The sequence below is a fragment of the Drosophila simulans genome, chromosome 2L (assembly GCF_016746395.2).
Source record: "Drosophila simulans strain w501 chromosome 2L, Prin_Dsim_3.1, whole genome shotgun sequence".
In the NCBI taxonomy this organism is placed as follows: domain Eukaryota; kingdom Metazoa; phylum Arthropoda; class Insecta; order Diptera; family Drosophilidae; genus Drosophila; species Drosophila simulans.
This window is the reverse complement of record NC_052520.2, coordinates 15,290,389-15,532,315: the sequence shown is the minus strand read 5'-3', so window position 1 is coordinate 15,532,315 and position 241,927 is coordinate 15,290,389. Positions and strand designations below refer to the sequence as shown.

At 41.3% G+C, this 241,927-nt stretch overlaps 26 protein-coding genes, 1 non-coding gene and 1 pseudogene across 37 annotated transcripts; 17 read left to right on the top strand and 11 right to left on the bottom strand.

The window, feature by feature from the left end:
- Positions 1–3,436: 3,436 nt before the first annotated feature.
- On the top strand, positions 3,437–3,799 carry LOC27209225. The gene has a single exon (XM_016184691.3). It carries the CDS (start codon positions 3,498–3,500, stop codon positions 3,732–3,734), a length of 237 nt encoding a protein of 78 aa, XP_016025096.1. The 5' UTR covers positions 3,437–3,497; the 3' UTR covers positions 3,735–3,799.
- Positions 3,800–7,488: 3,689 nt separating this feature from the next.
- Positions 7,489–9,065, top strand: LOC6732457. Its single transcript, XM_002079541.2, has 4 exons — positions 7,489–7,873; positions 7,934–8,309; positions 8,577–8,751; positions 8,804–9,065. Exons 1-4 carry the CDS (start codon positions 7,795–7,797, stop codon positions 8,978–8,980), a joined length of 807 nt encoding a protein of 268 aa, XP_002079577.1. The 5' UTR covers positions 7,489–7,794; the 3' UTR covers positions 8,981–9,065.
- Positions 9,066–9,107: 42 nt separating this feature from the next.
- LOC6732456 lies at positions 9,108–11,758 on the top strand. The gene is made up of 5 exons (XM_002079540.4): positions 9,108–9,262; positions 9,320–9,415; positions 9,470–9,702; positions 9,758–9,880; positions 9,955–11,758. The coding sequence occupies exons 1-5, from the start codon at positions 9,248–9,250 to the stop codon at positions 11,585–11,587; spliced, it is 2,100 nt and encodes a 699-aa protein (XP_002079576.1). The 5' UTR covers positions 9,108–9,247; the 3' UTR covers positions 11,588–11,758.
- Positions 11,759–11,993: 235 nt separating this feature from the next.
- LOC6732455 (zinc finger protein weckle) lies at positions 11,994–13,999 on the top strand. Its single transcript, XM_002079539.4, has 4 exons — positions 11,994–12,245; positions 12,307–13,212; positions 13,273–13,619; positions 13,678–13,999. The coding sequence occupies exons 1-4, from the start codon at positions 12,120–12,122 to the stop codon at positions 13,712–13,714; spliced, it is 1,416 nt and encodes a 471-aa protein (XP_002079575.1). The 5' UTR covers positions 11,994–12,119; the 3' UTR covers positions 13,715–13,999.
- Positions 13,826–15,724, bottom strand: LOC6732454 (leucine carboxyl methyltransferase 1). Of its 2 annotated transcripts, none has more exons than XM_016180184.2 (4): positions 15,309–15,724; positions 14,722–15,147; positions 14,341–14,657; positions 13,826–14,252 (listed from the first exon to the last, which is right to left on the bottom strand). In XM_016180184.2, the coding sequence occupies exons 1-4, from the start codon at positions 15,552–15,554 to the stop codon at positions 14,216–14,218; spliced, it is 1,026 nt and encodes a 341-aa protein (XP_016025095.1). In that variant the 5' UTR covers positions 15,555–15,724; the 3' UTR covers positions 13,826–14,215. The 2 variants fall into 2 exon arrangements, with proteins under 2 accessions (XP_016025095.1, XP_002079574.1); XM_002079538.4 differs by having other exon boundaries at positions 14,353–14,657; positions 15,309–15,723.
- A 1,814-nt stretch (positions 15,725–17,538) lies between these two features.
- On the top strand, positions 17,539–24,288 carry LOC6732453 (acetylcholinesterase). Of its 3 annotated transcripts, none has more exons than XM_016178228.3 (8): positions 17,539–17,632; positions 19,711–19,883; positions 19,942–20,074; positions 20,447–20,875; positions 20,934–22,153; positions 22,208–22,519; positions 22,587–23,288; positions 23,355–24,288. In XM_016178228.3, the coding sequence occupies exons 2-7, from the start codon at positions 19,717–19,719 to the stop codon at positions 23,194–23,196; spliced, it is 2,871 nt and encodes a 956-aa protein (XP_016025093.1). In that variant the 5' UTR covers positions 17,539–17,632; positions 19,711–19,716; the 3' UTR covers positions 23,197–23,288; positions 23,355–24,288. The 3 variants fall into 3 exon arrangements, with proteins under 3 accessions (XP_016025093.1, XP_016025094.1, XP_039151769.1); XM_016178229.3 differs by having other exon boundaries at positions 17,561–17,756; XM_039295835.2 differs by lacking the exon at positions 17,539–17,632 and adding an exon at positions 17,812–18,012.
- On the bottom strand, positions 23,477–27,996 carry LOC6732452 (exosome RNA helicase MTR4). Its single transcript, XM_002079536.4, has 2 exons — positions 26,798–27,996; positions 23,477–26,743 (listed from the first exon to the last, which is right to left on the bottom strand). The coding sequence occupies exons 1-2, from the start codon at positions 27,879–27,881 to the stop codon at positions 24,672–24,674; spliced, it is 3,156 nt and encodes a 1,051-aa protein (XP_002079572.1). The 5' UTR covers positions 27,882–27,996; the 3' UTR covers positions 23,477–24,671.
- Positions 27,997–28,539: 543 nt separating this feature from the next.
- On the top strand, positions 28,540–28,653 carry LOC120284267. The gene has a single exon (XR_005543500.1). It is a non-coding gene; the product is annotated as a U5 spliceosomal RNA (small nuclear RNA).
- Positions 28,654–29,099: 446 nt separating this feature from the next.
- On the top strand, positions 29,100–31,161 carry LOC6732450. The gene is made up of 3 exons (XM_002079535.4): positions 29,100–29,488; positions 29,559–29,660; positions 30,911–31,161. Exons 1-3 carry the CDS (start codon positions 29,234–29,236, stop codon positions 31,055–31,057), a joined length of 504 nt encoding a protein of 167 aa, XP_002079571.1. The 5' UTR covers positions 29,100–29,233; the 3' UTR covers positions 31,058–31,161.
- A 1,413-nt stretch (positions 31,162–32,574) lies between these two features.
- Positions 32,575–52,017, top strand: LOC6732449 (G1/S-specific cyclin-E). 3 transcript variants are annotated; one of them, XM_016178230.3, is made up of 6 exons: positions 32,575–32,995; positions 39,905–40,032; positions 42,791–43,106; positions 49,792–51,062; positions 51,128–51,353; positions 51,467–52,017. In XM_016178230.3, the coding sequence occupies exons 2-6, from the start codon at positions 40,013–40,015 to the stop codon at positions 51,737–51,739; spliced, it is 2,106 nt and encodes a 701-aa protein (XP_016025092.2). In that variant the 5' UTR covers positions 32,575–32,995; positions 39,905–40,012; the 3' UTR covers positions 51,740–52,017. The 3 variants fall into 3 exon arrangements, with proteins under 3 accessions (XP_016025092.2, XP_039146987.1, XP_039146992.1); XM_039291053.2 differs by lacking the exon at positions 32,575–32,995 and adding an exon at positions 34,168–34,365; XM_039291058.2 differs by lacking the exons at positions 32,575–32,995; positions 39,905–40,032; positions 42,791–43,106 and adding an exon at positions 48,767–49,628.
- Positions 52,018–53,501: 1,484 nt separating this feature from the next.
- Positions 53,502–91,347, top strand: LOC6732445 (voltage-dependent calcium channel subunit alpha-2/delta-3). Of its 2 annotated transcripts, XM_016178232.3 has the most exons (17): positions 53,502–54,136; positions 57,143–57,715; positions 63,875–63,956; positions 73,125–73,235; positions 82,773–83,246; positions 83,481–83,762; positions 83,819–84,526; positions 84,586–84,799; positions 84,862–85,067; positions 85,159–85,388; positions 85,824–85,856; positions 86,037–86,141; positions 86,212–86,473; positions 86,544–87,029; positions 87,099–87,254; positions 87,311–87,467; positions 87,533–91,347. In XM_016178232.3, the coding sequence occupies exons 2-17, from the start codon at positions 57,603–57,605 to the stop codon at positions 87,724–87,726; spliced, it is 3,813 nt and encodes a 1,270-aa protein (XP_016025088.1). In that variant the 5' UTR covers positions 53,502–54,136; positions 57,143–57,602; the 3' UTR covers positions 87,727–91,347. The 2 variants fall into 2 exon arrangements, with proteins under 2 accessions (XP_016025088.1, XP_016025087.1); XM_016178231.3 differs by lacking the exon at positions 85,824–85,856 and having other exon boundaries at positions 53,503–54,136.
- LOC27207497 lies at positions 60,705–61,298 on the top strand. The gene has a single exon (XM_016183178.3). It carries the CDS (start codon positions 60,768–60,770, stop codon positions 61,170–61,172), a length of 405 nt encoding a protein of 134 aa, XP_016025090.1. The 5' UTR covers positions 60,705–60,767; the 3' UTR covers positions 61,173–61,298.
- LOC120284360 lies at positions 65,660–66,604 on the bottom strand (annotated as a pseudogene).
- Positions 74,155–75,792, bottom strand: LOC6732447 (phenoloxidase-activating factor 2). The gene is made up of 2 exons (XM_002079532.3): positions 75,552–75,792; positions 74,155–75,335 (listed from the first exon to the last, which is right to left on the bottom strand). The coding sequence occupies exons 1-2, from the start codon at positions 75,750–75,752 to the stop codon at positions 74,172–74,174; spliced, it is 1,365 nt and encodes a 454-aa protein (XP_002079568.2). The 5' UTR covers positions 75,753–75,792; the 3' UTR covers positions 74,155–74,171.
- LOC27207740 lies at positions 77,443–77,907 on the top strand. Its single transcript, XM_016183418.3, has one exon. The coding sequence runs from the start codon at positions 77,540–77,542 to the stop codon at positions 77,717–77,719; it is 180 nt and encodes a 59-aa protein (XP_016025089.1). The 5' UTR covers positions 77,443–77,539; the 3' UTR covers positions 77,720–77,907.
- An 11,291-nt stretch (positions 91,348–102,638) lies between the features above and the next one.
- On the bottom strand, positions 102,639–105,559 carry LOC6732444 (matrix-remodeling-associated protein 5). The gene is made up of 4 exons (XM_002079529.4): positions 105,233–105,559; positions 105,064–105,166; positions 103,991–104,948; positions 102,639–103,924 (listed from the first exon to the last, which is right to left on the bottom strand). The coding sequence occupies exons 1-4, from the start codon at positions 105,412–105,414 to the stop codon at positions 103,515–103,517; spliced, it is 1,653 nt and encodes a 550-aa protein (XP_002079565.2). The 5' UTR covers positions 105,415–105,559; the 3' UTR covers positions 102,639–103,514.
- Positions 105,560–106,046: 487 nt separating this feature from the next.
- LOC6732443 (seminal metalloprotease 1) lies at positions 106,047–106,944 on the bottom strand. Its single transcript, XM_002079528.4, has 2 exons — positions 106,704–106,944; positions 106,047–106,641 (listed from the first exon to the last, which is right to left on the bottom strand). Exons 1-2 carry the CDS (start codon positions 106,918–106,920, stop codon positions 106,094–106,096), a joined length of 765 nt encoding a protein of 254 aa, XP_002079564.1. The 5' UTR covers positions 106,921–106,944; the 3' UTR covers positions 106,047–106,093.
- Positions 106,945–111,857: 4,913 nt separating this feature from the next.
- LOC6732442 (odorant receptor 35a) lies at positions 111,858–113,461 on the top strand. The gene is made up of 4 exons (XM_016178233.3): positions 111,858–112,787; positions 112,884–112,979; positions 113,035–113,217; positions 113,267–113,461. Exons 1-4 carry the CDS (start codon positions 111,906–111,908, stop codon positions 113,333–113,335), a joined length of 1,230 nt encoding a protein of 409 aa, XP_016025086.1. The 5' UTR covers positions 111,858–111,905; the 3' UTR covers positions 113,336–113,461.
- Positions 113,462–117,617: 4,156 nt separating this feature from the next.
- On the bottom strand, positions 117,618–118,464 carry LOC6732441 (zinc metalloproteinase nas-4). The gene is made up of 2 exons (XM_002079526.3): positions 118,257–118,464; positions 117,618–118,183 (listed from the first exon to the last, which is right to left on the bottom strand). The coding sequence occupies exons 1-2, from the start codon at positions 118,462–118,464 to the stop codon at positions 117,669–117,671; spliced, it is 723 nt and encodes a 240-aa protein (XP_002079562.2). The 3' UTR covers positions 117,618–117,668.
- LOC6732440 (seminal metalloprotease 1) lies at positions 118,378–120,283 on the top strand. 2 transcript variants are annotated; one of them, XM_016178234.3, is made up of 3 exons: positions 118,378–118,455; positions 119,178–119,348; positions 119,419–120,283. In XM_016178234.3, exons 2-3 carry the CDS (start codon positions 119,255–119,257, stop codon positions 119,967–119,969), a joined length of 645 nt encoding a protein of 214 aa, XP_016025085.1. In that variant the 5' UTR covers positions 118,378–118,455; positions 119,178–119,254; the 3' UTR covers positions 119,970–120,283. The 2 variants fall into 2 exon arrangements, with proteins under 2 accessions (XP_016025085.1, XP_002079561.1); XM_002079525.4 differs by lacking the exon at positions 118,378–118,455 and having other exon boundaries at positions 119,073–119,348; positions 119,419–120,277.
- A 408-nt stretch (positions 120,284–120,691) lies between these two features.
- On the top strand, positions 120,692–121,619 carry LOC6732439 (seminal metalloprotease 1). The gene is made up of 2 exons (XM_002079524.3): positions 120,692–120,957; positions 121,027–121,619. Exons 1-2 carry the CDS (start codon positions 120,741–120,743, stop codon positions 121,572–121,574), a joined length of 765 nt encoding a protein of 254 aa, XP_002079560.1. The 5' UTR covers positions 120,692–120,740; the 3' UTR covers positions 121,575–121,619.
- Positions 121,620–122,213: 594 nt separating this feature from the next.
- LOC6732438 (seminal metalloprotease 1) lies at positions 122,214–123,082 on the top strand. Its single transcript, XM_002079523.3, has 2 exons — positions 122,214–122,447; positions 122,501–123,082. Exons 1-2 carry the CDS (start codon positions 122,246–122,248, stop codon positions 123,052–123,054), a joined length of 756 nt encoding a protein of 251 aa, XP_002079559.1. The 5' UTR covers positions 122,214–122,245; the 3' UTR covers positions 123,055–123,082.
- A 756-nt stretch (positions 123,083–123,838) lies between these two features.
- LOC6732437 (seminal metalloprotease 1) lies at positions 123,839–124,844 on the top strand. The gene has a single exon (XM_002079522.4). The coding sequence runs from the start codon at positions 123,883–123,885 to the stop codon at positions 124,666–124,668; it is 786 nt and encodes a 261-aa protein (XP_002079558.1). The 5' UTR covers positions 123,839–123,882; the 3' UTR covers positions 124,669–124,844.
- Positions 124,845–144,828: 19,984 nt separating this feature from the next.
- Positions 144,829–176,040, bottom strand: LOC6732436. Of its 3 annotated transcripts, none has more exons than XM_039293222.2 (4): positions 175,740–176,040; positions 173,700–174,215; positions 147,968–149,935; positions 144,829–147,007 (listed from the first exon to the last, which is right to left on the bottom strand). In XM_039293222.2, the coding sequence occupies exons 3-4, from the start codon at positions 149,863–149,865 to the stop codon at positions 145,840–145,842; spliced, it is 3,066 nt and encodes a 1,021-aa protein (XP_039149156.1). In that variant the 5' UTR covers positions 149,866–149,935; positions 173,700–174,215; positions 175,740–176,040; the 3' UTR covers positions 144,829–145,839. The 3 variants fall into 3 exon arrangements, with proteins under 3 accessions (XP_039149156.1, XP_039149158.1, XP_016025083.1); XM_039293224.2 differs by having other exon boundaries at positions 175,939–176,039; XM_016180182.3 differs by having other exon boundaries at positions 175,944–176,038.
- Positions 176,041–177,401: 1,361 nt separating this feature from the next.
- On the bottom strand, positions 177,402–178,337 carry LOC6732433. 2 transcript variants are annotated; one of them, XM_016180181.3, is made up of 3 exons: positions 178,104–178,337; positions 177,686–177,943; positions 177,402–177,611 (listed from the first exon to the last, which is right to left on the bottom strand). In XM_016180181.3, exons 1-3 carry the CDS (start codon positions 178,259–178,261, stop codon positions 177,581–177,583), a joined length of 447 nt encoding a protein of 148 aa, XP_016025082.1. In that variant the 5' UTR covers positions 178,262–178,337; the 3' UTR covers positions 177,402–177,580. The 2 variants fall into 2 exon arrangements, with proteins under 2 accessions (XP_016025082.1, XP_016025081.1); XM_016180180.3 differs by having other exon boundaries at positions 177,402–177,630; positions 178,104–178,333.
- Positions 178,338–180,549: 2,212 nt separating this feature from the next.
- LOC6732432 lies at positions 180,550–181,348 on the bottom strand. The gene is made up of 2 exons (XM_002079517.4): positions 181,188–181,348; positions 180,550–181,132 (listed from the first exon to the last, which is right to left on the bottom strand). The coding sequence occupies exons 1-2, from the start codon at positions 181,233–181,235 to the stop codon at positions 180,791–180,793; spliced, it is 390 nt and encodes a 129-aa protein (XP_002079553.1). The 5' UTR covers positions 181,236–181,348; the 3' UTR covers positions 180,550–180,790.
- Positions 181,349–224,610: 43,262 nt separating this feature from the next.
- LOC6732431 (serine palmitoyltransferase 2) lies at positions 224,611–230,027 on the bottom strand. Its single transcript, XM_002079516.4, has 4 exons — positions 229,703–230,027; positions 225,944–227,053; positions 225,617–225,879; positions 224,611–225,489 (listed from the first exon to the last, which is right to left on the bottom strand). The coding sequence occupies exons 1-4, from the start codon at positions 229,904–229,906 to the stop codon at positions 225,273–225,275; spliced, it is 1,794 nt and encodes a 597-aa protein (XP_002079552.1). The 5' UTR covers positions 229,907–230,027; the 3' UTR covers positions 224,611–225,272.
- Positions 230,028–235,683: 5,656 nt separating this feature from the next.
- Positions 235,684–236,166, top strand: LOC123327066 (probable basic-leucine zipper transcription factor Q). The gene has a single exon (XM_044922427.1). The coding sequence runs from the start codon at positions 235,684–235,686 to the stop codon at positions 236,164–236,166; it is 483 nt and encodes a 160-aa protein (XP_044778362.1).
- The last annotated feature ends 5,761 nt before the right edge of the window (positions 236,167–241,927 follow it).

The following is a 241,927-nucleotide window of genomic DNA, read 5'->3' as shown; positions in this document are numbered from 1 at the left end:
TGGACTAGTGCAGCCAAGACAACGACCGAAGTACGACGGGAAATTAGAAAAGGAAACCAAAAGATATCTTGTATCTCGAGTGATTTGACCATGGGATACCCAGCATTCGAAGCTTATCTAGACATTTTCATAGTAAATGCAGGAATTATATCAAGAAACGAGTGACTAGGACTACTCGTCAACTCGTTAAAAGGAACGAGTAAAATATGCACGAGCGAATTCTTCAGCATCTTAAATAAAAGAAACGAGTGACTAGGACTACTCGTCAACTCGTTAAAAGGAACGAGTAAAATATGCTCGCGCGAATTCTTCATCTGCATCTTAAATATAAGAAGTTTATTCTGTTCAGACTTAAAATATATTCTGTTGATATAGTTATTACCCACTACTTCAAAAATTGGTAAATGAGTAAATACCCCTTTAGTCGCCTAATACAGGGCATTGTAGAGCGAAAAATTGGAATAGAAAGCCAGCGAGCAAATGCCAAGGAACACAATGAGATGAGCAAGCTGTTCAGGCTGGATGAAAGGACGAGGACCTACAAGGTGCCAGGAGTGGGGAGGGATGGGGGTGTGGGACAAGTTGGAAAGGACTCCCAACCGGATCGGTGTCGGTGGCACGTGCAACACTTGCCACAGTAATTGATAGCACGCTAGAGTGATTCGTAGTGCAATTCAAGGCAGCTTTTGCCTTTTTGCACCGCTGCACGACAAATTTATTTGTTATATGTATTTTCATTTTACTTATTTTCATTGTTGTTTGTGTGAGATTAGAGCCAGGAGTGTCTGCTTAAAGAGGCAAGCGACTCTTGGGAAACCCTTAGAAAAGAATTCGATAGTTTTAAAGAAGTTATGACTCTGCTACCCTGAAGTGTATTTATCGTTAGATAATCACAGCAGGGAAATATTTCTTGACCGATGATGATGATGATGACGAGACACTGATTACGATCAGCTCCATTGTTGTGTGCACAATCAAGTGCGCATGAATAATTCCCTCGGCAAGCAAATCCGCTATGAATTACACACACTTACGCCCACATTCCGCTGCCAGCAACCTAGTACTTTGGCTTTTGGTATGATTCTTCCTTCATTTTTTTTATGACTGCATGCTGGCTGAGATGGAGGAAAGCTGGTTGTGATTTACCGTCAACATCTTGGCAATGGAAATCATCAGAGGACTACGAAGACTGAAAGAAATAATTCCACCAAAAGGGATTCCAAAGGATCTAAAGGAATTTATAGAAAAATGGGTACAAATTTTAAATAAAATCAGGAAAGTATTATAATCACCTATCTTTATTTACCTTCGCTATTTAAAATATATTAAAGCATACTTTTAGACACCTATGGTAATAATAATATAAAATTAGCTCATTTATATATAATATTTTTATATTATATCTTTCATATTTTTTAGTGATTCTCAGTGTAAATGGCAAGCCATTGTCTTTGCGTTCAGAGTGCACAAATCTATTTTAATATTTTCTTATTTGCCACTGACATTTAGCAAAAAATCACATAAATTGCTGCACACAGCCTTTTCGCCTCCAAATTGGGAAAGGAGGGGATTCGGGTGGTGGGGGGTAGTTTGTCCTGCGGGTGGAAAATGTCGACTACCTTGGGAGTTTCTTGGTTGAGTTTTCCCAGGGAGTGCGACGCAACTAAAAAGATTTTTTTCTTCTACTATTATTCCCACGTACTTAAATTTCCTTTTTTTCGTCCTGTCAGAGCTTCCACATTCTCACACACACACACACACTAGCACAATCGCAGGGATATAACAACGACGATGACGTCGACGAAGAGATATGCAGAGATATAAAGCAATTTTCTACGTAAATACTTTGTAATGGATTTAGTAAGTAGTAAAGTATGACGCGCTTGCCATCTAGAGCATGTCGGCATATATCCGTATTTGTATGTGTGCGTGTGTGTGTGTTGCCAAGGCTCTGGCAGTGCCTGTGTGTGTGTGTTAGCCATGTTTGATATTGTAAATCTCAGCATATATATTTTTGCGCATCATATAATTGATGAAAAAGTATTACAGCGATTTTCAACGGCATTTTGTTGTTGCATACTTATGTGCGCAGACAGTAATGCCTTCGTGTGCGCCTTTCACATAGCCTTAGTAAATGGAGCGTGGTGAGTGAATTATATTTAATGCTTTGTGTAATTTAAATACAATAAAACGCCGTACATCTTTTTTATATATATTATTTTTTTATCTGACAGCCAGAAATAAGTACAAAGTATGCAAACATACACACACAGAGACAGAGCCACACAAATAATAATAATTTTACATACTTTGGCAGACATATAACGCAATCGTAAAATGTATTATACTCATGAGTTTCCACACAGTTGAGTGTGCTGGGCCAAAGAATATGTCATAATTTTTAAGTGCCGTGTACAAGCGAAGTCGTATATATATATCTTTTGGTCTTTTATTTGCGATGGTTGGCAAGTAAGTGATAAACAACATCAAAGAAATACACATTTGATAACTTAAGCGGATTAAATGAATTCAACGATCCTTAATCTGTCCAAAATCATTAAGTTTTATTGCAAAATCATTTCCTTAATTATTAATCTTTCGATCAAATTTAGGCCAATAAGAAGTGAAATTTGTAACTATGTTGCAAGTATTTTGTCCGTTGAATTTTCAATGAATTCTTTTCAGTATTTTCCCCATTTAATTGGCGGTCGAAATAACAAGCCCCACAACAATTGGCTAGTCAAAATTTGTTTCACCTACAGCTTGATTAAAAAACCACAATGAGTCCGATTCGAAATAAGAAAAAAAGGGAAAACTGGGGGACAACACTCACAATGAGCACTCTCGATTGTGGATTGGGCGGTATAGAAAAACAGTTCCAATATGACGCCACCGACATGTTGTCACAAGGAGGTCAGCCACAGGGTAATTTAAATGAAATGAACAACAAATGCACTCGCAGTCGTAAAAGGAAAACAAAGCCATATCCACTCCACCACATGCGACATGTGCCGCAAATGTTGGCCAAAATAAATAGCTGCTGTGAATTCCATCGAGGAGCGTGTATATATTACTATAGGAAACCAGTTGGTCGGTTTGATTGCAGATGATTGGGGTGCCAAAACAACAGCTTCGATTCGACTCATACATATTGCTCTTCAAATTGGTCATCCACTGTAATAAAAAGCGAACGGAATTGGAAAAAAGAATGACGGGGTCAAGCTTTTATGGTGCTAACAAATTGCTTTTTATAACACAATTTGCGTAGAGATCCGCACAATAATACTCGACCATTTGTTTTTCGGGAGTACAAAATTTACCATTTTACGCTACTTTTAAATGCAGTCGAAAGTTAAAGCTAAATTGTTGGTAAATTGGAAAAAGCCTAAGAAAATTATACTTTATTTTTTTCAAAATCAGCTAGCCATGCCTTTTTATTCCCCAATAAATTTACTTTTAAAGTACTGCGAACAAAACGTCACACTTACTCAGCAATTATGAGACTGGCAAACAAGGATCTCTACCAACATTTCAAGAATGCAGGACTCGATTTGGCCAAGCTAACACATCGCCGCAAAATCGAAATTATTTCCGTTTATTTCACCTGGATCAGCCTAATGATGAACACCTGGGAGCTGAGCACCTATTGTTTGGATGAAATCACTGGCACTCTGCAATCGATACAATTTTGGATGGCGCATTGCTATAACATGGTTATTCCTAATCAAAAGTAAAGTTGTAAGCTGCAAATTAACGTTGGGTCGAAATAAATAAATATTTTATAATGCCAAGCATTTTATATATATATATGTAAATTTGATTTTGGGCTTCACAACGTTTTCATGGAGAATTGAAATGTAATACTGCGAAAAGCGTACGTTTTCATCACGCTGCACACTTCATCGGACCTGGCCAATGCCATTTTCCTTGGTTGGCCCCCCCGGCTGTGTGCTCTTCCTATTATAAATAACAAATCCCTAAATACACCACTCAAAATTCAATTAAAACTCTCGAAGCGCCAGCGCAGGCAGATATCCTAAGCCCCACAGCCGCAAATCCATAGGGGAGTCGGTTTTGGGTGTTGGGGGATTGTGATGCTGCCTGGGGGAGTGGAAATAACAAAAATCCCCCGCTCAAAAAAAAAAAACATTTCACGAAGACAACAACACCATTGAGTGCTTTTCCTCTGCTTTTTTTTCGTTGAAATTTTTGTTTTTATTGCAAATATTTATCAACTGTAGTGAGAGGTAAATATGTGCCCATGCCTGGGCAATAAAAAATCGCCATTGGGCATCGTCGTCGCCCAGCACTTAGCATAAATCTAAGCAATCATTTTCCCTGCTTATCGCCAGTAGACAGCGCTTATTGCCAATAAAAGAAATTAAAATGAAAACCAGGTCTACAGTAAGCTTCAACTTTGCTCATTTCTTACAGCCAAACACGGGAAAATTGGCAAGCTGCAGTGACTGGGAAAAGCGGGTGAGTTTTCCAAACCCATACATGTATGTAGTATTTCGGGTCCAACGCATTGCACATGTCTGCAGCAACGGCACACAAATGTCATTAGGAAAGGCGGCCAGCAGAGGAAAACTTATGGCCGAATTCAGTTAGTGATGGCATGCAAGATACTATAACATTCAATTAAAAATATGGATGTATTATTTCAAGTAAGTTAGGAAAAAATATTTGAAGTAAATTGGCAATTGAAATCAGTTAACAAAATATTTTTAAAATCCAAAAAGTTTGCTCAGCATCTGCTGTTTTCCAAAATATTTAAAATAATTTACTGATATTTAACGAACAGGACATTGTTTACCTAGGCAGCCCATCGCTAGCGATTGTCCTTTGAGTTGGCCAGTTGTCGACGTTGTTTGAGCCATTGCGGCCAGCTGTTTCCCCTGCTGGTTTTTTGTGGGCCTGTTAAGTATGCAGTTTTTTGCCCCACAGGGGTCCTGCTCCCCTCGTGAAACCCCCTTGAAACCCCCTTGCCAACCCCCTGGTTCGTAGTGTGCGTGTTAAATGTGTGCGATTTGTCGTGGCAGCTCTTTAATGGCCAGTGGGGCGTTGGTTGTGGTGGCGATACCCTTATGCTTATGGGTTTTGCATGGCGGCACGTGTGGGACATGCAGATGGCGGTCGAGGAGGGGCGTAGGAGTAGTGGGCGGACTTCCGGGGAGGTCCACTTATTCGGTCCCTGGCCACCGCAAAACTAAAATTGAACAAATTCCTGACAAATTGGAATTTGGTTTAGTTTTTTTTTCTTCGATTTTTTTCCTACTTTTTTCGGACCTTTCTTGTGCCAGCGAAATTTGCTCACATTTTTCTTGTTTTCCTTTCGGCAGCCTTTCTTTTTTTTGTGAGCTCCCTGCTATTGTTTCTACAAGATTTCTCCTCAAATATGCTCTTGGCCATTATGATTATTTCCACATTGCCCGCTCGTCCTGTTGAAAAATGACACTTTACAACACTTGTAATATGTTCTGTTTTCTGGCAGTTTTCCTCTAGGAAAGTGGGGTTTTTTCCCCACTTTTTTTGGTTTTTGGGGTCACCAGTATGAGGGCAACTGTGATTTGTGGGCGTCAATGTGATTTCTTGCTGCCCCTTTGAATGCTACTGTGAAGGACACTAAAAAATCGTATATTTTCAAAACAATTGACAATTCTTAGATTTTATCAACGAATTTACATTTAGTTTAAATTAATTTCTTAATATCCTTAAGGTCTAACCATAATAAGGTTAAGCCTTTTATAGCCCTTTTATTGGCTTGTTTTTTGCGATCTTGATTGGATTTCCTAATAAGCCAAATTGTTCTTTGGTGAATAAATGCAACTTGATTACCAGGCCGGCAATCCAGGTGACCGCAATTTAATCTGCGTGCAAACAATCGCTACTCACTGGCCAAAAACAAACCGCAAAACCCAAATGTTTATTATTTAGCATTCAAATTAAATTCATTATTTATAGATTTCGAATTATTACAAAAAGTCACTGGCGAAACATTTGCAAAGGGCTAATTTGAATTACATGAAATGCTTGAAATCAAAAGCGAGACCAATTTCAGCGGTTTTCATGGGTTGAAAGTTTTGTTAAATTATTGAAATGAATGCAAATTGCATTCCAGCCAACCGAAATGTTATGAATTGTCAAATCTCAAATTGGTTTTAACTCATTTGTTAGTAATTAGGGTAGAAACTATATTTACCACTCACCTAACTAGCTAATCAGCCAACAAAATAAAATTCAAAAATATTGGCGCTCTTATATAAATTTAGTTTTAAGCCAATTAAAAGTAATACACATTTATGTGCATGTGCAAATGTAAGCAGTTACAATGCCATCACAATAACTAAACAATTATTAATAACTTGCCATTTGAATATCAATGTTAATTTGAACATTTCTATGAAAGTCACGATTTAAGCGCCTTTGGAAACCCACTCTAATGGGCATACACCTGTACCGCTCGAAAAGTAATCACACGTTACAAAAAAATAATTAAACAGTCGAGTTGACTGACTATCAGATACCTCTTCATCAGCACATGGAAGAGCCAGAGTAATGTAGAAGTTCTGTAACTTTTAGTTAACTTGAACACTTAGTTAACTTTGAACAAAATCTAAGAATTCGTAGATGAACATTTATAAGCTGAACAAAATGTTTAAATGCATTAAACATTAGGCGCCAGACAGACTTTGAATTTGTGGATGGTGCATGATATTTGTGGACGTTTAATTAAACTTTCAAAAGAATCTGCCTAATCTCAGCTAATTACAAATTTCCCTAAATCTAGGTTTTCTTACAATGATTCGAAAAGGTATTCTGATCAAGATATATATATACTTCATAGGGTCTAAAGAGCTTAGATTCTTAACTTTAACGTGTATAACATTTAGTTCTATACACACCAACTTATTCCAGTTTGCAGTGAAAGAACAAAAAAAAAGAACCAAGCAAAAAAATAACTTTCATGTAGTATATAGATAGATATATAATTCATATCTTTCATTCATACATACATACATATATTGCATTATATACTATATATCTGTAAATGAAGCAACACGTTGTGGCCGTTATTATGAGCAGACAAGGGGCATTATTAAGTCACGTAGCATCGTGTGTAGCTGACATTTTCTTCAATTATCGTACTTATAGTTTCCTTTCGCGTGTTGACTACTTTTTCCGCTTTTCGACTTGACTTTTTCTCAACACCCGACTCCTTTGACCCTCCGCCCCCTTCCGCCTTAATTGAATTGTGGCTAAGATACGTGGTTAGGTCAAGTTGATAACTCCAGCGAAGAAGAGGCTTTTGCAGCACTGGAGGTCATTGCTTTTGAATTCAAAAGCCTTCAGTTATGACGTTTAAAACGTCATTGATTAAATAGCATTCGTTTTTGAAAGAGTTCGTAAAGGTTTGAAACAATTTTGAAGAAATTATAATATTGCATTCATGTATTGTAATATAGGTTTACTTTTCTAAAAGATTTTATTTACATACTAAAAACAATAAACCACCAAAGAAGCCAAGTTCAAGCTGAAAACTAGATATGTATTTCCAGGCAATTTGGAACCATTAGCAATTTAAGCACGCACCGGTTATAAAACAAATAAACCATCTACCAAATCGCATTTCATGGATACTTTAGTCAGTGAGCGTTGTTTGCGTTGCGAGTGCGGATCGTTAACGGATTGAGTGTGTAAATGTGAAACTTCTGGCTCTTGAAAAGCAACCGATCAAAATTCTATAACACCTTTGGACGATATTTCGTTCAAAATTCAAAGCCTAAACCCAAAATGCTTTTCCTCACCGCCCGTGTCGATCACACGGCCGAGCAGATTTTCAAAATTGAGCAACTCAGGCAGCTGGTGGAGAGTAAGCTAAATGCTGTTGTGTGAATTCCTCGATTCGATCAGCCAGGTGAAACTGTTTCAGAGTGCGAGGAGCTACGAGTGGGCACCGAGGACACCCTGCTGACCAAGTTCCTGCACTACACGCGCTGGGACACCATCAAGGCCTACCAGGCCATACACGACTACTACGAGTTCAAGCGGCGCCATCCCACCTGGGTGGCCCGCCATCCCATTGAGCACTATCGCCAGCTCTTCTACGGCACCCACTGTCGCTATGTTATGCCCCAGGCGGATCGCAGTGGACGGGTGCTGGTCATCTTCAAGACGGTGGACGGGTTCCAGGACTACCCCGACTATCTGCAGAGTCTCGTCGAGATGGACGACCTGATCTTCGAGTCGCTGCTGCTGCTCCCGCGCGTCCAGCAGAATGGGATTACGGTCATTTGTGATCTCCAAGGGTGGGTTTAATAATTTTTTTATACTTGCTTATCCTTACACAAAAGTTACGTGTACTTATTCTTAATATTATCTTGATTTTGTTCTTATAATTAAGATTAAGAAAGCGCATTTCAAGTATTATTTGTGTTTTTAAAGTTTAAATTCACAGTTTAAATTTATTTAATGATTATGAGATATTTTTGAAAAATTGTATCTTTCTCTAATTTCTTTTTCCAATAGTCTTTCATTGATTGATTTTATTAGTAACCTCGATTGTTAATTTCCAGGACAAACCGAAATTTTCTGAGGCAATTTTCGCCGTCGTTTATGAAGGTGGTGAACGAAAAGAACGCAGTTTTGCCCTTCAGTCAGCGCATCGTGCATATAATTCAACGCGGTTTCCTGATGCACGTAACCTCCACTTTGTTTATGCCCTTCATGAACAAGGAGTTCAAGGAAAAGGTAATACAATATAGGGATTTAAGTGGTTTACTCTAAATGCTTCGTTTAAAAGATCTTTACCCACGATGGGCGACATCTGAGCAAACTGCGCGAAATGGTTGGCTACGAAAGTTTGCCTGCGGAATATGGAGGTCCTGCGACTAATGTCCTGGATACGAACTTGATATTCAATCACCTGAGCCAAAATGCGGAGTATCTGGAAAAGCTGCAGACCTACGGAAAGGCATAGGGAGATATAAGGAACTTTTGCTTACGATTTTATTAGTATTTTGAACACGAACCAAATACATTGACTATTTATAATTAAATCAAAATTTCCATCGTTTTTATGAAAAGTAACAGTTAGCAAGAAAGTTGGCAACGCGGTGCTGTAACTATCGATAAGCGGTAGTGCATTTGTTCAGTAAGCCGGCGGTGTTTTCTGTTATCGACTGAATGGTATTATTGTTGTGAAATTTAAAAACAGTCGCTGAATTAAGGTAAATAAAGTTGTTTGATGGCTTCTAACAAGGTAGGTTCACAAACTATGGTATTTAGCGTTGGCTTAACTGCATAGTTCGATTTCCAGGAATGCCTTATAATTGTGCTGGATGTGCGAACATGTGCCGCCGAAGAAGTGAAGTTAAAGGCCGCAAAATGTGTGGCGGAGATTCTTAAGGACAAGGTGTGTGAAATACAATTGGAACTGAGTTAAATATGCTAATTTAAACGATTCCAGATCGTGTGCGATAGGAAGGACTACGTGTCCTTTGTCCTCGTGGGTGCCGACACCGATCAAGTAAAAACGGAGGATGATTACCTCCCAAATGTGGTGCCCTTTAGTGAACCAATACTTTGCAGCTGGAAGCTCTTGCTGGAATTCTTCAAGTTCGTGAATAAGACAGCCTGCGAGGAAGGAGAATGGCTAAATGGTCTACAGGCGGCCCTGAAGCTCCAGAGAGTCGCATCTACGTATGTGATTAACCTTATCACCTTACCGCCACATTTAATTGAATATTCCTTGCAGCTTTAGAGTCGCCAGGCGGAGGATCCTCCTGCTCTTTCATTTCAACGACTTTCCACAGGATTACGAGAAGTTCAACGAAATCACCGACGAATTGCTTAACGAAAACATCGAGTTAATTGTGGGGTAAGATTAGCTATTTTATTAATTGCAGTGTAACGACTACCATAATAATAATATTAATTTCCACCATCATTCAGAACGCACAACATAGCCTACATAGACAATGCCATGACCTCTCAGCCTCAGGCTATTTTCAACTTTTCGCGCAAATGCGGCCCCGATGAGCTGAATAACCAGAAGTACGCCCTCAGCCTCGTTCCTCGCTGTAATGCGACTTTGTGCAGCTTCAAGGAGGCGCTCCATACCGTCTTCAAGGTGACCAACCGGCGACCCTGGGTGTGGAACGCCAAGCTGAACATCGGCAGCAAGATCTCCATTAGCCTGCAGGGCATAATCGCCATGAAGAACCAGACGCCCGTAAAGCTGAAAAAGGTCTGGGCGGAAAAGGATGAGATAGTGATACGGGAGACTCGTCATTATATCAAAGGCACTGAGATCACGCCGCTGCCGGAGAATCTGATAACCGGTTACATGCTGGGCGGCACTCCGGTGCCATACGATGAGGCCGTGCTAGAGCCGAAGGAACCACACCCACCTGGTCTCCACTTCTTTGGGTTCATCAAAAGAAATGCCGTGCCGGATGAGTACTTCTGTGGGGAGTCCTTGTACCTTCTGGTGCACCAGAAGCACAATCAATCTGCCGCTGTGAAGCTGGACGCTCTGGTGCGTGCTCTCGTTTCTTCGGATCGGGCCATACTATGCTGGAAAATATTCAGCACCAAGTTTAACAGACCGCAAATGGTTGTGCTCCTGCCCCGCCTAGCAGACGATACCCATCCGGCTACTTTGTATATGCTGGAAGTTTCCTATACGTCTCAGCACCACTTCTGGGACTTTCCGGCACTGCGAACGGCCAAGACGGAGTGCAGCGAGGACCAGCTGAATGCCATTGACCAGTTAATCGATAGCACCGATCTGGAGTGCACACTGCGGGACACGCAGCAGCCACGTCCGTGGGCGCAGAATGATCTGCTGCCGTTCGACGCACTCCCCAGCATCTTTGAGCAGAATCTCATGGACATCCTAGAGCGAAAGGTTATCTTTAATAATGACAAGAAAGACAAAGCGCTTAAGGACAAAAACTTCGCGGATGTATTCTGGCGAGTGCCAGATCCCCTGGAGGAGAAGTCAAAGAGAGCGGCAGCCATCGTAAAGAAGCTATTTCCATTGCGCTACAGTCGCGCCTGGCAGGAAAAGCTGTTGGCCAAGGAGCAGGCAGAGAATGGTGTGGCAGTCAAGTCGGAACCAGCAGAGAAGGAAATCCCGATGCCATCAGACGGTGTGGGCCTAATTGATCCAGTCTCCGATTTCAGGCGAGTCCTGGCCAGCGTTCGCTCCATCAGTAATGCCACTGAGCGAGATGCTCGATTTCAGGCGCTGGCTGCCGATACCCGCGTGGTGATCATCACACTGCTGCAGCGCAAGAAACAGAATATCGGGCAACTGGGCGAGCTCATCACCCTGTACCGGCAGAGCTGTATTGACTTCAACACCTTTTTGGAGTACGACAAGTTTGCCGAGGAGCTGAAGAAGATCGCGCTGGCCAAGAAACGCAGCGCATTTTGGCAAGACGTTATGGTCGACAAGCAATTGGGACCTTTGGTCCTGGGCGAGCCGACGCTGGATGATGAATTGGCCCTAAAAGCCTATTACACCATCGAGAATTGGGCGGAGAGTGAGGCGAACGATATGGAAGACGTTGAGATGTAGTTTATCATTCCACTTTGTAAATATTAAGCAAATGTGTTAAAATCAGTTTTTGGTATACACAGTTTTTTCTATATGTAAGTCGAAATTAAATTATTATATTGTTTATATACCAGAGTAAAAACTCAGTCGCATGTTTTAAAAACAAGATTAAATTGCGGCTTTACTTTCATTTTATTCAATATAATTTCTTGTCGTTTTAACTAAATTTTAACATCCAATTGATTATTTCAGCGGTTAGTTTCATAATACAGTTTTATGTTAATAAACATCGACAAGAAGTAAGAAAAACTAAAACTAAAATAAATACAATTTTCAATTCCAAATTCAAAGTGATGACATTTTGAAAATGGCGCAACCACTTGTTGTTTTGCATTTATCGATATTGCAAAAAATATCGGAGTGCGCACACCATTTAATCGATTCGGATTTCCGCTCCAAACAGCTGGTTTTAATCATCGCTTGGGCATTAGAATTTAGTAAAAATCCGAGGGCATACTGTACCAAACTGTGGGGTTTCTTTTGAGGATTAGCCATGGGAGTTCCCACGAGCGATTGGATATACTGGTGTCGCCTGTGCGCCCGCGACGACGTTGTGTATAAAGTGCGCGAGCGGGACAACGATCTGGTTAGGATCATCAGCAAATGCTTTGATGTGGAGGTATGTTATTCTTTTTTCCCAGCCTCCAGATAGCTGAGACATTAGTTTCCCACACATGCAGATGACCCTCGAGGAACCGGAACTGGGCAGCATGTTGTGCGAGGAGTGCTACTCGGTGATTGGCCAGCTGGTCACCTTCTCGGATAGCGTTTCCAAAGTGCAAGCCATTTTTGAGCTCCTGCGACACTCGGAACCGCAGGATAGCCAGGACTTGGACGCACTCCGTCTGGAATACGGCCTACCGCCGGCCTGCAAGCAGGAACTCGAGTTCCTGGACATGGACGATACGGAGGATAAGTGTTCCTTGGTGGAGGAACTAACGACAACAGACCATTCCACATCTCCTTCACCAGATTTTGAAGCACAGACCGTGCTGACACGAACTAATCTCAAACAGTGTAATCCCGATCCCAAAGTGATAGCCTCACCTACTGCTGCCATACCTGAAGTTGAAACAAAACGAAGTCGCCGGGAACAGTATGCTGCTAAGCGAAATTCCGAAGTGTACATTGCCACCGTGTCGGATGATGAGGAGCCCATTCAAGACGAAGACGATGCAGAATCCCCGCCGCCTTTGAAACGTAAAAGAGGCAGACCCAAGGGCTCAGGCAAACAGAAAAACGTGGACGACAGCGATAACGTAACTTCCCGCGAACCAGACAGCAATGCTATATCCAAACCAGATGACAAGGCATCCGAATTGAGCATGTCGCCCCATGGCTCCCAGAGCTCGAATTTCGTCGATTACCCCTGCAAAAGCTGCAACGAGACCTTTATGTCCTTCATGGCTCTGCGCAGGCACAGGCACGACATGCACGGCGGTCCGAAGAAGTACGTTTGCGACAACTGCGGCAAGGGTTTGAAGACCTTCACATCGCTGGTGGAGCACCAGCTGGTTCACACGGAAGAGAAGCCCTGTGTGTGCCCCGTCTGCAATGCTGGTTTTAAGAACAAAGCCAGACTGAGGGTAAGTCATCGTATAATCTTGTGGCCCAACTAAATCTTGAAATTTGTATAAAATTTCCAGGTGCACAGCCAGACACACGGTGAGCCCAAGTTCGAGTGCAATGTCTGCGGCAAGAAGCTGCAGACACGGGCGATTCTTAACAAGCACAAGTATGTGCACACGGATGAGCGGCGCTTCAAGTGCGAGGTTTGCGGCAACGGCTGCAAGAACTCCACGGCATTGAAGATCCATCTCCTTGGACACACCGGCCTCAGACCCTACGTATGCAAGTACTGCGGAAAGGCGTTTGCTAGCAACACCAACTGCCGGTCCCACAAATGGAAAAAGCATCCGGAACTGGCGTCCAAGGAGGATGAAACCGAATCTTCACGTGTTCCAGTGCCAACATTGGAGGAACTGAGAGCGATGTAAGCTATAGTTATGCATATTAATTATTATAATATTGGTCCAAACTTTCGTTTGCAGAACTCGCGAGATGGCCAAGGCCAAACAGGATGTTTAGAGCATGGACATATTCGGTTGATTAACCAAAAAATTGTATAAACAGCAGTGCGCAGTTAAATTTTATCCCAGAGACATTTACATTTACACTTAATTATACACACAACTGCCCTTTTGCATTTAAGTTGGTTTTTAATTAGTTTCAAAATACATTTACACTTTAAACGCACACTTAAATTGGGGAATGAATGGATGATCACCTCTCAATATTTTGTGCCATAACTCGGTGATAAAATAGTAAATATTAGGCGATTAAATAATAAAAATGTAACAAGAGAAAAAACTATAAGGAACAACTAATTAATACAAATTAGATCATTTGTGAGTGGGATAAATATCTAAACATGTTTTGATTTCGATGGTTTCTCTATAATTATTTGTTGTTTAGTTTAACACGTTGAGAAGCAAAATATTTTGGCATGACCTTCAAAACCGAGCAAAGAGTCAATAAATAGTGCATCCAAGTAGGTTGGCTCTCTATCCCTTCCGCCCGCACTCACTCCTAGTCAATGTTCAGGGAGGACATCAACTCTTCGACGCTGGAAATGGAAATATAGGAAAAAGAAAAGTCATGTTGATTAACCGGGAATCGCAGGAGATTTTTGTCGTTTAGGCACGAATGTTTACACTGGCACGCACGTGATATCTATGTCCTGAAAGGCCACGCCCAGCCAGGCGACCACCAGGCAGTAGTGCTGGAAGAGCTGGAGCAGCAGTTCACCCTCGTCCAGCATTTCCAGCCGCTCGATGCGCTGCCTCTCGGCCGCCGAGATGCTCTCGTACACCTGCACCATGTCCCAGGCGCGGGCGCCAGTCCAGCCGCTGTGCTTGAAGCGGTTCCTCTGCGTATCCAGCGACAAGCAGGATTCAACGCCGGCCAGGCTGCAGCCGCGTCCGCGCAGATTGTTGAGCATCACATCGCCGAAGCGGTCGTTCATGTTGACCTGCGGCGGGCAAAGGATTCAATGCACTACTCGGATGAGAAACGCAAAGGAGTCACATGCTAACCTGTTCGTAGTTGACAAAGACGGCTGCTTGGAACTTTTGCGCAATCCATTTGAGCAGGTTACGGCAGTTTTGCGCCTCGATATAGACCAGAACGCACTCGGCGAGGAATATGGTGGGCAGGGAGTAATCGACTTCTGCCTGCTGCAGCTTGCTGTCCACCTCGTCGAGGTTGCGCAGGTCAACGCCCATCAGGTGGTAGCTGGGTCCGTGCAGATCCGTGGGACTGAGCCGCACCTCTCCATCCTCGTCGTGAATCCTGGCCAGCAGGGCCTTATTGCGCTTGATTGTGTAGCACTTGCGGGCGGTCACCGTGGGGAAGTCCAGCTCAATGAAGTTCTTCACCTGGTGGGCGGTGTCCCTCAGCCGGAAGTAGAGTGTGTCGAAGCCGCAGCCCAAATTGATGATCTGGCAGTTGCCCGAGGTTTTCTGTACAGACGGACAATGGGTGGGAGACGGTTAGAGCAAGGTCAAACTGGCATGGACATGCGCGATGGGGCGGGCATGACGGGCACGGCCTTGGTGCAGCAATGCAACAGGATGACCTTGGCACGTGCCAGACAGTTGGGCGCCGCGGCAGATGAACTGACCTTTAGAAACTTCTCGACGCACATCTCCACGCCCTTGACACGGGCAAAGTAGCCGCGATTGATCTCCGGCGCCTTGCGCTCCTGGTTGCGCACAAAGTACCCGATGTAGTCGTCCTTCCAGTAGCCCAAGCGCACCGCACATCGCTTGCAATCGCTGGCATCGTCGTTGGTGGCTATCACAGCCTCATCGCACGGATGGAACTTGTGCGTCGAGCCGGCAATTCCGGCCGACGCTGGCGGCTCCATGGCTCTGCGGCTGGTTTACTCGGCGGTTTCCACTTGGATCCTTATTTACAATCAGCTCCTGCGGCGACCACGAGTTCCAGAATCCTTATTTTCCTGTTCCGAGTTTTTTTCTCGCTTGAAAACAGCTGCAGGAGTCGATAGGCGATAACAGTGTGCAGTGTTGAAAAGCGCTTGGAGCCTCTCCGATAAAAAGCCGACCAATAACTCGATTAGTGATAGTTTGGCGCGATCATTTGAAATATAACACATACAGATTGGGGCGAAAATTATGAAATTAAAAAGAATAATGGGAATATAAGATAACATATAGGAATATAATCATTATTTCACACTGTACAATGCATAGCATTTTTATTTATATGAATCTTCTTGTTTAAAATTAAAAAATTTGGGTCAAAAAACCATATAATATTATTCACAAGTATTAATAATAATGTTTGGGATAATAATATCAAGGTTTTGGTGTTATGACGTTAACTTTTGTAGTATATTTTAAATTGGCAGAGCAAGTTTAAATCCGTTTCCATACCGATTATAAATAGATTTCAATCCCAATTTGACAAGTATTCTTGTAACTTACGAGTTAATTGTAATTTTTTGCTCCTCAGTAGTACGAATGCAGTTTTTCTTTAGCCTAATTGACTTAAGCACTTCATTAATAAAGAAAGGGTCAACATTGTAAACAATGCGTCTCAGTGCTCAAGTGCTTTAATTGCTTCCCGCATCTTTGACATCGGAAGCTCCGCCGCTTTGGTTATAATTAAAATTAGCAGCTACGCCCAGCAACCCGCTCAATAAGACGGGGTCAAAATGTGAACCGATCGCCAATTGGCTTCGTCGTGCGGAGCTCTAAGCGTGAATCACGACCCATCCATCCATCCATCCATCGTCTGGGCTGCGTCCTATATAATAGAATTCAATTAGAAATTATGCAAAGTTTTATTCCGTTTTGTCATGCAAAGATAAGTCATTACTGCTTTATCCAGAACGTCTTGTTTTGGATGACAAGACTTGTACCATATTTCCTAATAACTACTGACTTGGTATACATATTTATTTGCTTGTTTTTAACTTAAATATAAGCTTTAATATACGTAAGATGGTAAAATCTTATTACTAATACTTAACGCTTGTTACATAACTTTATACTTTAAGTTAAGATCTTTTAAGATTTATTTAGTTCAAGGACTGATTTAAAATGTTTGCATTAGTTCAGACTTTCGTCATAATATTAAAAAAAACTGGGATGTTATTTAAAAGAAATAAATAGTAGTAGAAATAGTAGGCGGGACATCTGCATCTGCAGATGCAAAAGTAACTACTACAGCAGCAGGTCATTTAAGTCAATCCAACTTCCGGTAAAATAAATCCTTTTATCAATTTCCGGTACGATGCCAATCGGAATAGATCGAAATATTATTATTATTATTATTATTATAATTAATATTATTATTTTTTTATTATAATTATTATTATAATTAATATTATTATTATTATTGTTATCAATATTATTATTATTATTAAAATTATTATTATTATTATTATTTATATTATTATTTTTGTTATTATTATTATTATTATTATTATTATTATTCTTATTATAATTATTATTAATATTATTATTATTATTATTGATATTATTATTATTATTATTAATATTAATATTATTATTATTATTGTTATCAATATTATTATTATTATTAAAATTATTATTATTATTATTATTTATATTATTATCTATGTTATTATTATTATTTTTGCTATTATTATTTTTCTTATTATCATTGTTAATGTTCTTATTCTTCTTCTTATTATTTTTAATATATTATTATTATTCTTATTATTTTTATTAATATTATTATTATTCGTTATTGCTATTTTAAAGGAAATTTCTATCTACAGACTAGCACTTTTCGAATTTTAATCAAGCGAGAGCGCTCAGCTGACAGAGCGGCTCTCTTCCCATTCGAATCGAGTTGCGTTCGGTTGGGTTATGGTTTTGTTTGGCTCGTCAGTTCGTCGGCAGCGTTCGAAAGAATCGGTTGGCTGCGTTTTGGCGGTAGTGGTTGTGCGCACAGGTGAGAGTTCGGTGTGCAAGAGGCGGTTGGTTGAAGTTAAAGCTGCGCGCGCCCAATACAACGATAGAATCGGTTGGCCAGGTGTATCTGTGTGCGAATCGTTGGTAACAGCCGGCAACTGAGTGTGAGTGTTAACTGAGTTTCGTTCGCTGGTGTGCGTGAGAACTGAGAAGTGGTTTTTGGACGGCACATTGCGCTTACCTGGCTTACCTGAGTCTCAGTCTCCGCCGACTCAAAAACGGTCATTTCAGCTGCGTTACGTTTTTTCTCGCTTGTATTCAGTCTTGTTTTTGGTTAGTGTTTTTTGTTTGTTACCTTTTCGGGGCGTTGGCCAAGAAAGTTATTGTGAGTGAGAAACGCACAAAAGTTGAAACTAAAATGTGAGTGGTAATGGTTTGGAAAATCGCGATTAGATAGTGAAATGACGGATAGAAGCCGCAACAAGTTGCCACGGCAACGTCATCAATTGGAACATAACTGTAAAAACAGTGAGATTAAGCCACAGAGAAAGAAAACAAGTGCAATAAGAAACAAAAACAATATTTACAAATAACTGCTTATATAAACAAAAAAAGATAAAGAAGGGCTTTAAATAATATGATTTACTTTTAAAATTATTTATTAATTCAGACAGAATTGTAAGTTATCTACAATAATATCTGTATCGAAAATGCATCCGATTCTTTTCCGTGCATTGGTAACAACAACACCTGTGTGGTGGGCCAACACACAGATACACACACACACACACATGCACATGATAGGCACGCACACAGGCGCACCTGCGCTTCACTTTCAGCGTTATCGTTGCGTTTATTGTTTGCTTTGGTGATTGCGAAAAGGCAAAAACTTCTACAAATGATTCATCCACGCGCAACAGCAACAAATGCCAACGAAATTTCGACACGAAATTCGATCTGAAAGTTCCCATCCAGTTTCGCTATAAACCAAGCTCGGCCATATGTATGTATGTATTTATAAACATATGTACATATGTCATTTTTGTGCAGGCGTTTGCACTTCCGTATGTTTTTTAGGAACCCTTCGAGGGTTGAGCCGTCGTATCATCGAATAACCGGGTAACTTGAGGCGTCCACAGGCAGGTTAATGCACCCGTACATGTACGAGTCCTTGTGCCACATTCAACACACTCGCAGTCAAAACAATAGCATCAGTCACAACTATGTACATCTTTTGCAACTTATGTTCTATCGATATTCGATTAATCATAAATACATATATGGTTTTGGCCAACCTGTACTTCTAAAAAAAATAATAATGCAACCAAGGTAACGATGGCTATGTTGCATCGATACAGACTGCATTGCCAATCAAATGCCAAGAGCAAAATTCAAACAAAATTCAATTTGGAATAGCCAGGTGTTTATATTTTCACACTTTTTCTTTTGCCACATTTTCGCACGTAACAGTAGGGGTTGTTGCATTGGCCGGAAACACCTGACACAAAAATATATTAATCATGGATTTTATATTATTTATTAACTGATAAATACATGGGCTTCACTTCTTGGTTTTATTTGAATGAGCGATAGTATTTCATTTGCTTTTCCAAAAAATCACTTGACCAACATTTTCCTAAACAATTTACTTGCCGCCCAATGGGCTCACACCATTTTACACCGATGACCTTTCTCTATTATCGCTGCAATTAACCCATTGACGCCGGTCCAAAAAATCCAGACACGAGGCACGTAACATTCAGTGTGTATGGGTATGGGGTTTGTTCATTCCACTCCGCACTGAAGTCGCATTTTATGCTGTAACTTATTTTTAGCGCTTTTTCGAGTCAGCATTCAAACGGGTTTGTCGGTCTCTCGGCTTTTTCTAATGCCGGATTGGTTTGGATTCGAGTGCCAAGAAAATTGAGCCAACCACGTAATGGAAAACCAGTTTGGTCACTCTTACTGGAACTCAGAGTCCGAGATTTGTTTTCATTCTGTTTGTTTATACTTGAATGTGCTTTTGGTTGACCATCTGAAACCATTGTTGAAACAACAAATAATTTTTTTATATATGTAACTTAACGAACAATTTCCAACTTTTGAATATTTTTCTAGATCACCATGATGCACAAATTGAAATATCGCGATAAAGTAAAATGGCTATTAGCTCTTCTCGTGCTGATCGGCACTTGTTTTACTCCAACAAGTGGACAGACAAGAGATCCCAGATTTTATTCCCGTCCAGGCGTTGACTACCATTGGCCAAATCCCGGCGATCCGGATTACAGGTGAGTCATGGTTTCCGTTCGACTTATCAGCTTTTGTACTTACGTTTGGTGCTTACAGAACCTACACGTTCAACGATCGTCGATATGGTCATTATCAGCCAAATGGGTATGGAGCCAACTATCCAGGCAGAAATCCACCGGGACAGTATCCACAGGGAATGCCGAATGAGGATCGCTTTCGGTTTGATCCGGTAAGATATAATTCGATATTAAATACCCAATCCGACATTGCAAAATGATCCGAATATTTATTGTGGGTTCCCAACTCGCACTTTATCAATTAACTTCCGTGACACAAAAAACTGACCCCCATACCAAAGAAGCGTACCGAAAGATCCATAAGCGAACAATGCCCAGTCATTGAGTGAGATAGAGTTTGTCCGATCAACAGATCCATCGGTCCAATATCAAAGCAATAATCTTAATTAAGTTTTCATGCCATCGCGACTTAATCAATTACACATGTCGCCCATTCACTGATCGGCTCAGAGTCTCCATTTGTTCCATGTTCCATGTCAAATGGTCTAATGATGGTACCATATTTCCCCCATTTCCCATCACAGAACGATCCGAATGCTCGGACGCAGTTTCCCGGAGTGCTGGCCGGATGGCGAGAGGATTTGCAGGGCAAGCAGCGCCGGGATTCGTTGACCCTGGAGCGGGATGTATTCGTGACCACCAACTATGGCCAGGTGCAGGGCTTCAAGGTGTACATGTACGACAATCCAGACCCGAAGTCCTTCTATCGTCCCTACCACTCGACCGTGGATCGTGTGATGGGCGAGTGCTCGGTGTTCCTGGGCATCCCCTACGCCCTGCCGCCCACCTTCGAGGGCAGGTTCAAGCCACCACGTGTCCATCGAGGCTGGCAGCTGCTCCAGGCCGTCGACTTTGGACCCGCCTGTCCACAGCCTGTGCGGTATACGGGTGCAACGAAGGGAATCATGGACATGGACGAGGATTGCCTCTACTTGAATGTGTATTCGCCGAAGGTAGGTTAAAACTAAACTAAAACTAAACTTCCAAATACTATATTTGTTTCTTACTCAGACTGGTGCTGGTGTGGCTCAAAAATACCCGGTTATGGTGTACATCCATGGCGGCGAGTTCATCCGTGGAGCCTCCAACCTATTCCAGGGTCATATTCTGGCCTCGTTCTACGACGTGGTCGTGGTGACCCTGAATTACCGCCTTGGTGCCCTGGGATTCCTATCCACGGGTGATGAGAACTCGCCCGGAAACTACGGAATCCTCGATCAAGCGATGGCGCTGCGTTGGGTCCACGACAATATTGAGTTCTTCAACGGCGATCGGAACTCCATCACTCTATTTGGCCCGGGAGCGGGTGGCGCCTCCGCTGGACTCCTGATGGTGGCACCACAGACGCGGAACATAGTGCGTCGTGTGATCGCACAGTCCGGCTCGGCTCTAGCGGATTGGGCGCTGATCCAGGACAAGTATCGCGCCCAGAACACGAGTCGCGTGCTGGGACAGCTGCTGGGCTGCTCCATCGAATCCTCGTGGAAGTTGGTCAACTGCCTGCGCACCGGGCGCAGCTTCTATGAGCTGGGAAACGCTGAGTTCTCTCCCCAGGTGGGCAGCTTTCCATGGGGTCCAGTTCTGGACCACAACTTCACGTTGCCCGGCGACGATTGGTACGAGGGATGGCGCGAAAAGGACTGGCGTTTCCTCACCCAAACACCGGAAACCCTCATCCGGGCCGGAAAATTCAACCGGAATATTCAGTACATGACGGGCGTGACCACACAGGAAGCGGCCTTTTTTGTGGCCCAAAACGAATCATTAAGTCCGTACTATGAACTAGATGGACGCTTCTTCGATCAGAAGATAAGGGAACACGTTTTCCGCTACAACTATACACTTAATCCGAACGGAGTTTATGAGGCCATTAAGTACATGTACACCTTTTGGCCGGATCCCAATAATAACACCATTATCCGGGACCAGTACATAAACATGCTGAGTGATCTGTACTACCGGGCACCGGTGGATCAAATGGTCAAGCTGATGCTGGAGCAGAAGGTACCGGTCTATATGTACGTACTGAACACCACTGTGGAGGCACTGAATCTGCCACAGTGGCGAAAGTATCCGCACGACACCGAGCGTTATTTCCTCACCGGAGCTCCCTTCATGGATACCGAGTTCTTTCCCAAAAAGGAGCACCTGCAGCGCAACATGTGGACGGATAATGATCGCAATATGAGTCACTTCTTCATGCAGACGTATTCCAATTTTGCTAGATATGGGTAAGTAACTATAAGTAACAATACTATACCATATATTACCTATTATAATTCCAGCAATCCGACGCCGCAACAGGTGCTAGGCATGCATTTCCAGCGCGCCTACCAGGGCGAGATTCGGTACTTGAACATCAATACCACGTACAACTCCTCCATTCTGCTCAACTATCGGCAGACGGAGTGCGCCTTCTGGACGCAATACTTGCCCACAGTTATCGGTGTGCTGGTGCCCACCTATCCCCCCACCACGGAGTACTGGTGGGAGCCCAAGGAGCCGCTGCAGATCGCCTTTTGGAGCATGTCAGTGGCCTGTTTCTTCCTCATAGTCCTGGTGGTCATCTGCTGCATCATGTGGCGCAATGCCAAGCGGTAAGTTTTGGATGAATATAATATTATACCACAATATAATCCAACAATAACTGATCCACATCCACAGCCAATCGGATCGCTTCTATGACGAAGATGTCTTCATCAATGGTGAGGGTTTGGAACCAGAACAGGATGCGCGTGGTGTGGACAATGCCCACATGGTGACCAACCACCATGCCCTGCGCTCCAGGGACAATATCTACGAGTACCGCGACTCTCCATCCACCAAAACCTTGGCCAGCAAAGCGCACACGGACACCACTTCGTTGCGCTCACCCAGTTCGCTGGCCATGACCCAAAAGTCCAGCAGCCAGGCGTCCCTCAAATCAGGCATCTCGCTCAAGGAAACCAATGGCCATTTGGTGAAGCAATCTGAAAGGGCAGCCACGCCACGATCCCAACAAAATGGCTCCACCGCAAAGGTGGCGTCTCCTCCTGTGGAGGAGAAGCGTCTTCTGCAGCCACTTTCCAGCACGCCCGTGACGCAGTTGCAGGCGGAGCCGGCTAAAAGAGTTCCCACCGCCGCCAGTGTCTCGGGCAGCAGTCGGAGCACCACGCCGGTGCCCTCTGCCCGCAGCACAACCACGCACACCACAACAGCCACACTGAGTTCCCAGCCAGCGGCTCAGCCGAGGAGAACCCACCTGGTGGAGGGAGTGCCTCAGACATCCGTATAAGTAACAGCTCTCTAAGCGCAGGATGCGCTTAGGGAGTCAGCCGAATCGTCCAATTACAGAGCCAATCAACAATCCAGGAGGAAGTATGCCAGGTGGGTACTTTCATTGATCTTTGTGTAGACAATCTCATTACTTACCAAAAATCTTTATTCTTACAGTTTCTCCTGGAATTTTATTTAAAGTAAGTTAGTTATTTCCGAAAAAAAAATAGTTTAAGTTTTGTATTTATGATAGGTTTGTAAACAGATCTTTGAGATCTCAGTTTTGAGTTTTAGTTTACGTTTTTAGTTTTAATTTAAGTTAAATTGTTCGTAAGTTTGATAACCCAACGAATACAAATCCATATCAATGACATTCCATAGCCTTATAATCGGCCTTCACGTGTATATATAGAATTTTAATGTATAATAAGAATTATTTAAATCTAGGAAATGTTCTGCCTTAACTGAAGGGAATTAGCTATATAATACAAGTATTTCAATAACCAATGCTGAGCTTAACTTTTTAAAACTCCCTTTTAGTGGCAGTAATATCGAATGAAATTGTAAAGAGAGTATATCTTTTAAATCAAATATAGAAAAAGAATAAACTAACGTTATTAAAAATAATGCATTACATTATTTAAGACCTGCTATTATTTAATAACAAACTCATAATAACATTGTTGCGTCCCGTATCATAAGAATATCATTAGAATACCATTAGATCCTAGCCACTCCCACACATCATCAAGAGCAATGCCTACAGTGCCTTAATATCTGGTAATTGTCCTCGATGGACCCACCACTAGTTCTTAATGAACAGTGCCCCCCATCCATGTACCAACTAAGTGTGCCTTTCATACATAAATGTACTCCTAGTTATATAACTTCTATATGTTCGTTGTGTCGCATATAAGCAAAATGACCATACAAAATCAGTGTGAACCGTCCAATAACTTATGTTTTCAAAAGTATCGTGTACATTGTTTTTCTGTATATATCTTCATTTGTTACACGATCGAAAGCATATTGTTTTTACCACATTATATATGTTTATATGTACGTTAGATAAGTTTGATGTATTTGTCCATAAATAAATATTTTTACATTACTCAATGTTGTTTTCGTATTTGCTTTAATTTCACATTATCATTTATGACAAATTTTACTTCACTGTTGTGGATTTGAAATAAAACAAATGTAAGTAAATATTTGTTAGATCTCATGGTCATATTTATTTTATTAACCGTGGATAAAATAACTTTTTATCATAAAACAAATTTACAAAGGTTGTTGGGTAATTAATCAATGAATAATTGCAAGCTTCGAAAATCTGACAGCAGAGTTATGCGTTTTTGAGTTTCAAAACTAAATCTATGACCAAACATCAAGCTAGGAAATAGCTTAATGGATCTAAGAAACAAATCCGATTCCAATAAAATACGATTGGAATGGAAGTGGAAGTTAGGCCTTAAAATAGATTTTCCTAGAATCTTACAGATACAACGACGCGGCAAAGACAATGTCACGCTTGAGCAGCCTTATTCCTTCGGAGAACTTGTTTTCCAGGTCCGTGTTGCCAATGGTCTTCGAGGCCTGGCACATCTGGCGCAGAAGCTCCTCCAGTCGCCTCATGCAGCGGATGATGGAGCCTTCGAAGATGTCGGTCATCTTGCAGACGGCAAGGAAGCTGGAGCCCTTGCACCACGCCAGCACCACGTCCATTAGGAAGGGCTTAAACTTGTCCACGTACGTATCGGCGTCCAGATCGAGTTTGCATTCCGTGGACACCTTGGCAATGCGCCGCGCCAGATCCTGCATCGAGCGCAGTGGGCCCGATAGCTCCGTGGCGCTTTTCACCGACTCGCTGGACTTCTCGTCGCAAACGAAGCAGGAGAGGAGAGCCACGGCTTGCGGAGCCGTGAGGTCGTTAAATACTCCGTTGAAGATCATCTCGGTCATGAGAAGCTCATCCGCCGAGCTCAGTTCGCAGGCAACACGACCCTTGAACTCGATGACGTCACCAGGCTTGCAGTAGCCCATGCGCCGGAGCACACGCTTGCGGTGCTTCAGTTCCTCCATCTGCAGCAGACTGCGGGCAGCCTTTAGCTCGGCCTTTAGGTCTTGCAGCTGCTTTTGTAGCGTTAGCTTGTCCTGGTACCGCCGGTGTATACGCTCCAGTTCCGGTGACTTGTGCAGCGGATGCTCCTCCAATCGCTTCTCAAATTGGGCAATGGTATTGACAATATCGCGGAAATCTCGATCCTTGATGTTCATGTCATCGATGGGATTGAGGACCGGTGGTCCCAGGGGGAATCGTTTCTTGGCCTCCTGGATAGTCTTTAGCACGGCTCGCCGATTGTCAGCACTGCGTAGATCGTTGGGGAAGTACACGCGAATCGAGCTGATCTGGGTGATGAGGGTGTGGGCCACGGGCACCACCTCCATGCATCCACGTTCGTTCGGTTTGCATGGCTCCGTGTCGCCGGTTTTGGCGGCCGCTTCACTGACGTGCAGCAAAACATCAATCGTGACGCTGGGCTCAGCCTTTAAAGGGTTCTTGCGGCTTTGGTCTTGCTTCTTGAAGTTCAGCACAATCCCCCAGTCGTACTCCTGGGAGCCGGCGGCCACCTTGACCAACCTACCTGGCTGTAGGAACGGCAAAAGGTATTGCGGCTTCGTTATCCACTGACGGAACTCCTTGCCGTGCTGATCCAGCTGAGAGCGTATGTGATGGTAGGAGGCAATGTTGTGCTCGTCCTTGATAGTCAGCTTATTCAGCTCCAGCGTCTTCTGCTCCACCTGGTCATGCAGGCCGGGCAGTGCAGCTTGATTTTGGAACTGATAAAAACTGCGTTCCAGCATGTACTCCGGATTGATTTCCTCCACGCGAAGCAGATTTAGCACCATATTGTATGTAAGATGGAAGGCCGAATTGATGGGATCTGCCTTGCCCTGAACAATGTCACGACCAACAGCCGGCGAAACTTTTTCGTCGATCATGAGGATGACGATGCCCTTGTCATCCAATCCTCGTCGACCGGCACGTCCCGCCATCTGGATGTACTCGCCAGAGCTGATCCATCGGAAGTTCTTGCCATCGAACTTGCGCGGAGCCGTAAACAGCACAGTTCGAGCCGGCATGTTAAGGCCCATTGCAAAGGTTTCGGTGGCGAACAAGGCCTTGATCAGACCTTCGCCGAAAAGAATCTCAATTGTCTCCTTCAAAATGGGCAGCAGACCGCCGTGATGGATGCCAATGCCGCGACGCAACAACGGCAACACGTTTTCCACCTGCGGTAGTCGACGATCCTCCTCCGTGAGCACGTCCATGGCATTGTTGAACACCTCGTCCACTAGCTTCTTTTCGTCGGGGGTGTTGAAGTCCAGCTTGGCCATCTGCATGGCGTAGATCTCGCAGTCCTTCTTGCTGAACGAAAAAATGATCACCGGTGCAAAATTGCGCTCCATTATCATCTTGACTATTTTAAAGATATTTGTTTGTCCGGCATTGGTTCCCTTAATGCCCCCATTGCGTCCTTTCTGATCTCCCTTGCCGGCCTCACCTGAAAGACATGGAAGTTAAACTAAGTTTGGATTTGATTTCCAGTTTGATTTACCTGCATTGGCCAGCACTGCCATTGCTGTGGTGAAGTTGTCCTCCTTGAACTGCCCCTTTTCATCGACGATAAGATGGATGCCATCGCCTCCGGCCGGGAAGATGTAGTGCTGCAGAGGAGTGGGACGGTAGTCGGTGTAGACCACGTGACATGGCTGCTTGTGCAGGTGGCAGACCCACTCGGCGAATTGTCGAGCATTGGGAATGGTGGCCGAGAGAAAGACATATCGCACGTTGTCCGGCAGAAGGATGAGCGTTTCTTCCCAGACGACGCCGCGCTCCTTGTCGCGCATGTAGTGAATCTCGTCGAAGACCACCCAGCCCACCTCGCGCATGATCTCGCTACCGCGGTACAACATGTTCCGCAGAATCTCGGTGGTCATGATCAAACAGGAGGCCGATGGATTTATGGTCACATCACCGGTGACCAGACCCACGTCCTTAAACTCTTCGGTGAATTCACGGAACTTCTGGTTGGACAGAGCCTTGATGGGAGTGGTGTATATAACCCGCTGCTTGGCGGCCAATGATTTTGCTATGGCATACTCCGCCACCACGGTCTTTCCGGCTGACGTGTGGGCGGAAACCAGGACACTCTGGCTGTTGTCAATGCACAGAATCGCCTGGCGCTGGAACGGATCGAGCACGAAGGGGTACTCCTTTGCAGGCACGCCGCTGAACGGCTTTAGGGGTATGTACTCCTGGTCGGGATGCGCGGCAACCTCATGGGTGCATGACTTCGGAGCGTCCAACAAGTGCGTGACAATCCTGTTCCGCAGGGCCTCCAGAGCCGCGGAATCGTCTATATCGAGGGTACGAGTGGGTTCGTCATCTGGATTGTCGTCACCCAGCGCATCCGTTGACTCCTCCTGCTTCAGACGCTTGGTGGGCTCCTCAGTGTCGTCTCCTTTGTCATCGCCGTCCGCTTCTTTCGAGGATTTCGAGGAAGTAGTGTCAGCCGCTTGGCGCTTGTTTCCTTTCTTGGAGCCACCGCTTCCCGATGGCTTCTCCTCCTGGTTAAGTGCTGGTGGCGGCACCGACGGCGACTCTTCATCAAAGCAGTCGAATAGCTCATCTATATCCATGCCTAAAGCGGAATTTAATGTTTATTTTTCACGAACTATTTCAACGCACGCCGCAAAACATGTGAAAGACCGATACCACGATAGACATGGTTATCGATTCTGCCGACCGCCGTCAGTAATGACCATCTGACTATTTTGAGGGGAATTTTAGCTATTTTTGAAATACGTCAAATAAAATAGAATACAATATAATAAAGTTGGAAATTAGGTTGTTATGGAAATATGCTTGGTATCCTCGAATTTCATTCGAAGACTAATAACATGTATATTTATCTATATTTAAATAGTAATAATATATTGGCAGCTTCCATCATTCAAAAAGCAGCGCAAAATTGGCAAAGTAGTTGATTTTGTTTATTAATGTGCTGCAAAGTTTTTATTAAAGCATACCTTGGTCGTTATAATTATGCATCAGTTTTTTGAAAACATATATTATAAATTTGACTACTATATCGATATCCTTACTTATATTCATTCGTAAACATTCGCAAAATTAATTGAAAATAATATAAATGAAATCATAGCTTGATATAGTAATTTAATATGAGGAAAATCACATAAACATATTTTAGGGGTTGTTTGCGTTTTAGAAACATTATGATTCCCAACAAGTTCAAGCACTTTCTAAATGGTACGGCAGATAATTTCCTATATAAAGTCACTCTGGTTTCTCTTCAATTGTCGAATAAATCTTTCGCCTTTTACTAAAGATTTCCGTGGAGAGGAACACTCTAATGAGTCTAAAAAAATTTTTTTGATGTGCCCGGCGACTTCGGTAGCTGGGCCATAAGAAATACATTACAAGAAATTTTTTAGTATTACAAAATCTATCTATGTACAACCTAAATTTATAGGACTCAAGAAGGTATGTAAAATAAGCAATTGAAAAGGACATTTCGGTAAAAATTCATAAAAACAAATTATTCACAGCTTTTGAGATAATAGCATAACAGTGCGTCCAGCTATGAACCAACTGATACAAAAAAGAGCACATGAAATTAATTATATATTGGGTTGCTATATGGGCGTAATTAAGTCATGATCACGAAAAAAATGCATTACAAAATTATGCAAAGATGGAGATCACATATCTTAAAAGGGTACTAACTCTTCCTTATACGTGTTGCATACTTTTCAACGGATCTAGTATACCCTCCACTGCACGAGTAACGGGTATTAAAAATACCACCGTTCGATTGTTGGCCAAGCTCAGTTTCTGGTATATTTGAGAGAACGGTCACACTGGCGGCAACAGCTGTTCTGTTTTTCCATTGTCGCTGCCCGATTAAATTATACAATTGTTGGCGTTTTCCAACGTCCACATCGCAGAGTCCGAAAACAAACGGTGCAAAATGGTAGTTGGTGGTGCCTCGGAAACGGGCGGCGTGAAGCCGATGGTCATTGCGGGCCGCATGGTGCGGGAGCGCGAGCGCCTGATCGGCATGTCGCCGGAGGAGCGCGCCTGGCGCAAACAGTGGCTGAAGGACCAGGAGCTGCACCACGGACCCCGCAAGGTGCCCGCCCTGGAGCTGGAGCTGAACAACCCCATCAAGCGCTTCTATCGCGCCCCCCTCGACAAGGTCTGCAATGTTTTGGAACCCGTCCTGGTGAGTTGTTGTCGTGGGTATTATGTAATCAAGTTTTTGACCGGAGGAGTATCCGTTTCCCCGCCTGCAGGGCTTCCAGCGCGCGTTCACCGTGCGCTACTGGACCGGAAAGGCCCTGCTCGCCCTCACCGGAATCTACGCCGGCGCCTACTACTTCAAGTACAACCAGAATGTAAGTTAATTGGTCGAGGATTCAAGTTGGCTAAGCAATAAGTCATTCCAAGCGTACTATTGCCTAGTATCGAATGGTGATGTATCTCAGCTATTGTTTTTTTTTTCGCACGGGTCCCACGGCCACACCTCCCGCCCAACCGACCGAGGGGCGCTGCCGTGTATCGTACGGCTCGATTCGCGAGAAGATATAGACGCGATATAAAAAATAGAATAGGAACGAGGAAATTATTAACTATGTTAAATATTAGTGTTAGTAGGATCTAATTATGTAATAGAAAAGATAAAATGGATTGCTTTAATAGCGGCAGAGAGTCAAGATTACAGATAATAGGATAAAGTCTATTATAGTCAGAACATAAAACTCTGTAAGGGTCATGCAACTCATAATTAGATCTACAATGATTTAAGATAAGGGGTATATAGTTTCTAGTGACTCTACTTGGAACCGAGAAGTTAAGCCGACTAATCAAGTCGGGACTCTCAACATCCCCACGAATAAGCTTACAAATAAAGACTGTTCCAAGCATAGTTCTACGGTTAGCTAGGGATGGTAAATTAATTAAAAGTAGTCTACTGGAATAAGGAGGTAATATATGGTTATATATGGCTATAGTTAGTTGAACTAGAAAAGTGTGTTCGTAGGGAAAGCAACTTCAGTCCTACGCTTTTCATACCATGCAAATAAGTAAAACGAATCTAAAGACAATGGTACTAATATGCCTATTTACATTATAAATTCAATTCAGAAACACCATGTAAAGAAATTAATATATGTCCATGCATTTATGACACTAAAACTTCGTATAAAAACTGCTAAATCGTTGGCTAAAATTCTAAAAACCTAGCAGTTAAAAGAATCTATCATTTATATTTTAAATTTAAGGATTGTATTCAATTTCAAACTTGCTTTACAATTTTATAATAGTTCTATTCATAACTCAAAAGACATAAAACAAAAAGACAAAGTCGCATTGTTGCTTTGTATTTTTAAGCGCTTGAGATCTGTAAAAACAGTTGAAGTTATTTGAAAGTTGTGACAGTCTTGAAAGTTATATTTTTGTTTATATTAATTAAGGAAATTCGTTTAGACTTCAAATGCTACCATCGAATAAGAAGTTTCATTGCTCTAAGGCCCTTATACATAAGACGAATCTATAAGATCGCCTTTCTTCAACAAACTAGCTATTTCATCGTTCATTATATGTATTATATTTATAGTTTAATGAACCCTTAATCCTTTTTTTTAAGGACTGGACCCGGAAGGGCGGCTGGCGTGTGATCCACTCGCGCAAGCAGTGCGTGCCCGGAGATGAGGGCTATCCCAAGGTCTCCGATCGATCGGCGCCTTCCGATTACGCGGCTCGCGGATTCAACGAGTCGCCGCTGAAAGCTTGAAGAGATGATCGTCCCCGAGCTGGCTTAGTGATTTTGCTTAAGTTTGAAACGTAAATTAATAATATCAAAACAAAAATCGCAATAAATATGGAAACGAAAACACAGAGCAGGAGATTGAGAGAGTGGATTGTGGTTTTGCCATGGCCGCGCTGCTGAAGTTGAGGTTTTTCTGCTGCGCTTGGCGGATATTTGCCGAAAAGCAAACTTAGCACTTTGCCGGTGTGCTCAATTCGCAGAAATTGTTAATTATCGGCAGCTTTCTTTTATTTGGTTTTTCGAGCTTATGAAGAAACCAGGCTGCGGTCGAAGCTCTAAGAAAATGAGATTTTCTAATCAGGTGTGGCAAGTGGCATTTAATCACATAATATTCAAATCAAATTGATAACTAATAATTAAGTGAAATAAATAAAAAAGGTAGTAATTTTAAAATTTAGAATGGTGCCATAAAAGTTATTCTTTGGATAAACTTTAAAACATATTAACTTGAAAATGAATATATTCTAATACAATTTATAAAGCTTCGAAATGAAAAACAAATATATTAACGGAATATTTGTGTGAGGATATTTAATATGAAAAGTGATTGAGTGCATTAATAAATGAGTTTTAAAAATACAAGCTATATTAAAAAATTATTTAAAGATATAATAAAAATATAAAAATAATTTGTTTCATCTTTTGAAGTTCATAATAACTTTTATAACTTTTTAAAATTAAATATAAAAATCAAAACCAATAACTAACATTATGAAAATTAGTCAAGAAGTTCCCTCAAGAAAAATATTCGGTAATTGTTAGTTATTACTGCCTTTAAATGGTTATTTTATGGATAAATAACAGCATGTTGAAAAGTTTTAATTCAGTATATTGGATTGAAATCAAACAAATTCAAATAACCCGGGCCTCAAAAATTAAAGTTTGTGTGTACTTCTAACATTTAGTATACGAAATTTGCTATAATAAATCAAAATCAATACGTGAGTTAAGCAACAAAAAAGAGCATAAAAGTTTAAAACCATTAAATCATTTAAGTGACATCCGTTATTGTTTGAAAAGTGCGCCAAAAATAAATCGAGTGAAAATACTTAAGTATCTCCTAAAATAAAAAATTATTACTTGAGTGTTCTTTTTAAATTTAATTACTAGATAGTCGCATGATAAAAGCAAGAACACAACAATATAACGAAAATAATATAAGCGTATCAAACATGCGCTTCAAAAAGCGCGCCCAACAAAAAATCAAACTATTTAATATCCATTAATCGAAATACCAAAGCAACTTGCGCTGACAACTGAATTTAAATAATATAATTTCATCTTTAATTATTTCAAATAGAGCGCGCCCTTTGGAATCCCGTTTAATGCTTCAGTAATACCCGAATTTGAGATATGAGCAGCGCGGATAAATATGCAGTGCAGTAAAAGTCAGGCTAAATTGTACAAGTTATTTTTCGAGATTCGAATAGCGCGCCCAATAAAAATCCCGCAACGCGATCGGCCGAGGTGGCAACGCCGCCGCCACTAAACTCCGACACTCTCTTTGCGCCGTGTGGCCAGATGATTATGGCCTTTTTTTTATTGTGTGGCTATTTGCTCTTTCATCGCTCTCTCGATTTCGATCTCGTCGCAGTGCCGCTTGCGATCATTGTGTTACTTTGGAGTCGCTGTAAAATCGCGGGGATCGCATCGAATTGGCCTTGACTGGCGTGGGGTTGAGCTAGCCGTGAAAAAGACCGTGGAGCCAAGATAAATCTGCCCAAAAAGGTGACAAAAAGGAGGCTACACTGTCTTGCTGGCTGTCGTGCACTGGTGTGTGTGCGTGCGCGTGTGTGTGTGTGCGGCGGTGTGTGCAATTTTTTTCATCACCATTCCCAGTCCGCGTGTGTTTTTCCGTCTGCAATCCCGCCGAGAATTCGCCCGAATCCTGCCCAGCAGCAGGTGAGTGATCCCGGCCAATTGGCCCATTCGATTGGCAGCAGGTGCAGGGTTCGAAAGTTCGTGAACTTGCCTTTTAAGCCATCTCCCTTAGACCCCGTTTTCCCCATCTACATTCTACCAGTCGAAAAGTAATGGTAAAAAAAAACGTGAGCAGCGACGTCGACGTTTTTGCCTCTTTCTCTCTCTCTGTTCCCCTGCCCCTCTCGCGCTCTCATCCGCGCCTTCTCTTTGCGCGCGCAGCTGTCATCGCTGTCAGCAGCGCGCGCCGACGTCGGGTTCCCGCGCGCGGGAAATCGTCAAGTTCAATCGATTCTAATTTGGCCGAATTGAACGGGATTTTTGATTTTAGTGAAAAATCAGATTCTGCGAGTTTTGATCTTTCAATTGGTTGCAGGCACGCATAGGTTTTCATTTAGCATAGCCAAGTTATAAGCGCTCGAAGTTGGTGCCAAAAATGCTCGAATGTTAATCGATGACAACAACAAAGTGGCAGTGGTTTGTTTGGTTTCAGAGCAGCGTTGCCACCTAGGTGGACCTCAGACATTTTGTCAGATGTTTTTTGCCTGCAGTTCATAAAAACTACTTGAAAAGCATATTAAACTAATTAATTTCAGGCTTCTGAAGAATAAATAAAGAAAATAAAATTTCACAGACATATAAATACCCTTTAAGATACATTTTTTAACCTTGAATTGATTTTGGAGCTCCTTAAAAATATATTAAAAAAATAATTTCATATTAAAATTTAAATAAATATTTTCTGGAGGCCATATGTGAATTAAAATTGAAATTTGACACAGAAATAAATCTTCGGTACTTCTGTATAACCACGATATATCCGACTAAATCCGCCCTTCTGGCATCTTCGCCAGCTGTTTTTCGACCACCCAGCTGACTGGACGTCGAACCTCCAATTGTAGTCTGACTAGCCTGTTGGGGACTCCAATTGCAGACTCCATTCAATAAAATGCGAAGCTTGCCACCAGCGGCTTCATCGCCCCGTCTCGCTCTCTCACGCTCTGTTCTTTGCGCGGGAGATGCTCGTCCCATCTCCGTCCCTCCCCTAGAGTACAACAAATTTGCCCCCTGTGTTTGTTGCATTTTTTGGCGCTTCGGATCCGCCTGTTTTGGCGCGTTCCTCATGCACACTCGCCGCAGTCGCAGTCGACGTCGCTGCTTTTGATACCCAGTTCCACCAATTTTTTTTCGGTTTCAAAGCGATCACTTTGCTGCCGCCGCTCCGCTGCTCGTGAAGTTTTTTCGTGGCCGGCGACGACGACGAAAAACTCTCGAAAAACGTTGTTCAATTCCCTTTAAGAAAAACAAGTGAAAACACCGGGGATATTAAGCATTTTTCCGCTAACCAGAAGGTAAAACCAATTGCACAATGGCCTGAGTGGATAAAAGGCAATACGTTATTCAGAGTGGAATAAAATGTATGACGCGTGTGCGGTGACAAGTGTGTGTGGAACAGTGAAGTAGAGAGCGGGAGAGAATGCTGCGTTTGCCGTCGTGTCTTTGCATTTTTTGCTACAAATACAACATCCTCTTATAAGAAAATTGACACGCTGTAGGATTTAACCGTTGCTTTCTGATTGGCAAGACACGGGGTGTCCAAATGGTACAAATAGTTTCCCACACAGTGTATAGAAAACTCCGATAAGTGAGCTCCCATAACGAAAAGTGTCCTATTAGAATTAAACCGTTATCCAATGGGAACGAATCGGAAAAACCTATGAAATAAAGAAAAGCTTCTAATCACGTCTAAAAGTGCACTGAGTTTCTTATGCGTAATGGGAGTTCAGTGAACTATTACGGCTTTTCTTACTATAGAAGGCTTGAGATGCAGCTTATGGCTTATTCGCTGCTGTTTGGGCCAACTTTCTAATCTTTCTCCCGCCCGAATTGCACTTTTTCCCGCCATTCGCATAGATTTTGGGCGGTAAAACAAAACTGCGCCAGCCCAAACGCCTAATTCGCGCCACTTTGCGTTTCTCCATTCTTTCCCCATGCTCATTTCATTTTTATACGCTTCCTCCAATGACACACACACAAGCACAAACTTGGAAGAAATGCGCTCGCTAAGAGAGAGGGTTAGCTCTCTTTCTCTCGCGCTCTTCCGTTTTATTCCAATCAGAACAAGCGAGTCAAGTTATTTTTCCCCTTCCCAACCAACACCAACAACAAACAAAAACGTTTTAGTACTGCGCTCTAAAACGGAAAAAAAGAGAGAATTTGACTGCGACGTCGAAAAAATTCGGAAAATCGCCGATCAGTCGACGAACCTTTTGAAAACTTGACGAACACGAAGCAGAGGTCAAAGCAAAATGGAGTAAACGAGTGAAGAAGCAAATAATGAATTATGTCAAAAGTGGCGCAAAAATCTTTGGTACACGAAACAAAGAATGGCAATGGCATTTAGACCTTACCCACAATCTACGTACATACATGTTTACATACGTAGAAATATTAATAGAATTTTATTTATTGTAAAATCGTGGTTATAATTATTTTTCTGAGTATAAACTATTTACGGTGAGTGAGCGAGATAGACTGTCAAGTGGAGAATGGAGTTCATTGATATTTCTCGGCGCTTTGCTTTCGCTTCCCCTTCGTCTCCACCTTGCTTCGCGCCATCTTCGTTCTCTCCTCTCCTCCTCTTCTCCTCTGCTTCCATTTACCTGCCACATTCATTTTGTTGTTGTTTTCTTCGCAATTTTTGCTTTCTTCTTTATTTTTTGCATTCTTTTGACGTTTTTTAGTTTGCGTGTTCGCTTTTTGCGCCGTTAAACTTTTGGAGCGATCGTAGGGGGGAGGGGGGTGTGCGGAGGTGGGTGGTGTATTGTTGATGGGGTAGCTTTTTGTATACTTAATTTTTCGATTATGTCATGATCGTGCCGAAAATCCGCCGTTTATGTTTAGATTTGACCAGTTTAAACCATAGGAAAAATATAATTTTTTCTTAGAAGTGATTTCAAAAATAGTAAGAGCATCCAGTTTTTGATGATTCCGTAATGAGAGTCCTGAATTTTGTAAATTTTCCCAATATTTTTGACCAGGTGATGGGATATTCCTTTGTTTGAACCACCTTATATGACCTATTCAAATCCTAGTCAACACCTTTCAATTCTTCTCGTGATCAAGTGCTTGCCACCTTCGAAAGCGGCATGTCATCAAAGGATTTTCTAGACGAGATGGGAACCCAAACTGATCTCGAATATTTTCTCATCATACTTACATAAATGGTTATAGGCATCCACACATATCAACTGGCCATATTAACCCGAATTCCTAGTAAAATACCAACAATATTTCTCAATTACAAGTGCGGAATGTTTTACAAATATTACATGTTCTCCAAAAGGATGAGTTGTGAATACTAACTCCTTAAATAAATGGTTCATATGTATGTATATGTGGGCATTTTTTTTTATAGTCCATACACATTTTTGTCGCTGCGGCAGAGAAGAATCCGATTTGGAATCGGAATGAGGTGAAGCCGTATGTATGAGGGGCAGAAACAACAATGATAAACAGTTTCCAGTTATTCCCAGACAAACAAAGGATAGTCCGACTGGCGATTTGTGGAGCGGGGCAGACAGGACGCAGGCCACTTGAGCTCGCTGGCTCGCTGTGGGCATCCTTTTGGACGCTGCTAAATATAAACTAAATAGTCAATTGAGCGCGTCCCGATGTCCTAACGGCTACTTCAAGGCCATCGATTCCTGGAACTGGAACGCCGCCGTCGCCATCGCCGCCGCTGCCGCTCCATTCAAGAACTTTGATTTGTTCTCCTCCATCGGCTGGGCCGGCTTTACTTTCACACGCCGTTTTGCCCAGGCGGCGCTCTTTAGATACCCGCCACACAGATACTCAGATACTGGGGCTCACAGATACACTGATGCGCGCAGGCGAGGATCGACTTTCCTGTTTTCGTTCGCAGTACCCTGTAGTTCTGGGCAGGGTGGGTGTATGCGACTGAAGCAACACAGCAAACTTGGGCCGATTGATCGTTAGAATTTAAACACATTGAAAAGTATAGCATCAAGGATTGGGTATCAAAGTTAAGTCAAGTTTATAAAGGGATACAGCAAAACACGAAGATAGGTTTGAACTTTTGGTAGTATATTATTTTTTCATATTAAGAATTAGATGTATGGTTTAGGCTTTCGATTGCAGATAACATCTACCTGATGAACTAGAGAATACCCAGTATTATGGAGCTCATTGTTACACAACTCCTGCAGACTTTCGGTCCTCCGAGTTCCAATTAATTGCAAGAGTGCTGGCCACAACCACAACAATGGAGAGGAGGCGGCATTGGCATGGACAACGCCACAGATGCCCAGATGCATGTGCATTTATCTCGAGTATCTCAGGAATGTATCTCGCCGCATGTGCAGAGGAGCCCAAAATGCAGCCCAAAAAGGACGCACAAAAATTGCAGACAGTTGAAGACGCCGGATAACTCGAGACCTGTTTTCCCTCTACAAATGTACATATATAGGCTGGCATATACTCGAGATACATACATATTTGTATATATGTATATTTTTTTGCGCTCTCCTTTGCGCATTTTGCGCATTCTTCTTTGCATTGCCTCAAGTTGCATTTCATATTGTATCTCGAGACTTGGTCCCATTTCCTTGTGGGAAATCTTCCGCACAAAGCAAATATTCCGAGATGAGGAGGGGCCTTTGGATTTGCCGCAGAAATATACGGTCGACTTTATTTTCGACACTCGGTTTTCCAGTTAAATGACCTTGGAGGACCCCGTCCAGGTAAACAGATTCACTCATGCATCGTGCACCTTTAATTAGGCGCTGTGTGAAAAGGAAACCCACGAGTTTATCCGCTCGATCCGCGGCATTATTCATATTTGTATACCTGTCGCCGCGGATTTCGCCCGAACTGGCAGCCTCCTTCACTTAATCTTCATTAGAGGAAGTTGCAGCCTGCGTGTGGGCAGTTCCTGCAATTAGTTAGGCATCTACCTTAGTCGCTGGTATTTGGACAAGAATAATACAGTCATTTGTTTGCCAAGAGCCGCTGTCAACTGCTTTGTAAAACTAAAGGATATTTTTGTATCCTTATTAACGAATATTAATTTGAGTTTGTTTCGTGATTTACAAAATAGATTACATTAATCCGACTATTAACAATGTTAGATCTGTAACAGATAATTTTTCTAAGATTAAAACTGACAGATAAATGTTTATTCTATTGCATTTTTAGGTTTATGCTGTATCTTAAAGATACATAATTTTTTATAATGTTTTTTGAGCTCCAGTATTTGTAAAACCTAGATCTTTATTTTGGGATTACGATTAAAATGCTGATCCTATTAATTGTTTTAAGATTTTTAACATATTTTAAAATGACCAAAGAGAGATCTTTTTTCTATGTAAGGAAATTTCTTTGTTGTAAATAGAATAGTCAGGGGGTTGAAAACTAAGAAAGCAAAAATGCTCTAAAAGGACTTCGGGGAAGCAGAGGGAACCCAATTAATTAGAAGGCATATCCGCAATTAGTGTGAAAATGATGGTTGGAAACAGCAAAATATTGTGCATGAGAAAAGGCCGGAAAACGCAAAAGAAAAGCGAGGCAAAAAGTGAGGAAAATAGACAATCCGTTGCATAAGAACAAGAAAGTAGGGAGAGAAAGTCTCGTTGGCTAAAAAGCATTCGCATTTGGGGTAGGTAAAAAAAAAGGTGTCGAACTGAATGGTAGGCTGAAGGGAGGTCCATAAATCGTGGCGAATATAACGCCAGGCCCATATGTCACACGGAAAAAGGAAAATATAAATGAAGGAAGAAAGGAAGCGAGGAAGGAAGGGGTAGGGGAAAAGGAAACGCGACAGGATACAATTAGCGAGGGGGAAGTCAATTGAAGTTATAAATGCAACAGCAGAGACATTGCCAGAATCCTTTTAGTTGGGGTAGGATCTTCAACAGCTGCCACTCCACGCCCCTTCCCCAAACCTATCCACTCCACTCACCTGCCCCGCATCGCATCGAATCCATACTGTTCACTTCTAACAGAAGGTCAGCGATCAACTCTAGCCACAACAGGTGCATCGGGGCAATAAGGACTCGGCTCCTCGATATAATTAAGCGTTGTAAACCACTAGAAAATGCGGACGTTGCGCATGCGCCGAATGCGATGCACCTGACATCAGGTGCACTCAGAAAATTAAATACCCTAATAAGTCATGCCTTACGAAGTTAATTATTTATTTATCAACGATACTTCGAACTTGCAACAACCATTTGGCATCTAAGCTCTATTGATTTGAATAATTTAATAGCTCTTCGAATATATGCCTAGTGTTTTTTTAAGTGTACAGGAAATTCATGGGGAGCAGCTGAAGCTGAAACTGCAGCAGAAGGCATCAATCGAGACTCGTGGAAATTCTATTATGATACAAAGATGACCATTCCGTGACTACCTGTTAAGATGACCCAACTCTAAAATAGTCTTCCCACCCATCTTTCTTTCTATTTAAGTAATTTGAATATCTTAGACACACTTTGCACCCCAAAGAAAAATATTTACTTTCTTCCTTCGTTTTGCTAAAAGTAAAAAGTTGGTGTATATATGTTTTTTCGAGAAAAACTCACGTAAACAAATTTGTTTGGGGTTTTCGAAGCAAGGAGACTCTTCGGCCACATGCTGTGTGTGAGTTTCCCTCAAGGATCATATGTTGTTTTTTCCACAAGGATCTGCAGATAATGTTGTACTAACTGTTGATAGGTTTTGTGAGGTCGTAAAAACTCGAAAACGCGTCCCATGTGATGACCATATCCTAGATCCTCTTAACCAAAAAAATTTATATTCCATTTATAGTTTTTTATGATTGCTTTACAATATTAATTTATTAAGTTTATATTTTGTTTAATTTATTTGCAGTCCCCTTTAAATTATACATTTCATTCAAAACATTTCTGCTTTTGACGAGCAGTTTAAAAACAAGATTCAGGATAAAGAACCTTGACGGCTTCTCAAGGCCGTACAATTATGGGTTTAAATGCCAAGAGGTAAGTTTATGCGTTTTTTTTTATTAATTTTAAATAATTTAATTTAATAAACGATGTTTTAAGGGGTTAGGCATTTTTAAGTTTCAGGTGAAATATTGTTGCAAACCCAAACAAGTTAGATTTGAGTTTGTAAAGAAGATCTTTAGTTTCAAGCGAACCTGCATGTTTTTCTCGACATGTCTTATGATCTTAGACATTTCCTTTTCCCATCAAACACTTTTCGTGACTTCCACTTCCTCCGCAGCGCTGACCAAACTAATTAGCACCCCACATGAAAGCCAAGAGGCGACTCCCCAACGGTCTGAACTACCATTTGTTTCTAACTTCCTGTGGCGACATCCGATCGACTTCCTTTTTACCACTAACAAACTATCCTGGTAGGCAGCGCGTCTCCCTTTAATTCTCTTAACCAAAAGTGATGTTTATCTAATAGCTATTTCGTAATTATAAAGCGACAGAGCCCAACTGGTTATGCCCGACTACGCCGCGGGAAAGTAGGACCCGCAGGAGCTATAACCACTCGGGCTCCTACTGTTCCAAACTTCTGACTCAAGTGCGATAATCTAAAATGCATTTTCACTGTCAATTTCCAAAAAAAGCCATCTGTTTCTAGTAGGTGTTAAAGTCGAGGCAGCGTTGATAACCAAGTGCCGCATTCCTCAACACTCTGCATACCTTCGCAGGACCTTTCCGAGGTCCTGCGTGTGATTAGTATATAATTGCGCGCGAAAATGTCATTAGAAAAGTGTTTAGTTGTGGGACGGTTCAGGTCAGCTTGGTCATTCAGAGGGTTGGGCTATGAAGGGGGTTTGTTTGGTCGGGCTTGATAATGCTGTCACTGCAGACACACACTTTTTGTGGCTTTTGCAGTCATGTCCTGGACAAAAATTAATTGAGTTTAATATGTTTTCACCCTGCACTATATATTCATTTTGCCTGTAGGTAGTAGGTGCCTGCGCATGACCATAATTGCATAATTGCCTAGTCATTTGGTTTTGTCAGTTGCGTCCCCGTTTTGCCATTCAACATCATCATCATCACCCAAACCTCCTGCGACCCACTGATCACAGCGATCACTTAAGTGATAGTCCATTTTATGGACATATTTCGTGGTCAGCATGTGTGCGACATAATTATTGGTATGTGTTGCGAAGCTATTTCCCTGCCATCTATAACGGAATTTATCAAAAATGTCACGGAAGTTAAAGTTCAGCTTGTTCAGATTCCATTGCATACTTTTGAGGGCATGGCGTAGTACAAGTAACTCACATAAAAATGTTTAAAAAAATGATAAATTCTAGTAACCTTAAGAGTTAAGATCAACCACTATGGCTCCACATAAATTCCCAAACATAACTGTTTCGTGGATACCAAGTAAACGCATAAATAACTAATTTCTAATCGAAAAGTCGCCGTTGTTTTATAATTTATCATGTGAGAAAGATCGATCCTTCGATAGTCCACTTATTATCCACTGGACCAGATTCCAGAAAATGCTTCTTAGAATTTTGTTCATATCATCTCCGAGATAGTCACCCTACCCTTTGCTACCTACAGGGATTCGGATTTGAAACGGAATAGAAAGGGGAAACGAAACCGAAACAAGGTACATATCTGGCTTTGCCGCAAAGGAAAGGAAACTTTCACCTCGAAATGACAAATTTCAGTTTGAACCTTAAGCCGCGGAGATGTCGGTGAACCCCTGACCCCGAACCACCGAGTACAATGAAAGAAAGCGGGAAAAACTTGCAGGCCGCGTGCACGTACGCTCCATTAGTCCTTTCTCGCCATAACTCATTTTTAAGCGATTTCATTTCCTCGTAATTTACTACGTGATTACTTTTTCTTGTTCATTAAACCATTAAACCCGATCGATAGTGCAGGGCAAGGATCAAAACAGGAGGCTGCAATGCCGAGCCTCTGGCCAAGAGAGAAATGGCTAAAGCATTTGAATTTATGTATGGGCAGCAGCCCTTTTTTTTTTGTATTATCCCTTTTCACGAGTTCCTTAAGAAGGGTTTTTGGTCCCAAGGGTTAGATTTCGTTTTTTGCTTTTCTTTCCCCTGAGCTCCTCGCTCAAATTGCAAAAATTCGCGCATCGAATTGCTTAAAGTGCAGTTGCTTGCTTGCATCGCAACACTTGAGAGTTGCGCCGCAAGGATTCATATAACATCTGTCCCTTCAAGTATGGAAAATTGTATTCTTCCCGTTTGCCAGCCTCCTTCTGCATTATGCATTGTGCATGCAAATTTGCCAAAATTGCTCAATCTCGAGGAGGAAAGGCTTTCCTCGGGCCCTCACAACGATCCCATTTCCATTTCCCCCCGATCACTCATCTCGATTTCAATTTCCCGGATGTTAAATATTAATGTATCCGTTGGGCGCCTTAATCTCGAGTCTCGCATCGCGATTCGAATGCCGTGTCAAAATTCAATGAATTTATGTTCGTTTCGTTTGTATCTATTTTAGAACGCCCCTATGTGATTTGCTGCCCAGCCTCCGTGGCATATTGAATTTCTCTATTTTGCGAAAAAAAGAGGAGAAATTGGAAATAACTGAGCTTGGTTTGGGTTCACAAAAATATGGGGGATGCGTTAGATACAATCATGTGTTTCAAATCTAAATATGTTGAAGTATTCTATCTAATAGCTGCTCTTAAGGGAGATTAAACTATATAATTTTAGCTATGTACTTAGTAATTTAAATTATTTAGTGTTTAAATGAGATTAACTAACGATTCCTTTACTTTCTTTTGCAGTGTTTGTTCTACCAGCAGCACTGAGCCAAATGGCAGCATAGTCACAACCGCCCCCAGCAACGGAGAAGTGAGCAGCAGCATAGTCGTCGTCGTCAGCAGCAGTAGTATCAGTAGCAGCAGCGATAGCCCAATCGCAGTCCCACATCCAGATCCAATCCCATCAGCCTCGCAGCGAAGTGAAGAGCTGCCAGGAACCTCAGCCGCCTCCAGAGCCGTCGAGATGTGCTCTTGTGATAGCCAGAATCTTGCAGCATCCACAGCCGCGACTTCCAATGGCAATAAACGTAAACGGCGTTTAAGCAGCGATTCAAACGAGGTACGTAATCCAGAACATAAAGCCAGACACAGCGCAGATAAGTTTTATGAATGAAGTGCTTTATCATGCCATGTGACCTCGTTGATTTTTGCAATCTTATCAGGGAAACGCCAAGAGGGCGTTTGACACCCAAGCAATCTAGTGTGTTTCAAAAGTGCCTATGCATTTGAAATTAATTAAATATTCATATATTTACGAATTCTTACAATCTGAGAATTCTCTGTTCTCTAAATTCACGTCGATCAGTTGTTCCCATTTTCATTCTATAAGAAAAATCTATTAAGAATCTATTAATTTAATCTATTAATCAAAGATAAGGTTGTTTATAAGCTCAAAGATTTATTTCCAAGCTGAAAACCTGATTAATTGTGAACTCTGTTAATAATAATACTAAACTAAGATTAAAACTGAACAATCTACATATATATTTGAACCGTTCAGCTGATCTCTGATATTTCTTTTTGACTTCGAATAATACTTAGAAATTTGAGCAATAGCCATTTTGTATATTTATCTATTTGATTATAGTTTCCCAATTGTTTTCATTGATCACCGATCGCTAAACAATTCCCAATTTTTGTATGTTTGGCAAACGATCTTCTATTTGTACTTCCATTTGAATGGACAGCCCTTTGGTGGCTTCCACTCGTTTGGCTGCCGATCTTCATTTGATCTTTCGCTGCTTGAGCTCTAGCCAAATAAGCCGTTGAGCACGTAGACAGCTACTTGGCACTTTTGCGCGGGCACAATGCAAAGATGAGCCCAAAAATAAACGCTACTTACTGAAAGGGCTCATTTAGCAGCATCCTTGGAAGCCTTGAAGTCAGATCTCCGCTCAAGTAGCTGCAATCAAGGCGGCGAACAATGGCTTCCTCATCTCCTGGCGGCTCCTCAGCAGCTGTGTTGGTGCAAAGGATTTTCTCCAGTGCCATATGAAATATGAAGGGGAGAGAATATTCTCCTATACGTGCAATGAACTTGCAGAAATTGTTTTCTTGTTTGATAGTTTGGTACCCTCTAAATAGGTATCTTTATCTATGCCAGAGTTTGAATATCTAGAAGTTTTCTTATATTAAATATAAGGCATGTTAAGAGGACTGTTCTGGAGCATCAACTTTTATTTGCATATATTTTATTGATAAAAAAGAAATCTAGAAATTTAAATTATTTATAAAGCCTTGGTTTAGACTGAGAATATTTCATAAAATTAAATTGAATTCTCCAGGGTATTCAAACAGTCTGTTGCCTAACAAATGATATCCTTGCTTATTTTTTTTTTGCTGTTTTTTGTGTAGTTTTTTGTTTTTGCAACTTTTCTGCGCCTGGTTTCCCTGCCAAACAAATGTCATTCGCGTACGAAAAAAAGTGGATGGCAAGGAAATGTCTGGCCCCCTTCAGGCGAACTTCGTTGAGTAAGGGAATTCCGAAGGGGTCCTTGGCAGAATGCCGAGCATATGCATGCCAGGACAAAGGAGCCGGACTAGGAGCAGGCGCGGAAGCAGGAGCAGGAGACAGAAGGCGTCGTTGCGCATGCGCGCACACCTTGAGTCCAAGTCCGAGTTCTCCAGGGGTGGGTTTTTCCAAAAGTCAAGGCGTCGGCAAATGTCCGTTAGGGCCGTGGTAAGAATTTGAAATTGCGATAGTTATAGGTTAGCTTGAGGCAGAAGAACTAGATCAAGACAGTTTAGGGATTGGCATCGGGATGGGGACGGTGATGGGTAAGGGATCGTGGTGACTACCGGAATGGGACAGAGCTGAAACCGCAACACACGAACGAACCGGCGGAGGGGTTGAGCAACGCCTTATCCTTTTCAAGGATCACTGGGCCGAGTTTTTCCCTTTTCTTTTCGTCTCTAATTAAATATTCATCGAGACGACATTTGCTTCTGCAGAAGATTCGGAGCATAAAAAAATTGTTTCCAACTGGGTTGCATTTTGCTACCCCGTTTCGGGACATGTTATCCTTATGCAAATGTCTTGCCCGATCCTGCGACGTCTGCTCATTAGATTTCCGTTAAACTTTTATGCAAATCATCCGGCTTCGTCCTTCTTGAAACTCTTGTGTCATCTGCTTTCGGGACACGCAGAACGCGTCTGCATCGGAATGCGGTCTTGAAATATTATACAATATTTGTTTTGCTGCTGGCACAGGATCAAAATTATGGTATTATTTTACCAATTTGTCAGTGTAATGTAAACCCCTTTTTCTTACTCTTTACATGGCAGGCATGAAATCGCCGAAAGTTCCTTGTTATTTTTTTGAGGGAAACTTCTTTGTTTCTTTTGTCCCGAAAAGGGGAGTTGGGTTTGCTTTCGCCCGGGTTTCCTTGCGATGCAATCAAGTGTGGGCCTTGATTTCTGTCAAGTCAGTTTCGGGACATTGTGGGAAACTGAATTCAAGTTTCACTTTCCCAGATTGCAACCCGATTTGGGATCATGCATCGCCTGCTTTGTAATTCAAAGTTTTTTTTCATTTTACAGAGGATTTTATTTAGCTGGAGGTAAACAAGAGATAATGGTAAATTTGGGCAGCGATCTGTTTTCAGATTAATTACATTAAGATTTGTCTGATAAGGAACTAGTTTTTGAGCAGATAATTTTAAAAGGTAAATTATTAGATAAAAGAAGGGCAGGTTTGATACCGAATTGGAGTAAATCAACTTATTTCATTGGTGAAGAAAAGTGCGCATTAATCAAATTCATTTTTCGCATTCAAAATTCATTCGCGGTTTGTCCTTTGTCCACTTACCCTCCTCCCGTTTCACCAATGTGATATGCTTTAATTCGTTTTGTCATGGATCTAACCAATTGCATGATTAATTACATGTCCAAGCAATTTCGCCGTCCCCCTGGCCCACTGAATTTTCCATTTCCCCGATGATAAATCCAGGAATGTCACCGCGAAAGTGTTGTGTTGGATTAACCCTTTCTGGACTGACCAGGGGTCAGTTTTGAATTGGTTGGAAATATGAGTGTTTGTTATGGTCCTTCGGGGATTTGTCTTCTGGTATGTTGTTTGCATATCATTTATTAAAAGCAGAGCAGCGGCGATGTCCCAAAAGTGGACAGGACTTTGGCTAATTTTGAACGATCATCAGGGAAATTGTAGTTTGTCAGCTTTTGTGAGTCCTTCATGAAAATGAAGTATTTGAAAACAAAACCTCTAGCTTGATCCTGAATTTCAAGAAAATCATAATCTTTTCAAACAGCAAACTGTAAAAATATTAACAACTACCGCACATTGTAGAAAGAAATTAAATGTTATCAAAGGACTTGGGGGAGAATTGAAAAAAAAAAAACTGTAAGAAAGGAAAAATAAATGGAAACAACAATGCAGCATATTACACGAAAACAGCGGTGAAAAAGTTACACCTGGACCCACGCCAAGGTCTGAAAACTAAAGGTGTTTCGGTTTCGAGCAGACGGTCGTCGAAAGATTACGACACATAAGCGCAGGACTTTGTAGGGTAGGGCAAAAGGAGAGGGAGAGAGACACAATGGGGCACCAGGACATCGAGTATTGAGGTCGGCGACGCAGCAGAGGTTGTCGCCTAACAATCGAATTGCTTCTTGACTGCTTTTCGTATGTACCCATAACTTGAGGAACTGCATCATCTGTCCCTGGCTACCCATGGTCTCCCTCCCAGTGAGATCTCGAGAGATGTTTTGGGTGCCTCTTCCTTGTGGGCTGCGATTTTGAAGGAGCTGATCGAGATGTGAAGGACGACTGCAGCAGCTGCCTGCTTGGAGTTGAGACTTAAATCCTTGAGACAGCGGCGGCGGCGGTGGCTTAAGGGCAACAACCCAGTTTAACCCTTGTTAAACTTGGGATGCAACCCTCCGGGTCCAGATTGGTCCAGATTCCAGCCCACTTTACAGTTCACTAATTTCTCACACTCACACCGCCGATCTTTCTCTTCGAATCCGTCATGTCGTTAAGTAAACTGGGAATTTTCTTGCATAATCTTTGTGATTCCATAACGCTTGACCAAGTCCAAACGGCAGATGCAATGTCCACGCACCAAAAGCAAAAATAAAGTGGAATAATAGGGCTAGAGGAACGGAATGTCCATTGTGCAGGGAGATGGCTTCTTAGGCCATTGCACGCTTTGATTTTAATTACATTGCATCTGGGTGCCTTGACATGTGTCCATGTCCATATCCATGTCCATTTTCATTTTCATTCTACGATTGCCGTTCCCGGTTACCTACATCATCTTCTCCTCGGAGGGTTGTTGCAGTTTGTTGGCCAGAAGAATAAGAAATTAAATTTGTCATGCGTCTTGGACTTTCCTGTCTTGCCTCAAGAAAAAAAATGTATTTATCCTCGACTCCAGGAGGGGAGTTCTGCTCGGTATGTTTGTCGAGAGAAGGCAAACCTACTCAGACAATTAAAATTGTCACATAAATATCGCAATATTTTCCCCCATTTTTGCCGAAGAAATTATGTGAAAATCTTTAATGGGCAGCAGGGTTGGTTGATATTGTTAAGCTTTTACGACGTGTGAGATTGACTGTTAAGAAAGTTGACGAAATGCAGTCGGTATTTGATAAATTATATGGTGTGCACACCTTTTTCAATCAAAGAAGAGATCAATTGCAGTCGTAAACCCAAGGAAATTGTAGAAAAACTGATGCGAATATCATATGGATTTTATATCTTTTGTATGAGTTTACTGCTTAGTTTTATAGGCAGTTTAAAATATTTTTGATGTATATTTTTCTTTTAAAATATCAAAAACGGCAAATACTTTTGCCAAACATTTAAAACATAGAAACCTAAACTTTCAAAACTTTCAAAATAGTTTTAAGTGATATTTTTGATATATTTCAGTATCTCATAACTAAATATCTTTTACTAAACATTTAAAGTAGAGAAAGCCAGGAGTCTATGTTTTTTTTAAATCGACTTTCAAAACTTTATCAATAGTTTTTTACATTCATAAATAAATGTGTTTTTTATGTTATCAGCAATCCAAGACATCTGTGTCCCATGTTGAATACATTTTATTGTACTTTATGGACTTTCTGATTTTGGCTTCTGTTTTCCATCATCTGTCTGCAAGAACAATGGTCAAGGATCTCAATTGTTTTCGATTTTCGGTTCCATTTCCATTTTCGTTTCTTTTTTTTTGTCATTTTTGTGCTGTAATTCCATTAGGCTCGCTCTACTTTTGGCTTTGGCACCGCCTCATCCCTCTGATCAATGCCAAAAGATAATTTATTATTTGAGTAGCCTCCAAGATGCAGGAGATTCTTAATGCAGCCGCTGGCAGCTCGAGCCAAAAGCTATGGTGCTAGCAAATAGTAATTTATATACTCCCTATGTACTATTATGTGTCGCTGTTTTGAGGGTTATGTAGGTAGTGATTTTCCAAACGTCTTGCGTCTACCTGGACGAAAATGTTGACAAAAATAATTGTAAAAAGGATCAGGAGCCACAGCCGTCAGTGGGATTTGTTGTTGGGCCGATAAACACCCAGAGGCGAAAAATGCAATGCTGCAAAGGCAAAAACAACACAAGTCGTCGTCGTCTCAAGATATACGGATATCTTGGGCAACCAACCCCCGTTGGAAAGGGACGGCAAGTTGGTTTGGCTATCCGATCCTGTTTTACCGCTGTTGTTGCAGCCGCAATCGGAGAAAAGCAACCCCTATTTGCGAGACCGTTGCATTCGCTGGGCAGGATAACGACGATCGGGAATCGGGGAATTCGGGGATCGGCGATCTGGAACGGAGAACGTCGAGCTCAGTTGCACAGCGCACGTCAACGCGATTGGTACTCGATCAAGCCAAGAGCGGAGTTAGCCAAAAAGAAAATAAAATATACAAAATAATACATACGAACTGAAACCAAATCCAAAATCCAAATTATTCGTTGCCAAGTAGCAAATGTTAAGACTGATAAATTTATTTATACAAACCACCAACAGCAAGTGCAAAGAACTAATTTAAGAACCGGATTTGCCAAGATCACCTACCAACAACAACTACCAGAAACAACCAAAACGAAGCCAAAATTGTTTTAATGCTATAACCAAAAATCTGTTTGCACAATTATTTAATCATACCAAAGAAACAACGCAACAAATTAATTCCAAAGACTGCTACTAAATTTATAACATCAAAGTTAAAAGTGCAATAACGATATCGTGTTATAAGTTGATCATACCAAAAATATTCAAAAGAAACAAAGAAACCCGTTCGTTCCCACGAGAAAATCCAACGAAGTGCTATTGTCTTACCTCCATGCCATTCCATAGTCCTTGATCTTTTGTGTGAACTCCTGGCTCCTCATTTTGTGCGGGTGCATTCGGTCCAGCAGCAGTCCATCTATCAAGGATTACCAATTTTGACAGGCGTGCCCACATAAATTTCCCCAAAACCTCCTTCGCTAATTAAATTCGGAGCACGTTTCTAATTCCGCCAGCCGGGTGATCCTGTTGTTGTCTTGAGTATCCTCTCCACTCATTTGTTCATGTTATTATGAAGTTGGAACAGAAGCGCAAATTTATTGAAATGGTAATGATTGCTTACACCTTTGAGAAATATGAACTACTATTTAAGAAAGTAATATTTGAATATGGCTTAGTAATTATAATATTTTATTGACTGCTTCTACTTTAATTTTAAGCATTAACTTGTATGATTTACTTATTTAAATATATCTGTCTTCCATTTTCAGGACCCTGAACTCGGCTTTGAGCCTCCATCAGCTAAGCGCCAGCAGCGACTGCCCGCTCTCTATGGCGGCGAGCAGGGCAATCTGTCATCGGTGGCCTCCTCGGTCTACACCTCGCCCGTTGTCTCGGTTGATGGCCAGAGCACCCAGGAGCTGCTCAGCATACGTAGCTCACCGGCCGAGGAGCTGCCGGAGGCGTCACACAGTCCGCTGCCGGACAGCCCGGACAGTCCGCCGAGCCCGGATCGTGGTAGCAAGCAGACGCCAGTGGTAGTGCGTTACGCTGCGGAGCAGGTGGTGACCAGTACGGTGGTCACGCAGAAGGTGGAAGACGATGACCTTTTGGACGACAGCTGCGAGGACTACTCGTACGACGAGGATGAGGAGGACGATGTCGAGGAGGAGGACGACGACGTGGAGATCTACTCCTCCACAATTTCTCCAGCCTCCTCCGGCTGCAGCCAGCAGCAGGCGGTGAATGGAGAGCGTACTCCCGGCCTGGCAAATCACCAGGAGCAGATCCATCATCCGGTCAGTGACTTGATGATCAACATGCGGGCGCCCATGTCGCCGGCAGTGGAAAACGGTCTGCGCCAGTGCCCACTTCCTGCGCTCGCCTGGGCTAACGCCGCCGATGTTTGGCGCTTGATGTGTCACCGGGATGAGCAGGATTCGCGTCTGCGCAGCATCTCGATGCTGGAACAGCATCCCGGACTGCAACCACGTATGCGCGCCATCCTCTTGGACTGGTTGATCGAGGTCTGTGAAGTTTACAAGCTGCATCGGGAGACCTTCTACTTGGCCGTCGACTACCTGGATCGCTATTTGCATGTGGCGCACAAGGTGCAGAAGACGCATCTGCAGTTGATCGGCATCACCTGCCTGTTTGTGGCCGCCAAGGTAGAGGAGATTTATCCGCCAAAGATCGGGGAGTTTGCTTATGTGACGGATGGTGCCTGCACAGAGCGGGACATCCTTAACCACGAGAAGATCCTGCTGCAGGCGCTCGACTGGGACATCAGCCCCATCACCATTACCGGCTGGCTGGGCGTCTATATGCAACTGAATGTGAACAACCGCACTCCGGCCTCGTTCTCTCAGATTGGCAGGCAAAAGAGCGCGGAGGCGGACGATGCCTTTATCTACCCGCAATTCTCTGGCTTTGAGTTTGTGCAGACCTCACAGCTGCTAGATCTGTGCACCCTGGACGTGGGCATGGCCAACTACTCCTACTCGGTGCTGGCAGCGGCCGCCATCAGTCATACATTTAGTCGGTAAGTTAGATAGAAGTTACTTCCCATGCGAAATGGTTATCTTACCGAATATTTTTCCTTTTTAGGGAGGCGGCTTTGCGTTGTTCTGGCCTGGATTGGCAGGTGATTCAACCCTGCGCTCGCTGGATGGAGCCCTTCTTCCGAGTGATCTCCCAGAAGGCCCCCTACCTGCAGCTGAACGAGCAGAACGAGCAAGTCAGCAACAAATTCGGCCTGGGACTCATCTGCCCCAATATTGTCACCGACGACTCGCACATCATCCAAACGCACACTACTACCATGGATATGTATGTAAGTATCTAAGTATATACGACAAATGTTGAGATGGGTTACATATTTGATAACCTTCGAATATAAAGCGTACTTTATTCCGTCAGTTACTTATTGAAACTTCTATCTTTCAGGACGAAGTGCTTATGGCCCAGGATGCGGCTCATGCCATGCGCGCTAGGATTCAAGCCTCCCCGGCCACCGCGCTGCGCGCTCCCGAAAGTCTTCTGACGCCTCCCGCCTCTAGTCACAAGCCGGACGAGTACCTGGGCGATGAGGGCGATGAGACGGCGGCCAGGAGCGGCATCTCCTCCACAACCACATGCTGCAACACTGCCAGTAACAAGGGCGGCAAGATCAGCAGCAACAATTCGGTGACCAGCTGCAGCAGTAGAAGCAATCGCTGAGAGATTGGCCTCACTGCTCTTGGCCATCATCCTCTCACACTCACCACACCCGCCCAAACAGTCTACGTTAAGTGTTTCTTATATTTAAATTATTTTTGTTAAGTGAAAAGTTATTAGTTGCCTAATTCCTATGCTAAAAACATATTTAATTTGAAATTATCCACGCGCTCTTGATTCTCAACTCGCGATATAATCATTTTCCTCGCTCAGCTTAATATTTAACTTTGTGTATTTATAGAAAAACAGAAATATAATTTTAAATGTACACTATCTATAAAGCGCTCAAGCTTATATATATACACACTTAGAGTATAGCAGACCAGGCAAAACTGAATTAACCATTAGACTAATACCTGCTGAAAAGGAGCACAACACTATCCAGAATTCAGTGGTGACCTTCTCAAAAACCAAGTTGGGTGCCTCAAAAATGAAACAACAAAATATGTTCGCAATCAGACATGTTCAGCTTTCAACCAGTCAGTCAATCATTTGATATCAATCACCAAGCAGCAACTAACAAAACTAAAACTGACAAAACAGGAGAGGGGCTGCAGCGGCCCGGAGCACAGCACTTGACTAACCAACTAAAATTAGCATATAAGTCGAGGGAATCTATCTAACTCTACTAATGCATTTCATTCGACAATTAATCCTACTAACAATGAATCAACAAACAAGACAAGTCCACAGCTGACATGGAGTGACAAAGAAAATGGCAATTGAAGAAGTAAAGAATTAAATATTCATGAATTGAACACCCAGAACAGACTATATGTATTCATATATACATCATTGTAAAATTTTTTTAATTAGACTAATTTGCCATAATTTGCTAAGCAAATAAATACTGTACATAAAACAAAACATACAAAACGCACAAAAACAAGAATTACCCGTATCTGAAACGCATATAATATATTATTATATAAGTGTACAATTCTTTATATGGCTTAAAATATTTTATGTACATTCAAAAAACAAACACGGAGAGTAGAAAAATATTATTATTCGTTAGCTTAGGCATAAATAACATGTAAGTGTTCATATGATTAAGGCTGGATTGAAAACAAAAACAAACAAAAAACAACTAAAAGAAAAGCAAACAAAAAAAAACTAATCTATTTATGTTTTATTTGTAGTTTTAAAAGCAATAATCATTTTAAAATTATGAATTTAATTTTAAATAATTTCAGAACTACGCTTATATCCATGATTTGATGTTAATAAATAAACGATCGCAAAATCGTAAACTAAACAAATCAAGTTGAATTGAATGAGTAAATAAATATACACTTTTGTAAATAAAACAGAAATCAATTTACATGTTTTATTTTTAATGGGATCATTATTAGCTACACAACTTGGATAATATGTGTTTATAAAATGTTGGCACATCTTGAAAAATTATATCATAATATGAAACAAGTATATATGTAACTATATGCAGTGCGAGTGAAGATAACCAGAAATGTATTATTTGTAGGTGAATTATTGTTGAATGAATTACCATTCAAATTAACCGCTTTGTATTTCAAATAATTGCGCCAATTCAGAACGGTTGCACTTTGACCCTTATATCGATAGCTCTGCAAACTGCTAACATTCTGAACCACTGGCGTGGTGGGAGCGGTTAACAGAGGGTAACGAAACCATCTGGCAGCACTGGCTCGAAGCAACCCCAACGGTTTTGACCAAATTCGAGTTGAGAGGAAGCAAGTTCGAATGGCGAGGTATCGAGGAATCGTGCCCCAAGAGCAGCTATCTGGCCCCAAAGAGCACACTCAGTTCGTGGCGAGAATCTGGCGAGTGTGGATGCGTTCCGAGCAGAAACCGCGTCCAAACGAAAATTCCATTCTGCCCAATGCAATCCGCTAAACCGATAAAACACAAAGCGAAAACCAGTACCAACACAAAGTGCAATATTAATTCTCACACTAAAAGGCTTAAAGTGCTTTTGGCTGGCCATAAAGTTTAGTTTCAAGTTGCACAGCCAGTTCGAAAATCGCTGTATACCCCGCAGGATATCTTCAAAATCCAAACTTTGGAAAAAAATCCAATACAGATATCTGTGTATATGTATAATGTATGTACGTGAGCGAGTGCCTGTGGTGGTGCAATAATTGTGAGCGCCAAAAAGCCGAAGAGACGGAGCCGCGCAGCCAAATAAATCTCTCGTCTCGTCTCTCCGCTACGCGCTACTCGCTTTCTCGCGTCGAGTCGCGCCGCTTTCTCCAGTTCGAAAGTCGCGTAGTAAAAAGTGTCGGAAAATCTGCGCCCTGCTGCACCACCCACCCACTCAGCCGAGCCACCTTGGCCACTTTGTTTTTGGTCAAGACTTTCGCACACACTCGACTTCGAAATTCGAAATTGCGAATTTGGCGCGCACCGGAGCATCAAGTAAGTGAGAAAGTGGGCGAGAGAGAGAAAGAGAAGAGTCCTTTGGAGAGAGAGAGAGCCAGTGCGTCCCCGTTGATTGCACAATAAAATGGGCAAAACAAAAAGCAAAATAACTAAGCGAAAATCACTAAATTCCCATAAATTGGCTAAAGTTTCAATTGCTCTGAGCATAAATCAAAATTCGAGCAAAGAACGAATGCTGCTCTAGTGTGTGCGTGTGTGTGTGTGTGTGTGTACGTGGAGGTCCTTGCGTTTTGCGCGCCCAAAGAAGTATGCTACGCCGTTTTACTATTTACTACTACGCACGCTCCCCCAAAAACACATCGACACTCACACTCACAAGGGGGGCACATGGCACATAATAACGGTTTATCGTGTACTATAGCCACGCAGCTTACGCAGCTGCGTAAAATCTCAAGGCTTGACCAATACCCCGTAACCTCTGGCTGGCCTTCCAATTCCCCAACTCCACATAAATCCCCATCCATAGGTTGTAAGCTGTTTACCCGTATATAACAAATATATACACTGTATGCTGGGATGTGTGTGTGTGCGGCAAGTCATTTGCAGGATTTTATTTTATTTTTGGGCATCACGTTTTAATATGTTTCTTGTTAGTCTATCACAGTCAGGGATATCTCTACCTATTCAAAATCATTGAAAAAATTGGCAATCTTATGAGCCTAATTTATCACATTGTTTTGTAATAATTAGATCAAAATGGTTGCCATAAAAAACTTTTTATTTCAATTTTTATTAGTTATTCAACTCTTATATCAGTTATTATATTCTACCCAACCAATGGCCAACAAATATGTAAAGGGTCTTTCAAATTCTAACAATAAATACGTCATATGGCCCGTTTAGGGGCGAACATTGAACAGATTTATAACTTATCAACATTTTATCCAGCCAGACACACAGACATATCCGTCTTTGGTTGTAAAAAGTTTTGTACGCCGTCTATAGAAATTTTCGCAGGCACATTAATTCCATTACGAAAACTCCCAAGGCCATATTGCTTTTAAGCTGCCGCTCTGTGCGGCCCAAACAAAACCAAAAAGTCAGGCCAAACATAAAACGGCAAAGGCAAACAAAACAGAGAGGCAAAATGTGTGTGTGTGTGTGGGTTAAACTCGGGATGGGAAAGGACGAATGCGCAGGATGGGGAAATGGAAAAAAGAATGGCAGGAGCTAGCGATATATGCGATATAATAAATCTTTTGTATAACACGCAAAACTTTATGAACGTGCGCCAACTATAAACTTTCACTTTCCAACAATGGGCTCGTCCGTTTGACGTTGCCTGATGCCAACGTTGCGTATACGCCATGTTGCACATGCTTTTATTTTTATCATCACTATTACTTTGTTTCAGTTTTACCCACCGAGACCTCTTCGAAAAGGCTATTAAGATGGCGTAATCTTAAATGTGCTATTTTTTAGAAAGGCAGCTATTTATGAAGTTATATTTTCTGATTTAATTAATTGTAAAGTACGAAATCCATATTTGAGGAGTATCTTTTTTAAGGTCAGGTTAAGTTAAGTTAATCATTTCATGACTTTTATTTTAAACAATATCTTGAAAATGTATAACGATGTCTATGACAGTTTTCTTTAATTTATTGTAGAATATAAAATCAAACATATTTAGGCGCATTTTCCTTTGATGGATGATAGATAGAATTAGTTTAAAGTATAAAAATATAACGTTCCACAATATGTTAAAAGCGAAGATTTCACATACTCATTTGCACTTGCTATGCCTATGTATTCTTTTAAGCAAAGATTTAAACAAGTTGTGGCAACATTGCAATGCATTGGTTAGATTATGGGTAAAGTTGCCTAGTTTTGAGGGCCTGCAACAAAGTCGTTGACTTTCTGTTCGTTGTGCATGTGGTGCCGGTTCGATGTCGCATCCCCAGCGTGGATGGCGCTCCACTTCTGTCAAACTTTTTGATGTTGAGGCAGATGAGGAAACGGGGGAGGGAATCAGAAAAGCGTGCGAAATCCGGTTATGTACACACATATTTAGATATGCGGAGGGGGAGGGGGTGGTGGGTATGTGGGCATGTGGATGTCTGAGTGCGTATTGGCCGCAATAAATTGTCTTTCTTTCTTTCTTTCTTCCTTGCGGATGTGGTTGTTGTTGGCCTGCGGAACAGGCAAAGGCTTGCAGCGTGTTTAATGAAAATTATTACGCGATATCCTTGGGGACGCACACAAGGGTGCGGGGGGTGGGTGGTGTTGGTGAAACGGATGTATGGCAATGTGCGCCCCGTTAGGGGGTGGCATGCCCATACAAAAAAGGACGATTCTCTGGCGAATAAGAGTACGAGGAGTACGGGTGAATGAGTGTGGCCGCCTTCTCACACTGCGCATGTACGCCAGTTTCGAGTTCGAGTTCGAGCTCGAATACATCACGAAGTTGCGCCTTTCTGCATATGTGTGAGTGAGTTATGCTACTGCAACTGTGTGCGTGCGAGGCGGTGGGTGGAAACGCATTTCTAGGTCAAATCCACATGGAGCCAGGGGGAATCAGCCTCAGCCCCATCCACAGCCAGAATCGTAAAAACATATATTGCTGAAATATTTCTGGTCTGTTTGTGAACCGAAATAAAACTATTCGTAAACCAGTTCTCTTTGCCTTATTTTCGAAAATAAATACCTATAGCAAGGCCGCAGGCCAAATTTTCGCATATTTAAATAAGTTTTGGATAGACGAATATATGTATTTGTATATATAACGATTCTCCACTCGTTGTTTCTACCTTTCAAAATTGAAACATCAATTTATTGATATTTATTGCGTTGCTATTAATTCTTGTTTACGGATCCAACAGGGTATTCGATTCATATACTCATATTATATTTCCCCATGTGCAAAGTCTTTGTTCATATAATATGCTAAATGTACAATAAAGTTATTACAGGCATTATTGAATTTAAAACTTTGTGACCATTTTAACATTAAATAACAAATACTTTTTTCGTTTTCCGTTTCAGGTTAAAAACACACTTAACCACATATCCCACTTCCAGCTCAATTAACACTTGTCAACAAAAAATAAAACCGGGCAAAATAGGTATAAAAAAATGTTAAACATACCCGGAAAATGCAATACAGACTTTTGGCAACAAAAAGTTTGTGAGCTTCAAGCGATTATAGCAAGTAAATGAAAACGCAATCGAAACTGAAATTATTTCTAACAATGCATAGAAAATATTCCAAAAATTGTGAATAGGTGAAAAGAAATCAATTAAAACGGAAATTATATTTCATATGTGAACTGTTCTGTGGTGTTTAACCCATGTGCCGAGCACGAAACAATAAAAAGAATTTATACATTTTGGAAATTAAAAGCAATCGATAGTGAATCTAGCCGCAAACGAGGGATTTAATCGTGAACAATCAAAAACAAATTGATCCACATAAATACGCAAACGGACAGCAAAACAAGCAAAAATGGAGAGCAAACATTGGAGCTGCTTTGTGGCCATTGTGCTGGGTGTGCTTATATTCAAAATGCACATATTTGTTGCATTCGCCGATCAGGATGAGGATATACCGCACAACGAGTAAGTATTATTCATCATCCAGCATCTGACATCCGACTGGGCACACCAACAGTTTCAATTATGCATTTTGCCAAATATTTTGGCAATTTCCTCGGACAGGAAATTAATTGAAAATTTGTTTATTGTGCCTGCGGCGTTTTTCCCCTGCTCATTGTTCTATACTATATATACAATGTACACCGATTTCTCGCCAACAATTCAACAAACTGCTGAAATACGTATGCAAATTTAAACTGTTTTTACTCTTGACTGGGCGACATTTGTTGCCTAAATAATTGAGCTAAAATAATTGGAGTGTTGACGGTAGAAGTGAAGTGTTTATAGATTTAGGGTTAACAAGAAGCAAAAAATTAATTAAATTTTAGGATAAGATTGAAGCTTAAATAGTAATTATATTCGTAGTTTTGTAATTTACAACCACAGTAATCTTCTTAAATTTATAAACATTTAGAACACTGCATTTGTTGCAAAGTCAAAATATTAAAAAAAATCCCTTTTAATGACCCATAAAGTTTCAGTTGAGCAACTATTTCGAATATAAATATGTTCATGCATCAACATTTTATGTGTAGCAAAATCTCTTGTGTAAAACTTTTGCCATTCGTTTGCGTTTATAGACCGATTTATTTATGATTATTACTTTGTTTACCACACACAGATTAGAATAAAATTCGCTCAGCCTTCTTTGTTGATTTTTATAGTTATAGCTATCGTTTTCGTACCAGAAGCATATTGGTGGGAAAGTCTTAGAAATAGCCAATTTCATTAAAAATGCGCATAAATGAAAAATAATGAATGACAAAATGGCATAGATGACGAAAGTGCTTTCCCATTAAGTATACGACAAGATGTTTATAAACTTTATACATACTGTTAGGGAAAAAATGCGGGTCTGACTTTCTGATGTGGCGACGCGATACTTTTTTGCCTGATGGTTCGCAGTGTGCGTATCTAATGGATATATAATAGGATTTTGCAATTAGCTTCACACGGCGCCCGGTGGGTGGGTGGTTGGTTGGTGGTTCGGTGCGGTGGTTCGGTGGTGCAGAGAAAGACAGCACACGTAACCGCAACGCTCACTTGGCTAATTAACCCAAAAACCAACTGCCATTTGCAGGGAAGGACAACTGTCGACTGATGGGAATTTCGGGGGACGGGGGGTGGGCAGAGACCAGAAACCGGAACAGACACACTAAGTGATTTTTTTTGGGTCTGTGTTTTTGTATCTAATGTCACTTTTATTTATTGAAATTAGTTTTGGCGTGGGGTTTTTGTGTTGAAATTCAATTAGTTATTTGTTGAAGCGTTTCTGCCTGTTGGTTAACTTTGCTGACCAAGGAAAACGGAACGAGGACAATTCTAATAATGGTTATAATAGTTACATAGTTGAAACATTTATTTTTAGTTAGTAAAGCCCATTTTCTAAAAAAAAACATCCTTTTACGGCCTATTAGTTTCAGCTTTTGTTTAAAATCCTGGCCATTTCATAATCAAACTCTCTTAACTTCTTGACTGCTCTTCAATTCTCGTTATTTTTGGACTGCTGACATGTTGTGGCACATGCGTAAAATAAATTTCATTAATTTGAAAACAAACTTTTGCTTTCGCTGTTGGCCGGGTTTTATTCGACTCGAGTCGACTCGACTCGCCCCGTTTCTTCCCTGGTGTCCACGTTGCCGTTTGCTTTATGTCACTGCAGAAATTCAATTAAATTTATTTCAACTTTTGCTGGCAGGAGGCGAAAGCAAGCAGGCCGCTCGAGCTGCCTCTGCCTCTGCCTTGAGGGTCCAGCTTTGACGATTATGTCTTGGCATGCCCCGATGGTGACGATGATGAAGTTGGTCCTGTTTCTGGATTCTGGTCCTATAGCAGGCAAATGGTCCTGTGCCCAATGCCTTTGCTTTGACCCAAATCCCGCTGCCCATTGAAGGCGAAGTCGAAAACGTTGTTCTTCCTCGGCTGGCTCGCTTTTCCTTTTGGACTGGCCTTCACGAACTGAACGGGTTTTCCATAGGCCTACCCACTGCGCCAGCCCATTCACTTGCCTCATTTTCAGTTGTAGTTGTAGCCATCTACCATCGCCATTTTAATGCATGCCTCGTTTGCTTAAGCATCCCCGGCCCCTTATCCTTTTCCATTCGAAGCCAGTTGCATTGACAGCGTCTTATGGGTCACGTGCCGTGGCCAGAAAACTTTAAATGGTGGAAAAGAGGACATGCTGTCCTGTGTCAACACGATTGTTACATGATTCGTTCTCTGGCACGACCTGCAGATGAGCGATCGATTCGAGGACTCACACAACTCGGCTGCAATTAATCGAATTGAAGGACTTTCGTTATGTGCCACAGGAAATTCTAAATGGTACATAAGGAACTGGCTCAGTTTTTGTACTTAATAAATAGGGATCAACGAAAAGGCGTTCTTTAAAGTTATAATTGATATTTTAAATTAATATATTTATCAAAAAAAGGGGTTAAAAAACAAGTAACGATTGCATCTCTAAGATACAAATGTTTTAATCCCAGCTAAATTATATATAACTTGTTATTACTTTTTAGTAACATTGTTTATTTAACGCAACTGGCACATTTGCTGATTAAAACCATTTTGCATAAAACACAATTCGCTGTTTTTTTCTTTTTTCTCTTGGGCGTGGCAGATCTAATTACCGTGGAGGCAGCTTAAGTGAATAAATAAAGGAAAATCAACAAAAAGGAAGCAAACAGAGCACTAACTACTTATGACAAATGACAGTGAAAGTGCATTAAGCAGAAGTTGAACCAGAGACACAAACAGAAGCGACTGCAGTGCCATGTCTAGCGCATTATTTTGGTTTTTATTTTCCACCTACCAGCAGTCGTAATTACCACTTAGTTTTATTTAAGGGGATTTCGAATTAGCGCGGAACACAACAAATTAACTAGCTAAGCTAGCTTCGTACTTAAAATCGTTAATTTTATCTTTTGTATATTATCCTATTCAAATTCGAATTGTGATCAAAGCACTTTACGTAAACTTCGTCAGATCCAAAACCATAATAATCAAATAAAAAATGAATCAAAATTTTTGTAAAATAAATCACCACAGAGTTGTTAACTTTGGTGTAGCGGTCGTTAGTCACAGGATTAAGGCTATTAGAAAGCCCATGACTTTACAGGAGATTTCCGCGAGTATTGGAAGGAAATTTGGTGTGCCTGGCAGTGTTTTTGAAGATGAGATCAAAGTATTGCTCGAAGAATACCAGCCATTCGGATTTTTCACCAAGCGAGGCGATCTATACAGTCTTCCCCCAGAACTGTTGGCAATCATGAAGGAAAACGATCGGGATACACGAAAGCGAACTATTAAATCACCACAAGCCAAACATCTTGAGGAACCTGATCAAGTTTATGGCTGTGCATCCAATATTGATCATTCCATGTCACTTAGGCATCCATATCTTTATAGATTTAACTAAGCTGGGCACAGGATATGAGTGACTCCCTATTTTTATTATTGAGTTTTGTCATTGATTTTTATTAAAACGAACTAGCATGTATTCAGCATTAAAATTGATCAAAAATTACAGGTATATGATACTGTTACTAGAATCAAATTCTATTTCCTATATGGTATTTGCTAGAATATCTTAGTAGCTCTGCTCTTGCTGAGGGTTGCATTGAAGTGCGCTCTTGTGATTGCGCATTCAAGTCTGTTGGCAGCGGCAGAAGGGGACTCATTTCAATTTCAATGATGCAAAATGGCAAAAACCCATTGACCTACTCTAAGGGACTACTACTACCTGCATCGGCATAAACTCTCCGCCCGAAAAGTGAGAAACTGCATAGACAAACGTGAAACGACCGAGCTGAACAAAACAGTGGAAAAAAGGCAATGGAACTGGTTCGATGGCTTTGGGCATGCATATACATATGCTACTTGAGAATGACATACGTAGGTGGTTGGTTCGTGCTCAAAAAGCTGAGACAGAATTGAAAGTCACTACGAATACACCTGAGCACCCACCGTCTCATCCTCACGTACATACATGCATAGTTTTAGCCATTGTCAAGTTTCTGGCCAAGCAACAAAAATACAAAAAAAGGAAGGAGGAATATCTATGTGTAAAAATGTGACTTTTTATTGTGCCGGCCTCCACCACAGGCACCAGAAAGAGTCCAAAGAATCTAAAAAAAAAAGAATCTCTTCTACTTCAGGCCAAGAAGATGACGTTGATGGCCTTTCATTGCAGTTTGCTGCTTTGGACCCGATTTTCAATGTTTTTCTTGTTCCTTTGGGTGTGTGTGTGTGCATTGTTCGCCATATTCTCTGCGTGTGTCTGTGTATTTCTAGCATATTTTTTGATAAAACCAAACTAGAATAGAATGTTGTACTAGGTTTTCATATTTAAAGCCGAATTTTTGTTGTGGATGCCTGCTGATATATTTTTCAAAGAATATTTTGAAATGTTGTTTCTGGGCTGCGAGGAAGTTGTGAATATTATTTGGAATGTTTTAAACTCCAATTTCTAATTTACCAAGCTTGTTCTTAACTTTATGTTTTTATGTAACTTTCTTAATATTTTTCTTCATTTCGATTCCATCAACTTACGTACTATGTCATTAACATTTATATTACATTCGTTTTAACTCGTTCGTTTCAACCAACCGTCCATAGTTAACGCTTCCATGGTGTGGATCTCGTTTAATTGTGACCACTTGACCCTACCATCAGTTTGCCAGCTCTTTGTTGTTGCCAGCCATCAGCATTATCCAATTTCAATCACTTTGTTGGCCACTTTATTTCGCTCCATTGTCTACGCTTTATTGCTGCGGGCCACGAAGATGCGGGAAGAGATGTTGCTGCTTCTGGTTTCTGCCTCCTCGGGAGTTTCCGTTTATAATACAATTTTCATATAATTTAAATTCATTTTTGGCATCGTTCGAGCCATAAAACTTTGTCTGTAGCCCGCTTGACTGCAGTTGCACTTCCTTCCCATCGCAATCTGCTGTCTCTTCACCCCCAACCAACTTTGCACCATCCGCCTTCCTCGTTGGCCATATAGCATATAAACATGCGCTTATTTTGTATCTAGATGGCAGTGAGAGCGAGCGAGAGAGAGAGAGCTCGTTGGTATGGTGGCTCGCCGTCGGCTCAACATAATCAACATTGCGTATACGCAACGTTGCTGCGGTTCGAGTTTCCTTGGCTTCACCTACCTCCCTCTCTTTGCCACAGTATTGATATTGCAGATAATGCCATAAAATTGTCCAAATATTTTTGGGGGCATTATTCTGCAAGGTCTTTACTCTGGCTCAACTTGATTTTGTTTTTGCTCGTTGCTTCGTTCGTAATTTTTTTTATAATATTCCATTTTTTTCTCGTTTTTCTTGGCTGTATCAACACTCCGACTTCGGGTCCTCCGCCCCTTATTTTCAATTTTCTGTTGCTTTAGACACATTTCCCCCCTCCCATGGACTTGTTTTATGAGCACTCGTTGGGCTGCTTTTGTTTTGCTTTTGACTTTCGCGTTTAGATTATAAATGTTTGGCAAATGTTTTCACAATAGTTGGCTGTTGGTCCTGTTGTTATCCCTCGACCCTTGAGAGTTTCCCCCATTCCATTCGATGGTCCTCTGTAATGAGTTTTGCTGCTGTCTTGGGTCTTTCTCAAGTGAGTTGGTCCTGTTGGTCGTGTCCTGCAAAATAGTCGATTTACCTTTTTTGTCCTTAAGTCTTCCATGAGTAAATATTATTTATTAACATTGTTCAAGTGTGTTGCCAAGTACATTTATGTATTTGTTGCATTATTTTCGCAGCCATTTTATATTTGGCTCTCATTAACCAATCGTAGGCTTAAGCATAATGAGTTGGAAATAATTTATACGCAATTTTAAATCGATTTTAATTGATTTTAAATCAGCCACGTGTCGATGAGTAGCAATGGTATTGTAGGCTAATGACCTGAAAGCTTTTTAACGATTTAAGAGCAAGCGATACTTTTATTCCGTAAATTAAGCAAATGTTGAAATGCACACTAAAATATCAAATTTAACATAACAAATAGGTTAATATAAAAAATTTGACATTCCCAAATGACAGCCAATCATTGACTGTTTAAGCTGATTTTTAGAATTATATACAATTATAATTACAATTTAATTTATATCTACTTTTTTAGGGTTCGCAATTGGGCCTTGAAGTTCGGCGTTGACTTGTGGGAGTTTGGACGACAATTTACCAAAATGAACGAGATCAAAAGTGTAAGTAATTACGTGGGCGATATGTCTGGAAATTCAATAAGTACTCTATTCGATGGCTCTGATAATATAAGCATATGTATCTGATAATCCTGACATGTGGGTACGACCAATCGCCTGGGTTAATGGCTACGATTGTTTCGCCGGGGTTTAGTCGAAACAAATTCACTTAAGCCCTGTGGCCACTTAGTTGAACTTATCGAAAAGCAAGAATTTATCGATAAAAGCTTTGAATGGCTCGGCTTAGAGGGAGCTTAACCATCAAATGCGTCAATTTTTCGTGTGTTTCTTTGACGTTCTTATTTGGTTGCTCTGATACTCGTATGGTGTGTTGTTTTGTTTAGTTTAGGTTTTGCTTTGTTGCTTGCTGTTGGCCCTAATGCAATTTAAACACAAATAAGGCTAATTGGGGGGGTTAAATCGTGGGTTAAGCGGGCTGATATAAGTGTACGCCACGCTGCTATCTATGTTCATAAGCACGACTCTGTTTGGATTTGGTTGACTGCGTGGCCTGCGGTGGAAGATGGTGGTTTCAGCAAGTCGCGTACTTTCGCGTTTAATCAGACGTGCCTAAGTTAGTGGACTGCTTTTATTGGCCGACTGTGTACGTTGTGATTATGTGCGAGGGATTACGTTTATGCGGATTTGCATAAAGAAAAGAAGTGTTTTCATAATACCCTACATTATATGATAGCAAGGAACTTCCAATAAAAATTTAATAATATTTTCAATATTTAATGAGTTTGAAACGAAAAATATACAACTTTTTAATACATTTTTAAAAATAGTAAATATGTTTTAGTATTTACTTTAAGTGATCTTGTACAAAATTTTAATGTAATATAATATAGGGAAATATCCAAGAAAATACAGCTTTAGTAGGTAAATTTTATTCACAATATAAGCAAAAAGTGTAAGCAAAAGTGTTAAAGTGACGTAAATGAGCGTAGGGCCATTTTTAAGTGAAGTATAGTCTGGACTTGCTGAAGGCCCAACCGGCCCCAAATAAGGGTATAAATATCGGGCAAATTATACAGAGAAACAGGGGCAGGAGCAAGAACAAGGATCCTGGCGGGACAAGGGGACATGCGAGGAAGGAGAGCTGCGGAGGAAGCGACAGGATTCGGAGCCAGAAAGGCAGCTAAAATGCAAATAAATTTGCTGGCTGTGACTGTCATTGAGTCTGTAATTGTCAAGTGCCTTGTTGCTGTTGCTTTGCTGTACGTGTGTGTGTGTGTCATTGCTGTTGTCCCGCTTGTGGGTGTATGTGTGTGTATGGGTGTATGTGTGTGCGTGTGTTGCTGTCGCTGACAACGTTTGTTTGTGTTAATTTAAAGCGCACGTCGCTTACAACGGCAAAAAATGAAAACCTACGCCCAGATTGAATTAAATATCAAGTATTCGCCGCGTTGTACGTTTGGCGGAAATGGTCCGTGGCTATGTGTGTGTTGATATGTATTCCTATGTGCTTTATAAACATTATATCATACCATTTTGTGCGTGTGAAGGTTAATCTGCCCTTACGTTGCTTTTTTTGTAGGTGTGTGTTGTTAGTGGTTATGTGAACGCCGTCCCTTGTCAACGCCTTTCGCTTTGGCGCCAACCTTCGGCGTGTTTTATAAAATTATTGAAAAAAAAACAGCTTAAAAAGTAATATTAAGGATGAACTATATTTTGGTTTCAGATAATTGTATAATTAATTAATTATTATCGGGTATATATACATATATTGGCTTCCGTTTGCTGATCAATCCATGGCTTAAACTCCAAAACATCTGTATAAGGGGCGGGAACGTTTTGTTGCTTACAACCCACATCCCAGTTGACAATGCCTATTTGCTCGAACCGATTGGGATCCTCGGTCATTGCTCCACCAGCATCGCCGGTGCAAGCATCAATATCCTTCTCGCCACCGGCAAAAATTATTCCACGAGGCAGTGTATAGTTTTTGCCCAGCCTGGTTTTGCGCAGCTGATCCTGAAAGATATCCGTGGGTACAATAGGTAAAGCAATTTTCTTCAATACGCCTCCGTAATACATGTCACTAAACTGATGTTTACCCCAACCAGCCACTATACAGCGAGTGGAAGATAGCGATCTTTTCTGGATGGATGGTGTAAATCTTGTATGTTAGTGGGAAGTCCCTATCCAAGAAGAGCAGCGCCAAGTTGTTGGCTCCTCTCCGATAATTAAATGATTCATGAATAACCATTTTCACTACTCTTGCCTCTTCAAATGGAGATTTTTCCAAAGCTAATCCGTAATCCCATACTTCCGCTATGACGCTTATATCCCCCACGCTTTTATTGAATATCCGAGGGGCAGCTGTGAGCACAACGTCTGGGGCAATTAAAGAGCCACCACCCACTAAGCTGTGATTTTGGATCACGGCTATGGTCCACGGAAATTCGTCTGGTTTTGCTTGCCCATCGGTAACATTCAATTTCACATTCAGAGCTTTTGGATTACCACATCCGCACTTTAGGCGTACTGGCAAAAGATCCGAGTATAAATTAAAATTTGGTATTTATTTATATATAAATATATGGCATATACCTCTTCAATCTGTTGAAGGTTTTCAACATTTTCAGCCACGCTAAGCACAAAAAGTGTTACTATTTGTATCCAAGCCTCGAACATAATAGCTGTCCGAGATCCAATTCAAGCCATTTTTGGCTACACATTCTAAATGTCTGTATAATCGGACAAAAGATTAGAAATAACAAACTCAATTATTTTTCGGGAGAAAGATTATTTGCTTTTTATGTATGTATGCAGTCACGTCTAAAACTGTAAAGCCCCTTAATGGCAATTTCTGACGAACTAAATGAATAAATATTTATTATTAAATAAGCGGAATTTTTCATTCGGTCTTTTTTTGCTGACACAGTTTTTTTTGTATGTTTTTGTATGTTGTAATTGAAAAAATAGGAAAAAAAGAAAACTAAAAAAGGAAAGTGGGCAGCATTGTGGGTGTGGCCCGCACACCCGGTTTCCTCTTCCTTTTATTTATTTGCTTTTTCCTTTTGTTTTGCTGTAGCTGCTTTTTCTTTGCTATTTTGGGTAGCTGTTTTTGCCGTTTGGCGTTTTAAAGTAGCATAATAAAAAGTAAAACAAATGCAGCGCACACGTTCAGTTATGCGAAAGGCGTCGCAGGACAACAGGGACACCAAGGACAACGGCAATCCGAAGACAAAATGGCTGCGACGAAGGAGGAGCGCAGCGAGAATGGGAAGCAGTGTGTGTGTGTGTGTTTGTGTGAAATGCCTGTGCGTGGCGCATATTCATTTATTTTATTTTCCCTATTCCTTGGCTCAAAAGTGTTTAGCGCTGACTAGCTAAAAAAGTATCTACCTAAGCCATGAAATATGTTCTTCAGACAGATACAACTTACAACCGGATGTAAAGGCCGATGCGAATGACATTAGATGTCACTTCTCTAAACTATTGGTTATTTACCGTACATCGCGCAGTTAGTTTTAAATTCGAATCCGAATTGTGATAATGCACAATGTTAAAGATGTATTCCATCATTTTTCTATGAAATGAAATGATTAATATGCTACGTTATCGCCCATACGCAAATTCAAAGAATTTTTATAAAAAGTATTTTTCTATTTAGTTAATGAAGTCATCGTACGTTTCGTGGCATATATATATATATATATATATATATATATATATATATGCATTTTATTTGATACAAAAATTGTGATTATAAAATACTGAAGCATAGAGTGTTGTCTAAGATATGGCAACGAAAATCGAGTTGACGGTCGCATTATACAACCAAATAACTTGCATATGGCGGCCACTTTCTGTCAAACGTGACTGAGAGGAAAGGGGTTTATCGACAACATGGCAACACAAATGGACAAAATGACAGGAGCACTCTCACTTTGCGTATGTGTTGTCATTATGGCAAATGATGATGTGCAGCTAACGGTGCTGCTGATCATTGTCTAACAGCTGGGCCCGTAGCTCACATCACTTGCAGTGAAATATGGGTCAAATTCATGTGAAAATTGCCTTCTCGCTTTCTACTTGCTTTGCTGGCAAATAAATTTAAGCGTGCCCTCATTTTGCACGTAATACAAAACTTTTTAAACAGCGAAAAATATAAGAAAAAAAAACTGGCGCGTGCTGTCGTTTTTCTTCGGCGTCCAGCCTTCGCTTTCCCACACATTTTTCCATTTTCCCTCCTCTATTTCATTTTCCTAGTCGACTCCCACTGTAAGTGGCATGCAAATTATTGTTTTCTGCCTTTGACAGCCTTTTAGCGCTTCTACTTGGCATTCTTCTCGACGCTTATTGAAGGTAAAAGTAAACCATCTGTAAGTCGAGTTCATGTTCGTGGTAGAGAATCTTAATCCTTAAAGCTTTTCAAGCAATTAAGCAATTTTGAGGACTATTACATTTTATTTTCTAAATTGCTTTCAGCTAATATTATGATGTTTTCTTGTTGACTTACATCAAAACAAGTTTTTAAATTTATAATTAAATAAAACTGCCTTTCACTGCTCGACTATAAGATTAAGTAAAATTCCTTTTTTCTATTTCTGCCCGCCGCCTAAGCAATTATAATTTTCCGTGTGCAGGGGCTGGGCCCCAAAATGCAGATTGTTGGTCATTTTTTTGGGAAAGTGGTTGCCCACTCCACCGATACCAACTACACATCACCATGCAACTCCCACGCGGCGATTCTGCTCCATTTCCCAGAGTTTGGTGACAAATACAAAAGGCCTTGTTAAGGGCCTTGTGGCTTAAATGGGGGCGGGGACCGGGCTTGGGCTCAGAGAGATCGAGTTGGTTTTGTGTGTTTGGCTAACTAAGTGTGTGGCGAACAGTGTTGCGGACTGCAAAGAGACTAATCGTAAATCAAGGCGACGACTAGGCGACGCACTTGAGGGGTTGGGCATAGGGTATCCACCGGAATGGCTGGGGGCAGCTCAGCTCCTTCATGGAGCTACTCTCCACTGGCTTTTGTGCGGTCCAAAATGCATTCGGGCCGCAGACCCACACAGTCCTTGATCCTCTTCATATATATATATATACTATATATATATATATGCACAGATGTACGTCGGTGTATGGCCAGGTCTTGTCTATGCAAATATTTAAGTCTGTCGTTGTCGTTTGGTGGCGAAAATGCGAGCATGACATACAGCTGCCGGCAAACAAATGTTAGGTGGGCGGATACTTCTCGGAACTGGTCCTTAATGAAAGTATAAAGCAAATTAAATATTTAATTTCATCAAATCCTTGGGGGGTTTGTCCATTAAATGGAAGCAGCAAATGCCAGGTGGAATGACTCAACTCCCGGTAGGTGATATATTTGCTTAATTAACTACGAAATAATTAATGGCTGCTTTTCAAGACATTTTTTACCCGCAATCATTAAAGTAAATTACTTTCCAAATACGTTCAATAGTCGCAGTGCTCTGGGAGTTAGAAAACAGTGCTCCTTTAAATTATTTACTGCTAAAACAAACAAACTTTTTACCTAGTCATTAAAAACAAGCAATACACGCTCATTAAAACTTTATAGCAGGTCGTGTGTAAAAAATAATTGAAATTATCCGTAGGAATGAAAAATTAACACAATCTATGACAGAAAGGAAAACTACAAAACTTTAATATGCAAAAGAGTAGAAAAATATAAAAACATGTCCGTGCTGAGAAATTAGTTTGAGAAACCTCTGCTTCAGTGAACAGGGAAACATGCGCGTTGATGCGAGACATTGTTGCTCGCTTTTCCGAAGGGTTGGGGGCCCCAAGATTCGCTGGGGCTAGGAACTGGAGTTCAGCGGTGGAGGTGGTGGGGGTTGACAGCGACATCTTCATTAAAATCTAATTAGCGCATTTCCAGACCAGGCCACAAAATGCCAAACCAGACCAAAGAGTTGCTCCGCTTTCTCAGCCCGTCGTGGCACTTTGGAGCATTATAACTCAGACAAGAGGAAGCCAAGGCAAAAGTCAATATTCCCAACGCTACAAATGCACTGGGGGAATGCTAAATTTAATTATTTTAGGGCACACAATGCACCTGAAGTTTATCTTTTTCTGTAGCTATTTTATGGTGCTTTTGTAAATAAAAAATAAAAACACAAATATTATATTTGATCTTATAAAAAAGAAGTCATTACTAAAAATAAAATAAATAATCTCCAAACCCAAGATGCTTTAGGTCTTGTTCGTTATTTAATCGTTGCTAAGCTAAATAAGTGAGATTGGGTCTTAACCTTCCTGACTAAAACCGAAATGAAATTATGGGGGTTTCACCAACAAAAACACCAAATCACTAATGCACCGAAAGCATCTGCACAAATAGAATTTCCGAAACTGATAATAAAAACAATAAATATATGATTTGCAAAAGTATTTGCACAGCAAATTTTGTTTGATTATAATGAAATTCGTGCAATATAAAGTTAAGCGACAAATGCTTCTAAAGTCATTCGCGTTTGTTTCAGTGCAAAAGGAGTTCAAAATTTGCATCTCAGTTCTGCTAGAGTTCAGGTAGCCGACGCCGCTGTTGCATCTGCTGCTGCATGCGTAAGCTGCTTAACTTAAGATGGAATTCAACAGGAGCAGAAGCCAAAGCTCAGGAATGCTCCACTCTCGCAGCTCGGCCCCCCCGGATGTCCTTGCTCCAGTTAAAATTCTGCACCAGCTGCATACGCACCCGTCTGTGGGTGGTTGGGCGTGGAGGACGGCGGGTGGGGATGGGCGTTGGAGGTCCGCTGGAGGGCTCCTCCTTGCGCAACATTTTCCAGAGTCAACCGCAATATGAAAACTTTCTATGGCTGCTGATGCTGCTGCTGTTCTCGCTCTTCGAGTGCTACCCATATTGTATACATATTGTATATAGTTTTTTTCGCTACCACCCCACTACTCTCCCCTGTACTACCCATCGTGACAGGACACTCTTACACACACACCCACACACACACATACACGCGTGTGTCCTTCAGGCGTGCATTGCATTTCGATGTTGCTCGCGTGGAAATTGCTTTATAAAATGTTGCCATCGCATGAAAGTTGGGTGAGGTTTTTGTGGGCGTGGCCCGTGCAGACGTGGCTAATATCTTGCTAGCCCCGCAGATATACATATAGGAGTAGAAACTTTTTCCTTCATTGATTCTTTTTTTTATATTTTTTTTGTTAAGCTTCGGCTTCTTGCTTGACATTCTTTTAATTTTCAATGCATTTTCCGAACCCCATGGATTGCCTTTTCGATTTAACCTTGCTCCACTCCTTTTTTGACCAATGGCTTTGAATTGGAAATAGTTAGCTAATGGTTTTTGCAATAGCTATAAATCATCTTTGCGGTTAAAACTTTGCAGGATTGATTACTTGTACAGAGAAAAGTGCTTAAAATTGCCTTAATTTCTCCTAATTTGATTATGTCTTAAAGAGATCTTTATGGATGATTTAAAAAATTTATTTTGGGAAATCTAATTCCGACACTTTTAAGCTCTCACATGTGAGTCAATTGCAGTCGGCATTTATAATGCTCAGTGGCATTACAGTAAGACAAAGCGAGGGATAAGCTCCTTGTGCCAGTAATACTGTCTTTTTGCCCAATTTTTGTGGGTGACATTTTCTTTGGCCCGCCAATGAATGCCTCAAAGAGACTTCTTCCTGCAGTTTTAGTTCTGTGGTCACACACAAGCATACAAATGGTACATGGTTGGATTTTGGCCCAGGCCACAAGTATTTGCAGCGTGTGTGTGTTCCATTCACACTTACATTTACAAGTACACACAGAGAAAAGTTATGGCACAATTATAATTAAACAAAATTGTGTGTTACCATGTTATTGAAGTGTACTGTGAACCTAGCCTGTTGTTCTAGGAAAGAACCATAGAAATTATACAAAAATGTAGTGATTGATAGATGCACGAACTAATATGATCTTCACTTAAGTTGAAAAGTTCTTTGCTTAGCTACAAACCAAAAAAGCGCTTTTAATTGTTGTAAAATATTATAATTATATTTGATTTGAGTTACTTATTTTTGGAATGTATATGTATTCGTAGCCAAGCAGTTTCTTCTCTGCTGCTGCTGGCACTGAATCAGTTAAGAAAAGTTTCCTAATTAATTCGCCTGGGACATGTACAGACACACAAACACACACAGGACTTTGCGCTCTTCTTTTCTCTTCCGTTGCAGCTGAAATATAATTTAACTGACAGTTTGTTTGAAAAGTGACAATTTGAAATGGGCGTGGCCGACGCCCCCGTATAACTCCATTTCTAAATTGCTAATTTGTGCCACTTAAATGCATGGAAAAGTCATAAAATGCATTTGCCTGCCAAGCCCATTACTTTTCCATTCGCCTGCTACTCTTTCGATTATGATTATGGGAATTCATCAGGGGGGAAAATAACAGAGAAGAAAACTCATCAGAATTTTCCATTAAAGCAGATGACAACACGTTCAATAGAAAAATCATTAAAATGACGATGGGCATCTTCGTGTGCGTGTGTTGGCTCTAGTAACTGGTGAGGAAAATCAGGGCAAAATGCTGGGCGCATTAACTTGGCCACTAAATGCGTGTATCTGCTTCAATCTCAAACTAGAATGTGTGCGTGTCGCACTTCAGTTAGCAGAAGTTCCATTTGTGTGAGTGTTATGGGGAGAAGTTCAATGAATTGTGAAATTTAATAAGAATTATACACGCAGTTATGGGTGGATTTTAATATATACAGTTAATATTTAATATTGTGCTTATAAATTACAATTAATTAAATTTCAGTGGTTAGTTAAACGTAATTCAATTTCTTAACTCGATCAACTTGTATTTCATCTTATGACCAAAGGCATTAGCCTCCCTTGGGCTAGAAAGCTTTTAAGAGAATGGCACCGCAACCCTGCCTTTCTAATGAAAACCTTATTTAATTAATAAGATACATTAAAATCAATTTAGTATCAATTTAAGAGTCGCCTGAAGCCATAGAAACTCCGCCCACTTAAGTAATTTCAGGCTCAGATTGCCATTTCCGAGGTACATCAACCTTTTATGTTGGACAATAAGAAAGCGCAAAAGTTTTATGGCCCCTTAACCCTTTTTTGCTTTCGCGAACCGGCGCCCATCACTTTTATAGTTTATGCCCGTCGAATGTACTGAGAATTGTGTATCTGATGATTTCGTTGTTTCATTTGCAGCGCTTCAAGGACAACGACATCGAAGTGAAGCGCAAGGATGGTATTATCCTCCTGCGTGAATTGGCCGCCGAGGTGAAGAACTTTATGGATTTCAAGCGCAATGCTGTCATGGTAAGTGAAAATCTCCGATTCTTCCCCCCAACATCCAAGTGTTCCCGCTCTTGTACACTCAACGAAATGTTATTAAACGAGATTTGAATACCACAAACTGGATAGATTTTAATTTAATGCTTTTTCTGAAGTTCCTTAGGATTTAAATTCATTTATGATACACATAATTTAAACAATTACTTTAACGCGATATGGTAATGAAGAATTTGTGTTCCGATATTTGTTTTCACTGTACCATCCCCAAACATCCTGTTCATTGGATGTGCCTACAATTGACAAGTGGCTCAATCTCTCAAAAGCTCAAGGGAATGGCGACGGCCCTCCCCCCAACTCTCAAATTTGAGGACGGCACTAAAAAACACAACAAAACAATAACACGCGGACACAGGACACCGTCTCCAGTGGGACACTGGCGTAAAGTGGAAAACAATAAATTGCCGTGGGGCCAGTCTGATTGCGATGGTGGTACTGGCGGTGGTGAATCTGAGGGGTCGGCGCCAAATTGAAATTAAAGTGCGCCCGCCACAAGCCCAAGTTTTTGATGGTGCCCGCAGCTGCTGCGTGTGCGTGCCCAGCAGTGTCACGGGACGGGAGGCTCCGCTCCTGGCAAAAGGACTAACTGCTGGCCACGCCCACGCCACCGAGGACATCCCCATTCTGCGGTCCTTGCGGTCTGTCTCTCTTTGTGGCACTCCACAGTGTCCACTGCGTGTCAATGAAGTCCCTCGCTATCCGGGTAATTTGCACGGGCCACGATGGGTTAATAATACACAGTGAATAGTCGATAACAAAATCAATTGGATCTGAACAGCTACTATAAGAAAGAGCAAATCCGCTAGTAACCAAGTTTTATAATTGACAACAACACGCAAAAATGCAGAGAATAAATACTCGTCTGTTTTCTTTAATACGAAGTTAAACATTTTCAGTTCAAATTTAATCGAAATTGTAATCCATTGTGGTTGAAAATACGCTATTAAAAAAATCATCTGGCTCGTTCGGCTTGTCTTCCTGAATGGGTTTAATAATTTGTTGTTCATTTCCATGATCACCAGAGGAAATGTTGATCCCGCTGTCTTCAACAGGGTGATAACTAACGTACGGACTACTGGCAAGATCACTATTAGTTTCTAGGGCCTGCCATGGCATGGATTCAACATTTGGATAGCTTGTCGGATGCCCTCCATAGTTCGGTTGATTCCACTGTTGAAGTTGCGGGCCGGCAGAAAGTGCTGGACTTGCGTAAGGAACATCCTCCCGCTCTTCAGGTATCGGCCCTTTGTTGGTTTCCATTACAATCCATCCGATTACGTTAGCCACACTTGTATAAACAGCCGGGACGCCAGGCAATCCGCAGCTAACGCCGAAGTTCACAATGCCAGCCAGTTCGTAGCGATTCGGATTGTCTTTCATTGGGCAGGCTAGCGGGGATCCACCGTCACCCGCGCACGAATCTTTGCCAGGCTCACCGCCTGCGCACATCAAGCTGTTGTCCAGTTTGAAATCGTTTCCGTAATAGGGGCGAAGTTGCCGCTCACAGGTACGACTTGGGACCACCGGCAATGATACCTTTTTCATGACATTCATGTAGGAGGAATCATCGAAGGAATTCTTTCCCCAGCCCGTAAATATGCACCGGGTGAAATCATAATTCTTTGGAGCCGACGGCATACATATTGAATTTATGTGGCGGGAGCTTGTGAGCGATCTGCGGAGAAACACAAGGGCCACATTATTGCCTCCAGTCTCTAAACTGAAGCCAGGATGACGGACAATCGACCGAATGGGAACGTCCACATGTGGAAACTGCTCGGTAGCGGTGTTGAAGTCCCATTCGCCAGCCCGCACAACAAGCTGGTTTGCGTTCATGTTTTCGGTCCTTTGCCTGGCCGTGATCACTACATGTGGAGCGATGAGGGCACCACCGGCCACGTAGCTGCGGGTTCTGGCATCCAGCAAGGCCACCATCCATGGTACCTCCCCCTCCTGGGCCAAGCCCGTATCATCCTCACTAAATGAGAAGGTCACACCTTTCGAGTTGACAAATCCGCAGTGGGGATCAGCTATCGGTTCATTAATGATGACGACAGGCTTCTGGATCTGGAATAAATGTATAAAGAAATAAATTAGATGGAATTACACTTTAGAGTCAGATTTATCGACTCTATAAAGAATATAAGTGCTTGATCAGGATCACTAGCTTCCTTCTTACATAATTTTCAACGAATCAAGTATACTCATACATTCTATAAGTAACACGGGCTTAATTAGCCGTGCACCGTCATACTTTTGGTCCCAATAAATTGTAATGCTTACTGTTTGGTTCTTGGGGCAGCAAATCGCAGTGGAAACACATCCTAGGTTGCGGAATGACATTGCCATTCGAAAATCAAGTTGGTTCTTGCACATATGACGCGCGACGCAATGGTGTCTATCTGATCCACCGCAACTTTGGCCCTGTGCCTGGACTTGACCAGCGACCAGGATGAACGACACTACTGTAATAATTCCGTACATTGAATCTATTCAAGTCTACGTCGAGAAATAAACTGAAAGCAGAATGTTCTGAGCACTTATTGATGAGATGAAAAATAATCTTAAATGTGAACATATGTATATATATATAATTATTTATGATTACCGATTCTTCGAGTTTATTTATGTCTTTTTGTGAGGAAAAAGTGTAAGAGAACGTAGTTCTATATGTTGCTCATGCTGTCAAGCTTATATGTACATATATTCTTGATCAGGACCTCGGGCGGAGTCCGATCTGGTCAGATTATATCTCATATATAACTTTTACCATTTACCATCGTTTTTACCTAGTTAATGTCAATGGTTCTTTGAAAAGCTGACTGTGTTCAGTGCATTTCAAGCGAATCATTTTGATTGATTGTTTCGGAAAAGTTTCTCCTTGGACGTTCCCAAATTTTCTTCATAAGAAACTCTCCTAGGGCCTCCACACTTCTTCCAGCTCCTTTCTCTGCCTTTAGTCATTCGTCTTCGATGTCAGGCAATTCGTCTGCTGGAAACTTTCCTCCTGAGCCCCTAATGGGAAATTGTTTTATATGCCCAACAGTATGCACTTCTCTCTATCCATTCAATTCAATTATATTTAACGTTAGTAATGAACACTCCATTCTATTGCAAATATCTCAGTTAAAATATTCTAAATTAATTAGAAATAAGCATGTAAATGTCTAAATGTAACACAAGCCATCATTATAAATCAATTACTCAATAAAAAAAATTGTTATTTTCGTGGCCCGGCTCGGGTCGGTACATCAAAATAATTACTATTTCTGTTCGCTTCCAACAATGAAATATTCATCTTTCGCAGTGTTATTGTTCACGAGTTCTGAGAAAATAAGAGCACAAATCATTCCTTATCAATTAAATGCGTTAATCAGGGGAGCCGGCCATATGGAATACTGTGCGTGGGTATTTCAAATTTCTTTTTATGATTTCAACAATAATTTTCTTGCGGACAGCGGGCACCCACACACATATTACGCAGATTTTTCCAAAATTTCTCCCCTTGGCCCATAAGAAAAACGCATACCAAGCATCATTAATTAATAATCAACCTACAAGAAAAACAACGACGGACGTGACAGCATCATAAACAGTCACCATTTCTCGGAGCTTATACTTCAGATCATGTATTCGTATACCCGTGATTAAATTATATTGATTATATTGAATACAGTCAGAAGTTATCCAATAATTAATATTAAATGTATAATATAATAATTAAATTTGAATATAAATAAAAGTAGGCATTAACCCAAATACAATTTAGGCTTAAACTGAAATGTGCAGATTCAACTTTGCCATCATCACGGGAATAAGAAATCAATGCAATTTCTTGGTTTTTCCAGAAATGCAACATGTGCATTTGCTATGCTGCATAAGAGATATGTGGAAGTTGCTTCTGGGCGATGCCCACTTTACCGGTTTATAAACTATAAACTTAAAGCTGGCGGACAAGCTCAGTATGCCAGAGGCGTTGTTTGAGGGGAAGTTAGTTGGCTTAGAGGAAAATATCTCTGTAGACCTCTTAATACAACTAACTAACTAACTATTACAAAACCTCAATAAAGCAATTGATTCGTACTGGATTTCCCTTCCATAAGCAACGTGTTTTGAGCTCGGAGAGATCTGCTATAATTATTACCTTGTATTACGTGGCATTTGATTCTGGGAATCTCCCAATTGGAATAAAATCGTATATACTCTGTGTTCAAAGCTGATATGGTTGAACAGTATCTCTGTGCTAATCGCAACGAACAGACCGCATTGAAATGGATTCGCGAACCTTTGTTTTACTCTTGCTAATTGGCTGCCTTATTGTGGGATGCTGCATGGCTGCTCCTCAAGGATGTGGCGGTGGATTTTATAGCAAAAATGGAAACCTGGTGATCGACGTAAATAATATTCAAAGCCACCTCGACTGTGTAAATCGGCAGCATCAACGTGGATAACACAACCTAATATGAAAACTAGTTTTATATATTATATTATATTATATATAATATGTACAACGTATTCAAATTGGAATTTCTGTGACTGTCGATAAACAACTGCTAATGCAGGTGGAATGTTGAACAAACGCGCTAATTCTTAAAACAAATTTATATCCCGCAATAAAAATCAAAATATACAATTTAAATCTGTTTTTTGGTTTCATATTGGTATTCATATTCATATTGATAAGTCGGACAAAAGACCAATATATAATTTAATTCCCCACACGTGATTACCAAAACGCGTGCATTATACGTCAAATCACTCTTGATTAAACTTTTATAATGTTTGAACTGTATATTACGAAAAATATTATGATAGTGTTTTAATTATTCGAGTCATTGCCAGGAGGAAAACTTTATAAATGGCTTGCTTCCAAATTTAAATGTGCCCTTGCTAAGGCGTTGGGTATTTCACTCAAAGTGATATTCCCAGACGCACCTCGTTGGGAGCACAGTCTATGGTGCTTAAATCGTTTCTGGCTGGGATCTGCGTACTAAGTGCTATAGTATTTGGAGCCCCACTGGACCCCTTTGCCTGCCGTCGACAATTTGCGCTCATGTCGAACATGAAAAATAATGAAAAGCAACTCGAGCGCGACCAGCCGAGCACCTGCAGGTCCCTGCCCCTGCCCCTGCCCTTCGGCTCGGCATCAACCTCCATCGACGTTATTATGCCAGACCTATATGTGCACCCTCCGTCTTTCCCATGCCCCATTGCCACCATTGGCCTTGCACCGCACCGCATCACATCGCATCGCATCGCATCACTCGGTTGGGCACCTGCAGTTGCCCTTTGTTTGGTGCGGCATTAAAATGCTAATTGCCTGTAAACATAAAGGGAACTGCAGATGCCGCAAATACTCGTACGCACACACGCACGCACGCATCTCATTTTCCACTTTGTTCGGAGGCGTATGCGTAATAATTTGTACGCAGACAAATGGCAATCGCCGTTGCTAATTCGATATCTATCAACGCCTGTCAATGCCGTTTTAACTGAGCTGTTGCCAGTGCCACTGCCAGTGCAACCTGAAGCCTTTAAGGACCTCGCTTTTTCCTGCACCACCCCCACTCTACTCCCACTAATCGCGTCCTGTCGCTGACAGCATTTATTTGCATTCGTTTGCAAGCTAAAATTGACTTTAAAATTGCATTTAATGGCGGAAAAAAGGCTGTGCCACGCCCCCTACACTGGGTGCCATTCATTTTCGAACAGAGATGGCAGTTTGGCCATTTTCCGGATTGATGTGATGATGCCCTTGATTGTCCTTGGTTGATAATGGCGAATTATAAAATTGTCTTATTTTTTAACCTTTTAAATTATATTTTAATTTATTTTTATATATAATTCAGTAAAATCATATTTTTATTTGACTTATATGCTTATCGAATCCTTTATTCCTCAACACACATAATAATTTGTCAAAAATATTTTCATCTTTTGCCTTTTATTTGGATTGCCAATGGTGAGTCCTTTTTTGCACAGTGTCTCTGTTTGGTTCGTTTTCCTTTTAGCCACACAACCCACTACCCACCCAAACACACCCGTCCACTCCCACATCCTGTGCGATGTTGACTTCTTTGCCATAATGCCACTTGCACTTTGACGTTGACATTGTGCAAGCGAGAGGGCAGGCGCAGCTAGAGCGAGAGAGATGGATTGCTAGATGGAGGGCAAGTGAGTATGTCTATGTGTATTGAGTATATTGGAAGGCTGTTTGGGATTTTTAAATAGAAACATGCAACAACGCTGCAAAAAAAGTCTTTACACTAAAAGCATTTGCCTTCAACTAAAAAAGACGAGAGAGAAAAGAATCTTCAGAATGGCAGCACCAAAATTTCTTGACACTTACTCAATGTTGTAATTGCACTTGGGATAGATTTACGGATCCTGACATTCAATACTGGCGAACATGACTCTGCATAAAGTGGCTTAAAAGCTGGATACTTTACTAGTTTTTATATGAAGAGCACAATATAGTTTTATAGTTCGTTGAATGGTTTGTAACAGGTAGCGTTTCCAACCCCATAAAGTATATATATTTACTTGATCAGGATCAATATCCTGGCCATGTCCGTCCGTCTTATTGCCGTGTTTCTTTCGAGAACGTTACGCAACTCACAGCACTTGCTCCAAAGACTATGCCTTCCAACATAAGTTCTACCCTGAAATAAGAGAGAAATCCACAATGCTAAGTTGCACTTTGGCTGGGGAAAAAGTGTTTATAATCCGCAAAGTAGAAAGCATCAAATGAATGTGTGAATGTGTCGTCGGAGCCCAGTCATCCAGTCGCATTTGCGGCTAAAAATACCCAACAGATTTGGCCAGGACAGACAGACCGAAGCAGAACAGAGTCGACTTGAAGAGGACAGGTAGCAGCAGAACAGGTGCCACCCACTTGATGTCAGCCAGTTTAATTTTTTTGCCACTGGTCTACTTATACTAATCAGGGGCTTTCATTCAAAGAACATCCGACACTGGCACCACCGCGTTCTTTAAATATTTAGGTGAACTCATATTAAAACGTAATATAAATTTCTTTTTCGGCTGCACAACTTATTGCTCCAACATTTGGCACGTCCATTCAGATGGCAAATATATTGGAGAAAAATTCGCTGAATAAGGTCGTGGGTTAGGGAGGGGAGGGGAAGCGAAGGGTGGCTTAAACACATATCTCGCATTATCCAGTGAGGGAAGAAAAAACTGGAGTGAAAAATCATTCGGCTGGATCTGGCTTTTCACTTGGCAAATGGTCAACGCGTATTCGTCTTTTCCCAACCAGCCAGCCAGTGCTCAGTTTTTTGCACACAGCACACTTTCAGGCTGTTGCTCCAGCCAACGCCCAGAGACCTTATACTGCTGGCGAACAAATTGCGTGCAAGTGGCTGCATTTTGCTAATTCCGGCACCACCCAGACACTGCACCGCTGACATTCGAGCAGGTCTCCTCGGTCTCGGTCTCAGTCTCGTTCTCGGTCTTCTAGACCCGGTTCCAGACCCAGACCCAGTCCCATTCCCGTACCCATACTCATTCGCAGCCATCTTTGGCGTTGTCATTGTTGGCTTTTGAATGTTAAGATGTCGACAGCTGCACAGACGAGCGACAGGGAAGCCAGCTGGTGTCAACTAAGAATCGTGCGCGAGAGGGCATTGCTCAGGGTCGGGTCTCCAAGCCAAAGTCCCACCCATTCCATCCATATATGCAACCCTTTTCGCCACACAGACACCTTCTACTTTTTTTTTTTATTTTTCAGCCCCCTTCCTGTGCATTTCTCGACCTTTGCATAAGTGCATAATATTGTTGGAGAAAAAATGTACAACAAATATTTTATAATACACGGCCATGTTTTGTCTGCTGAACTTTGCCATGTTCCATCCCGAGTTGTATTAGACAAAGCGACTACGCATGTTGGCAATTATTTACATGGGTATGACATTGTTGGTCGGCGCAAATAACTAGGGGTTCAGATGAATGACATCTTGGAGAGTGTCATTCATGATGCAATGATTTCTTTGTACACAGCTTTTAAGTTTCAAAAATGGGGTGGGCTTTTCTCATTACCCATTTTCAGAATTTAGAATCATATAGTATTAATACATTTAGAATGCAATTTAAAAGTTAGCTATGTCACTTCTCACACTATATTCCCGGTAGTTCCAGCCAACATCGGAGTTGGCCAAATTGAATAACTACTTTGAAGCAACTTGTGCTATTTTTTACCGCCCTTTAGCCATTGAAACCAACTTTCAGCTGGTTGCAGCCAACCAAAGACTCGAAATCCGATAGAAACTTCCTTGCCACTTACCACCAGTGTGCTCCTTTCTATTGACTCACTTTTGCAGTGTTTATTATTTAATGCCCTAACTAGCTCGCTACTCAACACCTTTTTGGGCAAACTTTAAGACTCCTTAACTAATTCGAGCTCTCGGAAAATGTGCAAATAACTTTGAGAGTTGGCGCTCCCCACCTGGAAAGAAGTTTTCGGTGCAACAACTTTCTATCCCACCAAACCGGCACTACCCCCGTTCTATCTGGCATTCTTTCCCCAATACCAACCCTTGCCATTTGTCTAAGCCGCTGACACATTCCCGTGGCACCAGCGTTTGCCCAACGGCAGCCAATTTACATTGAAATCTTCTTCAGACTCGGACTGGTTGTTCCCATGCCCCCGAGAACACCAGAGCTCAAGCATTTTTATTTTATTTTCCTGCTCTGCGTCCCCATTGTGCAAAAGTAGTTGAACTATTTCAATGCACCCACATGCAGCTTAGCTCGGCAGCCACTGCAGCATCTTCAGGTGCACCCAAGTTCTCATTCCCTATCCTTATTTTCCCGGGAGTGGGAGTGTGGGATTGGCAGGGGCGTGGCCCATCCCCAGTGGTGTCTATAACTGCAGGTGTTTGTCCTCCTTCGGAGCAGGGATCTGCCCCCACTGGGTCTAATTTCGCTGCAGCTAAAGTTCTTGTTTGCGTCTTATGAAAATGCATACTGTGGGCACCAAGCGAAATCTGTGAAGATAATTTGTGCCTTAACTTGGCTAAATCCTTTGCAGCATCTCAGTAATTTGTTGGATTTCGTCTGGGTGGTTGCCTGGTATGCGATCATAAATTCACTATGAAATTTATAGTTAGCATATGATGCTTCTAAAAATTGATTTAGATATAGCAAAAGTATACACCATTAATTTAAGAAGTTTGTGTATCAAAATGTGGCATACTTTTGAGCTGCTTACCGAACACTGTGCAGGAATGGTATTTCCACGCAGATAACTTAGCGCTTTGAATTAAACTTCACATACACAACCAGCTCGAACTAAAAGTTTGCCAAAAAGAAGGCGAAATGAAGCCAAGCAAACTCCAGTGCTTTGTGCAATTTAAGTCGTAGCGAAAAGAATAAATTGCATAAAGCGCGGAAAGTTTTGCAACTTGCCCCCATTCCCCATCCCCTAGGGATATATTTAAGCAGATTGATGACAGTGACTGAAACCAAACAACTTCTTTTTTTCAGCGCCTGATGGACTCCGCGGAGCAAGCTGCTCTGTCGGAGCTGGAGGGCCAGGGGCAGGCGGAATCGCCGATGGGCGGACAGCAGCACTACGATGCCCGGCGGATCAACGAATACAATGCCGATGGCAAGCTGGCGGACGGAGCCCGCCACATGGACATCCGGTTCATGCGGCGCTTCGAGCGTCTGCCGGTCAATCTCAGTCTAAGCTCGATTCTGGTCCCGCACGGCGTCGACTTGGATGAGCCGGACGTGAAGTCGGCGCTGCAGTGGAGCGGCCATTTGGATCCGCTGTTCCAGAACAACTTAGAGCAAGATCCGGCATTGTCGTGGCAATACTTCGGCTCCTCCACAGGCTTTCTGCGCCGCTTCCCGGGCACCGCCTGGCCTCCGGAGGGCTCCAAGGGCAGCAAGCTCATCCACGACTTCCGCACGCACAATTGGTTCGTCCAGGCCGCCTCGTCGCCCAAGGACATTGTGAGTATATATTCTGCTACCGCTGCTATAGCCTATGTTACAAAAACTAAATCATATTTATTATTAAAATGTTATATTCAACAAAAATTCTATTTTGATACTAATATGTTTGGTTCCTTATTAAATATTTAAAATTATGTTTTGTTATTCCGATTGTTGTTTTATATTATTTAAACATAATTTTATGTACATTTTGATAAATCACTGATTGGACTTGTGACTTCTCCCAATTAGATGATTCTTTTGGATGCCTCGTCGAGCATGACAGAGAAGTCCTTTGACCTGGGGATGGCCACCGCCTTTAACATATTGGACACCCTCGGTGAAGATGATTTCGTTAACCTCATTACCTTCTCGGAGGTGGTAAAAACCCCAGTGCCGTGTTTCAAGGACCGCATGGTTCGGGCCACGCCCGATAATATCCAGGAGATCAAGTCCGCAGTAAAGGCCATCAAGCTGCAGGATACGGCCAACTTTACGGCGGGTCTGGAGTACGCTTTCAGTTTGCTGCACAAGGTAAACGCTTGTTATATACGTGGTTATAGTAAAAATTACCGAGTTTCCTATTTCAGTACAATCAATCGGGGGCTGGGAGTCAGTGCAATCAGGCCATCATGTTAATCACGGAAAGCACCTCGGAGTCGCACAAGGATGTTATTAAGCAGTACAATTGGCCACACATGCCCGTCCGAATATTTACATACCTGATTGGCAGCGATTCCGGAAGCAGGAGTAATCTCCACGACATGGCCTGCTCGAACAAGGGATTCTTCGTCCAGATCAACGATTACGATGAGGCCCGCCGCAAGGTGATTGACTATGCCCTGGTAATGGCTCGTCCAATGATCATGTACCAGGCGGACCATCCGGTCCACTGGAGTCCGGTGTTTGTTGCCGGTAAGTCCGGAGGACTTGGCCGCGATTCGGAGTACCAACGGCGCCTGGTGACGACAGTTTCAACTCCGGTCTTCGATAGACGGAACCATTCGGTGCGCGTTGCCAATCTGCTGGGCGTGGTGGGCACCGATGTGCCCATCGAGGAGATCCGCAAGGTGATCCCCCAACACAAGCTGGGACCGAATGGCTATTCGTTTATCGTAGATAACAACGGACGGGTGCTCTACCACCCGGATTTGCGTCCCTTAGGCGATGCCAACCAGTACATCGACCAGCTGAAGCCCAAGTACGCCTCGGTCGACATTACGGAGTTGGAACTGCCGGAGACGGAGTTCGGCAATAATAACGAGCCCATTGAAATTAATAAGAACCTTTTAAATGAGGTATAAATATTTTAGAAATTTGTTTGCATTTTGAGTAAATTTGTTGTATTTTTATAAAGATGCGTGGTGACATGATAAAACCCAAGGAGGGGGAGACGGAGTTCACGGTGATGAACCATTACGATGACTCGAAAAGGGTTTCGACCAGGACGCATCGATACTTCTATGGCCCCATCGAGGATACACCATTTACCCTGGCTATAGTGCTCCCGGAGAAATACGGTAGCCATGAGTTTGTCTCCCAACAGGAGATTCGCCATTCGCGTAACAATGGTTAGTTTTTCTAGAATACTCTTTAATTATGCCATCTAAACCACTTCTATCTTTCTTTTCAGTTACCGAATACTTTAAGGGAGACAACTGGCGCGTACATCCCGACTGGGTGTATTGTGAGTACAATAGCGTCAGTGACCTGGAGAAGGAAAGGGAGAGCTCCGGCGAGTACTCCCCGCGCGATCAAGAGCCCAGCTTCGGATCGCCAGAGGAGCAGGTATTGCACTTTCTGTCTCGCGCTGGACGCCCCGGTTGGAAGTGGATGTCGGTAAGCAATCTGACTCGGGAGAATGGGTTCTCTCATGGTGGCTATCCAAGCATTCCACTTTACTAATACGGAAAACCTTTTCCTCAATCAGGTTCGACCCAAGTCGCCGCAGCCACATCACAACATGCACAGTGGCTCCAACGGCAATGCGCCCGGATCGAGCCACTTTGGATCGCAGCACCAAAGCTCTCAGGGATCTCGCAAGGCTGAGCCGTACTTTTGCGATCGAGCCCTCCTCCAGAGCTTGGTGCGCGATGCCATGGTAACTGATGGACTCGATAGGAACACGACTGGATCCTCCAGCGGCAAGGAGGATAAGCAGTAAGTTTGAATGGAATATGATGGATAATTTTTTATTTCATTTTTGTTTTGACAAGCCACATATTTTTGTTTGCACTATGTATTTTTTGTTTATTCAAATAAGCTTGTGCAAGTCATTTATTATTATTAGTTTTAGGAGCAGTCTTAAAACATTTTTTGTATTTACATTTTATTTAAAAGTTTAAGAACGTTCTCTTACGTTTTTGTTAAACATTTTACTAAAGCACAAAATCCATTTTCTCTCCGCATATATTTTCCTCACTCTATTTCTTTAATGGCAAACACTTTTTCCGTTTTGCTAAATCTCTGCACTGTCTCACCTGAATAACCATAATGCAAAATATTTTTCCCTACCGCAAATGATTTGAAAACGTTTGTTTAAACAAATGCAATTTAAACTGATATGCACCACTTTTATAATAATAATTTTTATAGTCCCATCGCCACATTGATGGCAATCCTAAAGAGGTAAATCGAAGAGTAATTTGGTTAAAGTTGGAGTAGAATAAAAACTGCAATCGCTTTAGAGGACCAGCCACATGGAGAAGGCTTGAATGAACATCCCTTAGAAATATCTTGCGCTGGCCCCAAATAACTTAAAACATAAAGATTTCAATGAAACTTATATATATTTATGTTTAATCATAGGCAAGGATACCAGAAGTTTGTGGTCGCTACTTCCTTCGTTGCAACGAGATCGGGTCTTCTCCGGTGGATTGATCATGTAAAGCGACCCGAGGATACTCCCGAGCCGTTAGTATACAATTTAATTTTAATAATATTTGTTAATTTCTAGATCGTTTCTTACTCCATTTTTTAACAGTCACTTTAGCGAAGATAATGTTAGAGCCATGGACACATCCTGGTATAAGAGGGCGATTGACCAGCATTCTGTGGAACCAGACAGTTTTGTGTACAGTGTACCCTTTGGCTCGGGCTATGCCATTAAGTCGAACGCCACTCTGGTGACCGCCTCCCATGCCATATTTGTGGAGCATCGAGGTCACAAAGCGGCAGCCGGAGTTGTGGGTCTGCAATTTCAGCACGATTCTTTAGCGAAGCATTTTATAAACATCACCTCAGCCGTAAGTGTTCTCTTACTGTATAAAAGTAATATAAGTCTTAAGAATTTTGCTGAAACTTTTATACTTTTAGTGCACTGGCATGACTGGCTGCAAGAGAACCTGCGCTTCGGACAATTTGGATTGCTATGTTCTAGACAACAGTGGCTTTGTGATCATATCCGAAGAGATGGAGCACACGGGCAAGTTCTTTGGACAGATCGATGGCACCATTATGGATTCTTTGGTCCAGGATCGCATATACAAGAGAGTTACGGTGAACGATTATCAGGGTGTCTGCTCCGATGCGGATAATCCATATACGGCTGCAGGAGGGATTTTGAAACCGAATCGCCTGGGCTCCTGGTTCTTCAATCATCTTTTGGCCCTGAGTGCCGCCTGGTTGTCCCTGATGCCTGCTTCCCTGCGGGCATGGCCGCAGGAGGAGTATACCTACGACAACGAGGACGTTGTTTTCGTGGACAATAATTACTCTGATGAATACGAGTTCGGAAATGAAAACGAATACAATATGCAGGTGGATCAGGAAATGGACGAATTTTTCACCACAGCCGACGTGGTGAGTAGAAAATTGACTTTACGAAGGAAATTTATGGGATCTACAAATATATCATTGTAATTTCCTTAGGAATATACGACACCACCGCCTAGACAGCATAAACCTCACGTTGGACCGCGATTTTCACCAGATCCTCACAACGCCAGACGTTGTGATCTCCGCACGGATCTCTATATGCTTCAGCCGGAGCGCCTGAATCAGGGTGGTCAAAACAATCCGCTCAAGGTAAATGAAGATCGATTGAGAACCAAAATGGAAAATGTAATGAATCCAATTTTCAGGGTAAATTAACCAACTGTCATGTGTCTGGATGCGAGCGTCCTTTCAGCGTTCAAAAGATCCCGCACAGCAACCTGATCCTGTTGGTGGTGGACACCTTGTGTCCATGTGGCTCCAAGCAACTGGACATTGAGCCCTTGGAGGAGGCGGGCGTAATCGGTGGGTAATACTGGAATGTGTGTAAAGAAATCATTCTTATATTCCGTTTATTTGTGGAATTCTAGGAGCCTGCAGTACGAGACGCCAGGGACAGGAGCAAGAGTCCCGAAGGCGCCCCAAAAAGTGCATCAACTATCATCCCGAGGAGATCGAAATACAGCAATGTGGACGTGGCAGCACTCTGCTGCACATGTCGGGATCGGTAATTGTGGCTCATCTTTTGATGGTGACAGTGACCTTTGTGCTGGCCAATGCGTGATATGAGCACTAAACGAGTTTTGAAAATTAAGTTTGCACTAAATATGTGTTGAAAGCAAAAAGCGGATGAGACCTAAAGGACATCAGAATTTCTTTTCGAAAGAAATACGCAGTTTGAGTTTGTTGATTTGAGGTAGAAGTGAAAGCTGTTAGTAAACCTCTATCATTAAATGTGGTTAGAGGAAAAATCAAATATTTATTAGAAGATTCGTAAATGAGCAACGTTATACCGATAACACTATCGAGTTTATATCCTTATGTTTGTAGACAATAATTTGCAGGACGATTAGACAAAACGATAGCAAAACATTAATTATGTATGTATTTGTGCAATACGATAAGCATTTAAAACATAATTGTTTAGTCCAAAGCTTTCTAGAACGAGCTTTTTTTTAACAATTATTGATTGATTTCATCATTAAATATGAGAAGCAAATTAAAGAAACAGTGCAAAAATCTTTAAATAAATGTAATAATGAAGGTAAAACATTAATCAGTCGGATTATGTAAATAGTATCAAAAATATTCAAAATGAGCAAAATTCCTACCGATAAATAATTCGTTTCTTTCCTGTTTTTTTTTATCGTACAACTTAAATACTAAATAAACGGAGTTACTTTTGCACTCAACTGCGTACGCACAAATATTAAGTATTATATATTTTACAACCAAACTAAATCGAATTCACTGAACAAATGGAAGACTTGAAATACCCGACAGCAATGTAAAAATAACAAAAGCACATTAAGAACAAAAGCAAAACCAGAGAAAAATATGTAGGCAGTTATGTATATGGTTCACATCCAAATTTGAACAAAAGAAAACCAAGTTAATTATTATATAAATATCTGATTAGTTTTGCAGAAAACAAATAAAAAAAGAAAGAGGAGAAGGAATAATAATTTATTTTATATACATTTTTATACAAACCTCATTCATATAACAAAAAGCGAATGGCGAAAACCAAATCAACTAGTGTAATCGTTCTAATTATTTTAGACTATACAGTGAGTTCTTTGCGTTTCTTTTGTTAACTTATTAGGTCTACATAGAAATTTACATATCTATCGGAGTTCTGAAATAAAAAAATATTTCTTTTCCAAACTAATAAGCAACACTATATAAAAAACAAATTACATGAAACACTTACATATTCACACCTACACTCAATCTCACTCACTTTAAACACAAATAAACACTTACAAACATATACAAAATATAAAGAAAGAATATTTTCTGTGTCTTAAACTTGTATAAAAAATGTCTTCCATTACAAATACTTAACGAAAATGAAATCCAAACAAAGTAAAACAATTTATAAATCAATACCTACTAATTAACTTACACTAAAAATACGATTATATAAGAAAATATATACTAAAACATTTAACTCGAAAGTCATTAACCAAGCATACACAATTTCAAAAGTTTCGCTCTGCGCCCCTATTAAGCTTTAAGCTGAAAGAGGGCGGAGGAAACCCAAAAAAAATGGAAAAAAAGAACAAACATTCGTACACCCATTAGAAGGTTAGATAATGTAGGTAGTTAGGGCTGGCTAATCGACGGCACCGGCAGGAAGGGGAGCATGGAAAGGAGGATCATACAAGCATTAGAAGAAATATTAGCAGAATATTTAATATATAGTAAATATGTAATAAACCTAATTTAACATACAACCTAAACCGAGTAATCAATTGTAAGTCGTAACTCATAAGAGCTGTTTGTTAAACGTTGATAATGTCGATGGATTGGACGGTGTTGCAGTACGAAGGTAAGACACCAGTGCGTATGCGTAATCTGAGCTGGAGTGTGTGCATGATTGGATGATTAGTGATTGTTTGCGTGCATGGCTGGGAACCTTGACTGACTTTAAGTGGCGTGGGTGGGAATGTGTGGGAAACGACAAATGGAAATACCTGGTAGGCCACCGAAGGCAGAAAACAATACACACACCTTACAGTTAAGATCGCTAAAAAACAATTCCCCCTTTTTTTTATCCACTCTGCCGGTATCTTCCGGTATCAGCTGCATTCTCACTCACTCCTGTTCACCACAAATCCACTGTAAAATGGCATTCAATTCCTTCGCATAACTTCAACTCGAAAGTAACAAAAGTATTTATGTATTCAACTTTTTGCAAAACGAAAATTCCATATCAAACACATAAAAAACTAATTATAAATAAAACGAAATTGAAATCAACTGGAATATGTAATAATGTAACAATGTTCTGCAAGATTTTCTATGTTTGTTTATTTTTATAAGGAAATCGAATGTTTGTATATGTAGTCCATAATTTTCTAAAGGAATATGAATATATTGAGAAACACGAAAAAAAAACAAAGTAAAGTTTATTGGTCTTAATGAAATGGAAAACCAAAAGAAATATAATTAAAACTACCATTATTAACTTACGAATTAAATCAAATTTTTGACATGCGATTTTTGCTTTTTGGAAATCGTGCTTTTTGCTAAAAACAAAACCACAAGAAAAGAAAAACAAAACGACCTATTATTAAAATATGAACACACTTTTGCTCTCTATAAACCCTATATACAAGCATCTTTCTATATGGAATATTTATATACAGCCATCCGAAACCAAACGAAAACAAAAAAACTTATATATACCATGTAATAAAAAATGTCCTTGAATATTCATCTCTTTCACTTCACACGAGAAATCCGTAAAGTTTAATTATCATTATTTGCCGCTCCTTGCTTACCCTAATTTTTAATAATTTTATTTCGTTTGAGAGTTAAATTGAGACCGAGAAACATATTAGACAACAACTGACAACTAAGCATACAGTTATGGAATATTAAAAAACAAAAACATTTAAGGACTTAAAAGATATTTGAAAGAAAAGTCATCCTATCAAGTCTAATCAGTGTAAAAATTCTGTTATTGCTGTCGAACACACATTAAAATTAGACTAAAATAAACCCAAAGCAACTTTTAAATTGTACAATTGTTGTTCCATTAAATTTGTCATTATGAGATTTGAAAATATAAAAGTTTAATGCAAAAGAGAAACAGTATGGAATACATATAAATACGTACACACATGTATGTCATACACATTATGTATGTTCCAGAGATCCACAAAATGGCGGTAAATACCTATCAAAATTGTTCAAAAAAGCTTAAAATTTGGATAACAAAACATTTAATTTGTTTTACAAGCAATCTCACATTTAAATACGGTCACCAATGGCACATCTTACACCTATAGACAAGTCTTATGTTATTTTGTACGAAAAGTCTACAAAGAATTTTGCGTAATAGTTTGAAAGAAGTAAAAACTATTTAACATTAGTCAAAATAAACACACATTTGCGAAAGTCTAACTGTTAAGGGAAAAATAACAAAGTAAACCGCATACTTACATAAATTAATTATAAATTAATATAAACTTGCTCATTATTCTAATTACAAACTGGAAATTATAAGTAAATGGTATACATAAATAATATAATTAAAACCATGTTAAGATTCAACATTAAACAGGAAGACGAACAACTAAAAATATTATAAATACATAATATGAACGAAGGAACAGAAAAAGTGCATAAGAAAACAGAGAATGAAGAAATAAATGACAAAAAGTATTATAAAATATTTGAACTTCGATATTTTTCTTGTTGATGGGGTGTTTTTTTTGTTGAAAACTAAATTTTTTTGTTTGCTGCAAAGACTAAAGCAAAAGCCACATCGATGATTAGATGTACGTTGCATCATGCAGATGGCGCCATAAGATATGATAGTGGAGCCATCTGTGTTTAAATGTTTTGTTTAGTGATTGACATTAGTGCTGTGTTGACTCTGTCAAAAATTCTTAGTTTCTATAAATATTAGCCATATAAATATAAATTGGAAAGAAGTCTCAAGATAAGCATTTTAAGAAGTAATTTTTGTTCGCCAGCGCCACCTGCCGGCTAAGTTAGTCCAAAAGCTTTCTCCAAAGCTGCCAATTAGTAAGGGAAATGGCCGTGCAGGTGGCGCCAGTGTATCGTTCGCCAGCCTTGTCAAACATAACCCACCCACAAACGAAGCATCAAAATGCATTGCATTGCATAGGAAGCATCATTAATGACGTCCTGCACTTCCGGTACGCAATTACGCATGGCAAACACAAATCAAATGCCAAATTGCGATATAGAAGTCTGTTTTTGTGGCACGTGATCCTTTCCCAAGGATAAGCGCAAATTATAAATTTGGTAATCAACTAAATGTGGCATAACTGTTTAACTTATTTATAAGCCCGACGCATACACACACCATTTTACATAGAAACTTTTTAGACAAACAAAACGGGCCTGCAAGTATGGAGAATATTTGCACTCTATGTACTGTCAACAAAATTCAAATCAAATAAACTATAAATGTCAGTGGGACTGGGACTTCAGTTTCGGCTTGAGCTGGCTGCCATTGTGTTTGAGTTCGTGCTGAAATCGTTATCCTGTTACTTGTCATTAATTCGACCCTTCGTGCATATTGTTACTCCTGTCATTATTGCCCCGTATTGTTGCCATTTCAGCTCTGTGCGTCGAGCCGTTAAATTAGCCGCTTATCAATTATGTATTTGAATTTAATTGGCCAACTAGAAGGCTCCCGGGACTCGTTGGCATGCCTGCGTCTGGATTTATCATTGTAAAAAATAAATTTACTTGTGAATTAGCAAAATTTGATTGCATACAGATATGCACAATATGCCAATAAATAAAACACGTGTGCTTTTTGAAGAGTTAAATTGAAATAAATCTTGGGGCTCCACGGTGGCGTGCCTACTTGTTATGAACATAAATTTATTTTTATAATAAATATATAAAAAAAAATCAATATTTAAAATTATGGAACTAATCAATTAGAAGAAGAGCAACTATTGAAAATGAGTCGATACAAATAAACTATATTACTTTCTCGACATGCGAATTAAACAAATCCAACAAAGCCAACGGTTTGCATTTGATTGGGAAACAATTTGAAGAACGACTAAAAAGAATTCTTGGCTTTTTTGTGTGCGGCTGCAATTGCATTTTGTGTGATTTTGGTTATTTGTCGTGGTTATTTTGCTCGACACTGGCCCGCCAGTCTGATTTATTCATTAAATAATGTGTGGGGAGCCGACGTTACCCTTATCCCTCCTTTCGCGTGCGTCCTCATGCGTCATGATTTTCTACAAATAAATTGATTTCAGTTTTCAACATTAATTTAATAGTTGTTGTTATGGGTTGGCCCAGTGGTTTGGCCAGTGTTTTCATTGTTATTGCAATTGGCCTGGTTGCTGGTAACTGGGATCTGTTGCTGCTGATGGTTACATTTTGTAATTTCATTTCGCATGGCTCTGCGGATTCCGGCAATTGAGCATTATGCAATGCATTTACATATATGCATGAAACCGTTTAATTGCAATTCAGGAGATTTAATTTTTTCGATTTTGGTTTTAACTGTTTGCATTGTTTGCGACCAATTTGCAACAGCATTCCGCCATTTTGCGTTCGCATATCGAATGGTAGACACTTCTGATCCTCCTTCATATAATCGTTAACCAAGTCGAATTTTCCATTTACAATTTTTACGATGCTCGTCGTTAATAAAGCATATAATATGTTGGCCTCAGAACTCTCAATGCTACAGTGCCAGCCATAATTCTGCGCTCAGTTTTGCTGCGGCTTCTGCGGATTGCTTTCGCTTTTGTTGCTTTAACCGCTAAAAGCAATTTGCAATTGCACTTGTTTATGGTTGGAACTGTGCTCCTGGCGTTAATTTGACGTATTTTGCTTAGCAAACGGATCTGATGGGATTACTTAGTCAAGGGAGCTTAATGAATTGCAGGATTCTTACTTAATATATATAATATATATATAGTATATACAGTTCTGTGCATGCGGACAACTAATTTTGATGCCAATTCACTTATTACAAATAAATAAAGTTATAGCCGCTCTGATTTTAGGCCTGGTAGAGCTCGTTGAGGTTTCAGAAATCCCTAAATGGCTAACGGGTAATTTCAATCAAGGATCAAACTTACTTAGCTCCTTTAGCTCCCGACCATTGAGTTTTCCAAACTTTTCCCTGCCATCTTGACATATAAACAACCAGGAGCACGGAAACAATTTAATCAATCAACGCTGAACTATATAATAAGGCAAAAATCTGGTGGAATAATAGCCTGTTTGCCCTGCGAAAGTTCCATTGCGTAAATTGATAAATCCTTTAATGTTACGCCCACACACGAAGAACCTAGAAACCAGAACATGGTAAAGGGTACATCCATACAACGGTACTCTGGGGCGCGACACAATGACATACACACGGCCATAGGGTTATGGGTGAAATCAACTTTCGATTTCGTCGAAATAAATCCACTTTACAGATTGAGACGGCTGTGGGACGTGAGGACATGGGGGAATTTCAATTCCTTCTAAGCACGACGACAGGGACAAACTCATTGAACGAGAGCGAAGACAAAATACGTGCAGTGCGTTAGAGCTGCGTTCAAAAAAATAGCCCCAAAAAGATTGCTATTATAGTTTTAAAGTTACATTGAATATTTAGCATCATTAATTAATAAGCTATAAATATAAACCACATTTGTTTACTATTTATTTATGCAAAATTATTTGACATTTCACGTATCCTAAACTAATACAAGCTTATTTATATAGGGATTTTATATATTGATAAATCTCCAAAATTGGCAGGCGAATATAATTACGAAAATAATTCCGATAACGAATTTATTATTATTTGCGGTAATCATTAAATAATTAAAGAGTGAGAAACAATTGGATAACTAATATTTTGGCAAAAGCTGTAACCAGATTGAAGACGGCAGGATGTTGTGCTCGAATAATTGAATTCATCAAAGCTAACTCGCACAATTGTGAAAATGCTTGAGCCACAACCACCGCCAAATGCCTGAAGCTACCCGATTTCCCCTTTGAATTTAGTTCTGTAAACTTTTCGCTTACTGTGTGTGTGCGCTTCCTTTGATGACGAAGACAGCGGCTAAATTCGGCTAAAAGAATGGCGTACAAAAAGATTTGCGAATTGACAAAGTGCAAGTGGGTCTTGGGGCACGAACATGCCAAATGATCGGGTAGGCAGGACGGCACCTCATAAGGGAGCACGTGTGTGCGAGTGCCTCTGCCTCTAAGGACCTCCTCGGGCAGGCAACGAAAGACACACTAGCACACAGCGACAAACAACTCGAAAATCCATGTCAGTGTCACGTAGCAGAGTGTGTCCCAAAACGGGAACAATAACAACACCACCGGCAGCCAAAAGCAGCAACAAGGCTTGATAAAACAACAAGAGGGTGCTCGAGACGATAAAGAAACGGATACTGTCAATATGACTAAGCCTAGATACACTAATAGATTTCTTTGGAATAAGGACAAAGCCTTGATATACTAATAGATTCCTGGAAAGGTAGCATGCGAAAAGTTTATTGTATAATGATTATAAATATTAAATTTGACAGCTCGCGTAGGTAAGTTTTGTTGTAATGAAAAAATCATAAAACAACAATGAAGATTATTATAAATTACATTTTTACCAGAATCATGTATCTGAGTTGTTCACTTATTAAAGTCCTTACTAGAACTGCACCCTCTTCCATTTCCAATTTTATGCCCCTCATTGTTTTTCCTGCTGATTGGTGTCTTTGTGTTCTTTTTTTCCTATTCTGAATTCCTATTTGCCTTTATATCTAGTTCTCTTGTTCATCACAGCAACTCAAGCTTCATTGGCATGCCCAGCGTCTCAAGGATATTTCTGCTCGCATTGCGTATACGCCACGTTGCTCGCACCGTTGATTAAGTCGCTCGTTCTCCGTGCTTAATCAATTATGCGACGTTTGCAAATTCACGTAGCTGCTCGAGTTATTTTCGCTAATCACTGGAATACAATAAACTTAAGCCTCAAAGCCTCTAGAGAAGACGGACTTCATTCAGTGAGTCCAGAATGGCTTACGGTAGCTTCAAGTGGTTATATGGATGCTGGACAATTTTCCCAGCCCCTTCTGACCGGGTCATTTTTCATTCTGATGAAAATATTGATTTCGATTCTCTTTCACCCGCCTTCATCCGCGGTCGACGTGATGTTGATGTCTGTTTGTCAGTCTAACGATTGCTCCTTCAGTGGTTACCTAGCCCTCAATGAAAACGGGCAACTTTCCCCCGATTACATTCGTTTGCCATCGACCCATCAGTCCTCATCCTCGTCCTCGAGCCCGTGCCCCTTCAAAGATTTATGAGTTGTCCGCCTCGAAGTTGGGGAGGCAAATGAAATATCGCCAGTGGGCAAATATTTGTGATACGGAAGGCGCGTGATTCGATCAGGAGCCAAACGCAACGAGGTGAGCTCGGAACCAAGTTCCACTCGACCCGAGCCAAATCAATGGCCAAGCACCGAGTGCACCTGCGAAGTACAGTGGACCTAAAGGGCTAGTTAACCTTCTTCGGGCATTAAGTCATTCAAGTCTTTTGTTAACTGAAATAAATATGTAAAATTATAAATTTAAAGAGAGATGTACAGCTACTTAATCCATTTACACGCAAACACAAAAATATTTATATTAAGGAATATTAAAAATGTATTCATGACTTCTGAGTGTACACCACGGTGTATTGTTTAAATATTTAACATTGCTTTGCTTCTGCAATGGCGACTCCTGGCTGACAGGTAATAAGGTCATCAAAACGCTCGATGCGGTTTTGTCGACTGATTTATGAAGTTGTGTGGTCAGCACGGAGCAAGACAAGCCAGAAGCAAGATGGTAACGGGGTTGGTGGCTTTTGGGGGGAGGGTGAAAAGTGCAGCCAGCCAGCCGTGACAACTCAATCGAGGACAGCGCGCATACGCCACGTTGTTCGCAGTCACCTTTGGGGAATGGAACGGAATCGGTATGGGGATGCTAGGGATGCCAGGGATGGCAAGGATGTGTCGCTTGGCCAGTCACCGATTTCGCCTTGTGCTCTCCTCCTTCCGGTTGCGTTTTTTGGAAAGCGATTTATAAACGTTGCAAGCATAAATAAACAAACAGATGCTCGAACAAAAATAAGACCAGGGAGAACACCGCATAAAGAACTGAATGGCAACATGTGCCTGGCCTTCGTTTTTCGCGCTGTATTTATTTACTTTTGCTCTTTTATAAAATATTTTTTAATGCAGCCACAGGGCTGCCAATTTGTGCAGATTTATAGAGGCTGCCAACGTCATGGCTCCCGGGAATAAAACCGACAAAAAAAATACATAACCAACGCTCTCTGTTGACAATCGCCACAGGAAGTGGGCAAGCAAGTTGCCAAGGATGCCAGAAATGTGAATGTGCATGGTTGTTGCTCGTGCTGCTGCTGTTACAAAAGGGTCATAACTGATTGCTGCAAACACTTACGGGGGGAGGAGAGAGCCGAGGATGAGGTGGAGCATGAGGGGTTACAGGACATTCGCCGGTTGACTGGACAGCAGCGGCCAGCGGAGAATAACGCACGAGCAGGACAAAGGACGAGGGACGATGACAATGCTGCGCATTGAATGAGCATTTGATGGCTGTTTTTACAACGACTCTTGGGCATTCGGGTTACTGGTACCTCAAGAGCCCCTCGAACAACATCTGAACAATTTTAGAGTTTGCTTAGAAACAATTTTACGGATTTTCCCCAATGTTCTGCATCGGTCAGAAAATGCTGCTCATGCATAATGGCTTTTCAATTCTTAATTTAAACTCTGGTAACAAGAAAAAATTGTGGATATATTTTAAACCTCTATAATACACTTATTTTGAAATGGTAATAATTTAAATATTTTTCTTTAATAAGCTAGAGAACAGTTCAACATAATTGTTCTCTCTGTATTGCATGTACGGAACTTGATTTTAAATATTCGTGAAATAACCTCGGAGCCCCGAGAGTATTTGTGTCAGTAAATATTGAGGGGATAATAGATTTAGGGTGTTATGCCTGACATGTCTGTCAGCCGTTGGTTGTTGTTTTCCTTGGTTTATGGTTGTTTGTATTTTTGCGCCGTGGAGACTGCAATGGAATTTCTCTGCACCCATCGTCTGGCCACCGCTGTCGTCATGGTCATCATTAACATTGACCAACGTCATCGACATCGTCGCAGGATGTGGTGCAATTTGTTGCTGCTGTCGCTGTGTAAGTGGGCGTGACTGTCTGCCAAATATGAGCACCGGAAATTAGCACACAACTGCCACGCCCCCGCCCTGATATGAGGGCGAAAATTGAATGGACATCGGACAAACCCCTGGCCGTATAATTACTTTTGTCCCTGAGCGGGGACCAAGTGCTTTTAGTGGCCAACAACTGCCAGCAATCCATGCCTGATGACCCGGCGGGATCACCGGATCTTAATTAACAAAGGGCCTCAAATTAAAGGCTAATCACCCACTTGACCACTTTGTCTACTTGACCTGGCCCAAAGAGTTCGCCTTCAGCTCCAGGGTATGCGGTCATGGATTTATGATGCATGGCAATCAAGCTGGGAACTACTTTACAAACTTCACACACACTTCAGCAGGAGCACAGCTTTCCAGTTTTTCATTCCCATCAAACAAACATCCTTGGGAAACTAACAGCAAATCATACAAGTCATACGAAGACTTGGCCTTATGTTTTTGTCAAAAGTGATTAGAAATAATAGTGGTAAATAATTACGTATTTGTGGAATATATTAATTTCATATTTAATTTTGACCCTATCGTTTAACTGACTTACTCTTCACAATCCACGCTTGAAATCAAGAAATAATTCAGTTCTTGTCGAGCGTTCAGAGAGGGAAAAGTTGTAGAGTGCGAAAAACTTTCTCCACATATCGCCAGGACCAAGGAAAGTGAAGGAAAAATGCAAAGCCGAGCACAGAGGCAACTTGCGTGCTTTTGTGCAGCGTGCTTTTGTGAGCGGCAACTTCGTTTGCGTCCATTTTGAAAATCAGAAATATGCGAGGGTGTGCGTTCCGCGTGTGTGTTTGGCATACATTAGCATCTCTTGTGTGTGCTGCATACATTTAGGCGCAGTGCAATGCGGTGCACAATTGCTTATGAAATTGAGCAAACAAAATTGTGGAATGATGTAAAATGGCAGCTAATGAGCCGTGTTGCACTTAGAGGTTAATGCGAAAAGGGCGAAACTTCCTGGAGTTTGATTTTACAGTTTTAAAAAAAGCTTTGTTATATTTTTATATATCGAACTGCATTTAGGTACAGTTTATAGAGAATATTTCTTAATTACAATTTAAAATCCTTCCATAATTAACGATTTCTGTACGTGTATTTTTAACTTTAGCTTTAAAAGAAAACGTAGAGTTAAAAAATATTAATGAAGCCATGAATAATAATAAAAACAGCTTCCCCTCTTCAGCTCTCTGGAAGGAAACAAACTCATTAAAAGGTTGCCGGCTAGTCAACCAGTCAACAACTTTGGGCCACAAAACAAGCCATTAAAAAATGTTTAGTACATCGACTATGGGAGAGACAGCCACAGAAAAAGCAACAGAAACGACAGCCAACTGCCAAACAAGTTGATGGTGGGCAAAAAAATAGAAGCACAAAATTGAAGGCAAATGTTTAGTGGAAGTTTAGCAGAGTGGCGAAAAGTTGGAGCAACAGCGAAAAAACACGAAAGTCCCCCGGGCACATTTGAGGGGTTTTCCGCCCCATCCCCAACCAATCACCCTCACCTGTCACCTGTGCAAAATGCCGCCAACGGCCGAAAGTCCTTCATCCCCGTTTCCTCTGCTCGTGTATCCTTTTGTGCCCTGTTCATGTAAATTGAAAACAGTCGCCAAACGGCATCAAGAAAGCGAATGAGGCAATGAACTGGGCTTTGTGCCCTTGTGTGTAAATTAAAAATTAACTGTCGTCGGGGATAAATTTTCAAATTGTATGAACGACACGAATTGTAGCAATTGTTTGTTAAATGAATTCATTTTTTTGAGTCGAACAAATACACACGTTATTCAGGAAGTTAACTGGTCTGTATATTGTCAAGAGAAAGAACTTTAAAATCCTGTTTATATTATATACAAAAAAAAAAAAAAAACAAATTATAATGAATTTATACATATATTTTAAAGGTGCAAACATTCTTCTACACTTAGCACTTACATAATCTGGTAATAGTGGCAGGCTACAGATGTGTTTTCCTCCCACTTTTATAAATTTTCGTTCATATACTTTTACATAGATTCTCAGAGGGCAGTCGTGCATATCTAGAAATAAACTTCAAAGCATTTAACATCTGTCCATTGACCAAGAACGCCCCGACTCGCCGGCGATGTAATCTACACAATGGCATGGCAGAGTTTTAATTGCTATGACACAGCCAAGACACGGCTGACTGGATAAGGGATACCGAGTGGTGACGAAGGGATCGGAATAGGGATTCGGACTGGGATTGGTTGCGGCATCGGCTGAGACCGCTTGCCGTTGTCGTTTTCTAATTTGATAAAGATAAAAATCATTTAGTAAACGCCCTCGACGATGTCGCCGTCAAATGTGCATGCCCCTGACAGACGGGCAGGCCAAAGGACGGACACCGAAAACGGGACACACCCATTCTAGGACACGCTCTCGCAGCTCCTTGGCTGCCGCTTAATTGAATGCTCATTTCAACGAGGTCCAGCTCCTCTGCTCTGCAACATCGCTGGGTTTAATTGCATTTTTATTTCATTTCCCAGCAATTATCGCAAGTTCGTGTGCAAATTCTATAAAGCAGAGGAGAAGAAACACGGAAAGAAAGCTTATCTACAATTAGCTCGAAATATATAAATAATAGTCATATTTATTGATTATGAAAATCAACAGACCGAATTTGTTGTATCTATAAGATAAGCTGCAACTTTTAAAACTTTTTTTTCACACACAGAATAGGTTACTGCAATATACAAAAATTAAAATATACATCATTAAAACACGTATTTAAAACTGCTATTAAAATAATTATGTATCCTTCCTAGGTGATTTTCTCGCAGTGTCGAGTTCAGTAGCTTGAAGCGTTGGGGATGTGGCACCTGCAACATCCCAAAGCCAAGAGGTCAATCGTGTCATGAGTGTATCTGGGCCATGTGCAACTAGTTAGCAGCTTGTGTGAGTGTGCTAAAGTGTAGTCCGGTGTCCTGCGAAACCGTAATTAAAGGTAGCCAGGACTTTTAGCCAGCTCCTTGCCAGTTCCTGCTGATATTTATTGTCGTAGCTGCGCTTTCTGCCCTCTTATTGTCAGTGCAAGTCCAAGTTGCTGCTGTTGCTGTTGCTGCGAGTTGTTAGCAAAGCAATTAGCATGAGTTTGTTATTGCAACACACGGCAAGCAGTCGGCAGAGGATAGATAGAAAGTTGCAGGGGACACGGCGACCATGTCCGGCACCTCCTGAAAGTTTTACACCGAACCCAGGGGCGAAATGCGCCGCACCGAATGCCAGCAAATACGAATTTAATTTATTTACTCTGCAGCGGGAAAAGTGCTGGCAAATAGCCATGTAGCGCTTAACACTCCATAAACAAATCACAAGTAACTGAAACTTATGAAATAGAGATGTACAGACTAATGGCAGTGCAATTGGAAAGCGGAAACGTGATTTCTACTGAATGAGTTTTTAAAAAATTGGGGTGGTGTCAATTGAAACACATGATAAAACATATCAATCTTATCTAAAGTTATAAAGCTATGTGACCGATAATAAATCTAACCAATCAAATAACCTTAATGTAGGTAATGCTTTGAAATGAATAGCCAAGGAAAATGACCCGACCTGTCGTAAAGGCTTGTTTTCAAAGGACACCTCACCCCTTTGATCTGCTATCAATCATTTTCCAATCAGTTTTTCTTACGCCAATTCCCTTTCATATCGAGCTCCATAGGTTTTCGAACCATGGCTTAGATTTAGTGCAACTTTCGCCTCTAGAACCCTAAAGTCTGAGCCATCTCATCACTTACTTCTTTCTTTCGGGGTAACCTTCAGCACCTTTTAAGCCGCTTGCCATGTCCTTCAATGCCTCAAAAATCCCATTCAACCACCACCTCCCGGCGGAATCTGTTGCTTTGTTATCCTGGCCCTCTTATATTGCATTTTATTCACTCGATGGGGAGTTCCTACTCCGCTTGGCTGCATTTCCTTTGGGGGAAATGGGGGTTTGATTTTGGTTTGCTGCTTTTGCCACCGCCAGCTTCATCGTGGATTATGCAAAAAGTTTTTCATTAATGTTGGATTTAGATATTTTTTCACGCTCTGCAACTCTGCTTCCTCAGCCCTCCTGGTGCGAGCATTTTTTCGCCCAGCTTCCTCGATTTGGGCTCCTCATTTCCCCACAGCTCTTTTCCCAAATCCGCTTTTTTCCTGCGTTTTGGTTGTTGACAACGCAACTTTGGTCCCAGGATACGTTAACTTTTGTGCACCACAGCGTGCTGCAGCGCCGGGCTCAGTGCAATGAAAGTTGGCACCACAAAACACAGATACGTTTGGATAGATAGATAGACAGCTAGACAAACACTTAACAACAGAACCCACAAAGATGCCGCGCAGCAAATTTGCTTCACAAGTGATCTGGCAAATGGAGAATGAATTAAAGGAAAACCCACAATGATTTCGAATGGCGTTTAGTCCGGGAAAATGCTGTAAATAGATTTTTTTTAAATTCAAAATATATTTTCTAGTTTGAATATCGACACAATACCACTCATCTATCAATAATAACCATTTTAAAGATATTTAAGCAATAATCAAAATTATTTAGTGATTTGTTCTTCAGCCAATTTTTATATGTAAATGTTTAATTTGATAAATTCATAAATTATGTTTATATATATTTTTTATTAAATTGTTTGAAGATACCTATTAGTTCAGTGCACTGCCACATGCCGTTTTTGCCACATGATTTTTTTTTTACCCATTGCAACATAACTTGGACCTTCTTTCTTTCCCTATATATATTTATTCTTTTTCCGTATCTGGTCGGGGTTGTGTGGTTGTTTCTTTGGAGACACTTTTGCCGCTTTGCAGTGCAAATTGTTGGGTTTGTCGTTCTTTTTTTGAGTTTTATTCTTATGGCATTTTTTGTGCGGTTTTATTTTCCTTTGTGGTGTTTTCGATTTATCTGCAGGCAAGGATTGGGGGACGGGGGGCCTAAAAGGACCCATCTTCTTTCGCGTTTCAGCATTTATTTGAGTGTGTAAACTTTTGCTACTTGAATTTTTCGGGGATTTTCCTGTGGCAATTTCACAGTTGGCCATGCCCCATCCCCACATTCCCCCTAACGTTGCCAACTTTGATAGTTTTGTCAAAAGTTTTTATTGCGATTTGTTGCAGCTGCAAGTCCAAGTCTTGTAAAAGTAATGCTTATCCAAAACGAGAAGCAAAAATGCTGGAATTCCCCAATTGATATTTTTGTGTGTTAGATGAGGAAACATTGAAGTTTTCAAGGGCATTTTGGCCGCCATGTTGTGGGCTCTCTAAAATATCGTTTGGGGGCTAAGTGCATTACATGTTGTACTTAAAATAGTAGTAGCATAATAAGTTATTTTGAATACAAACATAATTTGATGTTGCCAATAAAAACTTCATGGCCAGTTTACTTCTTAATAAATATTTAGTAAACAACTATGACAGCTGGAATAATTGATTTGAAATATGACATTTTATATTTAGACAATTTAAATTTGTAATTATCTCATATAGATTTGAAAAGTAAATAATTGAGGTCGAGAAAGGCGATAACTTAGATTACTTTCACCTAATACGAATGTTTGGCTATATTAATAAGATACTCCCTTCACTTGTTATCACAATTCTCGATGACCACCACATCGCCGTAGTTTGGAGGCGGTGTCTCCGGTCGTATCGCCCCACTTTCAATCACATCCGTGTAGAATCTAGCCGTTGATGTTGGCGGTTCGGCCGGGGAACTCGGCTCCCGGTCGCGACTGGTGAAGAGGTTACTCCGACTGAGGCGCCTTATGAGGGTGGCCGTATTCTGATTGATGGTGCGGTAGTACTGACTGCGGGCTGGACGACCAAAGAGCCGGGACACAAAGTTGTCCTGCGGTCCGTAGGGTTGTCGAACCACGGCATTCGATGGAGTACTACGAGGACGCTGGGGATTAGAGCGCCTGGGGTTGCGCGTACGCTGTGGTGACCAGGTGTGGATAGTGGGAAGGCTATCCTGCGAAGGGTTCAAAGGAGCTGGGGGAAACAAACAAGGAAGAACTCCATCAAATATTGGTCCATCACCTAATTGAGCAGACCTACCTGAATCCCCAGTGGCCACTTCCGGGTTGCTTTTCTTTTTGCGCATCTCACAGCAACTCTTGAGGCACAGGGCAAAAGTAATGATGAAGATGACCATGCAAACGCCCGTGGCACCGCCCACCACAAAGGCCAGCTTCAAATCATCCTCATCGTAGGTGTGCGTGCGTATGATTTCATCTTCCAATTGGGAGTTTCCGCCAGCCAGGAGTTCATGACTCACACGCTCCAAGCAAATGCGGTATCTTAGGCACAGTTTCTCCCGACTTCCCTCACACACATCACTAAGGGATGACATCTTCTCGTCGTCCTGCTCGCTGTTCTGCTCCTCACTGGAGTCCAGATCCCGCCAGATGGACAGCACGGATTGGGGTCCTCGGGTGCTGGGCTCCAAGTACTCCATGCTTTCGAACTTCTCGTTTTTAATGGGAAAATTCAAAGCCTCCGCATCCTCCTGCTGATCCTGAACCTCCTCTTCCATGCAGTTGCTCATGAAAATGGCCACTCCGCGCTGTCGCAATCCAGTGGCCACTTTGGCCAAAGACCGATCGCAGTTGAACGGATTTTCCTCAACATTCAGTGACGCCAGATTGCGGGGGGCATGGAAATCCCCGGGACTTAGGGTTAACAGTAGATTCTGTGCCAAATCCAGTTGGCGCAATTGGGGCAGGGCACTCAGAAGCTGGGTTCCAAGTTGATTTACCTGCGAGTTGCGCAGATTGAGAGAGCGAAGCGATGGACTTCTTAAAATAGGTCCTTTTCCCAGAGTGGACAGCTTGTTGCCTTCCAGATTGAGGTGGATCAGTTGATTGTTAGATTCCAGGATATGTTCATCTATCTGCTCCAGGCGATTGTACGAAAGATCAAAGTAGCGTAGTCTGGCCAACTCCACAAAGGCATCCCCATAAAGTGTGTGAATGGCGTTGTGGGCCAACGTAAGATTGAGCAGATGGATGGTGGTCTGCAGGAAATCACAATAGAGTAAAAATAATTATTTTTGTAAAGCATTAGTTGTCTACGAAATCGTGGAAAACAAAAACATTCGTGTCACCATTATTTCCCATTTTATAACTTACTTTAAAGGAGTCATCGTCAATGGTGGTTATATCATTGTAGCTCAGGTCCAAAAGCTCAACCGTTGTGGGTATTTCTATATTGGCGCTTATCAAGCGCTTTGCGCTGCACAAAGAAGTATATATAATATAACTCAACCGAATTAATTCCCCAAATCCGATGACAACTCACCTGCATACTGCGCGATTGCGCTGGGCGTGTAGATCACAGTGGCAAACAGTGGGGCAAAACATCTGCGACTGGGTCTTGCTCCTGCAAACCTGCAGAAGAACACAGAGCAACAGGCCTACGTAGAGAAGGATCTGCTTAAGACCCAGCCACATTTTGGGTTTTGTAACACATTGCAGGGCCATAGGCTGAGTTCAAATACTATTTGCAGCGATTGGAAGAAATCTTCTCAATTACACTTCATCGCCATTTTCGAGATGGTTGGTTTGGGAATGCTTGGTAGTTCTGGACTGACTGAGTCTTGTCTCTCCACTCACTTCATGACTAACAGTTGAGCTGCTTTCCAGTGGTGGGTTACCTTACTTTAACTGGGTTCCGTCAAAATATTAAAGAACAAATTTCATCCGATTATTAATGTGCTCGGCTTGTGCTCTACACTTCCACTGCAGATAAGATAAGCGTTTTTTTTAGTATCTAATCAGCTGATGCGGCTATGCTCGTGTTTCGATGAAAGAGCGCCAAGTTTCGGCCTTTCATTTGTTTGGAAAATGCAGAGCTATAAAATTTGGGTTAAATTAGTTGCTTGCCATTTCCTTATCATCAACTTATTGGGTACTTTTCTTAGTGTTAATATATACTTATTTCTTTGACCTAAGCGATAAAATCAATCAGTTAAGACGGTTACAGAATCTAATGTTAAATAATCGCTTATTGTAGTGCTTGTTATTTCCGTTGTTAGGCCAAATGATAAAAAAACCGGGGCAAAAGTCAATGACTGAGAATTTTATTGTACAAAACAAAAACGAATTTTAAGCGGTTTATAAAATTGATAGGCCTTTTTGACCTTGAAGTTTATTGCTATTTTTACAATTGAATCGGACACTTGTACATGGTATTGAGTCGTTTGACATCGGTATCACTCATCATCAAGCGCTGGCCCATTTGCTCCTGACCCTCTGGATTCAGAGCCACAATGGTCGCTTCACCATTTACTGAAAATGCCAAGGAGCTGTAGTGTAGGATGCTTCCGTAGTCATAGGGCTGATCGAAGTCTCCCACCTCGTCCTCTTCGTACTTGACGAAGTTCTTCTCGTGACCCTCGGAAATGTTCTCCTCCACGATCTTTACGAACTCATCTCGATTCGGAGAGCACTGCTGATGGTGGAATCCCAAAGTGTGAAGCAGTTCGTGTTGGATGGTTCCCAGCTTGAAGCAACCTGTGTCCAATGCGCCAGGCTTTAGTTTGACAGTTCTTTCTCCTGGCTGATAGCCCACTTTGGAGCTGCATCCTGAAGTGGACGGAAGCACAAAAACATAGTTTTCCTCATCCTCATCAGCAGGCACAAATCGAATACAAGACGAATACTCTATGAATTGCATGCCAAGCTTTATGTATTCCACATGAGGAGCATCTGAAAAGTAAAATTGTAAATAAAATTAGTTTTGTAAATTAGCCATCCAAACCGTATCTTACCAAACTCCTCAGATATCCTATACGGAACTGTGGCGTTTGGCCAGCGTCGTGTCTCGGACAGCTGTCCATTCCGGGCGTAGTCCACATCCATATCACCCTGGAAGTATCCTGCCGTCAGCTCTGGATCTGTTTCCTCATAATGGGTATTAAAGGGTGCTGGGAAAATGCCAGAGCACAGAGTGCCCAGCAGGAACAACTGAAACCAAGCACCAATCATTTTTGACTGAATTAAAGCGAATTAACGGCTAATGTACTGCTAATTATCGCAGAATGTTCGCTATTAAGAACTACTTGTGATTGATTGGCGATAAGATACCTCGTAATATAAAAAAAAGCTAAAATGCGAATTTTCCCACAAAACGGTGTGTGCTGAAGCACTTCCAACCGCTGTTCCTAAGCTTATGAAAAAATTGCTGATCTGGTTCTTAAAAATTTGTTGGGCATCTCACTGCCAAAAAAAAAATCAAGTCATATTATATGTATTTATATGGATTACCATATTATCATCTAATCAAAAATATACAATACAGTTGTTTGTTTTCTGAAACCCAAGAAGTGTTTAGGATTACAATGCTTCAAGGCGACAATTTTTTGTTTTTTAAAGAGATGTCTGAGTTTTCTCCGACTGGACAAGTTGATCGTTAGCCAGCGAAGCTCGAGGCTACTTAGCAGCTCAGCTTGCGCTTCCGTTTGGTCACAGTTCCAAGCTCAGTCCCATTCCCAGACCCATTCTCATTCCCATGGCAAGATGTAATGGCTGAAAGTCCACTTGTCCGCTTTCCCCCATTTCCCTCTAGTGAATCTGCTTCCGCACTTGGTTTGTTGGCTTTAATTTATGGCCATGGCCAGACGATAGCGCCTGAGTCTTCGACTGAGACTTCCACTGCGACTGCAAAGGCGCCTTCTGTCAGTCAGTGTGGGCGTGGCCAGTCGTCGTCACATCCGCTGTTTGTCAGGGGTTGGCTCTGTGGGCCCACTCCATTTCCACTGCACATCCCATCGTATGATCACCGCAACGGGCAACAAAAATGGAAACTTTTTCCCACACATTCTCAGCTTTTGCCGCTCGGGATTTTTCAGTTTTCAGCTATAGCCAGCCGGGCTGGTCCGTCGGAAATAGTTAACTTTTATGCGCATTTCAAATCGGAAAGTTTTGCATTCAAACTTTATTAAAATTACGCTCGATGCACGTCCAATTGTGCCTGCCATCCAACTCCTGAACAAATCCACTCCGAACTGTTGGTCGCCATCTTCAATGCCATTGTCGCGAAGGTCCGCAGAGGTTGGTTTTCTTTGTTGTAATCCCGTTCCGAGCTAACTGGGCATTTGGACATGGAGCTGAAGTAGGACACATTGGATAAGTTTAAGCCACTTAAATTACGATGCTGCCCGATAGGAAACACTATACTTTTATCTATTCCGTCTAAAGTTTAGAATAGAGAGTAAAGCTCAAGAGTAGTTATACTTTTAATAAAATACATTATAATCAATATTATTCCTTAATTATAAATATGTTGACTAGTAAAGCTGTTACCTTGTATACAAAGAAAAGCATATATCTGATTCGAATTCTTATGTTAAGTACATTTTTTGGATTTTATAAAATATATTGTAATTAAAATAAATTGAAGATATTTTAAATATTTCTGGGAAATAGATTGGGGTACCGTCCTAGGTAATTTCGTAATTATCTCGAGGCAAATTCCCCCACTAAATTTGAAAGTGCATTCCATCTTCCTCCATGTGGAAAGTAAATTCTGCAGTTTTTCCCCACTGCACATTTGCATTGTTGTTTTGACTGCCGGCGCCTTTTTGTGCCCATTCCCGAATCCCTGTCCCTCTTTAACCCCGCTCTTGGCCAACAGTTCCCGCACTAATGACCGACATTGCTTCCTAATTACAAAAGTTTTGCATGCACTCGCTGCAAAAGGGTGGATGGCCGAATTGCTTGCCGAAAATGGCCAAAAAAATACAACTTTTAAGTTTATTTTATGTTCTTTATTTAACATTGGAGCGCTTAAAGTTGAGCTTTTCATTTGGCTTTTAGTGGCCATAACTAACGACTCCATTAACCCAAGGCGGCCGCAATACACATGTTTGAGCAGTAAAAAAGGGGGTAAGCCAAACAGCAACAAAATTTGCTTGACCGTAGACGAGAAGCACTAGCACTCAGTATATTCCAGTTGCTCATATGTCATGTGACACATGGTGACCCAGGAACTGGCCGGATCCCGATCCTAGGGCCCACTCGTTCTGCCCATGGGCCGCACTTAATGATAAACAATGCTTGCGGTCAGTTTAACAAGCCGCGCTATTACCCTGCCACTCAGCCGCCCTTCGTCCTTGGACCACCACCCCTTGCGGCAGGACCAACAAGCCCACCCGCATAACGGGTGGACAATTTACACGCTGAAACTGAACGACAGCGGAAATCGGGTGGCAGCGGGTGGACTCGGTGATACCTACCTATTGATCATTATACCTTCGAAAAACGTCAAATCTAGTTTCTTATGGCTGTTTTGAGCGCATTTTTAAAATCAGTCTTACAAAAGTCGTTAATAAATAAATAAACTGTTAAGTGCATTAATGAAACAATGTCATTTACAATTGCTTAAATTCTAAATACACTTCTTTAAAAAATCTGCAGCTTATCCATACATACATGTGTATAACACCCTTAAAGTCCACGATTCCCTAATAATTCCACAACAAGTATAGAAGGCCAACCAAGGAAAAGAAGAAGCGACAAAAACAGCATGCTTAAAAGAGCAGTAAATGAGAATTTATCCACTTGCTGACCAACGAGACGCCTCCATTCCCATCCTCGTCCTTCAGTGCCACGCCCCCCATTCGCAGACGGAGACACAAAAGCCGGGGCGGAGATATAGGGGGTGTATAACTGGCGGACACACGCACATCGTAAAGTTTTAATCGGATGTTGTCCAGCTTTACATGACGCCATCTACTGGCTTAGAGTGCAATATCCTGTGGCACGCGATAACATCGAGCAAAAGAGTTGGGTGGCAGTGGCAGTGGCCGAGACCTCGTACAAAGGACGATGGGAGGGATTTGGGCAAGGGTGTAGGGGGGCGTTGCCGGGGTGCGAGAGCGGCCACCCTTGTTTATGCGAAACGCCCGGCCGAAACGCTTCTGGCCCTTTGCTTTTTGACGGCATTTGGCATTGCCACTGCCACGCACAACAACTACAAGGATCCGCCAGGATGCCCAGCACTTCCATCTATGGTCCACAAAGTCGGCACAGTTTCGGGCCGGGCTACAGATACAGTTATACAGATACAGATGCCAAGGCTAAAGCCAAAGCAACAGCCGCTACAAAGGCTTAAAAAGCGCTCAACACGAGAAAAAATGAGCGGAACACTGGAAGGGAGAAAGACAAAAGGAGGTTCTTTTGAAAGCCGAATTATTGTGGCTCTGCAAAGCACTCAATTGTTACAGTTTTTTATCCAATGATAAGCCTTTAGTTCACTTTTATTGAAGGTTTTATTTACAATCTATAAGCAATCGAATTTTTAGCAGGGAAGAGCAAATATCTTTTATTAATTATAAATATTTGCTTTTATTTTATTTAAATTGGGTATTTATAAGTTTGTACATTTAATTTGCTACATTATATATACTTTGCTAGGCTTCTTGTTGTTGACAGAATTTACCTTTGCCAGGAGAAATATCAGACAAGGGGCGATGGTAATTTAAATTTATAAGAAATATTCCCACGATGGCTTTATCATGCATTATTTTCACCTTAGCCTGTTGGAGAACTTCGACGTCAAGTCAGCATGGCGACAAGCCTCATAAACAATACATTGTATCCTTGCCGGCAAAGTGCATTCAAAACGGAAGTGAAATGTGTGGCTCTCGTTGTTTTCTGGACTTTGGTCAGCCGCTTGGCTAGACGCACACTTGGCTGGATGTCCAGGATTGTCGGGATTTTGCAGAGCGGAGTGGACTTCAGCCATTACACACGAAAGCAACCCACTGAACCACCAAGGCAACGAACCTCGTTGTCATTGTCGTGACAGGAAATTAAGATGAATGTGGCGAGCAAACTGCAGTTTCTACGCCGGGGCACCAGCTCCTCGTCGCTCGATGGTGTCCTTTAAATTTCGCCCTCAGCCCGCTGTTGTGGCCCTGTTGCCTTATTGTCGTTTTTCTATTCGGTTAGACAAGCGAGAGACAGACGGCTGCCTCTTAAAATATTCATAACACAAACTGTTGCCACTATCTCCAGTGCGGTCCGCAGCGGATGCAGGCGGACCGGCACAAATGGCATCGCTGGGAGTAATCCGGGAAAGCTGGGAAAGCTGGAAAAGCGTGCGAAAGTTGCGCGTTTGAATTAATTGATTTTTATGAATTTGTTAAGTGAGTTTTTCATGCAGCAGTTGTCAGAAGGGAGTCTGCTGCGGCTGCGGAAATGTTGGCTTTATAAAAAGTGCAAAAATATGTCACGAATTAACAATGCTTTAAATGACAGAAATTTGCGAACGGTTAGTAATTGATACGGAAATTTATTCTTGTTTTTGTAGTTTCCCAATTTCGGTTATGAGCTGAATGCTTGTTTAAATAATATAAACAATCACTGTTAATCATTGTTTGGTGCTCATTAAATGTAGAATAATAAATCAAACTTGACATGCTTATGTTTGTAAATGTGTAAATGTAACACTAAAATAAATTGTTATACTGCGTTGAATGGAAAACATAAAATATTAATTTAGTTACACAGTAATGTTGTAATGTTAAAGAATAAATTAACGTGGCCAGCCTGCTAGTGTAGCATGCCCAAAATGAAACCTTCATATTTAATCGCACAAAATTTTTGAATAACAATTTATATATTTTAAATAAGTTTATACATTTAATTGGATTGTTTACCGTTGCTTACATCATTACCTGCGCTTAATAACCCCCAATAAGCCCCAATTCCCCGGTGGTGGTCCTGAAAGTTGGCTCAATTATACGAGGACAAGCCATTACATCGTAAATGAGGCAATATTAATGTGAGACTTTCAAATGTTTCCGTTTGGCTTGGAACTGGAGGGTAATAACTTAATTGAGCCATTGCACGCATGGGAGACTTCATTTAAAAGTTGAGAAACTGTCATCGTCTGTGCTCCCGTCTAATCCCTGGTGCATATATAAGTCGGAGGAGAGCAGCCATTATTCAACAGTCTTGACTCCATAATGGTTCGTTACGTGCCCCGGTTCGCTGATGGTCAGAAAGTAAAGTTGGCTTGGCCCTTGGCGGTTTTTCGGTTAAATCACATATTCTGGCCATTGGATCCGAGCACGGGGAAATGGGGCCGATATCTGGACAAGGTTCTGGCTGTTGCGATGTCCTTGGTATTTATGCAACACAACGATGCAGAGCTGAGGTACTTGCGCTTCGAGGCAAGTAATCGGAATTTGGACGCCTTTCTCACAGGCATGCCAACGTATTTGATCCTCGTGGAGGCGCAATTTAGGAGTCTTCACATTCTACTCCACTTCGAGAAGCTTCAGAAGTTTTTAGAAATATTCTACGCAAATATTTATATTGATCCCCGTAAGGAACCCGAAATGTTTCGAAAAGTGGATGGAAAGATGATAATAAACAGATTGGTTTCGTCCATGTACTTAGCAGTTATCTCACTGTATCTAATCGCACCCGTTTTTTCCATCATTAACCAAAGCAAAGACTTTCTATACTCTATGATCTTTCCGTTCGATTCGGATCCTTTGTACCTATTTGTACCACTGCTTTTGACAAACGTATGGGTTGGCCTTGTAATAGATACCATGATGTTCGGAGAGACTAATTTGCTGTGTGAATTAATTGTCCACCTAAATGGTAGTTATCTGTTGCTTAAGAGGGACTTGCAGTTGGCCATTGAAAAGATATTGGTTGCAAGGGATCGTCCGCATATGGCCAAACAGCTAAAGGTTTTAATTATAAAAACTCTCCGAAAGAATGTGGCTCTAAATAAGTTTGGCCAGCAGCTGGAGGCTCAGTATACTGTGCGGGTTTTTATTATGTTTGCATTCGCTGCGGGCCTTTTATGTGCGCTTTCTTTTAAGGCTTATACGGTAAGCAAAAAACAATAAAAATAATTAAACTCTGAAAGTTCTCTTAAAAATGAAAATACCTATAGCTTTTAATAACTTTTTTAATATTTCCAACAGAATCCTATGGCCAATTACATCTATGCTATTTGGTTCGGTGCTAAAACAGTTGAGCTGCTTTCTTTAGGACAGATTGGTTCCGACTTGGCCTTTACTGTATGCCAAACTATATATTTCTGGTATCTATTATTATGTTTTTTTTTCCATACAGACGGATTCACTCAGCACAATGTACTACCTTACCCATTGGGAGCAAATCCTGCAGTACTCTACAAATCCCGGCGAAAATCTGCGACTACTAAAGCTCATTAACTTGGCCATTGAGATGAACAGCAAGCCTTTCTATGTGACAGGGCTAAAATATTTTCGCGTTAGTCTGCAGGCTGGCTTAAAAGTAAGTGGGAAATGAGTGCAAAACCATTTCATTGTCTGCTCTTTTACAGATTCTGCAGGCATCCTTCTCGTACTTCACATTCCTCACTTCGATGCAGCGACGACAAATGAGCAATTAAATAATTCACATTTTTTTAATGGCACACTGCCTCCTTCTGCGACTCTAGTCCGCTGATACAAATGATTGCATATTAAAAGTCAATTATTGGTGAATTAATTTTAATTAAATTAAATTGATAAAAGGAGCTGGCTTACACGCATCATTGACTTTTCCTTTGCTCTTTTTCCGTGTCAGTGTGTGCGTGTGTGGGAATGTGTGAGCATGTGAGAATGTGTGTATGTGGGGGGTGGCGGCGCCTGGAAATATGCAATAAAATATTCATGATTTCTGTGCAGCAAAAACTTGCAGAAAGTTAATAAAACTTTTGCCACTGCTGGTGGGTAATGAAATTAGAATATCGCAAGCATTCCGAACGCAAAGAGCCAGAAAAAAATATAAATTTTCAGCTTTCCATGTTTTGCCATCTCTGGAAATGATCAGCGGCCATTAAGCCGGGCTTGGATGGCGTCTCTGGCGTAAGCCATAAATCTTCAACTTCAGTGGAGCCTCTTCCCCCGCTGCCCTGCTCCTGCACCCACTATGTTTCAATTTCCTCTGGCACGAACATTTTGGTAAATTAATCCATTAAAGTTTCGCCATGAAAATGCACAAAAGTTTTCACATAAAAAGCCCATGCATCCCGCTCGCACCGCTGCTGTCGAGCTCAGGCTGTCTCTATCTTCCGCCCATAACTCCCTCATAAGAGGAAGTCGAACTTCGACAGGCGTCGCGCTCATTGATAATTAGACCCTGTCGACGTCTCCATGGTCGTCGATTTAGGGCTTCGACCCGCCCCATTAGCCAATTTGTACTTCATTAGCACCGTGTTGTTCGACTGGGCTGGTTGCCGGCACTCTAACTAGCTGCCTATCTCGACGACTAATGAGTTTTATTTATCCTGAATATAGATAGGGAAATGGGTTAGTTTTATCACGCTTGAAGTACTCACTACCCAGGAACACACTTCTTGAGTTCACTAGCTTCATATAATTCAATAAATTTGGTAGGTTTGGTTGTGCTTCAAAAGTTATAAAAATCACTGTCGACTGCTGTTCAATAAAATGTATAATAAAAAATTTAAATTGGACAATTTAAATAGCCTAATGAATGAAAAAAGACACAGTTGTCAAATTATAACAACAGTTCGTGTTTGAAATAACTCAATGCTGAATGAAGACCACAAATACACCGCATTTATTCACAGTCGCCACTCAACTGCTGGACCGAACTATGCATTGACTGCAAGTCGAAATAATAACGTTTAATTAGAACAGACAGTCCGGGGGTAGACGAGGTTTTTGGGGGAGCTAAAATATTCCAGTTATGGACTCCCAGCCCCTTATCATTCCCTCTGGCTTTGCTGAACTTTTGTGCTAACCACTGGAAATTTTATATTTATGCTTGTGTTGCGTTGCCAACTGCAGCTAAGGCCAAATGCTCAAATGTATAGTGGGGCTTAAGTAAATGCTGCAAAAGTTTTTAGCTTGTAATTATCATTAGCGATATTGTGTCTAAACTTTTCAAGCCGCGCATGGAGCAACAGCATGCGAATAAAGTAAGGCGGGGATTCTGGCACATCGGGAGATTAAAATTTGATTCGAAGGCCTTAAATCAATTACAGACGCAAGCGAAAAAAAAAACTTGATAATTGCTATATAAAGCAGCACGGAGTCTTCTTAATTCCAGTACCTGTCATGCAATACTTTCTGAACTGGCAACACGTCGTATGCTTAATTAATTTTAAATGCACTTTAAAAGTTTGCCCTCTCGAGAGGAGTCCTCCTGGGAAAATAGGTGGCGGTGAGGTATTTTCACCTTTAAGTCAACTTTCCCCTAGCCCCGTTAAAAGTAAAAACAACCTAGAATAAGAAAGAAGCCCAAAGAAAAGTCCATTCATGTGTGACTGCATTTGTCAGTCCTGGACCCAGAATCAGAATAAGGCTACGAGTCCTGGCATTCGCACTCCTTTGCCCAGGTCCTGTGAGTTGTGTGTGTAATTATGTCTGAGATTATGCCCACAGCCACGACGGTGCTGCTCCTACTACAGCTGTCTGTCTTTAATATGCCACCGCAACGCCAACTCCCACCCGTTTACACCCCGCCTTATTTCTCAGCAGTGTTGCCCACTATAGCCATCATAAACTGGTTATTCCAATACATTTTTTATTCATACATTTTTTATAAACAAGGTACCAAAAATGTTTTTTTAATAACTAATCTGATTAGAATGATATTTAGTAGTCATAGTAAGTACTTAAATTTCAATAGCCCATTGTTGGTATACACACCTATAAAAAAAATTGGTTTTAGATGTTTTAAAAAGCCGAATATTTTCCATATTTTCTCATCTTAAAATATCCAAATTTGGCTTGAAAAACGTTGGCTTGGCAGGACTTTTCCGCAGGCTTTCCGCCTGTCGTCAGCGTCAAAAGTTTCTGCGGTCTGCCAGCTCATCCACCCTTAGCACCGCTGATGTGTTGGCATTTGCTTTTGCTTTTACTCGCTGGCTGCTTTAAGTGGAGGTCTTGAGATATTTTTCAGGGCTTGCCTTCGCCACGTTGTTCATATGCAGTTCCTCTGCTGCACTGCTAGAAAATGGTGAAATTTAACAGAGTTTTCCATTTAAATAACATCAATATTAACTAAATTAGCTAATTATAAATCGGTTTCTTATTATGGCATTTTTTAAACACAGAATGGTAGTATTTTACCAACAATTATGTTACCCAAAGAGCAGTTAAAAATATATCTATGAAATAGTTTAAGTAAAGCTGTATGCTTAAGTGCTGTCACTAAGTACCAGTAACCTTGATTGCAGTGTACTCTGCTTAAGTATTCTCATTTCCCTTTAGTTGCCGCTGCTGCTGGTGGGTTTTTGGCTTTTGCCTTGGCTCGTAAAGTCGCAGGAAGTTATTATCCTAAAAACTTTACCCCTGAGGGCAATACAAACAAAGGCGTAGCAGGGCAACAAAGCGCAGCATTCATGTCTGACTATGAAATGGCTATGGCTGCACTCGCCCGCCCCCAAAACCACCCACTACCCCCAAGCCACCCACACATGCGTCTCGTTTGCTATGCATGAAAATAGAATGTCATAAAATTAGAACGATCGCAAGAAGAGCGAGGGGCCAAGCACAATACAAAGAGCCTGGGAAAAGAAAGCGAAAAGAAAGACGAGCTTCAGCCTGCTGACTTTTTTACTGCTCTTGGCGAAAAGTTGATGGCCAGGCGTCCTAGTAGCCGCCTTAACCCATTAAATTCTCTTATTATGCCAGCAATATTTTCTCAAAATAAAAAGCTGGAAATTCCCAAGGCATTATGACTTGAGAGCGTAGTAATCGTGTTGGCCTGTGATAACATTTTATAAAAAACACATTTAATTGAGTTGAGGGTTGCAGGGCAGTCTAACCTTATGATTTTCAATGATTTGAGATTTCGGGGCCATATGGCAACTGGTCTTCAGTCTTAAAATGATCATCGCCAATAACTTTTCGGTGATTTCAGTTATTTCGTTATGCTCTTAAGCCTTAACACCCTCGTAAAATTATCTGTTGAGGTAAGTATACATTTAAAATGTCCTGGCGCCAAGGCAACACACTTAAACGTTGATAAAGCCGCCAGCAACACAAAAGCTTAGCCACCTATTCCATACTGGATGACGTTAGCCCATCTTTAGTTGCAACTAAAAAAGCGAATGCACTGCTTGCATAAATTAAATGTTTACGACTTCCGTTTTGTGGGCAGGTAGCTCTGTAGGAGCTTTGGCTTTAGTACAATTTGTGCCATTAAAAAACCAAATATATGTATATGCAAGTCCTTGTGTGAGAGAGATAGAGAGCCGAGAGCACGGAACGGTCTACGCAGATAGTTAGTCCTGGGATTATACGGAAGGACTCAGCCGGTAGGTAGGTAGGTAGCTGTAGGTGCGCGGTCGCATGGTTAGTTGCCTGGCGCGCTAATTTTTAATTACGACCACTAAATATTCAATTTTTAGTTGCTGGCAAAGGCAAACACTTCCTCTACGTTGGCCGGGGCTTTTTGTTTTCCAGATTAACCGGTTTGTGGAAGGAGTTTTTCGGGGCGGGAGACTGTAGTTTCCTGTCAAGTGCAACAGCTCGTTAGAATTGCAAATGTTGCGATTACTTCGAGAGGATGTAGTCTGGCTATGTATATGAAATTAACACCATTACACTGCTTTTTTGTATCTTTACGTTAAAGAAGCAAGTCAAATTTTATAGGAGATTTCGGCATACAAGCCCTTTAGTAACCATTTATATTATTTCTTTTATTTCATAGACAACCAGGGTACACTTTCATAATCGTCCTGTGATATTAATCAAAAGATAATCAAATTAGCAGTACATGCGTTTCAGTGTTTGCACATCCTTCGGACTCATTTGCGTTGTCTGGCCGATTTTTGCTTGGGATCTCAAAGGAACTATTGTCGACTTTCCGTTCTTGGAAAAAGCAAATGGACCATAGTGCATGATGCTGAGGTAGTCGTAGCCCAGGCCATAATTTGTCACTCCATTGGCCCGAAGCCTTTGAAAGTTATGTTCATGACCGGATCTGATGTTATCGGTTTGAATCCTCACATATTTATCCCGCTGCGGATCGCTCTGTGTGTGATAGAAGCCTAAGGCGTGAAGAAGTTCATGCTGAATAGTCCTACTGGACATACAACCACTGCCTAGATTCAGGGTCTGATCTGTCCTTCCCAAATATCCTACATACGACCAGCATCCTGAACCCTCTTTTTGTATTACTACTTGTGGCTCCCTTTTGTATTCTGTACGGCGAAATTTCACGCAGGTTTTCGATGATATTTCTGCCATTGCACTTTCAATACTAGCAATATCCAAGGAAGCTATGATCAAAATAACATATAAGATAAATATTATAAGAACTTCTGCTCAAAATTTCTTAAAAAGTTTACTTACAAAATCCTCCGGCAAAACTGTAGACCAACGTTCTTCCCTTCCAGTAATATTCTGACCATGATTTTACAACACGACCTTCTGGATTTCCTTCAAAATATTGGAGCTGTTCTGAAATTAGTATGATGTCGTCTTCTGGAAGTTTGATCGAAGGACGACCGTTGGCCGAAGACCCAAGTCCAAAGATCACAGCGAGTGCAAGGTAATGCATTTCAGAACTGATATAACATTGCTAAGAGCAAGAGGCTTTTATACATTTCCAGAACAGATAAAAATGCATTTAAGCTTGCAGAACACAAAGAACAGATAATTTCAAAGATGAATTGCGGTTTTAGGAAAAAAAATTTTAAATCAATTGTAATTGTTTATAATGATGTGCTATTTTTGTTCTCTGTGATGCAAAGTTCTCCAGATTAAGTAAAAACCATGCAACATATCAGAGATTATAGTTTTGAAGGTTTTATATTTATTAGTTAGTTTAAGCTTATAATTATTAGATTGGCATGAAACCATATTTATTTACATATTGTAACTTGGTTAAGCAATAAAAGCATTCAGAGTATTTCTATCGTTTCATTACGCTTTTTCCAAAAAGAAACATAGTATCAATAATATAAATATTAAAATATATTATATTTTCTCCAAGAAAAATTTAAATTTGTAAGTTTCGTCAAACTAGTAAAATTTAATATTGCCCGAGATTAGAAACTTAATTGCTGGCTTACCTCTCCTACCGCCCCACCAATGATTAGATATCATTTAAAAACGGCACTACTAATTTGAAAAATCATAAATACTAAAGATTAACTACAGCTAGTGGACTTAAACAACGCTCGTGCATTGAACTGCCCAGACAGTATTGAATTGAAAGTCTAGCCGCCAATATGTACTATTACAGTGTATTACTTCTACTTCTGGTTGTAGTCAACGTCGCTTGGGCAGCTCCATCCATACGGACGGAAACCGATCCGGAGCTGACAGCTGGATATATTGAGGGTGATATGGTGCCCAGTGGATCCTCGAGAAATATTTGGCGCAACGAAACCTATAGATGGCCCAATCGCATTATTTATTATCATATTAATAGCTATATTGGTAAGTATTGAATAGAAAATTTTTAAATATTATTTAATATTTTTAAAACTATAATATTTGATCCAAATAGATGAAGAACATCGTAACCACATCGTGAGCGCTATTCAGAAAATCGAATCCATTTCGTGCCTGACCTTCAAAGAGGCCACCACTGATCAGAAGTATTATGTAAATGTGACCTCCGAGGAGGGCGGTTGTTACTCCTACATCGGTTATCTGAACCGAGTTCAACAACTGAATCTCCAGAATAATGAAATAGGCGTCGGTTGTTTCCGTTTGTATACGATTGTACATGAGTTCCTGCACGCTCTTGGATTTTTCCATCAGCAGAGTGCCGCCGATCGGGATGATTATGTGCAAATTGTGGAGGAAAATATCACCGAAGGCATGGAGTTTAACTTTGATAAATATACCGAGGAAACCGTCAACGATTTTGGTGAGAAATACGACTATGGCAGCGTAATGCACTATGGTCCCTATGCATTTTCCAAGAACGGCGAAAGGACAATTGTGGCTTTGGAGGAAGGAAAGGAGGATGTAATTGGCCAAAGGCTGGAGCTTAGTGAAACCGATATCAGAAAGCTGAATGCCATGTACAAATGCCCCACCGTCAAAGAATGAGTTTTTTTTTTATCATATCTCCGTTCGGAAATTTCTGCAGGCTTTTGCAACGTAATGATGATAAATTTCATTCTATTATTGTCACCTTTACTCGCGATATATAAATATAAATATAATCTCTTTTTTGTGTTGACAAATGCAATTAGGAGAATGCTCGTCGCTGTCATTTGCTTCCGGATTAATTTTGACACTGATTTTCTTTATTTCGGGGTGGGAAGGCGTTGTAATTTTGATTGAGTCTTGGGGTGTTGCAAGATGAAATTGCGCAAAGGTAGGGAACATGGTTGGTTAGCCTTTGTTATGTGGGAATCGTACAAATATTACTCCTGTGCTGGGTGAGCTAAAAGTTAACAAAGAAATGATGATAAATTACAGTTAAGAAGATGCAATGTTTTATTCCTTAAAATAAACACGAGACGCTTCCTTTTAAGTGTAACATACTTTTTAACTATTTACTGTACAATTCATGGCAATATAAAATAATTGCCTAAATATCTGTTCGTATAAGATCTTATCTTATTGGCCGTGGGAATTCCAAAAATGCTTAAGAAACAACCATGAATTAAGGTTACGTATTCGAGATTATACTTTCGCAGGCATCATTCGCCGATAAGATAACATCATTGCGCTGACCAATGGCCAATTTGTCTGATCGTAAAAACTTAACTGTAGCAAATGTCATAAATTATCCAATAGCTAACTAACTATACCTCTTTGTCACCATAAGCGAGGCGCCTCAAACAGTAACTTGCTGATCGCAGAGCCATCAACATGAGGACCTGGGCAATAACTTTAGTGGTCATATTATTGGCCAGCTCCTGCTCGGCAGCTCCCACCACACAAAACAGGATTGAAACAGATCCTGAACTGACAGCTGGCTATATTGAAGGCGATATGGTACCCAGTCCGGAGGGAAGGAACGGTCTTCGCAATGAAACCTTCAGATGGCCAAACCGCGTTGTCTATTATTACATCAATCGCGATATTGGTAAGGCAATCGGACTGTAATAATCCTTACCATTTTGCATTACCTAACTTTATGCCAATTTTTATTCAGACACCGAACATCGCAACCATATTCTAAGAGGTATTCGCATAATAGAACAAAGTTCTTGCTTGGTCTTCAAGGAGGCCACCACTGATCAGGAATATTATGTGAATGTTACCTCGGAGGCTGGCGGATGTTTCTCGTATGTTGGCTATCGCAACCGGGTTCAGCAGCTGAATCTGCAGAACTACGCGCTGGACACCGGCTGCTTCCGTTTGGGAACAATTGTCCACGAGTTCCTGCATGCCCTTGGCTTCTATCACCAGCAAAGCACATGGAATCGGGATGACTATGTCCGAATTGCTGAGGAAAATATAACTGAGGGCACTGAGGGCAACTTCAACAAGTACGATAACGAAACCGTCGAGGACTACGGAGAACCCTATGATTACTCCAGTGTACTACACTACACCGCTTATGCGTTCTCTAAAAACGGAGAGATGACCATTGTGCCGCTCCAGGAAGGTGCCGAAGAACTTATGGGACAGCGATTGCAAATGACCCAGTCGGATATTAACAAACTTAACGTCATGTACAAGTGCCCCAGGCAGGTGTAATAAATAGAAAGAGCTCATAACGCAAATATAGATGCTTTAAACCAATTTTATTTATTTTTATTTATTGAATACTTAGGTCGTTTTAAAACATTAAAGATTCGGTGTACTTATATGTTATTGTATCCTTTGAAGTATTGAATCCAGGAGTTTTCAAAGCTTCCAGAATAAATTGAAGAGATACAATTTAAGCTTCTACACCTGAAAGTATGCAAATAATATTTGTACATTTGTGCAATTCTTCTTTCAGGCATTAAATGTAAATATAAAGTAATTTCAAAATCACTTTTCATTTCAAACTCACGAAAAGAATTATCAGTGATCAAGTGACAATTTATATACTCTACCAGATAGGAAATCGAGGATTCCAAAGAAGGCGCACACTTAGGATATACTATACGTTCCTAAAAGAATAGTTCTCATAATTCGTGACCAAAACTTTGATTATTTGATAATTTCCTTTTATTATTAAAGCATTTATATGAGAAACGTAGCGTGGTATCTTATGTACGTTATCTAATATAAATATCTAGTTAAAAGTTGGATAATATAATTGCTCCCGTTCTCTTTCTCTATAGGCATGTCGAATTAAATATACCCACTATACCAGTCATGGTATTCAATAAAACTAGCATGGGTTAATTGAAGCGTTCAGTTTCTTTCCTGTCTCCATCATGTTTGCGCGGACATGGGCTGTAATTTTTTTGTTCGCTCCTACTGTTTTTAGTGAACTCTTTAAGGATCCGGAGCTGCTTGCAGGATTTTACCAGGGGGACATCAAAGCTCATCCAATTCAGTCTCGAAACGGAATTGCCAATCAAATTTATCACTGGCCCAATCGCACTGTACCGTATATGATTGAAAATAATGCATTTGGTATGTTCTGTATATCAATTAAGATCGAACCTATCCTGACATAAATATTGAAGCCGACAGTCATTATCAGGAAATTCTTAGAGCCATTTCCATCATAGAGGAAAACTCATGTGTTATTTTCAAGCCAGCTACGGAAATGGATTTTCCCCTGGCGCTCGTCATTACGTCAAAAGGTTTGGGCTGCAATACCGTTCACTTGGGCTACAGGAATAAAACACAAGTGGTAAATCTGGAGATTTACCCACTGGGCGAGGGCTGCTTTCGCATCGGTTCCATTATCCACGAGCTCCTTCACGTTCTGGGCTTCGAGCATCAGCATGTGGCCCAAAATCGGGACCAGTACGTCAGCATCCAGTGGGAAAATATAAATCCGCAGTACAATATCAATTTCGTGAACAACGATAATTCTACAGAGTGGCACGACTTTGAAGAAGGCTACGATTATGAAAGTGTTATGCACTATGTGCCAAGGGCCTTTTCCAAGAATGGCCAACCCACAATTGTGCCCCTCAGGGCAGGAGCTGCAAATATGGGTCAACGATTTTATATGAGCGAAAAGGATATTCGCAAGTTGAACAAAATGTATAGATGCCCTGGTCATTTTTAGGCAAAATATATTTGAATTATTCATAAAATTTGTTATTTGTGCTTTCTAAATTGAATTAAGACAAATTTATAAGTATTCTGGTAACAAACGAGGCCTTTTTCTCATTGTTTTACTAAATATATTATTGACAGCTGCGGTCAATTTTTTAAAATTTTTCAAGTGCGATGGCATGTCAGTCTCTTTCCTGTTGAGCATGCAATTGAGAACCCATTGATTGTCATGTTTTCTGCCTTCAAGGCTTATCACATAGTTCCCAGTGTGGAGAAGCGAAGAGAACGTTGTATTGCGATAAGGCGTTGAATTTGAACACCTTCTGGGCAGCCAAGCAAACTTTGGTGTTCAGCACAACGATTACGCGTGTCGTCGTTGTTGTTTAATAATCAGTAATCAAATGACGATTTTGGGGGAATTACTCATACTTGGGTAGCAGTGGTTTAAATTATTTATAATTGTTTTTGGTATTTTGTTGGGCACTCAAGAATCCAATCACTACTCCACTTCAATTTCCGATTTCCACATATAATTCCCTATCTATCATTGTGAATTGCGGCAATCCAAGAGACAACCCGTGACGTATTTTAGAGATATTTATCGTAAACTTACATGACTAATGGAAGGTTTTCGCATGGGCGCCTCGCAATATGGTGATATACCATAAACCTTGATCTAATTGGACGTTCCGATTGTCTTTATCAATTTGCGAAAAAAGTTTTTGCCTTTTTGTATCTAATCTAAGTTGTATGGGCAGCCTTCCTATGTGTTTCATATTTAGGTAGCCGTTCTCCCTGGCCACTTTATTAGTCTAGTTCGAGGAACTCAACTGGCAAGATGGCGAGGTCTGGAATAATATACGTGCTTCTGCTGCAAGTGGTGCTTAACTCTGGCAAACCCCTGCCAGCAGGTGTCTACGATCCGGAGGAGGCAGGTGGCTTTGTCGAGGGGGATATGATGCTGACGGAGGAACAGCAAAGAAATCTGGAGCAGGGTGCTCCCAAGGCTCGCAATGGCCTTATCAACACGGAAAAGAGATGGCCTGCAAATGTGGTGGTCTACAGGATATCAGACGACTTTGACACGGCGCACAAGAAGGCCATCCAAACTGGCATCGATACTTTGGAGCTGCACACTTGTTTGAGATTCAGGGAAGCCACCGACGAGGATAAGGCCTATTTGACGGTTACGGCCAAGTCTGGAGGATGCTACACAGCCGTCGGCTACCAAGGTGCCCCACAAGAAATGAATCTGGAAATATACCCGCTCGGTGAAGGCTGTTTCCGGCCCGGAACTATCCTGCATGAGTTCATGCACGCCTTGGGATTCTATCACCAACAGAGCTCGTCCATTCGAGATGGTTTTATAAACGTGATCTACGAAAACATAGTACCGGGCAAGGAATTTAATTTCCAAAAGTATGCCGACACAGTCGTGACCGATTTCGAAGTGGGTTACGACTACGATAGCTGTCTTCATTATCGACCAGGAGCCTTCTCCATCAACGGCGAGGATACTATAGTTCCCCTGGATTCCAGTGCGGTAATTGGACAGCGAGTGGGTCTTAGCTCCAAGGACATCGATAAGATCAACATTATGTACAAGTGCCCCATTTTGCTGTGATCCAAAATCAGGTAGACTATGTACCTAGTCAATTGTGATATGTATATATATTTATTCATATATCAGCCACCGACTGACGCGATTAGATCGGTTTTATTGATCTACGCTGTCATTGTCATCGTGGTCTGAACTATTTATAAAGAAGCGTAAATTAAAGCCATACCCCTTTAATGACATTGTCTCTGATAATTTCTTATCGGCAAAGTACAAAATTCAGGCGGGGGCAGAATCTATCAGGGTTTCAGGTTGTAATGCACGGAAATACAGGCCCAAACCGCATTTCGTGTGCCCATGTGTCGAGGTCTAGTAATTGCGTGCTGCTAATGCGATTTATATGCGAGATGCAAATGTCTAGCAAGCATCTGGGCCCAGGGAATGGAGGACACGTCCTGGGAGCTCCAGGACCCCGGCGCAGGCACTCAATTCTCACATTTTGACAGCGCTTGTTAGACCATAAATTCGATTCTCGTTCGTTTCAACGACACGGTTTGCCTTCTTCCATGCATCCCCCATCCCGAACATCCTGCAATATCTTCCCATGCGCATTGTTTCATCCGAAATTAAGAAAGGACCTCAGGAGCCGGGTGCGAGCATGTTTGGGTAAAATTACCATACACCAAGAGCAGCGACAAATTTTCAAAGGCTTATGCATCGCAAAATTAGAATTCACAAGATGGTGATCGATGCACTTTTAGGCACATGGTGCCTAAATTAAAATTGCATTATGTTTTTTAGAAGAAAACTTTATGTTAGCTAATAAATCATAACCTTTAATAATATAACTTTCACAACAAAATATCAATATCATTTTTATTGAAAAATTCGAGTTCTACAAACGTTTTCTATCTTTAAAGAACACATATCAAGTAAATTTCAAGAGCTACTTGTTAATCCACTCGGGGTTTTTAATAGTTCCCAAATTAGTGATGAGCTAATTTCCATTATCAAAAATTGACCGTAAAGGCGAATGTAATTAATTTTAATTGGCGATTAAACATCGTTGAGATTATTTTGAGGACGTTGATTTTCTTTGAAATTGTTATGCACGTATTTTTGAATAGTTATGGAAACTGGCGTACGATCTAACTAAGACCACGAAAAAGTACAATGAAATGCATTGTAAAACCATACAGGAAGTTGCCTATTGAATTGTCTTAATCTTGAGGATGAGGTAATTAAGTTTCATTGATACCACAACCAGTAGTACGAATTACGAAAATATTTACAAGGTGTAATTACAATAAATAACAAATTCAAGGGGTTTGTTACAAGCAACTTTAATGCATACCAATGTTATTTATATTTTTTATTACATGCTTTCAATATAATAACTTATAGATGAAAAAGAGTGCTAGCTACTTAAGCATTCACCTAAAATTAAAGGTTCAAAATGGGGCTAGTGTACATGTTGGAATACAACAAATATTTCAACGGTATTAAGCAATAAATAAAGAAAACTCTTGTCTGGAGTTTATAGAGGTTATAAAAAGATTATAAACCATTTAGGGTATATACCTAACATTAAGATGACTCATTTCCATTATGAAATTTCACAAGTTTTTTTAATTGGCTACACATGGCTCACCGTAAAGTATACCTTATTTGTATGGCTGATAAGACGCTACTAATTGTGCTTAGCCCAAAAGTAAGCCATCTTAGCCGCGAGCCATAAATGTGGCAGCATTTTCAGATTCGAATACCTATAGTATGCAAATGAGCTGCAAACAATTGCAATTCCGCTGGCTCCTCGGTGGAAACCCGTTTGCCAATAATAACTCATGGAGGAAACTGCGCTCTTACAAACAGAAGCGGAAACCAAAAACCCAAATACCGAAGCCACATGAAATATGAAACGAATTGTAGCAATTTCCCCAAAGGCGCAAAAGCGCATATGTGACTGAGTTCGAAATCGAGAGGAAGAGATCCTGGCTTCAAGTACGGCCACAGAGCTGCAGGAACCGTGTCCTTTGGCTTCAGCGATTTATTGCTGACGAATGCGTATTCGATTTTAAATCATCGCTGAAATGATTTATACATTTAATTTTATTTTTCTCGCCAAGCCGCTTAGCTGAAATGTGGAATCACTTGCAAGGTCCTGCATACTGCTCTCTTGGCCGCCCTTATTTTACGATGTTTTCCATGTTTCGGGCACATTTTTTCATCGTTCATATTTATGACTATGACATCGTAAAAAATTATGCTTTAATTTGATTATGGTGGTGCAAAGTATGTGTGCTTGACGTATTGTATACGATACGATGTGCCTGGCCATAAATTGGCAAACGATTCTTGGGTCAAAGCTTAGGCGATTCTTACTCGCAATTCAGTTATATTAGTATTTAACTATTAGGCCTTTTAAACTTATCAGGATCTTCATAGGCTTGCAAGTAATTCTGCCAGTAGTTTCTTAATAATATATAACCGTATTATACTTCCCTATTTAAGTCGTAAAATACATCAAAAATTTGATTGCCAGTAAAAGCGAACTGGTATTTTCGTACTCCTCTTTACGCCAAAACAGAAATTGGGCCAAAAGTACCCTAACCAATGCTCTTATGGCGTATCAATGCCATTAACAGCCTCATTACCCATTTCAAAACCCTTATCAGGAATACGATTTCAGTAAGCTACTGTAACTCAATCAAATAGCGAATTAATTAATTTGCACATGCATTTCTTTGGCATCCCTTAAAGCACACCCACAGCCACGCCCCCATTACGCCCCATACACACACACAACACAGTCAATTTCCCAGACCCACCCACAGTTGTATACATTTAAAATGGTTATTTTGGCATGGCCGCCTTTTGTGTGAACATTAAAAACTTAATTTGAATATGTAACCGCTTGTCTATGCCACTTTTAATCCCCATTTGGCACACTACCCACCTGTGTGTCCGTTTCGTCCTGCGGGGCTGTCCCTTTGTGTGTGTGTGAGAGTGGGTGTTAGATTGTTTTCCGCACAGCTAAAACTAGACTGTTTGGGCGGCAGACGGGCGGCATCATGTTCATTTAAAAAGGTAATTTCGGCGTTGAGCTTATTATGCTCATTAAGTCATCAGGCGGCGCCCCAAACGAAATGGGCCAGGACCTGGTCCTGCAGGATCCTGCTCCCGGGCCGGGAAAACATTATAAAGTGCACGGCGACCGCAAAACGTGTGCACTCATTTGCTGATGTTGTTTAGTTCCCCATTATCCACTGTAAAATCTTCGAAACCTCTTGGCAATGAAAGCATGCTTTAAATATTTAAGCTGCATTACTATAACACCACCTTAATTAAAAACTCAGAGCGGTAAAATAATATAAGCTTACTTTTTTTAAACCAACGCACTTTTAATGGACACTACTTAGATATTTTTGTATTAAGTATACTACCAAAGTAAGTAACTAATTACAAATTGTGTTTATTCATTTTTAGCAAACACTTGTAATATATATTTTTTACTCTGTAAATGTACTGTTGGACTGCACTTCGCTTCACTCTTCCCTTATTTTTTAGCAGGCACAGGACATCGAGCGTGAATTAATTTTTAATGATGTTGTGTGCGGTGCAGTGAAAGCAGGTCCCATTTTCCTGCTATCTGTGTGCGTGTGTCGTGGTTTGTCCAGGATGTAGGTCATTTCAAAAAATTGTTTGCTTTAAATTGCATTTGCGTCGGCCGTACGATGACATGATGCACTGCATCCAGCAGCATCCCATCAGCGACAAGTTTTTTCATATGCACCATCAGGGGGAAGGTGGGCGTCAAGTGGGGTTGGGAGGTGGCACCCCAGAAGAGTGTGCAACACGCAACCACGCACAACCATGTCACTGGTTTAGAGGTCCTGGGATGGGCACCAGGCGACGCTTGCTTAGCCATTACCGGGCAGAACCTGCTGCAAATAGTGCTGGCCACATAGGGTTTATTAAGAAGGTATAATAGTAACTATTGCAAAAATTTTATATTTATATATGTTATTACTTCTTTCATTAAGTGCTTGTAATTTTTGAATTTAAATGTTCATTTTGTGAACAGAAATTAACTGTGACATTCCTGTCTATAGATTATATAAATTGATAAGTAGTCAACGCGTTTATGACGCCTGCCCTTTTCGTTGAAATATGAGGTATTAATAATAACTGCAACATCGCGTGACATTTTGATTAAGTTAATTTTTAACAAAGAAGTCATTAAACAATTGGATTTGTCACGTAGCATTTCACATTTTTTAAATAGCAAATATAAACAGAAGTACACATCTTAAATAATTACTTAATTTAATAGATTATTTATACTGACAGCACTGCCGGAGGTAGTGGGTCAACTGCCTAATTAAAAAATTATTTTGCATAAGCTGTCATAACGCCTGTCCTCGTGCAGGATTAAATTACTCCGCCGACCGTGGTGTTCACACTTAAAATCCACCTTCTTCTACATGAATATCTTAATCTGGGCACGCACTTAATTTACTTGATCAACTACCGTGTTTTAAATTCCCTTAGTCCCGCTGGCAAAGCAATTAAGCGATTAATTCGCATTCATGCCACTCGATCTTCGGCCATATGACAGTCCACGAATAAATCAAAAAGGGATTTTTATTGTGGCAGCCGCTGGCTATTGCCAACGGTTTGTTGGCCATTTTATTGCCAGGATTTCGGCTTTGTTGCCGCTGTGTTGGCCGGTCGTGTTGTCGCGCCGATGTTCTTTATTTTCTCAACTTTTTGTTCTTTGGCTACTTTGCTGCTCGGTGTTTATTCAATTGCACGCACACGCACGCACACGGTTTATGCAAATGCAATAAATAACATTTTATTATGAAAATTTAAATGCTCCAGCCCCGCAGGAGAGGTGACAATAACAAAAAGGGTAGTAAAAATCCAATTAATTGTAATTTTATTTGTTTATTGTTTTCTGATTACGGTACGGGCGAGACTGCACGAGAATATTTTTGGGCTCAACGCCGCATTTGATTTATTGTGCAGCACATATTTTTATAATTTAATTAAAGCCTTTATGGCTGACGTATTAAAATGTATAATGTTTGTGCTGCATATTTTTTGTCTTATACTTAACTAATTAATTCATTGAAGTTTTTCGGTTGCAAACTCTTATTCAGAAAATAGCGAAAAGTATTAAATAAATTTTAAGTACATTCAGTTATAGAAGTATGTTGAGTAATTTTTTGTACCTAATGATCCCTTCGTAACTAATGGCTATGTACAGCCAAAACAAATGATGTGGTTCCTGTGCTCGCTTTACAACTCACTTAAAAATTCGAGTAGCACCATTTTTGTACCTTTATTTGAGTTGTCAGTTCAACTCATTTATCACCGGCAAATGTCTCGGGTTGGTATTTATTTATACCTCTCCATGGAGACGGCTTAGGAGGTAGACCGTGTGTGATCCTCCCACATTCAACATCGCTCAGGTTGACAAGCCGCGCAGAGCAAGATAAATTATTATTTTAATTGCATTTAAATTACACGTTGCTGCAAGGGGCGTATACGCAATAACATACAAAAAGTCAAGGCTTCCTGCTTCAAGTGACATTTTTCAGGGGTTTGAGTTTCGGTGGGGAGTTACGGACCCCCCGTAGCTATATTAACAGCCACCCATGGAGAGGGAACTTGACCGGCAGATTGGCCAGCCACCGTTTAGGGGATTTATTGAGACTTTTTAAGCTGAGTTATGCTTTTTACTCTTTTAAAGGGCAAATACATTTTATAATGAGTGATCCATAAAAGCAAATGATTTCTAAATATTTTGTATTGTTTTTAATCTCAATTTAATCTCAATTTGATGTCTTTACTTTGCCTCATAATTTTAAAATTTCATTCTTAAGCATTTGATGCCACAAAAATATATTTTAAAACTCTTTTTAAGCATTTGATAAAAAAATATTTGACTTGAATAATAACTTTAAATTGGCATTTATTTGATTTAAATATAAAGTAGTGACACCAACGTTGCCAATCCATTCAGGGCATCTTGAATTCAACCAAGTGAATGGATGGAAATCCATTTTATTTGATATATGAGAGCCCCTGGGATCTTGCCGTAGCCTTGAGCTACATTAATAAATGCTGGCATTGCTGGGGTCCTTAAATCCCGATTCACCTGCTCCGTCTGCTTTTTTTGTACACACACACATACACACACATTTTTCTGTGCGTTATAATTGCCAACCACCCGCGGCGACTTCAACTTTTGTGAACAATCTCGGGGAGCAGTTGGCGGCTCCTTTCGGCCAGAAAGTGAGGCGGCAATTTATATTCATGAGTTGTTGTAATGCATGTACAAGTTGTTGGTGCTGCTTTCCCCAAGAGCATGCTTATTGTTATCCGTGAATTAACTTCTCTTATCGCGTCGCCTGGGCTCCTTGTTCGCCGCTTTGATTTGCGTGCCCTGACTTGTGGTTTATATCGCATATTAGGCTTATAATGGCCATACGCAAAATGTCCTTCCTCGTCTTTGTGCCCCGCCCAAATTCGTCCTGTTCATGTGCTCACGCAGGAAATAATTGCCAAAATATAAACTAGTTATAAATTATTAGCCTAGCTCTGGCAAACGCATCTAAAGCTCCAAGTGACAACGGCAGCAGCAACGACAACTCCATATCCTGGCCAACAGGCAAAATGGCAAAGACAAGCTCAAGATGTAAGGGATAAGCACGGACACACATAGAGCTGTTGACTGCCATATTTTATAAGCCTGTGTGGGGCGGTTGAAATTTTAAACAAAAACCCAGGCAACAAAATCTCAGAAGAAGGGAGTATTCTACTTAAGTTATTCGTGCAATGGAAAATCATCTGGATGCTGGAAAACGAACACTAAATACACTTTCTATGGGGTAAGTTGCAAAGTCATCGAATATATTTGATGCATTTAATTGAATACCAAGTTTCTTATAAATAAATTATTGTAAAAATTAATGGTTAAAAAAGCCAATGTAAAATACACGAATAAAATGGCTATTGTAGACAAAATATGCACTATTTTAATAAAATAATTATGTATATGCTTTCATCCAAGGCGATGCGCGATTGATCCTTTTAAGCTCTGCAGGCTCCTTGTCAAAGTTCTAATGCCCTGGAAAATGTGCTTCGGAATCAAACAAAACAAGGAAGCGCATCCGCACAGTGGCAGTCCCGTCCCTTGACCACCGAACCATGTCGTCAGCAACACATTAAAGCATCTTCATTGTCCTTGGATGAGTGCGAGGACTAGGATATGGGCATATCAGTGGATGTTGGCGCTTGTGTGTTGTGAGGGGGATTGTAAGCAGATAAAGTCATTTGCTTTGATATCTTTCACTAATTATTACCAAAACGTAGTCTAAGCTGGTCTTGTGCGGCAACAACAGGAATAACAAATGACAACAATTCCAGCTAACTGCGGCTGCTCGAATCCTTTTTTCTCTTCCAGCCCAGCAGACCACAACATCCTCGCCGGAGCGGGAGAGAGAACAACATTAACAGCATATTATCCTGCCAGAGATCCCATACAAAACAAAAGCCAGCGAAGCGTAGACCCAAACAAGGATGCGACATCCTTGGGCTGACGATTGAGTTTTCCTGGCGTTGCTTCCGCCTGTTGTTGTTTTTAAGAAAGTGAAAAATATGATGAAATTAATTTTTGTGTGTTCGGATTTAAGCACTCGCTGCTGAAAGGTTGAAAACTGAAATGCCGTCAGATTAAATTTAATCCTGCTGAAATGTTGTCATTTATAATTTTTGCACAATTGCCGCTAATCAAATTGTTGCCAGAAAATAGAAAAGGGTAAACCGAATTCCCAGAGCCGAGACTCGAGACCTTTTTGCACGCTCTTGCTTTTTAATATGCCATAAAATTCAGTGGGGGAAACTCACTGATGCCGCAGCTTATTCTTCCCGAAAGCAGCATGCTGCCATCCAACTCGAATCCCTCACCCTCTGGCCAACCATTTATTCTAACGAATCTATTAAGTGGAAATTTATTTAAGCCAACGCAAAAAGTTTAAGCCATAAAGTTCAGCATGTTTTTGCTTTTGCTGTGGCTGCTGAAGTACATAAAAATATTAAACAAATAGGAAACAGGCCATGGAGTCAGCCAATAATAGGAAGGCGTTGCCATTTTTTTTTTTTGCATATCTCTGCTCTTCCGCTGCTGTTGATATTTTTATTGCACTGCCGGCTTAGGATCGGCAATTTTCCTCAACCAATTCGACTGAACGAGTCGCATGGAAATTTGCGCCGGATTTAGCCTACAGCTTGCTTAAGCTTATGGATTTTCGAGCAAAAGAGAGAGTGGTTTCCCGTCATAAATTGTACTTGAATACTGGGCGTATGCGTAATATTTTAGTATCCCTCAAAGATAAATGATGCCTGAAATATTGGCCATGACTTAAAACTAGTTAACTATAGGATTTTGGTTATAGCTTTTTAGCTGATGAGTTTTCGGTAGGCGGCATATGTAGCGGCTTAGTATACAAGAGAATATTTCCTGTTACATCATTTAGTTGTGTAAATCTATCAAAATTAGTTCCTGAAAATGCGATAAAGCTACCCAATTTTCTTTTATTAATAATCCTTGATTATCCCATTATATCCATTATTTTCTTGGATTTTGCAGACCGAGTTTTTATTAAGCCCACTTAAATAGTTCCCCCCCTTTGCAGAAGAATACACATTATACATTTTACTTTCCATATCCTTAAAGCAGGGCCGACAAAAAAGGATTTTCCTTACCACACTCTTTTCCCTTTTCCCCAGCCATTGAGGTAATTTGGCTGGGACATAAAAGAGAAGAACAAAAAGGATTCGCGAGCCAGGCCTGTAAGTGAGAAAGAGACAATTAAAAATCCATTAATTTGAGTAGCGGCAACCATGTAAAGCTACTTATATCGCACCCCAAACCGAATGGAAATTTACATTACATTATACTCGCATTTAAATAATTTTTGCAAAATTAAAATGTAATGCATGGGACCGTTTCTCGTCGTTGTCCAAGGCGAAACTTTATTCATCGGGAGCTCGTGTGTTTGTAAAGAGAGAAGTACGAGTGTGTATAAGTGCATCCTTGATGCATTGACCGTGTGCTCAACCCGGCCCATGGCAGTGAAATTATTTATGTGTCGCACATTTAACTTGCACATGGCAAAACATATATGTATATATATTTTGCATTTACCGAGTGCACTTCCATCATTATCCACCCGGACTGAACTTCGCACCACCGGCTCACCCATCCCATCCTCAAGGATCCCAAAAGCTTGACCGGATGCAGTATCCCAACCCTTTTGGGCCGCATTGGCATTGTTTTTTGGCCAGGCCAAAAGAGCCCGGACTGCCGCCTGCGGATTAAAATGCATGGGTTCATGAAGTGGTCATCTGTCATCTTTGCGGTAGGAAGAACTTCGCATGTTGACATTGTCGCAACAGTTTATATATGTACAAACATACGGGGCGTGCACCAAAGGGAGATATGCCAGGAGGCACTCGAGGCAAATCCAACCATTCATGTCCATCCCGAATGGCCGCTGCCCCAGCTTGATTTTATTATTTTTTGGCGGGAATATTATCGGTTGAAATTGGTGGGTATATTGATATTATAAAACAATTATTAAGAAACTGAATTTAGAAATACGAAAAGTATATAAGCTAAAGCCAATGATGAGTTTAGTGATTTATTTTAAGAACTACAAATTTAAATTCTTTTGCTATAAGCTTAATAATCAATGGCTGAGTATTTTATAGTCTTTTCTTTGACTTTTCTGATTCTCATTCCTAGTTATTTATACTTTTGCTGTTTTGTTGCCTGTGGAGAATCGCTCGAGCAGGGTAACTGGTGCGCATTTCCCTTACAAGCCGGATTAAATATGGCTTAAAAGTCAGTTGACACGAGTTGGCCATTTCTCGCCGACTGCTGTTCACTCAACCTCCGGTTGGCCAGCTCCTCATACTCTTCTCCGGGCAATATGTTGTTGTTCGGCGGTGTGAGATGATAAAACATTTATGTAGATGGCAGAGGCCCAGAGTGCACCAGCAATCATTGACGTTAAGTGGATAAGCAATGGGGTGGGAGCTCGGGATTGAGGCGAAATGTCTTTTAGATGTCGTTTAAATTAATTGCAATGAAGAGATTATTTAAAAGTGGAAACTGATTTAATGCACACGCCTTAAATGCTTCATATTCTGGATGGAGGCGGACCGCATTGCAGCTTGGGGCTCAGCTTTCAATATTAAAAGTGTAATCTCTTACCGTTTGCTTCCGACCATTTCGTCCATTCCTATTTTCCAATTACCAGCAGCTCTATGCCAATTAAATCACCTGCAAAATACCCAAAAGGGAAAGCAGAAACCAGTTTGGACAACCCTTATCTGGCCAATTATGACCGTCTATTTGGCAGGAAATATGTTGTGATATATTTTCCTTTTGCCTTGTTGCCTCGTTTAATTGCTCGAGTAGGTATTGAGTTTGCTAAGCAAAAAAAAAAACGCAATTCAAAATTGAAATTGAAAAAATATATCTCGGCTAGTCCGCAAAGGAAATTGCCAAATTTTCACATGTTGTGAAGCAAGAAAAAAGGATTCCCTTGGGTGGGAATTTTCACTTTTTGACACGTTTCTAACAAGGCTTTTGAAGACTGAATTCTGCTATGTGAGAACGGAAATTAGCTTGATTAGATAGTCTGATGACTTCAGACAGTTGGGGTATGGGTGAATGTCATTCTAGTTGTTGAATGTACAGTGAATTGAAATATTTATGTGATACCTTTCAATGACTGATTCGAAATGTAACCCAAAATTTAAATTTAATGACTGAAATTAATTGCTTCCTAGATATGCAATTACCCTACGAATTTCATTATAGACTATTTCTAATATTCATTTCTATTTAATTCAACAGTACAAATATAACTTTCAAAATTATAAATATGTTCCGTGTAATATTTGCTAATTAGACAGAATTTCGAAATCAAATCCTGTGCTAATGGATCTCGATCTCCTAATTTTACCATGTGATTTTGCGCCACTCGACGTCCATTCTGTGACCAGCTGGCGAGTTCTGGTCCCGGCGACTGGACCAGCTCCTTGTACCGTGTTCATCCTGCATGTCGCACAAATGTTGTATTACCTCCTGACATGCAACATGAATATTCACTTTGCACTTTGCGGGCGCATTGGCTGGGGCAAGGATTTGGGATACAGGTGTTTTCCCAGACTGCCCTAGGGACCAGCCGGGGAGTACGAGGCGGATGTTGATGTTGATGTTGTCCTTCTACCCGAATTTGCATCTTAATCTCTGCCGTCAGCGCCGCTGTTGACAAGCAGCAGCGGTAGCAGGAGCAGGACCAAATCGCCTGCTTACAAACTCGAGAGTCCTGCACGGTCTCCCCTGCTGATTGCTGTTTAGTTTTGCAATTTAAATCAGACTTTCAGGTGCAATGGTCGGACATTCCCTGCTTAAATTGGCAGGACATCTTCGTCCTGGCATACTTATCATCATCCGCCCCCCAAGGACGAGATGCTCTATCGGAAACCCCTTTGAAACCTCCATAACGCCTTTGGGGGCGGCTGGCTAGTTGGCTTTTATTTTTCGGTTCTGCTCTTTGCTGCGAAATAAAATCAAATGAAATGAAATGTAGATGCATATCCTTTTTTCGGCTGCTATCCTTGTATCGCCGCTGTGTGTGCGCATGTAAATTGTATAAATGTGCGCATAAATTTTCGTAGGCAAAATTTGAAATTCCGATTTTCGACCAGATTGGTAAACAATTTATGTAAGCAACCGAACTGAGCCGAACACATTGAAAATCTGGTCAGAAGTGTCCTCTGGCTTTGTTTTGTTAGCTCTACCAACCCCTGTACCCTAGTTCCGGATGGTGCTGGAAATCATGTAATTGCGTAACCCTTTCGATAATAGGGCCCTTGAGTACTCGTATATGCGTTGGGTCCTTGCTTATGGTTATGGCCACACAGAGAGGCAAACAGACTCCCCATCACTTGTGCTTATCTTAAGTATTTTACTTATGTCCTGTCGGAATGTCCCAACTCCTGCTGTCTGTCCCCAAAATGTTCCATGTTTGCATTTGCACATTTCCCACTTTTCAGACCATTTTGGGTAGAGAATCATAGGCTGATTCTGAAAAGTTTTTCTACGCCAGTGTGCAGTGAAAAAAATAGCTTTGTATGAATTCCAAATCACATATAAAATAATATAAAATCATTATTTACCTAATGCTTATTGCCAAAAAATTTAAAACTACATGACCCCATATTTAAATTGCCAGGATTATAAAATGGAAATTGTTCATTTATAGGATCGTAATTTGTTCTGTCGCTGTAGGAATTTTGAGCTTGACATTTTTGGACAAGATTTCTCAGATTATCCAGCAATTGATTTACTGCAGTTTTGAGGTGGTTTAGCCTTAACACAAAGAACTGGTTTGGTAAAAAATCAATTTTGTGCTGATTACTTTCTCCAACGATAGTGACTTATGCTAAAGTTTTCATAGCTGTCCTTTTGGTCAGCCTCATTCATGCGTGTTTTGTTTTTTAATTTATACAGAGCTGCTCTCATGGAATTTCGTCTGTGACCTCTCAATTCTGTTACCCGACTTGACTGGCTGAGCAGCTCTGTGTTCTCGACAATTTGCCATTAATTGAAAACAGATTTGCCACCGAGATTGCATTGTCGACAGGCATCTGATTTCCGCACAAATTAATTATAACTGCCATTGACATGGCCCAGACCTCGACTGGCGATTGCCAATGGCCGATTGCCCAGCATGGGAGCTAAAAGCTGCTGGGACCTCTGCGATAAGGCGACTGCCGAGTTTAATTCAATTTTATTGAGATTTATTCAGCCAGAAGTGGAGAGCCGATCGAAATGACAGTGAAAGTGCTTTGGTCGTCCATTTAGCGGCGTATTAAATCGCGCGTGCAAAGTTCCTCAGCTGCAACTAAATATATAAAATATTGTAATTGCAGCTATGTAGCGTTGGGCGGAAACGGAAATGCCAACGTGTCAGCGGAAATGCAGCGGGAAAAGAGTGAAATAGAGATTTGCACCAACAAACAAAAAACCGAAAGTGTCAAGTCAATGGAGTGGATGCATTTTTCTGTGTCTGAATTTTAAGATGAATGTCCCGCATATGTTAAATATAATGCCGCAACATTTTTACAGCTAACTAATTTTAATAATTGGGGCAATTTATGGCCAAAATAATCAATACTTCGGGTTATTAATGGACATTGGGAAACACAGTTAATATGGAAAGGTAAACTATATATATAATAAATAAGTTCAATCCGTTGCTTTCATTGTTGAAAAAAATTTATATGAAAAAGTAGCTGCATAAAAGTTCACTGTCTTAATGCTAATATTTTGTATTTTTTATAGCATAAAAAATTTCAGTTCATCAAATTTATGTTAATGATTAGATAAATAATAAATTCTTTAAGAACGTTTAGTATTATGCTGTGAAACGAAGGCGCTTTTTCAAGTTGCAATAATGAATGCAGCTTACATTAAGATAATGCTTTCTAATTGAGATTAATGACCGGCTGACCTGTCAGCTGTCCGATTTGGTCCGCATTGCTCTCTGACCCAAGCCAATAAGCAATTGAAATCCAAATCCGTAAATTAATACAGATGTTCGGGTGTTGTGTGTTTGCCATTGGAGGCATTTAAATGGAGACAACAAATTAGTTTTATGTTTAGTGTTATGCAAATAAAATTATCGTTTAGTCCGACACTTTGGGCCCATTGAATGAAATGGCTGGAATGCTTGAACGGACAGTTGGATAGATTGATGGCTCTACATATTGATTTGTTTGCCAGCCATATATATTCCCCTCGGTGCAGCCATTTCAATTATTTAGTTTTGGCAAGGCAGCTATGCAGCTGCATGTGTGAATATTTGTGTCGGAAAGTATCTGTGTAGGATTTTAATTAAAAATTGATTTAGCGAAATTTGCATAAATTATGCATATCACAATGGTAAGCCAGCAAAGCACATAAACTCAGGCTGTGTCAATAAATTAGAAAAGATTAATTGCAAATTATATAACTATTTTCGGAGAGTTGCGTAAGAGGACAGAGTTAAAATTAAAGATTTATAATTAACTTTACTGCATTTTACTCAATTCTGCAAAATGCATACCATGTTTAATTGCAAAGGCATAATTAAAAATCATTTAAGCTAGCTAACTCCACCGAGAGTCTTTTGAGTCAGAAAAGTCAACCAAAAAATATCCAAAGTTCACAAAATTCACTTTTTGCAGAGGGGAAGCGGGTGCAACAATTTATTGTGGCAGCGTGAAATATGGCAAAACTTTTGAAACGAACTTGGTCGAAAAGGACCGCAGCAACATTAACAAATGAATGGGTAACTGAATAAATGAATGACAAAGTGAGTGATAGAGCGATGAAGTTACTTTTTATTTCCATTTGGATCTTCGAATTGGTTATGATACAATTTTTATAAGCTTATAACAACCTTCTTAATGTTTCTTTCTACAGAGAATTACAATATCGCGTCCATATTATTACATTTTTATTTTTGCTACCATTTTATTTAATTATTCACCACCTCTACCAGTATCTCTCATTTTGTGCACAGTGGCATTCAATTTACATGAAAATTTAACAGGGAAGGCAAATAAAAATCCATCCGCTTAATTCTTTTAATGTTGTTGTCTGAATTTTACTTCAATTTCATTTACCTAGGGCAAATATTTATCGACACTCCCATCCAAAATGCTATTTATATGCAGTTCTGGTGGTTGTTCTGATTATTTTTCTGGTTTTTCGTACCGAAGAAAACATAACCTGTGGCTCTTTGCGACCAAACACTCGAACACTTTGGCCCACACCTGCAAGGGGTTCGTTGGCAGCATGGAAATGGACTTTGTTAGTTTTGGGATTTTTTTATTTCCATACCGGCACAAACAAACTTCCACGTTCATCGACGGCAAATCCAATTTAAAATCAAATTTTACCCACCGGCCAGGCGGAGGAAAACTCTCAACATGGCTTCGAGTGCAAATTAAATAAAATCGTAAAGTGGCAAGAAAAATGTAGTCCCTCTCTAGTTGCCGGGCGTTGATTGTCTGTGATTGATTTTAATCGCCTCAAGTGATTTCACTAAACGATTGGACTCCGAAATTGGTTACTTTGCATTGTGTCTGTATCGCCTTTAATGTATGTATATATGCAGATAAATACGTAGCAGTTTTGTTTGGGGGTGGTGGCTTACCTTTGGCTCAGAGTATTGCGCTTCCGGCAATTTTGGGTATAGCAACGAATTACTAGAGTATTTGCAAACTGTCCGCAACACATTTGCCTTCCCAAAACTAGGCAGCTCTAAACTACCAGTTGATATATGAGCTCGAAAAGCATTATTATTTGAACAGTTTAAGATAAGAATGGAGTATTTCGTTCGAACGTATAAATATATTGCTTAGAATACTTTGGGAAAGAGATGTACCGATTTTGTAAATCCAGAGTATTCAAAATATATTGTTCCTGTGCTACTGAGAGTCGTTGGCAACATTTTTGCACACTTTGCTTTTGCAACAATTTCATAAAATTCAATTTAAATGCACACACTCTCGCGCTGAATATTCAAATGAGTTTCAAGCGCAACTTGCAATTCTACTCCACTTCTGCCCTCTTCGTTATTAGTTGAATTGGGTGCATATATATATATATATATATATATATATATATATATATATATATATATATATATATATATATTTCAGCTGCCAAAATGCTGTGAAGAGTGCAATCTTGATACCGCTCTGATTGACACTTTTCGGTTTAAGCTCGCATTTAACTCGGCTCGCTTAATTAAAGTGGTGCCCGGAAAAATGAAGCCGCTGAAAAGTTGGCCAACAAAGCCGGGCGTTGCAGCTGAGCCACGAACAAAAGAGGCGAATAACTGCGGCCGACAAAAACCTGGCTAAAAGTTTTTCGGGGCCACAATTCGAGCTTTTTTGTTTTCAGCGGAACTCAAACAAACGGAGGCGACGAAACCAATACAAACAGACAACAGCACCAGATAGAGTCACACCAAAATGAAGAAAGAGAAGCCAGAGAAAAGGATACCCGTCAGATTATCCTGGCGCTGGCAAACAACAAATTTCAAGTGCGCTGCAAGGCCATAATCCGCTAAGGCCTCCAACTAACCGTAACCGCTATGAAGGTTGCGGCCTGGAGACTGCCATAACATGGCTGATTACCCGCTGCAACTTGGCCAAAAACCGCTAAGCGCCCGGCAAAAGTTTTCATTAAAGTGGCTCTCGGCTTTCGGCCTTTGTAATTGCTCGGCATTGAGGAATTCGCCGAGCTGAGAGCTTAGCCCCGTTTCGGCTTTTGGCTCTGACTGACAGTCGCCAGGTGTGGTCTAGATTGGCCTACATTGGCCCCAGGCAGCAAATACTTGGCAAACAGCGACGAACGAATTTATTGGAGAATTTGTACAGGCTTCCACGATTTTCAATACCTGTTCAAAACTTTGTGAAAGCTTTAAGAAAGAATGCACGTTTTTCGATTCGTAAACGCAAATGTTTGGCAAGCTTTTGAGCATTTAAGCATAGACCTTAAAAACACTTCTTGAAACACTCACGTTTATGCATTTTAATTGGATAAAATGCATTGGAATGCTTTTCATGACAATAATTTATGCTATTAATACCATACTATACATTAAAGAAAAACAAATGCATAACATTTCCGACAGAATTAAACCCTCAGTTTTCTCTGTCAAACTTTAATTGACATTTTAAAGCAATCAACAAAATTTCTGTTATTTCAAAATATGTTAAGGCAGCAGAAAACTTTTGGCAAATTATCGTTGCCCTTCCAATGATTGTGCCATGCAAATAGAAAATTAAAGCTGAGATCGTCCGACCATTTCATTTCCGGCAGCCAAGCACTGGCACATTATCCTTGACATTTTTCGAACCAGCCTTTTGCGCTCAGATTTTACTTTTTTTCGGGCCGTCGTCTTCTCGTTTTTTGCCCCGCTTTGTTTAATGAATTATCAGTGCGCTCATTACCAGCACTTAAGGGGGCGGCTCCCAGGCAGGGAATACTGGGCGTGGCAGTGACACTGCAGCTTGAGTTTGTTTTATGTCACCGGTGTCCTTGCGCACTCTTAACCGCAGGCGCCTTGGATGCCAGATATACCCCCTTCCTTGCACCGAGATTCTTTTTCCTGTGGAGGATTATTTGACATTGATGCGTTGACTTGTTGAACTTGCGCCGAGGAGGACAATATCTGTTGGCTTTGCCAAACAGGAAAATTAAATCCAAGTGGCATTTGAGGGTACACTTGATATATCCCACTCCTGGCGGGCTAATCAATAAATGCAATTGCCATTAACTTTTCGGGCGCAACTTTTACCCAGCTCGCTAGTGTTTCGTTTGCGAACGGGGGACGAAACTATTTTTCAATTTTCGCCGCTGGAAAAGTTTTTTGTTCGTACAGCTGCCTCGGAAAGTAATGCAACATCCATTAAAAAGGAACGACAGCAGCGGCGTCGAGTGGAGGGGAAGGATTGAACGGGACAGGCAGTTGCACATTAAGCAGCCGGCAGCATCCTGCTTTGGGTCCTTCCTTCTCCAACCATATCGATTGCCAATGTGGCCAATTGAAAATAAATTCTAGGCAGAAAAGTACCGAAACAAAAAAATCAAAAAAACAAAATTTGGAAATATAGGTAAACAAATTTCTAACACTGCTTAAATTTCAATATATGTACACTTTTGTAGTATGCCAATATTCTGAAATTTATACTACGCTTTCTATGCATTTGAATTTGATTTAATTCTGCATTATATTTGCTTACATCTCAGTGTACTAAAGTGTTTTCCTATTACTTCCCACTTTCTCCTTGAAATAAGAAATATTCATTTCCATCCCAAGGCCATCAATTGGCATTTGGTGGTCGAATGTGGTACCTGCTAAAGTTATAACTTCCCACCCAGACTAATCAATACACTTACTACGTTCATGCGCATTTTCTTCTTTTCTACCAAAAATATTGGTCACATTGAGAATTGATGCAGGCTAAATATAAACAAAGCATCTACAAAAAAGCGAGGAAGCTGGGAAACTGAAGCTGAAACAGGTAGCAGCTGCCTGGCGCTAAAGTGCCAACTTATGCCACGAAAATGCTTGACTATAATGGCCGTTGTGGGGGCTTGAAGAATGGCGTTGAAGGTGGTTGGGCGGTAGGGCGGCTGGCAGCGTATGGTGGGCGGTATGCAGTTGTGTGACGCCACCACAAAGGCCGCCAAGATGACGACAACGACGACATGGAAAAGTGGGACGAGTGCTGGCTGTGCTGGTGCGTCGGCATTAAGTGGCATGTGGAAGCGGCTACAAGGACACTGATAATGATGGAAAAATTCCCTGGGCACATACACATAACACACATTGCTCCGTTTGCTCCGCTCATCGCTTTATCAGCACAAGAAGTCAACTAGTTGGTACTCAGCTTAAAAGTCCTTCATCGCCTTGGCGACAACCGAAAGCCCGTTTTACACTTATCCAAAAAGTAGTAACTTGTGGTATTATTAAATTAAATGAATATTTTGAATGAATTTTCCTAGATTATTTCATTATAAAAATGTTTTTCTTTTATAATGCGTGTAATATTAACCTTTTTCAATATTAGCATTTATTTGCAGTGTGTAAATATTTAAAATATTCATCACAGCTCGGCACTACCAAAACCACCAGGTCACGTATATATCCCTAATACCCTGCGCCAGCCACATATAAAAATTGCACTGGCAGCCGCAAGACAGTGACAAAAGGGCACTTGCCGACCTTCCTCCCGATGCCGCCCACCACCCACCCACCTCCTCGTCCTCTCTGCCACTGACAGGTGCAGGCCAGGATAATGGGAAGGAGAGGTGGGCGTGGAAGGTGGGGCTACGAAACGAAATCGACCTTGACTGACAGCTTGACATGAACTCGACTGCTCTCGACGTTGTTGCTCTTTACTCTGCTTCACGCCGAGATCCAACATCGGGCTCATTATTTTCGCTTTAGCTGGACAGCAGGCGGTCAGGTGGGTGGAATGTAAATGGCTTTGCTCTTTAAAGCCGACAAACCGCAAGGGCTTGGCCTGCATCTGGGCCCGGTCCACGGTAAGTAACTCCAACTAGCCAATTTACCCCCGGGCAGATGGAGTCCCTTTAAATGGCCAACCATTTTCGGTTACTTCTGCCTTCTGACACGTCTGCGTGCTTGAAATTCATAAGCCCAGGGAGTTTTATCAGCCAGTCATAGCTTAATTACATGTTACTCACGTATAAATCAAAGCGAACGTAACGGAATTGAGATCACGGTAGGAAATTAGCTGATAAAAAGTTCGGCAGAACTAGGCATATTATAATGGTTTAATAACTTTGTTAACGTTTCTATTCAGTAAGAAATTTCTGTGACTTAAAATATATTTTAATGTTTTTTTCCAAAAAATAAATGTTTATTTCTTTGTAATCTTTGACTCAGCTGCGACCTTAAAATATTTACAGCTTATGCATGCTTAAGTCGGGTCTAAAATATTTATGGGCTCATGAGCGAAAGGCCCAAATGAGCTATTGATGACGAGGTCACAGGAGGATAGTCCCCGATTCGGGATTGCCTGGGCGCTTTTCATTTTACACTATGTATCCCGGAAAAGTAGGCAACCGCTTTTATTCAGCTGCCTGCGGCTCAAAGACAAAGTCAGGCTCTCCCCTGTGCGACATTGTGTGTGTGTGTTGAGTGCGAAGGATGTGGCGTGGGGAGAGGTATAAAGCGGCTATCATGTCGTCGTTGTCGTCGTGCCAAAGGTTCATAAATTCGTTTTAATCCTGCTTTATGGCGACATCACATCGAACATGAACTTTAACGCGCATGTGACTACGGCGACGGCTTCATTTGCATTTTACAACTTCATTTGGCAGCCGGAATGCGAGGCGAAAAATAAAAGGAAATGGGCGCCGTACCAATTGGCGTAGTTTTGCTGTGTGAAGAAGTTCATCCCCCCATTTTTCGGTCCGAAATTATTGTTTAATCTTGACCAACGCCTCCGCGAAAGTGAATGTGGCACGGCAAACGGCAATTCAGTAACCTTTTACCCCGGATGTGGACATTTGCACGCCCCTCAATTAGCCATTCGATCCAGTGAAACTCGTTTTGCTATTTTGTTTTATTTTTTTTTTCTTCAATTCTCAACTAATTTTATTTTTGCTTTCTCTTGTTGTTTGGGTGAAATGCTTTCGAGTTTTAGTTTAGTGACACCCTAAAATACGTTTTCGGTTTTTGTTTTTATCGCTTTAAATTACAATTTAGAGTTTGGATCTAATTGGCGTACAATTTGTGACCTGAACTGCGGAACTGAAAAACAAACATCTAACAATCAAACAATATGTCAATCTATCGATCTGCAGTCTGTGCCAACTCATACTTATGATAATTAGGGTCATCTATATTATCCTTGTTTATATTGAGATCGCTTAAAGTACAAAAACACTTGTAGTTAGACTAACACGAGAGTTTTATTGGGGATTCTAGGATTAGGTTCCAATAGGTGTTTTCGTGAAAGTATTTTCTTTTTCTTCTAAGGGATTGCTGTCTATACACTTACAATATCTTATGTTGTTCGACCTCCGGCTTCACCGAATCGTATTTAATATTGCATAGTAGCGAGTATAAAGAGTGGAAAAGTATTTCTATAATACAACAGAGGGGCTGGGTATCGAACCAGTTGAATGTCCTCCAGCTATCTAGCTAACTAACTATGCATACATATGCATTTAAGTCGACAGGGAGGAGCTTGCAGGTAAAATGTGTATTTCGTTGTTGTAAAAGTAATAATTTACAAACCCAATTATAAGATAATGGTAACATTCATAGTGTCGACTCATGTATAAAATGTTAAATAAATCAAAATTTTTCAGTTTCCAAAAGTGCAACAAATCACCACAGTTACTTTGGTTTTGTATAATAATGTGAAAAATACTTTATAAACTGGCATTAAGAGTGTGAAATAATAAAAAATATATGTCATAAATTAGAAACTTTTGAATTTTGATAAGAGACTATGTTTATTCCTGCAAGCTCATGCCTTCTTTGGCGGACCAAAGTCTCTCGATTTTCCTCCTGCCCCATCACTTAATCCTCCCGCTGTACACGATTGCGATTAGCTCTTGAAAATATCCTGTCCGGGCTGCGGAGAGGCTGGAGATCCACCAGAACCATTAGCACCAGCACTGCCATCCCCATTTAACCGCTTCAGCATGGCGTTCCGGTGCAACCAGTAGGGGGGTGGATCGGGTGGTTGTCCTGGGAGTAGGGTCTTTGTCTTCAGGTTGCTGGTCGCCGGCGGCTTTGGACTGTGCGAGGCTGCACTGTACATCACGGGGTCCGCCAACTGCGCAGCCGACTGTCCAATGGCCACTCGCAAAGGAGTCTCCTTTTTCCGGATCGTATCGCAGGTTTCCTTCATCTTGCACAGCTGATCCTGCAGGTTGCGGTACTCTTCCAGAAACCTCTCCAGCTGCGCGGCATGGTAATCATAAGCGGCCACCGATGTGTTGGCCGCTCCGGCGGCCCTTGATGCCAGGGCTGAGAAGTCCAGAAGGGGCGTGGCCGCACTCGACAGAGATCGCTGATGCTGGACCGGGCTTGAGGGCAGGCTGGGCTTCTGGCCCAGGTGACCCGGCACCAGTTTCCCTTGGTGAGCGCCACTTTGCACCAGGTTAAGGAAACTATTGGCCCGCTGGCCACCGCCCGTGTAGGTGGCCGTGGTCGAATAGTTAGCATAACTCGATTCCGCAGAATACCTTCTGCCCAGACCCATCGCTTCGTTCAGGAAGCTTCCATCGCCAAGGGTGCTACTACCATATTTACTGGAGTTATCCGCCAGCAGGGGTGATTGGCTATCCGAGGAGTTGCGGAAGTACTTTCCACTGGTCTTTAGTTTTCGGGGGAGCGTGCACAAACCCCCATTCGGAGTGGCCGTGGCTTGGGCATACCCCTGACCCCGACCTTCCTGCTGCGCCTGGGCCACCGCATACTTGGCTATATCCAGCAGATCCGGATAGTTGCTATCGAACAAGTCGCTCTCCTGCCCCTCACTGCAAAACACCGAAGTGGCCATCTCGTCCGCCGGATGGTTTCCATAGTGCGCGTAGGGCGTGGCCTGTGCATTCAGAGAGGATGGAGCCGCCGAGGTCACCGGTTTGCTGTGCGGGGAATTGATCTTGGTGGTGGCAATGGGTGTGGTCTTCCAGGTGTGTCCGGCATAGCCCGCTAAGCGGGCAGCAGCGTCCACCTGACTGGAGATCGAACTCGATGCGGAATCGGTGCTGGTGGAATGAAAAGAAGAAAAAATACCCTTTAAATTTTTGTGGGACTCAAGAAAAACTAAAAAAATTATTAAAAAGGTATAATAAAAAAATACAAGGACACGGCGAGTATACATTTTGGAAAACAATGAATATAAAACATTGAAATAAGAAATTTTTTTCCCTGCCCAGTTGAATGAGCTGTCCCCCTTTGTTTTCACAGCTCTAGTAATTGCCTGCATCCTATATTGCTTAAGTGCTTGACTTTTCAGATTGTCGTTATTCGGCAGTGTCATCGTCCATGAAGATAACCGGCACCGCACATCCATTAACCCGCACTCGTACTCGCATCCGCGGCAGGATTCCTTTTACATGACAAGCGCCAATCAGGCAGAGTGAGTTCTCAGTGTGCCCGAAATAAACCACTTCTCCGGATCGCGTGTATGAGGATGTGGATGTGGTCTTGGATGCTGAAGGTTGGGTGCGGGGGGCAGGACGTTGAATGTGGATGTGCTCGCATATTTCGCGCGTCATTAGCACGCGCGTTCTCATAGTCGCCGGAGATGGAGGTGGATGGCTGGTGGGCAATGGGCGTGGGGTTTTTCGAAAAGGAGGCTCGAGCCCAGAGTGGAAGTGTCAAGTGTTGCCCATAATACGGACGCAATACGGAGATCCGGGCGCGTTCCGCACTCGAGCATGACAGCTCTTTGACAGGGACACGGACGCCCGGTCGGGGGACAATTGCCACTCGAAGTAACGAGAACCGCAGAAACAAAGGGCACCCGAGGCATACACTGAGTGAAGAAATCGTGGTAATGGTAATGAGCTAATACAGGTTGTAGATTTTAAGCTTTAAATAAAATCTACAGATATATTCAAAATCTAGAAACCAATTTAATGAAATAAATAGGGCAAACAATTTTTCAATTCTTTCAATTTGAAGAATTTTCCCTTACTTTTTCCCGGTGTTGGACAACTTACCCGCCGATGTCGATGAGGCGCGGTATGTGCAGATCCGTTTCCTCCAGCGGTGCTGAATTATTCGCCCCGGATGCGGAGACAACATGGCCCTGGGAGCCCTTCCTCTGCTGATGCTGCTGCTGATTGGGATGTGGGTGGTGCTGGCTCGCGGGCTGCTGCTGTGGGTGGTGGTGCAGCTGTTGCTCCTCCTCCTCATCATCGCAGTGGGTGGACACGTGCAGGTAGTCTCCATTTCTCCGCTGTACACTTCCTGCACTCGGATTTACGATGGCCGCCGCCTGCCCGGCATCGTTGTCGTTTAGTGGCGTATGAGCTGCCCGCAGATAGCCCTGCTCCTCGGCATCGTGAAAGAGTCCGGCGCCCGTGGCACTGCCGCCTCCGCAACTAGCCCCTCCTCCCAGATCCGGTCTCGTTCTGGCCGTCATCTCGATCTTCTCGTAGCTCTCGCTTCTCCTCACAGGAGGTACAGAGTTCCAGAGACGCAGCTTTCTTCGCCTTTGCAGGGAACACAAGCAAATGGCCGCAAAGGAGGATCCACCGACGAGAAGCAGGGCGGCTACCGCCCCGAGCAGAATAATTCTTACGCCCCACGGAGCTTCCGGGGGTCTACGGGATACTGCCAGAGTCACACTGGCCTCCACTTTTCCAGCCTTATTTTCCGCCGCACACGTATAGATCCCGGCATCCTGCATGTCAGCCGTGAGAATGGTCAGGTTCGAGGCATTCCTCAGCATGTTGACCACATAGGTCTTCCTACCCTGAGTAGCTGCCGCTGTCCTGGGCTCCGAATCGGAGTCACCATCCCCGCCAGCACTGAGATTGGCTATCAGTCGGTTTTTAAGCAGCCACTTGACAGCCGGTTGGGGTACTCCTTCCACGTAGCAGCTCATGGTTATGTTCCTGCCCTCCACTCCGTGGGCTGTGGTGTCCGTGGCCACGATTTGTGGAACACACGCAAAGTCATCTACATCGAGCTTATCCCAAGCCCTTCCGGACAATCTTGGAGGAGACTCACATGTTGGCGGTATGCCACTAGGTATATTCTGCTGCAGCATCCAGGCCCTCAAAGGACGCAAGGAGCAGCTGCAATTCCAGGCATTGCGCGCCAACTCCAGACCATGCAGTGAAGCCAGCGAGGTGATGGTGCCACTCCTGACCTCGCTCAGCCGATTTCCATCCAGTTTCAGCCACTCCAGACTGCTCTCCAGCCCGGCAAATGCTCGGACAGCTATGTGCGACAGGCGGCAGTCGCTCAGCTCCAGCTTCACCAATTGTGGGACATGGCCAAATGCATCGTCCGGCACTCTCAGTATGGGGTTACCACTCAGTCGGAGCTCCCTTAGCTCTGAGACATGGTAGAGGGCCAATGACGGTATGGCCGGGAGCAAGTTCTGGCTCAGATCCAGTTCCACCAGGTTGATCAGCTTACGGAAGGCATGACGTTCGATCAGCCGGAGGTGACACCTGGCCAGGTACACCTTCTGCAGGTTTAGCAACTGGGCGGTTGCGAAGCTATCGTCGGGTATTAGTTGGATCTCATTGCCGCTAAGGTCCAGCAACTGAGTTCCCGCGTCCAGCGGCTGCGGGATGTGGGTTAGGTTGGCGTTAAGGCACAAGACGGACTCCTTGCCGCTCTTCCACTTGCACTCGCACACCGCTGGGCACTCGGCCCTCAGCTGGCCCAGCTGGGAACAGCAGCACAGCAGCCAGAGTAGCAGGTGCAAATGGAGCGGCAGGCGTGGGCGCAGGGGCGGGTGCAGGCGCCGCTGGGGGCGTGGCCCTTTTCGACGCACCTTCGTCGCCAGCGTGCGGCGCTGGGCGCTGTTGTCGCTGGCTATGTCCTGACCGCTGGGCGGACCCGGAGCCTCCAGCGTCGCGGCTGCTCTTCCCGCTGCCATCGCATACTCGGACTAGAATGATTCCGGATGAGTATCCCGATTCCTATCCCGCTGGTATACCGCCACAGGTCTACAAAGAGTCGGAAAATATGGGTATATGGTTAGTGCGGCTGTCATAAACTCAGGACTGCGGACAGTTTAATGAGCTGCAGGAAGAGTCCCTATATATTTCTGAGGATGCACCACTATAAATAACTGAGGGTAAAGCAAACAAAGAACGAAACTAGTTTTGAAACAGTATAGTTATACCAACATTTACCCTATAGGCATTTATAGAATATTTACGTTAATTATTTGTTTTATTATTATATAAAATAATCCTGACCAAAAATTTCATTTCGAAATATATATTTTGTTAATAACTTAATATTTTTTCTGCCAGTGCTTTTCTGAAACCCCTTGTCTTGGCCACATTAAGTCATAACAACACCCAGCTAGGAGTTCCACAACAGAGCTCTAATTCTACCATGCCAAACTTTAGCATAGCTAGAATTTCGGTTTTCTGTTTTTTTCAGATTTTTTGTTTTTGGTTATGCCCCGTGGTTTGTTTGACTTGGCTAGAGTCTCAAATCGCCCACTGTGATGCGCGTTTGTATGTGTTTGTGCGGCATGTTGCAATTATGGCCGTCGACCATGCAAGCCAAACACAACAAGTTCCCGGTTTTACCCCCCTACGCGACACTGCCTCTTGCCAGGCTTAATACATGAAATTTGCATGCAGGCAACGGGGCGTATGCACAACATTTTGGCATTTCCGCGTTAATTTTTCAAGCCCAAGCCGCATGCCTGTCGAGTTCCTATCTTGGTCGCTTTGGTCGCAAGGCACCTGCTGCTCCTTCTAGTGTAGTGCGACTTAAGCTATATAAATTTTAAATCGCATGTATGTAAGTAAATTTTAAAAAAGGATAAAAAACAATACAAAACATTAAAAGTAAAGAAACTACAATTGTTGCTTTAAAATGCGGGAGTTACATTTTGTCGAAAAAAAATTCTTTAAAAATAAAAGAGACGGGCAAACTGATTTTTTTGCGAAACGGGAAAAATAAAATTTGTATATATGACAAATGCTTTTTCACAGATTTCGCAACGAAAATCGGCTTGTTGACTACCCGATGGCATTTCACAGGAATCAGTGATTCGATTTCAAGGGGCAAATATCGAGGCTGTTGCAAGTGCCTGTTGGGCAAATCGATCCAGTGATGGCTCAATTATAAATTAACGCTGCATAAATACTTAAATTAACCTGCCCGGTTGGTCGAATACTCAATCGGGCTCAGAACAGTTGACTTTTGGATACGAAAGCGAGTTTTTAATGTCGGATTCCAAAGCGAAGCAGAATGGGAAACGGCAACAGAAACCGCAAAGCAAACAAAATGCTTGCAAAAACCGCGATGGTGTCGAAATGGAAGGGGGTGTGAGTAAAATGGAATGGCTTTGTCACTTACGTCGGGATGTGGGTGTGTGTGTTTGTTAGTGTGAGAGTGGAGGGCGTTTAGGGGTCAATACACTGGACTCCAGCCGCAGAAATGAAATGAAGTTTTTGCATGTAGCTAAAAATACTCAGCTGCATTTTTGCCCGGCCAAAACAAAGACAAAACGAGTACGAGTACGAATACGAAGCAGATACTGAAAAAGGGAAATACCCGCAGACACAGATACAGATACGAGTGTGTGTATGTGGCTCAGTGGTTGTGGTATTGTCGTTGCCGTTTATCATATGTGAGCACTACGCCGTGAAGTATGCAACATGCAAATGCAAATGCTGCTGGCTGGCTGGCTGGTTGGGTTGCCTTTGTTGTGGCCTTTCTACGGCGCCTCCTTCGTCAACCAAGTCCAAGTCGTGTTTGTTCTTCTTGTGCACTTGCTGCAGACACTAATCCTATTTATGTTGCATTGCAGCGGGGTTAATAATTTTATTTCCAACTGCAGAACTGCAGTGTCCGCTGCAGTTTTCCATTCCCGTTGTCGCTTCCAAAAGCCGCTTTCCCTGCTTATGACACACGATACGTGCCCGGGGTTGGAGAAACTTTCCATGGAGCTTGTCAGTTCCTTCTGACGCAACCACACACACAAAGACGAACAGAAAACCGGGAGCAACGGCCCCTGTTTAGAGCGGCGGAGCGGTTAGATTGGGACGTTCAGCCCAATGAAACTCGCATTAACGTGGGCTATAACAACTCACAAATGTTATATCTCACGTGTCACTGAGGATTCCCAGAAATTGGGAAACATACACTTAAAAGCTCAATAAAATATATAAAGATTCTGATATAAAATTTGAAGGCATGATACAGTATTAAAATCACAAGTTTTGACCAGTTATTAAATAATTAATTTAAATGGTAGTCAAACTGTTGAAGCCTATACTAAAATGTTTTCAACAGGATATCCTAATTTTTTCGGCATTACTTAAAGTAAGCTGTTCCTAGTTGAAGTCCATAAGTTATGCTTACTCGTTGCGAGATGTATTATGTGACAGCTGCCAAATGGCGGCAAACTTGGTTTTTGGCACGGATTTTTGGCCAACTTTGTGTACGTTCTCTCTCGCACACATTCTTAGCCCTTGCTTTAATGTAAAAATAATGTCTTTTCGGGCCGCATTGATTGCAAATAAATTACGCACACACCGAGGTGTCGGGGCTGAATAGGGGGTAAAGCTGAGTTCGACTGAGAGAACAGATTAAGTGGCCCAAAATGCTGCCATCGTTGACTTCATAAAGCCACATATACACACACAAACATATAAGCAAATAGGGGTAAATGGGAAAACCCGGTCTGGCCAAAATGGCAGTGCCATTAATTTCACTTTGGCGCCGCGTTTCGCTTGCTGAAACTTTAATTAGAAAATCCCGGCAAAGATTTTTGTGTAATTTTCCCTGCTTGAATGCCTCGCCTCGACCAAGCCTGAATTTCCACTCGACGAGCTGCTTCGCACAGATAATGAAGTTCTTTCTTCCACTTTCCTTGTATTCTTTGCATTCACACTTCCGGCTTCATTATGCGCAAATTATTTTAGCTGCACTTCCCCAACCGATTTTCCTACCCTTAGGTTTGGGGCAAATATTATTTCACTTCTGCTGTTCGGAGACTTTGATAGTAAATTCCCATTTAATACCCTTACTCGCGGATCCGGGGAATATGCCTCAGATATTCCTAAAAACCCGTGGAAATAAAGGAAACTGATAAAATCGTTAGCTGAGCTTGAAATGTTTTAGTGCAGCTTTACGAGTAAACTAAACTAAATTATTATTATACCATTTTAATATTGTTAATTTCCAAGGGGTTGGTTTTGGGACATGTTACATTTATTTTTATGGGTTAGAATTTAGATTTTATTTGTTTATTATGCCTGTCTTACAATTAGATTTTATCTTTGAAAGGGCATATGGAATTCTCCTATTTATTAACAAAAGGGAAAACGGAGTTAAAAGTAATCTCTAGACTATTCCCTCCAGTTCGCTGTCATTATTCATTTTTGTGTGGATTTCTTTTTGTGCTGTGTAACCTTTTTTGCCGCATTGTTTTGCAGCTGTAAAGCAATTTTCGCAAGCATAATAGACCTTACCAGCTAAAAACAAAAAAACGGGAAAAACAACTGGCGAACGAACTAGTGAGTGGGGAAAATTCGAGCAAAATGCCAGAAAAATAAAAAGCCAGAGCAGCGGTAAGTAGCTAAGCGTTATTTCTCAAGAGTCTTGGCTCAAGGAGAAGTCTCGCGGGAGCCTGGAAAGTATGGTTATCCCAGCATTTCCCCTCAACCGCGACCTGCGGTCAGTTGCAGTTTCAGGACGAAATCCCAAACTAGGCCTAACCCTCGCTCTCCCGCTATTTGCTCCGCTGCATCCTTTCAACTACGCCGACCCCAGCTCGCTCTCGTTTTCGTCAAGGACCACTTCACTGGCTGTTGTTTGCTATTAGTTGCTTTTCTTTGTCAATATTTGTCCTGCCATTTGCTGTTGGTTTTAAGTGAAGCATTCCTGCAGGGGTACCGAAAATATGCCAAAAGAACGTTACGGGACTTAATCACCTGTTCGGTCAGTAGCAGTGCTAATGACCCTGCAAGCCTTTAGTTTAAGCCAAGATGAAGTTAAATTAATTTAGAAATAAAAAAAAGGACAAAGAATTGAGATCTTTATTTTAAAATGCTAGGAAATTATAGCCATATTGCATAACTGAAAGTCTACAATATAACATTTTATGAAAAACGAGGCGATTCTTTATCAGTTAAATTTATAAATAAATTTATTCAAATACAAACACATGTGAAGATGGGCATTCTTCTCATAAGTGATATATTTCCTCTCAATCAACCAAAAGCATGAAAAACTTCAGATGAGAGGTAATTTATATTTATACATTACAAGTAGCAGCACTCAGATATAAGTTTATATTGAGTTTGACACTTATTGGGCATGATAAATCACTTGTGATGGTCTGCCACATTCAATGAGGTAATTATTAACATAGGCAAATATAAATTTATTGCCATTGATAAAGGAGTTAGTGTATTGTCATCGCTGTGAAAGTTTCGTGTGCAGCAATTAAATAAGCGTTTATCTTGACCCGGCTATAAAAAAGTGGTTGGCTCAAGTTCCCGATAAGCATCCTTGGCTGTGGAAACCTCGCGAACGTGTGTCTTATTAAGCCATAAATAGAGAAATAAAAGTTAAATTATATCAGGCATCTAGACAGGCACGCGCACCTTTTCCGATCCCTATACCATAAGTATCCCTCCCCCAATAACCAATAATACCGAATGCCAATAAAAGTAAACAGCCAGAACCAACAACAAAGCAGAGCCGCAGAGCCGCAGGGCCGCCCGCATATTACGTATACGCACACAACAGTGTACACGTTTACAATATCCTTAACATAAATATCCAAAAATACTGGGGGTGCTTCAATTTTACGACGATACGGAGTCAAGTCCCTCTGACAACGTGTTCAATTGCCGCAATAAAACTTCTTGATAATATGTGAAAATCATACAAAGCACAATATTAAATTAGCCAACAACGAAAATGAGAATGGCATTGACGACAACAACAAGAGAGGACCAACAAAGCACATCGTACATTAAATTGTGGCCATGGACCATAAAATGTGCAAATGTCAGCCGAAAAAAGCCAAGAAAAGTTGATCAGCATATTTTTAGGCCGAAAGGAGGGCGTAACCAAAATCAACTGCCGCAAGGTAAGGCCATAGAATCGAATGGTTCCATTTTAATGCCAGGAGTTGTGGGATTCGGGCATCCATTTCGACAAACCGACAGAGGGATGTATTTTAGAAATTAAATTAATGTTTGCAGATATTTTCGAAGGACGGTCGATTGTGCGGATGATTTTACGGGAAAATTCAGAGTTTGATACCATGATAGCTGGGTCATCGCACCAAAAGCCACAAGTTTATTATCTCTCTTTGCATATTTAAGTGATTAAATTTATGGAAAGTGTTGTTGAATATCAACAATTTTTTATCGGTAGCCAACCCACAGCCAATTAGTTCAAACCGACCAAACCGAACCAAATTAATTTATCCAACCGAAAGGATCTTCACTTTCACCAGCTCCGAACGTAATTCAATATTCCATTTTTCATTGGGCAATCCAAGCGTTCACCTTCATTTGCTTGAACAAGATGCCAACCTCAATCAAAACAAATGAAAACAGCGCGTCACTTTATTTGTTGGCTCTGTTTTGGACACACCGAACTTTTGTCAGCCGAAAAGTTTCGGGCGCCAGGAGCCCGAATTGGTTTTGTGTGACAGTTATTGATTATTTAGTCGGGGTCCTCGCTGATGGCCTGAGAATGAAATGGAGTGGCAGGTGAGGCTGCTGGGAAATCACCGAAATTGGAACAGATTTCGGGAGCGAAGGCTGCAACAGCAGCACAACTAATTGTCCAGGTTCGAACTGAAATACCATGGCAACGTCGTCGAGGACGAGCAGATGCAGATGCAACTTTAATGACGGAAAGTGGGTTTTTGGCCAAGGAAGGGATTTTGGTCCGGAAATTTGATTTGCTCTTTCAGCTGAATGTGGCAACTTTTCCACAAAAAATGCACACAACAGCAGCCCTTGGCTAAATGCAGTTTTCCCTACGCCAAAGAGGACTGCAGCGCACAAAAACTCAATAATAACATAATATATACACATTCCCACATTCCGATTTTTTCCGTTTTCACTTTTTTGCTGGGCTGTGATTTCCTGGCGCGTTTTCACGCCAGGCTGATTCGATTTGCACTTGAATCGGTGGTTGGCGGTCACAGGCTTGCGGATCTTGCAAAATATTTAACTGTATGGTGATGCCAACGATTGGGCCGAATTCCAATGGCATTTACTTTCATTTTGCGCAAATATTTGCCAAATTCGAATGCAAAAATTACACATGCATTCTGCAGCCAACAATTTTTTAGACACGGCTATTATGCACAAATCAAACATGCTGATTGTTGATTGTACATGCTTCCTTACATACACAATCTAGTAATTTTTTTTAAAAAAATTAAATCACTATTTATATTTTTGACTCTTAGAAATCCTAGTTTGGATATCTTTTTTGAAATGGAGAACGTGTACTACGAATTCTTTTCTATCGTTTGCAATTTTTTTGGTTTCATCCTAATATATATATATCAAAAATTTAATAGTTAATTGTACATAACCATCACCCAATTCATGGATTTTTTAAGGCCAATTATACAGTTGAGCCAATCCAAGGTATTTCTATATCAAACATTCTTAGTGCAGGAAAGCTTGTAAAAATCTTGGTAGAAATCCTTTTATGACAACGAGGAAAACTCAGACAGTAACCGACTTGATTGCATTTCCTTTAGCTTCCACCTGCCTGCCGTCTGCGATTCTGTTTTCAATTTCCCTTATTTCATCCCGCCTTCCAGCCAAAGAGACAATATTGCCTCTGGCATTGCACACAGCCGTTGACTTTTCCAATTGCAGCATCAACATCAGCCGTTGGAAAATCCTCATTCCCATTCCACCGCCCACCCAGCTGATTGCTCCGGGAAAACTTTGAAACAACATGTAGTGGCAGCTAAACTAACAGATAACAGATAACGGATAGCGGATGGCGGAGCACTCTCCTCCTCGTTCGTCAAGGATTTTGACTCTTCTTACATTTCTACTTTGTCGCAGGCAGTCGCGTTTTCAGTTCAATGGCAATAATCAGCCAACTGAAAGCCTTTGTTTATTAGCGGTGCCACTGACAAAATGAAGTCCTGGCGGAGGGATTGTGATACAGATTGTGGAACAAACTTGATTATTTAACTTGGTTAAGTTAAACAGGGAATCCATTTTTAGGATTTCTTGCCTGCAGGTTGATGCGAAGCTTTAAATTAATAAAAGTTTGCTCTTTAAAGCACTCGATCAAACGGAACTTAATCACTATCAAACACAGCATGGAGGATTACAAAACATAAATTAAGACCAATGAATTAGAGTACGAGATTGCATTTCAATATGTAAGCTTGCAGTGTTTTGCAGCTTATCCTGCTGGGAGCGACAGTAAAAAAGGACACTTTATGATTGCCATCATCATTGAGCTCACTCGACGAAATGAAATGCAAACACATATCGGCCCATTTCTCATAATTGAAATTGTAACGGATCAGGGAATGCAAATAAATACAGTTCCCGATCCGCGCCCCATTAATAGCCTTTCAATGCATTTACCACCCGTCTATTGTGCACAGTCATGAATTATTGGCCATACAAACCCATAATCTGCCACCCCGGCAGCCTCTCGGTTTTTTACGCACTGCTTTTTGTCCTTGTAAAGAACTCTCGGGTGACCCACATGGCATTTTTCAGTTGTTAGTTGCAGTCAATTAAATGCAACGGATTATATCAAAATCTTTGCTATTTTTAATAAATATGCAAACATTTGCATAGAACACGACCTTTAAAAAAAGGATAACTAACATCGAAAAAAACAAGGACTTTTTTATTGTTGGCCCGAATGGCAATTTATAATAACCGGTCTATTTTATAGCCTCAACAGCGACAATCGACAGGATAAAGCTAACAACATTTTGCAGGACAAGGACTAAGCCCGCTCAAAGCCCACTGCTGGCTGATGGAACTGAAGAGAAAGCCATTTCCCAGGGACTGGCATTAGTTTGGCATAAATTTAAGGGCTTACCCACCTCTATTTTTGGTTATTTATGCTGAATAACAAAGCGTCCGCTCAGAAAGTATTTAAATATGCATATGAAATGTTGGGCTACATCGGGGATTAGTACAGTGGATTATGCCTACAAGGGAATTCGTTAAAGCGCTCTTTTCTTTTGTATGCTTGCTTCACAAAAAATGTAAATCTAGCACACGCCATAAATATTTGTATTTAATTTTGTGTTTAATTAAAATGTGCTTTAATAAATTCGAGAAATTTCTTTGCTATTTGATAAGCAGACACAGTGGGCATTTTCGGCTTTAAACAATGCTATATTTCGTATATGACATTGCTAAAAACATAATTTAGTGAATTAAATATTCGATAATAGGAACTTTTTATATTCTTAGGAGTATCCTACTTAATGTTATCATTTAAAACTGCACTTTTTTCGTGCACATATTATGTTTATATCATCTAACACATTTTCTTTTTGGGGCACACCCACTGTAGATCCTGAGGTATTGCCAATATAGCATTTTTAATACCTTTTTGCTGGATGCATCGGCACAAAAGAGCTCCACACCTGACCACACACACAGGTACAGTTCCTCCCTCCACCCCCACACCATTTTCCCAGCCACCCCGATTTCCATGCCACTCTTCCTCATGTGTGTATGTACATATATAACGTCTATTTGCCTTTGTTGTTGGCTTTTGTGAGCTATGTGCCTGAATGTTGCTGGCGTTGTATTGTTATTGAAAAGCATTTGGTCATCAAATATGTATATGCATACTGCCATATATTCTACCTATTCATATATCAATATACATGCACGAGAATATGTATGGACCGGCATTCGGGTCAGTGGATCAAAAATGCCAAAGACGACTTACAAAAGTTAAAAGCAGGCTGGCCATCAGCATCGATATGTGGGTATCTGTATTTTCAGTTTACATACACATATAAATACGTGTGTGAATGTACTCGTCCCCACATCTGTGCTCCACTTTCGCTTTTGTGTTTGTGCATTTGCCATAATGGTCCAACTTTCGGTCAAGTGGAGGCCTTTCCCGAAGAAGACCTGAAAGGCGAAGGTCAACAGCTGTTCGATGGGCAAAGAAAAGTTTTTACTCGAGCTGTAATTCATTTTCCGAGGGAACTTCGAAAGTTATTGGAATTTGTTTTCCGTTTTATTTCAATAAATATATCCTAATTGAATGAGAACTTCTATTAAAAGAAATCAACTTTTCAACGGCAATAATACGATTTGTGCTTTTAAGTAAATATCTTCACAATCTGCACAACTTACTTAATAATTAATATAAGAATAAGTAATTGTGGAATCGATTAAATATTAATTTTATTAACTTTTGCTAAGCAATTGATATACATTGATATATCAATTGCTTAGCGGAAGTTGATAAAAAAAAGCAATGTATATCAATCGCATATTCCAATTCTATAGACGTCTTATCCGAATGCAGTAAACTAACGCTAAGAGTGAATCCCTTTGCTCGCCAGGTTTCCATTTTCCGAGTTCCCTAAGAAGCTAATAAAAGTCACAGCCAAGTCCCAATGCCGAGCAGCGCCAATCGCATTTTCCACCCACAACCCCTTGCATTACCATAAAAAGCGAATGCAGTTTGGGGCTACACACGAAACGCATTTGTATGCACTTTTGCTTTTCCTAGCCAAACATGAGCCGGCGAATGCAACACTAAGGCGAGTGTGTTGTTCCTCCTCCATTTTCTAGCATCTGCATATGTGTGTGTGTGCACTGCATGATGAGGGGGCGGAAGGCGTGGCCGCTTATGCGCCATTATGCAGCGGAGAGTAGCAGCGGTGCTAAGTGCTTTTTCTTTGCTCATGAGCGTCCAAAAAGCCTCGACGGATGAGGTGGTGAAGTGGGCGAATGCATTGTTACCACATTTGGTTGTGGGTGATGGGTCTTAATGGGCATGCGAATAGGCCACTTTTCACAGTTAAAGTTGGATTTGGGTTTCAATGCTAAGCCCATAATATTGATTTTACCTTAGGTGCTTTTGGTCAAAGATATGCCCACCACTTTATTTAATAGAATGAGATGGTTCTTTATTAAAATTTATAGCATCATATTAAGTGTTTATTCAAACTAAGATTTATGCCTATTTAACAATCAGTTATATTTGTCTAAGAATACCGCAATTATGCTAAAGGTATAACAATAAATGCAAATACTTCACTGATAAATTCAACAAATAAAACTTAATTGGCTGCCTACGTGATATTAATGATAATTATTGATTTAGTGCAACAGTGTGGAATTATTCTACATAAGACTATAAATATTTGTCTATATCGATATGACATTATATTCACCTTATTTAAGTGATATGCTCATACATTAAAAAAAAAATAATGCCTACTTGTTCACTTTATACAAATAAGAGCGCAGATTAAGGACTGTGTTTCACAAATTCTATCTTTCCAAGAATGCATTGCAAAAGTCAAATATTAAAGATTAAAATAAAAAAGTAACAAATACGTTCCGAGGTATCGCCTTTAGTAGCAGTTAAAATCCTGAAAAATCGAGCCAAGCCTGCAGAGCATTTAACAATCATTATCCCAGCCCGTTGTTTTCTGGCACAATAGAAGCCACTAAAAAGAGTAAACAATTTGCGCGCATAAAAGCCGAAGAGCAAATAAACTCCTTCCACAAAGTCCTGGCAGCCCAGAACAATGCAAATAAAACAAAAGCGAAACGAAACGAAACGGAGCATTTTAGCTTGCCTACTTATGCAAACAGGACCAAAGCTACACACACACACCATCCACACACACGCACACATACTGGCAAACACACACACACACATGTAGACCGGCACAAGGTGCTTTGTGATGTTGCTGTTGTTTTTGCGGCCATTGCGGGCTGGGATGTTTAATTTAAACTGCGGATAGGCATCCAACAATTTTTAATCATGTTTATGGCCAAGCAAATACACACACCCTGGGATCAGATTTAATTGCACACAAAAAAATTATGAATTCAGAGGCAGGGCACGCAGTTTCTGGTATTTATTTCAATAACCAGAAAAGAAAAACTTGCCGAAATTCCGGGAAGGTTGAAAGCTGCAGTAATTAAATCTATCTATCTGCAAATTAAAAATTCATTTAAGCCATTAAATGAACACAATTTCAAAATGTGTGTTTCATTTTCGCTACTAATTGCAAGTCATCAATTAAACCAACTTAAAATTCGGAAAAATAGTTAAGCGTAACAATTGGTTTAGTTTTTAGTACAACGTGTATCTTAACCTTTATCTTTATCTTTTACAAACGAATTTATTTGAGTTAATGCAATTTCTAGTCTACATATTATATCTCACTTTCTATCAGGTTCTTACCATCTACATTCCTTGCTAATGACTTCAAATTAGAAAACTAACACGAACGACTATCTCCAAATTAAACTTACTTTGCTGAGACCTCTATTTTTAATTGTCTGAATCAATCCGCGCTCGAAATTTTAATTAAATATTTAAATTAAATGTGCAAGCAAATACCTACACGGCAAATATGCAAACAGAGGAATACACATATACACATGCCCCTGTCCTAGGCTTTCGCTTTAACCCACTTATGCTGTGATGAAAATAATTTTTTTTGCGCATAATAAATACTTTTTAGTAGTTTGTTGTTGCTGCCATAGTCCGCCATTCATTTGCATTCATTAGGAATTTCATTCGTGTGTGCGGGAGTGTGTTAGCAATTAAACAAAACTCCCCAAAAGAAAGGGAGAAGGGGCAAAGTCAAGGACAAAATTTTGCTTTACACGTGCCACGCACACAGAGCTGTTCAGGATTGGCAGGATTCTAGAGCCTGCAGCTTTTGCCAGGACAATCAAACAGTTTTACAAATGCCTGCGTGTGTGTGTGTGTGTGTGGGCGGGCTTTTAAATATGCATGGCATTGCACAAAAGAGAGAAATGCATTTCCAACATGACGCTGATTACAGAGAAAACGGATGAAATACTCTCACCTTGGAAGGGGAATAGCAAAACAATGGAAACGACTTTATGGCAATGCATGTGTTCATTTTTTTTTAGTAGCTACGCTTCATTATCAGACATCATATCTTTTAAAGCTTAGAAAAAAAAAATCTTGGTATTAAGAATTATTTATATATCTATTATATATTTTGTTGTTTTAAATATTTAGATATCCAAATGATTAGAATTCGTAACAAACTTTACGTTAACTATTTTCAAAAGAATTCAAAATTAATTTATGTGTCGACTGCAATTATCAATAAATTCCCATAACTTTTATGGAAGTTTTCGATGCAGCCTGTCCAATGAAATCCAGAGATGCCTGCACAGAATGGACCAGAAAAAGTTGCTGAGGACAAAGGTCAAGTCCCAGATTGCCACGTAAGCAAAGCGAGTGCCACCTGCTCACCTGCCGCACCTGTCGGCCTAGTTTCGGTTCCCAGCAGAATCCATCCCATCGCATCCCCGTTTGCTCCATATTAGAATCTGACCTTTGGCCATTGTATCTAAAAGCCTGAAAATAGTGCCCCGTCATGCGGTGAGGACTTTAATATAGAAAAGGCCGAGGCCGTCCAAACAGCTGGGCAACTGACCACTGGACTTCCCTTTCCGCTTTTCCGCTCCCCTGTTTGCCATTTCCCGATTTTACTGGCCATTTTCTCAGGCAACCTTCAGACCGGGCCGCAAACTTTTGATTAATGTTTGTTAGTTTGTCTCGGCGTGAAATGTATTTGTTTTAAAACAAAATGCAGTGCAAAAAGTGTGAACAGAAGGTGTGAGTAGGATGCAGATAGCTTTGCTCTGCTCTGCTCCTAGCCATATCCTTTTGCGCCACCCGCCCCCTTTTTCAGCCCAACGACTTTTGGTTTTAATTCTTTCTCGTTTTTTACGGGCTTTGCTCGTTCATTCCATTTTACATATATCCCTTTTTCTCTTCTGCTTATTTTTACCCTCTTTATTCCCGTTTATTTCGCCTGTTCATTCATCTTTACAGTACGCAAGCCCGAAAAAATATTTTTTGTTATATATTGACTAGCAAAATATTTGGCTTTAGCACGTGTCTGTGCACACAAACATAGGGAAACACTATCAAAGATTTTTTGGGCAGAGAAAGATTTTTACAGTAGAAATCAACTAAGTAATACAGAAGTTTATTTTCTAAAACTAAATTTTATGTTGCCTTTCAGAGCGAATGTTTTGAAATATAAATATTTCAATTAAATTACAGAGTTCGAAATTTATCTAGCTCGTTTCACTTAGTCAATGCCAACTGTTCTGATAACTTTTAGTCATATTTTGTGTATATTTTTATAGGTTCGCATAGGCCGTGCCTGCGTACGTGTGCTTGTGCGATGCAGTCAGGCGTGAACTAAAAGATTAGAATTTCAAACATTTTTTTGCACTCAATTCTTTTTAGCCGATACCCAATTTGTTGGTGGCGCCTGCTCCTGGCCCCATTTACTTGTCCAATTTGCAGGGCAGCTGCCAAAAAGCCTAGAAGGGCATGACGGAATCGAGCAAGACAAACGAGGTCTTAATGCCCCAGCAGCCCCACCAAGTAGGCAGCGGAACATTTTTAAAGACCCGAAAAAAGGCGGCGTTTAATACACTTTTCATGCTTGATTTGTTGCCCACGAAAATATGCTTTAACTGCCTAAAAGCAGTTGTTTTTGCCGGGTAGAACGTGCTGATTTCCGGGTCAGGATAAAGGATACCCGCAGGAGGGTTTAATGAGTGCCCCCTAGCCGACCCTTAGGTTTTGTGGGAGACAAGGCACGCATCAGGAAATTAGAAGGGATGGCCAGATAAGAATTAGAAGGCCGTGGGGGATAAGCTTTATTGTTCTTCTAAGGGTTTGAGTTTTTTTACGCTTTCATGGGAACTCCGGACCAGAAAACACATACCATCGTTAAAACCAAAACAGTGGCATTTAAAAGTTTTAAATTTTTCAAGATGCAACGATGCGATTGAATCATCCAGAAAACTAAATGCGATTGAAACAAATTGCAGCTGCCAAGTGGAGAATGTCAAGTTCAGAGCGGAATGATCGACTATGCAATGTCAGTTGATTGCGCAAGCGATGGGAAATTCGAGTGTGGGCGTGTTGAGTGAGACACATATACATAGGTGCAATGCTGACTGACTAATCAGAGGGACGTTGGGTTGTCAGCATTACAAACCCATTCCATTTCCCCTTCCCGATGACTGCCATCGCAGCGATTCAAGTATCTCGTCATCGTTGGCGGCGCATGTAAAGCGATATTTCAGCTGTCACTTCATGCTTCAACTATTCGAAATCAAATCAATGCGAAAGGATTTTTCCCCCGCCAACTATGTACCGACTCGTTGGCAATGATTTATGTTAAGAGCACTGCACACACGCAGATTGCGGAGGGGTGCGGCGAATCGTAAGGGTTACACCTTTTACCAACGCAATGAAATCGATTGCGAATCAACTATGGAGAATGCTGGGGAAATCAATTCGGAAAGTTAAATTTAACTAAGGCTGACTAACTGTATGGGGTTTCAATTGACAGAAAAAATGTCAAATATTTTAAAAATTGCATCAAATAAATAAAGTATGTTATTTTGTTAAACAAAAAAAATAAACTACCAGAAATAACCATAAAATAAAACCTTTTTGAAAGTATCTAACCAAGCATTTAAATTGAGCCGCATAAACAAAAAACAATGCAATACAATGCTACTAGCGCTAATTTATTACTATTCCACATTTTTTAGGAGTGTACTTGAAAGGCGAGCTTTCAGAGCTTCTTTCCTTTTCCAGTTTGCATTGTCGTGTGAGTTTTTCCACCATAAATTCACAAAAGTGAATCTACATTGCAAATGCAGGCGAATGTAAGTGTGTGTGTGGGTGTGTGTATCGGTGTTGTAAAAAAAAAAAAAAAAACATAAATGTGGCACACAAAAGGGGCAAGAGAGATGGGGCTATGAAACAGAGGCTAACGAAGCGTAAAGTTTGCCAACTGACTACCGCCCGAATTTCCCCTCGCCCTGCCCATCAGTGTTTGCCTTGTGGCATTTTTTATTAAATATTCCTAATAAATTATGCAAAATTTTTGTATTGCCGAGCGAGATCGAGAGGAATATTGGCAAAAGAAAGAGAGAGAGCGACGAAAAAATGTGAATTGTGGTCAAATCAAAAAGTGGGCCGCCATCTGTGTGTGTGGGCGTGTCATAACTATCAATAACTTGGCCCAAAAAGCCATATTCAGATCCTTGGACCATAGTGTATGCGTAGGCAAGGGGAACGATGGCAAGCGGCAACGGTTTTAAGGACGAAGCCTTGTGAACGCCCATCGGTCCGCATTATAATACAATAAAAGTAAAGGATATCGCTGTATCCGCTCTGTTCTGTGATAATAAAATAAAATTGAAATATGGTTTGCAATTGAGTGAGCGCAGTGAGTTGAAAGTCTGAAATCAGGAAATGCGATTGTGGAAAAGCCGAAAAAGTCGATTGGCGACCCTGGCAGCAATAGTATCTTTGTATCTGAGCAACGTATCGTGACGGATGTTGTAAAATCTCGTTTGATAGATGTCCTTCAATATCTTGACGTTCGATGATTGTTTCGTGATGGAATGTGTCGTCTGATAAATGCGTGACTGCTAGGTTATTAAACGTTTGGATACATCTAAGACACCCTTTAAATATTCTTCAGGATAATAGGGAATTTCTATTCAGCCAAATATTTAATTTTGAACAGCTCATTCCCCCTTTCTAGCCAAATTTATTTGTATTAATGTTTAGCTATTTGAAAATCTGGAAAATGTAATAAGTTCCTTAATGAATGAACCGACAAAGTCAACGTCTATAAAATGTATTTGTTTTCCGTTCAAAAGGATATTCCCATTCCATTCGGCGAGTGTACTCAGCTGTAATCAATTCGCAATCGCATTATCATCAGTGCTTTCCCCTTCTCAAATTTTCTTCGCAATTGCCTGAGCATTCCGTCAACGTGAAAACTCATGATGTATGAAAAATTGTTAAACAAAGAACTAAGCTTATGAATTAATAAGCTTACACAAGCAAAAAAGAAACCCCACATCCATAAAAAAGAAAGCTCTTTGGGGAGTAAAGGGCTTCCGCCAAACTTGAGATTTTTGGAGGGCTGGCATAAAAAAAATCTGCAGCAGCAACAGCAAGAAAACAACAATAACAATAAATACAGCAAACGTCTTATTTATTCTGGATTTTTTTGCCAGCATCAAAAATGAGGAGAAATTAAGTTGCCGCCTGCAGCTTTGTAACACCAGCCAGAGATTGGCACACCCTCGGCCCAAAAAACGCCCCCAAACAACACATACCCGCATAAAAAAACAACGCAATACCAAGAAAAACATCAGCAACAACACGAAGGAAAAGCAAAGAGTGTTTATCTGATTTAAACGCTGCCAACAGTCGGCAACATTTCCCCGCCTCTACCGCCATTTGTTGTTTTCCCTCTGTCCATACTGGGGCAACCTTTTGCGTGTCTTTGACTGCCGTCTGCTTTTCCTCCGCTCACTACCGCACAAAAACTTATGTTTTCCGACTTTCACTGGCCGAGCTTAATTCGCACTCGGGTGAAAACTTTAATATTAATCATACGACACGTATGCCCAACTAAAACAGTCCACTCTACACTGGAACTATGACCAACATAAACCGTCCAGTCTAAACTGGAACTAATAATAAACTTAACTAAAATACAATAAATTTAAATAAATATATATTTCGAACAAAACAACTAATATACCAATGATATAATTTGGAATTATATACCCAAGTACTTTTCATAATGGCGGAAAAAACTGTTCATTGCCATTTAAAAGTGTATATCCATGAAAGTTTTGGCCAAAGAAGATACACACTTCCACAAGATTACCAGTGGCCAACACATGAAGCGCTTAGTGTAAATTTCCCACGCAGCTCGGTTGGTTTTTGTCTAAACCCGTTCTATTGACTCTCCCCCGAGTGAAAATGTTTTCTGCGGTTGCAGTCGCCAAACGTCAAAAGTTCTTAGTTAAATTCGTTTTCGTTTTTCGCAAACTTTCCTCAAGTGGCTCATTGTGGTTGCTGGCGCTGTGAAATGTTGACCCACCAAACGGAAAACTAGGAAAACTGGGGGAGTCCCAGTCTTCGAAATTGTGGGAAGAAGATGGCAGATAACCGCCGCGACACTTGCTTACTTTTGACAAGGACTCGCAACACGCACACAAATAACCAAAACTAAAACTAAGACTCTGACTAGGACAACATTCGCGTCCTGCTCCCTTGCGGTTGCTCCGGTTGCCGAGCAATCCTGCCAGCAACAACTTAGCATAGGACTAAACCCAAGACATGCAAAAACTTTTCGGATGTGGCTGGGAAAACGCAAATGATTAAGTGCGTAGCGTGCTATAATTCAACAAGACAACGTTGCAGCGATAGAGACGCCAAGGGAGAAGCGCAAGCACGACAGGACTAGAATGACTCCTTCCGCAATGATGCAATTGCAAATGACATGGCCAATGGAGGGAGTTGCCCCAAGTGTTAGGGCGAAAGCAAATGCTTTGTGGCAGCCATGAAAGGGATAAGTTTTGATTGAGGCGAATTGAATTTGATGCGACAAAGAGCGCGGCTTGAATAAAGCCAAATGAGGAGCGCGGAATCTCGGCAAGGGATTACTGGTTAAATCAGGCATCTTGGGTCAACTTTGGGGCTGCGTAAATTAGCAGCCAGAAGTTTGTCTTAAGCAGAAACGTGTATTAATATAATCTTTAGAGATGGTCATTGAGCTGTATTATAAATAATATTGGTTTATTACGAATTATAACACTTTATGATCAAAGGACGAAACTGTGATTTCTTATATAATATTTTAAATGAATTTTCCGACTATCCTTATATCATCCTATATATATAAAGAAGCCCGATTTTTATTTTTTATGATCAAAACGACCAAGATTTATTTATTTAACCTTTTCCATTAAAGCACAACTTTTAAAAATTTTTGACTTTTAAATATATCATGAATTATGTTTTATTCTAATCGGTTGTATGTTCAAAAGAAACTGAAGTCAGTAGCATTGGAACTACGATCCTTGACAGCCATCTGGTCTTGTCTCCTCTTCCGAGCTTCTGCTCGAGTTTCCACCGCTTTTCCTGCTCTGCTTGCTTTCAGATTTCCCAGCGACAGCAACAAACACGAGTTTTGCTGTTTAGCATTTCAACACAAAAACAGACAGAGTTGTTGGTGCTCCTGTGGCAGAAGAGCAATTAATATGTATCTCTTACTCGGCACGCTTTATCACTTCACGCCACTCCACTCCTTGGCTGGGAAATGGAATTTCACTCCATGGCAAGTTGCTTATATTTTTGTTTCCATTTGTTTGTTTTCCCTACCGTTTGTTCTGCCGGTTGCTGTTATTTCGCTTCTTTTTGTTTTTGCTACTTGCTGCTACATCTGCTGCTTTTGGACAAAAACTTTGCACGTAGCCATTTTATTTAGTGCTTGGGCATTTGGCACAGTTACAGTTAGTGTTACATTAGACCACGCCCAGCGGCCATCTAGCAGACGCACAATTTTGGTAGCATTTCGGGCAAAGTGATTTATGACAGGCTACACGGCGTATACTTGATATTCCCTTTGCCATTGCATGCAAAACGCATTTTCGCAAATTTTTAAATGGCCCGAGAAGAAGGAAGGGATGCAAAGGAGCCAGCAAAAATGAGTGGCAAGAAATGGCACGCGCTCAAGCTAAAAATTTAATTAAAATGCACATTTGTTTGTCCTTGACAGCGTTTTATATTTTTTACTTAATTGGTAGAACCGAGCAGACTCTACGCCCGGAATGAAGCGGCGAAATGAGAGCGATGAGCAAAATGCCAGGATGTAGGACGCAGGATACCCCCATAAAACGCACACACACACACTCACACTTGATGCGGTTAGATAGGGAAAATTACGACGAAACGTTGACACAGAAACTAAAACACGCACGACCAACCTGAATTAGTCGAGCAAGAAGTGAGTTGGTGTGCGAATGTGACTCCGAAACGTAGTTAGTCAGAAGGACATCCCTGCCCCATCTGGATACCATTTTGCAGGTGCTCGCAATGAAAACGGGCCTGGCAGAAGTTAACTTGATTATGCAGCCGGGACATGTCGTTGATCAACTTGCGGGAGATTTAATAGAATTGACGAGGTGGGAAAGCTTCAAAATTAAGGGGCACTTAACGTAAACACCAGCTGACATAAATGTCGACTAAAGTGAGTGCTGTTATAGTCGAGTTAGTTTTGAATTATGCACATTTAGCAGTCTTAAAATATCTGATATGATATATATAAGCATATGAAATGGATTTTTGACTAAAAAAAATAAGGCTTCAAAACATAGCCAATACAAAGCAACAAATATCAATCCAATAATAGCTAAAATTGCTAATTAAACAGATACGCCTGCCATTGGGAACCCACGAGCATCCATTTGGGGTCCAATTCCCACAGCTTTGCGAAATCATTTCCGTATGGTGAGTGCCATTCATATTGCAATGCCCGAGACTTTGCATTTCCAGGCGAACTTCTGCTGGTGCTATATTTCTGGCGGAAATTGGGAGCAGCAGTCGGGTACGTGCCGTAAAAGCTGCCAACTTGCAGCAATTTCTCACATTTTGCCCCCCGATCCGGGATCCGGACCCGGGTTTATGGGGTCATAGCACGCAATTATGGGGGGATTGGCATTACCAGGGCTTCCCGGGATCAACCAAACTAATATCCATTTCGGCTTGTCCCTTGTCCAAAACAAAACGCATTAAGGCGGAAGTGCATTTCGGGTTTATTTTGCATTTCGCAGAGACATGCACGTATTCATATTTACCTAAATAACTACTCAGAATGGTGGAACTGTGGGCAGACCAAGAGGTGGGCGGGGGGTTGCATTCTCGTCTGTTGTCCTTTTTATGATGGGCATACAAATGCTGAGCCAAAAGGATTTTACTTGAAAACGAGCGAGCAGAGGAAAAAGTGCAGAAGAATCGCATTGTCCCTTTGCCAGGAAGATAGAATGAACGAAGGACGAATGAGGGGTCATAAGCCAGGACATAGACAAGCGCACAAGGATATGTAGTGGCATAAGGATTTGTTTTGCTCGGCTGCAGATAATGAGGATGATGATGAGCCTGCTCATGCACCGGCTCCGTTGCCCCTCAACTTTCATATGTGCAGTCACGGTCTGTCTGCCTTGTTGTTTTGAGCCCAGTCTGCCGTCTCAGTCTCCTTCACAGCTGCCGTCTCTTTCAGTGTCGCATCTTGTCTGGGACTCAGGACATGGGACATGGGGCATGCATAAGTGGCTGCCTCACAAAACTTGTTATTTGTATTTACTTTTGATTGTTGCAGCTGCACTCTGCCCTCCCTTTTCACTACAGACAAGTGTCAACACAAAAATTGCACTTTACTCTAACTTGTATTCTCCACTGCTACTCCCAAAACAATTAAATGGCTCATCGCATACCACTTCTGCCTGAACTATTTTGGATCTGCTGCATTTTTTATGGCCCTTTAAAATCTGCATCTGGGCATTTCTTTATTTCTGCCATTTGTTTTCCGCTGATGTCACTCACTGCAAAATGAACTGTCAAGTGGAAAAATCGAGGAAACGAAACGAGGCTGTCACTGGCTGAATGATGCTTTAATGGGCTCTTCTTGTTGCGAGTGTATATGTATGTAAGAAATGGAAAAACGTACAAAAATATTTGTCGAAGAGCTGCCAAAAGAACGCCGATTAAATGTATCCGATTGGGGAGGAGATGAAAATGGGATAAGCCTACGTACCATTTACATCAAAATTTGGAAAGTATATTTTCACCAGAGAAGCATATCATTGAGCTGCAGACTGAGCTTGAAATATTTAGTTTTTAAATTGATCCTGGGTAATACGCCTATTTTCCGAAATATAATAATAATATTTTTCGGTAAATTCACTTATTCTCGTTTACGAAAGGCAAGCTTCGAATTATCCCCAAACGTCTTTATTGACTGCCGCATGTGTTCCATCGATTCCACTCCACTTAGCTAAACCCATTCAACCCAAGTGCATTGGCTGGCACAACGACCAGTTCATGACGTCAGGAACAGGTCGGAATATTCTCACCCATTTACCGCACTTTTCCGTTCCATTCACCATGAGAAATAAATGCCCCCTGCTGCCAGTTGGCCAGTCATCCACAAATAGCATTTTGTGTCTATTTTAGAGTAATTTTCCACTTAAACGGTTTTTTCTCTCGAAGGCAGCTGGAAAGCCTTTGGAAAATCCCCTCCCGAAGCAGGCAAGAAGTCATCTGCTTGTGCTGCGTCTGGCAGCCGCCAAAAAATGCCAAGTTGGAATGAAAATTATTGGTTCGCCCCTCCTCCGGAAAATGGGTAACCAAAAAAGGACGAGCGCAAATATATGGAAGGTTCCAAATTGAGTTTGAGCGGTTTTCCCAACACGCCCCGTAGTTTTTCACTCTTCTGCTATCGATTTCAATTGTGCTAAGGCAACTGTATCTCCCTCGACTTCAAGCCCCACCGCACCCAACCACAATCTCTTCCCCTTTTGGCCAACTTCAAAGTGAGCAGCGTGCAATGAAATTGACACCCGCAGCGTCGACTCCATTGGAATGAAACTATGGATGGGTGAAAAATAAATGTGTAACGAATTGGAAGCATCTCGCATCCCTCCCCAACCATTGCGACCCTTTCTCCGCCGCCATTTGCCTTGGCAATAAAACCATTTTAATGAGATTCAAGCTTTAAATTTCGCGCTTTATTTACGTGAGTGTTGGTGGGGATCAGAAATGGGGAAAAAATGAAAACGGCTGGCCACAAGGGGCATGGCATAAAAGTGGGCACAAGCGTGTTAACTTTGATGGGTTCAAAAAGATCTTAACGACTCTGAGCTACCTAGCATCCAATAATTATAAAAATTTAAGTTGCTATTTTAATTTCTGATACGCAAAATGATATGAATCACTGTTGTCAAATGCTTTTAATATTAATTATATTTAAGTTTAAAACAAAGTTTAAAAATTTAAGAGTTTAAAGTTGTCTAACACGAATTTAAAGTTACAAAACAAAAAAAAATCTACGGTCATTCATCTTGAACTTTTGTAAGTTTTAATGATGAAACTTCATTAGGCAGTTTCTAGCACATATGTTTGAATTTATTTATCTGTCTCATAAAACGAACATACCCAAAGAAAGCTCTGGAACAAATGGGCTGACTCAATTATGTAACTCAACGAGAATTTTAATTAAAAGCATGCAGATGATTTAATTGATTCCTGTGTATAACGTATACGCCGGATGGGCAACTGCTGACCAGCCAACACAGGCTAAGCAGCCCACTTAAACGGAGTTTGGCAAATATTTTAACAACTTTGTTACGGCGTTTTTTATGAAAATTGGACACCAGCGAAAAACAGAAAGCAGCTGCGAAGATGGAGCCTCTTAGATGGAGGTTTACACAGTTAATAATAAAAACCATTTACTATGCAAATATTTGATCGGCTGGCAGGTCAGCGGAGACGGGGAGCGTGGATGCTCTTGCCCATCTCGAGCCATTTTTCACGCTCAGCGTATGGGAATTTTGAATTTTGGACACGAGATGAAAGATGAGCAAAGTCAAAATCCAAGTTGAGTGCCGGGAAATGTGTTTGCGATGGGTTAAGTATGACTTACAGTATATGCATATGCATTTCATAGCCCTCCGACTTTTAGTTCGTGCTCGTGTTTGCTTTGACTTTGAGCGAGGCAGCCATGAAAAATTAAAAGGGGATTGCCATGCGGCAGCTGAACGGCATTTTCACTGCTAGCTTGAACAACTTTTTCCACTCGCTCGCCTGTCAGCGTTTTTCTTTCGATTTTCCGCCGCCTGCGAGATGATGTATGTCGGACAAGTGCTTCGGTTCGAGGGGAATGCGGAATGTGATGGCGGTGGGGGTTCTGCTGCAGGATGTGGGTTAGTCAGCCAAGCATGTGGCTTGCATTTAATTACGGGGATTTGCCCGGATCCCAACTACAGACTGCCTGATAAGGGGGCTAATTGAGCTGCGAGCGAGTGAATTGCCTCGGCCAATATATAAAGTGCGGTGAAAGCACTTTCCTTGGCCACAAGTTTTGGGTCACATTATAAGGAGGTTGGCAAGTCAGGGTTGGCCTTTGGATTATGGTTTTGAGGGCACATACTTTAATTATTATCTATCATTTTTCCCTTGGAAATGGTAGAAAGTAAGAAACTTTTTCCCACAGCTTGGCAAACAAAAGTCATATGTCATAGTTAATTGTTGGCATCATTTAATCAGGACTTGAAAGCAACAAATAAGAAAAGTATGCATAATATTTGAATGATTTTATATTTTTCACAAAAAATATATTTTTTGAAAATGAGTAAATTTTACTTTATTGTAATTTTGGTTGCAGGTATTCCGCCCCTCTGCTTCTGACAAACTGTTTGCAGAAAAGAACAAAGTTCTGTGCACGGTCAACTCATCTGAAATTGCGATAGGTCAGGTTCTGTCAACCCCTGAAAAATGGAGCAACTACTATTAAATTTTGCTGCTCGATTTGCCAGCCAAAGGTGACCAAGGACATCAATTTGCCGCCCCCTACAGTAAACTCTAAATAAAATGTAGCAAAAGGCCAGGGCTTACCTTGTGCAATAATAAAAATTCGTTGTACAAGGTAGTTTGCAACTCGTAAAAGTGTTGCCAATGTTGATGTGGCTGCTGCTGCTGTTTGTGTAGGGTTTCTTGTTGTTTTTTTAGCATCAAATGCTTTGGCGAACTTTTGGCTTAGTTGTTGTTGGCGATTTGTTGTTTGTAGCTTTTGTATTAGCCATAGAACATAGTTGTAGCCAGCATTGTTGTTTTCGTTGATGACCGACTGACTGAACCTGCTGCTGCTGACGATGTTGATGTTGCCGCCGTGTTGTTGCTGCTGCTGCACTTGGTGTTGCTGCCGTTGCCGTTCATTGTTTGTATTTTGTGATAGAGAGAGAGGGAGTTATAAAACGTTTTGTGCTTATTGTTTTAGACACTTGTCATGGAATGAATTTGCAAACTATTTTATTTGGTTGTCTCTTGCCCTTTTAGGCAATTGTAAACAATATCTGTTGTTTGTTTTCGTTTGCTTGCTCGCTTTTTGATGAATTGTTTATGGGCATTTGGCTAACGATGAGGAAGAACAATAAAAATTTAATTTTTAAAATATTTTCCATGTGTGCTTTTTACGGATTTCACATTTCTTTCTCGCTGCTGATGATGATGCGAAATGGCAGCCCATATGCCAAAAGATTTATGACCATACAAAATGGCAAGCGGCTGTCTTGCCCCTGCTCCCCGATGCCCCATGAATTATGCAATGAAATTTATTTCATTTTTCCCATTTGAAGGCGAGAGCACATGAGAATTTTTTAGGAGTGTCGAGGTTGTCGACAGACTTCTGTTATTGTTATAAATGGGGGAGAAATGATTCTTTAATTTATGAAAAAAAGTAGCGTATTTTTCATATGCACCAAACACCCTGGGGGAATTTTTTTAAAATGAAGAGGGGTACAAAACTTGCCACCGGCACATTGACACCTAGACATTCGTCGAGTTTCTCCTTCCTGACGTGGCCCATTGTCCCCGGCCACTTTTGTCGCTTGTCTTTTCTTCCACTTATTAGTCTGCGTTTTGCAAATATTTGCATACGAGGCACGTTTCAGACATTTTTCTTTGGCTCATTCCTTTTATTTTGTTCCTATTATTATTATTACTCCTTGCTGCCACACAGCTTTCCCCGATTTTCCATTTTCCTCTTCTCAGCTTTCTTCGTTGTAGTGTAAATGCGAGATTTCTTTGCACCACATAAAGCAAGTAAGATGGGAAATGGGTTGCAATATAGTATTAAAGTATTTTAATCAGTTATGAAATTTTTAATGCCGGCAAGTTGGCGTATAACATTAATTCCTCCAAAGCAATAAAGAAGTTACAGAGGTTGCATGCATTTTAAGATATTTAAAGAAGGAAAAGGGAAATAATGATTGCAGTATTTTTAATAAGGCCTTTTAGATAGATAGACACAAAAAACAAATGAAATGACATATTAATAAAAACATATTTAAGGTAGAAATAAAAAAAAATAAAAAAGCGTTTTCCCGTTTTGAAATGAAATGTATTGATTTAAAAAAGTGACTAAAAATAATTTTCTCTTCTTTTATAGCAATTCGATATGAGGATCGAATAATCGATCGATAAATACATCGTCTTCGTATAGGATCCACTTATTAAGCATTAAGACTTGGGGCTTGGTGCTGATTTAAAAGTTTACTCCTCAAGGATACCCGTCAATTGATAGCCTGCACATTTCCAAGAACTAATCCTTAAGACGACCCCCGTAATCCACTTAATCCTCCGAGCCAAACACGTTGCTGCCTATCAGACAAACGATTTCGAAAAGGGAATAAAGGAAACGCCGTAAGGACATTTGGCAGGCCTCCCTCGTTGTCCTTCATCCTCAATCCCCCTTTGACGACCCTTGATTGCTGCTGTTTTTCGGGCCCTTCCACGGGCGCCACATCAATTTGTAATTTGTAAATGAAATTGCCCTTGCTCGGCCTTCCCTTTTTTGCGCCCACCAGAAAAATGCAAATTTGTCAAATTGATTTAAAGCCCCGGTGTCGGCCAATTTAAATGCCAAAAATTAATTACACATGCACGCGCACACATGAGCTCTGACTGGGTTTCATATATGTATTTTTATTTATTTTTGTAATTTCTGTTTGAGCCGTCTTTGCTTGGCACTTTTGGGTGTTTCGAAACTTTTGATCTGCGGTAGGACTGCCGCTTGCCTGCTAAATAACACAGCCCGATTGTCGAGATTAGCACTCGTCCTCGTCGTCACTGGCACCTCACACATTCAGTTGGCAGCTCTGGCCCAAGTCAAGTATCCGCACCGTTGGCCCGCTGCTAAACGAACTCCGCCGCGCTCCCGAGTAAACTGACTTTGGGCAACGAGCTACGCCAGCAGGTGACCCGAACTGGTCGTCGGCCATCGCCCGAAGCAGGGTCTTATCAGAGCCGAAGGATAACCCGAGAGAGGGCAACGCAGTCGCACATGAGAGAGCCGGCTTTCGTTGGTGATTGGAGTGTGGTGGCTTTCTGCATTACTAGTTGGTGTAAGGACCCATGTGCTGTGGTGAATGTTGGCTCTTATCAGTGGTGTTCGGTGGGGGACAGGTCTTATCGGCATCCAGACTGCTGCCCCGCTCCATATCCTTGCCAGCTGACTTGTCCTTCGGGCTGACGAATGTGGGCAGGCGTCTGGCAGGAATGTGCCAAAATGTCAAGCAAGCAAGCTGGTTTTTGTTTGCGCCAAAACTGATGATAAGACCAATTCACTTACCGTCGCAAAAACCTGATTTTTTATAAGAACACGGGTTGATTTTCAGAGTCACTCTACTGTCAAACCAGTTACCTGCAGCTTTTCAGATTATTGGGCTAAGCATAGATAGATAGATCACTTTTATGGGAATATTATATTAGTTGGATTTATATTTTCTCTATTGCTTAAAATGGTTCAAGCTATTTAAGAATAAAGGTAAGGTAATTCAATCTTGCTTTAAATTTAAGTAAGTAATGCTGGTCAATTATTAATTAAGAATATAAAAATCAATAAAAATCTATGTACAACATACATATATGAAAATGATTTAATATTGCATGCCCTCCTTTCAATTTTCCAAATCTAAGCAGCCAAAAGTTGAACAGCTTCACCGCAAGGACAGCGTGTCCTCTGCATGCACCGTGGAGTCACAATGCGCAGGCAACAGCTCCTTCCTCCGCAGGCTGACACTTCGGAACATTCATACCGACTTTCATACTCCTGTCTGCCGGAGATTGTTATGTTTTGGCCACTCCATTGGGGCGATGCTTGCGGCGCTGGACGGTAGAAGGAAATCCATCGCTTATGCGCGCTTTCCTCGGGGCAAAATCAATGCAGCGGCATGTCAGCCTGGTTTATTGGCTTCCATTCGGACACTAAGGAGGCCAAACTAATTACCGTGCATAATAAATCAGATCCCTGTCATAGACTGCCATTAGTTTGACACCACCCTCATGCCCGACATCCCACTGGCCAACGGGAGAGCTCTTCTAGCATTTATGCAAATTGGCAGCAATGCCAGTGCCCGCGGCGAATATCGCAGCAATGGCCGAGTATCGGACTTGGCTTGCTGCCTTCTGCATTATTAATTGCAATTTGCTTGCTATTTTTCCAAGAAAAGTGTACCGGCTATAACCTAATAATAGTCGAGCACATGGCTCTCCCCTGACCACGCTGACAATCGAGTTTATTTATGCAAAATTAATTGATTTCTATCGAAAACGAAGGGGTAATGGAAAATGCAATTGACACATTTTTCCCGGAACATAATGAGGGGTAATTTATAATCATGGCACAATTGAAAGCTCTTAAAATAGGAGCCACGTTGCGTGACTTTGCCGATGATGAAGGCGAATTGTTACAAATTAATAGTTTTGGTTTTGTAAATTTAGCTCGAACAATTGTAGCCCTCGTCAATACTGAAGAAATGATTGATTTCTGTGTAACACAAGAAATTTTGAATTTTGCAACCGATTAAGATTAGATATCTCACCTCAATTGCCGGAAGAAGTTGACTTTCTTGCGTGATTCGGAAAGATTGTGCATGTGATCATCGAGAAACTTAAAATCCAGTCCTGTGGTAAACTCAAAATCGTTTTTCGGTTTTCGATTGAATATGGGATCTGGTGTTTCCGTCTTTACAACAAAGGGCTTACAACGATTTGGATACGGCTGGGAGTATTGCCTTGTGTAGCTCGACAACATGGGAGGTTCCATATTGTCCTCGACTAGGGAAATTCCGTACCGGGGACTGTGAAAAAGTAAAGTAAAAGATCACATGTTCATAAGTAATCCACAGTCCCAATATATCGCTCGGGTATCGAAGTAAAAGACCTTAAGCTGCACTTCTTACTGCTCTCATTTTCCCGATATACCCTTTATATCCCTAAACAGCATAATTTTCCACTCACTCATCCATATTGAACGACTGAAAGTTGACCAGCTTTTTCTGCTGCGTAGAAATCGTCCTTAAACCCCTGGCGCCCTCCTCGAGCATCGCCTGTGTGGTGGACTTCAATTCATCCTTGGTCATTGGTTCCCACAGTTTGGTTTTCTTTTTGCAGGCCATTTTGACTCTGATTGTGTGCGTGTCGGAAAAGTGAGTAACAATGCGAACGAAGTTTGCTGAGCGATCTGAAATGTTTCTCAGAGTGAATTCCTTTCAACCTTTGAGCCCAGCTCGCCATAATCCCCAGTGCACAAAAACAGAAATCACATCATTAAACTGCCAGCGTGGTGCTGGCAGTCGTTGCACAATATTATAAGCGCCACAATTGAATTCACAAGCGGATTTGTTGCGGGCAGAGGCAAATGATTTCTGAATCAATAGGCGATGAAAATGAAAATCGAATAGTGGGTCATCGGTGGAAATGCACAGGAGTCGAAATGAGAGGGGGCAGTGTGGGCGGTGAGTTCCGGTGTGTTTAGTGGCCAACCCGACTACAATGGCCAATAACAATGGCTGATTGGCTCTTTGGCGTCTCCCATAATGATCTGCCACCTCTATTTGCACTTGCAACGGCATTAATACGAGCTAATTAAACAAATATTGTGTTCATCCGACTACGAGTGTCCATGCATGAATGTGTGCGAGTTCCTGTTACGATTAGGTGGTGTGTGGATACATCGGCGCCTGTAGCATTACAGACTAATTTCGCTATGAGAAATTTATAACTTCAAAAGCTTAATTTCTTCAAGAAACTAAAAAATTTTAAACTTTTTAATTAATATGAATATTTATACTAATGAAAAATGTAATCTGACGATTTAAATAGTTATGAGTGTGTATCTTAAGAACTTTAATCTCATCATCTAATTTATTATCCCCAGTCACGTGTGCAAAATTTCATAAAGTCTTGGCCGGGAGTGTATTTATTCCCGTGATTACCCATATCAGACGCCTTGTATCAACAGTCGACATCGGGTCGTCGATGACACCAAGCCGAATGTTCAACAACATAATGCGATGGCCGTCGAGGGGAATTGGCGGAAACGGAAGTGATGCAGAAAATGAACGCACGACGGTCGGGGATGGCGGTGGTCTTCATGTGGCTCATAAATTATGGGGTAGCATTTTGCAGCCGGTGGATTTTGCGGCGCATAATTTGCATTTTTAAGCATTTTCACAGTGCATTGGACATAATTAAAAACAACGACACTGGGGCTTCTGACCGCAAGTCCTGCTCCAATTCCGAGACTGGAACCCATGGCAAAAACTTTGGTTAACCTTGACAGGGTTGAGCAAAGGCACAGAGAATAAAGAAATAATATATTTGCAATAAAAACAAACGCAATCATTCGATAGAAATATTAAAATAAAAATTTATTCATGGGCATAGAAACGTATTTTTGTTTATTGAAATTATTCGGTTTATATGCTTTAATTGCTTTAGCCGCCATTTAATTTACAATTTTGAGAATCTTATAGCTCAGTGCAAAGATGTTGCCGACAGTCAAGTTTCTCACCTTCATGTTTCTCTCGTCCCCAGTTGGCTGTTACAAGGTTTTCTGGGGGCGTGGCAGCATCAACTTTGGGGGCAGGCAGCCATGGTGCACTTAACAAATTAATGTCAAGCCACAATAAAAGTCAACAGCTGGCTTGCAACAGGGGCGGCGAAAGGCAAAGCTATGTTATGCCATCATCTTAGGTGAAAGGGTGAAAGGGCAGTGAAAGTGGCGGGTAAAAGGGGGTAGTACGCGCAATGAACGGAATCCGACACACATAAGTTAAACAAATATACTGCGCACCCGCACACACATAAAAATGCAGATGCAGATGCCCAGATGCACAGTTGGTCGTCGTAAAGTCTCCATGAAGGGGGAAGTGCACCTGCTGCCAAAGACTCCGAACTCGCAGCAGAGATGCTGAATCAAATTCTCATATTAAATAATCGAATTCCTCGCATGCACATCATTTTAAATTCACGTTCGCACTTTCCTTCAGATCCGCATCCACTGCACATGCATTTTACATTCGCATCCTTGCTTTTAGAATCGGTTTGCCTTTCTCTTCGAAAATTTCATTCAGCTTTTTGTATCTTGCATCTTTAAGCAATTTTTCTCGCCAACTCGCTTTGCCCGAGATTTTGCGCTTGACATATAATTTTTATGAGGCTATTCAGGGAAGCAAAATAAAGGGGGCTTAAGAAATAAATAAAAAAAATTGAGTAGAAAATTAATTTTAAATTGAAATTTTCAAAAGAATGTGATAAGTTAAAATGATCTATTTGAATAGGAAAATAAAATATGTTTCTCAAATTCAAAATTCAAGTTTTACCACAAGTTTTACCACATAAAGTAATGAAGTAATGAAGAAACCAACAACCCCCATTCAAAAAGTGATCTCTACACCCCTGCTTAAACATTTTCTGTATCCTTTATTTGCGGATGGCAAAAACTTCTGGCACGCACGTCCGCCTCAACTTTTGATGGCTGAGGTGTGAAATTTTGCGAGCTGTACGAGCCAAATAGGCATAAAATTATTTAAAACTCGACGCGAGACTGCAGAAAAGGATGCGTCATAAATGTGAGGCAGTTTCGCACTTCTCATACTCCATTAATTGTGTTTAATTTCTCTCTTCAATTTTAAGGTGATACATCATTCCATTTGCTTTTCCATTTTCTGCCAGGCCTGGACGTACTCCTTGTAGAAATCAGAAAGCAGATGGGGAACATGCTGCAAGGCCAGTTCCAAAGGAACCAACTCGGGTTCAATGAGTCTCGTAAACTTTATGTAGAGGAATTGCTCCTTGTGGGTGTTTTGTACCATGTCCAATATCGATTCTACTTGGTAGCCTCGTTGAAAAGCATCGATTGCGGGAACCGGTGGAAGATTGGCTAAATCCGAAGAGAACTTCTTGACGGGTTTCTTTACTGTTTGAACTAGAGTGCTGGGAGGTGATATTGTTGACAAGTTGCGTGTCCGTTTATCGGCATGTCTCTAAAAAGTTTATGATTAGTTTTGGCGGATGAATTTTCCTGGAATATTCACTCACATTGTTCTGCAGAAAGGAAATTCTGCGCTTTCGTACGGCGGATTCCATTTGGACTTATTAAATATATATATATTTTACTGTTGAATTGTTTTTGTGTATACACTGAAGTTAAACTCTTTTTTACTTCTTCCGAGTGGCACTTCATAGCCGGCTCTTCTCTGGAAATTCATATGACTTTCGCTTCTGTTGCCTGTTCTACAAATGAACTTCCTGCGGCCAAAACAACTTCACGGCACTTTGAGCCGGCCCATGGCAACCGGGTAGATGGAGATGGAAGGCAGGGGGAAATGCAGTTAAATGAGCGGAAATACGAAATTAACTCGCCACGAAAGCACAGAGCAAACAAAGAAATTGTTGTACAACTAAAAAAATATCCCCACACACTCGCAGAGTGAAGAAAAATGAAGAGGAAATAGAGAATGAGAAAATCAAGTGCCGTGGCACAAAAAAGGGGGTAAAAAACGCAATTGAAAGCAAGCAAAGGGGCAGAACAGAAAAAATGTATAATAGCAGAATAAACGTTGCCACTTGGCCAAATTTAATGCAAATATTTGGCCAGCCGCAAACGGAAATGCTGTCTCTCCCGCTCACGACTAAAAGCCTTCGATGCCATTCTCTAATGCGATGCGGCTTGGTAAATCGCGGGAAATTGAGAAATTAAAGTAAGTAAAGTGCTGCCCAAAAACAAGCTTCCATGCACTTTTGCAAAAAGTATATTTCCGGGTTTCCCCGCCACCTATTTTAAATTATCCTCCACCTAGAATTCCGCTGAGCTTGATAAATAGAAGCGAAGCATTCGAGAACTGTGCATGATTTATGTATATCTACTGCGCCCTGTTCTATGCCGTTCTCTTGTATATTTCCTTGCTGTGACAACGACGCACTTTTCGGGACTTACGAAATTGTATTTAATTGTTAGGGTTTCCCGAAAGGACAGGGAAGTCCTTTGGTCGGCATTTAAAATTAAACAAACATTCTGCCTCGCCATGGAAATGACAATAAAAATAGCATCAAATTTATGGCATACCGAAATAGAGAGGTGGAGGACACGAAAATGGTAAAGGAGGAGGAGGACCTCGTTGAGGGCATTTTATTCTCTTGCGTCGTCCTTTTATTTCAACTCCATTTTGTCTGTCATTCACTGAAAACAAAAGTTTTAATGCTTTCCTTTTTAAAATAAATATTAAAATATTCGTTCAAACACAATGTAAAAACGTGAAATATTTTTCGTTTGCTATTATTATCCGTTTAAAAAATATACATTATTATCGGCACTTTAAGATCGTAAAATTGTGTTTTTTTTATTATTATTTTATAAAGCTAAATTAGCAGATTACTTACCGTATTTGGTAATAAGTTTTAAAAGAACAAAGTAAGAAATATTTGTAATATATATTTTCTGAATTAAATATGATGTATTGAATATAAGTTTAAATTTATTTTCTGAGACACACACTTTTGCCTGAGTGTCTTTTGGCAAGCGGTGTCTACTGCTTGGCACTGACTTTGCCTTTTTCAGCCGCACTGACTTTGCACAATTAATGGCCACCTTCTGCTGTACCGCTGCCACTCCACTCCACCTTTCCCCCTGCCATCCTCGCCACTTACCAGGCATTCCCAATTCCGCGCAATTATTGCGGCCATTGTGTGAGAACCTTTTGCCAAGTGTCTTGTGTGTCATCGTCACCGCTAAATTTAACATAATCCTTGGATGCTTCAGACCGAATGCTGCCCACTCCGGCGGCTCCTGTTGGGCGCCAGGAAAATTGTTGGCAGCTGACGCGACTTGGCCAGGATGTTACTCGAGGTCCTTTGTGTTAGCCCTTTTCCGCTGCTGCTGCTCATTCGCCTGCCGCTTTTCTTCCTGCGCATAATTAATTTCACGTTCTTGCCAAAAATTATGCGACAGGATTTGTTTGCCCACGCTCATTTCCCTTCGCCGAAAAGTCCTTCACTCTGATTACGTTCTACTTCAGTTTTGTTGTATTTGTTTTGCATTTTGGCAGCATCTCGTCAGGCGCCGGACGAACTTAAATCCTTCGGCGGACCGTCAAGTTGGCCAATTGTGCTGCAAAGTCAGCTTAAAATAAAAAGTTTTACGGAATAGTCAGTGTAAACGGCTAAGCCATTTTAAATGCTCAAAATTCCATTGTCATGTCGAAGAAGTTGAGAGCTGCAAAGTGAATTTCTTATACTAATAGGTTTATTTCAAAGGCAATTCCAGAGGAATGTGTATACTTCTCATGTCAGCACATACACATATGTTGAGGCTTTTTGAATTATTATTGGTTTTCAAGGAAATAAAGTTGTGTGGCTGTCCGCAAAGTTGTTCAGCTTATAGAGCTCTATCAAATTCAAGGAATATAATACATCAAGATCTAATTCTTCTTGTGCAGCCTACATTGGATTTTCAAGCTAACTTGGCTCGCATGAATGGCTGCATTCAAAATGCAAACAAAAGGCGATATAGACAAACAATATCAAAAATGTATATTTATCAGTGGCACAATACACAATCTTTGCACATTGCTCTGCATAAGTTTGACCCCCGGAATTCACACTTGGTCATTTATAATTGTTTTCCAGCTGCAATCGATAACAATTCAAATCCATTGCTGCCAATAAACAATTATTGCAGCCAACAGCAAAACAGAGCCCCTCCCTTCGCCCCAATTTACGCCGTTTTCCCTGCCGGCTGGGCTCAAATGGGTTCTAGGCCATCAGCCCCATTAGCCACAGAGTGGTAGTCGCATATAAGCCAACGGACATTTGGCCAGACTATCGTTGAGCTTTTTATCTTCATAAAAACACCACCAGACAAAACACACATACTGCAGGAGATGGCATTCAAATTCATAGCAAAAATGTTCAAAAATTGGCGAACGAAAAATGTAGTGAAAGCTGAGGGTGGGAAAACGGTGGACAATCCCACCGAGGAGCACTAAATAAAGTTTGCAATGAAAAACTATTAGGGAGTCGGCACAAAAAATTCACTTAGAATGTCATAGGAAAAAATAACAACAGGACAGCAACAAAAAAAAAATGATGGGAAGTTTATCCACCCATGGAAACTCCTATTTGCAAATTCCAAGAGAGGCAATGAAATGGCAACCGACTGTATGGGATTGGACGAATTTCAAGGGGCTTTTTTTTTTGAGGGAGAACAAGCCGAAACAGGAAATTAAAATCGAATCGTGTGTGCTTTGAATTGTGCATCTTCCATCTGAGCACATGGATCTTTGTGTCCGCGTATCTGTGCATCTGCGGGTTCTCCCTTCGATAAGTAGACGATCCAACACCAGAAAGTGTTTAATTTGATAGGGCCCCAGGGACTTCAACTTGAGTTCGGGGTGGGGTCTGGTCAAAAACTTTTCGCCGTTACCTTGACTTCCAGAATTTATGTGCAAAGTTTCCCCCGTCTGCGTTGCTCTGTGTCTGTGTGTGTGCGTTTCCCAATTATGCAATTTTAGCGCATAAATTTCATGACTCGCGACCGGCGGCCATTGCAGGGAGGAAGCTCCAGATTCGGTAACCAGCTCCAGCTCCAGCTAGAGCTCCAGTTTCAGTTTCAGCTCCAGCTTCCTCCTCCACATTCACCCGGCAACTTGGGTTGGATGTTCACACAACTGCGACTATCTAATTAAAGCGTCCAGTTGGCGGGACATCTTTTCTGGCCCAGTCCCAGTTTAAGAATTGTTCCCAGCCTGACTGGCAGTGCAATTTAAATGCAGCCATCAAAATACGTAAAACCTCTTTTATAGCCTCAAGAAAGGGTATGACAGATGCGAGATCAAAACAATATTCACCAATATTCGGGAAAATTTTTGAAATTAACAAGTTTTGCCAAGTATTTTATAGTTAATTTTCAAAAACTTTTTAATATCGCGCTCAAGAACACCGTGTCCCTAATGAATGCCTGCCAATCTGCTCAGATATTCATTTATGCCCGCAATCCACAATGAACTCCGAGTGTATTCCATCTTCGTCTCGTTGTGAGCTGAGTCTTGGTCCCGCTCGTAAATATAAAAGTTGGCATCGCTCCCCGGAGACAAATCAGTTTGATTTTGATTGCATCTTTTACGGCCTTTGGCACCCTATAACTTTTTCCGGCTCACCTTGGCGGCCCCGTGAATTCTGAAGTGGCCCAGAAAGCGGCGACACAGGTCCAAAACGAAGCCCGGAGCAGATGTCGGGTTGAGTACTATCATGGCAGATGGTTGTCTTAATCCCAACCAGCTGCACTGAAATAAATTGTCCAGGAAGTTTAGACCAGCTAATTAAGAAGTAATGACATACTGACAAAAAAATGAAAATAAATATATATAGTACATCATTTTCAGATTTTAATTCTACTAAATGTCGTGTAATAAGAGATTTATTATTGGTATATTTATTTAATAGCTGCAAAATTATAAAAGGGTAGCGCTACAGATTTCGTATACTCATTAAGAACTAGGATAAAAATGTTATAATTTAGTTGATTTTGTTAGTCTAAATTTCTTTCAGTGCCCATTTCCTTTCTTCTTCCGCTCAACTGCAGTTTGGCATTATTGGGGCATGTCCTGTATGTGTTTCGTCATGTTTTGTAGCCCGTCCTTCGTCCTTCGGCGCTCGTCTGCTTTTACTTGCCAGGATAAGCTCGTAAAACTTTTCGTAAGCCAAGAACCGACAAAAGCGAGGAAAAAACTCGACTTTCTTTATTTGTTGTTGCGCTTTTTCTGGCTTTGTTTGCCGGAAGTTTTATGCGTGAGCCGAAAGGTGACCAAACAGCATGGGAAACAAGGAAAATTAAGGACTTTAATGAATCGTTGGGGAGCGGTTGAGAATCCAGCGAGAAAGCAAAATAAAGAAGAATACATCTCCGCAATGGCAGGTCTAACAAAATTTCACACACAAAATGCTTTTACAATTGAAATGTCAATAATGTTTTATGCCATTGCAGCGATGGGTCCAAGGAAAACAAATCAAGGAGACCAGCCACCAACAGCCCGCAAAATATTTTCATTTGCCTGACAAATCTTGACATGCAACAGCAATCAAAAGCGACGGCTTCGGCCTTCCTGTCCAGGGGGCAGTAGGGGGTTAAGGTTGCGGGCGCCACCAAAACAGGACAGCATTTTGTGGCCTGTCTTGCGGTGTTTGCCTGAAATTGGCCAGAAACGAACGCAAAAAAAAGTACAAACGATAAAAGGGACAGAGGAAATCCAATTCAAAATGCCATCAGACATTCTAATTTCATTCATTTTTCAATACAATTCCAGGGTCCGGCTTCCACTCGCTTCCTTGTGGCCGCATAAATTGTGATGCCGATAAAACAGGCAAAACAGGCCAAATATACGGAATCACAATGCGACGAGAATGCAAACAGTGACTGTGACTGCTCCTCGGATGCGTGACTTCAAATTCAGAACAAGTCTAATTAAATTTCATCAACTTGTTTTTTAGGCATAAACATGAGTATGATTGTCGGTCACTTGTTTACTGCATCCTATGATAGCCGTTGATTTGTTTGGTTTGTAGACACGTTTTTCTATGGCAGTAAACGTGCCGTAGACTTATAATAAATGTGTGTTTTTTTTCGAACTCACTCGGCCTTCATTCGCAAAACGACAATGTGGTGACACTAGACCATTTCGAGTTTCCTTACAAAGGACTTCGGGGTATAAAAAAAATTTGACCAGAACCGAGTCCTTACAAAATGTCGACATGGAAAGCTCGCACACGTAAAAGATTTCTGTAGTCTTACAGATTTCTCTGCCAGATACGAATTTCCATTTAAATAGGAAGTACGTCTGAAGACTTATGACCATTAATTGGACCTTGATCTCGGTCTTGGGGGCTAATTGAAATTACCCATTGTTTGATCGGGTAAGCGAAATTGAATTGGGCCGCCGCTAAATGATAATTATCATCATGGAGCGCGTATCCAATGTTCCCTGTAAACTAATTATATCTGCAGCAGCAACAGAAATAATTGCCAACGCTTTACCCAAAATGCAATCACAAATTAATTGTGGCAATAATTGCTTTATAAATAACTATAAGACCACAACTAGCAGCTTGCAGAACATTTATGTATATAAGTTTGTGGCTCACAATTGTATATATGTTTGTTTATAGATGTGTGCTTAGGCAGGTGTACGAGTTCTGTTGGTGTGTGCTCTTGCAAAACCATTGAAACGTCATATTAGTTAATATGCAATCCTAGCTGATTTAAGACCTCATCGCGGGAAGACCGAAAACTCACTAAGCTAACAGAGTAGTTTGAATGTTTGTATAACAGGCAATAATTATAGCCTATTTTGATTAGTATAAATTCTAGGAATGTTATAAATGTCTACATGTTTAACGCTTCTGATGTTCTTTTAACCATTAATTAAACTGTCTAATTGTTAAACACAAAAAAATATACCTTTAATTACTTAAAATGAATAACGATGTAAATACTAGTAGATGAAATATATACTGAAATATAAGATAAGATAATATATTTTATACGCAATTTTCTAAGTGCATTCAATTGAAGAGGATGAGAAAGTGACTGGGCTTAATACTCGCCTAATGAGGCCAACGGCGCGTATGATTGATTTAGGTAACGGTGAGAATGGGACTGAGTAAAATCCGCTTGGGGCTGGGATTTCTATTTGCATAATTCATAATTCAATTGACTCGCACTTTAAAGCCGTAGTAGGGCTTCTAGCTCTAAAATAAAAGAATGGTTTGATCAGGAGAGATTAGCTTAATGCTAATTTTTTATAGAATTTACCTAATAACCTTTTAAAATTTTAACTTTTCCTCACAATCATAAAACAGGTAATCAAGAAAACAGACCTACCTTACTCAATACCTTGAATGTCGTACGCTAATTATAGTTATTTATATTACATAGTTAATTAAATCAACTTATTTAATGCAAACCTAAGTGCAATACGACAAGTTATTTCAGGTATTTATTGTATGTTTGACTTATATTGAAAAAAAAAAACAATAAGAACGTGCTAATTTAGTAACCTATTCTTCAAAGGCCATTGGCCCACTTACGTAAGACACAAGTGACTCACGTCACGATATGCTTTGGTCGTTGTCTTGTCCTGATCCACTTGTGATATCCTTGGGGAGGCCGCTCATTATGTAAATTGTGTTCGCTGTGTATTTGGCACTTCGATAACAGTATTAACAACAAATGTTTCATCGTTGACTGCTGACCAATTTTGTCGGCATTGCCAATTTGGGGATACTACCCTCGTCTTCGTTTTTTTTTTCTACCGATTTTCCTTTTCTCCTTTGCGAACTGAATGGGCTGCCCGAATTTGGAGTACGTCCGCTGTCAACAGCATTTGTTGAACGCTTTCTGGGGGCCCCTACTCCCCTCCTCCACCCCTTGCCCCATTCGCAAGGACTTTTCCCATTCAGACTTATGAAGCATCGAGCATTGTTGTGTCGGGACAACCGTTGACAGCCAGAAAGGAGACAAGTTTTTCTTTCGTTTCGGCTTGGACAAAACGGTGCGTAGTTGAGCGCAGCTGCTTCAAAATATAATAAATAAATAAACATAATTTATAAGTAGCAGATTTTTTACGTCTGTGTTGGCACAAATACTTAAGCACTCCCGCTTCCATACGCCGACAAGGATCTGCTCGGCACTGAAATTTATTTCATTTTTATCTCGGCAGATAAATGCGGTGCCATGTTGCGGGTATTTTGTGCCGAGGCAAGAGCGCTGAGACAAAACACGATGAGATTAAGCATCTTCTTTCCACGGGATTCCCTTATTTTGTGGGTTGCGGGCTTGCGTGCGATGGAGGGTGGGCATGCCACGTCAAGTGCATTGCGTGTCCTTACGTAAGCGAGATGTTGATGATTCAATTCACAATTTTTGCTGATGTTTTGCTTCTTTATCTACCTACAAATTAGACGCTTAAACTGTGTTTGGATGTACGGCAATGGTATTAACACTCTTATTGTGTGTTATTACCACTAAAAATATCATGATTATTAAATAAGTAAGTCTTTTACTGCTCAGCTACAGATCCAAAGTTTATAAATTTAAGCTAAAAGGTAAACATAGTTTCACTTTTAGCCATCTGCCACCACCTTAGAGTAACGTAACACTCTGCGTTACGTTGACCCTTCGCTGCTGTGGTTCGCGTACCCTTCACCACTCAACCAACCAACCTACTTGACCCACACTGGCTCCATACTGCACTTTAGATTGTCAAAACCATGGCGGTCCCGCCCTGATTTTTTTCTTTTCTAGCTGCTGTTTAAAATGCCAAGCCGAAATGAAGAACAAAGAATTTGTTGAAGGCCTGGCTAACCGGAAGTCGAAAACACAAACGAACTAAAAGCCGCACTCAGCAGCAGCGCGGTATACACAATAATATACATACAAACATATACATATATATATATATATATATATATATATATATATTTGTATGTGGGTGTGACGCACAAGTCCGGGAGGACCTCACCCACATACTCGACTCAAGCCGAAGGGGGGGCACATTCAAATGGTTCCATATTTCTTGACAATTTAGGACACCATTAGCGAAAAATTATTACTGTGCAGCCAGTAAGTGGAGTGCGAGCAGTCCGAGTGGGAGTCACGCGGAGGGAATTTTCCAGGGCGACGGCTGCGGCTAAAACTGGAGAAAAAATAGGCGACAATAGGCGAGGGCTTCGTCGTCCGGTTTTTGGGCAGTGACAAGCCCGCAGCAGCCATAAAAATACTAAGGGAGAAATCGAAGGAAACTGAGCATTGTACAGTGACTCAGATTATGCCACAATGTTGGTAGATTAGAAGAAAATAATATTTATTTTAATGGTTTGTACAACAGAAATCACAAAAGTCATTTATTTTATTTTTATAATAAATATAATAGTTTAAATTCATTTCATAGAAAAAAGTAATTTATATTCAACTATTAATTTGTTAATTATATTAATTTAACGCGCTTAGCATTGAAATATTTTTTTAAGGTAATTTGCAATGTTTTTGTGCCTTCCGTATCAATTTTATTAAAACAGCAAAAGGAATACAGTAAATTATCGAAATGTTTTCCAATCTATAAGCTATACTCTTGTGCAACAACAAACCACGGTACAGATGCTGTGTTTTGCCCTTTTTGTTGTATTTTGGGAAAAGCGCGGAAAACTTATGTGGGTGCTTAAGTGAACCATTAGCGCCGCGCGTCATTAAGTTGTTTCCGCTTCGCACACTTCTCGCTCTGTTTTCCATTTCGGTTGTGGGAAAGAAAAAGGGATACGGATCCGGATTCGAGTCTAGGCCCAGACAAGTCGCTCGAGCGGAGCATATAGGGCGTACTCGGGGGAGGAATCTGGTTGGGCCAGGTCACATCATTAATGGTTATGGACCCGGACCCGGACCCAGATCCAGACCAGGACCAGACACCCAAGACGGTCTTGCTTTTTGCGAGTCCTCTGCGGTTCATTGACCAGACGGAGGGAGTGTTGATTTATGCCGCTCCAATGGTATATGGCCGACTGCCTTCTCATTTTCCCAGTGCCAGTAGGCTCAACATGTTTTCCGCCCGTTTTCCTTTTGCAGCGCAATTAGATGGGAGGAATGGGGCCCGCCAAGTCAAGTCCACACATCGGCCAGTGTGAAGAGCAAATTTCAATTAAACACAAATCGGTGCAAAAACCACACGAAACGTCAGGTAGCCGAGTTGTTAGTGTTGGACTTGTTGGCCAGGCCAACAAGCGCTGCCAGCACTCGACAGCCGCAGGCCAACAGACACTAGCACCACCAGTCCATCGAGGAACTCAACTAACCATCAATGCCATTTAGCGCCACGGCCACCTCACTGCAGTCCAGCTCGACTACGTTTAGCTCGGGTCAGTTGAGATCGGAGCAGTTTCGAGTTGCACGGCACGGCAGTTTGTGTGCCACTTGAGCGGTAAGCCCAGTAAATAAGGACACTGTCGAAAAAAGTCACATTGTCCTCAAAAATTAATTCAATACATATTTCGAAATTAATTTATATAAACCAAAAGCACTTTAATTACATTAATTTAAAGCCAGTTATTGAGTAATTAAGTAAGCTAAGCACTATATGAATATTTGTGACCCTTTTTTTCGCACAGTGCACACACCTGAAACAGGGCTGCAGGACGATGGTGTGCGTGCAGCCGGTTAATGACAAATAAAACCCCCTGGCAGAACAGCAATCGCAGCAGCGCGGGATCAGTAGCCTGAAAATGCCTGACGACCCGACAGCCATTACGGGCTAAATGGATTTGATGAGCGTTTATGTGCAGTGGCGGCGATTGCATGTTCTAATTATGACAAAGGGTCGGACTTGCCACCCACTGACCCCTTCCCCTTCTGACCCTTGCTCCTGCACATTTGGCCTTGTCTTGCGGTGTGTATGTGAGGTATTCAGGTGTGCGAGTGGCACTTGCACCTTGCCTTCCACAGGCGGCGTGTTATGCAAATGTTTGCCTTTATCGCCGTTCAACGAGCTAAGCGCAAATTAAATTTGTTATTAATAGAGGGGAAACGTGGCAACAACAAGCCACGGGAATGCATTTATTAGCCAGAGAGCGCTTAAAGGAAAACAACTGACTACTCATAAACAATTCGCCATTAATAAGGGTAATCTGTTAGTATAGAAAGATAAGCTTTATTTATTTAATGTTCAATGCTCAAATATTTTTCATTTATGTATAGCCATCCAGCTAACCGAAATTAGATTCTTTTTAGGAGGGTTTCATGCAATGAATCTGATAGGTTTCAGGCAGAGCTGGATTGCTCAGTTACCGCGGTGTAAAGTTATGACAGATATCAAAACACACTTTGCAAGTGTAACTGCAAAAATACCTGCAATCGATAGGAATGCCTTACACAAAATGCCTTCACATGAACCGCACACGACTGCCAGTGGTTAATCTGAAACCAAATAACAAAATCGGTTTGTAATCCTCCGGAACTGAATGCTATACTGAAAATTGCCATAGAAATACGCACACACTAAGTTATTATTATTTGTACCTTAGCCGTATTTCTTTGGCTCGCATTCAGCCCGGCCCAGTCCAGCCAATTGGCTTATCAGATATCCGCCTTTTGGTCACGCCCCTTGCAAACCGAATTTGCATGTTTATTGTGCGGTGGCTTTATGGCTGTAATAGCAATAATTAAGGCTTATTTACAAGCTCACAATGCCCGGCTTGGGCGATGGCGACAACAATTAGAGCGCCCTCGCCACGAGAATAACGACCCAACACAGCAGCCGAGGACAACAACTGCAGGGGCCACTGACTACAGGTAACAGCAGCTGGCCAACAGGATCCGGCAGCCATCCTGCGTCCTTCGGTGTGTTCGGTGCAAGTGTGTGGTCATTTGACGGCTCATATTGGTAATTATTTGCACATTGGGACAAGGATAACACACACGAAGCTGTAACGGGTTGGGGCGGAGGTAGGTCGAGGTGTTCAGGGACAGTCGGACGCTTTGATTAGCCGCACCACCCACTCGACCAACCACTCAACCGCCCACTCAACCACCCGAGAGCAACACAATCAATGGCGGCAAAGGCAGCAAGAACTGCATGCCAATGCAGTCGATCGTAGCTGGTACACAAAAGAAAACTTTGTTGCACTATTGTTGCAAGACATTTCGATTATGTACGAAATAAAATACGAGAGAAGTTCCGATTAAATAATTACAGCTAATAGCTTTAAAAATATTGCACCTATAATTTTACAATAAAGCTTTGCCGGCAAATATGCCATTTTTCTATGTGCTGTTTCTAGCGTTCGGCTTGTAGTTCTCAGCTCTTGGACGCTTTTAGCTGGCAAATGAAATGAAATGCTTCTCGAATTGCCGATTGAGCTGAAGCAATTTGGTTTATATCTTTTATGTGCGCCAAACACAAACATTTTGCACGTAAAGGCAATAAACCCTGCACATGCCCTTTGTGTGCAAAACGCAGGTGAGGTGGCATTGAAAGCAAGAAGTATTCAGCTGGAGTGGAAGGAATTTCAGCGAAGCCGACGGGAAGCTCCCTGCCAATGACGATATCATTTCAAATTGTTTTCAATCAAATGTGACTTGCATCTGTAATTTGTATGCAAACGAGTAACGAGTTGCCCTCCTCCCGGTTATCCCCGCCCATGCCCGTCAAACTGATTTGTGATTGACATGCTGGGAATGCTGCGGAAATGGCTGGAAAAGAAAAGCTGACGCAGTGGCTGCCAACGGAAAATAAACTGCCTCGGAGGCAAACTCTTCGAAACCTGGCCAGTTGATTAGGTTTTGATCGTGTCTTGGCGATGCAATGGCGTGGGAATTGAATCTGGTTCTGGGAAATATCCGAACCGGGACCACCATTACTATCGTCTGTATAAACTAACTTAAAACTTGATATTCTTAATTGTTCACAGAGATGCGTTGCACAATAAACAAATTGTGCGACAGCAAATCCAATTCTATAAAGTAATTATTAGTAATTATTTCCCAAAATCCTTTAATCAAATAATTTCATAATCAAATAAATTATATCCTCACATAAATTTAATTTATTAGAAGCCTAGGATTACAGCACGCTCTTTACAATTACAACATACATTTACTTCAAATATTTATTAAGATTGCATTCTTCGATTTTATTTTGAGAAGGGATGCCCAATTTAACGCTAAACAATATTTTAAACCAATTGAAGCGAATTTACATTCCTTATATTTAATTAATTTATTTATGCCGTTTTCGTTGTGCTTACTATATTGTTTATCCATTGTGCTTTTCACACACTTTAAATCTAATCATTCTTTAATTTTAATATTTTTAACCTTTTGTCTGACGTTTTAAAATCAAATACTAAAACAAATTTGATGATTTCATAAATGTATATTTTTACATATTTCTACTTGCTTGTATTGTATTTGTCTGCCTTTTCTTTTATTTGTGCCCCTGCAATGTTCGCAATGTTAATTAAATTATAATGCGCGTGTTAATTACTTAATGAAGCGAATTGTTGCATCCATTGTCCATTATGCACTGTGCATGTCAGTGGCAGCTTCACTCAATTGTGCAATGACCGATGACGGCCACAAAGGACTTCTTCATCAACGACATCATCATCTACTTTCACTGAACTTTGACCCCTCCTGACCTGCCCACTTTTTGTTCCCCTTAATCAACGTCTTGGCCGGCGGCTTAGCCCGCCTTTTGTCTGTCTAAGGGCCGTTAGGATGGATATCCTGGCCGACCGCTCATTAAAAGCCAAAAGAAAAAGGAGAGAACGCTATAGTCGAGTTCCTCGTCTATCAAATATACCCGTTACCCAGCTCCCAGCAGGAGTGCGAATGAGAAAGTTTACAATTTTTTTGGTCATATAAATATAATAAATTTAATAATAAATTCGTGCTAGTTTTAGGCGGTTTGTGGGCGTAAGAGTGATAATTTAAGTGCTCAGGAAACAATCAACGTCTTTTATACTGGGATCTCGACGGTTATAAGGACGGGCAGGCGGACATCGCCATATCAACTCGGGAGAGACTATCGAGACATTATATCTATTTTATAGGGTCTAAAACGAGTGCTTCTACCTGTAAAATACTTTACAATTAATATTGTATAATTATACTTCACGAGTAACGCGAATAAAAAGTTGGGGCGCATACCGTGAAAGCAAAAATGTTAATAATAGTATGATTTTCTAGAAAAATTACCCGTATTTTGTTGGGTCTGTGTTTAGAACCTGGGCACTGGGATCTGGAATATAATAGAATAAAAGGGTATTCAAGATTCATATGTATTCTTAATTTTTTCTAAGTCTTTAGAAAATGAGGTCTTTAAAGGGTTCTTGGCGACGGTTTGTTTTCTGCAAAATTATGGCTCTCATAATTTAGACAAACACACAATTGCAGGCACGGATTGAGCCGTTTATCAGTGTAGGTTTGAGGTTTTTCTGGTTTTCCGGGTTTTCACCTAAGAGCTTACACATGTGAGTTGTAGAGCCAAAGAGCCTGCGGAAATCTACTCGCACTGTTGATTTAGTTTGCACTTGTTGCGTGGCTAACAAATTGTTATCCTTTATTTATGGCGGATTTCGTCGCCATTTGTGCTCCTGGGGCTCCGGCTCCGTTTGTGCCCCAAAAAAGTGGCAACAAGGCGCTAAGCGCATTAGCAGACTCCCTGGGAGCACTCCTGTGTGTCCTTGTGTGCCGGGGTTATTTATTGGAAGTGTGCCGAGTGCGGTGACAATGCGCTAATGTGCGGCACACGCTGGGCATAAATTCAATTCTTATTTTCACTGCATTGCCGGAAAAGTTTCCAGCACACAATTTGAAGAGGCCGTCAGCTTTGAAATGTTTCACTTTTCCGTAACAACCATAATGGGCTTATGGAAGTACCATATATTGGCCACACTTGAAAAGTGGAACGCTTTTGGAGTGATTTGCAACGATTCTATAATCTACGATTAAGCTGTAAATACAAACACTTACAAACACTATTGAAGTGTCCGGTTAGATAAAGAATAATTTAAGATCTAGCGCTAGAAAATGAGAGTTTTCCCGCAGTGCGGATGGCATTCAACATGTGGCATCTGCGCCACGCACTACCAGTAAATGGGAGACGAACTCCTTCACTTTTATGGCAATTGCGTTAAAAACACGCACGACAGGGCAGCGAGGGTTAAGCGGACAACGTGTCGTATGCGCGCTCAAATCAAATGAAGCGCAGTTGACGGCAACATTGCGCTGCAAGTGTCGCATGTTTCTCTGTGTGGGTGACATTGCCACGTGATGATAGTGGGAAAACGTCACAGCGCGGAAGGGAGGAAGAATGCCAAGGTGCAGCAGACAGATGCCAGGATGCAGCTTTGGAAATCCGCCTTAATTTCACATTTAAATGACACCACAAGAAGAGGGAGAGGCCAGAAGTAGACAAAACAAAAACATTCCATATAGAAAGCTGTAAATTAAATTACAAACGCATTAATAACTAAGAAATTCACAAATTGAAATAATAGGCGGCAATTGCTCATGATTTAAGAGAAAATTTAAAAGAAAAAACGTTGACAGCTGGCAATTAATAAACACATGTAGCTTTTCATGTCGAAAGCAAGGCTAATTAATTACTGCGGCCAGGCCTTTATGATTTAAATTCATACACTTTAGTTTTACAAATAGCCAGGGCAACCGATTTTATTGCCCTCGCAGAGCCCGTTCCATAAATAAATACATATGTCTATAAAGGGGGCAGACTGTTTTCCATCATTTGGCGAACAGTCACATCCATCAACTGTCAAGCGACAAAACCGATTCGCGTGTGTTAGTTTCGGATTATTCATAAAAATCAGGGAAAAATACTAGAATGCCGGGAGAGCACTAATAGCCAGTGTATTGACAACGACAGCAATTTTTGCTAGTCAAATAAATGAATTGAATTGTTGTTTACCGTTCGTGTTATTTGGGAATGGCATGGAATTGCATTTTGGAAAACGCTTTTCCAAACTGACAGCTGAAGTTATATCACGAACTTAATTGCTATGTACACAATGCGATTGCCAGCCGGAAGTTGAATGCGGCATCAATATAAATAACTGCTGATAGATGTGGGATATACTATAAATCTGCACATTATTTTGGGAGGCTTCGTCCTTTCTGCGGTTTTAAATTTATTATCAAAAAAGTATTGGATTAAATAGTTGGCTATTTCATGAAAGGAAAGTGCAAGGTTCTTGAATAACTGGATGTACCATCCTGATATTTATATTCTATAGGTTTATTTTATAGCTCAATGAATATCCATATGATACGCCTCGCGACACACATTCGTTTTTGTCTTCTCCTCCCCCGTAAAAAACGTGATAGAAATTCAATCGACCATTTGGTATTTGGAGGCGGCATGCAAATTGACTGTATGGAAAATATTTCGCAATTAAATATTTAAAATGCAGGCACGCTGTCATATTTTGTGCCCATTTCAATTTGACTTGCTTGTTCCGCACATATTTTTTGCGCTGCTCCCATTTCTGCGCTTGCGAATCAAATTGAGGCTACCAACTGTCGGTAATTTGCATATTTGAGCTGGAAATTGTCAGCCACGAAGTGGGCTTAAGACCCACACTCACAGGACCAGCTCTGCGGCTGATTGAAGGAGTCTAAACTGGGCTTTTAAATAGATATATGGGGATGGGGTGTGGTTTTGGTATGACAAATGGGCGTAGCTGGGAAATTCATTGGACTCAAAATTGATTTATTATGCAGTAATTGTTTTGGCCCCATTCGGAGTCTGCATACAGAATGGGGTTTTAGATACTAATAACACATTTAACTGCTCGAGCATTAAAATAAGTGACTAGGCAAGCAATTGTCAATCGGAAAATGGGATCAATTGGCTAAAGACTTTGGCACACATACTAAATTCGTGCACTAATTAAGAGAATCAAAATGCGTTATTAAACTGTTTTAACGATTGTATTATTATAGCTATATGAATATTGTGTATTATATTAGTCAACGGTAATCACGAACTCCTCACGGTGGCTTTATAAAAAAAGGCTATGAGAATTGTTATCTATTGCCTTTCTTACTTATTGACTTTCAGAGTAATCTCCCCCATTTATTAAATAATTTAAGTGAAACCCAGCTCTCAGCTTTCAAGTGCTTTTCGATTGTATTCTTAAGAAGGCCCACAAGCTGCTTACCCGGGAATCCTTGCGGCCATCCCTCATTAAATGCTAAACAAAGTGTGCCCCTGATCCGGTCTTATCCTCGGCGAATCCTGGCTGCTAAATGTCCGGCAATTATGCACAGACAACGTAAATTTCAATGATTTCATTGTGTGGCTTTTCATTTGGAATTTATTGCCCGAATGGCGCGAGATGGGGTTGTATGAATGGGATTTGGTTTAGCTGAGTGCAAAAAGTTGCAGACCCTGCTGGCGGAAAATCAACATGAAAATAAAGTTTTATATTTATTATTTAAAATGGTTGTGTGTAATTCTGCGAGTGTCGACGGCGTTGGCAAATTAAATCGTTTCCATAAGCCCGCTTCGAGGCGAAACTCAACTCGACGGAGGGCGCATTAAAGTTTTATTAATGAAGTGCTCGCTTTAAGCAAACACTTTGGCGACAAGCCCTTCGGGGAAATGCGGAAATAAAAACCATTTTCTCATTCAATTTGCATTTTTCATTTCCATTTTACGGCGGTACAGAGACGAAGTGCTGGCAAAAAAAAAAAAAAATGGCAACCGAAACAAATGTTGCCCATCACACGCCGCTGTCATTCAATCCAAGATCAATTGCTGTAAAAATGACAAAATTATGCCAGCATCGTTATTCGAGGAAGTTTGGGGATTCGGGGAAAATTTGCAGTGGATTTGGTCGCTTTCATTTCGGTTTAATCTGTTCAAATGACCGACGATCAAAAAAGAACAACAATAACAGCGAAAAACTAGTCTGAGTTGCCATTTGACAGATTCAATTTGCTGAGACCGGGAGTTTTGTAAACTCAACTGGGAATGGTTCGTGCGGAAAGCGAATGGTTAAATTGAGTGTGTTTCTTCTTTGTGTTTGTGTTTGGCGATTATTAGGGAAAGTCCTAACCCAGGGGAATTTAGTCTTTAAGGTTGGGAAAGTCGAACGAAAGTGTGGGAAAACCGGCAAAGAGTATGAGTCCTTCAAATTTTCAAAAGGAGTTAATTTATCCAACGTTATATTGAAATGATTTTGGGCTTTAAAGCTCTACTGACAAGTTATTAAATTTTATCCAAGATTCCCCTTGACTTCTGCCGACTTGAACGCTGTAACCGTCGGAAAAGCTGTCCTTCCTGAACTCATATCTCAGGCAGCATCGTAGAGCAATTTCCACGTCTTACTTCTTCCTGCACATTATGTTCTCCTCTAAGTGCCGAAAAAGATGCAGCAGCTGGAAACTTTAGTGTGCCCCAACTTCCCCTTCGGACTCGGATCCTAGCCCCTCTATCTCCATCATCGTCAGCGACGTCATACAGAGAAACTAAAATTAGAGAGCTCTTAAAGAAAGAAAAACTTTTGGCCCAGTAATGGCTTCATAACACGCAACATTACAGGGCAATAGAAGTGCGGGGGCAGGCGTAGCCCCCTGCTAATATGCAACTATATATGTATTATGGGACACTATCCGGGGGGTAGTCCCCTATCCACGCTAGCGAGCAACTCTGTTGACTTTGGCGGCACCTGCAGCAGCGGGTCCTGAAGGATCGGGACCTGGAGTTGCGCAACAGCTGCCAACGCGCAGCTAGCTGCCGTTAATAACTGTTATAGTTGTAATTATAATAAAACTTGACTCTACGCAAGGATAGTGGAGGGAAAAGCGGGCGCAGCCACGCCCTCGCGCATCTGCCGCCTAACAATCTCCAGGCTATTTGGCTGACTTTGCAACGGATTTTCATTCGGCTCCAACCGCAGTCCTGTTAAAGGGCAAAGGGTCCCGGAGCTAAAGTAAATGTATCTTAAGTTCACTCACTGACTTATGGTGTTTGAAATGTGATGTGGTATGCATTCTAGACATTTTTATACCAGAAAATATATAAAATATTCGACATATTTTACACTGGTTACAACTAAAGTTATTATTAAGATATTAAAACAATTTTTTTTAGTCAAATTAATCTCCACATAAACCAAGGATGTTCCCCAAATACAATATCTCCAGCTTATTAGAACTGCACGTGCTCCCGGCGTTTACTCCGCTGTCTTCCGGCTTGCAGATGTCGGTTTGCCATCTTGGCCATCCTGGCGCCTTGGCTCGAAAAATCCTGCGCTATTGCTGTTTGTGGCAATCGCTCGGCGATGCTTGAGCACACGGCAGACGCACTTGAGCTGGATGCCACGAGTACAACTCTCTATCGCGGCGAGTGTAACTGTCTGGGATTTTAATTAAAATTTTTACCAAAATAGCTCGCGTCCGTTGGAACAGAGGGGGGCGGTCGGGGATTGAGTGCTGAATAGTTGGCTATCCGGAAAATTTATGGCCAGGAGAAAATCTGAAATCTGTGCGCTGCAAAAACTATAAGCTGACATGAGCGGAAAGTTTTATCTGCACACATACCATCGCCATGCGAGTACATAGTATATATCGCCATTTCCCGCTCCGATCGATTCCACTTCGGACTAATGAATATTTTCGAATAAAAAGACGAGCGGTGGGGCGGGCGGATGGGTTGTAATGCGACTGTGGTGCGGTTTCTTTGTTTCCTTTCGACTTTTGTTTTGGCCGCGATGCTACATCTCCTGCTACTGCCAATATTCTTCCCCACACAGCCCCTCTTGGCCAACACCACCTTCCCCTGCAGCCATTAATGCCAAATGCCAAACGCGATTGCAAAGGCGTCGAAGCATGAGCTGCAACGGTCTGTGGGTTGACAATTTTTTCGGAGGCAGTGTCATGGGACGGTTCGAAGAGATGGTTGGAAAAGATGGTAGTGCTTCCTAAAAAATTGTGTTATATACTTAAGAAATAATTAAGCTGATAAATAAATTCAAATCGAAATTTTGTATACCTGTTACTAGTTGTGTATTAGTTAATTTGATTTATTTAATTTATTAGATATTAAACTAGTTTGGATATGTTTTCTTTGCACGGATATCTGATAGTAGAATAGCACTTATCAGTAGCAGTAAACAGTTCCTAGAGGTAACACTTTTATCACAGATTTTTCGTTAACTTTGCCTTTTATTTTCCACCGTCCAAAAGAGAGGAATATTGGACCGCTTCGTCGCGCAATTGATGGTATCGATGGCAACGGCTACTGCGATTTGAATCGCCATGGAACTCAAAGCGCAAAACCAAATTGAAGTTTGCCGCGACTTTTCCCCCCTTTTTCGTCCTATAGCCTAACCCCTTGTGGCTTTGCTGTTTTCTGGGGTTTTTTAATGCTCGTTGGCTCCAGTTGCTTTTCCCCGCTTGTTGCGGCTACTTGTTCTTTGCTTCGGCCATCGCATTTTTCTGGCCTTTGGCTTCTGACCATTTATGGTACGCCCACGCCCCATCGCCCCCTCTCCCCCTCGGCCAACGCCTCTTATATTTCGCGGACACATGCCAGCCTTTGGCGTTGTATCCGCTTTTTATGCCGTTTTTCCAGCCACTTTCTAGCCGCGGCTTCTGGTCAGCCATTTGCCATTTGCTTTTGCGTTTGCCACCAACCCCAAAGTTTAATTTAGAGACTCCACATATATCCTCAGCTTTTGGCGACTTCTCCAGAATGGAAAATCACGAAAAACTTTTCTAGTAGAAGCAGTTGCAGGATACGCATGAAAATATAGGTCACGTTATTTGAAATTTTACCCTTATGGCTTAATATTTTAGATTGTGAAGCTATTTTTTTTTTATTGCCATTCATTATAATTCCGCTTTCCTACGTTTCCTTTTCTGAGAATATGCATAAATCAAATATCTTCTAATGAAATAACATTGGGAAGCAATCCTGCAATCAACCTATAGAGTATCGGATACCATCCTGCCATCTCGCGCTTTATTGGCGCACCTTCCATCTTGGCAGTTCACCGCTGAAGCTGTTGCATCTGCCGCTTTTGGTTGACCGCCGGCAAAGTTTGTGGATTTTTCGGTTTCTTTGGCGCCGCTGTTGCGCCATTAAAACGGTCGTAAAAAGGCCGACATCCTTAAAGCAGAAGGAGCGGTGCGCGATGGAGGCTCATAAAGCTTTGGGTGCGGCGGGGTCGTCTAAACTTTTTCAATTCGCCGCGGCAACACCTACAAACGCGAGCACTCACGTACTTGCATATATACACTGAACGAAGCTCGTATAAGAACTTTGGCTAGTCAGTCAATGGCTTGACTTTTAGCCTCCTGCCGACTCCTTTTTATGGCCACAGGACGCTCAAGCCTCGTAAATTTTTAAGTTCTGCTCTCATTTTTTTTGTTCGCCTATTTAATTTTTGGCTGCTTTTTTGGGGACTTTTACGTCGACTTTTGTTTGGCAAAATTAAATTGTTTCGCCCAAAAACTTGCCGAAGCTGGGAAAATTTAATTTGTTTCTATATAAATATTGCGAAAGTGAATTTTAATCGTACTGCACGGCACACCTCCCGCGGACGTACTTTCGTCCTTTGAACATTCCTCGAAATTGAAACAATTTCCTTGGCAGCTGCTTGAGTAGCTCCGGCTATTCCCCGATCTCCCCGGAGAACGAAAGCGGAACGGGTTATTAGTTTTCGATGTTTTTTGTTCGCCAGCCACCGCCGGAATGGAGCGGAAATTGGTTTTTAAAAATCCATTATGGCCCTGAGACGTAGATCGCTCCGGGACATCCTGTTGATGATTTCGGTACCTGAGAGTTGATTGCGTTTGCCGGTCGCTTTAGTTGACGGCTTCCTTATCCCGCGCTTTGCCTTGAACCCGGACCGTAATTAACCAGAGATTCTGGCCAACTAATTGGACAAGCCCTTTTCGACGTAGAAATCAACATAATTGCCGTAGCACAAAATTCCACTTTCAAGGATCGCGATTCGGGGGATATTTCGTTGAGCGGAATTTCTATCATTGTCGGTTGCTCTTGGCGTTTCCTTGGCAATTGCATTTTTCCTCGGCATTCCGCCTCATTGCGTTTCGGCCCTGGCTTCTTCGAATTTTCGCCATCGTAAATAACTTGAGTATAAGTTGATGTTCCACAGGGAGAATCGGTGTATTCATCAATTAAACTGCATCTTTAGCTCACAATATATAGGTATGTATATCAGGATCAGGATATCAGGATTTAGTTATTTAAAGTAAAAAAAACACCAAAAAAATGATTTTCTTACAAAAATTTGTTTTTCAAATTTATTTTGTACTTTGGCCCAGTATCTTTTTAGTTTCAGTGCACTGTTCTCGTTCCTGCGTTTTCCAGTGGCATCCGTTTCCACATACACACTCTCGCACGCCGGCAAACTGCAATCGATATCAAGATACACTTACAAAATTAACTATCGTCAACATACGTGCCTGGTAAATGCAATTACTTCGCGATTGACGGTGCTGCCATCTGAGGGCGGAGTGTGTGGTGTAGTATACAGCTGGATTCTGCTGCTGCCGAAAAGGATACGCCGCATGTCTGAGGCACAAGGTCGCATATGGAGCGCTCGTCGTTAGTTCAATTTGGGTTGCATAAAAGTGCATGGCAATTGCATTAAGCGACTAATGAATGCAACAAGCAATCAGGCAACAAACTGTTGCATTCAAAGCACTACTAATGAGTGGTTGAATTCAATTTAGACGAGAACTGCCACGGAAGACGCACTGAATAAGGTGGCGAGACATGTAACTGAGTGGAACAGAATTCATCTTGCAGGTTTGCCATTCTCCATTGTAAACTGAAAAACTGCCAAGGGCCACAGAATTCGTGGTATCACAAACAAAACGCATAAATGTTTAAACAAGCCAACGCAATCAACCAATGGCACACGAAAGTGTGGGGCTGTAAATAAATTGCGCATACGACGCGTGTTTGCCTAAGGTCAACAAAAAAAAAAAAAAAACAAATTATGGTGGCATTTTATTTGCCATTTAGACAGGGCTGGCGAAATTAACAAATTGTAATTAGACTTAGGCGAGGATTAAAACCAACTTGTTGAATGAGGATTTTAATTGGGGCCAGTTGCCACATTGTCCTCGGCCAAATTAAATAATGGCAGGGATTTTATGAATATGCATAGCCGGACATCGTTGAGAATCCAATAAATTAATTTGCAGAAGCATTTTAAAATGTAAATTGCTCGCCAGCAAATGCCAGAAATAAAATCATCAAAATGTTCAAACTAACAGTTGTAAAGAAATTGCAATTTGATTTCGAAATGTGTGTCGTGTCGCTCCATCTCGATTCTAATGAAAACCTCCAGCTTTCCCGAAGAAATTTAATTTTATTGCTGCCAGCTCTTTTGCCATCTCGCTCTTCGTGCTATCTATTGGCCAAGACAAATCTCGTTTGCCAAGATTCCACGGTAAACATTTGAAAAGGGCTTCCAAGCCAGCAATCGGGAAATCTCCCCTCCTTTGGGCAAATAGAATTGAGATAAACGCATCCTTTTGTATCGACTCGCGAGGATTTTGGATTTCGTTTTGGCTCCAGCGACTATCCTTCTGGCCCCCAGTTCAGCCATCCTCCTTCTGAAATCGGTGGGCTTTTGCTAGGAGTTAACTGCGCCTCGTTGGGCCCACAAACAAATTTAATTAAATTGACTATAGCAATTTGCTTTGTGTGTGTTCTCGGAGGCGGAATGTGTTGGATGCTGGGTAACCGTTAAGTGGAGCGGCTTCTGTGCGCGGATTGGGGTTTTTTACACGACCAGATAGGCTAGCTTGGCGCCCAGAACACGAATACCCTGTAACATCAATGGGTATATCAAATAGATAAACCTAAATTTTATTCTCATAGTAATTATAGTTGGCTATACTCTATAGAACTGAAACAACGTTTTTACTTAGCTCTTCCTAGGATATTTCGTAGTCGTATCATTTGATAAACTTTAAATACTTTGCTTACCCATCTTTGGCAGCTTTTATATTTTTTCGCGCTCCATAAACCAGCCAAAGCTCATGGCAAGTATGTGTATTTTTGTGGGTGTTTCGCGTGGCGTGGGCGTGGCACTTTTCATAATTAATTAGAAGCTGACGAGTCTGGGCAAGTTTTAGCAGCTAGCAAGCAGCATCCGCTTAGCCAGCTTGTCTAGTCTGAAGCACTCACCTTTTGCTATTAATATAAGAAGTTTAGAGACAAAATGCGAGTAAATGGGGAGATATAAGAGAGATATAAGCGGGAGGTTTTAGGTGGCTTATAAGGTGAAATCCATAGAGAAAGTTGCTGCATCAGCTGCTGCTTTCGACTCCTTCGCCCATTTTGGGCTCTTGCCTTTGGAAACTTAATTTGTTTATGCATAAACATGGTCTTAAGCTGCTCTCGTCTATGCGCTCTTGTTTATGCGTTCAGATACTCAATGCATTACGCCCCGGCTCTCGACCAGTTTATTTACAAACAATTTGCAGGTCTGTCCACACTCTTGATGCATGAGCATAAGGCAAGGATGAAGACTCAAATTCAAGTTTCATGAATGGAAAATTATAACTAAGGCGAGTGCTCTGGGCCTCCATGTGCACAAGGGTCACGAAAATCCAGGTGATAAATTAGCAAGTGATTCATCAGGAAAGTTGGAGCTCTGCCATGATTACTGGCTCCTGTGGCAAGCCGATGAATTTATACCTTTGACTCTTTGACCTTATTCTTATTTTGAATTAAGTCAGCTAGGATGAGGAAGGAAAAAATAAAACGTGTCCTGATGTTTAGAAGACTGGTTTAATTGGGAAGTAGATATTCAATATTATCACAAGAAGCGCAATAAAGATACCTTAACTACCTGCAGTAATGCGCAGTAGTTGATTTACATAAATAATATCTTTAAGAAGTTGTTCATTTGTTTCTCTCGGAGACCTTTAACCACTTGCAGTTCCACTGACTCCTCTGAAACTTTCATTGATCATTAAGTGAAACTTTGCCCATAAGTCGAGTAACTTTCACCTTCTGTTTGAGTCCCGGGGTGACGAAAGACCCTTTCGTCCTGCACTCGCCCTCTCCCTTTGAATCTCGCTGTGTTGGCCAGCCGCAAATGGCAATGTTTATTAGCCATAATGATGCTGACAGTGCAGCGAGGACGACGGGACCATGTTGCCATGGCGAATATGTCCTGGTTGCCGGGACAGCGTGTCCTGTAACTTTGAATAAACTGGAAGTTTTGTGTGCGGCGAAAGAAGCAAACAACAAGAGCAAAAATCGTGTCCTGCTGCCGCCACTGTTCACTACACAATAAAAAATTAAAGGCTTATAAATGCATTTTTAATTGAATTGTAATTTTTACATTAGAGAACTAAATGTTCTTTACACAACTTAAGCCTGCTTACTTAAAATAAACCGCTAATTGTTGTGTTCTACACTGACAATCGCAGTGATTTTCGTTTAATTTAAAACTGATAAACATGAGTTCCTGGCTTTGTACTTTAGGTATTAATTTTATTTCACTTTTTTTTTTTGTGTGTAATTTCCGTCTGTCACCTTCTGCCCCTTGACAATTTTACTTGGCTATTTATAACTGTCATTGCCTGCTTGGCTGGCTGGTTGGCTGTCTTTGTTGTTGGCGTGGAGCATCTTTATTCCGTTTTGTAGGTGAGTGCGGCGCAGGATCCTTGTCCGCTGGAAAGGCTCACCAATCACTCGGCGGCCGGCGCAAATTGCGGTCATTTCTTGTTGTCGCCTCCGATGGCGGGAATTACAAGCCCCAAAGTGGCTAATTTGTCACTCAAGAGGGCAGCCAAAGTGGCAGCCGGACAGCTGGCCATGCAAAGTCCTTAGTAGTTGCCTGCAGGTTTCCAGGTCCTGGGTCCTCCGGCCGGATCCTGGTCTTGGCCCTAATTCGATCATCCGTTCGAGTGCCTGCGAATCAATTGCTCATGCCGTATGAACGAGAATACCCGTATCCTGGCACATCCTCTGAGCAAATGTTTTGCCTAGCAGAATAACAAAGGATATCGGACTCCGAAGCGATTCGCATGTCCAGTTTATCCCCTCCATCGCCTTTATTGCGATTTTATTGAGCAAAAATGCAACTTTTGAGCATGCAAAATGTTTCGCATGAATTGCCAATGCCGGGGGCGTACCAAAACGGGGCAAGTCCGACTGGAAAATGTCTGTGCAGGAAAAGCAAGGCAGATCGGGAAATGGAGTTGTGCTTAAGGCTAAATGCCCTTCTTTCCTTAAACAGTTTGAACTTGATACTGAAACAGCTATTAAACAAAAAATTAAAATAAATTTTAATGTTATGCGAGTAGTTTGATAAATATTTAAAGAGATACAATATTAAATATTCTTTTGTTATTTCTCCGCTTATTAACTATTTATCTCGTTTCATAATTGAGTTGGCTTCTTCCTAAACATAAACATTTTAATGTGATTTGTGTTAAATGTAAAAACAAGTTGAATACCACAATTTTGAAAATGATACCATAGAATTGCTTAGACAAATTCCATTTGATAATCTCAAGACTCTCAAATAATTTATGAGAAACTCCACCCATTTCAAAAAGTTTCTCATCTCTGTCGGCTGGCACAATGCAAATGCATTGCATCTGATTTTCGTTTGGCAATTGGATTTGCGTACTCGAGGATAAACATTTCAATTGCCGTCCGGAGCAAATGCTTCATTACCTTCCCCTCGACCCCTTGGTCTACGATCCTATTCCCTGCTCTTTGGTATTGTCTGGTTAGCAGAAGTTTTTCAATCTGGCAAATCTGGAAATGCGAAACGAAGCGAAACTATTGCAAATTAATTTGGCTGAAAGCGGGCGGGGAGGTCAACAGCGGTGGACCCTTGCCAGTTCACCTGTCGTTTCTGGCCGGCCACACAAGTTACTAAATTATGCAAATTAAAATATTGTACACATAATTACAAATGTAAATCGCATTAATATTTCAATGTGAACGAGTGCGAATAGTCCTGGCAAAGTCGATATAAATTTGCGGTCAACATATCACTGGAGCCACTCACCTTCCTGGAAAAACTGTTTACACATGTGGATAAATATCGTGCTCGCACGTTTATTTATAATGCGTTCGATCCGTCTCGATTTGAGTTTTTTTTTTGTTCGATTTTTGTTAGTATTGACTCTGTTTTGCCAACGCGAAATGACCGCAAATGATTTTTATAGCTGAGTTAATTGAGGTTCGGCGCGCGGTTTTCATTTGATTAAGTTTAATAATTGCCACGAGAAAAGCACAAATATTTGCAACCGACCGAATGAAATGTGAGTTTGGTGTTGACTTCAATCAATGTTGAAATACAGACATATTTAAAGTTAAATCTATATTGGATAGCGAACAGAGTTAAATATGCAAGAGAATGGACCAGAAACCGCAAAGGGTTTAATTTTATAATTGATATGCTCTATACAAAACACTAAAAGACTATATATTTAATTGGAGCAATATAAATCTCTGTTTTCGAAAAATCAACACTGCATATACTTTTGAGCATTGTTTATGCAGAAAATGTATTAGTTATTTGATTTTCAGACATTTTTATGTTATCAACTTATGGAGACGGTGTTTTGTTAAAACTTTCATTTAGTAGTTCTTTTCTCATTTGATGTATTGACTTGCTATACTTGTTCTCTTTTAAAAATATTTATTTTTTAATAATAACGCACTGCATTTGCAAAGCAAATAGAGAGTTCACTTCTTGTTTAATATTCCATTTAAAGCTGTTCTGTTTTTTATGGAATGGAAAAGCTTATAAAGGTTAATGTACTCGCAGAGTTCCTCTGACCAACCTATCGTAAGTGCTATTATTGTTTCAACTACATATGTAGATTGATTGCGCTTATTTATTTTTTTGCCGAGTGGCCTGCGCTGATATATTAGTTACACTTGCTGCCTTTTGGCCACGTTTGCGTTTGTTGTTGGTCGGCGGCCATTTGTTGTTTTTCCTGCTCGCTTTGTTATTTATATGCGTGTGCGATGCATGTGGAAACATCCCAAAAAAGAAAAGCGAGAAAGAACGCGACCGGCGGCCACATGCTGCGGTCAGCCACACACATCAACGGGCCGGGAAAATGGTAAAAAGGACGAAGGACCGACCGGCGAAAGTTATTTACTGCAAATCGGTTGAGTGAAGCTCGGATCGCAGCTGCTGCTGCCGAAGCTAGCTTTAAAAGCGCTTCATGCTCGCTGGGTTCAATTAAAATTTGGAAAAATTATTTAAAAACTAACAAAACGGGAAAACTTTTGCTTTCGCCCCACCCCCACTTGAATTTAATTGAGGCCATGCCCTCGCATCGAAAGGCAAACTTACTCGCACTGATTTATTTTTTATAGTTTGCCATTTAACATCAATTTGGGTATCGAGTGCCTGGACCAGAAATTGGCCAACTTTATTTTTGGTTCTGTTTTGGCCAAAGCCAAATAGAAACAAAGGCTTTCGGCAAAAGGATTTGAGTTGTGGAATTTTCCAGCGGAGTTGAGGTAATTAGAAAGTTGCCTGCAACTTCAGGTTGGGAAAATGGTTGTGAAAAGTTGATTCTACCATAGGTAACTGGAAAGTGCTGTTTAAAAATGTATAAGTCAATTTCAACAACGCGAAATTCATAAGCATGAGTGAAAAGATTTCAGAATATTATTAAATTGACTGCATTTGTTGACCACTGATTAAGAAAATGATGAGTAAGTTCAAACAATTCAAGCCAAAATGATAGACCTTCGCCAAAATTTCAACATAAACACTTGAGCCTCAAGTGTTGATTCTGGACCAGAATATATCTGGCCTGCAATTGTATTAGCCTTCGCACCCTTACCTTACGTTAACTTATCTTGTCCCATCCTTTTCTGCTCAAGGACGCATCTCATCTCGGTTTTGGACGGCTGTCGCCACTCGAGAATCAACAAAAATATTTTCCAGATGTCGGCAGCAGGCAGAGGGCACTTTTCAACGGCCACTTCTGTTGGCCAAAAGTGATTGGGCCAACTCAGCTGCAGATGCCTTAGCCTCTGACTGCAGATGCACTTTCCTCTCCGAATGCCCAATATCTTCAAGGGTCCTCCGAGCGAAGGCGTTTGGGGACATTTGTCTAACGATGACAAACCGGAAAAACATATGGACTGGTCCCAGACTTTATCAGCGGAAGGCATTCTCTAGAGCTGGCCAAAGTTATGAGCCAGGGCCAAGTAATTAAACGTAATTTAATTTGGCCCAGCTGAGCACAGACACAGAACAAACTAATGAATTCCGCGCGAAAAGTCAAGGGAGCCGAGAATTTATGATCACGAAAAGGAGGCAAAGTCGAGTCCTTGACAAATGTTCGACGTTAGACGACGCCGGAGGCGACTTAGTGCTCCGAAAATTTGGCAATAAAACACTTGGCAATTACACTGGCCGGGACTAATATTTCTTGCTACGTTCTCGTCAGCGGGGCATTTTAATTTTGCCCAGCTTAATTTAATGAAGACATTTCATTTGAAGGTCCTGATTTAGGCTCTTAACCCTTCGTTGGCATAAAGAGACCCTGAAACATTTCACGCAGTTTTCCCGCAAATTGCTGAAGGACTCTTAATGCAACAATTGTTGCAGCAATCGGGGAAAATGGACCCTTGGCCATTGATGGCTGTTTCCCGCCCCTTCCTGTGCTCCCTGCATATGCACATATAAATGGCTCGTTCAGGGCCCAACAACATGCGGGATGTTCGCGTCATTTATGCAAATGAGGCCAAGGATGCGATGTCCCATTTAAGCTCGGCCATTGTGCGTGGTTCCGCCTCCCGACCTTCAGTCTTCCCTTATCCTGCAGCTGGCTGAACTGATCGATAATTGTCAGCAGCCATACAGAATGGCATCGAAATGGCAGCGAAATGGCCAAAAGCGACATCTCGCGAACGTGCCTCACATGCCGCCAAATTCGATGGGGAAGCGGCTGCAGTTTTGGAAACACATTTCCATACAACTTTCCAATTGAACGGCCACGTTGCCTCGACTTTGGGCCAGGAAAGTGAGAAAATGTCTGTAAGCCAGGCGAAAACTTTAAAACCAGTTTGCAGATTGCCCAGACAGTTGTGAAACATAAAAGCGAAGCCCTGTAGGGATTGGTAAATCTCTGTTTTCAGCTGAAAGATTACTTGCGCAGATTATAACTATTTTTGGGTACTTCTTTTTCTATAGAAGACTAAAATCATCATGATTGAAAATTCTAAAAATTATATTACAATGTTTCTCAGTTACTTTGTTGTGCAATTCCTGCTGAACAATAGTTACTTATCTATTAAAACTTGTATCATCCATCCGTTTCTTAACTCAAATCATTTCCTTATTGATTTTGGAGAACAAGAAAACTCTGTTTTCAGCTCCCTCCCATTAAATTTATTGGCCATTAAGTTTATAAGGAATATTCCACTGGCCCGAAAATGATTGGTCTCTAATGAAAATGGCCAAGTGATTAATGAGCCGAAAATGATGTGGCATACTGAACAACAATTACAACAGGCTCCCCACTGTGTGAAATATTTTCGGCAATGTGTTGCATTCTCAGCATTTTCCATCAGATTTTCATTAGGCCCAGCAGATGGCGGTCATTCCAGGCCAATATTTCGACACTTGGCGACCCCTCAAACATTGTTAATTAATTAAAATTCAATTAGCCCGGGCTTCTCACAATTTTTGGCCACGCCAACTGTCTTGTCTGCCCATCTTTGAGCTGTTAATTGGCAACACGAGGCGGAAAAGTAATGCCGCGACGCATTTATTAATATTCATTATACGCACTGTTGTGCGGGTCCTCGGCATTTGCTTAACCCAATTCCGTTTTCCGAGCGGTTCCCATACTTTACCATTTCCATTTTCTTTCTGGGCTGAAAAAAAAAGTGTTTAACCTTTTGTTTTCGAGCCACTCTTCGCTCCTTTGGTTCTTTATCTTTGCCTGCATTGCCTTTGACACTGCAGCACTCGGTGTCCTGCGTCCTCGGATTCTTGGCTCTGTGTGTGACTCTAAGTGTGCATAAAATATGGCGCTAAAATGCAGTTCCACCTCCCAGTTTCCCGTTCTGCAGACCCACACAGCGTCGGGCACATTTGTTAGCCTGGTTTTTATGGCCACGTGCGATGTTTAAAATTTACTCGGCTGCCAGCATTTTTGCCCCAACTGGAGAGTTGCTTAACCCTAAGGCCCACTCCATATCCATATCCTATGCCGGACTGACAGCTGCATTGATTTTATTTTTTACGACACTGGATTCCATCGAACAGCATATTTGTGACTGGAATTTTGTTGATTTTCCGTATTTACTTAAATGCCTGCCATCGAAGGTCTCCTTAAATTCAAATACAATTTCAATATTAAATTTCCGTTTATTTGCTTGCCCAAATTGGATTCCATCTCTTCATGACGGCACGCAGCAAATGAATTTTTCAAAATCTCCCGAAACAACCGCAGTGTGCCTGTGTGCCTATGTGTGTATGTGTGCGTCTGGGTGTGGGATCTATTCAAAGTGTCAGAAAAGACTCGCTGCCCCAGAGATTTACTACAAATTACGGAGTCTATCCTGACCGCACATCGCCGAGTTGAGAGTCCGGCAGAGTGACCTTATCGGCGGACATGCATCTTGGCCCCATGCGGATGTGCGCGGTCCCCGAGTGGCAGGAGTAGGAGGAGCAGGACCAGTTCCGGGTCCATAACCAGCACCAAAACCAGGACACAGCCCCAATCCACTCGAAAGGTAACCACTGGCGCCGTAATTGAACCGGAAAATTACATATTTCAAGCTATTTTTACGCGGCGCTTAATGGCGGACGTGAGAGCAGCAAGTGGAGTTGTTTGTGGTCAGCAATGAAATAATTTATTGTTGCCTTCTTGGGCAGCCCACCACCACCTGGCCAAGATAGAATCGCCAGATATGAGCCGGGCGAATGCCTCACATAATTACACCTTAACCCGCCGCATCGGATTGGCGCGATTAAGCACAATGTGGCAGGCGTCCTGGGATCCTGGACTCGCCCATCGACCTGGGTGAAAGAAATGTGGCACTGCTGGGATTTATCGCGGCATCAACGCAAACTGCTGCGGACAGTCCACTTACACACAGTTTAGTTAATCGTTCCGGCATTGAAAATGGAACAGGTAGATAATGCTCAGATTGCACTGGGTAGCTGCTGATGAAGTATTTCTAGATACGAAGCCAAATGATGTAAGATATGCGATAACTCAGAGGTATAAACGCAGACTACAAACAATTTCTTTAAAAAATATATTTAAAAACTAAGTATACACAAAATCGAGTTATAATTCGATAATTTATTAATGTCATAATATTTGTAATAGCAAAAGTCACTTCATATTAAATTTATTTATTTACTTACGGATACTCTGCTTTCTTCATACAATTTGGCTTGTGAAAACATTTTCCAGACCCTCTTGAGTGTTCTGGCCAATTTAGTTGTGCCACCACTTGTTCACTTTTGAGCAGGACCAGAAAATTCCCCAAGCGGGCTATTCAAATGCAACCTCCGACACTTCGTCATCGTCTCGCCAATTGGCTCTCCAGTGGAGGATCCATTGTCTTATTCTTGTGGCAAACACTTGCCAAAAAACGAGCTTCTGCTGTGGCAAATTCCGTGCAATTCATAAAAATTAATTAAGAGTCCTGGGGCCAGCTGCCAAGTACTTGACCAACCGCCCGGAGGGAACTTCTGCCTTCTCCTCGGCCCTTTCGAGTGGCACAAGTTATTGCCAGTGTTATTGTCTTGTTGTTATTTCAGACTATTGACCAGTTCGCACTTCAAGTTTGTTTGCGTTTGCCGGTCAGCTTCCTTCCTTCCCCTGCTTCCTCATCCATCTCCTGCTTCTGCTGCACTTTGAAAAGATCCGAGTGTTTGTCTCCTCCAATTCCGGAGGACAGTCAAGAGCATTACGGTCGAGACATTACTTCACCATACCCTTACTGAGGTTACATATGGTCAGCTGTGCAAAAGAAAAGAAAATCCTAGCCTAAATCATAATACACATATCATTAATACATTATACATTTATTATTTATACTGATTCTTATCTAATTCATAATCAACATTTCAGTCAATAATAGAACAAAATCCTTAATAAGTTTTTTAAATATCTGTCAAATTTGAATTAAAGGGCCTTGGTCATTATAATATTTTAGTAGCTTATTTTAGTTCTTGTATAGTTTATTCAGAGTTCTCTTCTTTATTTTCATTTTAAAAGTAAGGGCATCATGTCTTTGGCTCTTTACAAGACCTACTAATTTCCCTTCCCATTTTCACTGCACAGACTTTCCGCTTTCCTTCGCCGGTTTGTTTAAGTAGTTATTTCATTTTTCACTTGCACTTGCCGGCTAGGTTGTGTTCTCCCAAGCCAAACTAAGCTAGAACAGCACTGAACAGGACTAAACAGACCGAAGGACTCGACCCATTCCGACCCGGTCCGAGATAAGCCAGCTGATGTCTGACCGCCGAAGTAAAGTTGCGAACTATAAATTTTCGACGAGCTGCTGCTGCGGTTGGCAGGGGCCAACTTTAAGGCATAAATCGATGTCAACGCCGTTTAAAATCGCATTTCGAGTGGCCCCGCAAGTGCGCAACTCTAATTATGAGTGCCACTCATTTCCATGCCGCAGGATTAGACGATTCCATGTTTGATTAGGCAACAGTTACGCTCGGAGTTTCACGACTCTTCCCGGCTAATGCGTTTTCAATCATCCCAGTCGAGTAAGTCGATCCAAGCGAATCGAGAGGACGTCGAGAGCTGCGGCATTTCCCTACTAATGAAGGAGGGCGAAGAGTATTCTGGCGGAACGGGAATTCATTTCACAAGTTTCCTAATGGTTTTAAGCGTAATGAAGCCGGAAATTAGTACACATTTCTCACTGTGGGCGGGCTAACACATAAAGTCAATTGACATTGCTGACTTCGACACTAAGCATAACAAATTATTGGTTAGGAAATACTACGGTATTTCGGTAGATGACTTAAATAAATGTTTAAATTTCCTATTCAATTATTCATGGAAAATTATTTTATAGCCAAAAACTATGTACATTATATTTTGTGCGATAATCCACTTAAGTTTTTCATCAAAAATGTCGGAAAATTATTTAAAGTTTGGCACTTATACCTCAAAATATACTACTTTAGGCGAGCTAAAAGTAGAAAATGGAATAAAAAATATAAAGATGTTATTTTTAATTGCTTTATTATGCGGAGAATAAATAATCTGTGAAAATTGCTTATCCTCGCGCCGTTTATCTCCCCTTGACGTCTGAACTCTTTTGCGGCTTTTTCACTTCCTAACAGCATTTTCTCTATTCCCAACTGAAAGCTTCTTTCTGCGGCTTCTGCTATTTAATTCGTTTTAAGTTTGAAAACTAAAAGTTGTAGTGTTGCCGCTTTGAATTTCGCCAAAATGGATAATTATTTTAGCAAATTGCGCGAAACGCTTGAGCAAAAACTTGCAGACTCTCATCTCCCCTTCCAAATGGCTCAGCTAACGCTAGGTGTTCGCTCGTCATTAGGATTCCAGGATCTGCGCCTAGGCCCCGAGTTCAACAGTTAAACAGCTAAACAAGAACGCCGGCGGAAAGTCATAGTACAACTCTGCCTTTCGGCAGATACGGGGAACTTTGGAGGCACCCCTCGCCCTGCCCACATTTTAATTAGTCGCATTTGTTGCAAGCCAACCGATTTAATGCACTCGAAATTATTTCCCAAAACTTTCCAGCGCAGCAGTTTGAGGGCGAGACACTTAAACCTCCTCCTCGAAATGAAATAATTGCTAAACGTTCTTAGAATGCAAAGTAGCGATAGTTAACGGAGTGGATATGTAAGCAGCGAGTGTGTCAGTGATAGAAGTGTAATTTGGGTGTTCTGCGATGCGAAATCTCCTAATAAATTCGAAATTGAAAAATCAGGTTTTTAGGCCAAGTAGTTGCATGTTCATTATTTTGGTAAAACAGGTTATAAGCATATTATCTTTTTCCTTTCGAAAATTATGAATAATGATACAATAAACGAGTTATTGAATATATTTTTTATTTAGTTATTTAGTTTAATAATATTTAGTTTAATTTTTATCTGATCAGATTTCTGAGCGAATTCGGATTCAGGAACAAATTTCCCTATATAAAACCACGTGTAAAAGTCTCTCCCAGAAATCAGCGACAGCGGGAGATAGCACCGAACCCAATCTGAAATCCCATACCCCGACTTTCCGGGAGTTGGCGCTACGTGCATTGCATGGTGAATGGCGAAAAGTCCCGGCATTGGGAAGAACTTTTAACACAATTTATAAACGCTACACAATTTATAGAATTTTTGAATTAAGCGAAAATGTATTTCGGTGTGTGTCGTCTGTTGGCGGCGCCAGCAGAAAAGTTGAGTTGGCCGCAAAAGTTGCGCAGACCCCAGCAATTGCAGAAAACAAACAGCCAGACGCTTGTGGCAATTACCACAGCCAAGTAGACAAAAAAAGTTCCTCGGACTCGATGGGCCAGCTGGCCTAAGCTCTTAAATTGTGGGCCCAAAATGCAATTACGAAATATTAACGCATGCATTTACATAATTATTAAATTGGGTTATCAAACATAAACCGATTTGTATTTATGTTTCACTTTGGCTTGCGCACTTGCAGCTTAATTGGTTTTTCACGAAACAAAATGAAAATCGCAGCCCACAAACAGAAATATCAATTACTATTAAATCATAAATATAATTTCAAATTATTTACACCGAAATCAAATCAAATTCATTGATAAGGCGTAAGAGGAAAAAAGCGGCGGATTTAATTTGCAAATTCAAATTGTATGGGGAATTGGCTAAATGTTATTGTGCACTGAGAAGAGCGTAAATTGAAAATATATTCCATAGAATATTTAATTAGCATTTGGAAATACTAATGCAAAGTACTTGGATGGAAATTTAAATAAAAATGTCTCTAAACTAGAGGTCAAATTGTTTAAAATCTAAATTAATATATGTAAAGTTTAATTTAATTTTATCTATGCTTATTTTTGCAATAATTTATTTTTCTATGCATTTAAGTTAAATTTTGATTAACATGTACTTAGTTTAACTAGCTTAGATAACATAAATTTCATCACAGAATTTCATCCATTTATTTCCTTAGCCTACATCCCTAACCCATTTCTTGACTAACATTTCGCGCTCTCAATGACGAAAAACATTTGGAGCTGTCAATTTTATTGCGCCTTAGTTAAATAAATCGAAATGGGCGCGAAAAATGCAGCTGGCCAAACGAAATCGGGGCTTGCCCTCGCGGCATAAATTTCAAATAAATTGGCGCACGCAACTCCAGCGCCGCACAATGGAAATGAAGACATTACGTATACGCCACTTTGTACCTGCCAGCGTGGAACGTGCTCTCCACGAGAACGAAAGGGGAAATGTATTAGAAACGGAAACAGCTCAAGGGAAACACTTGATGGGGCAAAATACGATTACGATTACCCCCGAAAGAAGGTCGGCGATGGTGGCCAGGCTCGGTGGGGGAAACAATTTGTTGAGTGCGAGCAACAAGTAAGCAGCAAGGACGAAGGTCCCTTTGCCTCCTCAACACCACAAGGTGCCTGGCCAGAGACCAACTATCGAAACTAGGCAACTGTAACTACGGAGCGGCGAGAAGCGAAGGACGATGGGCGGCACATTCCTTGCAGACGGCGCGCCGCATAAAAATTTATGATTATGTTAAAATGTAAAAGTGGCAGCCGGACCAGCAACGGAGGTGCGGAGTTCCAGGTACAGTGCAGCAGGTGAACGAAATCGTGTTAATGTCCTTGTCAGGGATGAGCGAAAAGCAGAGACGTTAGTAAGAAATTTAAGTAATAGTAACAAATATATATGTTAGAAGAAGAAATCTAGAAGTGTAGGAGGATTTGTACAAATTAATTATTAATACACATTTATACTTTATAGCAGCTATTTTAATCATTACCTAAAGCGCATTCAAAGGAAATGATTATGCGACGTTTTTATCTAAAATTTGTACCCTCTTTTGAATTTTTAGAATATTTTTTTTAATATTTTTAGCATCAATAACAAGCTTATTAAAAAGTGCCCATCTTTGAGTGAGGTTGAAGTATGGAGGACACGAGCTCCTCTCTAGCGAGCACGCTCTTATCTTGGCCAACTGGGTCGCCTTGAGGAATATAAAATATGATTTTTGCGCTTAACAAAAATGCGACAAAACTGATGACGGCAACATCGCGGGTATTATGGCAAATAATGACACTACAACGGCAACAGTAACACCAACAAATGATAGCAGCTTGCTGCATTATAGCAAATTTTTAGCATTTTCTTCGCTGTTAGTGTTAGATCCCATTTACGGGGCCTGTCATCCTGTCATCATTCAGAGGAGTCGCAGTTTTGTTTAACATTCAAGCTTGCAGGATTTGTGTCGACTTTGTTTTAGAAGTTGGGTTTCTACACACATTTGCTCAAAAAATATGTTCACAAGTTTTTGGTAGTTTTAAATTTGTTTATAAATCTCTACTCAAAATTTCTGCACATCTGGCAGTTAATACATTTTGTCCAAATCCACTTTAAATACACTCAAATGTTTCGGTAATCCCAGCTGGAAAACCGATTGAACAATGCTTATCGGCTTGGGCACTTTCACAATTTTCAATATCCAAATCCAGCGTCTTTGCGCTATAAGCAACCTTAATATTTCTCAGATTTGTGACTGTTGGAAAATTACTTCCTGCCAAGAGCAGCAAGCTTCCGTATCCGAATCCGAATCCACATCCGCAGCCTGCAAACTGCAGCCAGGATAAAGGAGCAGGCAGCATCAAATCGATTATGTTGCTATTACTTCCGCCAGTTGTCGCTGCCAGCTGCATTCGCCATTGCCTTTCACGATTTTCCTTTGATACGAATGCGTTGCATACTTCTCAGATAAAATGGAGAAAAAATGACGGAAGAGCTTTAAATTTTATTACGAATTATTTTTCGTATGGGAACACTCAATTTCGACTCTCCAGGTTATCTGAAGAATATTTCACTGATCATTATTTAATATATTTATGATGGATGGTTATCCAACGAAAATTTGTCTTTTTGTCTAAGCATTTTATAGATACACTAGTTAATTATGAGATACTTAAAAGACCAGTTTCTTTTGGTGATATGTGCTGCCCCAGAACAACTCTTTTCGATCTTAGCTGCTTTCATTAGCCCCGATTTAAGCTGTTGAATTGTATGTCATTCTAGAAGTCATGCCAAGGTAATAAACGAGAAACTCTCAGTTGCTTTACTTGTGCTTCCCGACAAGCTGCAGGAATTTGATCCAAAGCAGCTCACACGTGTTGCAGGATTCGCCATACATATACCTTCCTCCCCCTCACAGGACACAGCACATTCAGTAATTCCACTTAAGGGCGACTCCATACTACTGTCGATTTCACAATGGGAATATTCTCCCAGCCCAAATGCAAAAGGCTATTAAAACTCCCACGGGCAGAAGCCTTTCAATGGGCCAGAGGATGGGGCTAGGCTTCCCCTTTGATTGCCTGGCAGGTGGCTCTGTCCCCCGCATCATCATCGTCGTCATCTGTCGCGCTTCTGGTGGCCGTGTCGTACGGAGTTCAGGGAAAGGGCTGCAGGGCTCTATTTCCACACCCCATCTACCACCCACTACCGCACCATTTCCGATGCCAACCAGGTCAGGCAGGCAAAGCCCGCTGGGCATTCAATTGCGTATTCAATTGGCAGTGGACACCCGAATTGCAGCAGTTCATGTTGTCCAAATGGCTAATTAGCTGGGAAATGCGCTAAGCACTTGCACATAATTGCCCCATAATCCTGTCGATGCTGTTGTCGCACGGATCATGTTCAACGAGCTCTACAAGATTGAGGACAGTTAAGTCTTTGATTGATATCAAATTATTCTGTACATTCTTGGCTTCAGAAAAATGCTGCACTGAAAAATAATTGCTGCGTTTATTGTGAATACATTGCTGAGGGAATACAAAACCTATTTTAAAGCAATATTAATTATGTTTTGTAAATGCTATCAAAAAAACGTACAACTCTTAATATTTCATTTCATTAAATACAAAACCCACTTAGTACTTTAAACTTTGAGCAGTGTTTGTGACCCGAGCGGATTGATCTTTGCCATTTCTCCGAGTGGCGAGCCAGGCGTCTGCTAAATGAGGCGCGTTAATTAGAAAGCATTTCCGGGAATTGGCTGGAAACGGAATGATGTGGCCGAGTCTCGTGCGTGCCATCTTACACTCAATTGATTTAATGGTCCCGGAGAATGAAGCCCTGCCGCACACTTCCGAAGGAGTCCAGCTCACATGGTGTCCCCGCTCGTTAAGCCGTGCGATTGTCCTCGTTTTATGCGTGTCACATAATAAATCTCATTTGATTTGTTTACTTCCCATTACTCCTTGGAGCGCCATGTGGACGCTGCTTTGGATCTGTCGGCCATTGTCCTTTGTGCCTGTCATTAAACACGGGTCATTGTTTTTGTGGCCTCGGCATCTGGACGGGATTCCTCCGCCTCTGCTGGCCTAATTCGATTGGCCCCCGTTTAAATGCCCCCGGATGTTCGTGGCCGGCTATTTAATTAATAATCAAATTACGCATACGCCACGTGACGTGCTCTCAATTTTAATGCAATGCTTCACAGATACCCGTGCTTAATAAATACGCGCCACATCGTACTTGTTCCGCTTAATTAAAGTCGTCTAGGAATCCAATTATGCCCGATTAAAGCTGGATCTGAAAAGATAATGCAGGATACCACCAGGGAAGTTTACTCCCGCTCTTTATTGACGAACGAATGACATATATTTTCAGTTATAGGAATTGCTACAAAACATCTAAACAACAAAAGCTGAATTGATGAATCAGTATTAAGCTTGTTTGAATTGTACTTCTTAGAAATACAGCACTCTTTAACTTACAACTTTCAATTTCCTTTAAGCATAATAAGCTAATAATAGAAACGTTGGTTGGAAAAACTGAATGAATAAAAAATAAAGTCCCAAACATACAATTATACATTAATGAAATGACTGACTAACTAAACTTAATTTAATAATATAGACACATACATGTGTAACTCAAACAAGGCTAACAAAATCGATTACCGAAAATTTACAGCCCTAATTCGATATCCGGTATCAAGACTTAACCACCCCCACTTCGGAATAATCATTTAATTTGGCAAATATAAATGACTGTCGCCAGCATATTGGCCCAGCAGATATTTTAATTCGGGCCAACAAATTGCTTATTTGGGGGCCTAGCCATGACCACGCCCACACATTGTCTGGAGAAAACAATAACCATAAATGTTAACAAGAAGCCGTCGGCCCGCAAAACACAGAACTTAATGATGCCCAACAAGGAGCAGCCACTCGAGCCGAAAGTTGTGGGCTAGGACATTTAGCATGTGCTGGTGACAGGTGCTAAGGTGTCTGCAGGATTCGAATGTCATTACTATCTGCCCATGGAATTAATTAGAAAACTGCGGTCGGACCCGGGTTTCCTTTTGCTTTACCAGGTCCTTCAGAGCATTCGACAACAAATTTAATTTGCGGTCACCGAACCAACTCCAAAGGACAGAGACAGGCAGGCATTTAAATTTGCTGGCGAAAATCTCGGGAAATTCCTTGATTAAATCTCTACCTTTTTGGGGGGACTTGGGTGCAGTGATTGATTAACGTGTGTGTCGAATGAAAAGTGTTGGCGCAAAGCGAGTTCAGACATGTATCCCCATATCCTTATCCTTGAGCGGCAACAAAAGTCAAACTACGTCTCATTGCCAGCCTTTATGGCAAATGACTGATTGTCCTTGGCCACGTCTATACGCCAGATTCCCCCCAGTTTTTTTTTTCCATAACTGAGCAGCAGGGCGACACGTTTGCCCATGAAAAATCGTTCCAGCGAATCGTATTATAAAACATGTGCTTAAGTAATAGCATCCGATGTGAAGTGTTTGACTGCGCCCTGCGTCGTGTAACAGATTGGCAATCCACTCCAGCCAACGGGGTGAAGATTAATTTGTTTGCACTTTGATGGGCGATGTCCTGGCGCCGAGTTGATGGAAATCAAAATTGGTCCGAAGGGGGACTGTATTTCAGGAGGCCAAGGAAGGGGAGTAAGATATTATTGATTTTTCTTCGGAAAAAAGGTGTTCACATTCCTTATTTTGCTTAGTATTTTGCTCAAATTAAATCCGTATTATACGATTTATTCACTGCAATTTTATACAAAATACATCCGAAAATCTCAAGGATCGGCTTAACTCCCATATTCTGATCGCCGTATGGTTATCAGTGCCTTTGCCAAGTGCATGTGGTGTGGTGTAACACCACTCAATCAACCCCTTCAGCCACACAGTGACTATCAAAAGTATGCGCATAACTCAGGAGCCGCCATTTGCATGCCTCGAGTGTTCACAAATGGGATTCGGACTTGGATTTTTCCGCATTGCATAAATTCCCTTTGCGCCAGCTTGACGAGGGGAAACTTTTTGCAACATTTTATCAGATTATGAAACACACAAAATGCAACTTCCCGTGCTGGGGATATGAGAAGAAAGAAAAATAGAACTCAAATGTGTTCTTACCTTGCTCACATATTTTGCAAAGTAAGCGGAAACATTAAAATTGTATTTGTGAGCCAAAACCGCGGGATTTGAGAGCTTGTAAACTTAGGAATAACTATTGCAAGTCCAGGTGAGCAAGGAAAAATTTCTTTAAAAATAGCTGAAATGCAAAGAAAATAGTTTGAAAAGATATAATAAATAAGAAATTGCTCGTAATTGGGAATTTCAGCCTAGGTTCTTATAAATGAAACTATAATCAACAGACGATAATAATGTTTCGATATTAAACGAAATACTAATTCATTTGGTACTGAGATGTTTATATTATTTCTTAACACACCCACTTAAAAGTTTTTAAATAGTTCACGTACAGATCCAAATGGCAAACTCATGCCGAAAAATATGTATTTTCCTGATGTTGAGCATGTTTTTCGTGAGCGAGTGAGGCACGCATACAGGTGGTAAAATGAACAAGGTGCACGCGAATATCGCATCAGCAATTTGTAAAGGACCAGCGCAGGAAGCAAAAAATAAAAGCATGCTATTGAGGCCACAGGAATGCTGATGTTTTCTGATAGTCCGATCGGTGGTCCCTATTGGCCGCATATCCTTATCAATCTCTATTAAACGGCGCTTTGGAAAACAGCATTCGAATACGGGCTGGGGCACTTGCGGTGTTGAAGATGCAGACTCTTGTCTGCGGCATCGGGCAAAAAGCCATGACAAATGGCCAACAGGATGCATATTTATGATTGCACACACACACACACTACTCCCGAAATTTTGACCACACTCAAGGGCAGGCTAAAATGCTGCCCTTGTTGTTGCAGCCACTTTGGCAGTACTCGGGTAAAATGCCAGCACAAACTTTATACGCACGTAGTCAATTACTCACACCAAGTTGGCTGGGAAAGCAGCACCACCCACCTAGGCCGCCCCCTTTCTACCACCCACTCACACGTGCTTGCATAGAATACACAAATATGTATGTACCAACGTGTATTGTCATTTTCCATTTTGGCAGCTTGAAAAAAGTAAACAGAGCGGAGCACATAAATTAAGCCGTCCAAACTGATGTGGCCTTGTCATTCTATTCAACTTTCCAATCCAAGGGATATATGTATATTTTCAGAATTATCAGTACTATCACCTGATTTTTATCGATTCCACTCGATTGAGGTAAAATATTGCCAACACAGCAATTTAAGTGTATTCTATATAGCTTAATAAAAATATTTAAGAGAAACAGTTTACTAGTCTATTTCGTACAAATCCTTGAGTGCCCTGTGCAACGTGTTGCTTAAAAAGCAATTCAAATGCACTTTTAACGAGCGAATGCTCTCTCCATGCAAAATAGTTAAATTCAGTTTACATGTACTCCCCACAGATTCAACAAGAACCACTCAATAAATATTGCCCAGAATATAAAATTGAAAGTATTGCCTAAGCCCATAAACCAACACAGCTCTTTACAAGCCACCCGCCCTGGAAACTCCTTCATGTCCTTCGATCTGAGCGTTGTTCGCCCTTTGTCTTAATTTCTTAAAAGGCAGAGACAATTACAATTGGAATTTATTTGCCATTGTGGTCAGCACCGGAAAAGGAAAACAGGGAGCGATGTAGAGATGTCATGAGTTACTGTTAATTAGAAAATTGTTATTCAAAGGATTGGTAGTTCGGCTTCGACGCTTTAAGTGTGAAATCGTGTTGGGTAGGAACGATTTTAAAGTCGAACTGTCAATTGAGTGGTATTCCCATTACATAAACTTAAATTAACATGACCCATTGAAAATGGAATTTAAATTCAAGGAAGAAGAAGGAAGAGCTAAAAAAATTGTAGTCAAAGAAATTGTTGAATTGTATTGAATATTACATCATAAACGTCTAAAATACAAAATTATCAATTTAAATTCAATTAATATCGCCTATTACCAAATTATGAAAAAAATTGTTAAATAGTCACCCATTTACTTAATTAAAAATGGTTAAAGGAGTAGCTTTATTTCATTTCTGACCAAAGTACTTTTTATTTTCTCAAATATAACAACTAAGCCCCTTAGCGGATTCTCTACATTTGTATTAGCGTCGAATATTCTACTTTTGTAAATTATCTGTAGAGGTCGCATAAGCTGTGTCAAATTTATGTAAAATACTAGGCAAAAATGTTTTCCGGCTTAAAGCTTCATCTGCCCGCCAAGTTTTATATATTTTAAACAAATATTTACACTAGTAGATTTTAAAAATGTATCCCATAAAGTGAATGCCTTTACAGTGAGCTATTCCAATAACCTCTTCCAATTTAGTTCATTAGATAAAGCAACAGTTTTTTATTTTTTGGTGGAAAAATAAGATCAATAATACATAATCATTATACATATATATTTTCTGACAATGCCCTAAAATTGACCCAAATTTTGGGTCCCTCGAAGACTTACCAAAATAGTGATTTACAATTGTATCGCTGACTCCTTAGACATTACATTTGGCTCAGCTTAGTATGCTTAATTGGTAGAAGCGAGGTGCTCGAGGCTTTCCCACGAAAAAGCGGCTTCCCTTAGCTTAGCTCTAAAAGTAACCAAAACCTGATTTGCCTAATACATTGCGCTGTCATTTTCTCTTCTATAAATACTTAAAATGCAGCAGCCGACCAAAGAAGACGATTGGATTTTACATATACAATAACAACTACGTATAGGTAAATGCTAAATAATTAATAATATTGTATCATTTAAGCTATGTGCTCTAGTGTTTTGTTTCTGTTGCTGTAGTGATCTTCCCTTTTCAGGCATATAACCAGAGAATTAGTCATAAATAGAAGCCCAGTGCAACTGAAACTTGGTCAATGTAAGCCACCGTTCGTGATTGATTTAGCACTATCTGGACTGTGTTGTAGTTTTGGTTTACCGATCGGGGAGGTTACCATTTCCCCAAGCTTAACATCTATGTGTGTGCGTGTGATTCTAGTAAATGACGGGATTCGGATCGCGTGGCTTGCGAGAATACTTTAGGCCCAGATCATCGGCAATCTCGTCTATCGCCTCCAGGGCAAAGTCCAGCTGCTCCTTGGTGTGGGCGGCCGAAAGGCAGAATCGGATGCGTCCTTCCATGATGGGTGTGGCCGGGAATCCAGCTCCCACCGCGGCAATGTGGCGGGTCGTCAAGGTGCGAACCACAGCGCTACAAACAGAAAATGCAGTTTAGTATAAAACAGACTCAACAGGATAGTTTAAGTTTTTCCCCTTTTGAGCTCCTCCACGCGTAATCTAATGACAAAACTTCTTTCGTTTTATGCGCCTCTACTTACCCAATCTTGGAAAACAGGTATACAAGCATGGGCACCACTGGGGAGTCCTCGTGACCGTATGTGATCACTCCCAGCTGAGCCAGACGTCGGCGGAAGTAACGTGTGTTCCTGGCCAGCTGGTGGATCTTCTTGCGTCCAATGTCAGTACCATCTTCACCCATAATGGTCTTCATGGATGTAAGGATTTGCTGAGCGATGGGTGGCGAGATCGAAGCAGCATAGCAATGGGCGTGACTGTTGGTGCGGAGAAAGTCAATCAGTTTCTGCGGAGGATAAAAGATTTTTAATAAGTGAGCAATATGCGAAAGTGTAGCCATTCAAGCATACCTTGGATCCAGCCAGATAGCCTCCAGCACTGCCAAAACTTTTGGTGAAGGTGCCCATCAGGATGTCCACCTCCTTCGGATCCACATTAAAGTAATCGGTAACTCCTCGTCCACGGGAACCCATGGCTCCCACGCTGTGGGCTTCATCCAGGTACAAGTATGCTTTGTATTTCTTTTTCAGAGCAATAACTTCGGGCAAACGGACTATGGATCCTTCCATGCTGAAGATGCCCTCGACCAAGATCATGACCTTATCCCATGGCTGACCACCCTTTTTGGGATTTCCATAGCAGACACCCTGGCGGAGGACGCGCTCCAGATCGCGCATGTTGTTGTGCTTAAAGACCTTGGTGGTGGCCCCGGACAAACGCAGTCCCAAAATGATGGAGGCATGGTTCTTCTCGTCACTGATCACAAGGCTGTTGGGTCCCAGTAGTGAGGGAAGGTTTAACGCATTTGTGGCGAAACCCATTCCAAAGACAATGGCATCCTCCACGCCAAAGTATCTAGCAGTTAGAGCCTCCAGCTCTTGCAGCTGCTCGTTGTCACCAAGCTCACAGCGGGAGCTGCAGTAGGCCAGTCCGGAGTTCCGAGCACTTTCCTCTGAATCATCAGCACACTGTCCAGTAGCGGCGGCAAATCCCAGGTAATTGTAGGATCCCAGATTTAAGCAGCGTGTCTCCGTTCCAGTGAACTTGAAACTCCATCCGTAATCATCAGTCACGCGATCCTTTAGAGTGAGCTCATCTCCAGGAACACTGCAGATGGGTCGGTTCCAGCAATCCTTGATCCTCCTGTAAACGTACCTCGAGTAGAAGCTTTCGAAGGCATCGTAGAGGGCGACATAGCCATCCCGACCCTTCTCGGTGGCCACTTTGGGAACGAAAAGCAGCTGGTTAATGTAGCCCAGGATCATCAGTAGATAGAATCCCAGATACGTAAGGCAGGCCGTGTGCAAAGGCACCTCCTCAAAGGAGGTCTTCTGGAAGTGCTCCAGCTCCGGCGAAAGTTTGCCCTCTGCCTGGTTGGGCTTGGACTCCTGATCCAGAATGGAGGCATGTCCATTAGAGATCGACTTCTTTTCGGGATGGTAGTTGATCGAGCTGGGACTCTGTAAGAGGGGAGGAGAACTATTACTGGCTGGCCAACGCTACTGCTTATCGTTATTATTGGTATCACTGTGAATCTTTATAATTTCTATTGAAAATCACTCATCAGAGAGCAAATAATCAATATTGTTGGACTAGACTAGGCATTGTAATACGAACACTTCAAAGGGATCGTCACAGTAATGCCCATTTATACGAGTATGTGTATTAAAACTTTGTTATAGTTCTCAAGCGTAAAAGCTTTTATAAAAAATGAAAAATTCTACATTCTGTGTTGATAGCACATCTCACTTGCTTGCCCTTTCTATGCGTTCAGTCAATTCATCAGTCAATTAACATTTAACTAAAAGATCCATATATGCAAGGTACGTATGTATATAAATACAGTCACACGATAACTGGTGAACAATTTGCTCCACCGCTCACATGAGCCGAGTTCGACATGAAGTCACACAAAAAGAGACAGACACAAAAATCGTATAGGGGAAGCCATAAATGTATATAGTATTTGTGTGCCCAACTTGGCACACTTCAACCTCATCAGCTAACAAATAGAGCGTTATAATTAACTTACTCATTTAAGTGTACATATCATTTGCTTATTGATTTTGCTGGCCAAAGGATTCGATACGAGACTATATCTCATTAACAGAGCAACACACACTGCAGATATATTCTGCGGAATATATATATTTGAACGCCAGCTTAATCGTATAACAATAACGAGTCGGCGACAATAATATTTCGTGTTTATTATCATTTGCCACCGGGCTTGTTTACTAAATACGATGAGATGGAGTGCGGGGAGCGAAAAGTCAAGTGGGTTACGCGATGCCGAGTTATTTAATGGAGTCCCAGTGTATATAGACGAGCTCGAAGCTACCGTAGAAAGATCAAAATCGAAACCGACATAAATAAATAAATAGAAAAAGTGTAATACTAATTACGCTATGGGTCGCGAACAGAAGGACAGCTATGGAGGGAGCATGCAGTGGGATCCAGATAATGACTTCCATATGTCGGGGATCCATGGAATCCAAGATAACGACTGACAATCGACCAGCGCACGCCAAGTTCTAACCAATTTTGTGGGGATTCCAAGAAGTATTCGCTGTGAGTCAGTAGGTAATTGCTTTGGCGCATTCATATTCTTGAGCATTTCTTTTTTATTTAAGCCTTTATCTTTAAAATCATGCATACTGTAATCTTGCCGAGCTGATAAAAATGTTCTATCCGTTGATTTTGGAGATATGAGACTTGCACGCGCGAAAATTATTTCCGTGTGATTAAAAATTTGAAAGGGTTCTAAGTTGCCATTAAATCAAGTTCTGAATGACTATTTAATTAAATAAATTATATGGAAAAAAGAAACACGAAGCTACCAATAATAAAATGTTTAGGTACTACAAACCAACTTTGAAAGTGATCTAGTAATGGCTCACTCTCAAAAGTTTGAATTGTATCGGAATTACCTAATGAATGTAATGTAATAGTATGTTTATCTTATCTTTTTAAAAAGTTAAGAATAAAAGAAAATATGATAATCGGTTAAGTATACCAACATTTATTCCATGGCAGCCCAGACGCAGGGAGAGTCCATGAATTAAAAAAAAATCTTATCACCGACAAATCAACGCCCACCCGAAACCGCTGCCTTCGGAGATTGCGGAGCATTGTGATTCACCAGCGAATCGCATTCTGCGAGGCTTTACGTAAAAGATTGGTGGAATGGGCCTGATAAGGCGAGCCGGGCATGGCGTGGCATGACAATATTATGACCAGACCAGCATTGTGCCGCTCTCCCCACAAACATTGTGCACCCAAACTACGTACTTATGTGTGTTTGGTTTGGGGTCGTACTCCAGCCACTAGGAAAATTTCGAATGAGTGCAGGAGTGCCGAAGAAGAGACAATGGCTAGATTACAGTGGTAAAATGGACTAGCGTACCAAACAGTTCAACACTTATCTATAAGAGTTATTATTCTGAAGTCTAACTTACTTTAAGTTACTTTAATAAGCTGATGTTCTTATCTTAGGGCTTATTTTATACCCAAAAAAGATGGACAAGTGTAGGATAACTATCTCCAAGGAATGTAAAAAGACTACTTCAAATTATTACAATGAGCAGTGAAATAATATTGCCCAATACTGTAGTTTCTAAGACTAAAAACTGATTTATTAAAGTTCAAGTGTGCATTTGCTTTTCATGATCACTATTTATAAAATAACTCTCTGATTAGTTCCTATAATCCTAGAATAGCCAAAATACGCCAAATGGTCAGCACTCGCGGCGAAAAGGAAAACACGCGAGGAAAACACTGCAGTGAAGGAAAAACAGCTGTGGCGGTCGGATGACCCAGAAGCGGGAAAAGTGGAGGAAAATGGGCACAAAGGGCAGCAAAAATTCGGCCGAAATTCTCCAGCTGACGCACGCCTTCTCTCTCACACTCTCTCTCTCTCTTACTCGCGCTCCCTCGCTCTCCCACAAAATCAATGATTCGCCGGCTGGAAGAGCGAGCGAGAGGGTGTGTGCCAGCTATGGAACCACATTTTTGGCCAATTTTTATGGCTTTATAGCTCGATATTTTGGTTTCGGCCAAGTGTTTAACTTGCGTTCCGCCCGCACACTGAGCGAAAATGCCTGGCTCACCTGGGCGTCGTTTGCGGGCTTCGGCTGGCAGCGTCGCGTGCGAATTTCAGTGTACGCGGGTGCCGAGAATTTCCGGAGAAGTTCCTGTTTCTCCGGGCCACTGAGGTCCGCCACTCCATTGCCACTCGGCAGCTTTCCGTTTCCGTTGGTCGTCGCATAGCTCTGCTCGAAAACCGTTTCAGAATCGCCGTCGAAATTGCCCATTATTCCGCTCCCGATTTCCGATTCACTCTGCGTCCAAAAAATTACGGAGCGATCGATGCGTTTTGCTTAAATAGGTTTCTTTCTAATTGGAATGGTGTGGCCAGTTACGCGGGCAGCTGTTATACTGAACACGGCGTGCCTTCGGTATTTTACGGTACAACTTTATACTTGTCGTATTTTCACATAGAATTAAAAGGGTCACATTTCGGAGACCCACACTTCCGGTTGTGTTCTCTGCTTTTAGTACTGCCCGCCCTTAGCGGATACCTTCACCATGCAAGCAGTTCAAACAGCAGTACTGTTTAGTATATCTTCTGAGCGCCAGATGTCGCAAAAGCGAAGTTCGTTTTTCGTATTAATTAGATTTTCAAATTTTTTCTATCTGAACTGGTTTTTTTCTTTTATTTGAAAACATTTTAATGGAAATATATAAGTTAAAATATGATACAAGGGTTGAAAAATGTATCATTTAGAGTTAAGATATAAAAAATGATATTTTATATTCCAATACAAATTAGAAACCACAAGTTTTCAGGCTCAACACGTCAAGCATTTTCCCCTTGAGCATCAAAATATGTCCAAAACTTACGCAAAGAAAAATTCCGCCTCGCCGGCAATAATAAATTAGATTAAAATGCACAAAGAAAAGGAGGAAAACAGAATTTCAGGCAACAGATATTCAGATAAAAGTGCGTAAAGCGGCAATTGTAGTAAAATTCATGAGGTGCGAAGTGCGTTGACTCTTTGCCGCAAGGAGACACGTCTCGGGCAGTGGATTTCGCCTCATAAATAGATCATCTCCATACCGCAGGCTTTTGTTTTTCTTCACTTCTTATTGCGGAAGAATTTCGACTATTTTGTAAATTAATCTGCCGTGGCCGATGACACTTTTCAAGGATTTTCAGAGCCCATTTCAAAATCAAAACATTGAACTCGCATTTCAGTTTCGTTTTCAGTATGCGTCGCATCCCAACTGTGGGTAAACAACATGAAAACGACGCTAGGGCTTCTAATTGAGTTGGAAGCTTTTGTGGCAGATGTAGCCTCTGCAAAATGCCAACACGTTCCCCGGCAAAAGCTGCACCGATCGCTACATCGATATGCAAATGATTGCCAAATTGTCGAAGCCGGAGATGCCAAAAATTGCAACCCAATCTGAGTCCGAGTCACCAAAGTGGGTGCTACTGTCAGCCCTTTGAGCCGCAGGCCCAGAAAGCGGGTCACGTCGGGTTTTCATCCAGCGATTGCCGATCGACGCCAGCGGCACCCTGAAGTCAAAAGTTTCCGGCGATGCCAGAGGGAAAATCACATACCCTTTTCGAGAAGGTATCCTCTATTTCTCAAGCCAATAAATCAAGGATAAGGAAGGAGTTTGATAGGGATATTCTAAAATATAGCATATATTATTACATGGTCTATTTCAATTACATGTAAATATAATCAATGTAATAGGATATTATTATTTAATAATAATGAATAAAGCCTACATCGACATTGAAACTATATAATGTAAACTTTAAAATTTGATGAATGCCATGATTACTAATTTCTATATTTTGCACTTCTATGCAGCCAAGTAAATCCCTAGAGCGAAGAAAAACTGCATTGTATCTCAAAGCTAGCCAATTTCTGTCAAAGATTCTTAATGCTTATCTCGCTGATCTGATGGTGCAAATCGCTTTTGAATGCCACAAACCGTGTTTCTGTCTGCAATTTCGGTACGCTAACTGCGATTTTGGTGTTGCTGCTAGTTGTCGATTGCCGTTTGTTGCTGGTTGCATGTTGGCGGTTTTGCACTTTGGCTGGTTCGCTTATCGAGTGCGGAGTTCAAGTACAATGGCAGTTGAGTCGTTTTTCGGTCCTGACAAATATTTGGCAATTGTGTAATCAAATTACCGGATCAAATCTGACTTGCCGCCTTTGCTGGGAAATCCACCAGCAACATGGCATCATATTTCCAATTTAATGTATTCATTTTCCACTTAGCAATATTTAGTAGTAATTACTTATAAACAGTGAAATCTCAGCGAATTTATGAGCACTAAAACAGAAATAATAGATATCCTTGGCACGCCCTTAGTAATAACTTGTTGTAGCCCCCTTTTGTATACAATTAGTTATAGTATTCGCTCTCGTTCCATCAGCAGCATACTTGTAGCTCTTGGCCCGCTTTGCATAATTACGACTTGGCTGGCTTAATAAACAAGAAAAGTTCACAATTTCCATCGGGCGACGCAGGCGTTGCTCTAACAAGCATAAAAAACGCATTTGCATTTCCACATGCATTTGTGCGTGCGTGGGTGTTGCAGTTGCAGTTGTTGCTGCTGCCGCAGCCGATGAATCACGCGTGATATTTCGCAGTTGCAGTCTGTGAACTATTGTCTACCTCTGCTGCCGTATTATACTCTTATTTATCTGCCCCTCCCCGAACTACTCCCCCCGGGCCAATAAAATGGACTTTGCACTCCGCCAACGGGTTGACATTTTCATTATGGGGAACTCTTTTATTTTTCCTTGTTGTGTGGACATGTTTTCTCGCTCTGCCTCGGTTGCCACCGGCGTCGAAAGGAAACACTTTAAAGAAATAAAATTAGTTTTGTATTCTCTTCCATACGAATTGAATGATTTGAGACTATTAACAAGAAGGTATACAAACCCTAAACTATATAAAAAACTGAAATAATAAACTTATAAACATAATGTCTGAATTAAATATCCTTATACTTAAATAATTTTGTTTTCAGTGTTTGCTGGGAGGGTTAAGGGGCGTGGTCACCTATGGCAGTCACTCAAGCGATTTTCAATGCGTTGACAGTTCAGGTTGTCAATCGTTTTGTGTTGTCCAGTGTAGGTGTTACAATTGTTGACTTGACTGTGCCTTGCGATTAAGCTGTGAGGTGCAATTGAAGGCATTTCAATTGTTGACTGTCAAGACCCAAAACATTAGCATAGGCTCAACAAATTGTTTACGAGAATGCGCAGAACTGTCAAGGGGCCATTTTGAGTGTAAAACAAACAAGGGGGCACTTGGCTTATACTTTATTCCAAACAGTGGTAAGATTTCCTTTAACTGATTCATTTAGTTGTGTTTGAAAGTCGAGTAGTATTTTAATATCTCCCCAAACTAGTTAGTGAACCACGTACACATCTCCGACAAAATTTCCTACGACATCAGCAGAAATGGCACAAAAAATGTCCAACATCAAATTTCAATTATCGCATCGGCAAAAGGAAGCTGACTGAGGGCAACATTCGCCGACCCCAAAAGAAAAATAGAGGAAAAGCAAATGCGATTTGAACAAGTGTTTGAAAAAAGGAAAAAAAAAATAAACGAGGAGCAGCAAAAAACGCAAATTCACTGTGGCGGGCGGCCACCGAACTGAACCAAATGGCAACGAGCAGTGATTTTCACATGGGCAATTAATGTTTCAATAAACGATATTCTAGCTGCTACAAATTTGTAGCAACAGCAACTGTTGCTGCTGCAACAGCAAATGTTGCTGCTGCCGCCGTTTCATGTTGCATCGACACCGAAAAACCCGACGCGAATCGAAAATGTTATTGAAATTGGCTTTTTATGTTTATGAAAACGGGCGCTGAACTGCCGGCGGGTCGGGGGAATCTCCCCGCCACATCTCGTATTCCCATTTCCATTCCGAATCCGATTTCCACTCTCGTTAATTACTGCCATTTTCCATCGTATTTATGCTCACGCCTCGCTCACGTTTTGGCCATCAGCGAACACTCGGCGAACATCGCGAACGCGTGCAGTGCGTGAAAATGTTTGCTAATTGCCCGGCTTATAGCCAATTTCCACTGCATTTGTGGGCGGCCAAGCAGGCGAAGGGGGGTTGGGGGAACTAATCGAACACAAATTATGTTATTGTTTCACTTAAATCCTGTTGCCAAGATTCCCCAGCGGAGTGTTGCGTTTCTGGGGAAGTGCAAATGACTTTTCAATAGAAGAAAGGCATTCCCTGACATGAATGAAGAATGTGTGTTTTATTATAGGGCTCAAAGCAAAAACTATTAGTTATATATCATACATGTGGTTTGAATTGAGTAGTCATATTAAACTTATTGTCTTAAGTGAGAGATAATTGAAAATATATGGCTTTATGTCATCATTACCCATTATAATGATTCGAATTTTCGCCCAAGGTGGATGAAGTTCTTAGCTTTTGCAATTTCGAAATGAAATTTCAGCTCTTTTGGTGCTGGTCACACTGAGCGGTTGTTTATAGTTTTTGTCTGTGAATTTCACTTTAAATTTAATTCGCAAACCTGCATTCGTAGCTGTGCAAAACAGCACGCATTCTAACATTTGGACTCTGCCTTGCAGAGTCGGCATGAGAACATCAACAAAGAACGGTGGATAAGGTGCAAAAAATTTGCATTCTCTGCCCATTGGGCCCCTCACCACGTGGCAGCCGCACAAGGGAGGCAACAAGCAACGTACTTATTAGAAAAAAAAAAAAAAATAAATAAATAAATAAATAGACCGGATTAGTAACTGTAAAATGGATACGAACAACGAAACTTCTAACTCTCAGCTTAGAAATAAGCCGATTGATTATGAAGAAATGCGGCAAGTAGCTGGTAAGTCTCCACTGGATATCAGGATGGAATTATTGAATCAACGCTCTTCATGCACTGAATCTGTTAACCTAAGCACAATAACTACGACGATAACATTTACAAGTGCAACTTGCAATACTACATCTACAACAACTGCAGCAATCAGTAGGCCGAGCTCCAGAGAAAAAGCTGCTACTAGATTGTCTGATGCGCAAAAACTTCTGACGAAAGAGAGGAAGAGGAAGACCAATTTAACACCCAACCATAGCTCTAAACGAGCTGTCAGAGACGCGAAGCTGGAGCCATATCCAGCCATAAATAGTAATTCAAACTCAAACAATAGGTTTGCCATGCTAGACATGGAATTGGACGAAACCAGTGATGGCATAGAAACTCCACAAGTTTGTCATGATGTCGCATCCACCTCGTGTGCATCGGCTGCTCCGAATATTCCTAATGATGACTGTGTAACAAATGTGACATCCAATAGCCCACAACAGTATACTGATAAGCAGAATTCTTATAAACAATCAAAACCACCGCAAATAGTACTGAGCCTTACCAATCTTAATGATCTCTATGAGCTCATTACGGAGGTCACTAGCCTAGATAATTTAACAGTTAAAGTCAATCAAGGGGAAACAGTGAGAATATTACCCAAAGACTCTGATACTTACAGAGCTATTGTTAATCTTTTTGATAATTCGGGAATTGAATTCCATACGTACCAAATGAAGGAAGAGAAGCCTCACAGAATAGTTGTTAAGGGACTCCACCATAGCACCCTAACCTACGAAATTATCGACAACTTTAAAACATATGGCTTTGATGTTCTACAAGTACACAACCCAAGATCCAGGAGAAATAGAGAAGAAAAACTTAATATATTCTTCATTAATATAAAGACCTGTGCAAAAATTAATGACATATACGATATTAACACAATATGCCGACAGAAAGTGCGGATAGAAAGAATGCGTAAATCATCTGAAATTGCACAATGCATACGTTGTCAGGAATTCGGCCACACAGCTAAATACTGTCGTCGTCATCCCAACTGTGCTCGATGTGGTGAAAATCACTTAACCAAGCTATGCGTACTTCCAAATGATCAACAGCCTATCTGTATACACTGTGGAGGAAATCACACGGCAAGTTACAAGGGTTGCCAGTTTTACCAGGAGTATCTTCGACGATCAATGGGCACTGTAAAGAAGCAACAACCTAAGCAAGCCAAGTTTGATAAAAGTGCAACAAACCAACTACAACCCCAGCAAAAACAGCAGCATGCAATAGCTAGCACTCCCAAAGATCATACTGGGAGCTTGTCCTACGCAGATATTGCAAGAAATGGCAATACAACAGCCCAGCCTCGTCTACATAATGTACAATTAAAGGGAACTAATATTAAGCAGCAACACCCGCTTGACGTTCAGTCAATATTGGCACAGCAACAGGAACAATTTATGAAGTGGCAGCAACAGCTTCAACAGCAACAACAGCAGCAATTCCTATCGTGGCTACAGCAGCAGCAACAGGAGCAACAACAACAAAACAAGTTGAATAGTCAACGACTCGAAAGGCTGGAAAAAATTGTTTTTGAAATGGCCAATATGCTGAAGCAACGGACTGGGGATACATCGGCTCCCCAACTCCATAGTAACGCTTTACCATCGCAATGAACCCTCTGAAGATTCTTATCTGGAATGTAAATGGTATTTCAGGTAAAGCCAGAGAAGTAGAGCTCTTCGCACACAACAACGGCATTGACATTCTTCTCCTAAACGAGATCAGACTCAACAGAGGGAACACAGTTAAGATATATGGATACAGCTTTTATCCCGCATACAAACCTTCAAGCCATAATCACGGAATGGGAGGAGCAGCAGTACTGGTGAGAAGTTCTCTTCGTCATTTCCCGCAAAGAGTTATTGAAACGAGAACTATTCAGATGTCTTCAGTCAAGGTCTCCACCGGGCTGGGAGATATGGAATTTAGCGCGATTTACTGTCCACCAAGAAATAGAATTGAGGAAAGGCACTTCAGTGACATACTTGTCTCTTGTGGACAAAGGTATTTCGTTGGTGGGGACTGGAACGCCCGACATTGGCTATGGGGTGACACGTACAATTCACCCAGAGGTCGAGAACTTGCAGAAGCCATTTCAGCCAGAGGGGCTTATATCCTTGCAACAGGTTCACCAACTAGATACCCACATGTGCCCAGTCACAGACCTACCTGCATTGATTTTGCTGTGTACCATGGGATAAACTTAGACAGAACTAGTATTTCTGAAAATTGGGATCTAGACTCCGATCATGTAGCCCTTGTGGCTACTCTACAAACAGAAGGTGCCTATGTTAGACCATGCTCTCGGTTAATAAACAGCAGAACTGATCTCCTTGTTTTCAGACAACATCTGGAAAACTCTCTCCAATTAAATACGGTTCTGAGCTCTAAGGAAGACATCGAGAACGCAGTAGACAGTCTAACGCAAAATATACATAGAGCCGCTTCTGCTTCTACGCCGTCTGAGCCCGAGATACGCCCCAGAAGTTATGGTATTGTTCTAACAAGAGAGGCCAGAGAACTTATCAGAACTAAGAGACGCCTTCGAAGAAGAGCAATTCGAACTCAGGATCCATGGGACAGAATCTTGTGGAACCGAGCAGCAAAGCAACTCAAAGTCGTCTTAAGGGAACTCAGAAGTGATTTCTTTGAGCAAAAATTATCCTCCATGGACTACACCGTTGATGCAAACTATTCGCTGTGGAAGTGCACAAAAGCCCTTAAACGACAACCACTTCGATGGGTACCCGTACGCTGTCCAGGTGGGGAATTTGCAAAAACTGAAGTGGAACAGGCTAATGCATTCGGCTTCCACCTAGAGGATCGCTTCACTCCTTACGACTTCGCCACGACAGAACAAATAAGAGAGACTCACCAGTACCTACAAATGCCATTGCAGATGTCTTGGCCTATTAAGCCAATAAGGATAGAAGAAATCCTTGAAATAATTAAATTACTGCCGAAGCATAAAGCTCCAGGAATTGACAGGATTTGTCATGCCACGCTAAAGGTTTTACCTATAAAAGCGATAATATATATAGCACTAATCTTTAATGCTATTTTAAGGATCCAAGTGTTCCCAAGACAGTGGAAAATGGCTGCTATTTTGATGATCCACAAGCCTGGAAAGCCGGAAGATGATCCTGAGTCGTATCGGCCTATAAGCCTCTTACCCTCACTTTCTAAATTATGGGAGAGACTTATTGCCAATCGGATAAACGACATTATAAGACAAGGCAATATCTTGCCGGATCATCAATTTGGATTTCGAAAGGGACACGGAACTATTGAACAGGTCCACAGACTGGTGAAACACATACTACAGGCTTTTGACGACTGCGAGTACTCCAACGCCGTCTTTATAGATATGCAACAAGCCTTTGACAAAGTATGGCATGTTGGATTATTATGCAAGATAAAGACCCTTCTACCTGCGCCCTACTTCTGTATCTTAAAGTCATATCTAGAAGAAAGACAATTTAAAATCACGGTGAGAAATAGCTACTCCTCTATATACCCAATGAGAGCTGGAGTCCCTCAGGGCAGTGTTCTCGGACCGCTACTGTATTCCTTGTACACTGCTGATATCCCTTGCCCGAGTTTCGAACACATGGCAGCACCGAACAGGACTCTTATTGCAACCTATGCAGATGACATCGCAGTTGTATATAACTCTAGGGACAGCAGAGAGGCAGCTAACGGACTACAAGAATATATTAATGCTCTGGCAGCCTGGTGTAAACGGTGGAACCTAAAAATAAACCCACTGAAAACAACAAACCCGTGCTTCACGTTAAAAACGCTTATCCAAAACACCCCTCCAATTCGGCTAGAAGGAGTTACCCTGAATCAGCCCCTGCAAGCAACATATCTAGGTATCACCCTGGATAAACGGCTCACCTTTGGGCCGCATCTAAAAAACACAGTAAAAAAATGTGGCCACAGATCACAACAGCTGAGATGGCTCATGAATAGAAGGAGCACTCTTTCGATGAGGTGCAAAAGAGCTGTGTATGCGCACTGTATCGTACCGATATGGTTATACGGGATCCAGATTTGGGGAATTGCAGCCAAATCGAATTATAATCGTATCCAGGTGATGCAAAATCGCGCATTACGACAAATAACCAACTGCCCCTGGTATGTACGTAACTCTACACTCCATAAAGACCTCAATATTCACACAGTTGAGTCACAAATTGGGAGACATACAAGTCGATATAGTGACAGATTACTGAGCCATAGCAGTCTTCTTGCAAGACGTCTCATCCCCGCTCGACCTCTAAGAAGACTTAAACGGCAAGGCTTCGCCAAGACAATTGGGCAGCAGTAAAAACTCTTCATTTATGTTCCTACTCCACTTATTTTATTTTATAGTGTTTGGTAATTGATAAGAATACTTCTCCACACTGTGATGTTAAGATACAATATTATGATGTACGGATTCTTCACTTAATAAATATTAATAAAAAAAAAAGCTCTTTTGGCCATGGGAAGTGCACATTCCGCTGGCAACCTAAATTCCCAGATGGAAAACCTCCATTGCACATGCACCGGCAGCAATTCGCGTTGGATCACAATTAAGTTGTCTGCCCTTCCGAAGGCAACCTGTGAGATGCCGGCAAGGCTGCCGAAAAAGCGCAACAATCTATAACTATTTATATGGCCAGCCGCATTCCAAGAGCTCCCAGCTCTGGCTGCCACATGCAAATCTGGCGTCCCTTTGTGGGCCACAAACCGGCACTTAGCCTGCCTTTGATTTGAAGTTCGTGTCCCTATGCGAACTCTGGCAGTCTGACAAACTGACTGGCTAACACCTTGGACCGCTCAAGTGGTTACCCAGCTACAGTGGAACACAGAGAAAAAAAAGCATAGAGCTCTATATTTAGTCCTAAAAAGTCAGACTAATCTGCTTTTTGGCAAAAGAAAGATATTTATTTGTATATCAAATTGAAAAGTAAACTGCCCACCTGAAGTATCTTCTATATAAATCATATTTATTTTAAACTTATGTAGGAGTACATGTTTTCCGGTGCAGATCCCCCGACTTGAGTGAGTGATTACAGTTGCTCGCCGGACGGCCGCTCCAACAGGTTACCCATGGGAAATCTTACAAGAGTGGGGGAGAGGAGCCCAATTACCTGGCTACAGGTCCAGGTTTTACCGCTGCTGCCGCTGCTGCTGATTTTGATTTTGAAATTTGAACTTGGGGCTAAAGGTAAAAATTGTTTGTCGAGTAATTGCCGCATAACGAGCAGCAGTTGAAGGCAGCTCTGGAGCTTTTTGCAAATGTCGAGAGAAGAGCCTGCGGGCGAAAACCGAGAATCGGGTTGGCGTTGCACTTTGCTCTGGCTCCGGTTGTTGTACATGCACTGAGAATAATTTCGGTAAGATTCTTGACAAGTTTGGAAAATCGAAAGGCACAGTAACCTACTCAACCAATCTACCAAGTAATCAAAAATGTTGATTGCAAGTGGAACTATATTACTTCTATACTTTTTCCTCTTCTATAAAACTCTAAAATTTTCCCTAAAATGGGGAATGGATAATTTCTTTGGTATATAACATTATTTCTTTAAGTGCTTGTACTTTTGCAAATGCTGCTGCCCACAACCTTACGAGTGGCGAGTAGTGCGTTAGAATGGACCGACTTTTGTTAGCCGGATTGAACTGCGATTCAGTTCGTTTTCGCTTTAGTGGCAACCAACGCCCCAGCCGAAGTCGTGCAAATACCACAAGCTGCAGCAAAGAGCCGTGATAGCCAGCGTCAGGTGCATTTCCATCAGCGATAATGCCATGTTGCTGTTGTAGCCGCCGTGGTTGCTGTTGTTACTGTTGTTGCCGTGGCATCGATTGCGGAAAACTTGCAACAGGCTGCTGCAAACAGCAACAGCAGCAGCGGCAGATATCGCAGTTGCAAGATCACCGAGAGTTGGCTTGGCCGGGCCAACAATTGTCTGAAATTTTCGTTTTCGACTTCAACTGTGTGAGGCATATTATTTGCACTTTATTATCACGTTAGCCAAATGAGCGAAACGTGCAGATCACCAAGGATTGTCGGCCAGGGAATCGATGGGGGCAGGGGAAGCCCCCAACTTTGACCTTTCCAGGTGGGTGATAGATAAACCAGGGCTACCACTCGGCGGCTCCCTCCCCAAAATTCTTCGCAGTCCACTCTAATAAAGAGAATGGAGGCGGAGGTGCTGCCACGTGGGCGTGGTCGCTGCGAGGGCGTGTGCCGTAATATACCAAATAATGAAAAAAAACAAAACGAACATTTGGCAACTGGAAAAACGGAATCTGGTTATCTGGACAAATCTCTTCGAGGCATTTCACATTAGTCCCAGCTCGGTTTCCACCGGCCAGCAGCGGATTTTTTGTTTTCATTAATGCCGGTCAGTCATTTATTATAGTTTCGATTTTATTTTCGGCATTTGGCATATAAATTACAATTATTTGGGTCGGTTTGGGTCATGTGGCGGGCAACTAATCGGTTTCCGATGGCGGGGAATAAAGCGCCCCAGGACAGGGGTTACCTAATCGTATGACCACTTGTCGCTTAGAATTAAGTCTACCAAATGGCAAAAAACTTATCGTGTTTTCTTGTTAAGTTCAATTGTAATTTCGGTAAATATTGTATAATAATATTTATCCTTTTTGATGCAAAAGAGCAGTTGGTTGGCATAACATTGAATAAAATTCAAATACAATTGATAGAAAAAATTGTTCATGGCAAATAAAGAGTACTTTCCTTGGCACAAGGTTCGTTCCTGGTATATCAGAGGGGAATCCCTGACTGTCAGCTGTGACCTTGCCTCACCCGCAAAGTTTCCCACCCACAGCGCGGGGGTTTTCCGCCCGCATCAGCTGTTGCTCTGCCACACACTGACACACTGCCGGCACATTCCCTCACGCAATGGGATTTTTGCCATAGCAACCGGGTCCATCAATCATTATATTTGTCCCTGAAATCAAACGCAAAAAGCATCCTGTTGAACCGGCGAACAGCAACAGGACGAAGGCGACATTTCCGGTTGCGCATTCCGAAGAGCGAGATGGCCTGAGAGTGCCGAACGAGAGTGAAAACAAGGTCAGGGTAAAATATTTCAAAGAGTCCTTGAGACAGCATAAAATTCGAAAAGGACCTCAACGCCGAAGAGAGAGATGGCTGGCGAAAGAGTGAGAGGAGAGAGCGCGCGCAGCTGCTGTTGTTATGGCAACAGGGGTTGATGCCTTCCTCTCTCTCGCTCTCTTGCGTCCCGGCAACGAATGTCCTGCATTCTGTTGCTCCTGCTCGCCTGGTCGACGAAGGCGCCAAAATTCAACATTTTCACTTGTGTGCGTGTTTCGCAGGGATTTTTAAAAAACTGAGCA

Bases quoted from the DNA above. Each gene is read 5' to 3' on its own strand.
- LOC6732456 (XM_002079540.4), top strand. The intron at 9,703-9,757 runs GTATGTGATTAA...TATTCCTTGCAG, and splicing joins CTCCAGAGAGTCGCATCTAC to CTTTAGAGTCGCCAGGCGGA. The intron at 9,881-9,954 runs GTAAGATTAGCT...ACCATCATTCAG, and splicing joins AACATCGAGTTAATTGTGGG to AACGCACAACATAGCCTACA.
- LOC6732439 (XM_002079524.3), top strand. From the start codon at position 120,741: ATGAGGACCTGGGCAATAACTTTAGTGGTCATATTATTGGCCAGCTCC. The intron at 120,958-121,026 runs GTAAGGCAATCG...ATTTTTATTCAG, and splicing joins TTACATCAATCGCGATATTG to ACACCGAACATCGCAACCAT.
- LOC6732452 (XM_002079536.4), bottom strand. From the start codon at position 27,881: ATGGATATAGATGAGCTATTCGACTGCTTTGATGAAGAGTCGCCGTCG. The intron at 26,744-26,797 runs GTAAATCAAACT...CATGTCTTTCAG, and splicing joins GGCAGTGCTGGCCAATGCAG to GTGAGGCCGGCAAGGGAGAT.
- LOC6732455 (XM_002079539.4), top strand. From the start codon at position 12,120: ATGGGAGTTCCCACGAGCGATTGGATATACTGGTGTCGCCTGTGCGCC. The intron at 12,246-12,306 runs GTATGTTATTCT...CCACACATGCAG, and splicing joins GCAAATGCTTTGATGTGGAG to ATGACCCTCGAGGAACCGGA. The intron at 13,213-13,272 runs GTAAGTCATCGT...TAAAATTTCCAG, and splicing joins AGAACAAAGCCAGACTGAGG to GTGCACAGCCAGACACACGG.
- LOC6732449 (XM_016178230.3), top strand. From the start codon at position 40,013: ATGGGTTTAAATGCCAAGAG. The intron at 40,033-42,790 runs GTAAGTTTATGC...TTTCTTTTGCAG, and splicing joins ATGGGTTTAAATGCCAAGAG to TGTTTGTTCTACCAGCAGCA. The intron at 51,063-51,127 runs GTAAGTTAGATA...TTTCCTTTTTAG, and splicing joins ATCAGTCATACATTTAGTCG to GGAGGCGGCTTTGCGTTGTT.
- LOC27207740 (XM_016183418.3), top strand. From the start codon at position 77,540: ATGGATTCGCGAACCTTTGTTTTACTCTTGCTAATTGGCTGCCTTATT.
- LOC123327066 (XM_044922427.1), top strand. From the start codon at position 235,684: ATGGGCACTGTAAAGAAGCAACAACCTAAGCAAGCCAAGTTTGATAAA.
- LOC6732437 (XM_002079522.4), top strand. From the start codon at position 123,883: ATGGCGAGGTCTGGAATAATATACGTGCTTCTGCTGCAAGTGGTGCTT.
- LOC6732444 (XM_002079529.4), bottom strand. From the start codon at position 105,414: ATGGCCCTGCAATGTGTTACAAAACCCAAAATGTGGCTGGGTCTTAAG. The intron at 105,167-105,232 runs GTGAGTTGTCAT...TTCTTTGTGCAG, and splicing joins CGCAATCGCGCAGTATGCAG to CGCAAAGCGCTTGATAAGCG. The intron at 104,949-105,063 runs GTAAGTTATAAA...GATTTCCTGCAG, and splicing joins TTGACGATGACTCCTTTAAA to ACCACCATCCATCTGCTCAA.
- LOC27207497 (XM_016183178.3), top strand. From the start codon at position 60,768: ATGAATCAAAATTTTTGTAAAATAAATCACCACAGAGTTGTTAACTTT.
- LOC6732438 (XM_002079523.3), top strand. From the start codon at position 122,246: ATGTTTGCGCGGACATGGGCTGTAATTTTTTTGTTCGCTCCTACTGTT. The intron at 122,448-122,500 runs GTATGTTCTGTA...TAAATATTGAAG, and splicing joins GATTGAAAATAATGCATTTG to CCGACAGTCATTATCAGGAA.
- LOC6732433 (XM_016180181.3), bottom strand. From the start codon at position 178,261: ATGGCCTGCAAAAAGAAAACCAAACTGTGGGAACCAATGACCAAGGAT. The intron at 177,944-178,103 runs GTGAGTGGAAAA...ACTTTTTCACAG, and splicing joins CAGTCGTTCAATATGGATGA to TCCCCGGTACGGAATTTCCC. The intron at 177,612-177,685 runs GTGAGATATCTA...TCATTTCTTCAG, and splicing joins AACTTCTTCCGGCAATTGAG to TATTGACGAGGGCTACAATT.
- LOC6732440 (XM_002079525.4), top strand. From the start codon at position 119,138: ATGTACTATTACAGTGTATTACTTCTACTTCTGGTTGTAGTCAACGTC. The intron at 119,349-119,418 runs GTAAGTATTGAA...TGATCCAAATAG, and splicing joins TCATATTAATAGCTATATTG to ATGAAGAACATCGTAACCAC.
- LOC6732453 (XM_016178228.3), top strand. From the start codon at position 19,717: ATGATGCACAAATTGAAATATCGCGATAAAGTAAAATGGCTATTAGCT. The intron at 20,876-20,933 runs GTAGGTTAAAAC...TTTCTTACTCAG, and splicing joins TGAATGTGTATTCGCCGAAG to ACTGGTGCTGGTGTGGCTCA. The intron at 22,520-22,586 runs GTAAGTTTTGGA...CCACATCCACAG, and splicing joins ATGTGGCGCAATGCCAAGCG to CCAATCGGATCGCTTCTATG.
- LOC6732431 (XM_002079516.4), bottom strand. From the start codon at position 229,906: ATGGGCAATTTCGACGGCGATTCTGAAACGGTTTTCGAGCAGAGCTAT. The intron at 225,880-225,943 runs GTATGCTTGAAT...TATCCTCCGCAG, and splicing joins GCTATCTGGCTGGATCCAAG to AAACTGATTGACTTTCTCCG. The intron at 225,490-225,616 runs GTAAGTAGAGGC...TTCTGTTTGTAG, and splicing joins TACCTGTTTTCCAAGATTGG to CGCTGTGGTTCGCACCTTGA.
- LOC27209225 (XM_016184691.3), top strand. From the start codon at position 3,498: ATGAGACTGGCAAACAAGGATCTCTACCAACATTTCAAGAATGCAGGA.
- LOC6732450 (XM_002079535.4), top strand. From the start codon at position 29,234: ATGGTAGTTGGTGGTGCCTCGGAAACGGGCGGCGTGAAGCCGATGGTC. The intron at 29,489-29,558 runs GTGAGTTGTTGT...CCCCGCCTGCAG, and splicing joins ATGTTTTGGAACCCGTCCTG to GGCTTCCAGCGCGCGTTCAC. The intron at 29,661-30,910 runs GTAAGTTAATTG...CTTTTTTTTAAG, and splicing joins ACTTCAAGTACAACCAGAAT to GACTGGACCCGGAAGGGCGG.
- LOC6732441 (XM_002079526.3), bottom strand. From the start codon at position 118,464: ATGCATTACCTTGCACTCGCTGTGATCTTTGGACTTGGGTCTTCGGCC. The intron at 118,184-118,256 runs GTAAGTAAACTT...TTTTGATCATAG, and splicing joins CAGTTTTGCCGGAGGATTTT to CTTCCTTGGATATTGCTAGT.
- LOC6732443 (XM_002079528.4), bottom strand. From the start codon at position 106,920: ATGATTGGTGCTTGGTTTCAGTTGTTCCTGCTGGGCACTCTGTGCTCT. The intron at 106,642-106,703 runs GTAAGATACGGT...TTTACTTTTCAG, and splicing joins TAGGATATCTGAGGAGTTTG to ATGCTCCTCATGTGGAATAC.
- LOC6732447 (XM_002079532.3), bottom strand. From the start codon at position 75,752: ATGTACGGAATTATTACAGTAGTGTCGTTCATCCTGGTCGCTGGTCAA. The intron at 75,336-75,551 runs GTAAGCATTACA...CATTTATTCCAG, and splicing joins GCTGCCCCAAGAACCAAACA to ATCCAGAAGCCTGTCGTCAT.
- LOC6732432 (XM_002079517.4), bottom strand. From the start codon at position 181,235: ATGGAATCCGCCGTACGAAAGCGCAGAATTTCCTTTCTGCAGAACAAT. The intron at 181,133-181,187 runs GTGAGTGAATAT...TAAACTTTTTAG, and splicing joins TTTCCTTTCTGCAGAACAAT to AGACATGCCGATAAACGGAC.
- LOC6732457 (XM_002079541.2), top strand. From the start codon at position 7,795: ATGCTTTTCCTCACCGCCCGTGTCGATCACACGGCCGAGCAGATTTTC. The intron at 8,310-8,576 runs GTGGGTTTAATA...GTTAATTTCCAG, and splicing joins GTCATTTGTGATCTCCAAGG to GACAAACCGAAATTTTCTGA. The intron at 8,752-8,803 runs GTAATACAATAT...TTCGTTTAAAAG, and splicing joins ACAAGGAGTTCAAGGAAAAG to ATCTTTACCCACGATGGGCG.
- LOC6732436 (XM_039293222.2), bottom strand. From the start codon at position 149,865: ATGGCAGCGGGAAGAGCAGCCGCGACGCTGGAGGCTCCGGGTCCGCCC. The intron at 147,008-147,967 runs GTAAGTTGTCCA...TCATTCCACCAG, and splicing joins CGCCTCATCGACATCGGCGG to CACCGATTCCGCATCGAGTT.
- LOC6732445 (XM_016178232.3), top strand. From the start codon at position 57,603: ATGGAGAGCAAACATTGGAGCTGCTTTGTGGCCATTGTGCTGGGTGTG. The intron at 84,527-84,585 runs GTATAAATATTT...ATTTTTATAAAG, and splicing joins ATAAGAACCTTTTAAATGAG to ATGCGTGGTGACATGATAAA. The intron at 86,474-86,543 runs GTAAGTGTTCTC...TTATACTTTTAG, and splicing joins TTATAAACATCACCTCAGCC to TGCACTGGCATGACTGGCTG.
- LOC6732442 (XM_016178233.3), top strand. From the start codon at position 111,906: ATGGTTCGTTACGTGCCCCGGTTCGCTGATGGTCAGAAAGTAAAGTTG. The intron at 112,788-112,883 runs GTAAGCAAAAAA...TATTTCCAACAG, and splicing joins TTTCTTTTAAGGCTTATACG to AATCCTATGGCCAATTACAT. The intron at 113,218-113,266 runs GTAAGTGGGAAA...GCTCTTTTACAG, and splicing joins GTCTGCAGGCTGGCTTAAAA to ATTCTGCAGGCATCCTTCTC.
- LOC6732454 (XM_016180184.2), bottom strand. From the start codon at position 15,554: ATGGAGCCGCCAGCGTCGGCCGGAATTGCCGGCTCGACGCACAAGTTC. The intron at 15,148-15,308 runs GTCAGTTCATCT...CCGTCTGTACAG, and splicing joins GCGTCGAGAAGTTTCTAAAG to AAAACCTCGGGCAACTGCCA. The intron at 14,253-14,340 runs GTAAACATTCGT...TTCCATTTCCAG, and splicing joins GATATCACGTGCGTGCCAGT to CGTCGAAGAGTTGATGTCCT.